The sequence below is a fragment of the Capra hircus genome, chromosome 18, assembly GCF_001704415.2.
Source record: "Capra hircus breed San Clemente chromosome 18, ASM170441v1, whole genome shotgun sequence".
In the NCBI taxonomy this organism is placed as follows: Eukaryota; Metazoa; Chordata; class Mammalia; order Artiodactyla; family Bovidae; genus Capra; species Capra hircus.
The window spans coordinates 20,525,352-20,743,750 of record NC_030825.1 but is presented as its reverse complement, the minus strand read 5'-3'; the positions used below and the strand labels follow the sequence as shown (position 1 = coordinate 20,743,750).

The window sequence follows — 218,399 nt, the reverse complement described above, 5'->3', positions numbered from 1 at the left end:
GTCCAGAGAAGAGAAAGGATTTACTCAAGAGTATATTTAGCAGTGACATGAGATTCATGGCTAAGATATACCTCACTTATGTTTCTCTGCCTCCTGTCCAACAAAAGCAATTTGTAGGTGAATCCACAGAACTGACTCTGAGAAAACCTCAGAGTCCCTAGCAGGACTAGCAGAAGGGGCTTCTCTCCCAAAGACAGTTAGTAAAGACTAGAAGAGATGACTACTACTTTAAATGCAAATGAGAAATTTATCAAAGAGATGAAATCATTAAAAAAAAATTAAAAAAGCATGCTGGATCTGAAAAATGCAACAAATAAAATGAAAATTGTAATAAAGAATATCAACAGCAAGAAAAACATAAAAGTTGGAAGACAAGAACTTTGAAATTATCCAGACAGTGAACAACAAAGGAAAAAAAGTGAAGAAAGCCCACATTATCTATGGAATACAACCAAAGGAAACAATATGCAAATTATTGGGGTTCCAGAAAAAGAGAGGAAGAAGGGGATAGAAATCTAATTTAAAGGAATAATGACTGAGAACTTCTCAAATTTGGTAGAGATTTTCATATCCCATTTCATGAAGTTAATAGGTCACCAAACAAACTGAACTTAATGAGATCCTCTCCAAGTCACATTTTAATAAAACTGTCAAAAATCAAACTACAAGAGAACCTAAAAAGCAGCAAGAGAAAAGAAGCTCATTACTTACAAACAAATTCCCATAAAGGTATTGGCAGATTTCTCAGCAGAAATCTCACAGGTCAGGAGAGAGTGGGCTGGTATATTCAAAAGAAAAAGCTGCCAACCAAGAATACTGTATCTGACAAAGATACTATTCAGAAATAAAGCAGAGATAAATATTTTCCAGATTAAAAGCTGAAGGCTTCATTACCTCTAAACCTACATTAAAGAAATGCTAAACTGAGTTCTTCAGGCTGAAATTTAGATCTCTGATCTGAAAACGTATGAAAATATACCACATATTGGTAAAGTAAGTATATAATCAAATTCAGAATGTCCTACTACTATAATATGTAGTGTGTTAGCCATGATGGGTGAAGCTGTCTTCCCTCCCTGCTGTTTACCTGGGGCCAAACTGTGGTGGAGCTAATGAAGATGATAATGGCAACCTCCTTCAAAAGGTCCCATGCATGTATTGCTACACTCAGTGCCCCCAACCCTGCAGCGGGCCACCATGGACCCATGCCTCCGCTGGAGACTCCTGGACACTCACAGGCAAGTCTGAGTCAGTCTCTTGTGGGTTCGCTGCTCCTTTCTCCCAGGTCCTGGTGCACAAGGTTCTGTTTCTGCCCCTCCAAGAGTCTGTTTCCCAGTCCTGTGTAAGTTCTGGCAGCTCTGTGGTAGGGTTAATGGTGACCTCCTCTAAGGGGGCTTATGCCATACCCAGGTCTGCTGCACCCAGAGATCCTGTCCCTGGGGCAGTCCACTGCTGACCTGTACCTCTACAGGAGACACTCAAACACAGTTCTGGCTCAGTCTCTGTGAGGTACTTGGGTCCTGGTGCACACAAAGTTTGTTTAAGCCCTCTGAGCATTTCTGGTGGGAATAGAGTTTGATTCTAAATGTGAATTAGCCCCTTCTACCATCTTGCTGGGGCTTCTTCTTTGCCCCTTGGATGTGGGGTATCTCCTCATAGCCACTCCAGGGCCTACCCACTTACTGGGGTTTCTTTGACCTTGGACGTGGGGTATACCTTCACAGCTGCTCCAGCAAAGCACAGAATCCCTTAGAAGAAATGGAGTAACCATCATAGTCAACAAGAGTCTAAAATCCAGTACTTGGATGCAATCTCAAAAATGACAGAATGATCTCAGTTTCCAAGGCAAACCATTCAATATCATGGTAATCCAAGTCTATGCCCCTACCAGTAATGCTGAAGAAACTGAAGCTGAATGGTTCTATGAAGACCTACAAGACCTTCTAGAACTAACATCCAAAACAGATGTCCTTTTCATTATAGGGGACTGGAATGCAAAAGTAGGAAGTCAAGAAACACCTGGAATAACAGGCAAATTTGACCTTGGAGTATAGAATGAAGCAGGGCAAAGGCTAATTTTTGCTAAGTTTTGCTAAGAGAACACGCTGGTCACAGCAAACACCCTCTTCCGACAACACAAGAGAAGACTCTACACATGGACATCACCAGATGGTCAACACCAAAATCAGACTGATTATATTCTTTGCAGCCAAAGATGGAGAAGCTCTATACAGTCAGCAAAAACAAGACTGGGAGCAGACTGTGGCTCAGATCATGAACTCCTTATTACCAGATTCAGACTTAAATTGAAGAAAGTAGGGAAAACCACCAGACCATTCAGGTATGACCTAAATCAAACCCCTTACGATTATACAGTGGAAGTGAGAAATAGATTTAAGGGCCTAGATCTGATAGACGGAGTGCCTGATGAACTATGGATGGAGGTGCGTGACATTGTACAGGAGACAGGGATCAAGATCATCTCCAAGAAAGAGAAATGCAAAAAGGCAAAATGGCTGTCTGAGGAGGCCTTACAAATAGCTCTGAAAAGAAGAGAAGTGAAAAGCATAGGAGAAAAGGAAAGATATACCCATTTGAATGCAGAGTTCCAAAGAATAGCAAGGAGAGATAAGAAAGCCTTCCTCAGTGATCAGTGCAAAGAAATAGAGGAAAGCTCTATTCCTGTATCTATTACATTTAACCTTTCTGTGCCTCACTTATTCACACATCAGATAAATATAATCACATCCAGGGTGATTGTGAGGAGTGAATGAGATGTTTGTAAAGCACCCAAACAGGTTCTGGCACATGGCAAGCTCTCCTTAAACATTTGCTGTTGCCGCGCTATTTGGCTCCAGGTAAACAGCAGGGAGGGAAGACAGCTTCACCCATCATGGCTAACACACTACATATTATAGTAGTAGGACATTCTGAATTTGATTACATACTTACTTTACCAACATGTGGTATATTTTCATATGTTTTCAGATCAGAGATCTAAATTTCAGCCTGAAGAACTCATTTTAGCATTTCTTAAATGTAGGTTTAGAGGTAATGAAGCCTTCAGCTTTTAATCTGGAAAATATTTATCTCTCCTTTATTTCTGAATAGTATCTTTGTCAGATACAGGAAAGAATGGGAAAGACTAGAGATCACCTCAAGAAAATTAGAGATACCAGGGGAACATTTCATGCAAAGATGGGCTCAAAAAAAGGACAGAAATGGTATGGACCTAACAGAAGCAGAAGATGTTAATAAGAGGCGGCAAGAATACACAGAAGAACTGTACAAAAAAGATCTTCACGACCCAGATAATCATGATGGTGTGATCACTCACCTACAGCCAGACATCCTGGAATGTGAAGTCAAATGAGCCTTAGGAAGCATCACTATGAACAAAGCTAGTGGAGGTGATGGAATTCCAATTGAACTATTTCAAATCCTGAAAGATGATGCTGAAAAGGTGCTGCACTCAATAGGCCAGCAAATTTGGAAAACTCAGCAGTGGCCACAGGACTGGAAAAGGCCAGTTTTTATTCCAATCCCAAAGAAAGGCAATGCCAAAAATGCTCAAACTACCACACCATTGCACCATTTCACATGCTAATAATAATGCTCAAAATTCTCTGAGCCAGGCTTCAGCAATACATGAATTGTGAACTTCCAGATGTTCAAGCTGGTTTTAGAAAACGCAGAGGAACCAGATATCAAATTGCCAACAGCCTCTGGATCATCAAAAAAGCAAGAAAGTTTCAGAAAAACATCTATTTCTGCTTTATTGACTATGCCAAAGCCTTTGACTGTGTGGATCACAATAAACTGTGGAAAATTCCAAAATAGATGGGAATACCAGACCACCTGACCTTTCTCTTGAGAAACCTGGATGCAGGTCAGGAAACAACAGTTAGAACTGGACATGGAACAATAGACTGGTTCCAAATAGGAAAAGGAATATGTCAAGGCTGTATATTGTCATCATGCTTATTTAATTAATATGCAGAGTACATCATGAGAAATGTTGGGTTGGATGAAGCACAAGTTGGAATCAAGACTGCTGTGAGAAATATCAATAACCTCAGATATGAAGATGACACCACCCTTATGGCAGAAAGTGAAGAAGAACTAAAGAGCCTCTCGATGAAAGTGAAAGAGGAGATTGAGAAAGTTGGCTTAAAGCTAAACATTCAGACGACAAAGATCATGGCATCCAGTCCCATCACTTCACATCAAATAGATGGGGAAACAGTGACAGATTTTACTTTTGGGGGCTCCAAAATCACTGCAGATGGTGATTGCAGCCATGAAATAAAAAGATGCTTACTCATTGGAAGGAAAGTTATAACCAACCTAGACAGCATATTAAAAAGCAGAAACATTACTTTGCCAATAAAGATCCATTTAGTCAAGGCTATGGTTTTTCCAGTAGTAATATATAGTTGTGAGAGTTGGACTGTGAAGAAAGCTGAGCACTGAAGAATTGGTGCTTTTGAACTGTGGTGTTGGAGAAGACTCTTGAGAGTCCCTTGGACTGCAAGGAGATCCAACCAGTCCATCCTAAGGAAATCAGTCCTGAGTGTTCATTCGGAGGACTGATATTGAAGCTGAAACTCCAATACTTTGGCCACCTGATGTGAAGAACTGACTCATTGGAAAAGACCCTGATGCTGGGAAAGATTGAAGACAGGAGGAGAAGGGGATGACAGATGATGAGATGGTTGGATAGCAGCACTGATTCAATGGACATGAGTTTGAGTAAACTCTGGGAGTTGGTGATGGACAGGGAGGCCTGGCATGTTGCAACCCATGGGTTCACAAAGAGTCAGACATGACTCAGCAACTGAACTGAACTGAACTGATATCTATAAAATGTTTTGTGTACGTTCATGGTAACCACAAAGCAAAATCCTACAATAGATTTGCAAAAGATAAAAAGAGAAGGGAATCAAATCATAACACTACAGAGAATCATCAATTCACAAAGGAAAGCAGAAAGAGAGGAAGAAAGAAACAAAGACACTACAAAACAGTCAGAAGACAATAAGATGGCACTAGAAAGTCCATATGTATTAACAACTACTCTCAGTGTAAATGCATTAAATTCTCCAATCAAAAAGCATAGTGTCTGAATGGATTTGAAAAAACAAAACACAACTCTATGTACCTACAAGAGATTCATTTCAGCTCTAAGAATACACAAAGGTTCAAAGTGAAGGGATATAAAATGATATTCCATGACAGTGGAGACCAAAAGAGCAGGGTAGTTACACTTATATCAGAGAAAGCATCAGTCAGTTCAGTTCAGTTCAGTCACTCAGTCGTGTCCAACTCTTTGTGACCCCATGAGTCACAGGACGCCAGGCCTCCCTGTCCATCATCAACTCCCGGAGTTCACTCAGACTCATGTCCATCGAGTCGATGATGCCATCCAGCCATCTCATCCTCTGTCGTCCCCTACTCCTCCTGCCCGCAATCCCTCCCACCATCAGAGTCTTTTCCAATGAGTCAACTCTTCGCATGAGCTGACCAAAGTACTGGAGTTTCAGCTTTAGTATCATTCCTTCCAGTGAACACCCAGGACTGATCTCCTTTAGGATGGACTGGTTGGATCTCCTTGCAGTCCAAGGGACTCTCAAGAGTCTTCTCCAACACCATAGTTCAAAAGCATCAATTCTTCAGCGCTCAGGTTTCTTCACAGTCCAACTCTCACATCCATACATGACCATTGGAAAAACCATAGCCTTGACTAGACAGACCTTTGTTGGCAAAGTAATGTCTCTGCTTTTGAATATGCTATCTAGGTTAGTCATAACTTTTCTTCCAAGGAGTAAGCGTCTTTTAATTTCATGGCTGCAATCACCATCTGCAGTGATTTTGGAGCCCCAAAAAATAAAAAGTCTGCCACGGTTTCCACTCTTTTCCCATCTATTTCCCATGAAGTGAAGGGAACCAGATGCCATGATCTTAGTTTTCTGAATGTTGAGCTTTAAGCCAACTTTTTCACTCTCCTCTTTCACTTTCATCGAGAGGCTCTTTATTTCTTCACTTTCTGCCATAAGGGTGGTGTCATCTGCATATCTGAGGTTATTGATATTTCTCCTGGCAATCTTGATTTCAGCTTGTGCTTCTTCCAGCCCAGAGAAAATGTACCTTTAGCCAAAAACTATATGAAGAGACAAAAGTTATTACATAATAGTAAAGGTGTCATTTTATTAAGAAGATATGATAATTATATTGGGGATATATATATCCCTAATATTAGAGCATCTAAATATATTGTTAATACTAACAGATGAGGAAAAGAGAAATAGATAATAATATAATATTATAAGGGACTTCAATACCTCACTTTCAACATTAAATAGATCATCCAGATAAATGGATCGTCTAGATCATCAATAAGGAAACATTGGGCTTGAAATATCCTTTAGATCAAATGGACCTAACAAACATGTATAGAACATTCCATCCAACTGATAGAATACACATTCTTCTCAAGTGCACGTAGAATATTCTCCAGGATAGAGGATGATATGTCACAAAACAAGACTTAGCAAATCTGAGAAGGTTAACACCATATCAAGTATCTTTTCTTACCACAATGGTATGAAACTAGAAATCAATAGCAGAAGGAAAGCTGAAAAAAATCACAAGTATGTGGAAATAAACAACACACTTCTGAGCGACCAAGGGGTCAAAGAAAAAAATAAAAAGGGAAATATAAATAATCTTGAAACAAATGAAAACAAAACACACCCACACCTACGGGATGCAGCAAAAATAGTTCCAAGATAAAAGTTTACAGTGATAAATGCCTACATTAAGAAAAAAGAGAGATCTCAAATAAACAATAACTTTATCCTTCAAGGAACAAACTAAGTCTACCAAAGCAGAATGAAGGAAATAAGTATCAGAGAAGAAATATGTGAAATACAATATTTAAAAACAATTGAAAGGACCAATGAAACAAAAGGCTGGGGAGGGGGATATCAAAGATAAAGTTGACAAGAAAAATTTAACTAGTCTAAGGGGAAAAAAAAAAAGGAAATGAAAGAAAGAGTAGGCATAAATTCAAAAACTGTAAGAGACTATGAACAATTATATACCAACAAATTCTGTAACAGAGAACATGGAGAAAGTCATTGAAATATACAGTTTGTTAAGATTGAATTATGAAGGAACAGAAAATCTTAGCAAACCAGTTATGAGTAAGGAGATTTAATCATTAATTGGAAATCTCTTAACAAAGAAAAGCCCAGAACCAGATGGTTTCAGTAGTGAATTCTAGCAAATAAATAAAGGCAAGTTAAATGACAGTCTTTCTCAAACTCTTCCGAAAAATTAAAGAGGAGGAAATATTCCCAAATTCATTTTATGAGGCCAGCATTACCTGATACCAATGCCAGATAAGATGCTGTAAGGAAAAAAAGAAAGAAAACTACAGGCCAATTTCCCTAATAAATATCAATGTAATAATATTAACAAAATATTAGCAAGTTTAATTCAATGACACATTAAAAGGATTATATGCCATGATCAAGTGGGACTTATCCCTGGGATGCAAGGATGGTTCAACAACATAAATCACTAAATAAATACTCCATACTTACAGAATAAAAGATAAAATCATGTGATCATCTCAACAGATGTAGAAAAACATTTTTTTTAAAATACAACATCCATTCATGATAATAAAAAGAAAAATCTTAGGTATAGAAGAAACGTACCTGGAAATAATAAAGGCCATATTTGACAAACCCATACATAATATCACACTCAGTGGTGAAAGATTGAAAGCTTCTCATCTAACATCAGAAAGATAATGATGCCTACTCTCACTACTTCTATTCAACACAGTATTGGAAGTTAAAACCATAACAATTGACAAGAAAAGGAAATAAAAGCCATCCAAATTGGAAAGAAAGAAATAAAATTGTCTGTATAGATGATATGACCTTATACAGAGAAAATTTTCAAGGCTCCACCAAAAGAACCATTATCATTAATCAACAAATTTAATAATGTTGTAGGATAAAATATCAGCACATAGAATCCAGTTGTGTTTTCATACACTAAAATAAAATATCTGAAAAAGAAATAAAGAAAATAATCCCATTCACAGTAGCATCAAAACCAATAAATACATGTGAATAAATTTAACCAAGAAGTAAAAGATCTGTACATTGAGAACTACAAGGCTTGGAGGAAAGAAATTGAAGAGATGCAAATAAATGGAAAGATATCTTATGTTCATGGATCAGAAAAATCGATACTGTTAAAATGCCCATGCTACCCAAAACTACCTATAGATTCAATGCAATGCTTATCAAAATTCCAATGGCATTTTTCACAGAAATAGAAAAAACAATCCTAAAATTTGTATGAAACTGCAAAAGACCCTGAATAGCCAAAGCGATCTTGAGAAAGAATAAGAAAATTGGAGGCACAACACTTCCTAATTTCAAAGTATGCTGCAAAGCTTTATTAATCAAAACAGTATGATATTGGCATAAGAAAAGATTCATGGACCAATAAAACATAGTTAAGGGCCAGAAATAAACCCTCACATACACAGTCAACCCATATTTGACAGTAGAGTCAAGAACACTCAATGAAGAAAGGATAAACTCTTCAGTAAAAGGTATTGGGAAAAACCATATAATCACATACAGAATAAAATTGCACTCCTATCACACACAACCCACACTTTTAAATCAAAGACTTAAAACATAGGCCATGAAACCATAAAAATCCTAGAAGAAAACATAGGGAAATAGTCTCAGCAGGTATTTTTTTAATATGACGTCGAAAGCACAAGCAAAATAAAAAGTAAAAACAATTAAGTAGGGCTACACCAAACTGAAAAACATCTTCACAGCAAAATAAACAATCAATAAAATGAAAAGGTAACCTATGGAAGAAAAGAAAAAATTGTGTATCTGATAGGTGGTTAATATCCAAAATATATAAGGAACTCAGTAACAAAACAAAAAACAATTCAGTTTAAAAATGGGTAGAGGAACTGAATACAAGACACACAAATAGTCATAAAGTTCATGAAAAGGTGCTACCATTACTAATTACCATAAAAATTAAAATCAAAATCACAAGGACATAACACCTTTCACCTATGAGAATGGCTAGCATCAAAAAGACGAGACATAACCAAGTGTTGAAAGCGAAGTGAAAGTGTTAGTCACTCGGTCAAGTTCTTTGCGACCTCATGAACTGTAGCCCATTAGGCTCCCCTGTCCATGGGATTCTCCAGGGAAGAATACTGGAGTGGATAGCCATTCCCTTCTCCAGGGGATCTTCCTGACCCAAGGGTCAAACCCAGGTCTCCTGCACTGCAGGTAGATTCTTTACCATCAGATTCACCAGGGAACCAAGTGTTGACAAAGATACAGAAAACATGGTTAGTAAAAATATAAAGTGGTACAGCCACTATAGAAACAGTCTGAAGGTTCCTCAATAAATTAAAAATAGAACTACCACATGATCCAACCATCCCATTTCTGGGTATATATCCTAGGGAAATGAAATCAGTATCTCAAGGAAATATCTGCACCCCCATGTACGTGGCAGCTTTATTTACAATAACCAAGATATGGAAGGGCTTCCCTGGTGGCTGAAAGGGATGAAAGAAAAGGATCAAGAATTCTTTGTTCAGTGAAATTATCCTTTGAGAATGAAAGTACCATGGCTTTTGGCAAGGATGGGATGATTTGGGAGAATGTCACTGAAACATGTATATTATCATATGTGAAATGGATTGCCAGTCCAGGTTCGATGCATGAGACAGGGTGCTCGGGGCTGGTGCACTGGGATGACCCAGAGGGATGGGATGGAGAGGTAAGCGGGAATGGGGTTCAGGACAGGGAACGCATGTACACTCGTGGCGGATTCATGTTGATGTATGGCAAAACCATCACAATATTGTAAAGTAATTAGCCTCTAAATTAAAAAAAAATAAATTTATATTTTTCAAAAAAAGAGAATGAAAGTATAATACAGCATGATAAAGCAATCTTGGGTTTCCCAGGTGGTGCTAGTGGTAATGAACCTGTCTGCCAATGTAGGAGACGTAAGAGATATAGATTCAATCTCTGGGTCAGGAAGATCCCCTGGAGAAGGAAAAGGCTATCCTCTCCAGTATTCTTGCCTGGAGAATTCCATGGACAGAGAAGCCTAGTGGGCCACAGTCCACGGGGTCACAAAGAGTCAGACATGACTGAGTGACTAACACTTTCAAGATATGGAAACAATCTAAGTAATGGATAAAGATGAAGTGTATATATAATTTACCATTGAATAAAAACAGTTTGAACTGTGTGGGTCTATTTATATACAGTTCTTTTCAATAACTGCAGTACTATATGATCCAGGGTTATTGAATCCGCTGACGCAGAACCACAAATGCAGAGGGCTGACTGTGGGATCTGGGCGTCTTCAGATTTGAATATCTGTGCCAGGTCCTGGAACCAGTATCCAAGGTTATAGTTGTCCATTGGTATCTGTACATGAGTTTGCACTGCACTGGGGGGTTAGCAGCAATAACCTCTGCTTTGTTCAAGGGTCAGTTGTATGGACAGTAGAATATTATTCATCCATGAGAAAGAAGGAAACCCTGCCATTTGTGACAACATGGACGGACCTTGAGGACATTATGCCAAGTGAAATAAGTCAGAGAAAGACAAATATTGTATGATATCACCTATGTGTGAAAGCTAAAAATACCTAACTTATGAAGATCCCCTGGAGAGGAAATGGCAACCCACTCCAGTATTCTTGCCTGGAGAATCCTATGGACAGAGGAGCTGGGTCGCAAAGAGTCGGACACGACTGAGCGACTTCACTTTCACTTTCACTTTAGGACTTCCCTAGTGGTCCAATGGTTAAGAATCCACCTTGCAATGCAGGGGATAGAGGTTCTATCCCTGGTCAGGGAACTAAGATCTACATGCTGTGAAGCAACAAAGCCTGTGCACGGCAACAACTGAATGTGCATATTCCAGAGCCCCGTGCCCGCGGAGCTGTCGCACCACAACTATAAAGTCCAATGCACCGCAACGGAAGACCTCACATGATGCGATAAAGATCCTGCAGGCCGCAACTAAGACCTGATGCAGCCAAGTAAATATATATATTCAATGCCCAACTCACAGAAACTCATAGGAACAGAGCATAGACTAGCGATTGTCAGGGGTTAGGGTTGGGATGTCAGGAGAAATAGGGAGCTATTGGTCAAAGTATGAAAAACCTCCAGTGATAAAATGAATAAGTTTGGGGGATCTAATGTACATTATGGTGATTATAGTTTACAATACTGTACTATACACTTGAAAGTTGCTAAGAGTGGACGTTAAGTGTTCTCACCATAAAAAAGAACTGGCAATTATGTGAATAGATGCAGGACTTAACTAATGCTACTGTGGTAATCACTTTGTAATATACACATGTGTCAAACTGACACATTGCCTGATACTCTCTGACAACCTAGAAGGGTGGGATGGAAGGGAGGTGGGAGGGGGGTTGAAGAGGGAAGGGACATATGTATACCTATGGCTGATTTACATTGATGTATGGCAGAAACTAACACAATATTGTAAAGCAATTATCATCCAATTAAAAATAAATTTAAAAAACAGAAAAATAACACATTGTACATCTAAAAATTACACAATGTTATAGAGTGATTACATCCCAATGAAGCTGGGCAGGGGGAGAATATATGTAAAATAAAGAGCACTTTCTCATCTGAAGCAATCTAGGTATAGGTAAATGGATGCACACTCTCTTCTCCAATAACCTTGGAAAATCCCTTGCTTATGTTATGTTACAAAAAGCACTCCTCTGGAATAATATATTCTTCTTTATAATAGGATTTGACAATCAAAATGTCTTCACCTCCAAAAGACAAATCTCTCAAAGTGAAAACAGGCATTATAGACAACTGGACGAGGCACATGGTTTATAGGCAACAATTTGGTTCAAAATCTCTTCAGCCATTCAATTAACAAATATTAATAACATGAATATCATGGATATATCATAGATTCCCCCCAAAATTAGAAGTTATCATCAGTTCAGTTCAGTTCAGTCGCTCAGTCGTGTCTGACTCTTTGCGACCCCATGAATCGCAGCATAGGGACTCCGTAAACTTCTTGCCAACCTATTCCATACTCCACATTCCACCCCATTTGCTCCATCGAACACTCTGCTCCAGCCACGCTGCGTGTCTTACCACTCCCTGAGCGAATTGCCAGTTGCTCCTGTTTCTGGGTCTTTGAAATCACTATTGCCACAACCTGAAACAATCGAGCATTATTCCCTTCACTTGAAGAAAACTGAACTTCACTGTTGAGCCTTCAAGGCTTAGTTCAGATGTTTCCTCCTTTGGGAAAACTGTCCTACTTACTTATCTATTTCCAAGCAGACTGTTGGCTTCATATCTGTGTGGATCACAGTTGTATTTCTAACACTTAGAAGTCCTTGGTACATAGTGGATGTTTGATAACAATATGTTGAATGAATAAATGAATTGAATGAATGAATAACGATGATAGGAGAGAATTCTAAGACAAAATTCCTTTCCTCCAAAAGGGAGAAATGATCACACAATAACACACATGGAAATATAGATCCATAGCATAGTCTCGTGTGTGCTTAGTCGCTTAGTCGTGTCCGACTCTGCAACTCCATGGACTGTAGCCCACCAGGCTCCTCTACCCATGGGGATTCTCCAGGGAAGATTACTGGAATGGGTTCCCATTTCCTTCTCCAGGGGATCTTCCCGACCCAGGAATCAAACCCAGGTCTCCCACATTGCAGGCGGATTCTTTACTTTCTGAGCCGCCAGGGAAGCATAGTGTTAGCCCTAGAAAACACACACACACACACGTGCACACACAAATAAGGACTTAGAGCCAAGAAGTCAATCAAGGAAATAAAATGGAGCACTAAGTTGCAGATTAACCCCAAAAAAATATAGGCAAGGAGGAACAGAGGAAAAGCGAATAGAAGAGAATATCAAGCTGACAGAAACACAGCTAAATCAATAATTACATTAAATATAAATGGAGATTACACTTCAATTAGAAAGCAGAGATTGTCAGATTGCATATAAAAGTAATGCCCAGTGATATGCTGCTTATGAGAGATCCATTCAATATAAAGACACAAATGGGTTGAAAAAAAAAAGGATGCAAAAAACCATGCTAACAGTATCAGAACTGTCAACCCAAAAGCATTTTGATAAACAGCTTAATCAAGCAGAATAAAGTGCTTTCAAGAGTACAGTAAATACAAAAAGGGAAAATATGTCATTAATCAAAAGATACTTTTTTAAAAATGTAAATTAAAATAAATTAAGATTCCAGCTAGGCCCACCCAAGCCCCACTCCTGTCACCTTAGGATCTTTCTAACCAACGAGCAGGCCAGCACCAGCCTTGGGAACTTCTGGGCTCCACCCATCACTGGGCCAGCACCAGCCTTGGGACCTTCTGGGACCCAGAGCCAGCTGCTTTGAGACCTGAATGTGCCCACAGGGAGATCACACATGAGGCAGGGCCTAGGAACCAACAGGGCTGGAGGCGTGCCCAACCACCAACACGCCCACAGTAGTTGGCCCTTCCACAACAGAAGGGAGCACGCAGTCTGCAGAGGGTGCACCCTTAGAACAGAGATGCGGTGGCCAGAAGACAGGGTCCTGCTGGCCCCAAGGACATCTCTTACACAGCCTACTTCTTCAAGATCAAAAAACTAACCCGTCTACCTAATATATAAAAATAAAACCAGAAAATCGGACAAAAAGAAGCCACAGAGGAATAGGTTCCAAATGAAGGAACAAGATAAACCCCCCCCAAAAGACAAAATGAAGTGGAGGTAATTTACCCCAATAAAGAGGTCAAAGTAATGAATACAGATATGTTCAATGAACTCAGGAGAAGAATGGAGTGGTAAATTTAACAAACAGTTAGAATATAGAAAGAAGAACCAAACAGAGCTGAAGAGCACGGTAACTGAAATTAAAGAGTCTAGAAAAATCAACAGTAGATTAGAAGACAGGACTAGGTCAGTGAAGTGGCAGAGTAGTGAGAACACCCAAACTGAACCAAAAAAAGAGAGAATTTTTAAAAAACAAGGACAGTTTTCAAGACTTCTGGAATGATATCAAAAACATTAACATTCACATTATAGAGGTCCCAGAAGGAGAGCAAGAGAAATTGCAAAGAATATATCTAAAGACTTACTAGCTGAAACTTCCCTAGTAAGTTCCTAGAAAGGAAACAGACATCCAGGTCTAGGAACCACAGAGTCCTAAACAAGATCAAACCAAAGAGATCCACCATGTAACTAAAATGGCAAAAAAATATGATAAAGAGACAATCCATAATAACAATTCCATAATAGCAGCATGGAAAAAGTAACCAGTTACATTCAAGAGAACTTCCGTAAGACTGTCAGATCACTTTTTAGCAAAAGCTTTGCAGGCTAAAAGAGCGTCACAATATATTTAGAGCAATGGAAGGAAAAAGCCCAAAGCCAAGAATATTCTACTAAACAGAGCTATTATTCAGGTTATATGTAGAGGCAGAGTTTTATAGACAAACAAAACCTAAAAGAGTTCAGCACCACTAAACTAGCATTACAAGAAATGTTAAAGGGACTTTTCCAAATGGAGAAAAAGACTATAACTAGAAATATAAGAATTACCAAAAAAAATTATTGGTAAAGCAAATATACAGTAAAGGTAATATATCAATCATGTACAAGGATAAAAGGAAGTTTAAAAGACAAAAGTGGTAAAATCATCTATATCCACAATAAGCAGTTAAGAGATAAGCAAAAAAAAAAAAAGATGTAAAATGTGATATCAAAAGCATTAAACAGGAGAGATGGGGGCAGTAAACAATGCAGGGTCAAAATGTGATCAAACTTAAGAGATCATCAACTTAAAATAATTCGCTATATACACAGGCTATCCCTGGAGGCTCATCCAGTGAAGATTCCACCTGCAATGTAAGAGACCTGGGTCCAATCCCTAGGTCAGGAAGAGAAGGAAACAGCAATCCACTCCAGTATTCTCGCCTTGGAAATCCCATGGACAGAGGAACCTGGCAGGCTACAGTCCGTGGGGTTCCCAAAATTGGGCACAACTTAGTGACTAAACCACCAGCCAACCATATACAGTCTGTTAATATGTAAACCTTATGGGAACACAGACCAAAAACTTGTGATAGATATACACACAAAAAAAGAGAAAGGAATCCAAAGATAATGCTAAAATAGACATTAAATCACAAGGGGAAAGAGCAAAGGGAAAAAGGAACAAAAATGAACTACAAAAACAACCTCCAAACAGTTAACAAAATGGCAATAAGTACATCAGTTCAGTTCAGTTCAGTCGCTCAGTCGTGTCCGACTCTTTGCAACCCCATGAATCGCAGCACGCCAGGCCTCCCTGTCCATCACCAACTCCCGGAGTTCACTCAAACTCATGTCCATCAAGTCAGTGATGCCATCCAGTCATCTCATCCTCTGTTGTCCCCTTCTCCTCCTGCCCTCAATCTTTCCCAGCATCAGGGTCTTTTCCAATGAGTCAACTCTTCACATGAGATGGCCAAAATATTGGAGTTTCACCCTCAGCATCAGTCTTTCCAATGAACACCCAGGACTGATCTCCTTTAGGATGGACTGGTTGGATCTCCTTGCTGTCCAACGGACTCTCAAGAGTCTTCTTCAACACCACAGTTCAAAGGATCAGTTCTTCTGTGCTCAGATTTCTTTATAGTCCAACTCTCACATCCATACATGACCACTGGAGAAACCATAGCCTTGACTAGACAGACCTTTGTCAGCTAAGTAATGTCTCTGCTTTTTAATATGCTGTCTAAGTTGGTCATAACTTTCCTTCCAATGAGTAAGTGTCTTTTAATTTCATGGCTGTAATCACCATCTGCAGTGATTTTGGAGCCCCCAAAAATAAAGTCAGCCTCTGTTTCCACTGTTTCCCAATCTATTTCCCATGAAGGGATGGGACCGGATGCCATGATCTTCATTTTCTGAATGTTGAGCTTTAAGCCAGCTTTTTCACTCTCCTCTTTCACTTTCATCAAGAGGCTTTTTAGTTCCTCTTCACTTTCTGCCATAGTGTGGTGTCATCTGCATATCTGAGGTTATTGATATCTCTCCCGGCAATCTTGATTCCAGCTTGTGCTTCTTCCAGCCCAGCGTTTCTCATGATGTACTCTGCATAGAAGTTAAATAAGCAGGGTGACAGTATACAGCCTTGACGTACTCCTTTTCCTATTGGGAACCAGTCTGTTGTTCCATGTCCAGTTCTAACTGTTGCTTCCTGACCTGCATCCAGGTTTCTCAAGAGGCAGGTCAGGTGGTCTTGTATTCCCATCTCTCTCAGAATTTTCCACAGTTTATTGTGATCCACACAGTCAAAGGCTTTGGCATAGTCAATAAAGCAGAAATAGATGTTTTTCTGGAACTCTCTTGCTTTTTCCATGATCCAGCAGATGTTGGCAATTTGATCTCTGGTTCCTCTGCCTTTTCTAAAACCAGCTTGAACATCTGGAAGTTCACAGTTCATGTACTGCTGAAGCCTGGCTTGGAGAATTTTAAGCATCACTTTACTAGAGTGTGAGATGAGTGCAATTGTGTGGTAGTTTGAGCATTCTTTGGCATTGCCTTTCTTTGGGATTGGAATGAAAACGGACCTTTTCCAGTCCTGTGGCCACTGCTGAGTTTTCCAAATTTGCTGGCATATTGAGTGCAGCACTTTCACAGCATCATCTTTCTGGATTTGAAATAGTTCAACTGGAATAGCAATACATACATCAGAAAAATAGACTTTAAAACAAAGACTGTAACAAGATATAAAGACATTACATGAGATCAAAGGATCAATCCAACAAGAAAATATAATAATTGAAGATATATATGCACACAACATGAGAGCAGCTTAATACATAAGTTGAATGTTAACAGACATAAAGGGGAAAACTGACAGTAACACAATAATATTAGAGGACTTTCACACTCCACCTACAGCAATGGACAGATCATACATAAAATCAACAAGGGAACACAAGCCTTAAGTAATACATTACAGCGAAGGGACTTGATAGGTATACATACAGAACATTTCATTCAAAAGCAGCAGCATACACATTCTTTGGACTTCTCTGGTAGTTCGGCTAGTAAAGAATCTGCCTGCACAGCAGGAGACCCCAGTTCAATTCCTGGGTCAGGAAGATCTGCTGAAGAAGGGATAGCTACTCATTCGTGTACTCTTGGGCTTCCCTGGTGGCTCAGCTGGTAAAGAATCCACCTGCAGTGAAGGAGACCTGGGTTCAATCTCTCAGTTTGGAAGATCCCCTGGGGAAGGGAATGGCTACCCACTCCAGTTTTCTGGCCTGAAAATTTTTCAAGTGCATGTAGAACATTCTCTGAGTGAATGCTAAGTCACATTGGTCATGTCCAACTCTTTGCATGCCTAGGGACTGTAGTCCACCAGGCTCCTCTGTCCATGAGATTCTCCAGGCAAGAATACTGTAGTGGGTTGCCATGCCCTCCTCCAGGGGATTTTCCCAACCCAGGGATTGAACCCTCATCTCCTGGGGCTTTTGCATTGCAGGAGGATTCTTTACCAGTAAGCCACCAGGGAAGCCCAGGACATTCTCTAGGATAGACCAAAGGCTAGGCCTCAAAACAAATCCAAATAAATTTAGTAGATTGAAATCATATCAAGCATCTCTTCTGACCACAAATGTATGAGGCTAGATACCAGATACAAGAAAAAAATTGCAAAAAACACAAACCTCTGGAGGCTAAACAATATGCTACTAAACAACCAATAGATCACTGAATAAGTCAAAGAGGAAATTTAAAAATATCTGGAAACAAATGAAACCAAAATGATCCAAAATGTATGGTACACAGCAAAAGAGTTCTAAAAAGGAATTTTATAACAGTAAAATCCCACATCAGGAAATAAGAAAAATCACAAATAAACAACCTAACCTTATGCTAAAGGGACTAGAAAATGAAGAACAAATGAACCCAAAGTTAGTAAAGGGAAAGAAACAGTGAAGATCAGAACAGATCCTCAGAAATAAATGAAATAGAGATTAAAAGCAATAGAAAAGGTCAATGAAAGTAATAGCTGTTTCTTTGAAAAAATAAAATTGATAAACCTTGAGCTGAATTCATCAAGAAAAAAAGAAAAAGGGGCCAAATAAAAAAATGCAGAATTAAAAGGAGAAGTTACAATGGACACCACAGAAATAAAAAAGATCTTGAGACTACTACAAGACCATGAAATTTTTGCACCTTGTTTTATGTCCCTGTATATGTCCCAGTATCTCCTAGTTTATAGTCTATGGGAACTTGAATAGAATTTGTATCCTACTGTTGTGTGAAAATTGCATAAATATGTTGAATTGGTTCATAATGCTTTTTAGGTCGACTATATCCTACTTTTCTCTATATTCATTCTATTGATTTTTGAGAGTTTGATATTGAAACTCCAGCTAAAAATCTTAATTTTGTTGTGGTTGTTCAGTAACTAAATCATGTTCAACTCTGCAACGCCAGACTCCCCTTCGCTATCTCCCAGAGTTTCTCAAACTCATGTCCATTAAGTCGATGATGCATTCCAACCATCTCATGCTCTGCCTCCCTCCTTCTCCTTTGGCCTTCAATCTTTCCCAGCATCAGGGTCTTTTCCAATGAATTGCCTGTTCGCATCAGGTGGCCAAAGTATTGGAGCTTCAGCTTTAGCATCAGTCCTTCCAATGTATATTCGGGGTTGACTTCCTTTTGAACTGACTGGTTTGATCTCCTTGCAGTCTAAGGGACTCTCAAGAGTCACAGTTCGAAAGCAAAAAAATCTTAATTTATCTACTTAAAAAATAATTGGAATACATAGCTGGATTATATGTAACTTTGTCCTGTATTTTCTGTCTCCTATAAATGTGTTATCATACTTTCATAATTTAAAAAAAAAGAAAAAAAAGAAATTAGAAAGGAAGCAAAACTATCAGTTTGCAGATAACATAACACTATGTACACAGTCCTCAAGATGCCACTAAAAAACTATTAGAACTCATCAATGAATTTAGTAACGTTGCAGAATATAAAATTAATATATAGAAATCTGTTACACTTCTATAAACTAACAATGAACTATCAGAAAGTGAAATTAAGAAGCAATCCCATTCACAATTGCATCAAAAAGAATAAAATACCTAGGAATAAATCAAACCAGGGGTTAAAAGACCTGTACTCAGAAAATTACAAGGTTAATGAAAGAAATGAAAGATGACACAAATGGAAAGATATACTATGCTCATGGATTGGAATAATTAGCATTATTAAAATGACCATACTATCCAAGGCAACCTACAGATTCAACAGAATCCATATCAAAAGACCAGTGGCATTTTTCACAGCATTAGAGTAAAGAATTCTAAAAGTTGTATGGAAACACAAAAGACCCCAAGTGGGCAAAACAATCTTAAGAAAGAACAAAGCCAGATTTCATACTATATTACAAAGTGACAGGAATTAAAATAGTATGATACTGGCACAAAAACAGATATATAGGTCAGTGGAACAGAATCAAGAGATAAGAAATAAACCCACACTGGTATGGTCAGTTAATCAACACAAAAGAGGCAAGAATACACAGTGGGGGAAAGACAGACGTTTCAATAGTGTTAGGAAAACTGGTCTGCAACATGGAAATGAATCAAACAGGACTATTTTCTCACACCATATAAAAAAATAAACTCAGAATGTATTAAAGACTTAAAGACCTAAACCCATAAAACTAGATGAAAACAAAGGCAGTGTACACTCTTTGACATTGCCCTTAGAAATATTTTTTGGTTATGTCTTCTCAAGCAAGAGAAATAAAATAAAAAACAAACAAGTGGGACTACATCAAACTAAAGCTTTTTCACAGCAGAAGAAGCTAGCAACAAAATGAAAAGGCCACCTACTGAATGGGTGAAGATATTTGCAAATGATACATCTGATAAGGGGTCTATATCCAAAATAAACATAGAAGTCTTAAAATTCAACATCAAAAATTCCAACAACCCAATTAAAAAATGGGCAGAGAACCTGATAGACATTTTTCCAAAGAAGACATACAGATGGCCAACAGGCACATGAAAAGATGTTCGGTCTCACTAATCATCAGGGAAATGCAAATCAAAATCACAATGAGATATCACCTCACACCTGTCAGAATGGCTACCGCCAAAAGGCAACAAATAACAAGTGTTGAGGAGGATATGGAGAAAAGGGAACCTCATGCATTGTTGGAAAGAATGTGAATTGGTGCAACCACTATAAAAAAACAATATGGAGAGTCCTCAAAAAATTAAACATAGAACTGCCATACAATCCAGTGATTACACTTCATGAAATCTTGGCATTTGCGACAACATGGGTAGATCCAGAGGGTATTATGTTAAGTGAAATAAGTTGACAGAGAAAGACAAATACCATATGATTTCACTTACATGTGGGATCTAAAAGGACAAATGAACAAACATAACAAATCAGAAACAGACTCACAGATAAAGAAAACAAACAGGCAGTTGCCAGAGGGAGGCAAGGGTGAATGAAATAGTGAGGGAGATTAAGAGGTAAAAACACTCTTAGTCACAAAATAAATGAGTTATGGAGTAACATTCTATATCCATATTACACAATCCATCCATTTTTCTATTGATGAATGTTTAAAACTGTTAGAGTTGCTACAAATGTTCCTGTAGAAAGCCGCAAGGATATTTTGTGCAGAGTCTATTTTCTGTGGATTGTTTGCTTGCATTTTTTAAATTGAACTTGTGTTGACATCAGTGAGTATAAGAGGAGAGAGGCTTGCAGAGGTAACTGACCTTGCTCTTCCCCAGCGGCATACTGGACACCTTCCAAACTATGGGGCTCATCTTTAGGTGTCATAACTTTTTGCCTTTTTATACTGTTTGTGGGGTTCTTGGGACAAGAATACTGGAGTGGTTTGCCATTCTCTCCTCCAGTGGACCATGTTTTGTTAGAACTCTCCAGTATGACTGATGCTGAAGCTCCAATACTGTGGCCACCTGATGTGAACAGCCAACTCATTGGAAAAGACCCTGGTGCTGGGAAAAATTGAAGGCAAGAGGAGAAGAGAGGGGCAGAGGATGAGCTGGTTGGGTGGCATCGCCGATTCAATGGACATGAACTTGGGCAAACTCCAGGAGACAGCGAGAGACAGGGAGACCTGGCGTGCTGCAGTTCATGGGGTCGCAAAGAGTCACACATGACTGAGCAACTGAACCACAACAACAAGGCTAGCAGAGGTGGGGGGAATTTGTGAGGACAGTGGGAGGAAGCATGCAAATTTGGTGGCCACTCTGCAGGTGACTCCTCCAGCAAGCAGAATCTGTTCAGATTACATAAATGCCTAAGAGTGAGAATTGCTGGCAATGTTAGTAAGATACTCTTCAACTTGACCAGATAGCACCAAATTGCTTTGGACAAATTTTACTCCCATGAGCAGGGCTTAAGAGCTGCTCTGCTCCATGTACGTACTAAGACTTACAATTTCCAGGCTTTTAAATACTGACAATCTGAAGAATGATAAATAGCTCTTTTGTGATTGTGGCTTTAATTCACACTTCCCTGATACTCAAAGGTTAAGCATTTTTATATGTGTTAATTTAGTTCAACTGTATTGATCAGTTGAACCAAAGTTGAACCAGTTGATCAACTGTATGTATCAACTGTATTGATAATTAATTGTATTTGTTATTATTTATTGCACACTCTTTATAAGTTCTGTAATTAATTTTTTATAGTTAAATGAATCACGTTTACACCAGCATGTCACTTCTCTTCTTAATCTTAATTTTTTTGTTTCTACAATTTATTCGGAAGTGAGAAAAGCAAGATGTATATATCTCAGCAACAAATAACACACCCAGTGCCAAATCTTGGTTTCTAACACCATTCCCCAACAAAAGGAATCCAAGCTCCTTGGAGAAATGGGATTTTACTGCAAACATATTTATCAGTAAATTAATATATTAGTGTTTTATAGTATGTGAACTTTCACATATGGTTATCACAGTGAATAAATTTTCCTAAGACCTGCTTTTTTTCCTCTCTTGATTTACAATATTCACACAGGTTGATGTGTAGCTTTATTTCATTAATTTTTACTGTTGAATAGTAATATATATGGAATCATAACACATACACCATACTAATCTGTTAATAAGAGGGGAAATCCTCCGTACTATTCTTCAATTTTTCTGTAAACATAATACTGTTTTTTTAAGTGTATTTTTAAAGAATGAATTTGAAAAGATATACACCAGTTTCAAGATGATGGTTATTACCTTCAAGGCAGAGAAATGGAGGTCATACAGGCTTTGACCCATGACATTGAAATATTTAACCACGTATTTAAGGACGCAAACCTGGGACTGGGCTGACTGTGCTGAGTATCACAGAGGAATGCAGGCCCCCTGTGCTACCCAAGTTCTGCGGAAGGACAGATCAGGACGGTCTGGGTAGAGGATGGCTTTCAGGAGGATTTCTAATAGGAAGTGAGGCTAGAGGTGGGTGGCTAGAAGCAGACGAGAGGAGAGAAAGAGAGTTTGAGGGGAAGCCCAGGTGGGCGGTTCGCTGGGATTGGGTGTGTAGTGTCTGTGCAGTGAGGCTCTTAAGGGAACCACATGCATGAGGCTCAGGCAAGAGTCAGGAGCGGCAAGACTGGAAAAGCCAGGGAGGGCTTTAGATCCGCTCCTGCTTCTGTGGACAGCAGACTGTGGGCCCTGCATGGGTCCGACCCTGAGCCTCCCCCACAAGACTTCCATTGTCTGTTTACCAGAAAGCTCTTCACAGCTTCCTCTACCCAAAACACCATGCCCTCCTGGCTTCTCGGGCTTTGCTGCAGGAATATGCAGGGGAGAAGTGTGTGTGAGGGGGGCTGGTAGCTACTGTAGGGATGCTCAGACTGAGAAAAGTAAAGAAACTGGGCTGTCACCCTTGGATGGGTCATTGGCTCTCCGAATATATGCAATCCAGCTCTGGGCAGAGAGGCAGGAAGAGGGAAATCTGGTCAGAGGCACAGCCTTGTACACAGAGTTTCTTGACAGCCTCCCCATCCTCCCTGTTATGAACAGCATGCCGTGTGTTATGAACAGCAATGCTGTGGTCCCTGACCAGATGCCCAAGCTTCTTGTGAGCTCTGGGCCCTGAGGGCTGCCTGGAAGTTCCAATTGAGCACAGCACAGGTAGGAAAGCAGATTAGTTGATGAAAGAGTTCAGTACAAATTCTGCAACTCAACTGAAACTATTTTGAGGAGTGAGAATCCCAGAATCCAAGAATTAAAAGAATCCAAGAAGACATCAGACACGGCAAACTCAGTGTCTTGAGTAAGAATTTCCTTCTGGTCAACCACACTGTGGTGCAACAAGCTTGGCAACAGACCCCAGTCATTCTTTTCAAGATAGCCCTCATGCAATATTTCTGCAAATAATGGATAACCTGGATCTAGTCACAAGGAAATATCAGACAAACCTAAAGAAACATTCTGCAGAACCACTGGCTGTGCTTTTCAAAACTGCTAGTATAATAGAAGACAGAGAAAGGCAAGGAGACATTCTAGGTTAAAGACAGCTAAATGCACATGCTGCTGCTGCTGCTAAGTTGCTTCAGTCGTGTCCGACTCTGTGCGACCCCATAGATGGCAGTCCACCAGGCTCCCCCGTCCCTGGGATTCTCCAGGCAAGAACACTGGAGTGGGTTGCCATTTCCTTCTCCAATGCATGAAAGTGAAAAGTGAAAGTGAAGTTGCTCAGTCATGTCTGACTCTTCAAAAAGCAATAGGAGTGCGTGCATTCTAAGTCGCTTCAGTCATGTCCAACTCTCTCTGACCCCATGGACTGTAGCCTGCCAGGTTACTCTGTCCATGGGATTCTCCAGGAAAGAATACTGGAGTGGATTGCCATCCCCTCTTCCAGGGGATCTTCCCAAGCCAGGGATCGAACCCATGTATCTTATGTCTCCCACATTGACAGGTGAGTTCTTTACCACTAGCGCCACCTGGGAAGCCCATACAATCCTGTATTAAATCCTGGATCAGAAGAAAAATAAGGATGCTACTGGGACAATTGAAATTTGAATGTGGACTGTAGGTTACATAAGATTATTATTAATATATTAAAGTATATCCTGATTTTGATAATTGTGCAATTTCATAATTGATCATTTTGATAATTATGACTATGTCAGAGAACATCCTTACCCTTAGGAAATACATACTGAAGTATTTAGAGGTAATGGAGCAAAATGTCTGCAATTTACTCTCAAACTTGTCAGAAAAATAATAATTATGCATAGAGAGAAAATGTTAAAGCAACTGTGGCAAAATGTTAATTTGCAAATCAGAGTGAAGAGTAGTTAGAATTTCATAGCATCATTCGTGTTACTTTTCATAAGTTTGAAGTCATTTCAAAATAAAAAGCTAAACTTCTTTTTAAAGAAATAGCCCTACAGGGAACAAATCGTTTTTCTTCAGTGGAACTGAAAGCGATTGGCCTGCCACGGTCGCTCTGCTCACCTGGGCCATGCAGATCACATTTAAGCCCTCTTTATGCACCCTCACATACATGAATACAATTGCTGTGTCCCTCTGCTCACCCCATCAACCCATTTGCTATTCTTCTCTCGTCCAGGTTGAACGTCCCCAGTGCCTCTGATCCTGACTCTCCATCTGAGAGGTTGCGCCTCCCCATCTGTGGAGAACCCTCCTGTGATCTCTATTATTTCCCTCACTTCTCTGATAGCAAAGAGTCCTGGCAGGGAGCTGTCATCAGCTTGTCGTAAGGGGTCTGGACTCCAAGATGCCAAACACAGGACAGCAGGCCTCCCTGGTTAGGTTCAGGTAATCAGAGTGCATAGGAAATTGGGGCTGGGAGGTAATTTCCTTGAGCACTCCACAGGGAATGCAGAGTTGTGATTACCTAAGACCACTTGGAAGCATTGCAGCTGGAATGGTACTTTGCAGAATTTGGCAGCCCCAGGGGGAAATGAGGCTTTTTAAATCAGGAAGTCTGCTTTGGCTAACGTCTCTACCCCGTCTGTCGTGCCATCCTCTGCCAGGAGTGAGGAGCTGCCTGGAGCGAGAAATCTGCTTGCTGGCAGTCATGGGGTGGGTAGGGGTGGGGGCCGCTGATGAGAGCTGGAAAAGGCGAGGACCCAACAGGCCAGGGCCCCTGCAGCCGTCGTGACTCTGTTCCCACCTTGCTGTTTTCCACTCAGAGTATCTGAGGGATGATACGAGAAGGAAGAAGGTCCCTGGTGCATCCCTCTGCTTGTTGGCAGGGCGTTCCCTAAGCTGACCTCAGTAGACTAGAAAAGGCAGAAGCAGGAAGGTCTCATTTTAGAGCAGAGGACACAAACTCACAGATCATAGACCATTATACCTGCAAGTCCATTTTATTTAGCCTGTATAGTTTTTCAAGTTTTCTGAACCTGTAGAAAACATTTAAAAATCAGAAGATACTCTTGTTAAAGAGAAAAAAGACTTCTGCCTTTTGTCAAGAAGTCAGGAGTTCTGTATGCTCAGTATCGGGAGCTCTGTATCAACTCATCAAGAGCCGCGTCAACCCTTTTTAGGTAGGGCACAAGGGTTTTAGTTTGCCGCAGTCTCCACCACTCCTTAATGTCTCTTTGACTGTGGAGTCTGGGCGACTTAGCATTTATCACCACATTTGCTGTTTTCCTTACAGTGGGTTCATTTTTCTCTAACCTTGTCTCTCTCCAAAGATGAAAGACAAAAGATACCTTGAGAGCATTTCAAGAAGAAACATTTTCCACACCTACCCACTTTGTTCCATCATGATCTATTTCTGCCTCTCTAACCCAGAAAATGAACAATTAACAATGTCTTGTTTGAGAATTGGATTCTCAGATTCCCCTGGTGCCCATATTGGAAATCCTTCCTTAGGACTCTCTTGCATCAGTCAAATGGATAAAAATAAAATCCTTCCCAGATAAGAGATTATGGCCACCATTCCTCTCTTAACAAATCTTTTCTAAATTTAAAATCATCAAAATTACCAGTATCTGATGGTCTCATGCGCTTCCCTGCCAATCCTGCAGCCCCTTCCTTGAGAGTCTAACCAGCCTTCAGCTCAGGGGGGGAAGCTCTGGGAAGCTTCCCTCAGCCCCTGCCCCTCCCCTCTCCCGTCTGTCCAGTCCAGCGGTCCCCAGCATCCAGGTGGACAGCCAGTCCCGGGACTGGTGTTGGAGCGAGGAAAGAAGGGGAGAGAGGGCAGAAGGGATCCTGGGGACTGGAGTGCAGAAAGGAGACAGAGGTTTGCTCAAGTCCTCTTGTCCCCAGAGAGCCCCGATGGCGATCTGTGAAGGGGTTTCCAGGTGAGGCAGTCTCTCAGTTACAGAGATGCTCTCACAAGATTGAAGAAAGATGAAGACTTCCATTTACACCGAAAGCGTACAGGAGAGTACCACAGAGTAGCGCTTCTTTTTAATAAATCTTTTGATTAAATGGTGAACGTGTGTGTGTGTGTGTGTGTGTGTGTGTGTGTGTGTGTGTGTGTGTGTGTATGCGAAGGACTTCGTCTATTCATGTAGGCTTTTGTATGTCAGATTTGGAAACCCTGCCTTGGCATTTCTGCTTCTTTTTAACAACACGAGGCGGATTCCCTAACGGCAGCGCCCGGCTGCCCCTTGTGCTCTGGGGGCCCCAGGTCGCTGCCTCCTCCCACACAGCTGCCCGTCACAGCCGGTCCTGGGAGAGAGAGACAAGGGCCTCGAAGCCCAACTGGGCGCTGAGCGCTACAGCGAGGAGCTTTACCTGGGCAGGAAACGCTCTGGTCCTGAGGATGGGCGGGAGAGGAGGCGGGGTCACAAGTCATGGGGCCCCGAGGGCGGTGCTTGCCGTTGCTGCCGGGTCACCTTCGCTCCTCGGACCTCCGATTCAGCTTCCTTGCCCCTCCTCCTGGAGCCCTCCTCTCCAACCGCCCCATTCAACTGCCGCTCCCACCACGCCGGGGAAGGGAACCCTGGGGGACCAACATTCCCTCTGCCCACATTAAAGGGCACTGCCCCCTCGCAGGATGGACCTGGGGCAGGGTCCCACTCCTTCGGGTCAGTCCAAGCTCGCGTCATGGGCTTACCCAGCCAGCCTGCCACATCACCGCCTTGTATAAGAGGAGAAATTCCCTCCCCAGCTGGGCTTCCCTACGGCCAGGAGACCAAAAAACAGAGGGCTTTCCATGGCTGATTCGGGGCAAGGCTCAGACTAGGGCCAAGTCTCCCCACTCCCAGGAGATAAGCGTTTCTCCCTCCGTGTTCCTGCAAAGGTGAAGCAACTCTGAGGCCGGATGGGGAAATCCAATCTTCAAAACAGAAAACTTCATTGATTTCATTCCCCATTCATTTAACCAAAAGTAAAATGCAACTTGAGCTTAATTTTGCTTTCTTGAATTAAATGAAAAGTAAGTCTGGGACTGGCTCTCTTGCATATAAAAGTTTTCTGTTTATCTCACTTCAAGCTTACAAACTCTGTAACACAAGTAACTACAGGTCTTTCCCAATTTCTTGAGTCTCTGTGAGTGGCCGGCCTCGGTACCTTCCTCAGAACACATGCCCAGCTCAATGGTGGCTGGAGGATTCTACAGTTGCCGGTGAATGGTTGGGAAAGAGCAACATCTATAAATCCAGAAATAGCAAATCTTGATTCATTCTTAAGAACTATTTACCACTTTAGAAGGCCTTCTTCATTTGATTCACACGGATTTTACGACAAATTTCTCTGTATCATTTCAAGCCTGCCGAAATCATTTCAATCCTCGTCCTACTCTTCTCCTGATCAGTTTCTCCCCCTGCTGGCTGTTCCTGACTCCTTCATATCCTAGGGGAGTAATTCACAGAGACAGAGAGTGAACCTGAGGTTGCCAAGGGTCTGAGGGTAGGGGATGGAGCGGGAGGTTGGAGTTAGCAGAGGCAAACTATCACATAGGATGAATAAACAAGAGCCTACTGTATAGCACAGGGAACTATATTCGATATCCTGTCATAAACCATAATGGAAAAGAATACGAAAAAGAATATTGGGCTTCCCAGGTGGCTCAGGGGTAAAGAATCCGTCAAGAGACATGGGTTCAATCCCTGCTTTTGGAAGATCCCCTGGAGAAGGAAATAGCAACCACTCCAGTATTCTTGCCTGGAAAATCTCATGGACAGAGGAGCCTGGCAGGCTACAGTCCATTAAGTTGCAAGGTCACAAACAACAACAATAAATATATGTATCAATATATAGATAGAGATAAAACTGAATCACTTTTCTGTACAGCAGAAGGTAACACAACATTGTAAATCAACTGTACTTCAATAAAAAAAATTATTTTAAATTCACAGAGGAGGCTGCCCTCTCTTTGTGCCTGAAAGGGAGGTGGGAAATGGAGAAGGTCTGCAGGCAGCTGAAGCTGAAACTCCAATACTTTGGCCACCTGATGTGAAGAAATGACTCATTGGAAAAGACCCCCATGCTGGGAAAGATTGAAGGCAGGAGGAGAAGGGGACAAGAGAAGATGAGATGGTTGGATGGCCTCACTGACTCGATGGACATGAGTTTGAGCAAGCTCTGGGAGTTGGTGGTAGACAAGGAGGCCTGGCGTGCTGCAGTCCATGGGGTCCCAAAGTGTCAGACACGATTGAGCGACTGAACTGAACTGAACTGCAGACAATATAGGAAAACCTTCCCAGGAGGAAGTTTCCCTGAGCTCAGGGGGGTGCTGGGCCCGCGGAGGCTCTCTCTCTGCAAGTCTAAGCGGTCTCGTTTTATTTGCCTCCTTCCTACCTCCATAAAAGCACATCACAGCTAATAATATAACTTGACATTTGTAGGGCCTTTGTGTATCACAAAGTTCTGCCTCCTTTCATCACCTGATCTTCACAACAACCCCAGGAGGTCTCAGAAACCCAGCACAGACTCACTGTCACAATTTCCAAACAGATTCAAATGCTGTCGGGTTTATGGAAGGAGAAGAACAGGCAGTTTTCCTCCATGTCTATAGAAGGTCTATAGAAACTGGTTCTACCAAGATACAGTTTGAGGTGCCACTTCCAGAAGATCATTTGGCTGATCACGCAGCAGGTTGGGGCATGAGTCACGGAGAGGGCCTGTGCAGTCACCACCCCAGGGAGTCCTTAGGAGAAGCATAGACAAGCTTCTGTCCAGGTGGTGAGAACACTCACAGAAGCTCTGGGCACTGAGGCCCAGGCAGGGAGTATACACCTCTATGCAGGGGGTTGCAGAGGCAGAGAATCCACTGGCGTACAAGAAGGAAATAAACATTTTAGAAATCCTTTCTAAATTGTCCTCATGCTTATAAAAATTCTATTTTTTGTGTGAACAAATATGTTTGTACACAACCTACGCATATATGCAGTACATTATAGTAAATAAGTGTCCATGCCTGTATCAGGACTCTGATGCTGCGCTCAGTGCAAAGTTTCAGGACCGGTCCTCTGGAGGATTTTCCAGCTCTGAAGTTCTATGAGGCCTTTATTCCAAAGTCACTCTCTGTCTGAAATCCTACCTATTCCTGCCTTCATCATAAAAGGCATGAACTCAACTAACCTCAAAAAAAGTGCTTAATATTAAAAAAAAAATGTATGTGTATGAAGGAGAGAGGTGAAGGAAGGAAGGAAGAGAAGGCAGGAGGGAGGAAGCTGGGAGGTAGGAGAGATAAGGAAGGAAGGAAGAAAGAAAAAAAGGGGGGCAGAAATAATAAAGAGAGAAAGAGACAGACAGGGAGACCTGGCTCGACTACCCCAGGAAGCACACAGAGGTCGGCATATGGAGTCGCACAGAATCAGCAACATGTAGTGTTAGAAATAGGAACTCTGGAATTAGATCTGAGCTCAAAGTATCTAAATTTCAATTTCTCCAGCTACAAAATGAGAATACTAACTTCCAAGCATTGTAAATTAATTGGGGATTAGATAATGTAAGTGTTTAACACAGTGTCTTAGACATAGTAAACACTCAGTAAATGGTAGCTATTGTTTGTGAATAATAATTTTTTAATTAGCAAGATCTCACAGGGAAATAGGAAGTCTACACTCTGAGCTGCTGTTGAAAGGACACAAAGTACCTGCTAAAGGAAGAAGTTTGAGGTTTTCATTTTTGTTTGTTTGCCTGTGATATCAGGAAAGAGATACAAGGGAAAGATCAAACAAAGCTGATGTCAAATGATTTTGCAAAGTAACTTGGAATTCGAATGGGCTTTTAAAACAGGAAGCGGAAGAAACAGGAATGAGTGAACCAGACGTGTGCACACAGCGATGAGAAAGCAAGCCTCTTGGAAAACACAAAACATGTTCTTGGGCAGAAAACTTGTATTCTGGCTCAGCTGTGCCACTTAGAGTTTAAAGACCTGAGCACATCTTTGGAAGACAGTGGTCTTTATCTACTTTAATTGGAGGAGAAGTGTCTACCACATTGTGTTGGTTTCTGCCATGCAACAACATGAATCAGCCGTAGGCACACGCATGTTCCCTCCCTCCTGAACCTCCCTTGCACCACCCACACCATCCCAGCCCTCTACATTGTCACCGAATGCCGGATTTGAGCTCCCTGCCTCATATGGCAAATTCCTACTGGCTGTTTATTTCACATGCAGTAATGTGTATGTTTCCGTGCTGCTCTCCCAGTTCGTCCCATCCTCTCCTTCCTTCACTGTGCCCACAGTCTGCTCTCCATGTCTGCATTTCCATTGCTGCCGATTTTTCTAGATTCCATATATATGTGTTAATATATAACATTTGTTTTTCTCTTTCTGACTTACTTCACTCTGTAAGATAAGCTCTAGGTTCATCCACCTCATTAGAATGGACTCAAATGTGTTTTTTTATGGCTGAGTGATATTCCACACGTGGGAAAGATGACCCTCCATTCTCAGGACCAGGAAAACTATGCTTGTTGTCAACAACTATATTTTTTTTTAATGATTGGGTCGTAAAGTTCTTGTAACACATCTTTCTTCTTTCTTCATGCTAACTGTTAAGGAACTCAGAGTGAAAACTCTTAGCCTTTTCTAGCTATGGTGCACAGTCTCATGGCACGTACTTTGTGTGGACATGCTCTGTAAGCTCTAAATCATGAATCGGACACAAGCCCAGAACTGTGAAGTGTATTGATGAGTGTGGGGAAAGGGGTGAGGAGCATCCCAGTAAATGCCGAGTGGCACTGGGACTGTCCTGTTGGAACAGAAGGTTCTGAATCAGTCAGTTGTTGCTAGAGTGCAGCACAAACTACAAAGCATTTGGGAACCAAGGACTGGCCAGCAAGCATCATTATTAAGTGGGAAAATTATACTCCTCTTTGCTGTAATGAGAAATGGTTTTGCCCTGTTACTGCTTAGAGCTCATGCAATGACTGCAGGAACTAGGGAAGGGTCAGCCAAACAGCAACACTAGAGTTTGTGTGAGGGGCTCACTCCCTGCTCTGAGCAAACCATGCCCGAGCACAGTATTGGGTGAGGCCTTTTTCCCCAGCCCTTGCTACCCTCTTGTCCTTTCTTTTTTTCCACAATCTAATTTTATTTTGTTTGTTTTGTTTTAAATTTTTGGCCACACTGCATAGCATGCAGGATCTTAGTTCTCTTACCATGGATCAAAACCATGCCCCCTGCATTGGGAGCTCAGAGTCTTAACCACTAGACCACCAGGGAAGTCCCCTCTCCTGCCCCTTCTGTTCCTCCCTGTTTTAGAGTCAAGTCCCAAGCCAGCCAGTTAAAAGCCAGTGGTATAGCTGTGGGCAAGAAGCCTCTGTCTGGGACTCAGCTTCCCTCTGTAAAATCAAGAATGGAAATAAATGAGGGTTCTTAACCCTTTTTGTGCCATGGATCTCTTTGACATTCAGAATAGAGTTTCTAATGCATAAAATAAACTACACAGGAGTGGGAAGAAAACCAATTACACTGATACATAGTTAGCAAAACAATATGTAAAAAGTAAACTCAGATATTGTCATATGTGCACTTCTCGACTGATAGAGTAAATAACTACTATAATTTCAAAGCAGTGATGCATATAAATGATATTTTGTGAGAATTCCCTGGTGGTCCAGTGGCTAAGACTCCACACTTCCAGTGCAGGGGGCCTGGGTTCGATCCCTGGTCAGGGAACGATCCCTGGTCAGGGAATGAGATCCCACATGCTGCAACTAAGAACCCATGTGCCTCAACTAAGACCCAGCACAGCTAGATAAATACATGATAAAATAAATGATATTGAGACATCTAAAACAACTGAAGTGAGATTTGAGAATACTGATGATTTCTATTGAGGACAAAGTCACAGACAGTGCTAATACCATTATAGTTTGTTGTCTCATTCATAGTCAATAGAAATTTCTGTTAGTAAAAATAAAAATAATTTTTCCCATTCAAGTTGATGGCTCCCCTGAATCTAGCTAAGGAGTCCATGGACTACAGGTTAAGAACATCTGACCTGACAGTGTCTGAAGTTGCTTCTGACTCTGACATAGTTGGATTCCACAGAGTTGGACAGACTACCACACTGAGGTTAATGAGGGTGAAATGGTACTGTCTTAACAGCTGGCACCTATCATAGGGTGGAAACTGGTTTTTGTTCGTTTGTTTAAAGAACTGCCTTGACCAGTCTCTTGAGGTAAACTATACGACCCTGAAGACTTGCCCAGCAGGAAAAGTCATCAACAGAGAGAAATGAACAGTTCTGAGTAGCACGCTCCAGGGCTTGGGAAGCGGAAGCAGAGAGAACTCAGAAGGTATGAGGCAGACCAGCACAGAAACTCCCGCTTGGCCCAGACTTCACTGAAGTCCTCTACATCGCTGAGCGACTATCGCTTTCACGTTCACACATACAAAGGGAATAAGGAAATTAGAGAAAGTGCTGAGTTCTCCTTCGGAGTCAACATGATGGAGGAAACGAGTGTCTGTGTGGTCCAAGTGGGTCGCTCTGGAGTCTGAACCAAAAGAGATCATAGAAATAAAAGTGCCCCAGAAATGGACTTTGGGGAAACTTTGGAAAACACATTAGAACCAAGGTTTAAACCTTCGCGGTCTAGCCCCTACAGGATAGAGTCATCTTGCTAACCCCTGGGTTCTGAGAGTGTGGTGCTGGGTCCGGCTTCAACAACATCTGGGAACTTGTTAGAAGGGCAAATTCTCGAGCCCCCACGCCAGACCTCCTGAATCAGAACGTGTGTCGGGATGTAGGCCCTGGCAAGGTTTGCTTTAGCCCTCCAGGCTAAAGAACCCCCGCCGTTGGCAGTATTATGTTCACCATTGCATCCTGGAGTCATATATGCCCTAGAAGTTATCCAATCTGATCTCCCACGCACACAGAATCCTTGCCAGGACTCTGTCTTGTGGGAATGCTCCGAGCCTGGAAATACCAGCAGTGTCCCTTGCCCTACACCAGGGAGAACTGTCCGAATCAGAAAAGGCTGCCAGCTAGGGGCAGCTCCTAGCCTGACCTTTCCAGCTGAAGAATGTTTGTTCCAGGGCACCTGGGGCTGCCCTCTGGAGCTGTTCCTAAAGGAAGCCCTTAGGGAAAGGGCTGCTTCTTCTCCTTCTTTCCTGGTCCTTCTCACAACATAGCTCAGGCCACCTAGTGGTCGCCCTTGGAAGAGTCTCCATGCAGCTGTGTTTCTCTTAATATAGAGCCCAGAGCTAGAGGCAGAGGGCAGGGCAGGGCCAGGTGCACCACTGTCTCCTTTGATCTGCACATCTGCTTGAGGTTTCTGTGACCACATCCACATCACATAGTTTGTGTTGAAGTTTGTCCACAGCACTCAACCTGGAGGGGGACTAGGCCCTGATGGCAGATGGAGGCCTTTAGATCCCTGAACACTAAAAATACCCTCCTATCCCCATAGGGATGTAATTGAAAATACAGATAATGGCAAGTTCAGTTCAGTTCAGTTCAGTCGCTCAGTTGTGTCCAACTCTTTGCAACCGTATGAATTGCAGCACGCCAGGCCTCCCTGTCCATTACCAACTCCCGGAGTTCACTCAGACTCACGTCCATCGAGTCAGTGATGCCATCCAGCCATCTCATCCTCGGTCGTCCCCTTCTCCTCCTGCCCCCAATCCCTCCCAGCATCAAAGTCTTTTCCAATGAGTCAACTCTTCGCATGAGGTGGCCAAAGTACTGGAGTTTCAGCTTTACCATCATTCCTTCCAAAGAAATCCCAGGGCTGATCTCCTTCAGAATGGACTGGTTGGATCTCCTTGCAGTCTAAGGGACTCTCAAGAGTCTTCTCCAACACCACAGTTCAAAAGCATCAATTCTTCAGTGCTCAGCCTTCTTTACAGTCCAACTCTCATATCCATACATGACTACTGGAAAAACCATAGCCTTGACTAGACGGACCTTAGTTGGCAAAGTAATGTCTCTGCAAACCACTAAGTAAATATGGGCTTCCCTAGTGACTCAGATGGTAAAGAATCCGCCTGCAATGCAGGAGACCTGGGTTGGGAAGATCCCCTGGAGGAGGGCATGGCAACCCACTCCAGTACTCTTGCCTGGAGAATCCCATGGACTGAGGAGCCTGGAGGGCTACAGTCCATGGAGTCACAAAGAGTCAGACACGATTGAGTGACTAAGCACAGCACTAAGTAAATACAAGGAAGTAGAGCTGCCTTCTCTCATTATAATTATTTTTAGGTTATTTTTGAAATATCGGCTTTGGGGGGGACTTCCCTGGTGGTCCAATGATTCAGAATTCACCTTTCAATGCAGAGAATATGGCTTTGATCCCTGGTCAGGGAACTAAAATCCCACATGCCATGGGTCAGCTAATCCATGCATTGCAACTAAAGAAGTCTGTGTGCTGCAATGAAGATCCAGTGCAGCAAAAAAATTTTTTAATGCAATTTAAAAAACTGTATTATAATATAGTTCAGATAGCCCCCAAATAATAAAGAATTAAATAAAACAAACTCATATACTCATCATTCAACTTAAGGAATAAAATATTACCAATAGTTCAGTCCATTTCAGTCGCTCAGTCGTGTCCAACTCTGCGACCCCATGAATTGCAGCACGGCAGGCCTCCCTGTCCATCACCAACTCCCGGAATACACCCAAACCCATGTCCATCAAGTCAGTGATGCCATCCAGCCATCTCATCCTCTGTCGGCCCCTTCTCCTCCTCTGTCGGCCCCTTCTCCTCCTGCCCCCAATCCCTCCCAGCATCAGAGTCTTTTCCAATGAGTCGACTCTTCACATGAGGTGGCCACAGTACTGGAGTTTCAGCTTTAGCATCAGTCCTTCCAAAGAACACCCAGGACTGATCTCCTTTAGGATGGACTGGTTGGATCTCCTTGCAGTCCAAGGGACTCTCAAGAGTCTACCGCTTTTAAAAAAAGAAAAACAAAGAGCATCATATATTATTTTTTCAAACAGTTTTGCTTTATTGTTGTTTGGAGCCAATGGTTCTCAATTTCCACTGCATATTAGACTCACTTACCGCTTTAAAAATCCCAGTGTACATTCTCTACCTCAAACCAACGAAATCAAAACACCTAGGGGTGGACCTCCATCAGGATATTTTAAGCACCCTGGGTGACTCCAGTGTGCTGGGAAGGCTGAGAATCCGCCCTGAAGAGGAGCTGCTGTGAGGAGAGGTGGAATGAGGCCCTGAAGACCAAGTGGAAACGGGCTCTGGTTCTTGTCCGCTGACTAAGGGGTCAACAGTAGCTCTCAGTGGATCTAGACCTGGAACCCGCGGGACCTTCTCCGCATTTTTGGGAAGAGCCTGCCATCTGCTGGCCAACTGAAGGAAAACAGGCAGCTAACTTTGTCCCATGAGGCAGCAGCACTGAGTATGTGGAGCGCCCTCCCACACGTGACGCAGGCAGCTGGCCCACCGCAGCTCCGGGAGAGGGCAGGGCGGGCGAGGAGAGTGGTCTTCAACCTGCCGACGAGCAGCTCTGCGCCCCTGCAGAGTTGTGCCAGGCTGGGAGCAGGAGCGGCCGCTCTTCAGGGCCCCAGGAGGAAAAAGCAAGGACGAGGGGAAGAGGACCCACTGAACAAAAGGATTTTTAAGAGAGAGGAGACATCCACCTGGGAAACACTCTCAGGAGAGAAGTGGGTGCTGCCTAAGAACCAGGAAGGGCACGGAGGCGACGCACACGTGGCACTAGCTCAGGTCCCGCGGCTGAATCAGCCCTGCCACAGTTCACTCCCACACGGGTTTGTTTGCTTTTCTCTCTGCCTGGGACTGTCTTCCTTACCCCAGTCCCCCTCATCTGAGCAAAGCTTTGTCCATTTTTCTGGTCTCATCACTTCCAGCAGGAAGCTTGCTCTGACTGCCTCCATCTCCTGAACCCTGCCCTTGCCTCCTGTCGCTTGCTTTTAGAACCTCCTGGTTACTTGCTTACTACTTAATCTCTGGGACGGCTTCCCTGGTGGCTCAGGTGCTAAAGAATCTGTCTGCAATGTGGGAGACCTGGGTTCGATTCCTGGGTTAGGAAGATTTCCCTGAAGAAGGGAACTGCTACCCCACTCCAGTATTCTGGCCTGGAGAATTTCACAGTCCATGGGGTCACAAAGAGTCAGACACTGAGCGACTTTCACTCACTACTTACTCTCTGGAGGGCAAATTCCATGAAGGCGGGGACATCATTACGTCCCCAGCATCCACCCCAGTGCAACAGAGTCAGAAATACTCGTTTACTGAATTGATCTTTCTTAGGGCAAAATCAGACACTAATCTGAAAACAAAAGGAAAGTACTTTGAAACATATTCTCCTCGAACAATGAGGTCTTCCTAGAAGTAAATTGAAAATAGTTACCTTTTCTATTTATATGTATCTATAAACATTAGGGGTGGGGGGCCACAGATGATCTTATTTCCAGTTGACATATGTATTAATAATAAGTTAACTCTTTATTTCACCCATCCATGCTCCAATTAGTAAGCAAGCACATGGTAGACAGCTACTATTTGGGGGCTGTTCACTCTTTCCTAATGTAGTAATAACACCCCAATTTTATTTTGGGGAAACAACCCTCTCCATCCTTCGTTTACGTGATTCAGGGTAGCTGATCCCATCCCCAGGCCCGGGTACAGGCATACAATTTGGGCCTGGCCCCTCACTGCATTCCAGCAGCCTAACCTGTAACTAGTTCGGGGATGGCAACTCAAGTTGGCCCAGTGAGATTTAGCCCTGGAGTTTTGCTGGAATCCCTGGAGAAAGAGGACTGGGAGTAAGGAGCTGGTGGAATGTGAGCCTCGGGCTGCTGGCAGCCATGCTGTACCATGAGGAGAGAAGGCCAGAGAGTGAAGTCAAACAAATGAAAGTGAGGCTGAGTGAAGAAAGGCAGAGCCCGCACAGCAGACGTCCTTTTGATACTGGCACTCAACCCAGAGTTCTTTCTGGAACTTTCCATCACATGAGCTAATAACGTCCCTTTTACCAGAAAGCTTAAGAACGTTTCTGTTCCCTGTAGCTGAATGAGTACCAGCTAACAGAGAAAGCAGAACTGAGAGTGCAACTTTTTTTTTTCTTTTTTGCAAAATCAGTATACCACTTGCAACACTTTTAACACCAATCAGAATATTGTAATAAACTTTACCATTATTATGAAATTCTTCCGTGGTCTCCTGGGGAGCCAGCAGGTGCCCTACTCCAGGCTGTGCTCCCTAAGTGTCCTTTTCCCGCCCATCACCAGCACTTTGAGCATGCTCCAGCCCTGCTTTGCAGAGAAGCAGCCATCTCTGCAGAGAGGTCTGCAGGCTGCAGTCTTCCCCGCTGGCTCTGACAATTGCACCGTGGCCGGCTCAGCCACACCCGCCTCCACGCAGTCCCTCCTCCTCAGCTCATCGAACTACTGGCTGTTGCCAGCAGGGCTGCAAACATGGACCCCGGCTTCTTCTGCAGGACCTCAGGCTTGTCAAACTCCACCACCTGGGAGGCAGAGAGAGAAGGGGAGGGAAGCAGGGTGTAGCTGAGCTTGGTCCTGAGGGATCTGAAGGCCTGGGCGCCAACCTCCCCGCAGCCTGGGGGTGTCCCCTCACCTTCCCGTTGCCCATGACTAGGATGCGGTCGCAGTTGAGGATGGTGGTGACGCGGTGTGCGATGATCAGCACTGTGCAGCCCCGGAAACTTTCACGGATTGTGTGTTGGATGAGGATGTCTGTCTCCAAGTCAAGGGAGGCCGTGGCCTCATCAATAAGGATGATCTGGTAGATAAGAAACAGCGGTGAAGGTAGCCTCCTCAGACTCAACCCTGGGTCTAGTCCTGGGGTAACCACTAGTCCGCCTAGTACCTCAGTTGGAAAATCAGATCTTTGGACTTGGTTCGAAACCCACTTAGAGCTTTAAGTTATCCATCACATTATGAAGAGAATGTTAAGTCTCAACCAAGAGCTAACTATACTTTGTGTCTGTTAGTAGCTTAGTAGTGTCTGACTCTTTGCAACTCCATGGACTGTAGCCCACTAGGCTCCTCTGTCCATGAAATTCTCCAGGCAAGAATCCTGGAGTGAGTTACCATTTCCTTCTGCAGGGGGTCTTCCCAACCCAGGGATAGAACCCAGGTCTCCTGCATTGCAGGCAGATTCTTTACAATCTGAACTACCAGGGACGCCTTCTTTAGTGACCAGAAAATTAAGTTCTTAAAAGTGAAAATGTGCCAGTAGCAACTTCCTGTTTTATGAACTGCCTTCCTATTTGTCTGAATTAACTTAGAGCAATGTTCCTCTCAGGACAGCCAAGCACACATCCTGGGTGGCAGAAGAGATGGTGCAGCGAGTATGTGGATAAATGCACTTTTTACTTTAACATGTTTATATTTCTTTCATTAACAATATGCATCTGATGCCCTTTGCAGCAACATGGATGGCCCTAGAGATTGTCATACCGAGTGAAGTAAGACAGAGAAAGAGAAATATGACATCCCTTATATGTAGAGTCTAAAAAGAAATGATATAAATGAACTTACAAAACAGAAAGAGACTAGCAGACTTAGAGAACAAACATTCGGTTTCAGGGGGAGGAAGAAAGGGGAGAAGGGATAGTTAGAGGGTTGGGGATGGACATGTACACACAGCTGTATTTACCATAGATAAACAACAAGATTCTATTGCGTAGCAAAAGGAACTCTGCTCAATGTTATGAGCCTGGATGGGAGGGGAGTTTGGGGGTGAATGGATACATGTATATGTATGGCTGAATCCCTTTGCTATTGGCCTGAAACTATCATAACATTGTTAATCGGCTATACCCCAACACAAAATTAAAAAGTTAAAAAAAAATAGGCATTGGAAGAATTTAATCGGCATAGAAAGTGTGATTTTTGCTCCTTCACAAGACAAGGCATCACAAGTAAATCACAGGCTAGATGGTACACAGATATGACAAGAATCATGAAGTGATGACACAAACTTGGGAAACAATCTAGAGAAAGCAGCCTTCACACCAAGCGGCTCAGTAACTGAAATACGGAACTGAGGGGCTAAGAAAATGTTACCCACACATTGCCAGGCCTGTCACCCCTCTCTCTGAGCAAGAGGGAAAAGTCCTTGCTCCTCTGAAATCTCCCTGCTCCAGGCCCCATCGAGCTCTGTCTGCTCTTCTTCTCAGCTCTGACTGTCGCACCAACAGTTTTTGCACTGCGCATTGACTGACCATGTTATGTATTGCCCGTGCATGTGTGTGCAAGTATGTATACATGTGTGAGTGTGGAAGTATGTGTATGTATGTGTGTACAGCGCCTCACTTGTGAGGGAAAGTTGGCTCCTAAGTAGCCCCTGTAGTACCTGAAATATTTGGAAAATTTTAAACCAACAAAGGTCCGTCTAGTCAAAACTATGGTTTTTCCAGTAGTCATGTATGGATGTGAGAGTTGGACTATAAAGAAAGGTGAGCGCTGAAGAATTGATGCTTTTGAACTGTGGTGTTGGAGAAGACTTTTAAGGGTCCCTTGGACTGCAAGGAGATCCAACCAGTCCATTCTAAAGGAGATCAGTCCTGGGTGTTCATTGGAAGGAATGATGCTAAAGCTGAAACTCCAACACTTTGGCCACCTGATGCGAAGAGCTGACTCATTGGAAAAGACCCTGATGCTGGGAAACATTGAAGGTGGGAGGAGAAGGGGACGACAGAGGATGAGATGGTTGGATGGCATCACCGACTCAATGGAGATGAGCTTGAGTAAACTCCGGGAGTTGGTGATGGACAGGGAGGCCTGTCGTGCTGCAGTCCATGGGGTCACAAAGAGTCGGACACGACTGAGCGACTGAATTGAACTGAACTGAACTGAAGAAACACTGTTGGATGAAACTTTAAAAAAAAATGTTATTTTGCTCCTAAACAGGGGTCATCTGATTCTCAAATCTAACAAAGATGAGGGAATGTCCTGCACCCAAGTTTTAAAAGGAAAGCACAGTAGGCAACTTTGAGTGAATGTATCTCTAGCCTTGTGGCTTTGTGCAGGAGTATGTTGGGGCTTGGTTGTGGCAGGGACGTTTCAAGTCTAGGTTGGGGTGCCAGGTGCAGAGCACGTGGACAGAGAGGCCCCCCTTCCACAGGCAGGGTTGCCCAGAATGGCAGAAAGTGACCATCAAGCCCTTTGTAGATTTGTGGACAGAACCCAGCGTGGAGCCCAGGGTCCCAGGTGCCTGAGGGAGAAACAGCAGTGTGTTTCCCAAGCTGGGCATCCCCCAGACCCCTCACGTGCCCCCAGCTCTCACCTTGGAGCTGCGGAGGAGGGCCCGGGCAATGCAGAGCAGCTGCCGCTCCCCCACGGAGAAGTTTGAGCCATTTTCCACAACTTCTGCTTGCAGGCCTTGTGGCAACTTTGAGATCTGTGATATCGAGGAAGACGCCCGTGAGCCACAATGGGATGAGTTCAAAAACTGACCCCCTCATACCTCTCCTGTCCTGTCCTGTCTGTGACACTCCCTCCCCGCCCCCGTCTCCACACTCCAGACACTGACCTTTCTCGTCCCCAGCTCTGCCCATCCAGTTCCCCTCACAAGGTCTTTGCACCTGCTAGCTTTTATACCTGGAATGTTCTCTCAAAGATCTGTGCCCAGCTGCCCCCTCAGCATTTGGTCTGTTAAATGTATGTCTCTACAGAGGCCCTGACTGGGCACCCACTGCGGTGTCTGCAGCTCTTATCAATACCTACATGGCACTGGTCCCATCTGAGTCTCTCCTGACTGTAAGCACCAGAAAGGCAAAGCCTACAGCCCTTGCCCTGAGCTGGTACATGCCTGGCTTACTACTGGCGTCATCAGCCTTTATCTAGGGATCTCAAACCATCTCATTCCCGTGAGATGATTTAATCCACGCAGCCTCTGGCATACCACACCAGAGGAGCCCCGAGGACCAGCAGGACTGAGAATTCAGCCTTGCACTTACTCACCGTCTTGTTCAGGAACGTCCTCTCCAAGGCATCCCAGATCTGCTCGTCCGTGCAGCGGTCAAAGGGGTCCAGGTTGAATCTGCCTCGGGAGAGAAAGAGAAGTGTTCAAGAAACACACTTGCCCATCGAGTTGTCTGCACCCCCGCAGAGCACGTGACCGAGGATGCCTGAGTAAGTGAAACTTGCTCAGTTGTGTCCAACTCTTTGGGACCCCATGGCCTGTAAGCCCACCAGGCTCCTCTGTCCATGGAATTTTCCAGTCTAGAATACTGGAGTAGGTTGCCATTTCCATCTTTGGGGGATCTTTCGGACCCAGGGATTGAACCCAGGTGTATCGCATTGCAGGCAGACTTCTTGCCATCTGAGCCACCAGGGTAGTCAGGATGGTTAGAGCTGGATTATTGGATCCAGAGAAACTCATCAAACTCCCACAAATGGTCTTCCTTGTGCCTTCCCAGTACCCCTTCCTTCTGCAGGCAGCAGCTCCCAAGTCTTGTTTGGGGGCCACCTCCTTCCTAGCCATCAAGCCTGTGTGGTCCAGGTGGGGCTCTACCACCAGCTCGGGGTGGAGCAGACTCGGGTGGAAGCAAACCAGAAGGCGATAACCCCTGGCTGCAGCGATTGGCTGAGGGGTGGGGAAGGTAACCAATCAGAGTGTATCTCAGGACCTAGACAACAATCACCGGAAAAGGGGCTTGTACTTTCTCACCAAGTGAACAAATGAGGCTACAACCATCTTGCCTTGGGAAGAGGAGACATGGAGCCCCCACGGCCCACAGTGGAGCCCAAGGATAAAGCCAAGGCAGACTGAAGGGGATATTGGTCCTTTGAATCAACCTTGGCCTTCCTGTTTTGTGATCCAAGAGGTTCTTTTAGCTTAAGCCATCTGGGGTATGTGTGTGTGTGTCCTTGTATGTGTTAGCATATACATAACATAATATTTACCATTTTAACTGTAATTGTACAATTTAGTGGTGTTCAATACATTTACAATGTCAGATAACAATCCACTGAAACTCATCAACACCAATAAAAACCTGCCGATTAAACATTCTCCTCCCCTTCCTCCCTTAGCCCCTGGTAACCTCTTTTCAAAATTCTTTCTGTTTCTATGAATCTGCCTATTCCTGCTATCTCATTTAAGTGGAAATATACAATATTTGGAGCTTCCCAGGTGGCATTAGCGGTGAAGAACCCACCTGCCAATACAGGTAGACATCATAGACTCAGTTCGATCCCATGGGTTGGGAAAGATCCCTTGGAGGAGGGCACGGCAACCCACTCCAGTGTTCTTGCCTGGAGAATCCCATGGAGAGAGGAGCCTGGCGGGCTACAGTCCACAGGGTCACAAAGAGTCGGACAGGACTGAAGCATCCTGCCTCTGGCTTACTTCACTTAGCATAATGCTTTCAAGACCCAGCCATGTTGCATCATATATCAATTTTTCTTTTGTTTCTGATTGAATGATATACCACAGTTTGTATAGGTCACATTTTGTTTATCCATTCATCTCTCGATGGACATTTGGGTGTTTCTACCTTTTGGCTATTGTGAATAAGGTCATAAGCACTGGTATACAAATATCTGTTACGCCCTGCTTTCAATTCTGTGGTAATTCTTTCAGATCTGTAGATTTGATTCTTGAAATTTAATTCTTTCAAATCTGTAGAACCAGATTTGGTGGGTCATATGATAATTCTATATTTACCTCTTTGAGGAACTGCCACATTGCTTTCCACTGTGGCTGTGCTATTTTACGTTCCCACCAATAGTTCATGAGGGTTCCAATTTCTCACCATTCTTACCAACACTTGTTATGATCCTTTTTCTTTTCTTATTATTGCTAGTCTAGTAGGTATAAGATGCTATCTCATTGTGGTAAGGTTGTTTTTTTCTGTCTCTTGCAGAGAAGGAATCCTAACTGATCATCCAGGCAACTAACATCATATTTGGATCTAATTGGACTTTATACCCATTAAGGTTTGCCCTGGCATTTGGCATAGGGAACATTATAAACACATCCTTGTTATGCAGCCACTCCGTCCCAATTGAAACCTGTCTTAACCGCTGGTTTTTTTTTTTTCCCCCAGTTCAACAAATACATTTTGTGTGTATGGCTAGATTGAAGAAGCAGAAGGTAGAATGCCCTACTTGCATGATATTTGATAGTTTCCAAAGCATTTTAACAGATGGGTTCATTGGCATCTTCTTCCTCATGAGAGGGATCTCTTATTGATGAGAAAATTATGACTTATCAGTGTTAAGTGGCTTGTTCAAACTCATACCACAAGTCAGAGAGACAGGCTGGAATCAAGGTACTCAGAGTTAGACAAAACCTCAAAAGGTAGGGAACCCAGGTCTCCCGTACGCCGGTCCACACTTTCTGCTGCAAGCAGTGGTGGGGGGAGGGGAGGTACTATCACTTGTTAGGGTGTTGAACTACCTGGAGTTGTATCTCATCTTTACCATCTAAGTGTGTGTCCCCTTCAATAAGTCACTTTCCTAAGTTCAGTTTGTAGAAAGTAATAGTGCCCACCCCCCAGAGTTGCTCTGACACTGCAATGACACAGAATATTAAAGCATAGGGCTGGCACATTTAAATGCTCAATAAACATTAATTCATATTTCTACTACTCCTATATCAAGGCACGATAGATTTTGGCTAGCTTCTACCTTAACACAGAAATCTATCACTAAATTTTATCTCATTCCTCTAAAACAACACAATCGGTACAAAATTCTCTGTGCACACAGTATGCACTCTCCTTGGAAAGACTTTCCTCCCTTTTTCTGCCATGCAGTCTTCTGCTTAACCTTCAAGACCCTATTCAAAGGCCTCCCCCGCTTCTCTGGAAGGCTTTCTGAATTCCCCCAGGCAGAGTTATTTGTCCTCCTTCTAGGTTCCCTTAGCACTTGGTTTATATATCTGATCTAGCAAATTACATCCTTGTATTAATGTTATAACTTAACAGGTCTTACATGTCTACAACTCCCCGCACCCTTGAATGTGAACTTCTGAGGGGAATAAGGGCACTGATCATTCATCCAAGTGTCCCCAGTCCCTAGCACAATGTCTGGACCTGGCAGAGGCTCAGAAAAGGCAGGTTAAGTGGATGAAAGGATAAAGGAATGAACAAATGATGGGTAAATAAATAAATGGATGACTGAAGCTCTGTGGTTAGTCTATCCTCTCACCTCTAAGAAGATAAATGCCCTTAGATATCCCTGTATGTGAGGCATCCAGCTTCATTTTCATGCCTCATCCTTCCTCAGACTCCATGCCTTGGACTCCCACACGGCTAAGGAGCACTATCAAGCACCAGCACTAACCTGGACGACACTTAATCCCCAAGTTGCCTTCAGAAGAAACAGAAAGTGTGGAGAGGAGGCCAGAGACCCAGTTCCATCTGCCTCACTGATGGGACTGCCTGGATTGCAAACATCGAGCTTAAACACCCCTGTTGGCCTTATCCAGTGGGAGACAGAAGAGAATAAAGCACATCCAGACATGGAAAGATGTGGTCAACCACAGAGCAAACACTGATAGTGATCTGAAATCTGACCAACCTCATCAGGGTTTTTAAAAATTAAAAATTAGGCCTTTTGTTTAGGTCTTTTGGTTGAAGTGTTCTTGTGTGTATCCAGGCCTCATTCATTCATCAGGGACATCTCTTCTCCCACCAAGGAGAGAACAGAGGCCCAGAAATTGGGACTCTGGCCATAGGTGACGAGAGGCAGCCCAGCCCTAGGGATCCGCCCAGCGACTCCTGCTGGGAGACTGTCCTCTGCACAGGCTGCCTCAGCCCAGCGCTCACCTGATGGTCCCCGACAGCAGGACTGGATCTTGAGGGATAACCGAGAATTTGGACCGCAGGTCCTCCAGGCCAAGGCTACAGATGTCCACGCCGTCGATGAGGATGCGGCCACCGGCTGGTTCCACCAGGCGGAAAAGAGCCACCCCCAAGGAGGACTTCCCTGCAGGGCAAGAGTAAGTGGGGCTCTGTCTCCTGAGTCTGCAGGAGGGGCAGCATGAGTCAGACCTGGTGTCCACCCCAGACTCCCCTCCCCATGACCCACTCCTTGTCATCATGAGCCAGAGAGGGCAGAAGAGGCTTGGAGTCTCCAGTCTCCACCCCAAGGGGTGCCCGAAACCATGAACAGCTCTTACTGCCTCAATCAGAGGGTGTGAATGGAGCCCCTGGGTAAATCCAGCCCACACATAAGTTTTGTTTCACACACACGATGTTCTTGCTGCTTTTTTAATTCTTTGCCAGCATTAAAAAAAAAATCCAAAGACCCAGTATACAAAAGCTCAAACTGCATGATTCTCTTGAGAGTCAGTAAAACAGGCAACACTGGGCCCATATCCCCTCAGGCAACAGGCAGCTAGAGCCAAGCGTAGCCGCTTCCTTGAGAGAAAACAGTATTCAAGTCCAATGTGCTGCCCTCCCCACCCTCATTTCCTCACACCCCAGGCCCATCACGTACATTTGAGTTTTCAACCTCTGCTCTAAAAGGTAAGGTCAGTGTGAGGGGCAGCCATGTGTCTTGTTCACCTTTGTGTTTCCAGGCCTGGCATATAGTAAGTGCTCACTAAATACCTACTGGATGAATTCAGTCAACTGGACCATCTCTACTTGAGAGCAGCTCTACATCAGACCCAGCCCCCTCAGCCCAGCGGCAGGGGAGAAACGGAAAGGGGAAAGCACATGAAAGAATACAGCTGGGAGCCCTTCACTTTGCAGTAGTACAAGGCCTGCAGGGGCCTAAGGAGACAGACTTGGGAGGCTCCAGTCATCCTGGGGGGCTGCCTGGAGGAGGCAGCCCCTGGAGCACAAGGCTGGGGTCTGAACAAGGCAAAAAGTGGAAGAGGGTGAATACCCTTGGGTCAGATGTCCCAAAAGTGATGAGAGGAAGAGAGGGAAGAGGTCAGCCAGGAGAAAGGAAGTGGGGAGAAGCAGGTGGAAAAAGAGGTACTCCTTGGAAGGAAAGGTATGACCAACCTAGAAAGCATATTGAAAAGCAGAGACATTACTTTGCCAACAAAAGTCCGTCTAGTCAAGGCTATGGTTTTTCCAGTGGTCATGTATGGATGTGAGAGTTGGTCTGTGAAGAAAGCTGAGCACCGAAGAATTGATGCTTTTGAACTGTGGTGTTGGAGAAGACTCTTGAGAGTCCCTTGGATTGCAAGGAGATCCAACCAGTCCATTCTGAAGGAGATCAGCCCTGGGTGTTCTTTGGAAGGAATGATGCTAAAGCTGAAACTCCAGTACTTTGGCAACCTCATGCAAAGAGTTGACTCATTGGAAAAGACTCTGATGTTGGGAGGGATTGGGGGCAGGAGGAGAAGGGGACGACAGAGGATGAGATAGCTGGATGGCATCACGGACTCGATGGACGTGGGTCTGAGTGAACTCCAGGAGTTGGTGATGGACAGGGAGGCCTGGCGTGCTGCAATTCATGGGGTCACAAAGAGTCGGACATGACTGAGCGACTGAACTGAACTGACTGAGAGGGGGAGGGGAGAAGGAAAGTATTAGTCATTCAATCCTGTCCGACTCTTTGTGATCCCATGGACTGTGTAGCCCACCAAGATCCTCTGTCCATGAGATTCTTCGGGCAAGAACACTGGAGTGGGCTGCCATTTCCTTCTCCAGGGGATCTTCCAGATCCAGGGATCAAACCTGGGTCTCCTGCATTGCAGGCAGATTCTTTACCATCTGAGCCACCAGGGAAGCCCACGCAAGCTGCTCTTCACCCTTGCAGAGCGCTGCACGCCCCCTGCAGGAAGCACTGGTTCCTGCACCCTGTCCACCCTTCCATCTCAAACACCGGCCTCAGAGTACAGGCTACTGTAGTTCAAGGGCCCAGCAACTCCATGGCTCTGTTAACATCACCCCTCTCCTTCCCCAGGGCCTTCACCACCAAGGCAGTTATCTTCCTCATTCCTTATTTGATGACCTGTCAACATCTGTCACCTCCACTGGAATCCTATGACAGCAGTGACTACGGGTTTTGTTCTTCCAGCACAAAATGAGTTCCCAGTAACTATTTGTAGGGTCACTAAGTCACCACACGTCTGAAGACAAGTCTGACACCCAAATCCAATGTTGAAGACAGGGCATGCCCTGGACCCTGAGCTCACCAGAGCCCGTCCTTCCCACGATGCCCACCACTTCCTGGCTGTGAATCGTCAGGCTGAGGCCGTGGAGGATGATGGGTGTGTTGTCTCTGTATTTCATCTGGTAATCCTGGAACGTGATTTCCCCATGCTGTGGCCACCCATGAGGACAGTTCGCGCCTTCTATGTGTAAAGGAGCCTCAGGGACACACATCTTGTTTTCAAAGAGAGAAAAATAAGTCAATGATTATCCATCTCTGCCCATCCCCTGCTGACCTACTGGCCTCTAGCTGTTGGGTGTGTGAACCACCCCAGCCTGCCCTTGAACCAGGGTTGAGCCATCGCCATGTGATCAGAGGAACATCCCACCCCCAATCACCTGAAATGCACATGATTTTATCCCCAAAGAGTGAGAAACCATATTGGTAGTTCCCATGTGATTAACATAGAAAACTCTAATTTATTGTGTGAGGCTCTAAAGACACAGAATCCAGAATAATGATAACCAGGACAGCAGGGTTACGTCACTCCTGTGAGTTGTGTTTTACAGCTCAGACCCCTTGGGCAGACAACTTCTCTCTATTCCTATCCTAGGAGGTAGGCAATTTTAAATGATTTCACAGGCAAGGAAATAGAGGCTCACACAGGTCGGATGACATGTTAAGATCACACAGCTGATGGGGACTCAAACCCAGGGGTGCCTGACTCTAAGCCCACAACTCTGCATTGAGCAAGGTGGCTGGATTGAGGGGAAAGATTCCTCCTCTGGATATTGGGATAATAATTCAGCTAACCATATTAAGCTGTTTTGTGATTCCATGAAACAATCTAGATATCATTATACTGAGCCTTTACTACGGGCCAGGCACTGCATTAAGTGATTTACATGGGATGTGATCTAATCTTTGTAATAACCCAATGACACAGATACTGTGATCTGTCTCATCTCATTGATGGGGAGCTGAGAGGCTGAATAAGTCACAAGGCTACACAGCTGACTCAAAGAGCAAAGCTTAGACCTGAACCCAGGTGATCTGTTTCCACAATCTGGATTCTTAAGTACTACGACAAAAATAAAAGCAATATTAATAACAATTATTATTGTTATCATCATTATTATATTTGAGCAAACCTCTCTCTTCTAAAAAGGGCAGATCATTCCATCTATATCCAAGAGTGCCATGAGGGATGTGGTCAAAAAGAGCTGATGAGTGTGGAAGAGCTTCTGAGAGATGATATACACCCTTCTGGGGGAGTTGAAGGCGAAGGACCAGAAGCCAGTCGCCTCCTGGGAAAATCTCAGGGCCTCTGAGGTGCTGGGGCTTGCAGAGGCTGGATGTGAGACTTCCACATCTCCCTGCACAAAGCCCAGACCTGTGTCCCACCTTCATGTACTGCAGAATCCTCTCCGCAGCTGTCAAGCACCCCTCTGTCTCTGAACTAATCCGGGCACTGGCCTGGAAGTTGGACGCCAGCTGGAACAAAGGAGAAGCATCTGAGTAGCAGGCTGTATTGACCTCAGGTTCTCATCACTTCCAAAGGTGGGAAATTGCCATTCCTCCTAAGTAGCTCCTCAAACCAAGACAACTTCCCTTACAGGGAAGGAGCAGGTATCTCTGGAGCCTCGCTGAGCTACTTCTGAGCGTGGCTGCAGCTGTGGTGGGCAGCTGTAGGAGAGAATCCCACCAAGCCTGTTTCACCTCAGGTGCCCTCTGCTTTCTGTTCGAAACCTTTGCCCACACTACAGGAGCCCACTCAGCCCAAGTGCAGCCCAGAAACATGGGAGCAACCCTCTCCTAGTGGAGAAAGGAGCCACTAGATAAAGTCTCCTATCTCTTAGCCTTCAGGGACAATCCTGTTAGTTGGTGATGGGGCAGTGACTCTCGATGACACACCCTTGCAGCGCAATTCCTCCTCCCCTGCCGCATGCTCCTGCTCCTGGGTCCTTTCTAGAGAGCATCCGAGTCCTTGTCTCAGGCTCTGCCTTCAGGGAAACCCAGACCAAGAGGAGCCTCAGGGATTCTTAGGAATTGGAGGCACCACAGGCGAGGATACGGAGGCCCAGAAAGAGGACGTGATACACACAGAATCACCCAGAAGCCAGCGGCAGAGCTGGGATGGGGGCCCCAGTTTTGGTGCTCTGCACCCCTCAGGCCATGCAGAAGGTGCCAGGCAACAACTCCCTTATACAGTCAGTCAACAAACTCTGATGGAGGCGCTGGGCCAGGCTCCACACTTAAAGTGCAGCAGACCCAGGCCCTGCCCTCCAGGAGCACCCAGTAGAATGGGGAGAAAGACAGGTTAATAGAGAAGGCGGCATGATGGAGGAAGCACTCAGCTCCATCATGGCCACAGGACAGTCACCAGAGGAGGGCCACTGGATAGGCTTCCTGGAGGGCTGACACTGGAGGCCCGTTTTTAAGGAGAGGTGGGATTTAGCCAGCTAAACATGGACGGAGACAGGTTTTCCCAGTAGAGGGACAGTCTTGACAGTAGTAAAATGGCCTCGCCCATTCAGGGCTCCTCAGGCCACGTGACTGTGGATAAAGCAAAGGGTATGTATGAGCTAGGGAGGCCAGGGAGGGAAAACCTGTAGAAGTCAGAGAAGGGGCCACCGTCATGAAATGGCACTGAGCTGGGAGAGGACACCAGCCACAGTTGATTGCCTGTCCACAGCCGGCCCCATCTTCCTTGCTGACACACCTTCTGTTACGTTCAGGTGTCTGGCAGCCTAGAATTCCAGGAAGGCTTGGTTACTTCAAACCAATCCTATCAACCCCTATCCTCTTGCCAATGACTGGTTTAGCAGTGAGCCATGACACAATTCTGGCCAACAAAGCACAAGGAAAACTCAGACGTGAGTATTCTAGGAAGCAACTCCTTGTTCTTACAAGGCGGCACATGGAAAAAGTTATCTCCTCTCCAGGCTTTAGCAGTTTCTGGATGAGGATGAGTTGTCTGGGGCTGCAGCAGCCGTTCTGTGAACTTGAGTAGACAATCCTGAGGATAAAGTCAGACTGTGGATGCCAGAGCAGAAAAATCAAAGATCATGGGTTCATGATAAGCCAGTAAATTAGCCAACAGAGGACAGCCCTACCTCAGGCTTCTGGTCACATCAGATAATAAGTTCCCAGATTGCTAAGGCCATTTTGAATTGGTTATATGACTTGTTTTGGCTTGTAACCAAAAGCATCTCTAATATTTACTATGAAATCTCTTAAGGCTACAAAGCAACATTGTGTGTGATACCTGCCTCCCAGAGCCTGAATTTCCTCCAGAGTACATGCAGAAGTCAAAGTCTGACCAGAGGAGAGAGTGTATGTGGGGTCTAGGGCCAGATTTAAGGGCCTGGAATGCAGGTCGATGGCTTAGGTCTAGTGCATAAAGAGACAAGGAGTCTCTAGAGGGTCTAACCAAGGTGACGACATGAGGAAACCCAGAATTAAAGATCACTCTGGAGTGGGGGCTTCCCTGGTAGCTAGGCTGGTAAAGAATCCACCTGCAATGCAGGAGACCCCAGTTCAAATCCTAGGTCAGGAAGTTCCCCTGGAGAAGGGAGAGGCTACCCATTCCAGTATTCTTGGGCTTCCCTTGTGGCTCAGATGGTGAAGAATCCTCCTGCAATGATGGACACTTGGGTTTGATCCCTGAGTTGGGAAGATCCCCTGGAGGAAGGCATGGCAACCCACTCCAGTATTCTTGCCTGGAGAATCTCCATGGATAGAGGATCCTGGCAGGCTACAGTCCATGGGGTCTCAAAGAGTCAGACATGGCTGAGCAGCTAAACTGAAGAAAGTGGGTGGGAAGGGGCTCAGGGATGGGCAAGGCAGGGGGGCCGAGAAGTTGTTACCCAGGATAGAAAATAGACATTCAAACAGAACACCAGACATTGAGAAGAAAGGATGAATGTGGGGCCATTCTTAAATCTTCAAGTTCCCTGGCAGAGCTTCTCCTTGGTGTCCTGTGGTGGGACAACTGGTCAACCTTGAGCAAAGACCTGTATAGATGGTGCACTTGGGAGAGCTAAGCCTCCACCCACTCTTTGCTCCAGCACCAGATAACCTAGGCACAGGGTTCAGCAGGCAGGGGGCATCTCTGTCCTTAGTGACGTGTGTCCCCCAGGACTCCAGTGTGGGGCCTCTCCCCAGAGATCTGGAGGGCTCAGGGTAATTCTGCGGTGGGCCATGTGCGCATGTGCTCGTGTGTGTGCAGGTGTGTGTGTACGTACTTGTGTGTCAGAAAAAACGAGAAAGAGAGAGAAGAGTGTGTCCCACCACGGACAAACCTGTCTCTCAGCAGCTGTGGGAGCAGAGGCAAATTAACTCTGGAAACTGTAGCTTCTTATCTGTAAGCTGGGAACCGTAATAGGGAACATTTATCCAGCATTTATTCTGGGCCAAGGTTTTTAACATGTATGAACCCTTGAGTTTAAATATATTCCTCACAAGTCTATGATTCCAGAATTTTATTATCTCCCTTTCATAAAAGGAATAAGGAGGGTAACAGATTTCCCCAAAGTCACATAGGTGATAATGGACAGAGCCTGTTGAGAACCTGCAGCTTCCAAACCACATGTTCTTAACCACTTGGCCGTATCACATGGAACGTGGTGACAGTTCAATGGAAGAAGCACAGCAAGTGTCCAGCAGGGCATGGGCTCAGTGCAAGCTCCCCGACTGCCTACTTAAGGCCTGGGGCGGCTGTCTGTGGGCATGAGCACCACACAGCCACCTGTATGGCCTGTGCACCCTCAGAAGAGTCTGCACGCAGGCCTTGCCATGTGGGCACAGCACACATGTGTGTCTGTCACAGGGTTCAACAAGGAGCAGGAAGGAGCCCCTCTGCACCCAAAAGGATGCCTCAGCAGGGGGCACACAAGACCCAAGTCCAGTTAGTTAGAGAGAAAGAATGAGAGAGGATGGTTAACGACTACCCCTGTGGGAGAGGGTGCCAATGGAACTGTGCGCCCACAGTTTCCTGAGTTTCCTAACTAGCCTCACAGCCCTCCGGGAAGAGCCCTTCCCCAGGACTTTGTGAGCCTTGGCCCTGATCCTGGGCATGGAAGAATTCAGGCCATGAGACATGCAAAGCTTCTACACCAGGGTCCCCTCAAGAACCCATTTTAAAAATCAGATTCCAAGACTCCGCCCAACCAGGACCTGACTCTGAATCGCGCCCCTCTGCTCTGGAGTGTGGCCCTCCCATCAGCTCCATGAGCCCAGCTGAATCAGCCTATCAGGCTGGGCCGAGCACTCGGGTTCAAGTCTATGCACTTTGAAGCCTCACAGGCCTGCCCCAGAGGAGAACTGGGAAACCGACATTTTAGATAGCCTCCCCAGGTACCTCAGAAAAGTGACAACTGACTCAGGGATGTATAGTAAAAAGACACCACAGGAAACCAAGAGGCCAAGGGTCTTGCCCTGGCTCTGCTTCTAAAGCTCTGTGCATTCAGACAACTCCTTCCCCCCTCTGAGCCTCCGTTTCCCCATTTACACAATAGGAAGGTTGGACTTTGCTGTCTCTGGGCTCCTCTTCAATCCCAATATTCTATGACTCTGTTAAATACCTTTCAATGTAGGCTTCCCAGTTCGGAAGTGACAAGGAGACAGAACAAAGCTGCAGATTCAGAAAGCCAAGTATCCTGTTCATAAGGTCACAAACGGCCAAAACCCACAGTGTGATCAAAGTCCCACAGACCCCTGCGTCTGCCCACAGGCCGCAGACCCCCACCAGCCTCCTCCCCGCCCCCCTGCTGTCTGATGGTCCATCCCTCACCTGCAGGACGAGGCTGAGAGCCATGGCTTTATAGGAATAGGGGGCAGAGGAAAGGCCGAAAACCAAAAACAGGGCTACCACCAAGGTCACCAGGTTGGTCATGAGCTCCAGCCTCAAGGCCACCCACCGCATGGAAGACATGAACATCAGCAGGTAGTTATTCTGCACGTCTGCCAGCTTCTTAAACCTGACAAAGAAAGGACAACGTGAAAGTCACATGTGTTTGTCTAACCCAGGGTTTCCTAACACTGGTTGCTTTCTCCAGCATCCAGCTCCCCAGTCTCACCAAAGAACCAGCGCAGAAAACTGGAGAGGATTCCTCCCTACTCCTTTCTCAGCCATGGAGTTCACCTGAGCCCAGATCTAGGAGGGAGCTCAGACCGATTTAGGCCTATTAGCAGTTCTCTTCCCCTGGCCTCGATAGCTGATTCAGCATGGGGAAGTTACTCTACTGGGCCAACAAGAATGAATAAAGGCCCAGATTTGTGAGTGAATGAAGGAAAGCAATCCCTTCTTTGTATCCGTCCACCTTGCTCACAGCTGTGTCCCCAGTGGGTGCTGAGCGCCTGGGAGGTTACCAGTGTTGACTGAATGATCCCTTCGTCCTAGTCTCTGCACAGTCCTTGGGTCTCTCTAGTGCCACTGGAAGAGCTGGCACCATGGTTCATCCAATATTTCAGTTAACAGAGCACATACCATCACCCATGCCCAAATCTTCCCTGGCTTCAAGGCCACCTCAGATGCTGCCTCCTCCCCAAAGCCTTCCCTGATCCCAAGCTGCAGGTTATCACTTTCTCCTCTGAAACCCTAAGTCATTCTACCTGCGTTTATCCCTATTACATTGCAGTCAACACTTGTCGTATTACAAAAATATACACCTGTGTCCCCTGTCTTCCTTTAGACTGCAAACTTCCTGTAGTTCAGTGCAGACCATGTTTGACTGATGCTTTCAAGTAGATAAGTTTATGTTACACAATTAAACCTCAGCAACAATCATAGGATTTGATTGTTTCAACAAACATTTAGAAGGCAAATCTATGGGTGTGAATAGTGAAGAAAATTCTGCTGTTTAGAAAGCTATTGTTATTATTTTATTATATTTAGATATCTATTTGCAAGTGAAAGAAAGAAACAAATGCAATCAGTACTAACAAGGCAATATATCTTACCATTCATTGTAGTAATATATGTATATAACCGCACAGGTCTTTAAAACTGACAGACATTTTTCATATCACTTACATTTTTCATTCCTATAAGTACCATCTTCCAGATGGGGTTCTGCAGTGAAATAAATGGAATAAAACAATGATCTCTCTGATTCTTCTGAAGGTGAGGTGAAGTCACTCAGTCGTGTCCGACTCTTTGTGATCCCGTGAACTGTAACCTACTAGGCTTCTCCGTCCATGGGATTCTCCAGGCAAGAATACTGGAGTGGGTTGCCATTTCCTTCTCCAGGGGATCTTCCTGACCCAGGGATCGAACCCGGGTCTCCCGCATTGGAGGCAGACGCTTTAACCTCTGAGCCACCAGGGAAGTCCCTGATTCTTCTGAAGATGGTGCTATTCCAGGTGCTCTGTTTCCTTCCTGTTCCCCACCATTGCCACATTCCCCATCACCCTCCGAGAGCAGAAGGACTCACTCATTGATGAATTCTTCAGTTTTTCCGTAGACATGGATGGAGCTCAGGCCCTGCAGGGTGGTGAGGATGTGTGAAAACAAAGGGGAGCAGCTGTAGTTCTTCAGTCTCTTGAACACACTGATGGCCCTCTTGAACATCCTGCATTGAGAACGGAAGTGAGCGACCTGGGCCATCCACCTCTGACACCCTCCATTTCTAGGTCGGTCCTAGACTCAAACCTCATTCACAAGCAAAAAGAACCCACTCACCTAAAATAAATGAGGCAAGCAGAGAAGATGATGACTCCCATCAGCAGGATATAGGGAGATAGGAAACTGATTACCAAGAGGATGATGATCACCAACAAAGACAGGAGCATAGACTGTTCAGCCACGATGGGCAAGAACTGATCCAGTTCATCCATGTCCCCTGCAAAGCAGTTCAGGAGCCGGCCAGTTGGGGTTGTGTCAAAGAAGCTCATAGGGCAGTGGGACACCTGTGAGACAAAAGCAACCCAGATCACAAGGCTGTCTGCACGCCGTGGTGGGGGCTTGATGAAAACAGCAGGCATCCTCAAGCTCTGAAAGACGCACAGGATGCAGACTGAAGGATATCCAGGGAAGGCAACGCAGAGCACTGCTTAAAGGCAGAGGCTCCAGAGTCAATTTGCCTGGACTCCAGGGCTGCCCATCTTCCACCTATTGCTCTGGGACTGTAGGCAAGTTACATATAAACTCTCTGAGTCTCAGGGTCCTCATTTGTAAAATGGGGATGATAATGACACTTCAGAGTTGTGATGAGGATTGTACAACTCTGCAAATATATTAAAATATACAATTTAAAAGGGTATATTGGGACCTCCCTGGTGGTCTAGTGGTTAAGAATCTGCCTGTCAATGTAGGGGACACCGGTTCAATACTGGGTCTGGAGAGATGCCACATGCCTTAGAGCAAGTAAGCCCATACACCACTACTACTAAGCCTGCACTCTAGAGCCAGTGCCTTGCAACAGGCAAAGCCACTGCAATGAGAAGCTTGCACACCGCAGCAAAGAGCAGCCCCTGGCCGCTGCAGCTGAAGGAAACCTGCACAGAGATAAGTAAATAAATAAAACTGTAAAGGGTATATGCAGGTTCGATCCCTGGGTCAGGAAGATCCCCTGGAGAAGGGAATGGCAACCCACTCTAGGATTTTTGCCTGGAAAATCCCATGAATAGAAAAGCCTTGTGGGCTAGGGTCCATGCAGTCACAAAGAGTCGGACATGACTGAGCAACCAACACATTAATATTATTATTTGAGTCATGAAGTGGCTCTTACAGCAGCCTTCATGGCAAATGTCTGGATCCTGCTGATGAGTATAGTTTGGTTGCTGCCTAAGGTAGGAGGTCCTCATCATCAAGTAGTCGCTCAGTTATTTCTGACTCTTTGCAACCCCATGGTCTGCCAGGCTCCTCTGTCCATGGAATTCTCCAGGCAAGAATACTGGAGTGGGTTGCCAGGGGATCTTCTTGACCCAGGGACTGAACCCAGGTCTCTCTCATTGCATGCAGATTATTTAACCTCTGAGCCACCAGGGAAGCTCAAGGTAGGAGGTAGGGAGCAGCAAACCTCAGCGGGGCAGACTGTGAGATCCTTGCTTTCTTCTTCTGCTTCTAAACTGTCTTTAATTTTATCTCCAGAATCTTTTGTTAAATACATGAGCCAGAGCAAAAAGAATATTCACAATCACAAATAAAAGACTAAAGCAATCACCCCCTTAGGACACTGAGCACTTTTAGGGAGTGAGGGGCTAGGGGGGCAGCACTCAGCTCAGCAGTGGCATGAAAGGGGTCTTTGTGAGAGCCCATGCTACTAGGGATTAGAAGTATATGGTGGGGACACAGGGTCAGGATCTCTGGTTGCCTTCTTAAGTAGCAAAATAATCTGGTTCTAGTTTTGTTTTCATATTTGTTGCTTTTATAGTTGAGTCAAGTTTTTCAGAGATTTTTCCTTTACTTGTGATTATTTAAAACTACATGCCAAATTTAAGATCAATAAAGCCATTAAAGGGTGAGCAAAAAGAAAATGTTTAAAATATGAAATGTATTTTCTAATGAAAAAAACTTGAACATTTCTCAAAATTAAAATATAGAATACAACCTTGAGAAGGCCTGGGCACTAGCTATTTCTAGAATCTGGGAATGTGGAGTCAGAAACTTAGAGACTAGCTAGCTGGTGCCACCACCACAGATTAGGTGGTAAGGACTGCCAGGCCTTGGGGTAAAATTTCCCTCTCCTGCCTTCTGGCTCATCAAGCCAGTTGCTTTATCTAAGATGTGGGGAAATGCCTTGGCCTCACCCTCCTAAATCAAAACACAATTTGTCAGACTTCCCTGATGATCCAGTGGTTAAGATTTTGACTTTCATTGCAGGGGGTGCTGGTTTGATCCCTGATCAGGGAACTAAGATCCCATATGCCTCGTGGCCAGAAAACCAAAACATATTGTAACAAATTCAATAAAGATATTTAAAATGATGGCCCATATCAAAAAAATATATTTTTAAAAAATTTGTTCTGAATCTACAAGGAATTGCCTCCCGAGAATCCCTCTGAGAAGCCCCTCTCTCCAGTTCTCAGCTCCAGCCTTCCAGAGCTCCATGCAGCTCTCTGGAAATGTTCTGCCTCTGCTCACTTCTAAATCTTGACCTGGCGAGATCTCTTTCATCCTCAGATCTTAGCATAGAGGTCACTTCCTCCAAGAAGCCTTCTTGGACTCCCACCTTCCTTCCACCACCCCCATGCTTGGTCAGGTGTGCCATGTTCTTTTGGTCCTGTGTGCCACCCCCCATGGTTAACTCTGCACATCATATTACAACAGATTATTTTCCTGTCCATCTCCCTCCTTAGGCTGTAGGCTAAGATGACCCAAACCACATCGGCGTTGTTCACTTACCACTGTGAACCCAGTGCCTCCTCCAGAGCCTGGCACCCAGTAATATTTGATAAGTGAAAGAAAGAAAGGACATTTCCAAGAAGTAATGTGATACTATAGACAACTTGGTGTTCTAGCCCTAACATACATTCTAACCGTGACACATGTTGGGCTTCCATTTTCTCATATGTAAGATAAGGGTAAAATACCTACCTCAAAAGGAACTTAAGGAAAGTAGAAGCAACTCTTTACGTGACTGTGCTCAGCCAACAGAGGCCAGCATTGATAGCTGAGGGTTGATCCTCTAGCAAGGGGCATTAAACTTAGTCGTGGGAGAGTTTCAAGAACCTGTCTCATTCTGTGGCCTGCTCCCACCCAATTAGTGACCCAGTGTAAACTCACAACTATATGACATTATATTCTCCAAACCACAGAGACAGCAAAATAGATCAGCAGTTTTCAGAGGTCTAGGGGAGGGATAGATATAGGCTGAGCAAAGGGGATTTTTAGGGTAGTTTGACTATTCTGTATTATACTTGATGGTAGACGCATGCCAGTATATGTTTGTCAAAACCCATAGAAGGCACAACATAAGGAGTGAACCTTAATGTAAACTATGGACTTTGGTTGATAATAATAATGTATCAATGTTGACTCATCAACTGTAACAGATGTCCCCCACTAGTGCAAGCTATTAATAATAGGAGAAATTGAGGATGTGGTGAAGGGTAAAAGTGAACCCTATATTTTCTGCTCAATTTTTCTCTAAACCAAAAACTGCTTAAAAAATAAAGTCTAATAATTAGAAAAAAAGAGTTGAGCAAGGTCAAGGCTCAGCCTGTGGCCATGCCCAGTGCCCAGGCCCATACCTTGTTGAAGAGCTTGTTGTGCAATGCTGTGGATGCCTTCCCCATCACCTTGGTGAAAACCACTGAGAGCAAGATGCCCAGGAAGACTGCAAACAGGCTGCTGAGGCCAAACACCAGTTGGTAAAAGGGCAGCTGAGGATTGTCCAGTATGTCACCGGGGTCTGCAGTGGTCCAGTTGCTCTCTTGACTGCTATTTTTCTTCAAGAAAGGACAGGGAGTATGGTATGATAAGAAATATGCTTCATCTTTGTCCCCAATTCCTGACACACAACTCCTAAAACCCTTGCAGTTTCCTAGGTGATGGGGGTGCTTGGGGCTTCATTTGTGGTAATATTTGGCCTTTGACTCTGGTTTCTGACACAGGTGCTTTTAAGATCTTTGAGGCCTCTGGAGCAATGAGAGAGTCTTTTGTAGCTAATGAGATGACTAGGGGCTGGGGACTCCTAAATAGTTTCAGGACTGGGGCTGGTCACCAGAAAGACCAAGTCATGAGTCCAAGCTTGGAACTTTCAGCCCTACTCCCATCTTCTGGAAATGAGAAGGAGCTGGAATTTTAGTTTATGATCCATCATGTCTACATGTTGAAGTGAAGGTTGCTCAGTCTGTCCAACTCTTTGCAACCCCATGGACAATACAGTCCATGCAATTCTCCAGGCCACAATAGTGGAGTGGGTAGCCTTTCCCTTCTCCAAGGGATCTTCCCAACCCAGGGATCAAACTGGGGTCTCCCACGTTGCAAGCAGATTCTGTACCAGCTGAGCCACAAGGGAAGCCCAAGAATACTGGAGTAGGTGGCCTATGCCTTCTCCAGTAGATCTTCACAAACCAGGAATCAAACCGGGGTCTCCTACTTTGCAGGCGGATTCTTTAAAACTGAGCCACATGTTGAAGCCACCATAAAAAATCCCTAAAGCATGGCATTCAGAGAGCTTTCAGGTTGGTAAACACATCCACGTGCTAGAAGGGTGGTGTACCCCAACTCCACGGAAACAGAAGCTCTTGCACTTAGGACCCTTCTGTACCTCACCCTATATATGTTTCCATCTGGCTCTGCATCTGTACCATTTACTATATCCCTTATTTAAAACCTGATAAAAGTATTTCCCTAAGTCCTGTGAGCCATTATAGAAAATTGTCAAACCCAAAGAGGGAGTCATGGGAATCCCCAATTTATAGCTGACTCATCAGAACTACAAAAACAGCAGAATGATCTCTTTATTTCCAAGGCAAACCATTCAATAGCACAGTAATCCAAGTTTATGCCCCAACCACTAACGCAGAAGCAGCTGAAGTTGGAATCGTTCTATGAAGACCTATAAGACCTTCTAGAACTAACACCCAAAAAGGATGTCCTTTTCATCATAGAGGACTGGAATGCAAAAGTAGGAAGCCAAGAGATATCTGGACTAACAGGCAAATTTGGCCTTGGAGTACAAAATGAGGCAGGGCAAAGGCTAACAGAGTTTTGCCAAGAGAACACACTCATCATAGCAAATACCCTCTTCCAACAACACAAGAGTAGATTCTACACATGGACATCACCAAATGGTCAACACCAAAATCAGATTGATTATATTCTTTGCAGCCAAAGATGGAGAAGCTCTATACAGTCAGCAAAAACAAGACTGGGAGCTGACTATGGCTCAGATCATGAACTCCTAATTACCAAATTCAGACTTAAATTGAAGAAAGGAGGGAAAACCACTAGACCATTCAGGTATGACCTAAATCAAATCCCTTATGATTATACAGTGGAAGTGACAAATAGATTCAAGGGACTAGATCTGATAGAGAGCTTGAAGAATTACTGACAGAGGTTCATGACATTGTATAGGAGGCAGTGATCAAGACCATCCCCAAGAAAAAGAAAAGCAAAAAGGCAAAATAGTTGTCTGAGGAAGACATACAAATAGCTGAGAAAATAAGAGAAGCTAAAGGCAAAGGAGAAAAGAGCAGATATACCCATAAGAATGCAGAGTTCCAAAGAAGAGCAAGGAGAGATAAGAAAGCCTTCCTCAGTGATCAGTGCAAATAAATAGAAGAAAACAATGGAATGGGAAAGACTAGAGATCTCTTCAAGAAAATTAGAGATACCGAGGGAACATTTCATGCAAAGAGGGGCTCAATAAAAGACAGATAAAATGGGCACAATAAATAGTAGAGACCTAACAGAAGCATAAGATATTAAGAAGAGGTGGTAAGAATACATAGAAGGACATACAAAAAGGATCTTAATGACTGAGATAACCACAATGGTGTGATCATTCACCTAGAGTCAGACATCCTGGAATATGAAGTCAAGTGGGCTTTAGGAAGCATCACTATGAACAAAGCTAGTGGAGGTGATGGAATTCTGGTTGAGTTATTTCAAATCCTAAGAGATGATTCTACGAAAGTGATGCATTCAATATGCCAGAAAATTTGAAAAACTCAGCAGTGGCCACAGGACTGGAAAAGGTCAGTTTTCACTCCAATTCCAAAGAAATGCAAAGCCAAAGGATGTTCAAACTACCGCACAATTGCACTCATCTCGCGCTCTAGCAAAGTAATTCTCAAAATTCTCCAAGCCAGGCTTCAGCAGTACATGAACCATGAACTTCCAGATGTTCAAGCTTGATTTAGAAAAGGCAGAGGAATCAGAGATCAAATTGCCAACATCTGCTGGACCACAGAAAAAGCAAGAGAGTTCCAGAAAAACATCTGCTTTATTGACTGCGCCAAAGCCTTTGACTGTGTGCATCACAACAAACTGGAAAATTCTGAAAGAGATGAGAATAACAGACCACCTTACCTGCCTCCTGAGAAATCTGTATGCAGGTTAAGAGGCAACAGTTAGAACTGGACATGGAACAACAGACTGGTTCCAAATTGGGAAAGGAATATATCAAGGCCGTATATTGTCACCCTGCTTATTTAACTTATATGCAGAGTACATCATGCAAAATGCTGGGCTAGATGAAGCACAAGCTGGAATCAAGATTGCCAGGAGATATATCAGTAACCTCAGATATGCAGATGACATCACCTTTATGGCAGAATGGGAAGAAGAACTAAAGAACCTCTTGATGAAAGTGAAAGAGGAGAGTGAAAAAGCTGGTTTAAAACTCAACATTCAAAAAACAAAGATCACAGCATCCGGTCCCATCACTTCATGGCAAATAGATGGGGAAACAATGGAAACAGTGAGAAATTTTATTTTCTTGGGCTCCAAAATCACTGCAGCCATGATGGTGACTGCAGCCATGAAATTATGACACATGCTTCTTGGAAGAAAACTTATGACCAACCTAGACAGCATATTAAAAAGCAGAGACATTACTTTGCCAACAAAGGTCCGTCCAATCAAAGCTGTGGTTTTTCCAGTGGTCATGTATGGATGTGAGAGTTGGACTATAAAGGAAGCTGTGTGCTGAAGAATTGATGCTTTTGAACTGTGGTGTTGGAGAAGACTCTTGAGAGTCCCTTGGTCAACAGTGAGATCAAACCAGTCAATCCTAAAGGAAATCAGACCTGAATATTCATTGGAAGGGCTGATGCTGAAGCTGAAACTCCAATACTTTGGAAAAGACCCTGATGTTGGGGAAGATTGAAGGCAGGAGGAGAAGGGGATGATAGAGGATGAGATGATTGGATGGCATCACTGACTCGATGGACATGAGTTTGAACAAGCTCCAGGAGTTGGTGAAGGACAAGGAAGCCTGGTATACTACAGTCACTACAGTATACTACTATATACAGTATACTACTGTTTGAGGTTGCAAACAGTCAGACATGACTGAGCGACTGAACTGAACAAAATGTCTAGACTTGTGATTGGCACATGAGCAGTCTTATGGGACTGAACCCTTAACCTGTGAGGTGTTGCTAACTCTGGATAGGTAGTATCAGAATGGAAGTGAATTGTAGTACACCCAGCGAGTGTGCAGGGAGTTGGAGAACTGGTTGATACAGAGGGGAAAAACAAAAATCAAAACCTGCACTTAGGGTATCAGAGACATTATGTGTGGAGAGAGGAAAACTGTGAGTTTTCTTTTTCAGAGGTTCAGCCCATCTGAGTTCAGGGTGAAATTCAGCAGGGAGAAAAATATGTCTTCCTGGGGCTACAGAAGACTCAGCAGCCAGTAGAAGGTGAAACCATATGTTAAAAGCTTCCTGCTCAGTGCTATCGCTTTTCCCTTCTCCCTCCCCACTGCCCTGTGCTGGTTCCCTGGACCACTCCAGCATCAGTCTCAGTGGCCTGTCTCCTTGATCCGGTTCTTGCCTCCACTCCATTGCCTGCTCTACCCTGACTGTTCCAAACTTAACGCCACTCCCATTAGAACTTCTGTGCATCCCTTCCTCAAGGCGTCTTTGTCCTAAGGCAGCCTGCTGTCTGATATGAGCCTCTTCTCTTCTGGCAGGGTAGAAAATGGCTTGGTAGATTACTTCACTCTATGCTGTTAGGAATCTGCACTAGATGGTCATCTAACATCACCTCTGCCTCCTTCCACACTCTCCACTGTGATTCAGGGAAGAGTTTGAGAACTACTTCTCAAACTCCTCGCCAGCATGGTCTTAGGCTAGATTCTGCCAAAGAGAGGCACTCACAGGAAATCTAAAGGCTGAAAGAGAAGCCATTATACTCTGGTGGCAATTGTGGACAGGTGCATGGAGCTTGGAGTTCAGCCAGTGGTTAGCAGGCATCCTTCCAAGGATCAGCCCATTTAGTGCCACCTGCTGCTAAAATTCCTGGAGCCTGCTTTCCCTCTCTCCTCCAGCCCTTCCAATGGCTGTGTATGTGTATTAAATCTTTGGAAGCTCTAAATATTTCAAGTGGCTCCTGCTTTCCTGACCAAACTCCATCTGAAACATGACTCAAAAGTTAACCAAATAGAGTGCTTGAAAATCACGGCCTGGATTCAGAGCACAGAGTTCAAGGCACATTGACATCTCAGGGCAGGCTCCTTCTCCTCTCTAAGAATAATTTCTGCAAATATAAAATGGGGACAGTGATACCTACCTCAGAATGAGGTTGGAAAGATTAATGAATTAATCTGGTACATAATGAGAGGTCCAGAACCCTCAACACAAACAACCCTGTCCAAACTCCTGCAATGAAAGACTTGACCCGAACCCTAGTGTGGCTCCTAGAGGCTAAGGCATGTCCCTTGGAGGACCCCAGCTCCCCCCACCTTCATGAAAGTGCCTCTACCAGGAAAATTTACTGTTTGTTCCAGGCTCCTGATCTCTCTTCCTCAGAGCACTTACTAAGAAGCACTCACAGCTGTGACTGTGTATCTCTTGCAACTCAGAAGCATCTTTCTTAAAGACCTGAGAATGATTCCTTTAAAATGTAATCCTCAGAAAGGACAGAGCCTCTGTCCCCCGCTCTCTGTGGGAGGAGAAAGCTGGCTGCAGACACTGATGGCTTAATTGTACTGACACTCACCAGCCTTTTGTACTTTTTCATCTCTGGCCCAGCAGAGCCACTACTTTCCCTCCTCTCTCATTCTGCCTTTCAAAAGCCCACATCACTTCTGTGCAAGTCATACTGGAGCTCAGCTCTTTCCCTGCTGTCAGGAGTGATGGATAAAACTTCTTTTCCCTTCTCTAACTCATATTAGAGCAGACTGTAAAGCATTAGAGCTGTTTGGGGACAGAAACCTCTTGATTTTGTTCCTAGGAGGCTGTACAGGTGACCTCTTGCTCTGTGAACACAGGGTGCCCACCTAGGAGGGAGCTCCAGAGTTTCAGCTCCCAAGGGTTTCCTCTAGAGCCCCATTCATCAGGATGGCAAGGGCAGGTACTGGGCTTGCCATAAGCTTCTCTAACCCATACCCATGGGGCCCCAAGGAATAAGAAGTTCCCCCATTCCACCCAGGAGCACAGAAATGCACCCCACCCCTACATGGCACTCACCCCTGAGCCCTGCCCCAGCCAGTAGCTCAGCCACCAGAAGTTGAACACCAGCAAGAAGACTACCATCACCATGAGAAGGAAAACCACGCCGCAGATCAGGTAACCTGGGGAGAGAGAGAAACGTGACACCAGTGCCAAAAGAAGGTACGTGGCCACACCAGGCCCTCGGATCTTCCTCAGACACCTTAGAAGACTAGAAAGAGCTGGGTTCCAAGATTAGAAAGCCCTGGGTTCAAATCCTGACTCAAACTACTTACAAGCTATGTGAGCCTGGGCAAGGGACCAAATGTCAGTGACAGTCCACTTCCTTACATACAAGATGGTGATGGTACTCCTGCCAGCCTCAAGGGGCTGCTCTAGAGACGCTATGAGATAATGTGTGTCAAGTACCCAGCCCAGTGCCTGGTTATGTGAGCAGTGTTCTAGAGAAGCTGGTTCCCCTTATGCAAGTCCTGAGGGTTCAACATTCAAAATAACAACAGCTACCTTTCACTATTATGTACCAAGTGCCAGGTAGAGTACTAAATACATGAATTACTTTTGAATTCAGAATGCCTATCGCCAAGTCTCCAAGGGAGGAAGTAACTTGCCCAAAGTCATAGAGCTTGTAAGTGATGAAGCCAAGGATGAGAAAACCTAGGGTACATGCCTTCCTTTCCCATTTACCTCTTGCCCTGGCACTCTACCCACCTATCCAGTCTGTGCCTCATGCCCATATTCTTTTTCTTGAATTCTTCCTCAAGCTCCACCCAAGGGCCAACTCTCTTTAATGACATCTGAGACCATGCTTGGTCCCAGAGATCAATCTCTCTTGCTACCAGTGGATGAATGTTTTAACCCTCTAGTTAGATTACAGGGTAGGTTCTCAGGCAACTTTATACACCCTCCCCTCCAGAACTCAGCAAGAGCCTAGTTCATAATAGGTACTTCCTAAATACAGATCAATTGGTTTTTTGGTTCATTCATTGCAATTCACAAGTATCTGCTACTCCCCTGTTCTGGTCAGGCCCTGTGTTATATCCTGTAAGGATGCTCACAGTGGAAGGGGTGAGGATGGCAATCTCCTATGCACAGCCTACCTCTTCCTCCCTAGACAGGTAGAGAGAAGACATACCTTGTGTAGGGTTAGGTCCCCAAATCAATGAAGAATAAAAAGTTGGCATGGAGTCAAAATTACTCTCAAAAATTAAGTTACTCAAAACCACAGTAGCATATACTTGGTTTCATGTTTACAACATTGTACAGTTATATATGTGTGAATTTGGTAACATACACCATTAAATAAAGCAGAAGCTTTGAAACTTTTTATGGCCATCCACCTTCAGATATACAGTCTAATACATAATAAAATGAAAGCTTCACCAACATCACTTCTGCAGATATTTTCTACTCTAGGCACATTTCTATTCTCATTGCTCCTTACAACACACGTGGTTGATTTCACAGCCCACTAGTGGGCTAGGACCTGCAGTTTGAGAAACACTGAGATAGAGAGTACTGTGGCATTCTTTATTTCAGTAAAAATATTGATGATATTTGCTTATATTTCTTATTTTCTATATTCCCAATACTGTGTTACTTGGGGCCTTAATCCTGACAGACTGCTCGTCCCAAGGCTAGCTAATTCCTAGACAGCAAGTAACTGTTTGTTTGATATACAAACGAACCAGTCCACAGCCCATCCTCCGAGTAACCTCTTTTATCAAACTCTCACCCACCAAGCCAATATCTGCCCTCCCCTAAATCACCCTAAGACCAGGTATCAGACAACTAGGACCACCACTATAGCAATGAGCCCTCCAGAACTGTTCAAGCTGTCCAATCCCAAGCTTACGCAGGGTGCCTACCCTGCCTCACCCACTTCTTCCCACAGAAACCCCAACAAAGGCTCGGGGCCCCGCTCCCTCTTGCCACTGCCCAGCCTCCTGACCCACCTTGGTGCCTCCCCACGCGGTCCTCCATGGCGCGCCTGTCATGCCTATTTCTAGCCAAAAAAGTGTAAACTTGGCCCTTCGTGAAAACAATTTATATGTCTACATGCCTTGACATATTTGATTTTTTAAATGCCAGGTATATTAACACAGATACACATGGAAACATAATTTCTGGCACTGACTACAGTGGTAGAGTTATTATAGTTGAGTACGGCTGGAATTATGCAAGTTAAACTCATGAATGGCACAACCCTTTGTGTCCCTCTATCTCCCACGACCTTGCACATTCCAGTCCGGCCCAGCTTCGTGAGTAGGCCTGGCCTGGGGCAGCTAACAGCCCATACCTCCGCCTGCCTGGATGTAGTGGTGGTAGACTCTCCACTTCAAGGACCCTTCTTCCATCTTCTCCTTCTTTGCAAGCTGATTTTCCAGCACTGGATCAGGGAAAAGAAAAAGGAAATAGTATGCCTCCCAATCTCCTATATCTCCTTCCTGGTCAAGAAGAGTCCTTGCGAAGCCTTCTGTTCTGGTTGCCACCAGTACCCCACCCAAGTCTAACTCTAACCAGCAGAGTCTGCAGGCCTGCCTGGACTCTGAAAAGGGGGTCCATCGCCAGCCATTCAATAGACCCTGGAGAGCCTGAGGTTCCTGAGGGCTGAATGTGTTGAGAGAGAGAGCGGGAGAGAAGGAAGAAAGCAGAATTCTTGACCTGGGACAAGAATTGTATCAGTATCAGAATTGTTATACTGTACAGCTTCAAGAAGCAAATCACTTAACCTCTCTGTTTCCTCATCTGACAACTGGCAGGCCTACAGATAATTACTAGGATGCTTTGTAGCAATACGCTTCTGAAACAGCGCCTCGAAACAGGTGTAACACCAGCCCAAGCGGACACGTGGCCTACAGCAGGGCAGAGAGATCAGTATCTGAAATATTAGTAGATGTCATTAATGTCAATGACAACCGCCACAACAACAGTAACAGGAGGCAGCACTGTGCAGGATACCTGCTGTTTCTGCTTGCCGCTCTCCCTTCTTCTAACAGCAACACCACTATTTTCCCAGGAGAAGACAGCTCTCTTTGCGGAACTTTAATCTTGAGGGAAATTAGATTAGGATGGAAAACATCTGAAGCAGGTTTTCTTCAAAAGGATTCTATACCTGTTCCTGCTATTCTAGACTCCAAACTTACTGAGGTCTGGTACTCCAACTTTTTTTTTCCATGCTGTGATCTACACCCTTTTCTGCCAACACATTATTTTTCTGCCCAAATTGGCTTCTGATCTTTGCAGCTGAAGACTCTATTTGTGACACATATGCCAGGCACTGTCCTAACCCCTCAGGACCCTGCTAATCTCCACTGTGGTGTTGTAATATAAGAACAATTATCTCCACTTTTGCCACTGAGGGTTCAGAGAGTTTAACCTGTTTGGCCAAAGTCACACAGCTTTGAGAGCAGTAGGCCTGGAATTCTAATCCAGAACCTTTCTTACATTAAAAATGAAAGTCTTTCTCATCTGCTACCTTATCTCAGAAAAGAGCAAGATCTTCAATAAGCATACTAAAAGATGTTCAGCTTCACCTTTTGAATGCCCAGAACTGGGCTTAATTTATTTCTGACTTCCAATGGCATTGTTCTCAAAAAATGTATAATGAATTCATGGCCCAGAAACCTTGCAAAGTTTATATCAGAGTCACTCGAGGTCAATCCTCATTCTGCCTCTGCACACCCTGAGCTGTTTCCCCCAACAATAGTCACTTCCTGGTTGCTTCAGACCTCCTGACCAGCACAGTCCTTACCCCACAGCCCTCCAATACTTGGATCTGTACCCTATATGAGTAATGTCTGGCACCCCATTCAGTGAGTGACAAGGCCTGGTCTCACATTCAGGACGAAATGCCAGAGCCAGTGGAAGATGCAGACAGGCAGGCAGAGGGTGGCACCCTGCTCCCAGGTGCTTTCACTATTTCTTTCAGCATATTACCAGCAGTTTCACTGAGAAGTTCTTCCTGGCAAGTGGTCTGGGCCTGAGCTTCCAGCTGCAGGTCCTCTTCTGTCTTTGCCACTCCCCGCAACACACCCTGGGGAGAAAGCAGAAGCCACGGTTGCAGGGAATGGTCCGCCCAGTTGGGTCGGAAGTGAGGGTGGGGTGGGGAATCACCTGTGTGGCTTTCCCGTGCATCTTCTGGATAAGCTGGGCATATCGTCCCCTTTTCTGCATGAGCTCACTGTGAATTCCTTTTTCACAGATTTTCCCATCTTCAAATAAAATGATCTGGTCACAAAACTCTAAATACTGCAGAGTCGGAAGAAATAAGATCTTCAACACGCATACTAAAAGATGCTCAACTTCACTATTCAAAAGGAAAAATTTAAATCCTGAGAAAATATTTTATATCACCAGTTTGGCAAAAACAAACCCAAGTGTTGGTAACGACTAGGGGTAAAGGACTCTTACAAAATTGGGGTGGAGGGGGAGGCCTGTATAGATTGGTGCAGCTACTTTGAAAAACAATTTGACAATATCTAGTAAAATTAAAGATTTTTGAAGAATTATGAACCAATAATTCTACTCCTAAAACACTTCCCAAAAAAGCCCTCTCAAACACATGCATTAAAAACACATGTATCAATATACTGAAGCATTTTTTTGTAAAAGTGAAAAATGGGAAACAACCTGAATATCCATCCTGGAGAAATCAATTCTGGAATATTCAGATATTGTAATACAATACTAGTAAGAAAGAAATAAAATTCCATGTATCCACATGGAAGACCTTAAAAATATAATGTTGAGTAGAAAAGCAAATTACCTAAGGACACAGAAAGTAAAGCATCAATTATAAGTTGTTAAATATGAGGGCCAGGAAGGAGGGAAGGGGCTGTGCTCTGAGGGCCATCAACATTGGACTGTGATGCGTCATCTGGGTGGCAGTTACATGGGCTTTCATTAGGTTATTTTCTCACCTGTTTTTATGTCTTACATATTTTATACCAAAAACTACTAAAGCTCAAATAGGAGAAGGATAAATAATAACAGGGTCTGGTATGAACATATCTAGGGAAAAAAATGACCCATGAGAGGCAGCACCCAGCACAGCCAGTGTACTTGATGGAAGCATGTGCGACTTGGCGAATTCTTCTCTGAGAGAGTTTTTTGTAACTTCCAAAGCAGGGGCCCACCCATACAATTTTGAAGATAAAGGAGACCTCAAAATTTAGTTTCAAAAAAACAATTTAAAAAAATTCTATAAAGCAATTATCCTTCAATAAAAAACAATTTTTAAAAATTTAGTTTCCATTTTTACCAACTTATCTCCTCCACATGGAAAGCAGAGGACATCAAGTTCTTTGCAATCCTCTCTGACTTCGGGGTCTGTCTGAGATACGAAGGGGTATCTGCTGGGAGGCTGTTATTGATCATGTTGAGATGGCAGGGGCTTGAGGAGCTACATTATCTGTCAATCATGGCCAGAGAGAGCCCTGGAAGGGTGGTCACCTGCAGATGATGGGTCACCAGGATGACGGTCTTCCTTCTGAGCACCTTCTTAAAGCACTCCTCAAAGATATACTTCCCCACGTGGGCGTCCAAGGCCGAGAGTGGGTCGTCCAGCAGGTAGAGCTCACGGTCAGAGTAGACGGCCCGGGCCAGGCTGATCCTCTGCTTCTGCCCCCCCGAGAGGTTGAGGCCCCGCTCCCCAACCTGTGGACAGGCAGCCAAAGGTGCCGAGTCTGGAGGGTGACCCAGCCAGGTGTGCTCCCACCAGCCAGGTGGGCAGGTAGACAGACTAACCCCCCTCGGTGCATACTCCTGGACACCTAATGGTTTGACACCCCTGGCACTTAGAATGGCGCCCCACTCCAGCACTCTTGCCTGGAAGATCCCATGGATGGAGGAGCCTGGAAGGCTGCAGTCCATGGGGTCACTGAGGGTCGGACACGATTGAGCGACTTCAATTTTACTTTTCACTTTCACTCTTCACTTTCATGCATTGGAGAAGGAAATGGCAACCCACTCCAGTGTTATTGCCTGGAGAATCCCAGGGACAGGGGAGCCTGGTGAGCTGCCGTCTGTGGGGTCGCACAGAGTCGGAGACGACTGAAGTGACTTAGCAGCAGCAGCACCTAGAATATTTTTCACAATCTCGACTTCACAGTGGTGAACAGTCCACCTGCCAATACAGGGGACGTGAGTTTGATCCCCGGTGCAGAAAGCTTCCACGTGCCACCAGGCAACTAAACCCGTGTCCCGCAACTACTGAGCCTATGTTCTAGAACCCACATGCTGCAACTATTGAAATCTGGGAGCCCTTAGAGCCTGTGTTCAGTGACAAAAGAAGCCGCCACAATGAGAAGCCCGAGCACTGCAACTAGGGAGTAGCCCCTGCCCGCTGCAGCTAGAGAAAGCCTGGGTGCAGCAATGAAGACCCAGCACACTCAAACAGAATTAATAATTAATTTAAAAGAAAATAAAAATATTTTTCACAACATGCCTAGTAAGGGATGAAAAAACTGATGCTCAGTTAACTGAAACTTGTAGTTCATAGTAAGATATAATTTGTTCTAAATTGATTGGCTTCTCAGGAAGCATCTTAAAACTTTTAACAGTTTAGCTCATAAAAATAAATCACTTATTCCCAAGAAACAGCACCTTCTTACATCTTACAATGGTTTTAAATTTCTGTTGACTGTAACTGTCGACTGGTGGGATCACTGGCCTGGGTTAGGGGTATTGCCCAAGACCAAGACTGTATTATAGGTGAGGTGGTGGGCGGGTGTGTTATGTCAGGAGTCGAGGGTCCTAACCAGAATCACTGGGCAGTGGGTCTGGACTTCCTTAGCAGACTAGCACTTCAGGCAGCTGCTGGCTGGCCCATCCCTATGTCAGGTCCTGAGGCCGGGACAGCCAGGGTCTAAGTTCTATCCCTGCTTGACCCTGAACTCTGGTGACGTCGTAGAGGAGAAGCAGAGTTTAAAGAGCAATGGGCGGCCGCTTGTCACTGCTCTGCCTCCAGTTGACATGTGACTGTAGATAAGGGGCTTGGCCTGGGAGAAGCTCAGTTTCCTCACTCACTCAGCAGACTGAAATGCCTAAGTGCTCCTCTGCTGCTGCTGCTGAGTCGCTTCAGCCGTGTCCGACTGTGCGACCCCACAGATGACAGCCCACCAGGCTCCGCCGTCCCTGGGATTCTCCAGGCAAGAACACTGGAGTGGGTTGCCATTTCCTTCTCCTAATGATGGCCTAACAGTTACCCTACACCAAGCACTATTCAAAGCAAGTATGTATCAATTCACCTAAACTTCTAATCATCCTGATGGGGTCAGAACTATTACTGATGCATTTTACAGACCAAAGCTGGTTCTTCCTACTGAAGGGGAGACCCTGAACAAAACAACCAAGCTCTCTGCCCTCCAGGGTACACTGCTGATCATTAAAGGAAGGATAACAAAAGAACTGACCTCAGGTTATCTGAGGCTCACCTAATATATTAGAGTTGCTAGAACAGTACCTTGAATGTAGTGACTGCTCAGCCAACTGAGCTATCATTAGATAATAAAATCAAGGCAACCATACTGTTTTTATCTTACAAAGGTCTTATGTAGAGTAAAGGTGGCTACTGACGTGAAAGATGGAGAATTATCAGGAACACCTAGCAGTCAGAACTGGCATTGCCACAGCGGGGCTATAGCTGCCATCCCCACTGTTAAAGGAAGTGCTCTAGAGAGGGGCAGGGTGGTGGGAGGGGCAAAGGTGGATGATGAGGGGGTGGGGGTCGGAGTGGAGGGGTGGGGGTATGGAGTGGAGGGGGGTGGTGCTTCTCATCCTCACAGGGTCTCTGCTCTTGATTCAGAAGAAGTCTGAGATCAACTCCCATTTCGGTGGGGCAAGGTAGCCCGTTTGTCAGCTCCCAAGGTCAGGTGAGCCCCAACTTCCCTCCCTTGGGAGGGAAGGCTCTGAGACTGCAGGACCAGCTCCAGTTGCTTTGGGAATGAAGAGCTGGGGTCCGTCGTCTACCTACCCAGGGGGCAGGCTGGGGACCCCAGAACAGCATGACAAAGGCACCATCCCAGCGGAAGCGGGGTACCCTCGCCTCCCACGCACCTCTGTCATGTCTCCGAAGGGCAGAATCTCCAGGTCGTGGTGCAGGGAGCAGCAGTGGAGCACCTGGAGATACCTGCAAAGGAGAGGGAGCTAAAGGGCCAGGCGGCCGGCCGCAGGCCCTCCAGCCTTCTCGAGTTGGAAGGGAAGGTCTTGCATTCCGTGCTGAAAAATTTGGCCTCGATCCTGCATTTAATGGTAAATCACAGGAGGCTTTTTTCATTTCCTTCCTTCATTTTTTTTTTAATGTAACGCGTGCCCTTGGTAAATGTTTGAACAGAACAAAAAGAAGAAAAGGTGAAAAGTGAGTCTCCCTCGCATTGCTGACCCTCAGCTGCTTTCCTCTCGATTAGTCACTAACAGAGTTTCCTCTATACATATTCAGAAATAATCTAGTGATGTATGGTATGTGCAACAGATATAGGTTTATATTGTTTTAATGGCATGACCGTATTCCAGTATAGGGAAGTACCATGCGCTGTTTAGCCAGTGAGCTAATGCTGGACATTTGGATTGTTGCTAGCTTTGAGCTATCCTGAATAATTCGATGTGAACATTCTTGTACGTGGATCTTGGCATTCATGGGTGATGCTGCATGGATTAAGTACCTAGCGGTGAATTTTCAGGGTCAAAAGATAGTGTGTTTTTATTTTTGACAAACTGCTCTATGAGTCAAGTCAGTCTGAAAGCTGAGCGGTGACAGGATGAGACTGGGCTTTTAAGACAGCTGCCTTGGAAGCAGAGCACAAAGGTCAACAGAGAAGAAGGCTGGAGACAGGGAGCCAAGAGCGGGGCAGCGGGCACCGTTCAAGCAGAAGGTCACGGACCAGAGCTGGCAGTGGAGGTGGAGAAGGGAAATATTATACCAGAGCTGTTTAGGAGGTTAAGTCTTCCAGGGTTGCTGACCAATTAGATGTGGAAGGAGGAGGTAGTTCTTGGAGGAGGCAGGGTCGGGCTCCCTGGGGTGCACAGTTCAGTGATGCCATTAAGCCTAATTGGGAATTTGGGAGGAAAAGCAGGTGGGGTGGGGGCTGGGCACATTGGACCTGATGTTGAGGAGCTCACAGAACAACCGGCTGGAGATAGCTAGTTTATACACCCACATATCTGTGCCTTTCAGCAAGGTTACAACAGGCAGATTGCAAAATCAGGCAAAGAGTTAAAAGGGGCCAGAGTCCACCAGAGTTGGAAGCACAGCTGCGGCAATCAGAGCAGTTTTCCTTGCTCCTCCACAGACCAGACTTTGCTCATGATTTCCAAGCGCATGTCTCAAGCAGGTCCACCCAGGACTCTGGAGGGAGAGGCTGCAAAGGGCAAGGAGGGTGTGGGCCCGGCTGGGAATCTAAACTCCTTCCTCTGCTGTTGCATATCACCAGTGTGTTTTAGCTTTTGACTTTACCTTCTTAGCTTAGGAATTAATTAACACAAGGAAGTTTCAAAGTAACACTTTCGGAAGGGAAGGGTTATTTTGAGCCAAAGGAGCATAATAGTTAAGTGGTGGCACTAGTGGTAAAGGACCTGCTTGCCTTTGAAGGAGGTGTGAGACACAAATTGATCCCTCGGTTGAGAAGACCCCCTAAAGGAGGGCATGGCAATCCACTCCAATATTCTAGCCTGGAGAATCCCATGGACAGAGGAGCTATGGTCCATAGGGTTGTACAGAGTGGGACACGACTGAAGTGACTTAGCGTGAAGTTTCTGAAAGCGACTGAGTTCAGATTCTGACTCTACCATATCCTAGCAGCTCAACGACTTCGGGCAAATTATTCAGTCTCTTGGGGGCCTCAGCTGATTTGCTGGAAAATGGATCTGATGAGAATCTTTCCTTCCCAGTGAGAAGGAAATACAGCGATGCATGTAAGCGAGCCCACAGCAAGTCATTATTAGCAGCAAGAGGCCCTCTCCAAGCCAGCCCCAGACCCCCACGTCCCGCCCTGCTTACCAGGCCTTGTCGTATTGTCTTCCCATGAGGATGTTCTCCCGGACACTCCCGTTGATGATCCAGGCCTGCTGGGGGACATAGGCCAGGCTTCCGTGCACCCCCACTGAACCCTCCAGCAAGTGCATCTGCAGCAGAGTGAGTCCAGCCTCAGGCCTGTGGCAGCCATGGAACAGATCCCCCCTGGCTCAGCAGCCACAGTGCCCAGGGCTCCACTGTGCTCCAGGAGCCTGGGGGCTCTCCTGTGTAAATGAAATCTTAACAGGATCCTGCCAGGCCCACTGTGAAGGCCCTGAGAAGGCCATGGGCAGTAGTTGGGGAAAGCCAGATCTGTTCCTACTGTGACTGAAGGCAAGGTTCGCATTGAAGTCACCCACACTTTTTTCCTCTTATTTCTCCAGCCCCAATCCGTAGCAAGCAGTGCCTCCCTGCTCTTTGCTGTGAGATGGAAAGCTCCAGGCCACCTCTGTCCATCCCTGAGTATCACGGAATTATTACTGATGTGTGGGTGTGATAATGTCATCACGGATCAGGAAATGCCTTTACTTTTTGGACATCGTGGTGAAACATTAGTGGGGAAAGTGTCATAATCTTTGTAATTTAAAATAGGTCTACCAAAAAATAAATAAATAATGGTTCTACAAAGTATATTTCTACATAGATGTGGCGAGTACACAAATGCTATCAGCTCCTGAATCTCAGTGGTGGGTATACGGACCCTGACTGCAGTGTCATGCCTGCTTTTCTGCAGGGTAAATCTAAACGCACACATTTAAAAAGGATCAAGGCCACAGCCCTCAGGCCCATGACCCCAGCAGAGGACCTCGTGATGTTATGCTTCTTTCTCTCCTTATCCTGTGCTTCCTACTTCTTAGCTGAAGACAGGCTTTAATACGAACTAAACCCTCAGATGACATCTTTTTGTTTTCCTTCATGGGAAGCTAAGTGATTGGTTCATTCGAAGCGACAAGCCCCTAGCCACGTAGAAAGGTGGCCCTGAAGGGAAGCTGATGGGAAATGTAGCTGTGACGAGCAGCAGAGCTCTCACATCAGCTGGACTGCTGTCCTCCCTGGCTGCATCCCTCACTTGCAGGCAGCTGTGGGCAAGTCACCTCTCTCAGCCTCATTTACTCATCTGTAAACTGTGGATCACAATAAACTGTGGAAGATTCTGAAAGAGATGGGAATACCAGACCACCTGACCTGCCTCTTGAGAAACCTATCTGCAGGTCAGGAAGCAGCAGTTAGAACTGGACATGGAACAACAGACTGGTTCCAAATAGGAAAAGGAGTACATCAAGGCTGTATATTGTCACCCTGCTTATTTAACTTCTATGCAGATTATATCATGAGAAATGCTGGGCTGGATGAAGCACAAAATGGAATCAAGATTGCCAGGAGAAATATCAATAACCTCAGATATGCAGATGACACCACCCTTAGGGCAGAAAGTGAAGAGGAACTAAAAAGCCTCCTGATGAAAGTGAAAGAGGAGAGTGAAAAAGTTGGCTTAAAGCTCAACATTCAGAAAACGAAGATCATGCATCTGGTCCCATCACTTCATGGGAAGTAGATGGGGAAACAGTGGAAACAGTGTCAGACTTTATTTTTTGGGCTCCAAAATCACTGCAGATGGTGATTGCAGCCATGAAATTAAAAGATGCTTACTCCTTGGAAGGAAAGTTATGACCAACCTAGATAGTATATTGAAAAATAGAGACATTACTTTGCCAACAAAGATCTGTCTAGTCAAGGCTATGGTTTTTCCAGTGGTCATGTATGGATTTGAGAGTCGGACTGTGAAGAAAGCTGAGTGCCGAAGAACTGATGCTTTTGAACTGTGGTGTTGGAGGACTCTTGAGAGTCCCTTGGACTGCAAGAAGATCCAACCAGTCCACTCTGAAGGAGATCAGCCCTGGGTTTTCTTTGGAAGGAATGATGCTAAAGCTGAAACTCCAGTACTTTGGCCACCTCATGCGAAGAGTTGACTCATTGGAAAAGACTCTGATGCTGGGAGGGATTGGGGGCAGGAGGAGAAGGGGATGACATAGGATGAGATGGCTGGATGTCATCACTGACTCGATGGACGTGAGTCTGAGTGAACTCCAGGAGTTGGTGATGGACAGGGAGGCCTGGGGTGCTGTGATTCATGGGGTCGCAAAGAGTCGGACACAACTGTACGACTGAACTGAACTGAACTGAAACTGACCTCAATGTCTGTACTTTCCTCATGGAATTGTTTTTGGGTTGGGGGCCAAGGGAAAAAATGGGAAGCTCTGAACACAGGGCCTGGCATTCAAATACTATTCAAACTATTTTTATTAAAAAAAAAAAAGTGGAGACTTCCCTGGCGGCCCAGTGGTTAAGAATCCACCTTGAAATGCAAGGGATGTGGGTTTGATCCCTGGTCAGGGAACCAAGATTCTACATGCGTGGGAGCAACTAAGCCCTCACACTGTAACTAGAGAATCCATGAGCCACAATGAAAGATTCCACATAATGCAATGAAGACACCTCATGCCGCAACTAAGACACAACACAGCCGAATGTATAAGTGAATGAATGAATCATTTTTTTAAAGTGGAAGTTTTCTTCTCCTTAGTTGTAAGAAGTTGGGGGAAGAAGTTGCATCACCTGTGGTGCACAAAAAAACATGAGCCATCAGATTGATGTATTCAGAGAGAATTGCTATTGACAAGGTGACCGCTTTCCTAGGAGGTGATGAGTTTGTCCTTGTGCTTTCAGGAGGAGGAGCTAAGGAAGGAGGGATATCAGATAGTTCTCCCAACCATGTGGGAAGGAGGACAACGGACAAAGTTGGGAGGGGGTAGGAGAGAAGCCCTAGGACGCAGTGAGGCTGAGGCTGAGTGTGGAAGGGCTGCAGAACTCCCCCGTGGGAAGGGGGCCATAGACACACAGATGGCTGTTAGGATAGAGTCCAGGTGTTATGGCTGTTTTTTGTTGTTCACTAGGAGGTGTACAACATGACCTCAGTGTTTGGGGGGAAGGGGTTGGTCTTGTTGGAAACTGGAGAAGGAGTGGGCTGAGTCACATGTGTGCAGAGCTGCAGATGAAGCAGACCTCAAGAATGTCCCAAGGCAATGCGATTAAATGGTTCCGATTTCAAGGGCCTGATGCTGTCTCCATAGGGACACAAGTCCCACCCTGAGTTTGTCTTCATGAGATGATTTGTGTTATCATATTAAGCATCGAGGTGCCTGTATCATCACGTTGGTGGCCGCTTGATTACAGCAAAGGGCAGGGAAAGCACAGAGAACAGATGAGGATGGAGCTCCAGGTGTCCTAAGAAGTGGTTCTCCCATTGGAAGGTGAAATGGAAGCACATTCATAACTCACCTCCCCCAGGCACATGCTCAACTGTTTTGAACTTATAAAAATTCTATTGGCTTAGACCCCTTTGTGGGAAAGACGTGGTGGTGTGACTTGCTGGGGGACCTGGAACCTGGGAGTTCCTGGCCCTCGGAGAGGCAGGGTGCATGCATGGGCCACAAGACACTCACCTGCCCCAGGATGGCTGACAGCAGGCTGCTCTTGCCACTCCCCGTGTTGCCACAGACCCCTAGCATGGTACCCTGCAAAGCCAAGGAGGACAGACAGGCGTTGGGACAGCTGACTTGCCCAGGACAGGTCTGTTGTCTTTTATACAAAATGACAAACAGAAAACAGTGACACGCACCCCAAGGCCTCTCAGACAAAGCTCAAGAGGAGCTGAGAGGCCAGTCTATCCAGGTGGGATGGGGCAACCTCAGAGGAAGGAAATTGCATGAGGGTGGCAGAAAGGAATTATGCACAGATGGTCCTGTCAGGCACAAAACCCAAATTCCAGGTCTACATCTATTCGACTCTATGATCCTGGGCAAGCCACTTAGACTCTCTATGCCTCAGTTTCCTCATCTGTAAAATGGGGATAACGAAGCCAGTTCGGCATATATTCTTTCACTTATTCATTCATTCATCCATCAAATAGTCATGTGCATTTCTTCTGTGTACCAAGCAACGAAGAAAAGAACTCTCATTAACTTTACAACTAGTGGGAAGAGAAAAACCATGAAATAAATAACAAAACAAAGACAGACGGTGGTAAGTGGTATAAATTAAATACATTTGCTATCGTGACAGGCAGTTGGATGTCACTACCGTGACAGCAGTGTTAGATGGGCTGGCCCGGGAAGGCTTCGTAAGAGCATGTGTCGCTGCAGCTGATGCCTGAATGATAAGAAGGAGTGAGGCAGAAGAAGGCCTGAAGGTTTCACACCACGGGAACACGAGGAGCAAAGGTCCTGAGACAGGAACAAGGCGACTGACAAAGAGCAGCGAGAGGGCTGCTGTGGAGGGAACGCGTGAGAGACAAGGTTGGGGGCGTGGGCAGGTGCTCAGGGGAAGCTGGACTCTACCCTAAGTGCAGTGGAGGCCACTGAAGGACTGAACCAGCAGAGTGACTTGAACTGGTCTGTTTTAGAAGGCTCCCTCTGTCCACCATGCGGGATGGACTGGAAGAGGGCAAAAGTGGAAGCAGAGAGGCTGCCAAGGAGGCTCTTAGAGGAGCTGGGCATGGCATGCTGGTGGCTGGGGCTGGGGCAGCAGAGGAGGCTGTGGTGAGATGAGTCTGGTCCAGGAGAGATGCTTTCGGAGAGCTGCCAGGCCTCACTGATGGAGACTGGGTGGGTGGGGGGAAAGGAAAGGAAAGTTTGACTTCTAGGACCTCACACTAGAAAGATGGAGATGCCACCTCCAGAGATGGAGAAGACCTGGGGAATGGATCAGAGAGGGTGAAAACCAAGTTCTGTGTTGGTCTTCTTTGTTTGAAATATCTGGTAGGCATTGAACAGGAGGTAATAAAGAGAGTGAAGTCTGGAACTCAGAGGAGACTTCAAGGCTAGAGATAATAACAGCATAGAGATGGAACCTAGAGCCATGCGACTCCAAGGGGGGAAATAGAGATATATCACTAATATTAGATATTAATATTTATTATTACTAGATGTCAATATTTATTGCTATTAGATATTTGTGTCTATTTTAGATATATCTATCATTAGATATAGATCAATGTCTATATTCTATACCTATATGATTATTAGATATTAATATCTATTATACTTTAACAGATATAAGTAGATAATAGAGAAGAGATTTGGACAGAGCAGAGGAGTCAACTGTCGCAAATATTAGTCAGAGAAGAAGCCAAATGACATCAGTTCACAGAGTAACCCAGTTGAAAGATATAGCACAGTGCTTGGCACACACTAGGAACTTAATAAACCTTAGTTTAGTCTTTTCCCTTTATCCTTGGTCCCTCCAAAGACCAGCGAACATACAGCTTGCTATTCTAGGTCATGCTATTACAAAACAGTTTAGATGATCAACTGATTTACACTTAAGTATGAAAGACTTCGTATTTGCCCTCCATGGAAGTTTTCTTTGTCTTTCTATGGAAAATTTCTATTTTACAGGGAGATCTTGGAGAGGGCAGTTTTTAGCCAAGGAAATGGTGGTGTGTGAGGCCAATCTCCCGGTCTTCGGCCCTAAAAGTCTGGCCACCAGCCCGCCTGCTTGGACCAGATGAGGGTACCTTTGACACCGCCAGGTTTATCTTGTGCAACTCTGGGCCCCGGGTGTCCCCTTGATCCTCTGGCTCAAGGCCACCCAGGGGTGGCTGAGCTCTGGTCATCCCCTCAGGAGTGTATCTGTTCTTCTCCACCTCCAAGGCTCCATTGACGATCCCAGGGCAAGTCTTTCTCCATGACAATGTGGCCTCCTCTAAAACCACTGGTTTGCTGGGGTCTTCCAATGCCTTAACATATATGACAGGGCTCTCTTGGAGAAAAAATTTCTGTACAGATAAAAAAAAAAAGAAAAGGAAGCAGGGAGGAATTTAGTTCTTTAGTCCAGTAGGAACACATACCCATTTTACTGGCTTGCCAACTGGTCTGATTTATGAACTTTTAATAAACCGAGAAGTCTGAAGAACCACCATCAATTAGAAGAAGCTAGCTTTTGCTGGTGAAAATTCCACATCAGGGTTTTCCAAATCTCAGACTACTGGGCTGTTCTTTCACGTTTGTACCCTTCCTGTACTATGAGTTCTTTTCCATTTTACTTAACATTAACTAGTGACATAGCCTGGTGGGCTGCAGTCCATGGGGTCGCTAAGAGTCGGACACGACTGAGTGACCTCACTTTCACTTTTCACTTTCATGCATTGGAGAGGGAAATGGCACCCCACTCCAGTGTTCTTGCCTGGAGAATCCCAGGGACGGGGGAGCCTGGTGGGCTGCCGTCTATGGGGTCGCACAGAGTCGGACACGACTGAAGCGACTTAGCAGCAGCAGCAGCAGTGACATAACCTACATTAGCCTCATTACTTAAGTGGTAAGAGCTGTTGAAACATAATACTGATGTGTGGTTTTTCTCATTAACTTTCATTTCTAAGTATTAAAAGTAAAAAGGTCTGTCCAGGCACGACTGTGCAAAATGCTGTTTGGGTCATATATTTCAAAATGTATTGGCAGGTCACTTTTCTCCACACCTCCATCTCACTGTCTGCAAGAAATAAGAGTTGAACTGCAAGAATTCTAGCACCAAAAAAAGGTGAGTGGGAAGTATGATCTCACTGATCAAATTACATTTGCATCTCTCCACCAGGGCATGCTCAGAAAGAGATCTAGAAAGACACTTGCAGACATTTTGGACAATTGATTTTGTCTCTCCGTAGTAAATGCTGAGCAATCTTTATTTTCTATATCTTTTGGCCTTGTCTGAATCTTTGCAAAGAGTGTATAGCATTTCACAAAAACACCACAAAAAGCTATTTTCAGAGGAATAAAAGAAATTATGCCACATGTAGCAATATGGATGGACCTAGAGATTATCATACCAAGTGAAGAAAATCCAGAATCTAAAAAGGAAAAAAGATACAAATGAATTTTATTTACAAAACAGAAACAGACTCACAGACTTGGAAAACAAATGTACTGTCGCTAAAGGAGAAAGGTAGAGGGAGGGATAAATTAGGAGTTTGGAATTAACAGATACATACTACTCTATTTAAAATAGATGATCAACAAGGACCTATTGTATAACACAGGGAACTCTACTCAATATTCTGTAATAACCTATACAGGAAAATAATTTGAAAAAGAATGTGTGTGTATATATATACATATATATATATATCACTTTGCTATATCCATGAAACCAATACAACATTGTAAATCAATTATACTCTAACATAAAATAAAATTTAGAAAAAAAGGTAGTTTGTTTATTTTTAAAAATTGAACCTCAGGTACATTGAAATGAATTAACTATAATATTTGGGTCAAGGCTTACAGTCATCAGCAGGAACTGCATGGCCCACTTTATTTCATTTAGCTAGTTGGGCATTTACTCATATAGCAATTTTTTAATAACATACTGAATATCTGTGAGCCCACCAGTGGACCCAGGAGCCATGACTTTTATCGATCAATGGGGTCCTTCCCCAGCTCATCCTCCGGCTTGGTGGGACAAATAAACCCCCTCTTTCCAAGCCCTCCCCTTGGGCAAACACTGTCCCCAGATTTGTGGTTTTCATTCCCTTGCTTTAAAAAAAAAAAGCACACTGCCTTAATGTGTCAGTATAACAAGCACACACCTGGACATGAATCGACACCAACAAACTGGGTTATGGGGTGACCCCCAAATGCTCTCAGCAAATTCTCAGTCTGTAACTTTAATGATGCCACTCAGTGACTTTTCATTTCTTATTATTATTTTTTTAATAACCAGTGCAAAGGAAAAGGTGGTCTGGAGGGCTGCCTACCACAGGGCCTTGCCCGGAGCCCCAGTGTGCAGCCTCGGCAGCACCTAGCAGCCAGCTTGCCTCCTACCTGTGGCCACCTGCATGGAGGCAGCCTTCCTGAGGGCCTGCAGCTTTCTTCTCCCTGCCCCACCCACAAGGTGACTCCTTAGTACAGCCCTGAGGGGAACAGAGGAGAAAGACTCTGGCCTTAGAGATCTCTCTTCCCCCTTCCAGTCTGAGGATCTCAAAGACAAAGGCCTATGCATCAGACAGAAAATGCAGATGACTGAAAAGAGGTCTTGAAGTGAAGGGACTTGGAGGGTTAGTACCTGTCCAGCGTAACAGCCCCAGCCCCTTGAGGCGCTGAGGAAGTGCAGCCCAGGGTCTGATATCTTAGCCCTCTCGCTGGTGTTTAGTAGCTAAGTCGTGTCTAATTCTTTGAGACCCACCATGGACTGCAGCATGCCAGGCTTCCCTGTCTTTCCCTATCTCCTGGAGTTTGCTCAAACTCATGTTCATTGAGTCAGTGATGCCATCCAACCATCTCATCCCAGTTGCCCGCTTCTGCTCCTGCCCTCAGTCTTTCCCAGCATCACAGTCTTTTCCAATGAGCTGGCTCTTCGCATCAGGTGGATAAAGTACTGGAGCTTCAGCTTCAGCATCAGTCCTTCTAATGAATATTTAGGGTTGATTTCCTGTAGGATTCACTGGTTTGATCTCCTTACAGTCCAAGGGATTCTCAAGAGTCTTCTCCAGCACCACAATTTGAAAGCATCAGTTCTTCGGTGCTCAGCCTTCTTTGTGTCCAACTCTGACATTTGTACACGGCTACTGGAAAAACCGTAGCTTTGCCCTGACCCTCCCCTTCCAGCCTCCTCCTCTTCTGCCAGCATCCCTACCCACCCTCTGGGCCCAGGCTGTAGCCTCCTCATCTCCTGCAGGTAGAAACAGGCATGGAAGCGGAGGGCAGGAGAACTCCTCCAGTGGGGAGGAGGAGGCAGAAGGGGCCCCAACAGCTGAAGCTGAGAAGTTAGGGAGCTCCTGAGGCTGTTGATAAGTCAAGAACTAGTGTTACTCGGACAAGACAAGTTAATTCCAGCCTCAGGGCTTTTGTACCGGCTGTCCTCTCTGCTCTGTTATTATCACTCAACTCAAACCTCTCCTTGGGAGAGATCCGTCCCTGGCCGCTGTGGCCCCAGCCCTCCCCAGCATGCACTCCAGAATATCACTCTGCTTTATTGGCACCACAGCCCTTCACATGAGCTAATGTTATCTTCTCGGATGGTTAATTCACTTGTACATCACCTGTTTCCAATACCAGATTACGTTATAGAAAAGAACTGACTCCATATTGGATCTTCTTCTTTGACTTTAACCTTTGCTCCCCATTGCTTTTATCCACTAAAACGGTACTGCTCGTACATAATGGCCTGCCTCAGGGGACCCTGCCCTTCTGCTTGAATGTTTAACCAGAATGCCTTTGTTCAGGACTGTGTCCACCTGTGGATGGCTACAGGAAGGAAAAAATTAACACATCTCCTTCCCAAGGCTGGCCATGCCAGGAGATATTTGTAAAACCAATGGTCTTTTTTACTTCCTCACCTCCCCTCATCTCTGTTCTATAAAAGAACCTGGCATCCAGACCCCCATAGGATGGTTATTTTGAGACATTATTCTGACATCTTTTCAGTCTGCCAACTTTCCAAATAAGTTGTATTCCTTGCCTCAACACCTTGTCTCTTGATTAATTGGCCTGTCGTGTGGTGAGCAGAGTGAGCCTGGACTTGGCAACAATTATAACCCTCTGAGAGCAGGAGCCATACAGTCATTCTCACTGTGGTGTTCTCCATGACGAGTATTCATTATTTTTCTTTGTTTGTTTTTTCTTTTAAGCCACGTGTGACTTGTAGGATCTAAGTTCCCTGCCAGGGATTGAATCAGAGCAACAGCAGTGAAAGTGTAGAGTCTTAACCACTGGACTGCCAGGAAACTTCTTGCTAATTTTTTTTTTTTAAAATAAGTGTATGAGTGAATGGATGATGTAGATTGGGGACTGCACACATTTAGGAGAGATGACTATGAAATGTTTTTAGAAATTGGTTTAGATGAGAGTTTTTCAACTTCGATGCCTATAGGGACAAGACCAGAAAGGTAAAGAAGTGAAGTAAACCATTGCTGAGATGATGAATGGAAAGTAAGCCCCAGGCCTGGAAGTGTGCGATGGCATGGTGGAGGCTGCAGCAAACTCCACCTGAATTCCCTGACTACATGAGGGGCAGCTACCACCTCGGCTAGAGCTGCTGTGGCCACAGAATAATGTGGGTCCACTATTGCCAGATCTTCTGATTATTCAAGAAAATCCAGAAATCTGAGTTTTTAATATACAATTTCCGGTTTTTTAAATGCCAGCAACAGATGCAATTTTTAAAAAACCAAAACGATCATGGTAACTCTACCCACGCCTGAACAGGGTCTGCAGGTCAAACAACATCTGGCTGAGATGTGGTTTGGATCCATGTCCTAGAATGTCCTTGGGGCCTGGGAACTAGCCTGACTCATCTGTCTTCCCAGCCCCACACCACCCTGAGCACAGGAGATTACCGAGTTAGATGGATTAGCAATCCTACTACTGGTTAGTCCCTCTCCATCTAGGCTGGACTCTGCCTGGCCTGGGGTCACACTCAGGAGGAACGGCATGGGGCTGAAGGCCCATGAGAACACGGAGTAAAGGGCTGCATGGTCAGACCTCTGGCCACTCACCTTGAACCTGTCGGCGGCAGACACGGAGTTTGTGAGGCCTTTGACTGCGAAGGGTGTGAAGAACACCAACAGCCGCATGGGACTCAAGGTGGCAACGGTGGTGAAGGCCTGGATGAGGCAGAGAGGAGGCAGTGAGTGTCTCGACACTGTCCTGCTCCCCCTCCCAAGGAAGACCCCATCCCGGAGTTTCAAGCTGCAAAGCCAGACCTGCAGCTTCCAGTAAGCAGGTTCTTCATTTGGTATTTCGGGACGACTAGGAAAAGTGGGGAAGAGCACTTATCTTAAAGTCACTGAGTGAAGGCCTGGTTGCGTTTATAGCTTAGCACTGGATAATTCCTTAACTCAGACAGGTCACTCCCACCACAGTTTCCCCATTGGCAAAATGCCCCAAATCCTGACCATGGTACAGGAATAGTTGGGAAACACTGAAAAATTACCCAGAGAGCTACCAGTGACATAGCTTTGAACTATTACTGTTGTTAAAAGAGATTAATCTCCAAAATATACGAACAGCTCATGCAGCTCAATAAAAGAAAAAAAATCAAAAAATAAGCAGATCTAAACAGACATTTCTCCAAAGAACACAGACAGATGACCGGAAAAAAAAAAAAAAAAAAAAACACCATGAAAAGATGTTCAACACTATTAATTATTAGAGAAATGCAAATCAAAAACTACAATGAGGTATCACCTCACACTGGTCACAATGGCCATAATAAAAAAATCTACAAACAATAAATGCTAGACAGAGTGTGGAGAAGAGGGAACCCTCTTGCAGTATTGGTTGGAATGAAAATTGATACAGCCACATTGGAGAACAGCATGGAAGTTCCTTGAAAAAACTAAGAATAAAACTACCATATGACCCAGCAATCCTACTACTAGGCACATACCCTGAGGAAACCAAAACTGAAAAAGACACGTGTACCCCCAATGTTCATTGCAGCTCTGTTTATAACAGCTAGGACATGGAGGCAGCCCAGATGTCCATCAGCAGACGAATGGATAAAGAAGCTGTGGGACATATTTACAATGGAGTGTTCAGTTCAGTTCAGTTCAGTCGCTCAGTCGTGTCCGACTGTTTGCGACCCCATGAATCGCAGCACACCAGGTCTCCCTGTCCATGACCAACCCCCGCAGTGCACTCAGATTCACGTCCATTGAGTCAGTGATGCCATCCAGCCATCTCATCCTCTGTCGTCCCCTTCTCCTCCTGCCCCCAATCCCTCCCAGCATCAAAGTCTTTTCCAATGAGTCAACTCTTCGCATGAGGTGGCCAAAGTATTGGAGTTTCAGCTTTAGCATCAGTCCTTCCAAAGAAATCCCAGGACTGATCTCCTTCAGAATGGACTGGTTGGATCTCCTTGCAGTCCAAGGGACTCGCAAGAGTCCTCCAACACCACAGTTCAAAAGCATCCATTCTTCGGCACTCAGCTTTCTTCACAGTCCAACTCTCACATCCATACATGACTACTGGAAAAACCATAGCCTTGACTAGGCGGACCTTAGTCGGCAAAGTAATGTCTCTGCTTTTGAATATGCTATCTAGGTTGGTCATAACTTTTCTTCCAAGGAGTAAGTGTCTTTTAATTTTATGGCTGCAGTCACCATGTGCAGTGATTTTGGAGCCCCCCAAAATAAAGTCTGACACTGTTTCTACTGTTTCCCCATCTATTTCCCATGAAGTGATGGGACCAGATGCCATGATCTTTGTTTTCTGAATGTTGATCTTTAAGTCAACTTTTTCACTCTCCACTTTCACTTTCATCAAGAGGCTTTTGAGTTCCTCTTCACTTTCTGCCATAAGGGTGGTGTCATCTGCATATCTGAGATTATTGATGTTTCTCCTGGCAATCTTGATTCCAGCTTGTGTTTCTTCCAGCCCAGCGTTTCTCATGATGTACTCTGCATAGAAGTTAAATAAGCAGGGTGACAATATACAGCCTTGACGCACTCCTTTTCCTATTTGGAACCAGTCTGTTGTTCCACGTCCAGTTCTAACTGTTGCTTCCTGATCTACATACAGTTCTCAAGAGGCAGGTCAAGTGGTCTGGTATTCCCATCTCTCTCAGAATTTTCCACAGTTTATTGTGATCCACACAGTCAAAGGCTTTGGCATAGTCAATAAAGCAGAAATAGATGTTTTTCTGGAGCTCTCTTGCTTTTTCCATGATCCAGCGGATGTTGGCAATTTGATCTCTGGTCCCTCTGCCTTTTCTAAAACCAGCTTGAACATCAGGAAATTCACAGTTCACATATTGCTGAAGCCTGGTTTGGAGAACTTTGAGCATTACTTTACTAGCGTGTGAGATGAGTGCAATTGTGTGGTAGTTTGAGCATTCTTTGGCATTGCCTTTCTTTGGGATTGGAATGAAAACAGCCCTTTTCCAGTCCTGTGGCCACTGCTGAGTTTTCCAAATTTGCTGGCATATTGAGTGCAGCACTTTCACAGCATCATCTTTCAGGATTTGAAATAGCTCAACTGGAATTCCATCACCTCCACTAGCTTTGTTCATAGTGATGCTTTCTAAGGCCCACTTGGCTTCACATTCCAGGATGTCTGGCTCTGAATGTTACTTAGCCATAAAAAAGAACACATTTGAGAGTCAGTCCTCATGAGGTGAATGAACCTAGAACCTAGTATACAGAGTGAAGTAAGTCAGAAAGAGAAAAACAATTATGGTATACTAATGCATATACATGGAATCTAGAAAGATGGTACTGATGAACCTATTTGCACAGCAGCAGTAAAGATACATTGAGACCAGACTTACGGACAGATGGAGAGGGAAGAAGGAGAGGGTGGGAGGTATGGAGAGACTAACATGGAAACATACATTACCAAGTGCAAAATAGATAGCCAATGGGAATTTGTTGTATGACTCATGGAACTCAAGCTGGGGCTCTGTAACAACCTAGAGGGGTGGGATGGGGACAGATGTTGGAGGGATGTTCAAGCGAGAAGGGACATGGATAAACCTATGGCTGATTCATGTTGATCTTTGGTAGAAACAAATGTAATACTGTAAAGCAATTATCCTTCAATTAAAAATAAATAAATCAAAAAATCTATAAAAAATAATGCTGGAGAGGGTGTAGAGAAAAGGGAATCCTCCTATATTGTTGGTGAGAATGTAAATTAGTACAACCATTATGGAGAACAATATGGAGGTTCCTTAAATATATATATATATTTATACAATTCATGACATTGTACAGGAGACAGGGATCAAGACCATTCCCATGGAAAAGAAATGCAAAAAAGCAAAATGGATGTCTGGGGAGGGCTTACAAATAAATGTGAAAAGAAGAGAAGCAGAAAGCAAAGGAGAAAAGGAAAGATATAAGCATGTGAATGCAGAGGTCGAAAGAATAGCAAGGAGAGATAAGAAAGCCTTCCTCAGTGATCAATGCAAAGATATGGAGGAAAACAACAAAATGGGAAAGACTGGAGATCTCTTCAAGAAAATTAGAGATACCAAGGGAACATTTCATGCAAAGATGGGCTGAATAAAGGACAGAAATGGTATGGACCTAACAGAAGCAGAAGATATTAAGAAGAGGTAGCAAGAATACACAAAAGAACTGTACAAAAGAGATCTTCACAACTGAGATAACCACGATGGTGTGATCACTCACCTAGAGCCAGACATCCTGGAATGTGAAGCCAAGTGGGCCTTAGAAAGCATCACTACGAACAAAGCTAGTGGGGGTGAAGGAATTCCAGTTGTGCTATTTCAAATCCTGAAACATGATGCTGTGAAAGTGCTGCACTCAATATGCCAGCAAATTTAGAAAACTCAGCAGGGGCCACAGGACTGGAAAAGGTCAGTTTTCATTCCAATCCCAAAGAAAGGCAATGCCAAAGAATGCTCAAAGTACCGCACAATTGCGCTCATGGTAACCCACTCCAGTGTTCTTTCCTGGAGAATCCTAGGGATGGGAGAGCCTGGTGGGCTGCCATCTATGGGGTCACGCAGAGTCGGACACGACTGAAGTGACTTAGCAGCAGCAGCATCACACGCTAGTAAAGGAATGCTCAAAATTCTCCAAGCCAGGCTTCAGCAATACATGAAACGTGAACTTCCAGATGTTCAAGCTGGTTTTAGAAAAGGCAGAGGGACCAGAGACCAAATTGCCAACATCCGCTGGATCATGGAAAAAGCAAGAGAGTTCCAGAAAAACATCTATTTCTGCTTTATTGACTATGCCAAAGCCTTTGACTGTGTGGATCACAATAAACTGTGGAAAATTCTGAGAGAGATGGGAATACCAGACCACCTGACCTGCCTCTTGAGAAACCTGGATGCAGGTCAGGAAGCAACAGTTAGAACTGGACATGGAACAACAGACTGGTTCCAAATAGGAAAAGGAGTGCGTCAAGGCTGTATATTGTCACCCTGCTTATTTAACTTCTATGCAGAGTACATCATGAGAAACGCTGGGCTGGAAGAAACACAAGCTGGAATCAAGATTGCCAGGAGAAATATCAATAATCTCAGATATGCGATGACACCACCCTTATGGCAGAAAGTGAAGAGGAATTAAAAAGCCTCTCGATGGAAGTGAAAGAGGAGACTGAAAAAAGTTAGCTTAAAGCTCAGAAAACGAAGATCATGCATCTGGTCCCATCACTTCATGGGAAATAGATGGGGAAACAGTGGAAAGCGTGTCAGACTTTACTTTTGGGGGCTCCAAAATCACTGCACATGGTGATTGCAGCCATGAAATGAAAAGACACTTACTCCTTGGAAGGAAAGTTATGACCAACCTAGATAGCATATTCAAAAGCAGAGACATTACTTTGCCAACAAAGATCTGTCTAGTCAAGGCTATGGTTTTTCCAGTGGTCATGTATGGATGTGAGAGTTGGACCGTAAAGAAAGTTGAGTGCCGAAGAATTGATGCTTTTGAACTGTGGTGTTGGAGGACTCTTGCGAGTCCCTTGGACTACAAGGAGATCCAACCAGTCCATCCTAAAGGAGATCAGTCCTGGGATTTCTTTAGAAGGACTGATGCTAAAGCTGAAACTCCAATACTTTGGCCACCTCATGCGAAGAGTTGACTCATTGGAAAAGACTTTGATGCTGGGAGGGATTGGGGGCAGGAGGAGAAGGGGACGACAGAGGATGAGATGGCTGGATGGCATCACTGACTCAATGGACATGAGTTTGGGTGAACTCCAGGAGTTGGTAATGGACAGGGATGCCTGGCGTGCTGCGATTCATGGGGTCGCAAAGAGTCGGACACGACTGAGCGACTGAACTGAACTGAACTGAACATAGACAGTAGCCCACCAGGCTCCCCCGTCCCTGGGATTCTCCAGGCAAGAACACTGGAGTGGGTCGTCATTTCCTTCTCTAATGCATGAAAGTGAAAATTGAAAGGGAAGTTGCTCAGTCATGTCCAACTCTTAGCGACCCCATGGACTGCAGCCCACCAGGCTCCTCCGTCATAGGAATTTCCAGGCAAGAGTACTGGAGTGGGGTGCCATTGCCTTCTCCAAACTGATATATATATATATATACCATATTTCCCAGCAATCCTACTCCTGGGCATATATTCAGAGAAAATGATAATTTGAAAAGATATGTACACCGCAATATTCATGGAAGCACTATTCACAATAGCCAAGACATGGAAGCAACCTAAACGTCCAGTGACAGATGAATAAAGAAGACGTGGTACATACATTCAATGGAATATGATTTAGCATAAAACAGAATGAAATAAGGCCATTAGCAGCAACACGGATGAATCTAGAGATTATCATCCTACGTGAATTAAGTCGGGTAGAGAAAGACAAACAGCATATGATATCATTTATATGTGGAATCTAATTTAAAATGGTACAGATGTACTTATTCACAAAACACAAACAGACTCACTGATCTCAAAATTAAACTTACGGTTTTCAAAGGGGAAGCGTGGGGGGAAGAGATAAATTAGGAAATTGAGATTAACATGTACACACTACTATATATAAAATAGATAACTAACAAGGACCCAGGGAACTCTACTCAATATTCTGTAATGAGCTATATAGGAAAAAAAATATGAAAAAGAATTGATATATCTGATTCACTTTGCTAACACAACATTGTAAATGAGCTATAATCCAATAAAAATTTAGAAAAGAAAGAAAAACTCCCTAAGCATCAAGCTTAATCCATGCCTCACCTTACCCTGTCAGGAGACCTTTCCTGACTGTAGCAAACCACCCTTGGTTCTCAGGATCCCAGAGAATGACCTCGGGAAGGTACCTTGGGAACCTTCCATTCAATTCATGCCGTTCATGCCCCGTCTCTACCCTCTTCTTGGTCCAGATGAACCTCCACTCCAACAGAGCTTTAGTCTAACCTTCAGTCAAACCTGGTGTGGTCTAAGTGCAGTGTGACCTTAAAGTTCCACTGAGCATTCTCCTTACACAGTCTTCCTACCACCCAACGACTCCCTGGGGTGTTCCTTGGTGTGTGCCAGGCTAGCAGAGGTGACTGCCATCTGGAGCACCAACAAGCCCTTGGCTGCAGACTGTCAAATGCACCTCTCTTGTTTCAGATGCAGGCTCCTGGGCTCTTTGGATGGATTCTAACCTCTCTAAGAGCTGTTTTGTGGTGGTGGTTGTTTAGCCACTAAGTCTTGTCCAATTCTTTGCGACCCCATGGACTGTAGTCCACCAGGTTCCTGTGTCCATGGGATTCCCCAAGCACGAATACTGGAGTGGGTTACCATTTCTTTCTCCAGAGGATCCTCCCAACCCAGGGGTCAAACTCATAGATTCTTTACCACTGAGCACCTGGGAAGCCTCTATAGTAGCACTCTGTCTTATGTCAAATAATCAAATTCCTAACCTTGAAAGGCAGCTGCTGCTCCCCAAGGCCAGGGTCAGACCACAAAAGAAAAGACAGAAGAAGCCAGACCTTTGCATTTAAAATGCATTTTCAGGGCCCTATCAAGATCAGAGGAGCTCCCCACTTCAGGATTTTCAACCTCAGCATCATCTGGGTTTTAACTACACATTTCACTTCCACTGCACCCAGAGATGACAATCTTTCCCCACCCCACTCCAGCCCCCACAGCTGCTATGCAGGGGATACCAGCTCCACATATGGACTGAAATGGAAGAAAGCTCAAGACCCTAACAGTCTGGAAAATCAAGATTCATTTGTATTATTCGTTTACAAAACCTCTAGATCTTTCGGGGGGCATGGCCTGGAAAAGGACACATGAGAAAACTCCCTATATATGAGGGAGGAAGCAAAGGACCCCAGCACTTACTACTGAAGTTGTGAGTTTCAGTCGTAAACCTGTGTGGGTGAGGAACAGCGATACTACAGATAAGGAGGGGGCTAGGAACAAGATGACTGTGGTCAGGCTCTGGATAAACCCACACTTCTCCAAGAGCTTTGTTTCCTTTTTTCTGAGATCTGGAAAATTCAAAATGAAGAAATGAATCACAAGAACATTCTTCCAGGAGCATAGATCAAGCCCCAGAAGATGAAAGAATCCCCAGAAGGTGAAAGGCTCAGTCCGCCATGACATCCCAGGCTCAGAGCAGAAAGCCAGGTATTCTGTACCTTTAATGACTTTTGTAAATGGCTTCTCCCAGGCGTACATTTTAATCAACTTAATGCTGGTGAGAACTTCACTGGTCATGCGGATGCGCTGGTCACTGACCTCTGATGTATGATTCTGTGACTCCACAATCTTTCTGGTCAGGAATACCTGCAGTGAGGATGCAGCAAGAGCATCTTTTACAAGGGCAGGAAAGTGCAGTCTGGCGTTAGTATGGAAACTGAGAGTACTTCCCAAGTCAGCCCCGCATGTGGACTGAATCCCTGGAGCTAATCCTGCACTCTCAGTTCCTGGTCCCCGCTGAAAGTCTGGAAGCCTCTCTGGGCCATCATGCCTCAAGACACCTGTCTCACACATCCTGGGGGGCTTTCTCTTCTGAGTTCCAAGCCAGGCTTTGGCTAACTAAACAGAAACATGACTCCTCTGCCTCTGGGAACCCTAAAGTGAAAGTAAAGTCACTCAGTCAAGTCCGACTCTTTGCGACCCCATGGACTGTAGCCCACCAGGCTCTTCAGTCCATGAAATTTTCCAGGCAAGAGTACTAAACCCTCTACAAATTACATCACATTTAAAAAAAAATTTTATTGAAGTATAGTTAATTTTTAGTGCTGTATTAATTTAAAAGACGCTTATTCCTTGGAAGAAAAGTTATGACCAACCTAGATAGTATATTCAAAAGCAGAGACATTACTTTGCCGACTAAGGTCCATCTAGTCAAGGCTATAGTTTTTCCAGTAGTCATGTATGGATGTGAGAGTTGGACTGTGAAGAAGGCTGAGCACCGAAGAATTAATGCTTTTGAACTGTGGTATTGGAGATGACTCTTGAGAGTCCCTTGGACTGCAAGGAGATCCAACCAGTCCATTCTGAAGGAGATCAGTCCTGGGATTTCTTTGGAAGGAATGATGCTAAAGCTGAACTCCAGTACTTTGGCCACCTCATGTGAAGAGTTGACTCATTGGAAAAGACTCTGATGCTGGGAGGGATTGGGGGCAGGAGGAGAAGGGGACGACAGAGGATGAGATGACTGGATGGCATCACTGACTCGATGGACGTGAGTCTGAGTGAACTCCAGGAGTTGGTGATGGACAGGGAGGCCTGGCGTGCTGCCATTCATGGGGTGGCAGAGTCGGACACAGCTGGGCGACTGAACTGAACTGAACTTCTCAGTACAGCAAAATGACTCCGTTATACATACATATATATATATATATATATATATATATATATATAAATAATTTTCCATTATGGTTTGTTACAGGATATTGAATATGGTCTCCTTGCTATGCGGTAGGACGGCTGCTGCTGCTGCTGCTGCTGCTAAGTCACTTCAGTCATGTCCAACTCTGTGCGACCCCAAAGATGGCAGTCCACCGGCAGCCTGGTGGCTCCCCCGTCCCTGGGATTCTCCAGGCAAGAACACTGGAGTGGGTTGCCATTTCCTTCTCCAATGCATGAAAGTGAAAAGCGAAAGTGAAGTCGCTCAGTCGTGTCTGACTCTTCGCGACCCCATGGGCTGCAGCCTACCAGGCTCCTGGAGGTCCATGGGATTTTCCAGGCAAGAGCACTGGAGTGGGTTGCCACTGCCTTCTCCATGCAATAGGACTACAATCACCTTTTGATTAGAGTGCCTGAACTGACAAAGGAAAACACTCCATTTCAATAAATCAGAGCACACAAATCCAAGAGTCACTTCCTGTTTTGCCCATTTATTTCAGCTGAATCTTTGGCAGCAAATTTGCTTCCCTTCCCCCATTAAACTGTGCCAATGTTCTATGCTGTCAGCTCTATTATACTAGCACATTCTGGGTAAAAGAGAAGGAACTCCACAGAGGATAGCTACTGAGGAAAGTCCGTGAAGCAGATCATCGCTCACAGAAACCCACGAGGGGGACCTCACCCATCAGATTCACTTCTTATTAATATTTATGAGGCCCCAGCATGGTGGCCAGAAAACCATTCGACGGAGGAATTGCCGCCGAAGCTCACTTGCAATAGAATGAGCAGTCAACAAGGGTCAGCCTTCCCACTCAAGCACCCCCAATCCCAGAGCCCTAAGAGTTCTGGGGAATGTCCAGCATCCAATGGGTGGCAAAGACATTACCTGCAGCGGCAAAAACAGAAGATAGCACAGCGTGGCAATGAGCGCTGTGGGCCCGAGAATGAAGCAAGAGGTAATGCTGCAGACTGTCAACAGTGAGCTGGTGAGCACGGCCAGGGGCCCGTAGTACACTCCCTCGAACAGGTAGTTTACGTCGCTGGTGAAGAAGCTAATGGCCTGTAAGACAAGAAGCCCGTGGACACAGGTGTCACCCCTCCAGTTCCCAGAAGAGGCTGCATGTGCGTGTGACAGGTGGCTTCGCCATGCCGTCTATGGGCCAGCAAGCTTGAGAGGCAGAGGTGGTAGAGTGGAGAGACACCCAGGTTCACAGGTCTCATGTCGCTAACTGTGTGACCCCGGACAAGTTACTTTGCCACTCTGAGCCTCCACCTGTAAAGCTGGAATGATTACACCTACTCCACATGGTTACTGTAAGAGTGTCAATGAGATAAATACCTGCACACATAGACTGCACCCAACGAACGTTACATTTTTGAACTATTGCTACTACTACTAATTAGCTACTGCTATTGCTACTACTACTAACATTGCTACTACTACTAATAGCCAGATTCCACAGAGTTGCTTCTAGTATTTTATTCCATTCCATTCCATTCCATTCATTCTAATAATAATACCTGCATTTTTTGGTGGGAGCTGAGTCTTTTTCTCCTTCTCCTTTCTCTTTTTTGCTATAGACTCTTCTGCCCACTCCCTCCCTCCCCAGCATGTACTGCCTAGTACATTGTATAAAAGCTGACATTCCAAGTCACAAAATATTTAAGGAATCAATTCGTTAATGTCTTTTGGAATTACCAACCTGAATTCCTAAGAAGTGGTTTTCTTTTCATTTTAACCCAGTCTCCTTCCAGTGCCCAGAATGTGTCCCAGGCTAAGCTTTAAAAAATTTTTAGTGTTGGGTGAGCATAACTTTGTACAGCCAGTTTGGAGGACAAGTTAACAGTATCTTTTAAAAACTAATAATTACACAAACCCCATGACTGTCACTTTGATTTCTCCATTGAGAAACACTCTGATGTGCTGGAGGAAGCACATATATAAGGATGCTGATTATAGCACTGCCCATAGCAGCAAACCCAGAAACATCCTAAATGTCCATTGGTGGGGGGAGGTTAAAGCACTCACTTAAGAAGTATTAGTTAATATTGGATCCTGGAGCACACTGTCAGTGTTGATGCCTCACGCTTGTCATTTATGGAACCACAGACATGTGACTCAGTCGCTCCGTGTCTCTGTTGCCTCATCAGTAAAATGGGAATAATAAAACAACCTACTTTATAGCGTTGATGTGAGAACTGAATGAGGTAGCGCATATAAAATATTTTCACACACTGAGAAGGCTATATGGCGGTGATAGAAATGGACAAAAGTGATCCACAGGTAAAAGCTACCAGTTATAAGATAAGTAAGTCCTGGGAATATAAGGCACAGCATGGTGATGACAGTTAAGAAAACTGTATTGTATACCTGGAAGTTGCTAAGAAAATAGATCTTAAAAATCCTCATCACAAGAAAAGTCTGTTAACTAAACTTATTGTGGCGACCACTTTGCAATACATGCATACATCAAATTGTGCTGTCTGCGTGCGTGCGTGCTAAATCACTTCAGTCGTGTCCGACTCTTTGCGACCATATGGACTGTAGCCCACCAGGCTCCTCTGTCCATGGGATTCTCCAGGCAAGAGTACTGGAGTGGGTTGCCATGCCCTCCTCCAGGGGATCTTCCCCACCCAGGAAAGACCCATGTCTCTCATGCCTCCTACATTGGCAGTTGGGATCTTTACCACTAACGCCACCTGAGAAGGCCCATTATGCTGTATATTTTGTACTAATACAAAGTTCTACATCAATTATATCATGGTAAAAAATGAAGAAAAGAGAAAGTGCTTTAATTATGAGTAAGCATCACTGAAAAGTAATGAGGAAGATCTAAATGTGCCAACATGGAAATTCAAGACATAGCGAGGAGAGAAGAAAAAACTGCAAAATGATGTCATGATGTAGTGCCACTGATGTAAAAATCTCACCCCAAAATACATATCTTACATTTTCTATTGGTAAAACCAAGTTGCAGGACTATGTAAAATGCAGTATGATTTATGCAAAAACATGCACACAAAATATATTATGTTTTCTATGGGTAATTCACATGTGTACCTAAATGTACTTTTAAAAGTTGGAAGGTGATGTTAGTTCAGGCATAGGAGGAGTGACCAGGTATAGGGGGTCATCTATACTATTTTTCCTATTTCTTTCCTAAGGAGAAAGTATTCAGGTGTGCTTTTTTTTAACTTTTTTTTCTATTGCTTTTTTAATTAAAATTTTTACAGTGTTATGTTAGTTTCTGCCAGAAATGTAAACTGATACAGCCATTATCGAGAACAGTATGGAGATTCCTTTAGAAACTAGGATGGGACTAAATCTATTATCTGACCCAGCAACCCCACTACTGGGCATATATCCTGAGAAGAAGACACACGTAACCCCAATGTTCACAGCAGCATCTTTTATGATAGCCGGGACATGGACACAACCCAGGTGTCCTTAAAATTAATTTTAATAAAATAATTTATGGAAGCAACTCTCTAGAAATCCTCACATGAGCAACTACTTTCATCTTCAGTTCCAAATGGATCGTCTTATTTTCTGCTTCTGTGAAGATGTTGGGAAAGTTGGACTTCACATATAGTAGGGCTTAGAACAGACAAACAGAAAAGGAAGCCGCGTTGGCCTGAATGCAGAAGATCTCCTTAGCAAGGCAGGTGACGTCTAGGGTTCAGAGCCTGGAATCTGCAGCCAGGCTCTGCCATTTACCAATCGTGTGACCTTGTCCAAGTTTCATACCCTTTCCTGGCCTCAGTTTCCACCTCCATGACAATGGGAACAATAACAGAAGCTATCACATAAGAGGTCATCAGAGGACTGAGTGAGCTAACTTAGTGATGCGTTTGGGATAATATCTGGCTCAGAGGATGTTCACAGTTACTGTGATAACTTTGCTGAGAACAGGGAGGAGGGCTGCCATGGATCCTTTAGTTCTAGTCAAGTGCAGGAGGACAGGGTAGCTTTGATGCTTAAGGCCTAAAAGGAATTAATGATGCAACTGAACACGTGAATCACTGCCCCTCTGCCACATGCTTTATACATGCTAACTCACATAATCCCGTAAGAGAACACTTCTGCAAGGTTGGTCCTATTACTATCCCACAGCTCCAGAGAGGCTGAACAAGTTGCCTAAGGTTAGAGAATGAGTAAAATGGTGAAGAAGAACAGTAATAATGATAACAATACATTATCATGTAAGATAAAAATCTTACATTTGTTAGTACTTGAGTTAGAAGAAGCATCTGTTTGGGGGCAATGGCTCATTTAGCAGACTGTTTTTTGGAGATTGTCCTGTGTAATTCAGATGCTGGGCTTTTTGAGGGATAGAGCTGTGGATCTCAAATAGTTCATGTCTTTGAAGGGAGCTCATCTGAGTGGAGAGACCAGATTTGGGTTTGGTGGGGAGTAGGGTCAGAAAGAGGGGGTCTAGAGATACTATCATGAAGGAGAGACCATCTCAGCTAGGCCTTTGAAGATTGAATGAGATTTTGAAAGGGCAGGGGGAGTGATGTGAACAAAGCTGCCTGAAGGTGGACATGCCTGGTCTGTCTGGGGCTAGAGGTTTAGCCCTGCCTGGCCAGGAGGGTAGAAGTCAACCTAGGACTACAGAAAGGAACACAGGAAGAGATGAGGCAGGAGAGCCGCTGAGGCCAGATCACAAAGGAGTTTGTTTGAGAGGAAAGAGTCAGAGCAGGGATGTCCTTTCCAAAAATTAAATTATCTGTTTCAATAAAAAGTAATCCATGCTCGTCAAGGCAATTGGTAAGCAGTAGAAAAGCAGAGACGGAGAAGGCAATGGCACTCCACTCCAGTACTCTTGCCTGGAAAATCCCATGGGCAGAGGAGCCTGGTAGGTGGCAGTCCATGGGGTCGCTAAGAGTCAGACACGACTGAGCGACTTCCCTTTCACTTTTCACTTTTCTGCATTGGAGAAGGAAATGGCAACCCACTCCAGTGTTCTTGCCTAAAGAATCCCAGGGACGGGGAGCCTAGTGGGCTGCTGTCTCTGGGGTGGCACAGAGTCGGACATGACTGAAGTGACTTAGCAGTAGCAGTAGTAGTGATAGTAGAAACACAGAGAAAGTGAAATTACACATAGAAAATTCCAATGTCCCCCCATGACTCTGGGTCATACTTGGTCATATATCTTCTTCAGTCTCTGCCCTTGCTTGTGTTATGCTGTAAGAAGCTCCAGCTAGGAAATAACCCATCAGTAACAATAACCTGGCAGCTGCAAGTATTCCTCCTCTGCAGATAAGAAAATTAACACCCAGAGAGATTATCTCTGCTTGTTTTCCCTTGAGCTACCAAGTCCTCCCATACCTTCCTCCTCAGGGCGTCTGAGGGGATGTGGTTTCTGACGTGCTTCTACTGGGGATTCGTGGTTTTTTGTTTTAATTTTTAGCTGCATGAAGGATCTTAGTTCCCTGACCAGAGATGGAACCCATATCCCCTTACAATGGAAGCATGGCGTCTTAAACACTGGACCACCTGCGAAGTCCCAAGATTTTTTGTCTTTTTAGCCACTGCTGTACACCTTTGGTGCGCTTCCCTCATAGCTCACTCGGTAAAGAATTGGCCTGCAATGCAGGAGACCCCAGTTCGATGCCTGGGTCAGGAAGATCCGCTGGAGAAGGGATAGGCTACCCACTCTGGTGTTCTTGGGCTTCCTTTGTGGCTGGTAAAGAATCTGCCTGCAATGCAGAAGACCTGGGTTTGATCCTCGGATTGGGAAGATCCCCTAGAGAAAGGAAAGGCTACCCACTCCAGTATTCTGGCCTGGACTGATCCCCTCAGACGACTTGGGAAGAAAAGTATGGGAGGACTTGGTAGCTCAAGAGATTAAAATGCCAGCATCCACTGGATCATCGAAAAAGCAAGAGAGTTCCAGAAAAACATCTACTTCTGCTGATTGACTACACCAAAGCCTATGACTGTGTGGATCACAACAAACTGTGGAAAATTCTTAAAGAGATGGGAATACCAGACCACCTTACCTGTCTCCTGAGAAATCTGTATGCAGGTCAAGAAACAACAGTTAGAACTGGACATAGAACAATAGACTGGTTCCAAATTGGGAAAGGAATACATCAAGGCTGTATATTGTCACCCTGCTTATTTAACTTGTATGCAGAGTATATCATGTGAAATGCTGGGCTAAATGAACCACAAGCTGGAATCAAGATTGCTGGGAGAAATATCAATAACCTCAAATATGCAGATGACACCACCCTTATGGCAGAAAGTGAAGAGGAACTAAAAAAGCCTCTTGATGAAAGTGAAAGAGGACAGTGAAAAAGTTAGCTTAAAGCTCCTTTCAAAACACTAAGATCATGGCATCCAGTCCCATCACTTCATGGCAAATACATGGGGAAACAATGGAAACAGTGAGAGACTTTATTTTCTTGGGCTCCAAACTCACTGCAAATGGTGACTGCAGCCATGAAGTTAAAAGACACTTGCTCCTTGGAAGAAAAGCTATGACCAACTTAGCATATTAAAAAGCAGAGACATTACTTTGCCAACAAAAGTCCGTCTAGTCAAAGCTATGGTTTTTCCAGTAGTCATGTATGGGTGTGAGAGTTGGACCATAAAGAAAGCTGAGTGCCAAAGAATTGATGCTTTTGAACTGCGATGTTGGAGAAGACTCTTGAGAGTCCCTTGGAATGCAAGGAGATCAAACCAGTCCATCCTAAAGGAAATCCGTCCTGAATATTCATTGGAAGGACTGATGCTAAAGCTGAACCTCCAATACTCTGGCCATCTGATACAAAGAGCTGACTCATTTGAAAAGACCCTGATGCTGGGAAAGTTTGAAGGCAGGAGGAGAAGGGGACAACAGAGGATGAGATGATTGGATGGCATCACCAACTCAATGGACATAAGTTTGAGCAAGCTCCAGGAGTTGGTGATACATAGGGAGGCCTGGCGTGCTGCAGTCCATGGGGTCGCAGAGTCAGACACGACTAAGCAACTGAACTGAACTGTACCCATAGGTGGAGAAGGAAATGGCAAACCACGCCAGTATTCTTGCCTGGAGGATCTCATGAATGGAGGAGCCTAGTGGGCTACAGTCTATGGGGTCACAAAGAGTCAGACACAACTGAAGTGATTTAGCACGTACCTGTAGGGCCTAGAACAGGGCTTGGCCCAAAGCATACCTCAGTAACAATTTATTGAATGGATGGATAAATCCTCTCTAAGGCTCTGAATACAGTTGGAATCTCATTTACTGTTGACCTGCTCTTATGATCCCAGAGGCAATTATTGATGGTTATCAACACTCACCCTGGAAGTGATTTCCTTTCTCTTTCTTCCTTGTCCCCAGCCTTTTCTCCATCCCTTGGCCTCCAGGGTAAGGAGGTATGGAGGAGGAGGAGGAAATACCCCCTCAATGTGCAGCCTTGTCACTTACCTCTCCCACGGTGATATGTGTTAGAGACTTAAACTGCATCAACTTCTCAAAGGCAAAGGAGAAGACAGCTGCACGAAACCTGACTCCTGTGCGCTGGTTGATGACCCAGCATGAGCACATGCTCAGAGACTTCAGACATTCCGTGAAAAAAAGGGCAAGGCAAAGCCCAACTCCATAGGCAACGTCCCCGGATGGGTTTTCGGCGTATTCCAGGATCTTTGGTACAACAAACATCTAAAAGGAAACAGGAGTTTGCATCACTCTGACTTCCCAATCCTGCTTTCAGGCAACACCTAACCGAAGTGCACTGGGTGTGAGGGCCTCAGGTCAAGAGAGGGGGCTTACTAGATGATCACAACTGACTCAAGCACAATTCTGCACTCAGATCACAGTCCAGTTGGAGGACACTTAGGAGTTCAACTGACCCAGATCTGAAGCCCGGCTCCACCACCTCATACTGGTCCTAAAACCAAGCAGGATGCTCTGGCGCTCCTGGATGCAGAAACTTATTCTGTGCCCCCTATTTCTCGTTTGTAGGGAACAGACTCCAGCCTCCATGACCTTCCCTGCATTCCTAAGGGAAGAGAGGGGATGTGGAGACAAGGAAGGAGCAGCCAAGAAACAATAGTGCAGTCTTGGGCAGGGTCCTGGTTCCTCCTCAAGGGATACACACAACAATATTTTTGAGCTCTTCTGCAGAATTAAAATGCCCAACAAATGGAAGCTGCTAACTACTTAATGAAATACTCTACTCCAGAGAGAAGGTCAAAGTTTGATAACCTCAAAACCACAGAAGCTCATCAGAAAACCTCCTGAGGCCAGATTAAAGGAGTGCAGGCCCTACACACACCCTGATCTCATCAGCAAACCTCACCCTTGAACCATTGCTATAAAGTGAAAATGTTAGTCACTCAGTCATGTCTGACTCTTTGTGACTCCATGAACTGTAGCCCACCACTCCATGGAATTCTCCAGGCAAGAATTCTGGAGCGGGTTGCCATTTTCTACTCAAGGAGATCTACCCAACCCTGGGATCAAACCTGGGTCTCCATCACTGCAGGCAAATTCTTTACTGTCTGAGCCATGAGGATTGGTATAAAACTCCTCACCAAATCCCCCTGAATTGGGACACACAGTTTTGAGGTCTTTAGCCCACTGTGTCCTCATTTGCCTGGCAAAGCAATAAAGCTATTCTTTTCTGTGTGAGTGTGTAGGTACTTGGTCACTCAGTTGTGTCCAGCTCTTTGTGACTTCATGGGCTGTAGCCCACCAGGTTCCTCTGTCCACGGAATTTCCTACTCCAGGGGCTCTTCCCAACTCAGGGACTGAACCCATGTCTCTTGCATCTCCTGCACTGGCAGAGGGATTTTTTTTTTTTTTTTAACCACTGGTTCCACCTGGGAAGCCCTTCACCAAAACTCTGTCTCTGAGATTTGATTTGGCACCAGAGTACAGAGACCACATTTCAGCATCAGTCCCAATGGAAAATAGATTACACACACATGGAGTAATCCAGGGGTTAATAACCTGACTATTTATAAAGATGTGGGCAGAACTGAGGAAATTTAACAGGAATGGAGAAGCACCTTGGAGCTAGCAACCACAGGGAACTAAATGGGGAGGGGAGGATGAGTTTACTGAAGCCTAGAAGGAGAAAGTCATACAAAAAGGGCCCTTCATTTTAGGAGCTAGTCACCAACCCTCAGTGACAGGGAGGGAGGAAGTCAGAGTGATATATATCTTGCCCTCACCTTCTCCTTCCCTCCAGCCTCCAGAGGGGCTCTCCCACTGGTCAAACTCAACCAGAAGCCAGAGGCAGAGGTACCCCACAGATGTGATCCGGAGAGGTCACGCACTAGGGGCATAGCATAGGGTGGTGGACAAGGGTGGAGAGTGGATCTAGAGGAACGAATGGAGAACATGCTGTCACCCAAGTCACTTATCTCTGTGGTGTCATCAGCTGTTGCTTCCTCCTGTCCTGCAGCCCCTCTCCCGCAAGCTGGTAACAACGCCTCTATTTTCTTCTGGGAAGATGGTCGCCTGCTCCAATGCACACAGCCTAGGCTGGATCGTCAATCAGAGCGTTCCACTGCTGACCAACCAAGTGAGCACATGACCCCAGCTGGGTCAGCCAGGTTCACTGTCTACAGTTGAGGAACTAATAGGAAAAGCGAGCCCATTCATCCTAACCACGGTACGTGGAATCTCCTGCATGCCCTGAGCTGTTCAGCCATTTCTCAAAGCAGCTCCCATGTCCTGAGACAGACTGAGTTATAAATGTTTTCTATACTGAATTTATTTAATGTCACCCTATGAGGCAGACAATGTCAGGCTCTGCATTTCAAACATGAGAGTTTCCATGAGGACTATGGTTGAGAGCATCATGGGGTTCCATGAGGGAACCAAAGCACAGAAGGGGTAAACAAATTGCCCAAAGTCACCCAGAAATTAAGCAGCAGAACCAAGGTTAGAACCTAAGCACTGGCTGCAGGATTCACACTTTCAACTACTACTAGCTCAACTGCCCCCAGAAAGCCTTCATTTTCTGAGCAGCAGTTGAGAGACCGACATCCTCAAATCTTTTTGTTTGTTTGTTTATGTTTTGGGGTTTTAAAAAATTATTGTTATTTTCTTTGGCCACCCTGCATGGCATATAGGATCTTAGTTCCCCAACCAGGGATTGATCCTGCACACTCACCTCCCCCTAGTTGGAGGTGTGGAGTCCTAACCACTGACCCACCAGGGAAGTCTCAAGACATCTCCAGTTCTTGGCATGGATCTAAACATGCTAATCACCAAAGCTTGAAGACCGGATACCTCATCAAGTCTGCTACTTACGGGCCCCACAACACTTGCGATGGAGAAGCAGCAGCTCATAATTGTATCAAAAATAAGCCTTGTTCTTTGGAATCGCAGCATCACTCGAAGCACTGAAGCTTTGTCAATTCCATGCCTTGAGACTTCTTCTTCCCAAAGACGACGAAGCCTTGAAAAGAAGGAAATGGAGGCAAATGAAATCTCTTTGGTTGTGTCACCCAACTATCCCAGTTCTTGCTAGTCTAGGAACTTGGTTACAGAAATTGTCAAAGATGACACAAGGAGAGAGAACAGTACAGGGCATTTATATTGCATGCATGCCGCAGATATACATGCCTCAGCTCCAAGAATTACCAACATTTTGACATTTTTGTTTCATCTTTCCTTCCCTTCCATTATTTTTCTTTTTGCAAGAATATTTCAAGCAAATCCCAAAGATATTGTTTCATCTATAAATGCTTCAGTATGCATCTCTTCCAGATAAAACCCTAAAAAGCCACATAGTAACCATAAAAATGGTTATGAATGAATGACTATTCATTATTAATAACTATTAATAATAGCCATATATTAATAGCACAGTAAGAATGGCATTTAATTCAACCTTCTCTAATTATTTAAAAAATATGTTCTTACAGTTAGTTTCCCTAAATCAAGATCCAAATAGGTCCCACTCATTGCAGTTAAAAGACAAATCTGACAGGCCTCTTGCATCTCATTTTATCTGTAACAATTTTCAATCCTCTGCATTTTCTGCCATTTACTTTCTAAAGAATCTGAATGATTTATCCTGTTGAGTTTTCCACATTCTGGATTTGACTGCTGGCACCCCTGTGGGGCTAGTATAAGTTTCTATGCCATGTATTTCCTATTAAGCTGTTAGCTAAATCTAGAGGCATAATAAAATTCAGAATTTAAGTCAGCTGGCAAAAATACTTAATAGATGATATAGTGTATGTTCTTTTTATCACATCAGAAGACGTACAAAGTGTGCTATCCCACTTTTGGATATGTTAAACTGGATCACTGAGTTAAGGTGTGTTAGCCTGCCAAGTTCCCCATTGTTGATGATCATTGCCTATATCCACCTCCGACAGGACTGGCAAAATGGCGATTTGTCTAATTCTATCATTCCACTTATAGTTTTCAGCTTGAATTTTCTGAAAAAAAAAAAAAAAAAAAATTTTTTTTTCCCCAGAACTTTCCTGGTGGTCCAGTGGCTAAAACTCCAAGTTGCCAATGCAGGGGACCTGGGTTAGATCCCTGGTCAGGGAACTAGATCCCACATGCCACAACTAAAGGTTCTGCATGCTTCAACTAAGACCTGGCACAGCCAAACAAAAATAAACAAGCAAATATTAAAGAAGAAATTTCCCTCATCAACTGTTTCATTACCCTGAAATACAGTTAGTTGAAGAAACAGCCTAAGGCTCTGAAAAACGTTGCCTTCCTTTTTATACGCAAATTAAGATTCATGAAATACAGAACTCTGATCTCCAAAAAGTGTCCTTATTTATTTCAGAATTCCCAAAAGGGTGTCCCAGTGTTGGATCACGCAACCAAAAATGTATCCTAATTTTGGCATTCCAAGTTAATGATGCCTGGGAGATTTGTGCTATACCAGCAAAATATGAACACCTAAAACATTTCTTTGGGGGAAAAACTGATATACTATTTGTATATAAGCTTTTTTAAAAAAGCATCCAAGAAGTTTTCACGAAAAGATTTAAAATTGTGTTGACTTTCCTACACTTCTCTTTTGTTTTGGAGGCAGGAACAAGTGACTAGACAATAGTCATTACGATACTCAAGGCTTCCGGACTCTTAATCTCGCTCTGGATGCCTCTCCCCCCACCATGCATCCACAGTCCAATCTATCAGCTGCAGGCACCATGCTGGCTAAACTTGGATGTCCTGGCTCCTGCTTCCCTATGTCCGGTTCCACTATTTGGAAAGCAGTTAGCACTGCCCATGATGATAGCAGAGACATCACCTTGCCTACAAAGATCTGTCTAGTCAAAGCTATGGTTTTTCCAGTGGTCATGGATGGATGTGACATTTGGACCATCAGGAAGGTTGAATGCTGAAAAATTGATGCTTTTGAACTGTGGTGTAGAGAAGACTCTTAAGAGTCCCTTGGACAGCAAGGAGATCAAACCAGTCAATCCTAAAGGAAGTCAGCTTTAAATAGTAATTGGAATGACTGATGAAGCTCCAATACTTCGGCCACCTCACAAAGAGCCAACTCATTGGAAAAGACCCTGATGCTGGGAAAGACTGAGGGCAGGAGGAGAAAGGGGTGACAGAGGATGAGATGGTTGGATGGCATCATCGACTCAATAGACATGATGTTAAGCAAACTCCGGGAGTTAGTGAAGGACGGGGAAACCTGGCATGCTGCAGTCCAAGGAGTTGCAAAGAGTCGGATATGACTTAGCCACTGAACAACAGCAATGATGACAGCAACATAACCAGGCCAAGGGACTCCAGGCACTCGCGAAAGCTGCTGCTCCTTAGACAGCGAGAACACAGTGGACAGAACGGACTCCCCTGTTGGGCTGCCCTCTGCCCCCAGGGCCCGACAATGGCACTAGTTGTGCCTGTTCTCCAAGAGCTCTGTCAGCATCTGGCTCTCATCCTCTCCCAGAATCTCACCAAGTCTCTCTTGACAAAGCAGTTCTGGCCCTTTCAACTCTTTACTCCTCCAGCCATGGATACTCCCGCCCAGCCTAAACCAGAGGGAACCATTACCATGAGACCTTTCTGTCCTACTTTCCTGCAATCAAAACTCCAGGCTTCTTCCTTTCTGAGTTATTAAAGAAAACTACCCCATTCCATCCAGGCCCACCTCTGCAGACCAGATAACCTGAGGGGCCTGGACCCTAGCTCAACAAAGCAAAAATGTCCCCATGACACCTGTCTGTGTTGGAGGAGTCTATTGTTTGCAGATGCTATTGCTTAGATCAAACCATGGGGCTGCCTCTCCTCATTCTAGCCCTCCCTCCACACATGACACAATCCACAGAAACAACCAGCTCTAGAGTCAGTTCTACTTTGACTAAATAAATCCAAGTCTTCCATAGCCTACCCACAGCTCTCTGGGCAACTCTATCTGTTTCTGGCCATGATTATTAGATTCAGATTCAAGAGACGTGGTTTCAAATTTTACCTCCTCCATTCATTCATGATATGATTCAAGGAACATACTTCTCTTAATTCTGGTTCTTCATTTGTAAGATGGGGGAAACAACATCTGCCTTGTTTATTTCATAATCCTTTTGTGATGGTCAAAGGAGACAATGGGTGGGGAGATGCTCTATAATTAAGAATAGCTAACACGTGAGGAATTATGGTGATCATAGGATGAAGATGATGGTGGTGACAATGGTAATCCTGCCGAGAATGGTGATGAGGATGACGGTTGGCACTTTGTCAGCCCATCCTCATAGAAAACAAAGCAGCTCTTTTGAAGGATTAGGGAAGGCACAACGCAGGACTCTGCCTATTAAATGGTGTGCCAAGTTGCTTCAGTCATGTCTGACTCTCTGTGACGCTATGGACCGTAGTCCATCAGACTCCTCTGTCCATGGGATTCTCCAGGCAAGAACACTGGAGTGGGTTGCCAGGCCCCCCTCCAGGGGATCTTTCTGAAACAAGGATGGAACCCATGTCTCCCGAGTCTCTTGCTTTGTCAAGGGAGTTCTTTACCACTAGTGCCACCTGGGAAGCTCTGTTAAATGGTGAACACATAGAAAGAAATCCCTCCAAAAGTGTGAATGCACGGGAAATTACCATTTCAAAGAATCATGTAAGGATGGAGTGATTGCAAAAACGTTGGTGGTGAGGCATTGTGAGTTACAGAATAAAAAAGGCAGCGCCAATGGGCGGAAAGTGAACAGAAGTAAATTAGGAGACCTGGTCTTCGCAGTGGTTAGGGAAGAACAAGCAAGCTAACATTTAACTGATGGCCTATGATGCGTCTGGCATTTTTCCAGGTGCTTTACATCAAATCTATTATCTCTTTTGACTCTTACAACGAGCCAATGAGGGGCAATGAGAGATATTTTTTTTATAATTCACTATCTTATACATAAAAACATAGGTAAGTAAACTCCTCTGACATCATAGCTGGTAAGAAGTGAGATTCTACCAATACCTGACATTATCCAAGAGGTGCTCCCTGGAACCTCTATTTTTTTTCTGAGTCTAAGAAGCAATGGGTCAAAATTCAACCAGTTTCTGCTTTCTCAGTGGCTTCACTACGCTGATTTTCTTTATAAATCTCTGAGACCTGGTGATAGCATCTGACAGTTCACAAACTCCCTGACCACTGAATATTCTCAGGAAGGCTCTTAGAGTGCCATCATGTCTGGGATACATTTGGAAAATACCATCTACACCTGGGGTCTCTCACGAAGAACCTAGAGGTAACATTAGTACAGGACATTCCAGGTCACTCGTTCCCACCCCCCCACCCCCCTTTGATCTAGTTTCACCTGTGAGATGGTACAGGAAATTTAATCCCACAATGATTAGTGGTTGCGTAAGGTGGCTTAAGAGCCTGGGCTACTAGCCAAAATTTAATGGTCTGTGACACAGATAAATGCTTTATCCACACACCAAAAAAGGCAAAAGGGACAAGAAGCAGTACTTTCTTTCTCAGGGTCCGGGGACCTCAGACAGACCCAATAAAAGATGAGAATTCTCGTTCCAGGAAAAGTTCTCCAGAAAAAGCAACAATATTTACATATTTACATATGAAATACATAAATTATTACTTAACTCCAGATTAAGAACCTCCGATAGAAGGAGGGTTCCTGCTACAAAGGCAGAACTGATATATTTCACTCATCTGAAGATGAACCACTACCCCCTCCCCTTAAACACACATGGAAGCATCTCTGGCCACCGACTGCCGAGACATGGTCTTTAACCCCACTGGCTCACCCAGCATGACTTTACCTTTTGGCATTTTTGTCGGCAGCATCGTGTACTGACAGCGGGGGGATGCTGTTCTCATCTAAGCATCTCCGTAAACCTCGAACCATGAGCGGGCTGAGCCATGACAGCGTGAGGCAGGAGAGCAGGCCAGCATCATCCAGGGGCTGGGGCTCGGGAGACCTAGCAGAAGACCACAGGCAGCACAGTGACGCTGGGGCGTGGGCTCCAGCGGTGGACAGCTCGGTCACAGGCAGAGCTTGGAAGAGATGAATGAGGACTGGGGGAAAACCACAGTGTGGATTCTACACCGTCTACATGGAAAAAACACATCTTTTCATGACTATTGTTAACATCACAAATAACAGCCATGAAAAAATATTTTTTTCCTACATCCAGAGGACCACACTGTGGTTTTCGCCCCAGTTCTCAAAGTTAAAAACCAGAAGCAACACAAACACCCAGTAACAGAGGAATGATTTAAAAAGAAAGAAAACAAATATGGCATATCCTGCACCATGTTGTAGAAAACAGTGCGGAAGGGTCTAAAAATAGGGATGATGTACATGTAGAACATGGAACAGGCTCTAAGCATACTGAAAAAAAGGTCACTTGAAGATCAAGAAATTTAGCATATTTTTACTTATATAAAAAGGAAGAAATAAGGGAAGTTAGACAGAGAACAATATACACATATCTATATTATATATAATAAACATCAAATTATGTAACAATTTATATCAACTCATTCATAGATTGACTTTGAAGTAGGGGTTAGAAATTGCAACGGAGCAAAACTAAATTCTCACCACTTTAAATTTGTATGCTCTGCTTCTGTGACTTTCATCAGTTCAGTTCAGTTCAGTTGCTCAGTCGTGTCCGACTCTTTGTGATCCCATGAATCGCAGCATGCCAGGCCTCCCTGTCCATCACCAACTCCCGGAGTTCACTCAGACTCACGTCCATCGAGTCAGTGATGCCATCCAGTCATCTCATCCTCTGTCGTCCCCTTCTCCTCCTGCTCCCAATCCCTCCCAGCATCAAAGTCTTCTCCAATAAGTCAGCTCTTCTCATGAGGTGGCTAAAGTACTGGAGTTTCAGCTTTAGCATCATTCCTTCCAAAGAAATCCCAGGGCTGATCTCCTTCAGAAGGGATTGGTTGGATCTTCTTGCAGTCCAAGGGACTCTCAAGAGTCTTCTCCAACACCACAGTTCAAAAGTATCAATTCTTTGGCGTTCAGCCTTCTTCACAGACCAACTCTCACATCCATACATGACTACTGGAAAAACCATAGCCTTGACTAGATGGACCTTAGTTGGCAAAGTAATGTCTCTGCTTTTGAATATCCTGTCTAGGTTGGTCATACTTTTCTTCCAAGGAGTAAGTGTCTTTTAATTTCATGGCTGCAGTCACCATCTGCAGTGATTTTGGAGCCCCCAAAAAGAAAGTCTGACCCTTTTCCACTGTTTCCCCATCTATTTCCTATGGAGTGATGGGACCGGATGCCATGATTTTCGTTTTATGAATGTTGAGCTTTAAGCCAACTTTTTCACTCTCCTCTTTCACTTTCATCAAGAGGCTTTTGAGTTCCTCTTCACTTTCTGCCATAAGGGTGGTGTCATCTGCATATCTGAGGTTATTGATACTTCTCCTGGCAATCTTGATTCCAGCTTGTGTTTCTTCCAGCCCAGCGTTTCTCATGATGTACTCTGCATAGAAGTTAAATAAGCAGACAATATACAGCCTTGATGTACTCCTTTTCCTATTTGGAACCAGTCTGTTGTTCCATGTCCAGTTCTAACTGTTGCTTCCTGGCCTGCATACAGATTTCTCAAGAGGCAGGTCAGGTGGTCTGGTATTCCCATCTCTCTCAGAATTTTCCACAGTTTATTGTGATCCACACAGTCAAAGGCTTTGGCATAGTCAATAAAGCAGAAATAGATGCTTTTCTGGAATTCTCTTGCTTTTTCTATGATCCAGCGGATGTTGGCAATTTGATCTCTGGTCCCTCTGCCTTTTCTAAAACAAGCTTGAACATCAGGAAGTTCATGGTTCACGTATTGCTGAAGCCTGGCTTGGAGAATTTTGAGCATTACTTTACTAATGTGTGAGATGAGTGCAATTGTGCGGTAGTTTGAGCATTCTTTGGCATTGCCTTTCTTTGGGATTGGAATGAAAACACCTTTTCCAGTCCTGTGGCCACTGCTGAGTTTTCCAAATTTGCTGGCATATTGAGTGCAGCACTTTCACAGCATCATCTTTCAGGATTTGAAAGAGCTCTACTGGAAATCCATCACCTCCACTAGCTTTGTTCGTAGTGATGCTTTCTAAGGCCCACTTGGCTTCACATTCCAAGATGTCTGGCTCTAGATGAGTGATCACACCATCGTGATTATCCGGGTCGTGAAGATCCTTTTTGTACAGTTCTTCCATGTATTCTTGCCACCTCTTCTTAATATCTTCTGTTTCTGTTAGGTCCATACAATTTCTGTCTTTTATCAAGCCCATCTTTGCATGAAATGTTCCCTTGGTATCTCTAATTTTCTTGAAGAGATCTCCAGTCTTTCCCATTCTGTTCTTTTTCTCTATTTCTTTGCATTGATCGCTGAAGAAGGCTTTCTTATCTCTTCTTGCTATTCTTTGGAACTCTGCATTCAGATGCTTATATCTTTTCTTTTCTCCTTGGCTTTTCGCTTCTCTTCTTTTCACAGCTATTTGTAAGGCTTCCCCAGACAGCCATTTTGCTTTTTTGCATTTCTTTTCCATGGGGATGGTCTTGATCCCTGTCTCCTGTAAGCACAGGTGTCAGCGGCGGGCCCACGCACTAGGCGCGGCTGAGAGCTACCCCACGTCCAAGGTCAGGGGCAGCGGCCTAGAGTGCCAGGCTGTGACGGCGCAGGAACAGCCAAGAGGAGCTACCCCACATCCGAGGTCAGGGGCGACGGCCGGGAGGAGATACCCAGCGTCTGAGGCCAGGGGCGGCGGCCAGGAGGAGCTACCCCGCGTCCGAGGCCAAGGGCGGCACCAGGAAGGAGCAACCCCGTGTCCAAGGAGTGGTGGCTGTGCAGGTGCAGGAGGGCCTAGAGGAGCCATCCTGCGTTGAAGGTCAGGAAGGGCAGCGGTAGGAGATACCCCTCATCCAAGGTAAGGAGCAGCGGCTGTGCTTTGCTGGAGCAGCCGTGAAGAGATACCCCATGCCCAAAGTAAGAGAAACCCAAGTAAGATGGTAGATGTTGCAAGAGGACATCAGAGGGCAGACACACCGAAACCATACTCACAGATATCTAGTCAATCTAATCACACTAGGACCACAGCCTTGTCTAACTCAATGAAACTAAGCCATGCCCGCGGGACAACCCAAGATGGGCGCGTCATGGTGGAGAGGTCTGACAGATTGTGGTCCACTGGAGAAGGGAATGGCAAACCACTTCAGTATTCTTGCCTTGAGAACCCCATGAACAGTATGAAAAGGCAAAATGATAGGATACTGAAAGAGATACTCCCCAGGTCAGTAGGTGCCCAATATGCTACTGGAGGTCAGTGGAGAAATAACTCCAGAAAGAATGAAGGGTTGGAGCCAAAGCAAAAGCAATACCCAGCTGTGGATGTGACTAGTGATAGACGCAAGGTCTGATGCTGTAAAGAGCGATATTGCATAGGAACCTGGAATGTCAGGTCCATGAATCAAGGCAAATTGGAAGTGGTCAAACAGGAGATGGCAAGAGTGAACGTCGACATTCTAGGAATCAGTGAACTAAAATGGACTGGAATGGCTGAGTTTAACTCAGATGACCATTATATCTACTACTGTGGGCAGGAATCCCTCAGAAGAAATGGAGTAGCCATCATGTTCAACAGAAGAGTCCAAAATGCAGTAACTTCCATAAAAACTGTAAAAACAAAAAAAGTAAATAACTAAGAATGATAAGGTCATATCTTTGTGAATTGTTCACAAAAGACAAATAATGATTTCATTAAGGTGTTGAGATTGTGTGTAATTTCACTTTTTTCCAACATTTTCTCTAATGTTATATGAGGAAAATTCAACATTAAAAATGATTTGGGGAGATAGATGTGAAGACAGGAATGCCAGACTTGCAAGATATTCTCTTGTTTGGGGTTATGGCCTCTTTTCTCCACATTCTGGTCCTTTACATCCTTCCAGCCCACCAGCAATCATGGTTGTACGTTCTGGGCAATGCTGGCCGGGCCTCAGTGGGAGATGGGGGGAGAGAAGAACTGAGGGAAAGTGAGACATTGTAGGAGACGTGTGGGGCCATCTGTGATGGCAAGGATTGGGCTGGAACCGATGTGCCGGGGCTGATATTCCAAGGGCCCAGCAGAAACAATTTTTCTCTAAGGCTGTCCAGGTGAACTCAAGTGCCAAGGTTCTCGATTGATTTGGTGGGTAACAATGTAACTGGTGTTGACAGAAGCTCAAATTTTAAAAATACAAAAACCACTTCTGTTTGTTTGTTAGAAAAACACTGGAGCAAAGAGAAATTCCTAAATACAAAATTTTTCCCAGTGACAAAACACTGAGGGATCAGACCGGAAGTGTGAAGCGCCTGTCAACAAATGCTGCGTCAATGAGTGTGTGCGTGAATCTGTGGAGGCCCCTGAAGCCCCAGGTGTGTAAACCAGAAAGTCATTTGGGGGTGGTTACTTGAAACTATGGTTTAGTAGAGGAGGCTCCATGAATTTCTTAAACTCTTAAGTTTAAGGTAACATCATAGGGCATCTGGCCCTTTCCATGGCTGCCCACTTTTCTCTGAATGAAGACCAATGGACTTAATGTGGTCTGGGGAGACGTGCTGGGGGTCTCACCTTGCCCCATCCACTATGGCTAGGACTCTGCAGAGGCATCGGCCTCCTTCTCAGATCCTGGACGCGCACATCACTGTGTTCTTCCACTGCAAGGCCAGGCCCTTGCACATGCTGCCCACACCGGCCTCCCGTTCACCCTCCGGGTCTCAGTTTCAGTGTCACTCAGAACCTGTCACGTTGTCGCTGATCTGTTGTCCCTCACACCCCCACATTTCTTTACAGCACCTTTCCCAAACAGCAATAATCATATGTTTCAGTTCAGTCGCTCAGTCCTGTCTGACTCTTTGCAACCCCATAGACTGCAGCATGCCAGGCCTCCCTGTCCATCACCAACTCCCAGAGCTTACTCAGACTCATGTCCATCGAGTCGGTGATGCCATCAACCATCTCATCCTCTGTCATCCCCTTCTGCTCCCACTTTAAACCTTTCCCAGCATCAGGGTCTTTTCCAATGAGTCAGCTCTTCGCATCACGTAGCCAAAGAATTGGAGCTTCAGCATCAGTATCAATCCTTCCAATGAATATTCAGGACTGATTTCCTTTAGGATGGACTGGTTGGATCTCCTTGCTGTCCAAAAGACTCTCAAAAGTCTTCTCCAACAGCACAGTTCAAAAGCATCAATTATCTGGTGCTCAGCTTTCTTTACAGTCCAACTCTCACATCCATGCATGACTACTGGAAAAACCATACCTTTGACTAGATGGAACTTGGTTGGGATGCTTACAAGCTTACTCATTTCCCCCCATGTGAGGTCGGTGATGGGCAAGGGTCCTGTCTGGCTGGCTCACTGTTACCCACCCCGCAGTCTAGCACAGTGTCAATGAGTCCTGCTGACTGACTGACTGAATGAATGAAGATGCTGGCTGTGGTGCCCTGATGGGTACCAGGTTTCTGGGAGGTGTTTGGCTGTGGAGGGTGACAGGACAGTGTTGGGACAGGGCTGTGCAGGCTTTAGGAGGGGTCCAGGTGTCAGGGCCTGAATATCACCACCCAGGAGGCTACCGACCCTCGGCTCCCACTCAGGACTCACTTTGGCTTCGGGCGGAAGGGAATCATGGTTTTCCAGGCAGCATCATACTTCCCTCTCTCTGGTGCCTCGCATTCCCTCACCTGCTGTCTCCAGGAGCCGTCTTCAACAGTTATTGTTTTCTTGGGAAAGAAAAAACAAAAGAGCATCAGTTTCAGACCTCACAAATACTGTCCTGAGGGAATGAGGGACCAGCCGCCCAAGGAGGATGATCTTTCCACATTCAGCCTCCTAGAGAAAGGATATCACAGTCAGACAGAAAAAGACAAATACTCTATGATCTCACTTACATATACCTGAGATATAACATCCATAAGATATTATGGAAAAAAACCCAAGGAATTTTTTGGCCACCCCAATAGAACAAAGCAAGAGACTTCCAGAAAAACATCTACTTCTGCTTTATTGACTACAGCAATGCCTTTGACTGTATGGATCATAACAAACTGTGGAAAATTCTTAAAGAAATGGGAGTTCTTAAGATGGGAAGATGGGAACCATCTGCCTCCTGAGAAATCTGTATGCAGGTCAAGAGACAACAGTTAAAACTGGACATGGAACAATAGACTGGTTCCAAATTGGGAAAGGAGTATGTCAAGACTGTATATTGTCACCCTGCTTATTTAACTTATATGCAGAGTACATCAAGTGGAATGCTGGGCTAGATGAAGCACTAGCTGGAATCAAGATTGCTGGGAGATATATCAATAACCTAAGATATGCAGATGACACCACCCTTATGGCAGAAAGAGAAGAACTAAAGAGCCTCTTGATGAGAGTGAAAAAAGTTGGCTTAAAACTCAACATTCAAAAAACAAAGATCATGGCATCTGGTTCCATTACTTTATGGCAAATAGATGGGGAAATAATGGAAACAGTGAGAGGCTTTATTTTCTTGGGCTCCAAAATTACTGCAGATGGTGACTGCAGCCATGGAATTAAAAGATGCTTGCTCCTTGGAAGGAAAGCTATGACCAACCTAGACGGCATATTAAAAAGCAGAGACATCACTTTGCCAACAAAGGTTCAGGTCAGTTCCTTAGTCGTGTCTGACTCTTTGTGATCCCACTGACTGCAACACACCAGGCCTCCCTGTCCATCACCAACTCCCAGAGTTTACTCAAACTCATGTCCATTGAGTCGGTGATGCCATCCAACCATCTCATCCTCTGTCACTTCTTTCTCTTCCTGCCTTCAATCTTCCCCAGCATCAGGGTCTTTTCCAGTGAAGTCAGTTCTTCACATCAGGTGGCCAGAGTATTGGAATTTCAGCTTCAGCATCAGTCCTTCCAATGAATATTCAGGGTTGATTTCCTTTAGGATTGACTGATTTGATCTCCTTGCAGTCCAAGGGACTCTTAAGAGTCTTTTCCAACATCATGGAGCCAGCAAAGGTCTGTCTAGTGAAAGCTATGGTTTTTCCAGTAGTCAGGTATGGATGTGAGAGTTGGACTATAAAGAGAGCTGTGTGCCAAAGAATTGATGCTTTTAACTGTGGTGTTGGAGAAGACTCTTGAGAGTCCCTTGGACTGCAAGATCAAACCAGTCAATCCTAAAGGAAATCAACCCTGAATATTCATTGGAAGGACTGATGCTGAAGCTGAAACTCCAATACTCTGTACACCTGATATGAAGAACTGACTCATTGGAAAAGACCCTGATGCTGGGAAAGGTTGAAGGCAGGAAGAGAAGGGGATGACAGAGGATAAGATGGTTGGATGGCATCACCAACTTGATGGACATGAGTTTGACTAAGCTCTGGGAGTTGGTGATGAACAGGGAGACCTGGAGTGCTGCTGTCCCTGGGGTCACAAAGAGTCGGACACGACTGAGCAACTGAACTGAACTGAACTGAATAGAATAAAAAATACCCACCCAGCTAACAACCAAACAAAAACCTGACTGGTAATTGCCAGAGTTGAGGATAGGCAAAATGGGTGAAGGTGGTCAAAAAGTACAGACATGCAATTATAAAATGGGTAAGTCATGGGGATATAGTGTGCAACACGGTAACTATAACTGGTAATATCGCACTGCGTATCTGAAAGTTGTTAAGGGAGTAGGTCTTAAAATTTCTCATGAGAAAAAAAATAGTTGAACTATGGGTGGTGATGGATATTGTGGTGATCCTCTCATAATTTAGACAAATAATGACTCATTCTATCATACATCTGAAAGTCATATGATGTTTTATGCCACTTATGTCTCAATAAAAATAAATAAAGGAAAGCCTGCCAGGTAGGGAATGAGTCACTTGTCAGAATAACTAGCTCCCAGCTCTGACTCTGCTCCTACTCTGGGCAGTTCCCTCAACTTCTCTGGGCTTTACTCTGACCATAAACACTGTAGACAAGAAGAAAGGGTGTTATGTTTAGTCACCCACAGAATGCAAAACCAGGTCACTCTCTAAGGATAAAACTATTAAAAAGAAATCAAGAAGTAAAAAATACATCACAAGACATTACATGTTACCCTTTTGATAAAGTAGGAAACCACTGAAATGAAAAAGGTATATTATTTCTAGGACTTCATATAGAATAAATAATACTCTCTTGGAAACACAGTAAGGGATCTATGGGTAAAGGTTCGGAATAGTGGTTCCTGAAGGAACCAGGGAGAGTTTGGGAATGTAATGGGGTCAAGGTCCGAGCTGGTGAGTTGGTGGTAAATTTATTGGTGCTTATCATATGATTATAAGTAAATGCATAAATAGGTGAGAGAGACAGAGATGGGGTGGGGAGTGGAGGGTAGTTGGAGAGAGTTGCATGAGCCATAAACATGCATCATAACCAACAATTATGATTCATCTAATTGTAGAAGCCAGAGCTTCATTTAAAAAAAATCAAAATTGAATAAATGGGGGACAAAAAAAATTGATCCAGTTTATGACCACTGGAAGTACCCTGTGAACTGTTTCCTGGTGTTTTGATACAAAAGAGATCTACTTACATAGCTAAGTCCCGAAACCATGTCATCATCTACATCCAAGCCGAGATTCACAAGGCCACCAGAAGACCTGGGGACCCAGTACATCCTCCTTCTGGTCATTTTCAGGTGTACTGCCAATTCTTTGTTTCCCAGAATCAGAGAATCTGAAAAGGCAACAGGTAAGAACAGCTTAGATGGAACCCCAAGCAGGAGAGGGGGATATCGCTCCACAAGGAGTGTGCTGGGGGCCGTCGTCACAGCACCTGCTCTTCCCTCTGTTAGAAATGGGCTTGGCTCCCTGTCTTTAAACTTCTACTTGGGGCTCAGCCTAAGATCACCCAGGGAAACCCCAAACCACCCATTCCCAACCTACATCCTTGGGCCAGGTCAATCTTCTTTAATATATTCAAGGCTTGCTCTTAAAACCATGCTTCTTTAACCATGCCTTTTTTATTCCAGTCTGTAATTGTCTATTTAGGTGAATCACTGATTTTTTAGAGTTCATTTCTTGGACTAAACAGAGACCCTCACAAGGACAAAGACAGGTCTGCTTTGCTTACTATTAAATCCCACAGGCCTAGGGATCCCCTAGGAGGAGGGCAGATATTCAGTAAATCAATGGTGAATGAATGAATAAATAAATGAAGGAAATGTGATTTTGCTATTCTCAGACTCAGGGGAGTGGAGCTGGATATGATTTAGGACATTTATTTATTTATGAAAATACTTATCTATTTGGCCACATCAGGACTTAGCTGTAGTATGTGGCTTCTTTAGTTAAGGTATGCAAAATCTTATTTGAGGATTTAGGATCTAATTTTCTGACCAAGCATGGAACTCGGGCCCCCTGTACTGGAAGCTCGAAGTCAAAGCCCCTGGACTACCAGGGAAGTCCTTGATTTAGGAAATTTAAATAACTAAAAAATATATTAATTTGCTTTTCATTTTGCCTTTGTGAATATATGATTCACTCTCAGAACATCCACGTGCCTGGGGCAGGAGAGGGGATAGTAGTCAGTAATGTTTCTGAAGGAATGGAAAAAGAAAGAAATGTACGACGGGGCTGGCATCATGGGGTATGATGGGTGTCTCACAGGGCCCCAACTTGTGATGGATGTTCTGCCACCACCATCTTCAAATCCTTCATAATCTGAACAAGGAGTCCCACATTTTCATTTTGCACTGGGTCCCACAAATTATGCAGTCAATCCTCCTGCTCAGATATAGCTTTTGGCATTCAAATACTGGATTGTGTCTCAAGCAAACAGACTTGAAGACTAGCCTATTGTCTTGGGAGAAGATTCTCTAAATTCCTTTACCCCATTCCCTCTCATCTCACTTCCTTTTCGCAAATCACACCCAAATCTGGTGGACTCAGTTTCTGGAATTCTCCTATAGAGCCTTCAAGACAGATTCCCCGCCCATGGCATCAGGCCATAAGTATACAGTTAGCCCTCTGTTCCCATAGATTCCGCAATCAAGATTCAACCAACTGACTATAGATAATATTCAGGAAAAAAAAAAAAATCTCAGTATTCCCCAAAGGAAAGGTTCAGCTGGCAAAGGAAACTGTTTACATAGCATTACATTGTATCTACAGCTATAAGTAATGACTTAAAGTATATGGGAGGATGTGCTTAGATTATATGGAAATACTACACTATTTTACGTAAGGACTTGAGCATCCTTGGATTTTCACATCCAAAGGGGCACTGGAATCAATCCCAGCTCTGAACTGAGGGGCAACTGTACTTGCATGTGAGGATAAGTGGACCTTTCTGGGGTGATGGAAAACTTTAAAATAAAAGAGATATGTCAGGTAAGAGAGGCTGTCAGGTAGTTCTTATTTAAGACTGTGGGAATAGTCCAGTTTCTGTCTGTCAGACCAGCCTAAAGTGAAATTGGCAAGATTCGGTGGAAGGAAGCCCTGGGGGTAGAGCCATGGTATACTGGCTTACAGTTTATTTACTAAAACACAAAGGTGCTCAGTGGAGGGACTGGGCTGGGGGAGGGGGAGGAAGTAAATTCTAGATTGCAAGTCATGCACCCTGGCAAGGGACGGTCTTAGCGTTGTCAATGGCGTGCTGGCGAGCATCTACAAATAGCCTGTGGTCGCAACTGGTGAGTGAATGTAGTTCCAACACGACTGTAGCTTGACATTGTGCTTTATGTTAACGAGTACGAGGAAATTGAAGCATCCAAGACATAATGTTGGTTGCATCTTTACTCATTTGCCAATGACCCACGTAACTGCTGAAGAGTTTCCAAGTACTAAAAGAGGATTTTCTCATTTTTTGTGCTGTTCACAATGTAATGGCACCACACTTGTTAACCTGAGTTATTAACATTTCCTGCGTTTATTTCTTAAGCCTACACAATCAATAAAATAATAAAAACAAATCCAGATTTGTAGCCTTTGCCGGTTTTTGTGGAGTAAGTATTCCCATCAAAGATGATTTCAAACTACCAACATGTTGGGAAGAGAGGCGCATTAAGAAATCACTGTACAGTATTTCTGTGTACAAATATAGTAAGTGTGCATGCTAAGTAGAGGTGTCTGACTCTTTGCAGCCCTGTGGACTGCAGCCCACCAGGCTCCTCTCTCCATGGGGATTCTCCAGGCAAGAATACTGGACTCAGTTGCTGAACCCTCCTCCAGGGAATCTTCCCAACTCAGGGATCGAACCTGTCTCTCTTATGTCTCCTGCATTGGCAGGTGGGTTCTTTACCACTAGTACCACCTGGGAAGCCCCTATTTACAGTAGATGTAAATAGACTTAAAAGTATAAAAAGTAAACATACTGAAATAATTAGGAAGTGATAGATTTTTGAGCATTATCTTTGTCATAATATAATTAATTGTAAGTTTAATAATTTAAATACTATTTGTATTTAACAACTGGGCTCTCAAAATTCCTGAAAATTTGACAATTAGTCTTCATAAACTAGTATCTTAAAACGGTGAGCCTAAACATTTATTTTCTCCTAGTTAATTGGCAAGTGGGGACTTATGAGGAAGACCAGATTATTGGAGCACTAATACAGAAATTAGATTTTTTTTTTCTCACCTTTCAGTTATAGTATGATTTGCCAACCTGGTTTATTTGTATAATACCTGCAAAGAGATACATGATGGTTTCAAAGATGTAACTCCATATAGAAATATAGATGTTATCCAGGGAACTAGTAACAGGGAAAAGTAAGGCAAATGCAAATGCAAATACTGCTGCTGAGTCGCTTCAGTCGTGTCCGACTCTGTGCGACCCCATAGACAGCAGCCCATCAGGCTTCCCCGTCCCTGGGATTCTCCAGGCAAGAACACTGGAGTGGGTTGCCATTTCCTTCTCCAGTGCATGAAAGTGAAAAGTGAAAGTGAAGTCGCTCAGTCGTGTCTGACTCTTAGCGACCCCATGGACTGCAGCCTACCAGGCTCTTCAGTCTATGGGATTTGCCAGGCAAGAATCCTGGAGTAGGGTGCCATTGCCTTCTCCAAATGCAAATGAAGGGAATGCATTATACACATGTGTATAATGGATATGCTTATAGGACACAAACTGCTCATCTCAGCATAACTGGAACTGAGTCACACAGTGGCTTGGGCCACCTTCCATGTCTATGAGGCCCATCCCTGATTCCTTGACTGGCCAGAGGAATTCCCTCCAGAGTTTCCTTTGGTATCCCAGAAAATAGAAAAGTTCCCTGGCTTCCCAATAGAGCTGAAGTTTATTCAGTCTAGATAGTGACAAGCCCATCACTGTGGTCAGGCTGGGGTCCAGGTCAGGACTGGGAATAAACCAGGAAGGAGGCAGATACTTCCAGCTCTGTGCTTGCTCCCCCGTTCCCGGGGAGAGGCAACATTAGGATTAGGTCATGGCCATTTGCACATGGTGAAACAGCCTGTGGACAGGAGAGGGCCGTTGGAGGGAGCTGATCTTTCTGGAAGAACTGGTTTCTTTCCTCATTGTTCTGGACACTTTCCCAGCATGGTCTAGTGTCCAAGGCCAGAAGGGCAGCAGAGGAGATGCTCAGGGCGAGGGGAGATGCTCAGGGCGAGGGGCAGAGGCGCCGGCAAGCCAGGCCTGAAGAAGCTGAGAGGACTAGACCTTATTTCCCCTGCTCCTCTCCCTTCCCTTCCCTGGGGAGTTCGGTAAAGCTTTCTGGGGGCGAGTTCTCAGAGCTCCTGGAGCTGCTTGCTGGCCCTGGCCACCTGCTCGACGCTGAATCCCTCCAGCCCAGCGCCTGATCATCTCTGTTCCAGAAACTGGGAAGCTCCTTCCCATCTTGGCCTTTGTCTACTCTCTGTCAAGAGCATGCTCCTCCCAGCTCCCAGCAGAGCCTGGCCTTCCTCATCACGTAGGTTTCAGCTTATACCCCACCTTCACAGGGTAACCTTCCCAGATCTCCCTCCCTCATCTTGTCCTCCTCTCTCTAGCACTCTCTACACATTTTCCTATTAGATTTCCTTTACTTATCACTTTCTGAAATTGCCATTTCTTTGGGGGCTTACTTATTTACTGCCTACCTCAGCCCTTTTACACCAGGGTGGAATGAATATTTGGTGGATAAATGAAGAAAGTAGACGCAGTGTTGTTAAAGAAGGAACCAGGAGAGCCACTCAGTCACTTGAGACCTCACACTTAGATTCTTGCTGCTTTCCCAAGGGGACTGGCACCCCACCACAGAGACAGACTGATAGGATGGAAAGAAGGTGTTCATCAAGTAAGCAACTTAAACGTGGACCCGGTGCCATACCACACCTTCCGTGGCATGGAATGCATTTCTATTTTTAAATAAATCCAGCTATTATTATGTGACTAGACATTCATATTGCTTGTTGCTGTTGGGGAGAGTGTACGTTAAAAGCATTAAACGTGGGTTCAGAAAATATACTGCAAGGGTTATAAGATGGTTTTTGAAGTTCTGAAAAAATGGGGACATTCCCCCTTGTCCTTGGAGAAGACTTGGTGAAAAGCTAAGCTCTTTGGGAGCTAGGCCCTGCATGCTTTTATCTTTGCTTCACCACCAGAGTCTATCACAGTGTCAGGTACCCAGTGCCATCAGAGAGCAATCCAGAGCCTGCTGGCTGGAGCCAAGGTCTCCTGCTTACCAGCACAACTGCTCTGGAGACCCTGGAGCACTGCTCCTCCTTCCCTCGTCATGCCCAATCCGTCAGCATGCTCCGCTTTTGTTTTCGTTTAGTGAGTTAGTTATGGTTGCTCTGGGGCTTTGCTGCTGAGTGCAGGCTACTTTCTGCGGTGTGCAGGCTTCTCACTGAGGTAGCTTCTCTTACTGCAGAGCTCAGGCCCTAGCAAACTGGCTCAGTAGTTGTGGCGAATGGGCTTCGCTGCCCATTTCATGGAATCTTCCCAGACCAGAGGTGGAACCCATGTCCACTGAACTGGCAGGTGGATGCTTAGCCACCGGACCACCAGGGAAGTCCCATCAGTGCGCTGTGTTGAAGCTACACTCAAATATGGTTTGAATTTACTGCTTCTTGTCTGAGTCCGCATCACCTCTTGCCTGGGCAACTTCAACCAGCTCCTAACTGGCTCTGCACATCTGACCTTAAACACTTGTGTTCCATTCTCCACACAGCAGTTAACATGACCTTTTGAAAACGTTAAGTCTGAAAAAGTATTCCACAACTTGAAACTGCCAATGGCTTGCCCTGAGCTCAGAGTAAGACCCAAATTCCTCAGCAGATTCCTGACCCCCACTCCCTTCTCCTTCCTGAGTTCTCTGCACCCCACTCCACCCTACCCACTTCTCTCCTGCTTCCCTCACCAGGCCCCACCCCAGCAAATCACAGAAGCAGGCCCCACAAACATGCTAAATCCACCCCGGTCAGAAAGCCTTTGCCGTCACTACTCCTTCGGCCTGGAATAGCACTCCCTTGGCAGCCACCCCACAACCTCTGTGTGGCTGCCGTGCAGGGCTCCATTCAAACAAAGCTCAACTCTTCAGCGAGGCCTGCTCTGGCATCTGAAGGGCATATCACCATCCAAAAGGATTTTCCTTGCTTTTTTTCTGTTTCTCCTCCCAGAATGTTCAGTTCAGTTCAGTTGCTCAGCTGTGTCCGACTCTTTGCGACCCCATGAATCGCAGCACGCCAGGCCTCCCTGTCCATTACCAACTCCTGGAGTTCACTCAGACTCATGTCCATCGAGTCAGTGATGCCATCCAGCCATTTCATCCTCGGTCGTCCCCTTCTCCTCCTGCCCCCAATCCCTCCCAGCATCAGAGTCTTTTCCAGTGAGTCAACTCTTTGCATAAGGTGGCCAAAGTACTGGAGTTTCAGCTTTGGCATCATTCCTTCCAAAGAAATCCCAGGGCTGATCTCCTTCAGAATGGACTGGTTGGATCTCCTTGCAGTCCAAGGGAGTCTCAAGAGTCTTCTCCAACACCACAGTTCGAAAGATCAATTCTTCAGCACTCAGCTTTCTTCACAGTCCAACTCTCACATCCATACATGACCACAGGAAAAACCATAGCCTTGACTAGACGGATCTTAGTTGGCAAAGTAATGTTTCTGCTTTTGAATATACTATCTAGGTTGGTCATAACTTTCCTTCCAAGGAGTAAGCGTCTTTTAATTTCATGGCTGCAGTCACCATCTGCAGTGATTTTGGAGCCCAAAAAAGTAAAGTCTGACACTGTTTCCACTGTTTCCCCATCTATTTCCCATGAAGTGATGGGACCAGATGCCATGATCTTAGTTTTCTGAATGTTGAGCTTTAAGCCAACTTTTTCACTCTCCTCTTTCACTTTCATCAAGTGGCTTTTGAGCTCCTCTTCACTTTCTGCCATAAGGGTGGTGTCATCTGCATATCTGAGATTATTGATGTTTCTCCTGGCAATCTTGATTCCAGCTTGTGCTTCTTCCAGCCCAGCGTTTCTCATGATGTACTCTGCATAGAAGTTAAATAAGCAGGGTGACAATATACAGCCTTGACGTACTCCTTTTCCTATTTGAAAGCAGGAACCTTGTCTGTTGTATTCACTGATGTATCCCCAGCACCTAAAGTAACACCCGTTACATAGTAGGCATTCAAAAAATAGTTGTTTAGTGAATGAATAAGCGGTGGGATCACGACAGAGAAAGAGCTTTAGGCAGGAGACTCTGAGTTCCCAAATTTCTGTCTCCAGCACAGCAGCTAGTACACCTGTCTTCTCCTTTCTCTTACCTGCTTCACATACAGAAACAAACAATTTCTGTATGAGACTCAGCCACCTGTGGGTCTGTCCCTCTAGCCAAGTGGTACTTGAGGAACTTATACTTAGCAAGCCCTCAAAAAATGCATGTTGGCTTGATTTTCAATTCCCTCCTGGATTCTGAGCACCTTGCTAAACTTCTTATTTGGGGAAAAATTTCCCTCTGCAACCTACAGCCAAAACCTAGTTAAATTCAATTTCCCTATTGCTATTTAATAGCCTTGTAATCATGAATAACTAACCTGTTTACCCTTTTTGAATCTCAATTACTCATTTATAAGAAGGAGATAGTGCTACTTTCCTCACAGGGGTGAAGGAGCTCCCAAAGGCCATATGTGAAAAAATTCAAGCAACGAAATACATGATATCATTGCATGATAACCCATAAAACATTGAATATTCGAGTCCATATTAACATAAAAAATAATAGAATAAGTAAATAAATGAGGAAGATGGGGCAGTTTTTTCCTACAGATTCCAGTTGATAAATATAGACTTAACTCCCTACAGACTCTTACTTATAATGAGATAAATAGTACCTTAAAGTGGGGAACCTAATCACTGTTGAAATCATCAATGGTAAGACATTTCACTGTTAATGTATCACTAAGGCACATCGCTTCTGTGGTCTTCCTGCCAAAAATGTATAATGTGATCTTGAGAAAACATCAGATAAACCCAAAGAGAGGGACATTCTACAAAATAAGAGACCAAAGCTTTGAAGGAAAAAAGAAAAAAAGATTGAGGTGACATTGTATCTAAAAAAAAAAAAAGTGGGATCCTGGAGCAGAAAAAAGGACACTTGTGAGAAAACTGGCAAAATTTCTGGAAATCTATAAATTAGATAAGAGTAATATTAATTTCCTGGTTTTTAGAGTTGAATCATGATTGTGTAAGATGATTACACGGGAAGCTGGGTGAAAGGTACATGGAAACTCTTCCATGTACAAAAATGTATATTTACATGCACAAAATAAAATCAATTCGAATAGAAAGGTACAAACATTTCAAATGGACATAATTCACACGGGACCATCGTTGGGCACACAGCTCAGCGATGAATGAAACTCCAGAGAAAAGAGAGGGCGGGAGGCGGGGGTCATCCGCGGGCGGAGTGCGCTTCTCTTCGCATGTGTACGGCGCCAGGCGGCGGCGGCGGCGGGTGAGCGGGCTCTCGGGACCGGAAGCGGCAGCGCGGCCGAGTTAGATCCTGGGTCGCAGCCGAGGAGGCCGCGCGAAGCCGGGCGTCGGGCTCCCGGGGACTGTCCCGGCGCGGAGGGGTGTCGCCATGTCGTCCGTGAGCCCCATCCAGATCCCCAGCCGCCTCCCGCTGCTGCTCACGCACGAGGGCGTGTTGCTGCCCGGCTCCACCATGCGCACCAGCGTGGACTCGGCCCGCAACCTGCAGCTGGTGCGGAGCCGCCTGCTCAAGGGCACGTCGCTGCAGAGCACCATCTTGGGCGTCATCCCCAACACGCCCGACCCGGCCAGCGACGCGCAGGACCTGCCGCCGCTGCACAGGTAGGCCGGACGGCCCGGCGGCGGCGGCGGCGGCGGCGGCGGCGCGGCCTCCTGCCTCGGGAGGACCCCCGCCTCTTCAGAAGGCTCCCGAGCCAGACAGGCGGTGACAGGAGTGCCTCGTGACCGTTAAATGATTTGACCCACGGAGTCGTGAAAGCTGCGCAGTTAGCTGCTCACCATCTGTTGTGAATTTCCCTCCCGCCCCCCGGATCTTCAAGCTCCTAAGCTGGTGCACCTAACCCTCCCCGCCCGGCTCTTTTCTTTCCTCTCTTCCCTGTCCCTGCCCCCTTCTTCTTTCTGTTCCTTCCTTCCCAGTTCTTTTGTCCTCTTGACTCAGATACTTGCTCCGTCACGTTTTCTCTCCCCCCGTCCCAGCCTATATTGCACCGTTTCTTTATTGAGGAAGCTATCCGTTCTTCCACACTCCCTGCCGTCCCTGCACCCTCCAACCCCCGCCTTCTTTCGTCCCCTCGGTTCTTCTGTTTTCCTTCCTAAAGGGCCTTCCCTGTTCACGTTTTCCCTTGTCTCTCCTTCTATTCTCATATCTCAACATCTCTTAGGCCCCAAGCTATACCACCTACACCCCAAGCTCACCACCTACACCCCAAGCTCACCACCTACACCCCAAGCTCACCGATTCCCCTACGTGTGACCCTAGTTGTGTGACTTTGGGTGACAGATGAAACCTGTGCTTATTTCTTTCTTCATCTGTAATTTGGAAACTAGCAGCATCCGCCTCTTAGGTGTGTGATGAAGAAGTGAGATTATACGTGGTCTTTTTTGTGCTGGCCTGGATAAATGCTTACACCCTCCAGTACTGTCCATGGCTAGCTGGATAGCTTGAAATGTGGCTTGTCCAAATTGAGATACTAGAGTGACCAGTTGTCCGCGTTGCCAGGGACCATCCTGGTTTTAGCACTGACACTTTTGTGTCCCAGGAAACCCTTTGGTTCAGACAAACCAGGATGGTTGGTTATCCTAAATGTACTATAAGTGTACACTACACACTAAAATTTGCAAATTTAGTATGAAAAGTTTTGTTGATTAATACATTTTATAGAGATTGGGTTGGAATGGTAGTATTTTGGATATTAGGAGTTAAGTAAAATATTAGCATTTCATCTGTTTCTTCTTTCTAATGTGGCTATTAAAATTACATAGGTGGTTGGCGTTATATTTCTACTGGACAGTGCTGGTATATACTATGCTCTCAACAAATGCTGTTATCATCAAGCCTCCCAAGCCCTTGCCTCCTGTCCTTAACTCTTCTTGAGATGTTTTCAGTTTAGAGCCCTTCCCTCTTTCACCTACAGTTACCTTTTTTAAAATTAAGTGTACTAACTCTTAATGGATTTTGAGAGGGTTAGGAATGTCTTGTTTTTGTCCAAATTCTTTTTATTATATACATTTTTTAAAAGGAGACCATGGCTTGACTCAAATTCTCAGAGATTTGGTTCCCCTCCCCTCAGTTCCCCTCCCCTCCTGAAACAGAACAGAAACATAGCAATCCTTTGTTGGTCCACGTTAAGCCTCGCTTTTCTCAAGCATGGAAAACATTTTGGTTTCCATCTGATCTGCTTTGCTTTGCTTGAGTAAAATTGGATACTTTTTTAAAAACAGATTTCCTTTATCACAGTTCTACTTATTTATGTTTTTATTGGCCGCATGTGGGATCTTAGTTCCCTGACCAGGGATCAAACCCACACCCCCTGCTTTGGAAGGGCAGAGTCTTGACCATTGAACCACCAGGGAAGTCCCCTGACACTTTACAAGTTTCAGTAAACAGTGATAAACTGTATTGGATTCTGGTTTTCCTACACATGACCCCGCTCCTTAAGCCTCTGTGTATTCCCGTAATTTTTTGCTTTCTGTGCACAGGTCCTTAGTTGCTAGCTGAGGCAAGTGTGCTCATGGTAAGATATTTTTGATTACTCGTGGATACACTGTGAATTTTGAAAGTAGAGTTAGTCGTGTTTCAGTTTTGAGTGACTATTTGTTGGTATGATTCTGTCTGAATTAGCCTCCTTGGAAGTAATCCACTAATGATCAGATGAGGTGTAATGTGGTTCTTGCTGTTCTTATTGCAGTTTTTGTTTTAAATGAGTAGCAATGTTAAAGTTTAATCATTTAAGTTAGAAAACCGACATTGAAAATTCTTCACGGAATTTTAGTATTACAGAGACCCACCAGACCATCTCGTTATCCTAGAAATATTATTTGCTACTTGAAAAATCTATGTAGACTGTGTTCCTTAATATTAGGTTCCAGTGTCTTTTTTTCCAATTGAGCTTTAAATGCTCTTATTTTAAAAAATTAAAAGAGCTTTACTAGTACAAGTATTGAGTTACTTACAACGTTCTGTTTCAGTGTGCAAATCTGCCCTTCCCCAATTACCTGCTTTTTCAGATTGTAGTAGGACCCCAGAGGCGCAGCGAGGGCTTTGCTCCTGTCTCTTGTTTCCTTTAGACCATCCAGGAGACAGTGCCTTGGTCTTCAAGGAACAGCAGTGATCATTTGTTTCCCAGACTCTTTGTCATAAAGTGGCAGGGTCGGATGTTGACTTCCCTGAACCACTTCCTTAACCATGTTGGACAGTACAGTCCCTTTTCTGCATGTTGATGTGTAGGCATGTTGCCTACTTTTGGTTAGCCCCAGTGTAGAACTTGGCTCTCATGCCACTGCAGGGCCACCCTGCTTCATCAGACTGTCTTTTTAGTGACTCCTCAGAAGCTCATTGTTTTCTTAATGAAAATGGACAATAATTTAACATTCCCTGCGCAGTGTCCTCAGACATTTGAGATGGCCATTTGAGATGGCCCTGCAATCTTCTCCTAGTCTTCCAGTCTTCAGCATACCTGCCTTCCTTTCTTCATAGTACTGATTGCTCAGTCCCTCTTCATTTTGGGATACTTCATCTCTGAAGTGAAGTAAAGTGACGTGAAAGTCACTTAGTCATGTCCGACTCTTTGTGACCCCAAGGACTATACAGTTCATGGAATTCTCTAGGCCAGAATATTGGAGTGGGTAGCCTTTCCCTTCTCCAGGGGATCTTCCCAACCCAGGGATTGAACCCAGGTCTCCCGCATTGCAGGTGGATTCTTTACCAGCTGAGCCATAAGGGAAGCCCAAGATTTAATCTCTGGTTGGAGAACTAAGATCCCACAATCCAAGAGGCCTGACCAAATAAATAAAGTTAAAAAAAAGTGAAAGAAAAGAAAAAAGCAAGTGGTTGGCAAATAGACCACAGCTATCCTTATCTTCATATTCTAGCAAGGTTATGCTCACAATCCTTCAAGCTAGCTTTCAGTACTGTGAGAACTGAGAACTTCCAGGTGTACAAGCTGGGTTTAGAAAAGGCAGAGGAACCAGAGATCAAATCGCTAACATCCATTGGGTCATAGACAAAGCAAGGAAATTTCAGAAAAACATCTACTGCTTCATTGATTATGCTAAAGCCTTTGACTGTTTGGATCATAACAAACTGTGGTAAATTCTTAAAGAGATCGAAGTGTCAGACCACCTTACTTGTTTCCTGAGAAACCTATATGCAGGTCAAGAAATAACAGAACTGGACATCAAACAATGGACTTGTTTCCAAATTGGGTAAGGAGTGCCTCGAGACTGTACATAGTCACCCTGCATATTTAACTTCTGTGCAGAGTACATCATGTAAAGTGTTGGACTGGATGACTCACAAGCTGGAGTCAAGATTGCCAGGAGAAATATCAACACCCTCAGATATGTAGAGTATACCACTCTAATGGCAGAAGGCAAAGAGGAACTAAATGGCCTCTTAAGGGTGATAGAGGAGAGTGAAAAGGCTGGCTTAAAACTCGGCATTAAAAAAACGAAGATCTTGACATCTGGTCCTATCACTTCATAACAAATAGAAGGGAATAAAGTGGAAACAGCAACGAATTTCATTTTCTTGGGCTCCAAAATCACTGCAGACAGTGACTACAGCCATGAAATTAAAAGATGCTTGCTCCTTGGAAGGAAAGCTTTGACGAACCTAGACAGGATATTAAAAAAGCAGAGATATCACTTTGTCAACAAAGGTCTGTATAGTTGAAGCTATGATTTTTTTCCTAGTAGTCATTACAGATATAAGAGCTGGACCATAAAGAAGGCTGAGTACCAAAGAACTGACGCTTTTTAATTGTGGTGCTGGAGAAGATTCTTGAGACTCTTGGACAACAAGGAGATCAAATCAGTCCATCCTAAAGGAAATCAACCCTGAATATTCATTGGAAGGACTGATGCTGAAGCTGAGACTCCCATACTTCGGCCACCTGATGCAAAGAAACAACTCATTGAAAAAGATCCTAATGCTGGGAAAGGTCGCAGGCAGGAGAAGGGGGCTGCTGAAGATGAGATATCTAGATAGCATCACCAACTTAGTGGACATGAGTCTGAGCAAACTCTGGGAGATGGTGAAGAACAGGGAAAGCTGGTGTGCTGCAGTCCATGTGGTCACAGAGCGTTGGACATAACCTGGTGACTGACCAACAACAAGTAAAGTGCTTGGGCTTCCCAGGTGGCTCAGTGGTAAAGAATCCACCTGCCGATGCCAGAGAGGTGGGCTCAGTCCCTGGGTCGGGAAGACTCCCTGGAGAAGGAAATGGCAACCCACTCCAGTATTGTTGCTGGGAAATCCCATGGGCAGAGGAGCCTGGCAGGCTATAGTTCATGGGGTCGCGAAAGAGTCGGACATGAGTTTGCATCTAAACAAGAATAAAGCTCATAGTAATAGAAGAAGTAGATTATTTAGAAAGATGACTAAGTTGATACAAACCCTATGTATCATAGTTTGATCATGGTTAGAAGGAAAGTATTAATTGAACATTTTGTTTACTTAATACCGATTTTTATATGTAAAACCTAGAGCCCAGCATACAATACAACTTGTCTAGAGTAGCATTAGGGGCCTACCTGGAAGTCAGGTGGTGAAGACTTCTCCTTCCAGTGCCTACAGGGGGATCCGGTTGGATCTCTGGTCAGAAGCCAAGCTCCCACATGCCTCTCGGCCAAAAAAAGCCTGGAACATAAACAACAGAACCAATATTGTAACAAATTCAATGAAGACTTTAAAAATGGTCCACATTAAAAAAAAAAAATCTTAAATAAATAACATAAATGTCATCCTTCTTCCCAGAGCTTTTACCCCAAATGTCTTTCACTGAATAGTCTATTTCTAGCCATCTAATTATTTTGCACATCAAGTTTCTTCTTTAAAAAGGGTGCATTCTTTTTATGTACCTTTTGGGGTTTTTGGGGGGGGGGGTCTGTTGTCAACTACAAGTGATTTAAAGTAAGAAATAATTCACATTGAAAACCCCTGTATATTTTTTCTTACTAGGAGGACAAACATAGTATAAATCCAACTTAATCACTTTACTGTTTGGAACAGCTCCCTTCACAGTTAGCAAAACTTTTATTTGCTTTGTGAGAAGACTCATTTCTGGTTTCTCTTCAGTTTCTAGTTTGTTAACCCCTGAGGCCAGGAATCCAGTTTCTTATCTGTCAGTGTTTCTTATAAATGGAACTGTAAACATTCTGCATTGTGTAAGCTTTGGTGGTTGTCATCTGCAGTGAACTACAGTCTTCATTAGTTTCTAGTTCAGGTCCAGCTAACTCGCTCAGGCAGGAGAAGGCAATGGCACCCCACTCCAGTACTGTTGCCTGGAAAATCCCACGGACGGAGGAGCCTGGTGGGCTGCAGTCCATGGGGTCGCTAAGAGTCAGACACGACTGAGCGACTTCACTTTCACTTTTCACTGTCTTGCATTGGAGAAGGAAATGGCAACCCACTCCAGTGTTCTTGCCTGGAGAATCCCAGGGACGGGGGAGCCTGGTGGGCTGCCGTCTATGGGGTCGCACAGAGTCGGACACGACTGAAGCGACTCAGCAGCAGCAGCAGCAGCAGCAGCAGCAGCAGCAGCAACTCGCTCAGGCAGATTTTCAGTGAATGGGAGACAGAACCTACTGCTGGATTAGCGACTGAAGACAAGCAGCCGCAGCGCAGGATCAGGTCTTTGAAGTCCGTGATGTTTTTTCCTCCCCACCAAATTATTTCCTTGATTTTTTTGGTTTCACTTACTATTTGTCCCCTGTCCATGTGGTATGCCCGCAAGGATGGTAAGGAAATATATGCATAACTCGCAATAAACTGAGTGGAGTGGCGGTGGGAAGCCAAAGGTTGCAGGTTATATACGGAATGCATCACGTACAAGGAAGGAGTCAAGAATGCTCTGCGGCTGGAAGTGAGCGAGCTCACTGAAGTGTGCGCACATTGTCTGTGCCATCAGTGTGTTTGAGATGGGCAGGTTTGATATCCCTGTGTCACCACTGTCCAGCGTTGAAAGCGCTGAGCACTCTGGTTTTAGTTTCTTTTCTGTAGTTACAACCTAGCCTGTGGTTCAGGGGAGAAAATCTGAGTGTAGATGGCATCTGGAAGTCACCTCTGAGTGGTGATCTTTCTATTTTGTATTACTGCAGCTTAGTTTGGATGAGGCTTCCTTCCTGTGGATTGGTTTATATGCAGCTTGGTCAGAATTGAATGATAAGGAGCTGAGGCTTAAATGACTTTCTAAGGCTGAGGCTTATAACTTTCTATCAAGTGTTAGGTGTGGTGATTACCACTTAGAACTAGGTTTACACTTTCCTGAGGTCTAGGTCTCTGACGAAGTCTCCTCAGACCACGAATAAGTGTGGCCTCTGCTATTTAGCCCCATATTTAGAAATTCAGAATTCAAGGGCATACATGTTAATTCCCAGATTTGATGGCAGTTTTATAGATTGATTATGTAAAAAAACCTGGTTTGTTAGTAGAAACGCTGGTTGGAATAGGGATTACTTAGGTCGGTTTACATCATACTGATGTATGTAAATCTGCTTAGAATGCGAGTGTGTGTGTGTGTGTGTGTGTGTGTGCACACGCGTGCGCGCGCTCAGTAGTGCCCAACTCTTTGCGACTGCTCAATGCTAGTGTATATTCTGATGAACGATTACCTCATTCCCAGCGGCAAAATTAATTTCAACTATAAATCTCAACAGCTTTTACGTTTTTATGTTTAAATAATCCAAATGCTTAGGAATTTCTGTCTAATTCTTAAAACATGTAATTAGAATGAGACGGCCCCATAGCAGGTGGTAGGGACTTAACAGACTGTATTGTTGTTACTGTTTAGTCATGTCTGACTTTTTTCGATCCCATGTAATGTAGCCCTGCCAGGCTCCTCTGTCCATGGGATTTCCCAGGCAAGAATACTGGAGAGGGTTGCCGTTTCCTTTTTCAGTGGATCTTCTAGACCCAAGGAATGATCTCCTTCATTGGTGAAAAGAAGTGAAGTGAAAGTTGCTCAGTCATGTCTGACTCTTTGTGACCTCATGAACTATACAGTCCATGGAATTCTCCAGGCCAGAATACTGGAGTGGGTAGCCTTTCCCTCCTCCAAGGGATCTTCCCAACCCAGGGATGGAACCCAGGTCTCCCACATTGCAGGCAGGTTCTTTACCCGCTGAGCCACCAGGAAAGCCCAACAGACAGTGCACCGGATGCTAAATTAAACAGAGAAATAATTCATTTGCACTTTAGATGTTCTTTGCTTTTTAATGAATTTCTCAGAAAAGGCAACCTTTTGAGGTGAGCTTCTGCCCTGCCATACCGAGCATTTGTAATGCTGACGTTCTGTGTGTTTTTCAGGATCGGGACAGCTGCGCTGGCAGTCCAGGTTGTGGGCAGTAACTGGCCCAAGCCCCACTATACTTTGCTGATAACAGGCCTGTGCCGCTTCCAGATCGTACAGGTTGTGAAAGAGAAGCCATATCCTGTTGCCGAGGTGGAACAGTTGGACCGGCTGGAGGAGTTCCCTAATACCTGTAAGACTAGGGAGGAGCTCGGAGAGCTATCGGAACAGTTTTACAAATATGCGGTACAAGTGAGTTGCTTTTAGTGTTTCCTTGAAATTCTCTTTTCTTTGGTTTCTTTGTTACCATAAGATGTGATAAATTTGTTGAGTGGTGAGTGTTCAGGCAGTATGTGCTTAAAAGATTTAGTGATATATTGATTTCAAATTGTTTTTGTCTGGGCTTGTATCTCAGTCTTTCTAGGACATGCTAGCCAACCCTTTCTAAAATTTTTCCAGAGTGTTTCTGGAGTTTTTACGTTAAACATTGGACTCCTTAATTCTAGGTTTGAGTTTTTTTGGTTAATTCTCGATTGAGCAGAAAGCTTCTCCCCTCACCCCAAAAGCATATACTTTTATGCTTTGATTTCCTACAGATCTTCCTGAAGTATACTACAAAACGTAGCCTTGTATGTTCTCTTGATGTAACCCAGTCACTAAGCTGGATCTATGTGGGACAGGCAGTGTCTAAAGGCCTTGATGATAAACTCAGTTCCTCTCTTGGACATAGCTTCATAGCTTCTTTCTTTATGCTTTACTTCTCCCCACTTTGAATCAACAAAAAGTTTTAAATATGTAAAGATTTTATAATGACATTCAAGGAATTTTTATAACATCACCACAGTTACACCACCATCATGCAAAAGGAAAGGGGAACTTTATCAACAGCCCCACTGAATATCACAGTTACTGAAAGCTTGCCTGGAGCTTGATCTGTCTTAGCTCCAGGCTATACCCTGGAACTTTTTTCTGTTTTTTTTGTTTTTTTTCAAAAAATCATTCAGTCAGTGCTCAGATTTTAATTAATCCTGTGTTCTACAAAAAACAGTATTTCAGCTACTGACTGGTTAACATAATCAGCCATGTTAAATTTCCAGAATTTGATCATTACACTCTGTAAGAGAATACGTATCCTTATTCTTAAGAACAAGGAAAATAGAGAATTTTGAAGTGAGACTCAGGGATGATCACTCAGGAAAAGGAAGATAAATTCTACTTTCGCCTTAATCACCTTCATTCCTAAATAGCTTATTCACTTACTCTATTTTCCTGCTGTTCGCCACACTAGAAATGTGTCCCTTCAAATGCCACATCAAGGGCAAACACCACAGGCTACGAACACCTGCCCTACACACTTTCAACAGTCAATAGTTTCTAATCGAGGTCCTGATGTCTGCAGTTTATTCTTACATGTTTAGCAATACTTGTGTGTTCTGTGTGTGTATAGAGTGGGGGAAAGAGAAAGCAAGTGTGGCAAAATGTTAACCGTGATGAATTTAGGGGAAGTTTGTTAGGGGAAGGAGTTTCATTATACTACTGCAACTTTTCTATAAATTTTAATTTTTTTAAATAAAATACTAAAATCACTGATGTATGAAACCTTTTATAAACATTATTATTACCCACTTTGGAGTCATTGCTTTTCATTCCAATTGACATTTTAACAGTACTTCTCTTCCTTTGAGTCTTGTAAAAATGCCTGGACTCTTAAGTGATGGTTGAGAAGCAAAGACTTTCTTTGTGACCCAAACTTAAACCTGTATGACAATTTGATTTTTTAAATTCACAGATAATGCCCAATTTTATTAAAAAGCCTTTTTTTCTCCCTTTGTAGTTGGTTGAAATGTTGGATATGTCTGTCCCTGCAGTGGCTAAATTGAGACGTCTTTTAGACAGTCTTCCAAGGGAAGCTTTACCAGACATTTTGACATCAATTATCCGAACAAGCAACAAAGAGAAGCTCCAGGTCAGTGTTCCCCTCTGGAATGCCATGCTGCTTTGTCACTGATTCAGATCTAGGTAGTAAGTTTTGACTTTCAGGTAAGTGATACTGGAGACCCACAGAAGTAAAGATACATTTACACTTAAATTGACTTTAAAGTGATTGCTTTACATTTTTGTGTACCCAGACAGTTCTTGCATTTGCATGATCAATACTGGTAGTTTGTTAACTTAACGGAAAAAATTTAAGTGAGAATGACTTAAAAAATGTGGAGCTGTGACCTTTCGCTTGTATATAAGTCTGCATTGTTAGAATTCTTCGAGTTTCTTATAGAAACCGCAGCTATGATGTGTTAGCTGTGATTTTTTTTTTATGATTTTCAACTTCTATTTGTTTAAAGTGAAATGAGTTTAAAAGACACTTGAAAAATAATTCAAATGTGGATTCTTAGATTTGAATGTCTTTTCTCCAAACTATTGGAGAAGGAAATGGCAACCCACTTCAGTACTCTTGCCTGGACAATTTGATGGATGGAGGAGCCTGGTGGGCTACAGTCCATGGGGTTGCGAAGAGTCGGACATGACTGAGCGACTTCACTTTCTCCAAACTATAAAAGTTTTCCTGTACACTTATTTTTGTAGTATTTTTAAGCGATCTGTTTTATTGAATCTTCCAAGAACATTAAACCAGCTTCTTTATTTCATCACTTTATTTAATGCTTAAGTCTAATAAATTATACTAGCCAGTGCAACTAATGCAGATAGGTTGTGTTTAAACGCAAGAATTTGGTTTAGCTGGTAGGAGCAGAGAAGGCAGGAGTTCTACCGCCTGACCTAGCTTGGGCTTAGCAAGGGCATTTTACTGAGGAACCAGAGAGCGTTACTCACTCAAATCATTCTTGGAGGTTGGTTAAAATGTTCCTAGACTCTTGGTGTATGTAAAAATTCCTGGGAAAGAGTTGACATAAAATGTGTTTTGTTCTTACTCTTGGAACAATATTTGGCTTCATCTTTTAAATAGAAACTCAAGATACTATTATTTTTTTTTTTAGGATTCTGGTATTTATGTCAGATGACCTTGCTGATAATTTGGTTGTGTTAGCCATAATGTAGCTGTGAATATTGAGAGGCGTTATCTTTTTTACTTAGTAGTTTAAGTCATGAGTCTTGACTGCCTTATTTCTGGAGCACGTATTTCTGAGAGAGAGATGCTGTAACGTTTCAGATTTTAGATGCTGTTAGTCTGGAGGAACGGTTCAAGATGACCATACCGCTGCTTGTCAGACAAATTGAAGGCCTGAAATTGCTTCAGAAAACCAGAAAACACAAGCAAGATGATGATAAGCGGGTAAATCCTCCTTTTAATCCATTTCTTTAGGTTCTTTAGTTGTTTTTGTGTGATGTAAGGTTCAATTGTTTTCTTTTCTTTTTTTTTTTAAGAAAAAAAATGGGGGAATAAAGAAAGGAACAAAGAAGAAACAAGGTTGTTGTCTCTTTCACCCAAGTTACTGATAAAATTTTGAATTCTAGTTTGTTTCCCGCTGCCCCCTCTCCATGTTTGGGTCTTTTTTTTTTTTTTCCTTTTAAGCATGTAGACATTTTCTCATGTTTTGTTTTGATAATCATTGAAAGGGATAGTTTACTGAGCCATTTCTTTTTCTGCCAGTGTGTGGTGTTTTCAATATATTAAAAATTAACAAATAACCATGATGACTGTCTTTGAGTATGATTTTTTTCCCACTGCATACAGTATTTATTAAGAACATACCACAAAATTATTTCCTAAAAGGACTGACTGAATGTGTTGTGCCATACTTTGGCTTTTTAAAAATTATTTTGTACTGTTTTAAGTTTTTGACTTGACTTTTTTTAACTTATAAATATTTCAATTTTCATTTGTACAAACTGTTAGTTTCATATTTCTGTTTTTATAAAATTATATTTTTGCTGTTTTATGTTTTTAACTTTTATATTTGACTGTATTAAATAGGTAATTTCATAAGTTAAATAAATTCTAAGGCCTTTAAATTAAATGCCAGTATATCATTTTGCTCCAGGAATAGCTAGAGTTGATTTATGATATTAATGAGTTGAGAATTTCAAAAGAGTAGGTGGTGTTTAAAACACGGTAGAGAGTCACGGAGGAGAGCTTAAATAAGACCGTTTGACTTGGCAGAGACTGTTGTTGGGTTTCAGGGAATAGTTTCAGCACACTGGAGACAAAGTCAAAGTACAAAGTACAAATTATTAAGTAACCAGCAGGGAAGGGGAAGTGGTGGTTAGTGCCTCTGGTTGGAAAAGCAGAACATCACAAGGGAAGTAAATAGTGTAGTTAATTGGAAAAAACCATAGATAAGTTAAAACATTTTGAAAGGTGGAAGACGTTTCTGCTTGTTACAGATGAAGAGAATTGAGGCAGTAGCGGAAAGGTTAATGATGTTAAAGAGAAACTTTGTATTGTAGGGAGAAAATGGAATTTATTCAGTTGCCAAATGATGAGTAGTCATTAAGTACATCAAGAAAATAGTGGCTGCAGTAGTAGCTCAAGAAGAGACAATTCTTAGATGTTTTCACTACTAGTAGCCAATTTCTTGAATCTTTTATTCTCATGCTGGTAGTGTTAGCATGTACGGAAGAATCACGTGCATCTCGTCTTCATCTGGTGTTTAAATTCTGCTCCCTCCGTGTGTGCATGTGCCTCCTCCTCATCATTCTGAACTGTAGTTCCTAAAGGTTTAGACTCTACCCGTTAAAATGTCTACTGCCGCTCGGTGCTTCGTCCCCGGTTTATTTGGGCATGCGGTTTTTCACTCCTGCTTTTATCTTGTAGGTCATCGCAATACGCCCTATGCGAAGGATTACACATGTCCCAGGTGCTCTAGCGGACGAGGATGAGGATGAAGATAACGATGACATTGTCATGCTGGAGAAAAAGATACGGACGTCCAGCATGCCGGAACAGGCCCACAAAGTCTGCGTCAAAGAGATAAAAAGGTAGGTTGTAGAAGCTGTTCGTTCGTTAGGATTTTCATTTGCTTATTAATGTTAAAAACTGTCGCTCATAGAGGTGAATCTGCTACTCTGTGTTACAAAGCTGATCTCTTGTTTCATAGTCTTCTATCTTTCTCCTTTCCCTTATGTTTATATAGTCACAGACCACTCTGTTCATCTTACCCTTCCACTGTTATCGCTTTATCTCTTATATTTCTTATGTTATGGCTTTCCTGATTCTCAGGTTGTAGTGGTGATCTGTGAAGTGCTTTCTCTTCTTTGTTCCTCCATCAAAATCTGATTCTTAATATTCCTGAATCAACACCGTGTTCAGCATTTTCTTTTTCTTGAATGCTGAATATAATAAGTGGTATAACTTTTCCATCTACTGTATGCTGTCAAGCACAGTCACTATTGACACTGCCTTTTCATAGTCTTAAGGCCATACTTTACTTAGAAATAATGTTTATTCAGTCATTGTGTTCTTTGCACATTACTGTTTTCATCCTTAGATTATAAACTTTAGGAGGCGGGGACAATCAGTTTTGCCTTCGTACAAGATAAAAGTACAGGGGACCCTTGCTGACAGAATAGGGTACATGAGTTGATCACATTTTCTGGATAATCTCAGGGTTAAAACCAGTTTTTCCTTTCCATACTGACAACATTCTGACAGTACTGCATTTTTTTTATGAGTGGATTGTAACTAACCTAAATGTCTGCTCAGGAACTAAAGATTTGACTTCTGAGATGCACAGTTAGGAACATAAGTAAACGTTGTTGAGATATTTTACAGTGACTCTGACATGAGTTAGCAAATGCCAAACATCTATTGTGTACAGAGCACTTAAGCACTGCATATATTATGGAAGTTGCATTATTTTAATTAAACATCTGATGAGCTGACTTTCTCTCTGATTATCGTATTATACATGATTAGGCACCTAAATAAATCACTGGGTAATTGACTTGAGACTCTCCCTGTGAGATACAGATATTGATAAGGCCTTACATATTTCAAGGATAGAATCAGAGCGCTAGTTTGCAAGTATCTGTTTAAAACAAAATAATCTTTTTATTAACTAGATTTTTATTAGGTTGATGCAAAAGTAATAGTTTTGGAACACATCTTTACTAATCAAAATAGGAACCATTACAATCAACACATTTTTGCCAATGAGAAATAAGTTTGCTTACTCCTATAGCAGTAAACTCTGTGCTTTGAGATTCAGTGAACTCTTGGAAAGCATTTTCAGCCTCTTGATGGTTGTGGAAGCATTTTCCCTGCAAAAAGTTGTCAAGATGCTTGAAGAAGTGGTAGTTGGTTGGTGAGAGGTCAGGTGAATACAGCAGATGAGACAAAACTTTGTAGCCCAATTGGTTCAACTTTTGAAGCATTGGTTGGGCATCACTGTGGAGAAGAATTGGGCCCATTCTGTTGACCAGTGCCAGCTGCAGGCATTGCAGTTTTCAGTGCATCTCATCGATTTACTGAGCATACTTCTAAGATGCAATGGTTTTGCCAGGATTCAAAAAGCTGTAGTGGATCAGGTGGGCAGCAGACCATCAGACAGTGACTATGACCTTTTTTTGATGCAAGTTTGGCTTTGGGAAGTGCTTTGGAGCTTCTCCGGAGAAGGCAATGGCACCCCACTCCAGTACTCTTGCCTGGAAAATCCCATGGATGGGGGAGTCTGGTAGGCTGCAGTCCATGGGGTTGCTAAGAGTCGGACACGACTGAGCGACTTCACTTTCACTTTTCACTTTGATGCGTTGGAGAAGGAAATGGCAACCCACTCCAGTATTCTTGCCTGCAGAATTCCAGGGACGGCGGAGCCTGGTGGGCTGCCGTCTATGGGGTCACACAGAGTCAGACACGACTGAAGCGACTTAGCAGCAGCAGCATTTGGAGCTTCTCGGTCCAGACTCTGAGCTGGTCATCGCTGGTTGTCATCTAAAATCCACTTTTCGTCACACATCACAATATTACTGAGAAATGGTTTGTAGTTGTTGCGTATTTCAAAACTATGAGTTTTTTGATTTGCAGTTAGCTCATAAGGCATCTGCTTATCAAGCTTTTTTACCTTTCCAATTTGATTCAAATGCTAAATGACCATAGAATGGCTGACGTCGAGTTCTTCGGCAACTTCTGATGTAGTTGTAAGAGGATCAGCTTCAGTGATTGCTCTTAATTGGTCATTATCACCTTCTCATAGCTAGCTAGCCATTACACTCCTCATCTTCACAACTCTCATCTCCTTTGCAAAATTTCTTGAACCACCACTGCACTGTACATTCATTAAGCAGTTTCTGAGCCATATGCATTATTGATGTTGTGACTTGTCTCTGCTGCTTTAAAATCCATTTTGAACCTGAATAAGAAGATCAGAGAATTTGCTTTTTGTCTAACATCATTTCCCCAGTCTAAAATAAACAGTAAGTAATAAGTCATTAGCAAAAAACATAGAAATGCACATTAAAATGATGTATAGCATAACTGCATTTATTAAGAATGTATTCCAATGTCAAATGGCAGAGTTCAACAATGCAAAAACCACAGTTATGTTGAAAAGTGAAAGTGAAATTTGCTCAGTCTTGTCCAACTCTTTGTGACCCCATGGACTGTAGCCTGCCAGGATCCTTTGTCCATGGAATTCTCCAGGCAAGAGAACTGGAGTGAGTAGCCATTCCCTTCTCCAGGGGATCTTCCCAACCCAGGGATCGAACCCAGATCTGCATTGCAGGCAGATTCTCTACTGCCTGAGCCACCAGGGAGGCCCCAGTTACTTTAGCTAAGTTACGGAAGCTAACAGTTACATTAGCATCAGCCTAATAAAAACGTTTTCAGATCTGTTTAGCCAAAAATGCATGATATATCTGACCAAGAAAGGGAGATGTGCTTGGTTTTTCTGTTTCACAGAATTTTTCTGTGTTCCTGAACAGGTTTGCTGTGTATTCTTTCCCCACAGGCTCAAAAAAATGCCTCAGTCAATGCCAGAATATGCTCTGACTAGAAATTATTTAGAACTTATGGTGGAGCTTCCCTGGAACAAAAGTACAACTGGTGAGTGCTCAGATAACACCTGTTCTTGCAGTCTAATTGTCTCTCAGGAAGCTCGAGCAAATTCTGCTGAAATACTCCCCATTGATTATCTTTCTGTCGTAGTAGTTCACGATGTAAACTGTTTAGAGACTGAGCTTGTGTCATAGGTTTTAGGAAGTAAAGGAAAAGAGGGTGCTGCGTAAAAGTGCCTTTTGCCTAATTCTGGAGAAGGTAGGATTTTCTGTAATTGGTGACTATGTATTTCTCAATACCAATAGTCAATCAGACAGTAAGCTTTGTATTTATGCACTCTTTGCCAGGAGCATAGGGAAACAAAACAGTTTTGAGGTAGTTGGCAATAAGTGCCAAATAAGTACTGCTGCTGCTGCTGCTAAGTCACTTCAGTCGTGTCCGACTCTGTGCGACCCCATAGACAGCGGCCCCCCAGGCTCCCCCGTCCCTGGGATTCTCCAGGCAAGAACTAGAGACAGCAAATCTTTTATATTTTCTAAAGGAAATAATTATGTATATCGACAGGATAACACTAAAACAGTTTTACCATTGAAAGTTTGTTTTTTTCCCACTAAAACTATTTAAAGAGTTTAATTTCTTTTTATCTCTCCTATCTTTGAGTAGTTTTTTATCTACCAGGAGGATTTTATACCAGTTTTTTTTTTTTTTTAATGTATTTGTTATGTACTTTCTCTTGGGGTAAGAAATATACTCAGTTGTCTTTCAGAATTTTCAGAATCATTTTATTTGCATTTGTTTCTGTATTTGAACTCCCTTGTTAAATTTACATACAAGGTTTATTAAGTTCAGCAGTGGGTTGATTCCCTGAACTAATTTTGGCATAAGAATTGTTGAATCTTGAGAATTGATCAGATATATTTTCCTGGCTAGTAAAATTCTTACATTTAAAGCAGCGCTAGAAATTTTGAGAAGTGTTAGCCCCCCAAAAAATGTTTATGCCCCATGTAAGTTATGCCATACATACTAGATTGCAGAATGCTGAATTTTTAATATTAAAAAGTGTTTTTCTTAAAAAATACTTTCCTATTAAATCTACAGAGGAGCATACTCTCTGGTATTGAGAATTCAATAAAAGCATTTTTGTCTCAAAGAGGGCCTAGAATGAAGCATATTTGTGTTATATTAACTAGGCAAGGGCAATATTAAGGTTAAAACAACCCTATTTTAATTAGTTTTTTTGGTAGACTCACTTAGCGGATTTATTAATATGTATGGCTAAAATTTTATATAAATGGAGTTATTTAATATGTGCTCCCTTTTTTTATTCTTTCACTTAGCGTAATTACTTTAAAGCTCATCCATGATACTGCATCTATCAGTAATTGGTTTATCCATTTAACAGTTGTTGGCCATTTGGGTTGTTTCCAGGTTTTGAGCAACTGTATATAAAGCTATGTTGGTAAATTTTTTCTAAATTTACTTCATGTTGACATTCATGACAGTGTATTGCCTTCTGGTTGATGATGTTTTATGAAATAAACTGAAGCTGAATTTCTTGGTTTAATTCTTAATTCAACATTTTCTGGAGATGCCATAGTAAGATGACTGCAGGGGAGCACGCGTTCCCATTGAATTAGCCCCTGGCTGTCCCCTGAGCAGTTTGAGTTCTGAGGTCCATCTGGATCTAGCTGGGCTATTAGGAAATCCCGTTTTGGTTCAGATGGTCTTCTGTTAACTCCTAGCTCTGCAGCGCCTGCTCTGAAGTGAAGCGGCCCCATTCTGTGAGATTTGGAGCAGGCCCTGAGCACTGTTAGTATAGACCCGGGGGAGAAAGTGGCGTTGCAGTTTAGTGCTGTCATGTCATCTGCATGAAATGAGATGCCTTACATTTTGGTGTGTTTTTGACAGGTATTTGTGTCATTCAGTTCAGTCGCTCAGTCGTGTCTGACTCTTTGCGACCCCATGGATGGCAGCACACTAGGCCTTCCTGTCCATCACCAACTCCCGGAGTTCACTCAGACTCACGTCCATCGAGTCAGTGATGCCATCCAGCCATCTCATCCTCTGTCGTCCCCTTCTCCTCCTGCCCCCAATCCCTCCCACCATCAGAGTCTTTTCCAGTGAGTGAACTCTTCACGTGAGGTGGCCAGAGTATTGGAGTTTCAGCTTTAGCATCATTCCTTCCAAAGAAATCCCAGGGCTGATCTCCTTCAGAATGGACTGGTTGGATCTCCTTGCAGTCCAAGAGACTCTCAAGCCCTGGCAATCCCCAAGAGTCTTTTCCACGCCCTGGCAATCCCTAGCTTGTCCTCCATTTCTAAAACTTTGTAATTTAAACATGTCACTTAAATGGAATCATAAGGTATATAATTTCATCACTTGTATGTGGAATCTAAAATATGATTCAAATGGACTTATCTACAAAACAGGAACAGACTCACAGACATAGAAAACAAACTTACAGTTACTAAAGGGGAAAGCAGGGAGGGATAAATTAGGAATTTGGAATTAGCAGATACAAAGTCCTGTATTAATGGAGTCTAATTTCCAAGCCCTGTTATTTTCTCTCTTGACAGTAGGGCTAGTGCATGATGTGAAGCACGTCTAGATAACTTGGTAACACCAAGGGTCTTGTTTTGAAATGTTGGTATTCTCTTGGTAATGTTTTGCTCTGCTCTAGGACTTATCTTAACTAATGACTTATGAGACATGCAGCGTGCATATAGTATAATGACCTGTAGATACAAAATTGCAGGTTTTACTGTTTGCTGTTAGTAACCTAGTAAGTTGCCCTCAGCTTCCTCCTCTCCCATACTGGTCCTATTTGTAAAGTGAAATTAATGGACTGACTAGGAATTTTTGTCAGGTTCATACAGTGTCACTTGGAGAAGGCAGTGGCACCCCACTCCAGCACTCTTGCCTGGAAAATCCCATGGATGGAGGAGCCTGGTAGGCTGTAGTCCATGGGGTCGGGAAGAGTCGGACACGACTGAGCGACTTCACTTTGACTTTTCACTTCCATGCATTGGAGAAGGAAATGGCAGCCCACTCCAGTGTTCTTGCCTGGAGAATCCCAGGGACGGGGGAGCCTGGTGGGCTGCCGTCTGTGGGGTCGCACAGAGTTGGACACGACTGAAGCGACTTAGCAGCAGCAGCAGCAGCAGAGAATTGAAGGCAGAATGTTTACTTGAATGCAGAATGCTAGCTCCAATTCTTTACCGAAATAACCAAGAGAATATAACAACAACGCAAAGCTTTTTTCTGTTTTTTACAACTCAGAGTTTCTGTTGGACGTGTGTCAGCATTAGAGATGCACGGCACTCATGTACCCATCCCAAAAACACTTGGCATTGTTCTCCATCTCAGCGGAGAACTGAAGATGGATAATTTGCGTAAAAAGTAGTCATGGTGAGCTTCTAAACTAGTACTTTAGGCCTAAATACTTGTTACAAGTAAAATCATAAAACCGTGAAAAATGTCTTTCATAATTCTCAAAAAGAGAAGCTTACCTAAGTAGAGGCAGTTACCCAAGCAAAGAGGAGTGAGTTGGAGGAAATAAGTGTGTTGATTTTCCATCTTGAATGGAGGGAGCCAGTAGATACCATTTCAGTCTTCCAGTTGTAAATAGAGAAATAAATGTTGAAGTAAGTTTTACATTTTTTATGTTTAACTGTAAGTTTTATTCATAATGGGAAGCATATATTCTAAATAATTTAAAAAATAATCAGAAAAGATGCATCCTGTATAGAAAAGATAAGACAATAATAAGTAGCATGGAAATTTTCTTTCCTTAAAAGTTTGAAAGAATTGACTTTTAAAATCATCTTTACGTGGCATATTAGAAATTCCTTCAGTGTGTTCATTTATTTTCTTAACTACCAAGATTCTGTTCTTAGTTTTGCTGTTGTTGTTCAGTTGCTCAGTCATGTCTGGTTCTCTGTGACCCCATGGACTACAGCACGCCAGGCTTCCCTGTCCTTCACTATCTCCCAGAGCTTGCTCAAACCCATGTCCGTTGAGTTGGTGATGCCATCCAACCATCTCATCCTCTGTTGCCCCTTTTCTTCCTGCCCTCAATTTTTCCCAGCATCAGAATATTTTCCAGTGAGTCAGCTTTTCACATCAGGTGGCCAAAGTATTGGAGTTTCAGCTTCAGCATCAGTCCTTCCAATGAATGTTCAGGGTTGATTTCCCTTAGGACTGACTAGTTTGATCTCCTTGCTGTTCAGGGACTCTGAAGCGTCTTCTCCAGTACCTCAGTTAAAAAGCATCAATTCTTCGGCTCTCGGCCTTTTTTAAAAACATTTATTTATTTTTTAATTGAAGGATAGTTGCTTTACAGAATTGTGTTGGTTTCTGCCAAATATCAACATGAATCAGTCATAGGTATACATGGCTTCCCTCCCTCTTGAATGCTCAGCCTTCTTTATGGTCCAACTCTCACATCTGTAAATGGCTACTGGAAAAACCATAGCTTTGACTATACAGACCTTTATTTGCAAAGTGATGTCTCTGCTTTTTAATACGCTATCTAGGTTCATCATAGCTTTTCTTCCAAGGAGCAAGTGTCTTTTAATTCCGTGGCTGTAGTCACTGTCTGCAGAGATTTTGGAGCCAAAGAAAATAAAGTCTGTCACGGTTTCTACTTTTTCCCCATCTAAATGCCATGAAGTGATGGGACCAGATGCCATGATCTTAGTTTCTTTAATGTTGAGTTTTAAGCCAGCTTTTTCACTCTCTTTCACCTTCATTAAGAGGCTCTTTAGTTCCTCATTGCTTTTTGCCATTAGGGTGGTGTCATCTTCATATCTGAGGTTATTGATATTTCTCCTGGCAATCTTGATTCCAGCTTGTGCTTCATCCAGCCCAGCTAGTTACTAAATATTTACTAAATTTCATCAGAAGTGAATGTTGCATTATAACAAATGCCTTTTTAGATACAAAATGACATTTTCTTAGAAAGTGCCCTTAGACATGATATCAATATATTGGTAACTAAGTATTGAACCATCTTTGCATAACTGAAATCCCACTGGGACTCTGTAGATTACTCTTTGAATAGATTTGATTTACCAGCATGTGAATAATTAGAGCTATGCAAAGTGGAATTGGTCTGAAGTGAGTTTTTTTCTTTACTGTGGTAGGTTTTGGTGTCCGGATTAGCATCATGAAATAGGAGACTTTGTTTCATTTATTCATATATTCATTGGTTGGCTTCTGAAGCCAGGAAAGGGAAGAAAAAAAGGAAAGAAATTTTTTTCTTCCCTTTCCAAATCGCTCAGCCAGGACTCTGACTAAATTCAGTAGTATTGTAATTAATTTACATACATTATTGCTTAGCTGGATTTTTGTAGACTAGCTTGAGAACCAGACTAGCTTGAAAACCAGGCCATTTTTTTTTTCTTGTAGGAAAAATGCATAGCACGTTCCAAATAACTAAGTGAAAGAGTGGACTTCTGTGTTTTTCTCTCTCCCATTTTCTTTTCACGGTCAGTTTTGTGGTTGTGGATTATCCTCTGGCTGCCACCCAGCTGATAAATTCATTTTGCTTGACCTATTGTTTAATCTGTGTTTATTTTAGATCCTAAAGCACCAGCAAACCTGATGAAAGCTTGGCTCTGGAAAAGGGGCCTAATTCATACATTTCTGGTGAGATTTTAATGGATAGAACTTAGACAGTTCTTCATGTCGTAATTTTTTTTTCGACCTAGCTCTTCTGTTTTAGAAGATTAGCTGAAGGAAGTAATTTCAGAGGTGTGTGGAGATTTAGTTACAGAGATGCACAGTGAAGCATACTTTATAGCTGTAAAGATTTGTAGATAACCTAAATGCTCAGCAGAAGGGAATGGATAATTAAATAATGGAATATTATGTAGCCACTAAACTGCTACTGAGGAATACATTTGACACTGAAAGATGTCCATATTATTTAAGTGAAAGAAACTTATTTTTCCAAAATTTGAAGACCTCATATAATCTTAGTTTGAAAAATAGGTATATAAGTGTGTCCGCGCACACACACACACACACACAGAATGTGGAATAATGTGTACTGGAGTGAAGGTAGTGATTCTCTCTGTGGGGAAATGAGATTACAGGTGAGTATTTTCTGCCTTTTTTATCAGTGTCATCAGATTTTCTGGCATGAGCATATATAACTAACATAATAAGAAAAAAACACTTAAAAAGAACAAATACAAGCACGAGTAGAATGTGCAGAAATATTCTACTATCTATTCTGCTGCTGCTGCTGCTGCTAAGTCGCTTCAGTCGTGTCCGACTCTGTGCGACCCCACAGACGGCAGCCCACCAGGCTCCCCCGTCCCTGGGATTCTCCAGGCAAGAACACTGGAGTGGGCTGCCATTTCCTTCTCCAATGCATGAAAATGAAAAGTGAAAGTGAAGTCGCTCAGTCGTGTTCGACTCCTAGCGACCCCATGGACGGCAGCCCACCAGACTCCTCCATCCATGGGATTTTCCAGGCAAGAGTACTGGATTGGGTTGCCATTGCCTTCTCCAATCTATTCTACTATCTACTCTCTATTAAAGTAATCACAGATTAAACAATAGGTCAAGCCAAAATGCATTTATCAGCTGTGTGGCAGCCAGAGGATAATCCACAACCACAAAACTGACAGTGGAAAGTAGAATATGTAGAAATATTCTACTTGTGTCCATAGAAATAATGTGTATATAGAAAATCATTCCAAATGATTATCCCATCATTCCATTCCAAAATCATTCCATAATGAGTTTTTAATTATGTAATATCTATTATTTCTATAAATACTTAAGCAAGAAAACCAAGTCCAGGTCTTTCTGAAGACTCATTGAGAAGAAACCAAGCCTGTTCTTATCACTTCTTTTTTCAAAAAGCTATTCTGGCTCTTGCCAGTCTGGAAAGGAGTTCTTCCGTTGAACAGCTCCATGTGCTGAGATCGTTTCTGTTGGGTTACTTGACAGATCGCCTGGACATTCGAGCAGCCCGCGTTCTGCTGGATAATGACCATTATGCCATGGAAAAATTGAAGAAGAGAGTGCTGGAATACTTGGCTGTCAGGCAGCTGAAAAACAACCTGAAGGGCCCCATTCTGTGCTTTGTCGGCCCTCCTGGGGTTGGTAAAACAAGTGTGGGAAGATCAGTGGCCAAGACCCTGGGCCGAGAGTTTCACAGGATTGCGCTTGGAGGCGTGTGTGATCAGTCTGACATTCGAGGACACAGGTAGAGGACCTCTCTCAATTGAATCTCTGATTCTCCTCCCTTTTCCAGAGCCCCCTCATAAGTCAATGCAAATGGCTCTTTGTGTTACCTTGATTGCAAAGGACATTTATGGTACTTACTTGCTAGCCTAAGGCCTCTGCCGTCAAGGTATACCCAAACTAACCTTGATGTCTCTGTGATGGTGGATGGGGGGAGTCTTTGCCTCAGCTTTCCTGGAATTTCATTATAATGCAGTTATAAATCAGTTATTATTATATTCATTTTGGCCCTATAACATTTCATAAATAATGACCTATAACTTTCAGAGTTCAAGAAGTAAGTGCAAATAGCAGGCAAATAGGAAGAGGTAAGAAATCTTTGATAAAAAATTTATTATGTTTGCAGTTTAAACTTTCTTTCAAGGAGGCTGGTTTGTAGTGTGAGAATGAGTAATAAGGAGAAGAAATAATTAAGCCTTATCCTTGCATTTTTGACACCCTTTCCATAAAAATACATTAAACTATAAGAATTGGGTCTCTGATTAATCTGACATTATTAGAGTGAGATTTTCATGTTATGTTCATTGTTTTATTCTCTGTGGCTCAGATTGGAAGATACTTGGGGAAAGCATGAACCTCTGTTTCATAGTTGCAAGTTGTGAGAAGACATACCTATGGTGTATGTGTTAAAGTACATTTAAAAATGTAGAACATTTAAGAATGTAGAAATTATAAACTGCTTACAAAATACGATGCTGTATACTTAAAAGCATATGATGTTGACATACTACTAATATAATGTAATATGTCAGTTATATCTCAAAACAGTTTTTTAAAAAAGAGGGCATGTAACTTTGAATAGAAAGTAATTAAACTCAAAATAAACTCTGTCCACAAGATCATACCCTTGATCTTGAAATTGCAAAAGCATTGCAGATTATAAGTAGGGGCTTTTGGCAGGCCTGCCAATGCAAGCATTGAGCAATTACCAGTGGCCAAGGGTAATTTAAATGGATGTTTACAGTTCGGTGAATATGGTTTAAACTTGAATTGTGGGAGAAAAAAGAATATGATGTTTTCATGACACCTTATTTTTCATTTGCCTTATTCATGGGATCCTTAAGCAGGGATGGGAAACTGGTTCTTTTTATTCTCTTTTACTTGCTTCTTTACAGTTCTTATGCATTGAAGAAAAATCGTTTCAAGATTTTCATAAACAAGCAATAAGGACTGCATATTAGGTCAAGGAATTGATTGGGATTGGTCTTTCTGGCAATTTCCAGTCATGTTTTTGTTGCCTAGATTTTCTTATTCTCTTACGTGCCACTAGAGGCTGTAGTTCGCTTTTGTAAAGAAATTGGCATTGTGGACCAATCCCAGAGAAGCTAGATCTGTGGCCCGAGTCTTCAGGCTTTACGTACAGAGCTTTAGGGAGGTGTTCTCAATGCAAGAGACTTGATTCCTGCACTCCGAGTTGTCTTCATTTATTTCTTCCTTTTATCTGTAGCACATTTTTGTGTGAGTATTTGATGAAATTTAGAGAGTGAGTTTGTGGAGTTATTGTTACATGCAGTTAATGTCTTGGGCACATGTCATTTAGGTATTGGTCCTTATTTCTTCCTACATTGCTGTTGATTATTTAGTAAGGCTTTGTGCTCAGCACACACTGAACATTCAATAAAAATTACCTTTCATTATTTTAATTCTCAGTTCTCAGGAGGACATGTTTAGGTTTATAAGCTTCAGTATGACTTTTTATAAAATTCAATCTGATTCTTAAATTGTACCTAAAATATCCTGTTTGGGACATTATATAATTTATGTGGCAGAATTGTGGAAAATGTATCCTTATGATGCCTGTTGGTACATATATACGTGCTGAGTTGCTTCAGTCGTGTCCAACTCTTTGCAACTCTGTGGACCGTAGCCCACCAGGCTCCTCTGTCCATGGGCTGCTCCAGGCAAGAATACTGGAGTGGGTTGCCATGCTGCCCTTCACGACCCAGGGATCGTTATCTTTCCAACCCAGGGATCAAACCTGCATGTCTTACACGTCTTGGGCGTCAACAAGTGGGTTCTTTACCACTAGCGCCGCCTGGGAAATCTGGTTGGTAGGCAATATATAAGGTCATAATCCTTACCACTTATTATAAACATTGTTGGGTTTAAACAGATCCCTGTTTTAAATCTTTACTGAAAATGATAGATAGAAAATTTGTTTTCTTTTTTCAAGTGAGTATACTTTTGTATGTGTGAGTGTTGTTAAGAGAACTGAACCTAAAGAAAATGAAGATTTATTTTTTCATGGATCTTTTGTGAAAGAAGCTTGTGTATTTAAGCTTTTTTATGGTGCATGTTGAGGTTATGATCACTGCCAAATAAAAGGTATGTGGGTTTGTCTGTGAATCATTCTGTTAAGGTATTTTCGATACACCTTGCTGGTAAACATGTACTTCTTAGCCATCACTGTACCAGATGTTTTGCTGAACACAACAGCAACGTGTGCTTGTGGTATTGGGGACTTATTACCCACCCACCCTCTACATGGCCAAAGCCTGGAGAAAGTTTCTGTCTGAAAGCCTGTTGAGAAGCTGGTGGAGAGCCGGGAGTGCTGGATGACAGGAAGGCCAGTTGAGAGCAGAATATGCGCTTGTGCCGGAGTTACTGGTTGGAGGAGGTGATGAGGGGAGAGGAGACAGCAGAGGATTATAGCACCACCATGGGGTGGGGTTTGTGAGAACAAGTGGCTCCATGTCACAGTTGAGGCATTCGGGGAACACCCAGGTCTTGACATTTTAGTCCTGGTCACATGCTCATAAGCAGAGTTCACGCGGAGTTTTGTTTTTCTTCAGCCTGTGAGTAGGCACCGCTGTTCAGCAGCCTTAAAATAGTCAAGGAAAAACAGAGCTGCGTTCTCTTATCTTCCTTGCTTGTTCTCTTGACTGTGCCACTCACTTTCCCCAGTTTCCCACGCATGGAGCGCCAGCCTTTTGGTAGAAGTGCCTGTTTATGTGGAGGAAGGTGCTAATAAGTTAGAAATTGATTTTAAAAACAACCTAAGGTATTATCTTTTAGAGTTAAAATGACAGTGAGGTGGGAGATGGGAAGAAAAAGACTTGGTTTACATGAAAATCCTAGACTGAGAAGATAGCAGTGATCTGACTGAATATTGTCCCATTGTTCAGGTTCATGTTACTTTGGTGGATTAGAGGAAGAATAGTCTTGTCCATGCTCCATATTAACTGCCGCATTTTTTCAGCTTCATATTTCTCAGTATCTCCATTGACACTTTTGTCTATTTTTATAAGTCACAGAATCTTTGTTCCCATCTATCAGTTTTTGACTTATATTTTAGTAATTTAAATAATTCAATTAATTATTTAAATATAAATTAAATCAGTTCATAAACATTAAAGATAAAGTGACTTCTTTGGGGGTGAGGTTTTATAAAGTCATGTTTGGATAATGATCTTTTTTCATTAGCTGTTCCTCAGTGAAATATATGTTGTGATATTTCTCAGGTTGTTGATGAGAGTAACTCTTTGAAAGTCACTTACTAGCTGTTTGTTCAAATGATAAAGTTATATCATTGTAAGGAATCCTCTGCTCAATTCTTAACCAGTTTGAGAAGAAAAATGAACTTTTGCTTTCCACGTTGATAAATTTTCATATGTAACCTGAAATAGTGAAGTTTTAACTAAATTAGCTGTTTCATTATTAGTCTCTACAAGGGAAAAATAACTGAAGCAGCAAGGTTTTAAAATATTTTTAGCATAGTACGCCAGACATGTTACTGTCTGCTCATCAGCCTCCTTTATAACATGTATTTGCATACAGCTCTTCTTTGCCTCCGAAAAGCTTCCATGTTTGTCTTGAGGCCGCAACCCAAGGCAGTGATGATCTTGCTCTCCTCTGGACTATTGTGCTCCTTAATGATTCAATAATACAGGTCTCTGGCGTTTCTGATACATTCCTGTGGAGGTAAAATGTGAATAGAGTGAAAGTAGGAGCTCTGTAGGGTAGGGATTATTTTGTATTTTCTAATCCTCCGTACATTCTGTACTGCCGAGCACAGTGCCAAGCATGGTAAGTGCTCCGTAAATGCTGTGTGAGTTCAAGTAAGATTAAAACATCTTGGAAATCAGGCAGTCCTTTGGACGAGCACATCCATGCAAATGACTAAGAAGATTTAGGAATGACTGCTACAGAACAGTTTCATTTGTTTAGACATGCTACATTAAAGACTATTTTTAGTTCCTTAAAGACTTTTTCTGTTTTAAAAAGAGCTCATTAGGATTTCTTTTAGGTTTATTACTTTATCCAACTTGAGATACACACACACACACACATGCCAGATTTTCATCAAGCAGCTTTTGCTCTTTTTTAAAGCAATAGAGTTATCATCCTACCCTTTCAACTTAACATTGTAACATAAACTTTTTATATTACTTTAAATTGTTTGTGAATATCACTTTAATAGTTTGTCTTGTAGCCCATAAGTGCTCCTTCATTGGATAGGCATGAAAAAATTGATGGGAAAATGCCGTTTTTTTCTCCCTCTCTACATACTGGAAAAGAAGTAAGGAAAGACACCCCTTATTCCTAACGTTTAGATACCCTTGGCAGTGACAGAATGACCAGCCTCTTGGACTACATTGTATTTGATTTGACTATATCTAGAGATGATGCACGACTGAACTGAACTGAACTGAGAGATGATGCAATATAGTAAAATAGTTGATTACTGTGCAGCTGTAAGTAGGTGGTATTGTAATTTTATGTAGTTGTTTTCTCAAGCATAATACAGATTGCTTTGGGGAAAATTAAGAATGCTAATCTTGTCACTTAAAATTTTGAACTATGTAGGCATTTTTTTGTTTTTATATCTCATACACTGATTGAATTCTCCTGATAAGCCTATGAACAATTACAACAATAAGCTTATGTAACAGTTACAACTATGGATCTATATATTTTCAAGTTCACGTGTATGGTTTAATTTTGAGAAAAACTCCAAGATAGTTACATATTCAGGCTGAATTATAAGTAATTGGAGCTATACATTCTTAGAAAAGTAAAAGGAAAATGTCCTCAAACTTTCCTGTATTGTACTATATTGCTTTCTAGATGTTGTATCATAAGGAAGAAGTATTTTGCCCTCAAAAAGGTTACAATTTGTAAAATCATTTATTTTCTACCTCTGTAGTTTCTCAGGATGCTAATTTGTTTTTTTTGAATGTTTGTGTTTGTTTGTTGAAAGAGAACATTTTTGTGTATTTATTCATATTCCAAAGGTTTCAGTTCTGTTTAGTTGCTCAGTCATGTCTGACTCTTTGCTACCCCATGAACCGCAGCACGCCAGGCCTCTCTGTCTATCACCAACTCCTAGAGCTCACCCAAACCCATGTCCATTGAGTCATTGATGCCATCCAACCATCTCATCCTCTCGTCCCCTTCTCCTCCTGCCCTCAATCTTTCCCAGCATCAGGTTTAGTCCAGAGGTTCAGTCATAGTATATTCTGTAACTTCAGTCAGTGAATTGCATGCTACCCATACCTTCTAGCAAAACGCAAGCACATTACAGATACTTTACATAGCTCACAGGCTCTGCTCACAGTTTTCTTGATTTGACATCTAGATTAGTGGTACACATTTGGGGATGTCACCTGTGATGGAGGAGCTCTAGGGGCATTGAATGCTCTTGGGCCTGTTGTAACTGAGCAAAAGGCTCATGTGCCCATGGCTCAGAAAGCCGAACTCTGACAGCAGGTTTGTAGCAAAGGAAGGGTTTATTGCAGGGTGCCCAGCAATCCTGTGGGAGACAAGCCTCAGATCCAGTTCCACTTGATCTTTGAGCAAGGGGTTTTTCTAAAGGTGGGGAACAAAGAGGCTGGGGTTAATTATCATTGCGTGACATTTCTGTGACATTTCTTAATTGTAGTTTCAAGAGTCTGAATGTCTCTTGTTTATGATTCTCTGGCCAGGTGGTCTATGGCTTGGGGCTCCTTGCCCTGGAGAAGCAACCTGAGTTGTATGTTAAACAATGAGATTTATAACAGCTATTTCAGTACACTGGTGATGTTATCGACAGCACAGTCATCTGACTCTGGTTGGTCAGTGTTGCATTAGTGCAGGATTGAGGTCAGAGGGGACAAGAAAAGGAATAAAGTTTTGGATAGATTAATCATTAACTCAGTAAGGGAACTTGGTCTGGGGGGCTCGGTTTCACTATGAAAAGACCATTAAAGAGTTGCTTCTGTGAGACAGACATTGAAATGGGACCCAAATTTGGTGTACTGAAACCTGCCTTTGTATCTTTTTCCAGGAAATTACAAGTGGACTTAAAGTAGCTATTAAAATAACAGTTACAATTACATCTTTTGAAAGCTTACTGTGTGCCAGGCACTGGGCTGTGTGCTTTACCTATAATAGTCTCTAGTGATCTCATATAATTTATCAGGTTTGTACTGCCATTATCCCCATTTTAGCAGATGAGGAAACTGAGGCTTGGGTCATATTATTTATGCAAAGCAGTACTCAGAGACTTATACGACCTTAACAGTGGTCATAGATATTTTGGGTCCTGGCGTCATTGATCTGGTGTCTTTAAGCAAATAAATCGTTTGGGAAATAATAAATCCTATTTGGGAAACGATCTTACAACTCTATATGCAGTATCGAATCTGTATTAAGACCCACTTTCTGTTATCAGAGTGCTCACTGGTTCTTTAGAGGAGGCCATATGCTTGGTACCCATGGATGAAACCTGTCTTAAGTATGAATCAGGAGAACTATAGGGCCAGTACATGCTGCAGACATTGCATTATTGGAAAGATCCCTTTGTGAGAGGTGGTCAGGAAGAGTTTAGTAGGATCTCTGAGATGTACATAGGCAGGGAGGGTATTAAGAGCAGGAACTCAACCATATTAACAACGGTAAAAAAAGTGTAAAGGATATTAATAGAACCTCAACTGTGGTTGGAAAGCTGGTGGAGGGGACTGGATTGTGAAGAACCTTGAATTCCAGACTGAAGAGTTTGGACCTTATCTTCTAGGTTCTGGGAAGCAGTAGAAAGCCTAGGAGGAGTTGTTTGTTTACTATGACTAGTACTTAGATTTCTGATGCTTCTTTAGAAAGGGCAGCTGTCTAGAATATTATTTTCTCTCCATGACTGTAGGTCGAGAATTGTCAGGACTTGGTTTTGAAATCTGCCTATCAAAAACAGTAAGGAAAGGAAAAGAATTTAATGCAGCAAGAAATGACCCTTTGAGAGAAATGAGCTTTGAGTTTTGTTTTTTTTTTAAATTTCCCTTCCTTGCCTATTCACAGAAGGCTGACAAATCCGTCAGTTCTCCAGAGAGAGAATTTCGGAGAACTTATTACTTACGAGTCTTGTCATTCCTATATCCTTTTCTGAAGTCTCGAATGTGCTAACTCCTCATTATAACCGGACAGTGTTCATTGTATCTGGTTCCAGGCCCTCAATCACACCCCCAGATGAAAAGCATTCCTACGATATTCTTGAGGCTTTCTTGTCTTTTCAAAGGTCACTATTTACTCTGTCCTACTTTATACCAGTCATGTGGCAGGATTGCTCCGTGAGCCGGCTTTGTGCAGATCATGAGATACGGCCGCTGTTCCACTTGTCCTTGGTTTCTTTCTTGCAGGCTCTCACCCTTTCATGCCTCTTCACAAACAGCATTTGATTTCTCATGGCTTAGGCCGTAGGGTTATAATTAAAATCAGGAAATCGCTGCTTAAAATAAAGTTTCGCTGGCTTTGTGAAAAAGGCACTGTTTTTAGTTTGACAAACATATTTTTATTTTGTGTCATACTCTGCATCTGTCAGTTATGTAGCTGATTTTTGTTCAGATATGTTAAAGCAGCCTCTAACATTTGAATGCACAATCAAATGTCTGGCTGAGCTTGGTTATGCCAGTTGGTGTATATAGGGTGAACACAGTTTTATTCAAAAGGCCAGAATTAATGAAATTTTTCTATAAATACTGTTGGTCCCAGATCCTCTTACTACTATGTGTAACAAATTATTGTCTATGAAAATAAAAAAGTTGGAATTTTTCTCTTTTTTTGGGTGGGGTCTGCAAGTATTTTGAGTGGACCTTTGAACCAATTCTAATTTCCTCCATGAATATGGTGATAATGTTTTAGCCAGCCCCAAGTCAGCCTTTTCAGACTAAAAAGGCAGTTATGTTGGGCTTTGGCAATTGCCAGAAAGGTGCCCGGAAAAGCTATGAAAAATATGGGAATTAAATTCATAGGGCTCTCTGGATGTTTTGGAATCTTGGAAGTGTAAGAATTGTAACTATGTGACTAAAGTATAATTTTTTTCAGTTTCACTAAGTGGTAAAAATTAGATACAGTGCTTCCAATATCATGGGTAATTTACAGCCAGAATTAAATAGAAAATAAGAATTGAATCTGATGATTCTTTGATGTATCACAGGGCTTTTAAAATTTATAGTGTCTCTTTACTATATTCCTGTGGTAACTGAATAACTTTTTCCTGATCCAGAATTTTGATTTCTAAGCGATACTGTGCCTGCCTCATGCCATCTCTCTGTTGCTAATCTATGGCTTGCCTTCTGCAGGCGCACCTATGTTGGCAGCATGCCTGGCCGGATAATCAATGGCTTGAAGACTGTAGGGGTAAACAATCCAGTGTTCCTGTTAGATGAAGTGGACAAACTAGGGAAAAGTCTGCAGGGTGATCCTGCAGCAGCTCTGCTTGAGGTAAGATTTACAAGGTCTCCATCTTTACTCACACTGGAAAAGTGTGGGTAAGAGTAGATGATCATATTTAGGGAACATATACATTCATGTGGATCTCCCAGGTGTGATAGTGGTAAAGAACCCACCTGCAAACTTGTGTTCCATCTCTGGATCGGGAAGAACCCCTGGAGGAGGCCCTGGCAACCCACACTGGTACTCTTACCTGGACAGTCCCATGAACAGAGGAGCCTGGTGGGCTACAGTCCAGAGGGCTGCAGTCAGACGTGGCCAAAGCGACTTAGCACACACACATGCAATACATTGATATGGGTTTAGTCATGGGAAAAATACTTCGATACAAACTAAAATCTGAAGCCATCTGATAATTTAAAATGTCTTAGGGATTTTCTTTGTTCTTTTTCTAATAATTCCTCGTTTCCTTTTTTCCTTTTTTGTTTTTATCAGTTTAGTTTAATAAAATTTTATGCATTCTTATTGTTTAGAGAATAGCAATTCTATAAGATTGTTACAAAAAACAGCAAGCAAGTCTAGTCCCTGGGGTTCCTTATTTCCTTTTCTGCACTTTGACCCTCTGACTTTTAGTTCATTCTTGAGATAGTGTGGCTGTATTGCTTTCTTGATTTTAGGGGTTTGGGTGTTATCTGTGGATTCCTTTCTATAGGAGATGAGTTTGCTTGCTTATACTTCCAACCTCCCAATATAAATTGTATCCTGATTTTGTTAAGTCATTGTTGAGGGTTTGCGCTATTACAGTTATATAAGTGCTTTTCACATGTGAACCATGTGAACCAGGATCACTCTTCTTTTTCTGTCCTTTGTGTTTTTTTGTGTTTTTAAAAATCTTTTTGAAGCTAATGATTGTCTTGTTTCTTTTGTTTACTTTCACCAACTATCTAATTATTGTTGGGAGACTTTCAAACACTTTGTGTTTTATCGATTTTGTCTTCCGTAAGCCTCCGATCAAAATTGGTTGTTCCCACCCCGGGTACGGAGCTGTGGTCCGAGGGTCACTCTTCACCTCCCCCATGTTGGGTTTCCTGATTCCTGTAGCCCATGTCTTCCTCTGTTTTGATTTATTCTCTCATTGTCCTGGTGTTAGTCCCTCAGTAGCTTCCTGAGAAAGCCTGAATGTAAACATTTTTCAAGTTTGAATATCAGAAAATGTCTTTATGGTTCTCTCATACTTGATTGGTAGTTTGACTGGGTGTAGAATTCCAGGTGGAAATAATTTTCCTGCAGACTTTTAAAGACAGTTTCTCCTTTGTTGCTGTTGATGAAACAAAGCTATTGTGGTCCTGTCTTTTGTGACTTGTTTTACTCTCTGAAAACTTCTCAGGTCTCCACTTTATCCCAGTGTTCTGAAGATTAACTACTCTGCCACGGCATGAGTCTCTTTGTTTCCATTTTCGCTGATGCTCTGAAGACTCTTTGTATTGATAAATCCTCTCCTTTTATTTCTATGAAATTTTCTTGAATCTTTTTGTTGGTGATTCTTCTTCATTTTTGGGGAACTCCTATTAATTTGATGTTAGATCTTTAATTTTCTTCTCTCTCCTGTTACTCACCTTTTTTATGTTTTGCTCTACTTCCTCTGAAGACTTCCTCAGCTTTATCTTTTAATCCTTCTCTGAGTTTGTCATTTCAGAGAACCACCCGCCCTTTTTTTTTAACTTCTCTGCATGTTCTTTTAATAGTATCTTGCTCTTGTTACATAGTTGTAAAATGTCTTTTTATCTCTGTGAGAAAAATACTAATAGATTAAGAAAATTTTTTTCTTTCTTTGCTCTAAAGCTTCATTTGTCTATTCATTACATATATTTTTTCTGGTCTCTGTCTTTAATATTAGAATCTTTCATTAGATGTCTGACAGTTTTGTCTGTTCATATATAAAATTAGTTGATTGGTTGGTCGCTAAGTCCTGTCCAACTCTTGGCAACCCCGTGGACTGTAGCCCACCAGGCCCCTCTGTCCATGGGATTTTCCAGGCAAGAATATTGGAATTGGTTGCCATTTCTTTCTCCAGGGGATCATCCCAACCCAGGGATTGAACCTGCGTCTGCTGCCTAGCAGATGGATTCTTTACCATTGAGCCATCAGGGAAGCCCCATTCATATTTAATAGGATTTTAAAATGCTGATTGGAAGCTATAAGCATGTTCAGTCCGCTTCAGTTCAGTCGCTCAGTCGTGTCCGACTCTTTGCAACCCCATGAATCGCAGCACGCCAGGCCTCCCTGTCCATCACCATCTCCCGGAGTTCACTCAGACTCACGTCCATGGAGTCCTTGATGCCATCCAGCCATCTCATCCTTGGTCGTCCCCTTCTCCTCCTGCCCCCAATCTTTCCCAGCATCAGAGTCTTTTCCAGTGAGTTAACTCTTTGCATGAGGTGGCCAAAGTACTGGAACTTCAGCTTTAGCATCATTCCTTCCAAAGAAATCCCAGGGCTGATCTCCTTCAGAATGGACTGGTTGGATCTCCCTGCAGTCCAAGGGACTCTCAAGAGTCTTCTCCAACACCACACTTCAAAAGCATCAATTCTTCGGCGCTCAGCCTTCTTCACAGTCCAACTCTCACATCCATACATGACCACAGGAAAAACCATAGCCTTGACTAGACGGACCTTAGTCGGCAAAGTAATGTCTCTGCTTTTGAATATGCTATCTAGGTTGGTCATAACTTTCCTTCCAAGGAGTAAGCGTCTTTTAATTTCATGGCTGCAGTCACCATCTGCAGTGATTTTGGAGCCCCCCCAAAATAAAGTCTGACACTGTTTCTACTGTTTCCCCATCTATTTCCCATGAAGTGATGGGACCGGATGCCACGATCTTTGTTTTCTGAATGTTGAGCTTTAAGCCAACTTTTTTGCTCTCCTCTTACTTTCATCAAGAGGCTTTTGAGTTCCTCTTCACTTTCTGCCATAAGGGTGGTGTCATCTGCATATCTGAGGTTACTGATATTTCTCCCGGCAATCTTGATTCCACCTTGTGTTTTTTCCAGTCCAGCGTTTCTCATGATGTACTCTGCATAGAAGTTAAATAAGCAGGGTGACAATATACAGCCTTGATGTACTCCTTTTCCTATTTGGAACCTGTCTGTTGTTCCATGTCCAGTTCTAACTGTTGCTTCCTGACCTAGAGAGGGTTTATTGATTACAATTTTCAGGGTAGGTCATCTGACTAATATATTTGATTGTGGAACCTCATGTGTCAGTAACTTTAGGTCTTTTTTAAAGGCTGGTCAGATTTCTTAGGGAAGACTCTTCAAGTCTCTTGGCTTGAGAATGAAGGCCCAGCTGCCAGCCGCTGGGAGCCACGTAGGGGAAGCATTCAGCATCCCAGATGCATGCACTCACCTGAGCTGCTGTTTTCAGTAGAGTATGTACTCTGGTCAGCTGTGCTGTGCCACCTGTGCAGGGGCCTGCTGATTGATGTTCTTAAGGGAATCCCAGTACTTTACTGGAATGGGGAAGGGATCTGGCATCTGACTGCTTCTTAAGTTTACTTTAACCAGTCCTCCGTATTTTACCACTTCTGCCCCACTCTTTACCGTGGTTTATGTAAAATAATATTAATATTCAAATTGGTTTTTAAAACTGAGGGAAAACTTGCTTTGTGAAAGTTTTTTTTTTTCTCTATTTCCTTGCTTTGAGTTCCCTCTGGCTTCCTGATTCTTTTCTGTTGTTGTAATCTCCTGAGGACAGGATGGACTGAGACGTGACTTACAAGTAGGGAGGCCATACATTCTGTTTTGCATGGGACACTCCTGGTTATGCCTAATTCTTAACTGCATTCTCTTTTAGTCTTAGAAGTGGGGCCTCTTTGGACAATAAAAGGCATAGTTACCTCACTTTAAAAGCCCCAGGGTTTGGAGATAAGAGTTTTATTTGGTTTGATTTTTGCTTGTTTTTATTCAAAAACAGTTCTCCTTTGTCTCAGTAACTAGTTTACTAATCAGTACTGTGAATGATAGAATAATGAACATTATTTAAGATTTTAGTTGTTTCTTAGGTGCTGACTTTAGACTTGAAAACTTTAATTGGAGCATTTTTCAGATAATATAACAGATGCTCTCATTAGACACACACTGTTACCTTGTTGAAAAGAACTTAAGGTGGATTCCCTGATAGTTAGATTTCCCAACAGACTGTCTCTGGGAGTTGTGAAACAAGTCTACCAAAGACAGCTTCACAAGTAGTAGGAGAGGAATAAACCCCTGTATGTTTGTTTGACTGTATATTTTAAGTGTTCACCTAGTGCTTTGTAGCGATTCAGTAATGTTTGTTGAATTGATGTTTGATGATGAGTAGCTGACATATTGATATTTTCTGACATAGAACTTGATAGTCACTCTTTTGGCAATTGATTTATTAATATTCTAAACTAAAAATACAAAAACCTCAAAAGATACCTTTAAGCGCCAACCTGGGTTGGATGCTTATCTCTGAGGTTTAGTGACTAATAGCATCAGTTTGACTGTGGTGCTGTAGAGTGAAGCAAGATGCAGATATGGAAGAACCAAGGGGCTTGATCCCTGGCATCCTCCTCCCCACCTGCCCAAATCCTGGGTAAGAATTTCTCATGCCTCACAGCCTATTAAAGCAAGAAGAATACATGTAAAAACAGTTTGTAAACTGTAAAGCAGAAGTAGATGTTTTTCTGGAATCCCCTTACCTTCTCCACGATCCAAGTGTTGGCAATGTGATCTCTGGTTCCTTTGTCTTTTCTAAACCCAGCTTATACATCTGGAAGTTCTTGGTTCATATACTATTGAGACCTAGCTTGAAGGATTTTGAGCATCACCTTGCTAGCATGCCAAATGAGCACCATTGTATGGTAGTTTGAACATTCTCTGGCATTGCCCTTCTTTGGGATTGAAATAAAAACTGATCTTTCCAGTCCTGTGGCCACTGCTGAATTTTCCAAATTTGCTGGCATATTTAGTGCAGCACTTTATCTACATCAACTTTTAGTATTTGAAATAGCTTGGCTGGAATTCTGTCACCTCCACTAACTGTTCATAGTAATGCTTCTTAATGCCCGGTTGACTTTACACTCCAGGATGTCTGGCTCTAGATGACTGACCACACCATTGTGGTTATCTGAGTCATTAAGACCTTTTTTGTATAGTTCTTTGGTGTATTCTTGCCACCTTTTCTCAATCTCTTGCTTCTATTAGGTCCTTACTGTTTCTGTCCTTTATGGTGTCCATCCTTGCATGAAACGTTCCCTTAATATCTACAATTTTCTTGAAGAGATTTCTAGTCTTTCCCATTCTGTTGTCTTCCGCTATTTCTTTGCATTGTTCATTTCTTATCTCTCTTTGCTATTCTCTGGAACTCTGCATTCAGTTAGGTTTATCTTTTCCTTTCTCCCCTGCCTTTCACTTCTCTGTTTTCCTCAGCTATTTATAAAACCTCTTCAGACACTTTGCCTTCTTGGATTACTTTTTCTCTGGGATGGTTTTGGTCACTGCCTCCGGTACAAGGTTACGAACTTCTGTCCATACTTCCTCAGTTATTCTGTCTGCCAGACCTAATCCCTTGAATTATTTATCACCTCCATTATATAATCATAATGGATTTGATTTAGATTATAACTGAATGACCGAGTGGTTTTCCCTACTTTCTCCAACTTAAGCCTGAATTTTACAATGAGAGGAGCTCATGATCTGAGCCACAGTCAGCTCCATGTCTTGTTTTTGCTGACTGTATAGAGCTTCTCCATCTTTGGCTGCAAAGAATATAATCAATCTGCTTCACTGTCTATGCAAAATCCTTTGACTGTGTGGATCACAGCAGACGATGGAAAATTCTTAAAAAGATGGAAGTATCAGGCCACCTTAACCATTTCCTGAAAAACCTGTATGCAAGTCAAGAAGCAACAGAACTGGACGTGGAACAACTGACTGATTCAAAATTGGGAAAGTAGTACAATAAGGCTGTATGTTGTTACCCTGCCTATATAACTTACATGCAGAGTACATTGTGAGAAATGCTGGCTGGGTGAATCTCAAGCTGGAATCAAGATTGTCAGGAGACATATCAAGAACCTCAGATATGCAGATGACACCCCTCTAAAGGCAGAAAGTGAAGAGGAACTGAAGAGCCTCTTGATGAGGGTGAAAGAGGAGAGTGAAAAAGCTGGCTTAAAACTCAGCATTCAAAAACTAAGATTATGGCATCTGGTCCCATCACTTCATGGCAAATAGAAGGGGAAAAAGTGGAAGCAGTGACCGATTTTATTTTCTGGGGCTCCAAAATCACTGCAGATGGTGACTGCAGCCATTAAATTAAAAGATGCGTGCTTCTTGGAAGAAAAGCTGCGACAAACCTAAACAGCGTATTAAAAAGCAGAGATATCACTTTACCAACAAAGGTCCATGTAGTCAAAGCTATGGTTTTTCCAGTAGTCATGTACAGATGCGAGAACTGGAACATAAAGAAGGCCAAGTGCCAAAGAATTGATGTTTTCAAATTGTGGTTCTGGATAAGACTTGGGAGTCCCTTGGACAGCAGGGAGATCAAACCAGTCAATCCTAAAGGAAATCAACCCTAAATATTCATTGGAAGGACTGGTGCTGAAACTGAAGCTCCAATACTTTCATAATGAGCCAACTCACTGGAAAAGACCCTGATGGTGGGAAAGATTGAAGGCTGAAAGAGAAGGGGATGACAGGGAATGGGATGGTTGGAGGGCATCACCAACTCAGTGAACAAATAGTTGGAGCAAAGTCAGGGAGATAGTAAAGGACAGGGCATGCTGGCAGGCTGCAGTCCATGGGGTTGCAAAGAGGCACAGCTTCACTACTGAACAACACAGTGTGCTAAAGCTGCCGTAGCAAAATACCACGGACTGGATTTCTTAAAAAAAAAAAAAAAAAGGCAAACATATGTATTTTCTCACAGTTCTGAAAGCTTGAAGTCTAAAATCAAGGTGTTGGCAGGTTTGATTTTTCCTGAGGTCTCTGACTTGTGCCGCCTTGAGAAGATGCCACCATTTCACTGTGTGTCTCAGATGACCTTTTCTCTGGGCTCATGCGTGCCTCATCTCTTCCCCTCTCTTACAAGGACACCAGTCATATTGGATAAGAGACCCACCCTTAATGGCCTCTTCTAACCTTAATGACCTCCTTAAAGACCCTTCTTCCAATTATACATTGAGGGGATACAAGTCAATGTAACTAAAGCTAAATATGCAACATGAACATAACATATACGTGCCATTGTACTAATGTTAGGTATTTATACATGCGGCCCATACAGAACACATTTTTAAAGGTTAAGCAGTTATTTTGGGGGAAAATGATGGATTTTTAATTAGGTAATTGTTTTTATTTTATTTTGTACTGTGGCTGTCAAAGCTTATTCCAGAAGTAAGTATCAACTCCTATTATTTTCTTACTGCTCACAGTTTTGCCTCTATTATCTTTCATGATATGTTGCAGAAATCTTTTTAAACACTCCATTGATCCATTTGTATTCTATAAAACTACTGAATCAGGAAAACATGGACTGCCGTTGTACTGTGATCACAGTTAAAGCAGATGAGTGAGGACCCCACATCAGCTCATTCTGTTATGGGAGTTCTGCTCTTCTCTCAGACTATCTCATATGTGTGTGATGTGTATTTCAGGTGAGGGCATTACTTCTTGTAGTAAATATTTTAAAAACTAATTTCTTTCTGGTATTTATAGACACATAAAGATGAATATATGGACTCATATTTTCTACTTGCACTTCAGGGGGCTTTTCTAAACATTCCACTTTGATGACCTCTGATCTAGACACCAAATACAGATGTAGTCACAATTAGATAGTGGGTTCACAGGTATTCACGTTGTTACCCATTGTATCCTATGTGTTGCTACATGTATCCTGTGTAATAAAATACTATTAAAACCTTTTAAAGAAGTCATAAGTATGATTGAAAATTCTGTAGGTGTTATCCTAATAATGTTCTGTCATTTATTATTGCACAAGAGGAGTCTAGGCTTTTCAGACTGTAGTGTTGAGTCTTCTGGAATATTTTCTTGGTTATTTCTTTAATTACATTTGCTGAGACCTCTTCTTTAGGTACATCAATTAGGTATGAATTGGACATTGCCATTTTTTTCCATGTCTTTCCTCTGCATAGCCTTTCTGCCTTCTAAGGACTGTCCTATGTTCTGGACATTCTTCTCAACTTTGTCATTAGCACTGATTTAATTTCTGTAGTACTTGTGTGTGACTTCCAGAGTTGATTTTAGTTATTTTATTGTACTTTATTTTTTTACTTTTGTTGTGAAAAAATATAGCTGTAACAAAAGTTGAGAAAATAGTATAATTAACCATAAAATTTGTCACTTGCTTTAATGATTGCCGTCTCATGCCCAGTGTTGTGTTTTTTTTGACTGTGCTGGGTCTTTGTTGTGGCGTGAAGGCTCTCTAGTTGTGGCACGCAGGCTCACTTGGGCTCTGGAGTGTGCAGGCCCAGGAGTTGCATTGCTCAGTTGCCCCATAGCATGTGGGATCTTGGTTCCCCGACCAGGGATTGAACCTGTGACCTCTGCATTGGATGGCAGACTCTTAACCACCAGCTTGCTAGGGAAGTCCCTCATGGCCAATCTTGTTTTGTCTGTTCCTACCCATTCTCCTTCATCCCATTCTTACTTATTTTGAATCAAATTCCAGACATCATATCTCTTCATAAATACTTTAGCATCTACCCCTAAAAGATTCAGACTTTAAAAAGTATCACCATACCATTAAGATCATACTTAGAGATGATAGTTGCCTCATCATGTATAGTATGTGGAGTGTATTCCTGGGTCACCTAACAAATGTCTGTAGTTCTTCTCTTGCCAGAAACAGTTATTGAAGAACAGTTCTCGGCATACACCCCTTCCCATAGTTTAATCACTGTGCTGACTTCACATCCCTGAGAATAAAATGTGTCACAGCTGTTTCCATTCCCAGTCATTCTGCATAGGTAGGGATTATAGTTTGGGGTTTACATAGAGATAACTTTTAGTGAGAAGAGAGCAAAAACAGCTCTGGTCATTCCTGAAATCTGCTCCCTTATGTGGGTGAGTTGGGCCATGGAAGCCCTCACTGTAAGGCTTGAGGAAGAAGCAGAGGTTTGATAGCTGAAAAATTGGCACTATAAAATGTGTCACTCCCTGGACTCAACAGTTTACCTTAAGGTTTCATCAGAGTAATGGTTCCTAGAAACGCTTCTTAACTGGCACTCTAATGATCATTACTATTTTTGATGTTGTTCAAACTCTACATTTTTTTTTTGTATTTTCCTAAATAAAAGATGGAGGTATGCAAATTGAGCATCACTGATTTTCTCTCCTCCTAACCTAGGCATCCAGTAATACACTTTAAAAAGACCTCATTCATAATCCAGAAAACATTGCTTTATTAATTTTCCTACTTTTAAAAAACTCAGTGTCTTAAAATTTTAAGAGAAAAAAATTATTTCTCTTGGATGGCAACATATCCAACATGTATGTATTAAATTTAATTACAGCCATTAAATGAGAGATTTTTACTTAACTAGGCAATCAGTTTAACTAAGATTGCCATACATAGATGAGCAATTTTCAGATCATTGGTGGACAGTAATATTACACTTAGCCAGTTTATACTGAACATAATTAGAATTGTCTTTGATTTGTAAGTAACATTTTTATAACATTACGCATTATTTTAAGTCTTGTGAAAATATAAATAGTAGAACTCTCTGGGAATTATATTCTAGGTACACACTGAGTTACCAATAACAATAACAATGAATATTTAACAAAATTCAAGAGTCTTCAAGAAAAGGGCTTCGAATTAAGGCTAACTTGTGGATATGTTTAAAAGTAAGTAAAACTTTAGAAAGGGAATCAGAAGCAAGGGAAAGCTGGTTATATAGTAAAATTGTGATTGATTTAAGTCATTTCATGTTAACCCTGTTTATATCTATACTAATCCAGTAAGTGGAAGTGTTAAGATGTTGAAGTTTAGAACATGGAAGCCATGTGTTGCCTTCTTTAAAGTCCATTGTAGGCCTCTCCCCTCTGAGTGCCTACAACTTAGAGCATTTGAACAGGGATCTCAGAAGATATAGTCTCCTTACTATACAGTTGTTCAACATTTTAAGAATCTGATTAGTAAATATCTAATTTATTCAATTAAAATATTTTCAAGGGATAGTAATATTTTACTCATTATAAGCGGGAAGATTTTGCTTTTTAAAAAACCATCAGGAAAATTCCCTGGTGGTTCAGTCTTTAGGATTCCGTGTTTCCAGCTGCAGAGGGCATGGGTTCAATTCCTGATCAAGGAACTAGATCCTACTTACCATGGTGACCCCCCCACCCAAAAAAAAAAACTGTTAAAGACTTTCTGATAATGTTTGAGGAGGAATATACTAATTACTATTTTACCTATTACCGCAGAATTTCCCAATACCATACACATTCACTTTATATTCTCAGAGCAGTTAAGAGAGGGTGTGTTACCAGGAGGTAAACTGGTTCTGCGGGATTGGTAACTTAGCTGTGGCCACATAGTGAGTCATTAATAGATTTTGAGAACAAAGTTTGAATGGTTAATTTTTGCTTCTTTGTGCTTTTATATGTTTAAAAGAATTTTCCCATTTTTAATGTTATCCCCGTATTTCCCAAACGAACTGTATCGAGCAGAAATACCACCGTGAGTTTTAATTTGTGCGGTTTTCTGTCGGAACTGCTGCGTGTGTTTCAGTGCCTACTGTTCTCCCGCAGGTGCTGGACCCTGAACAAAACCATAACTTCACAGATCATTATCTCAATGTGGCCTTTGACCTTTCCCAAGTTCTATTTATTGCCACTGCCAACACCACTGCTACTATTCCACCTGCCTTGTTGGACAGAATGGAGATCATTCAGGTGCCAGGTACTTGCTTTGTAAACAAAAGTCATTACTTTGCTAAATAAATTTTGAGTAAAAAATTGATTTGCCAGTGTTAATCAGAAGTTCTGAATCTGGTATATAAACCAGCTTTTATATAGATTCAACATCTATAAAATAAACATGACAGATAAGAGTGTGTTTATGTTCTATACAACATACATTGTATATTCTGTAACACTTTCAGATTCAACTTAGCATTAAAAACTGTTCATTTTAATGGAAAATAAGATATTCTTTGAAACAGTTTCTAAAATTATAGATAAAATAATTTACTTTTTCAAAGTGTGTGTCTAAAAACCAAAAATAGATCTCCTCATTGCCAGTGTAGCTTCCTATCAGATTTGGAAGTTTTTACTATCTCTTAGAACATCTAATCATTTATTCTCGTTAGGAAGTAGATCCTAAAACTTTCTCTTTGTTACAGCTGGCCTCATTTTTATATAAAATTACAGAGTGCTTTCAAATTCTTCTTTTAGTTGAATCTGTCAATACTTATATACTTTTTTTTTTTTTAACCATGTCTTCTCCTTCACAGGATGGTGTTTTAAAAAAAGTCCTTTAGTTGTTTGCATGTTCAGTTGCTCAGTCATGTCACTTTTTGTGGCCCCATGGACTGTAGCCCACCAGGCTCCTTTAGAATTTTCCGGGCAGGAATACTACAGTGGGGTGCCATTTCCTACTCCAGGGGATCTTCCTGACCCAGGGATAGAACCCGTGTCTCTTGTGTTTCCTGCTTTGGCAGGTGGATTCTTTTCCACTATTGCCACCTGGGAAGCCCCTTTTAGTTACTAACACTAAATAAATCCCAGTGTTTTCAACCTTATTTAAATTGTTCAGAATTACTTCTCTCTAGAAAAGATCAAATGTCAGTGGGTATCTTTTAAAATAAAAATAGATAAAAATAAATATAATCTGAATATATATTTCATATTAAACTGAAATATATTTTTACCCTCAAGTAAGTGATAATTCGATTTCTTAGTTATCTGTGAACCCTGCAGGATCCTGTAGTTTTAAAATATGGTGGAGTATTTCAAAATTGCTTTGTACTTATTTATAAGACTAAAATAAATAAGTAACGAGACCTAGTTGCATGGAAACTTCAAATTAAGGCAAAAACCCTAAGACATATTAACGTGAAGTGAAGTAATCAGGACCTCTGCTGCGGAGGTGGACACTGATGTCACCTCCTTCTGCAGATTTGGTTATCTTATCTTTTAGCTCTTCTGGTGGTTTTTAGTCTCCTTTTTATACCAAAAAATAGATTCCTTGTCCATTCATCTTTTTAATTTTTGCTTGTTAAATGGAAAGGGGGCAATCATTATAGGAGACACTCATCTTACAGGACTTAAACAGAAAGTAAATTTACACTTATTGAGACTTTTAAGTAGATAAGATCATAAAGTATTTTAAATATATAAATTATCTATGTAATTCCAACATGTAAGGAAAAAACTCTTACAGAGACGTCTTAGTTTCTGTTTTGTTTGTTGCTAAAATTTACAATTGGACTTTTGGAAATGGCCCCTTTTCAGCTCTTTCCTTGAAGTCTTAACAGAAGCCTCTGTTGTTACTGTTGTAAGTTTTTTTCGATTACGCAGCAAATTATGCTAAAGAAAAAGGATGGCTTTATTTTTCTTTTAAATAATAAAATAAAACTTGCATTTAAATTAAGGAGATTTAAATTAAACCTTTATCTTAATGAAAGTGAGATTTTTTTTTTCTCTTTAAGAGAGATACCATTTTAATCAAAAGACTTTCAAACACTGTGCTTATTTAGTAAGTGCTTGTTTTGTTTGCGAAAAAGTTGGAAAGTTTAGCAATTACTGATTGGCAATTAGATTAATTTATTCTACTCTTACTCGAAGTCATACTTCAATCCATTCTAAATCCAAGACCCATTGCGCTGTGTCGGATTTATTAATGAAGCCTGGCCCTGTGGAAGCCATGTGGATAATCACAAAGCACGGTGACTTCTTTTCCAGGGTATACACAAGAGGAGAAGATAGAGATTGCCCACAGGCACTTGATCCCTAAGCAGCTGGAACAGCATGGGCTGACTCCTCAGCAGATTCAGATCCCTCAGGTTACTACTCTTGACATCATCACCAGGTTAGTCAGCCATCCGGGGGCTTCAGTAATGTTCCGATATGAAAAGGAGATTCCTGTTTCACTGGCAACTCACAGCATCCATTTCCCTCTCCAGCAGATTCCCAGCAAGCATTTTCGGAACTGTTGATTTACACAGGGCTCTGTATTAGGCAGAAATTCACAGGGAAAGCATTTAGAGTATCTTCATAGCTAACTAAGGACTTTAGTGGAGCCAGAATCTCAGCTTTTCTACAGTAGCAATGTAGGGGATTAATGTGATAAATTAACAGCCAAATACATGGAAAATACCAGGACACCTTTTCATATCCCAGAACCTTGAAAGTTGAAGTCTCCTGGGAAGTGAGATGGTCCTTTCAGACAGCTGTTAGAGGTTGTTCAGATTTTCTTTCCCTCTCTTCGAGAGATTTTTTAAAATCCGTAGTGTTTTTATCTTCGGAATTAACGCCAGAACAACAGAGAAGGTATTTTCCCAAGTTAGCTACCAAGTGGTTAAGCCTGTAGCAAGCAGCACATAAATTATCTGAGTTGAGTACTGCTGAGTCTAATTTATGGATCGTATGTTTGAATGGAAAATATATCCTGTTGAGAATTTCTGTCTGCAGTAGCCTCTCACAGTTTTCCTGGCTCAGCATTGCAGCTCTGTTGCATCATCTGGCAAACAGTGTCAGGCTGCCAGCACTCTGCAGCCCCATCCCAGTAACCGCAGGTTTTTCAAGAGAAGTGAAGTCTCCCTCTGTTTTGAACTTTGACTTAGAGCTTGGCTAGTCGGACTGCTTTTTGATCTAATCCAGCCTTCTTATGGAAGTCTATTTGGAAGTCTGTTTAAATTTACTTATGAAACAGTAAGACTCAATCTGACCTGGGAGTTCCTTTTCTTAACTTGTGATTTACTATGTGGATAATGCCAGGGGAAATAAAGTAGGTGATTTCTGGGCCAGAGTCTTCCAAAAATATCATTATTCCAGATAATACGCCTGATGTTTCTAGGTAACTTTTCAACAAGTAACTTACTTAACCTTTTTTGATCGCTTCCCCATCTGTAAAATATGAATATAGAGAAAAATATCCATTCAAAGCTTATCTGGATATAAATACTAATGACTCAAAGAGTAATCGCTATTTCTATTTGCCAGTTGTTGCCTGGAGAACTATTTCTTTTTTATATACTTGTTTGCTCAAAACATTAGCTGTTAAAAGCTATGAACATTAGGAAATTTCTCTGAGCAATTTTATTATTCATAGATAAGGCACAGGTATTTACTACTCCAGGCAAGTTTTGGGTATGTAATGAGTTACCCAGATTAGGACATAGTTTTTATTAATTTTTACTGTGTTGTAGTCATAGACCTGTAGTGTTTAGGAGGAGAGGAGGGAGTCTTAGAAGTCATCTAGTTTTCTTCAGGCTAAATATTCCTATTCTCCTTACCATTCCTCTTGACCCACTTTCAAGACTTTTCACCTTCACGATTAGTTTTCTTCTGAATGATTCCTCTGATGTCAATGTTTCTTTTAAAATAAACACCCAGAGTAGAACTCAGTGTGTCTTATGTAGCCTAAACAGTCCATAGTATAAGAAGACCACTGTGGGTTAGGAAATGGCAACCCACTCCAGTATTCTTGCCTGGGAAATCCCATGGACAGAGGAGCCTGGCAGGCCATGGGATTGCAAAGAGTTGGACATGACTTAGCAGCTAAACAGTAATAAGGAATTAAAAAAAAAAGACCACTAGTCTTATTCTATTATTATTTTATGACTGTATCTCCAGAGTCTTAGCTTTTTTAGGTTATCTCCTTGTCTCTCGTAAATATAGTTACTGACACCTTAGTTCTTTTTCATATGAATTTCTTATTCATTTGATCTGTCTCATTCTATATTTATAGGGTTGAGTTTTTTAAAGCCCAAATGTAAAAGTTTACAGTTATATATATTTTGATATCCATGTTAGTTTCAGCTACCATTGCAGCAAATTGATTTTTTTTTTTCATCTTGATTATCATCCAATGCATTAGTTTGATGTCCTCTGAAAATTAGCAGCTTCACGATCATTTAGTTGTGGGTAGGAAACATTAACCAATTAGTACTTGACATTGGTGCTTCTTCCTCTTTTGGTTTAAAAATGCTAAACCAAACCAGTGGTAGATACGTCTACTTTCCTCTAGTCGAGGTTAATATTATACTGTCTGCCTTAGTTCCTAGCCTGTTATTGTTCTAAACACCTAAAAAAAAAATCTCGCTGTTGATGATGTCCTTATTATTTTTGGCAAGCTCCAGTTCATTCTCAACTTCCTGGTCCCATTTCTGCCTGTTCACGCCATCCTTCTGAAAGCATCCTCAGGCCTTTTCTCTTTTATCTTTTGTCCAGACCTTTTCGTCTGAGCTCATCAAATAGCTGTCTAGGAAGCTACACTGGGTTTTTGTTTTGACATGTTGGTTTATTTTTAAGGTGCCTCCCTATTTTCTTTCTTACTGAAATTACATGCATGTGTATAATATAGACTTTATTCCTATATCCTTCTATTCCTTTGATTGCAATACACTTTTTACTTTATAGAGTGTTTAGCCAAGAATTTTGTCTTTTCTCAGAACTTAAAAAATCTCCTTTTCCAGAGTCTTGACTGTGTGTTGGTTGCCTAATCAGATGCAGTTTTCCAGATAAACCTGCATTCTCTAGCTGATGTTGTGTGTGTGTTCAAACTCACCCAAAGCTGGGTGCCAAACTTGATTGTACTGTATAAAGGATTATGAAGTGGCTTACGGAATTTGAGTCTGACATGGAGGTTTTTTAAGACAGCTCTGCTTAACCACATCTAGAACCTTTTCCACTGAATCACACTGCTTGCATCGTTAGCATATTTCTCTCTTTAGAAGGTCTCTACAATGAAAATATACTGAATGGGGTAATTAGCACAGTTCCAGGTAAAGACTCCATTCTCTGTCTCAAATTATTTTTTGCTTTAGTTAGGAAAAAATTCTATTTTTCTGATTCTTTCAGCAGTATTCCACACGTAATAAATTTGTCAGAATTTTCTTAAATCAACAAATTGTAAGAAAGCTTTTATACATATCAAAGAGTAAATGATATTTTATGTGCTGCAAAATTGAAGAGCCAATAATTCATTTTTCAGTATAGGGTAGTAGTTCAAGATACTCTATATAAAAGGAAAAGTGGTAGCTGGAATTACTTCTGAATATTTTAAGCAATAAGAATACTGAGGAATTTTTAAAGATGAGGCTGTTAATGCTCAAGAAACTGTAATACACTTTTAAATGTATGCTTCTTTTAGTATAGTTGTTGATCACATTAATTCTGCTTTTACAGGTGATGTTTAGCCAAAATTAAAATATCTTTTCTCTGATGGCAGGTACACCCGAGAGGCAGGGGTCCGCTCTTTGGACAGGAAGCTGGGGGCCATTTGCCGAGCTGTTGCTGTGAAAGTAGCAGAGGGACAGCACAGAGAAGCCAGGTTGGACCGCCCTGACGCAGCTGAGGGGGAAGGTGGGTGACCTGGGCCTGGCGCCCGCAGGCTTGGCAGCTGGAAGTGAATGGAAACGAAGGTGGACATGGAGGGGGGTGTGGGGTGGTCCTTGCAGCGAGGGCATGTGCTCCTCCACTGGGAAAGACATCCAGTGTGTAAGTTAAACTTAATGGTTGATGTATCAAGAGGATTCTTTTCTGCAAAGAATACAGAATTTTGGCAGGAATAACTTGGTATTAATGCCTTAGGGATATATTTCTCGAGCTTATAATGGTGATACACTTTATGTTTGGCTTCTGGTGTTCACGTGTCTCTTTCTGATCCAGATTATTAAGTCTTTCAGTGTTTACAGCATAGAAAGTTGCTATAGCAGTTAAAGAAAAAAAATCCTAGTTGTCTAAGTACTGCAAGGGCAGATATTTATTCTCTGGAATGGCTTCATGTATAATCATTTGTTTTTCTCACACATTTTCTTTGATAGGTACACAATTAAGATATAATTTAAATTATTTTTTCTGAGGAAAATAATTGTGGAGGTGGTGACAAGGAAAAAAGGGGAAGCGGTCTATTCCTCGACTTAATGAAATATGGATATTTAAGTTAAAATGTTTTAACTTCTTACTGAAGACCATGTTGCTGCATGGTTGCCAAAATTTGCTTTAACAAACATGACTTGAATAGAGAATCTTTATTCTTTCATAGTAAAGAGATTTATTAGATGTCCTACCATTTCCATAGCTCTTTCTAGACAGAAGTTTGATGAATATGGCTGAAGAGCCATAATTTGTGATAAGCTCAGTGGAACAGAGGCAGTAAAGCATCATTCCTGCTCGTCCTTCTATTGCTAAACACAGTGCCTTTAACAGCAATATCATCCAAAGAGTTGCTCATTTGCTAAGTGATGTCTGACTCTGTGACCCCATGAACTGCAGCACGCCAGAATTCCCTGTTCTTCACTGTCTCCTGGAGTTTGCTCAAACTCAAGTCCATTGAGTAGGTGATGCCATCCAACAAGTAGACTTTCCCAAATCCTCCTATTCCTCATATGTGCTTCATCCCAGCTTGCACTGTGCCCAGAACCTCACGGGTTCATTTCTCCTAAAGTAAACCTGCCACCTTCTGTTGGTAAGGGATAGTGCCCTTGTTACATAGAGTAGGAATAGGGATCTTAAACCTGTAATTGTTTCTTGTTGTTTCGTTACCACGTCGTGTCCAAGTCTTTTGTGATGCCATGAACTCTAGGCTGCCAGGCTCCGCTGCTCATGAGATTTCCCAGGCAACAGTGCTGGAGCAGGGATACATCTCCTTCTCCAGGGATTCTTCCCAACCCAGGGATCGAACCCACATCTGCACTGCAGGCAGTCTTTACCACTGAGCCACGTGGGCAGTCAGTTATTTCCTACATAGTTTAAAAAATGTTTTGTCTTTAATCCCATATCTCACCCATATTTTCAGGGATACCTCAAATTCCTGAGCCCTTTTTTGTAGGATTTTGTGGATAACCACCCCCTGCCCCCACCTACCTCCTTCACAGACATTAAAGTTTCTACTTAGATGTTTATTACTTCTTGCCCATGTACTTGCTGTTACCCAAAATGTTGTCAGCATCTCTTGTCTTCTTTCTTTTTCTTTTTCTGGGTTTATCCTTTTTTTAAAAAAATCCCTTACTTGTCATTTTAATAGGATTTGGTGGCGGGCAGGGTGGCGGGGTGGGGGGTTGTTTAAAGATAAACACATGTTCAGAAGATTCTCAGAAATCTGAATTTTTGAAAAGTACTCTAGATGATTGATAGCCTATCAAGAATGGCATCACTGTTGCAGCGGAGTGACAGTGGAGAACTGAGATCGTTTCCTCTTTTTTTCCCTTGCTGAATGTAACACCTAAATCCTCATGAGCTTCCCTTCTTAATTCTTAGAATATTCTCTTTTGCTGTGGCCTCCAGCACCTGAGCCTATGTCCTTTTATTCTTGTCTGTGATATAATAGAAAGGCAGAGAGTTAAGTGAGTTTATCTACTTGACACAATTGGGAAATTGTGCTTATGATTTTGATGGTTTCTTTTGGAACTTATAATAATGCATTCAGAGGTATGCATTAATTTTTTACATTTATTTTTAATTGAAGGATACTTTACATGTTGTGTTGGTTTCTGCTGTACGACAATGGGGACTTGATGTTTAAAGAAGCTTTTCATAGTTACACAATGCTTATTATATCTATTAGCATATTCCTAATAATGTCTGTGATCATATTTGCTTTTTAAAAATAGCCTAGAGATATTCAAGAACTTATTCAAACTGCTTATGAACCATGTGAGAACATACAGTGTTTCATGGTAATATTTATTTGGTTATTTGTTTTTTAATCAATGATTCACAGACAGAACAAATCCTAAATGATGCATAGTTAAGTAAATCTAGGTTAAGATACTACCAAGGACACCCATGGTGCGAAAGTGAAAGTTGCTCAGTCGTGTCCGATTGAATAATTAGGATAAGGACTTGTCTCTTGAGACGACAATTTTGATTGTATTTCTTATTAGGAGATATGGGACTCCAAGCTGGGTCTTACGTTGTAAGATACCCCTGAATTACCTGTAAGTGACTCTCCTCCAGATTTTAGTAAAATAATTATAAGATATTCTGAATTGATGTTTATGACCTTAAGCAAGCCAAAAGAAAATTTTGTGTCAAAAAAAATCTCTTTCAGGTTTTCATGTCACAAAGTTCAAATGGAGCTAGCTTAGTAACTGAAAGTTTCTCATTAAGAAATTGAATTATTTAAAATTAGAGTAGAAAGTTGTTTTAGAAATTTCGAGTAATTCAGTGAGGGAGTTATTTTTAATGTTAAAAATATTGCTGGTCTTAGAGTTACTGCCAGGAAGAAAAGTAATTTCAGGCCACAAGCTTTAAAAACAGGCAGAAGCCTCCAGCATATCGAGCAAACTTTCTGGAGTAGGCCCAGAAATACTGGTCTGTGAACAGTTGTCTTTGTATTTGTGAGGTCTTAACTGGCAGTTACACAGAACAAATAATAGAATTTAAAAGGCGAGTGAGATCCCTAATTGATTTGTGTTAGTGGAGGACTGTTTACGGTGTTGGTCACTTACCTATAAAGTATGGGAATTATTTCATGAAAGCAGCCCTGCCTATGTTTTTCGTATGTTATTAGTGTATTCTAAATTGCCCTTTTCCTTTCTGCGATGTTAGTTGGATCGAAAGATAAAAGTTTGTGGTTACAGTTTTATTCTACTTTGGCCTGCCTTTTAGCCTAGGACACAGATATCCCATGTATTCAGTTTTACAGTTTGGAGGTTTCTCTGTAAAGAGTTAGCTTAGGTCCATTTGTTCAAATACTCTTTTACCATATATGTCCATTTAATACCTATAAGATTTTCTTCCTCAAAAATTATCTCCAGCCAGGGATTCAAGTTATAACCAATGCTTATGAAGTTTCTCAGAAGATGGAGCATTCTAAATTATTTTTGGAAAGTGTGGTATTTATTGGAGAAGCTACATTAAACTTAATGTGTCTCAAGATGTTAGTTTCTTAACTATTCTCATAGAAGTCATCTGAAAAATTGATTAGATGAAAAAAAAGACAGATGAACAGATTTAACGTGAGGTGTGTTAGATGTTGTTATGGATAAACTGTAAAAATGTCACTTCAGGTAGTATGTATTTGGTTATGTTATGGAGATCTCAGATAAACACTTAAAGGAAAAATGAGTTAAACTAGCTGACTTACGGTCAGTAGTGGGTACTTTGGGCCTGGGATGAAATTTCCAGTGTTAGCATCATACTTGGTTTCAAGAATGACTATATCTCAGTTGGTCTTGATGCCTAGTAGTGCAAATCCTCCAGCTTTGGTTTTCTTCAAGATTGCTTTGGCTATTGTATGTAGGTTCATCAAATATCTGTGTTAATTTTAGAATCAGCTTGGTGACTCTATACCAGTAAATCACTAAATAAATGACACTTTTTTTTTTAATTGGAGGCTAAATAACACCTTCTGATATTTTGATTGTGATTGCGTCTATAAATCAGTTTGGGGAGAATTGATAATTTGATATTAGCAAGTCTTCTAATTCATGATTAGCTTCATTTATTCAAGTCTTAATAAATGTTTTTAAGTGTTTTTAATAGTTGTAGTGGTGAGCTTTTGCGTATTTTTTCTTTAGATATATTCCTAGTGAATTGATCTTGTATGTATGTGTTATGTGTGTATATTATTATAAGTAATATTTTTAATTTTCTAATTCTTTTGGTTGATACTCTATGAGAATGCTATATTGACTTGAATCCAGCAGACTTGCCAAATTGAAACACTGATTTTTTTTGAATTTTCATTCAGTTGTGTCCGACTCTTTGCAACCCCATGGACTGTAGCCCACCAGGCTCCTCTGTCCATGGGGATTCTCCAGGCAAAGATGAGATACTGGAGTGGGTTGCCACGCCCTCCTCCAGGGGACCTTCCCAACTCAGGGATCGAACCCAGGTCTCCCGCAATCCAGGCAGATTCTTTACCGTCTGAGCCACCAGGGAAGCCCTACGTACACCATCAGCTGTCACAAATGCAAATAACGTCAGTTCTTACTTTCTCTTTTCTGATCATTATAGCTTTTATTTCAGTTCTTTCCTAATGAACTAGCAGGGACCTCTAGGAGAACGTTGAAGAGAAATAGTGATGATACACAAAGGAATCAGGAAAAAAAGCCTGTGAAGAATTGCCAATCTCTTTAGCTTTTGTTTTGTACATTTGGGCCACTTGATTGACTGCTGTAAAATCTCAGTTGAGTAGGATTCTCGGTAAGCTGTCTAATTTGACTCTTGATTGAATGTGTAAGTCCCTTCGCAAAATTCCCCAGTAAAGACTAAGCCTTGCCTATTTAACTGTTAACAGACACATCTTTATAAGCTTAGCCATCTACTTCCCAGTCCATAGGAAAACAGAAGCTGTAGTTTGGAAAAAGGGTTAAGTGGTTGGGTGGTATGAGTCAGAAGCAATAGGATTTAATGTCAGTGAAAACATGCCTGTCCCCTCATGATAGATGCCCTGGGCCCCTTGCTGACCACAAAACATCGGGTTGGCCAGACCATAGATCTAACTCTGCGGCAGTTTTCGCTGGTTCAGTCTGGATCGCAGTTTCACTGAGTTGCATTTCAGCATGTATTGGTTCTCTGATACGTTTGCCGTATGGAGGACAGTGAAATCAATGGAATATAATGGAAGCAGGCAGATAACAATATCCTTAACTTCTGATATCCTTTCTAGGCGACTTCACATTTACAAATGCATCAAAATAAAATATTCAGAGCTTATGGCGCTGCTCTCTGCCTTCTTTGGCTTTGATTCCCCTAGGTGTCTGCGCTGGCCATCGGCGGGAGTGTGCTGGCTGAGGGGGGGGTCCTCCTGCCTGCGGCAGCGGGTCTGCCCAGTGCCAGGGCAGGCAGGGGCGGGGGGATGCCGGGGAAGGGCGTCATTCCCACGGGCCTTCCTCACCGCACATCCCGCTCATCTGCTCGGGTGGCTTTCCCCTTAGCCTTTCTTGGGGCCTTTCCTCCGAAGGAATCCTCTTCTGTCGAGCTGCTTTCAGCTCTTTGTTGTGGCTTCCTGGCATTGACTTCTCAAGCCCTCAGCATACTTCACAGTGGTTATTTTAAGCGTGGCTCCTTTGTAACCAAAACAGGAAGCTGTTCCTGCAGGAGAAACAAGTGCTTTTGATTCTTTTTCAGCTCTTTTCCCCCCACTACTTGTCATCTCCAAATCTGAAGCATATCCATTCTCTTGTCTAATGTTATGGGCTTCTTTTATTTTTGAAAACACTATGTATAATAATGTCTTCAGGAAGTAACTTCTGAGCTTTGTGCAACTTTTCGCTAAGTTCTTTTGTCTTTGACTTCTTGGAACAGTCTTCTGCCCAAATGGGATCTGTCCCTTTATCTTTGGGAGTTTTACATTGCTCAGTGCTGCGTGACAGATCACTCCAAAACTTGGTAAAGCAAAAGTTGCACTTAGTGCCCCAGAAGTTAGCAGATCTTGCTGTATCTGTGGGTCTGGCACACAGGAGCAGTTTAGCTGGGTAGTTGTGGCCTGAGACCTTTAGTGAGGTTCTCATCAAGCTGTAGCCAGCTGGAGGTTCAGCTCGGGGCGGACCTGCCTCCAGGCTCACTGACGTGGCTGTGAGCTGAAAAGGGTTCCAAGACCGGGTTCCAGTGCACGTGTGGATGCTTCCCCACACTGACGAGCAGTTCAGGGACACCAGCTCGGTCCATGAATTCAACTCAGTTCTGACACTACCCACCTGGAGACAGCGTTCTGCTCCACAGACAAAGGGCTCAGCCTCACTAGACTGCCCTTCACTCAGAGACAAGTCACAAGCCCAGGTTATTACCTGGACTTCTGATCAACTGGCTCAAATTGGAGGTTGCCATGACCTCCTCCTCTGCCTTCAGTAATTTGCTGGAATGGCTCACAAAACTCAGGAGACCCCTTTGACCCAGTAGATTACCGGTTTATTATGAAAGGATATTAAAGAGTACAAATCAACTACATAGGGCCAGGGCCAGAACAAAAGAGCCTCTGTCCTCACGGAGCCTGGGGCCCAACAGGTGGGCACAGGGAAGCTCTCCAAAGATGGACCAAAGAGCTCTGCTTTGGGGTTTTATGGAGGCTTCATTGCTTAGTTGTGATTAACTAGATCACTGGCCAGTGGTGACTTCTTCAACCTCAAGCCCTGCCCCCTCCCCAGAAATCAGGGAGTGGGAAAGAAAGTTCCAGCCCTCTAATCTCCTGGCCACCAGCACTGTCCTGGGTACTCCTGGAAGTCACCTCATTCACATAAGGAAAGACACCTTTATCACTGTCAATACTTAGGATATTCTAAATGCCTTGGGGGTTGTGAGCCACAGTGTTGGTCAGATCAAAATGAGAAATACTTCTTAAAATCACACTATCACTTGACAACGTGGCTTCCTTGCTGACTGATGGCCAGGTGTTCAGCTTCTTGCCATGGTGGCCTCTCGCTAGGCTTAGGACATGGCTGTTGGCTTCCCTTAGTGAGAGAACTGTGCTAGGGAAAAAACAGAGAGCTCACGACAGAAGCTGCAGGCTTTTATAATCCTCACTCTGCTATGCTCCGTGGGTCACACCTGCCAATCCTTGTAGAGAGATGGCACTCCATGGGGTAGGGCCTCTGGGGACCGTCTTGAGAGCTGGCTGCACAGACTTCTTTTTTTAACTTATTTTAAAGAAAGTTATACATTTCATTTCTGATAATACAACCCCCATTCCTGAAGATTAAAATAGTTTGTTTAGAGTTTTAAAGAAAACCTGTGGTTTGGGTTGTTAATAGAGGGTGGAAATTGTTGTGCAGCAGAAACAGAGAAGCACAATTGGGTAGGCCTTGAGGGGAGGAAAGCTTAATGAGACCACAAGCAAATGAATGATTCTTTAGTAACAACTGAAACAACCTTTATTTAGTCAACTTTTAATGAGGATGGATTTCATTGATACTGTTTCTTGTTTGTTTTGTTTTAGCACATAAAAACGTTGCTAGCTGTTTTTAATGAAGTGAGGGTAATTGAGTCGTTTCTTATTACTTGGTTCCAGTTCTATATAAAAATCCTCAAACATTTTAACCTAAATCCCGTATCTTCCTTTCTGGCGAGTGTTAGAACAAAAAAGAGAGAGTAATTTGTGTGCTTGCCTCTGAACCCAAAACCACAGACCAGATGCTTGAGCTGTTTATTTTAGATTGTTACAATAATACTCAGAAGTCCGATTTTCAGTTTCTGAAGAAATGCCTCCATCGGATGTTAAGAGGTCTTTGAACAGAGTGTGACAGGCCACAGTTTTAGTGTTGCTGTGGGGGCTGAATTTAAATTGGTCTACATTTTCCTAATTTTTAAACGGCACAGCTTTGATCCTCACAGAATTTACTGTCTTAAAAGGCTGCAATGGTTCAATAGTCATTAGTCTAAGACACTTTATTATCAGAAGGGTTTTTCTAAGCCAGCATTTAAGTTTGTACTGTTGAATATCCATCCATCAAACTTGACCTGGTTTCTTATTAAAGACCCAGGTTGCACAGATAGGGCCAAGAAGTTTTGGTTCATTTTTGCATTTTTAGGATTTTAAAGTCTTTTCTTCATCTGCTCATGCTTATCTTTCCTTTGACTGTATTAGTGACTCAGGACAAATAGTTTTCTAATCGTCAAAGAGACAGCTAAGGTAAACTGTTAAGGAATATGGATTTAAGAGAGAGTTTCAGTCCCAGGGCACCTGGCTCGCTTGCTGGTGGTTCTGAAGTCTTAGGAGTTTGTAGGGGTCTATTACAGCTAATTGGATTTTGCAAACCAAGATCCAATTAAATTTCGAGATTAAGACTTTCTATGCTAAATCCTTTACATTTGTAGGGATATTAGGCAGTATGTTGTGTCTAAACATCCAGAACCAACTGGTGTTCTAATGTTGAGATGAAAATGTCATGTTGGAATGTACTCCCATATCATGAAGAAATTCTATATTCTGTTCTGATGTTTATGCTGATTCACTGTTCCCTCTTCAGTACTGGCCTGGTTTAAGAGAGGTTTGTTTGACTGTGTAGACTGTCAGGAAGCTGTAATGAAGGAAAACCTTACTTCCGTATGATAGGAGACAAATAAATGTTTGCTCTTTAAACTGTATTTGGAAACAGGAAAATCAAATATTGACAACGAATTAAAAAGGCATTGTTCCACTTAATGAATCATGTAGGAAGTTGCAGTGGCTTTTGGGTGGCATTGACATATATTATCAAAACCAGCCTTAAGTTACAAGGTAGTAAAATAATACCTACTTTAAAAAAAGCTGCAGACAGCCTCTACTTCTTAACCACTAATCCAAGTAGTTCCCCAAGACTATTTTCTGAATCTCTGACACAGGAAAGGAGCTCTATTAATGCAAAAAAAAAAAAAAAAAAAAAAAAAACCCTGGGAGACAGGATACAAGCTCTCTTGTCTGGTACAAAGTTAGGGTCGTATGTTTTGGACCATTGTATAACACTGATTTATTCCATGAGTCAACTAACAGTCACTGAACACTTATGATATGCTGGGTTCTAGATTGGATTCTGGGCAGGAAATGAAAGAGAACTTGTAACTGGTAGTCCATTGGGGGAGGTAGATATAAACAAATAATATTTAGATATGGGATAAATGCTGGTTTTTAAAGTGCTATAGAGGCATTGAATTGATCATTGAAAGCTTCATTTGATTTATTATAAATATTGTAGCTTTTAAAATTTGGTTTTAGTAAAATGAGACAAAATAGTCATTTATTTACATCTCAAAATTCATTGAAATAGATGGGGGGAAAAGTTTTCCAGATACCTTTTTTGATGTTCTTTATTTTCCTGAATAGATGAGAAATGGTTCACAATCATAATGTCCATCTTTATCTCAACAGTTATTATATAGAAATGTTTAGTAGATCCCCAAAATAATGAAGAAAGTATTGGCAGAAAGGGCTTGAAAGACTTTCTTGCTAGCATGAAGGTTTTTCTGGGCATCTGATCCACAGATTTCTCCATTATGACTAGTTCCTTTAAAAAAAAAGAAAAAGAAAGAAAAACAGATTGAAAATATGCAGGCACAAATGCCTTGGCAGCCAGGGTCAGTAACTTGAATCTCAGTTGCATTCAGCACACTTCCTCTGGCTGGGAAGATGGTTTTCTGGAAAAGATTAACCTGAAACTGACAGACAAATTATATAGTTGAAGATATTCAGGTTTTTCTGAATTGTTTTTAGATGTTTTGTTTTCCCCTTTCTGCCTTCCTAAGAGAAGGCTCTCAGATGCTTTTTATCTGTGGTCAGTTTAGCTTTGAGGCGCATACTTCTACTGTCTTGTAAGAAATAACAAAAGTCACTTACAATCTCAGCATCACATCTCAGTTTTTAAAGTAGACTACCCAGTTTTTTTCAAGAGTAGTTTTATAACTACAGCCATACAAGTCTTTTCCTTGATAGCTAAATGGGGTCTGGATCCATGTTTACATCCCCGTGTATGCTAAGGAGTTGAGATGTCAACAGTATTCCCATTCATTGGTTCATGCACGACCTCTCTGCCAACTTCCTGTTAATACACCTAGTAGCACACATCCTACACTCTGCGCACAGGTGCAGTTGAGCCAGTCTGTAAGTTTCATTTTGCCACTGCTTCAGGATTCAGGAGCCCAGTGTGATTGGATTCAACGTTCAAGAAAAAATTTTAATCATTCAGTAATAATTTTATTACAGCCTAAATTTTCATTTATTTGACAAAGTCAGCATTAAAAATCTGGTAATTTCTTGGCAAATCAAGTAGTGATTAAGTGTTTTGGTGATTCGTCATTTGTCCACACATGTTACTAAGATTTAAGAATGCAATAGGCAGTCACTATGCTATACACCTGAAATTAATACAACGTTGTAAATCAACTATACTCCAATAACATTTTCAAAAAAAGAATGCAGTAGGCAAATTCAACTTAATTCAGCAAATCATAATTGAATACCTGTTTTGAATGAAGCACTTGTGATGAATTGGTGTGGTAAGGTTAGAGTTCCTGTAATCTGACATTTTGCAGATAGGGGCTCTAGGGTGAAGTATCTTACCCTGGATTGTGTTCCTTAAATGTTAGTTGAGTTATGGGTGGTGGTTATGTACTCTTTCAGTTTAAAAGGCATTCCAGTGGGAGCTTTGATTAGAAAGGTAATTTGACACTATATGGTGGTAGGTCTTGAATGCAACTCTTGGAAGTTAATTTGTAATGAAAACCTAGTAAAGATTAATTTTAAGTCTGGAAATAATGTAATTAGAGTAGTGATTTGAAAGATTCATTTACAAAGAGTGAATAAAATGGATAATAGGAAACTCGGAAGAGAAACCAAATTAGAAGGCTCTGTGATAATTCAGGCAGGAAGGCTAATTGTCATTTATAAAGTTCCTGCTGTTTGCTAGACTCCTTCCTAAGCACTTTACATGTATGTATTTACTCATTTAATCCTCTTAATAATCCTATAAGATAGGTTATTTTTAGGCCCATTTTACAGATGAGAAGACGAAGGCACAGAAGATTAAATAAAGTCCCAAGGTTCACAGCTAGTAAATGTCAGATTTTAATTTAGGCCGAACAGCTCCAACCCTAACCTTAGAAGCTATACTATGGTTTCATTATTCCTGTATATCCTGTATCCATTTTCCCTGTAACAACTATTTGCAGTGTTCATACCATTTCTCTCTTTTCAGATGAGGAAATGGAGCTTAAAGGGCCTAGGAAAATTAACAATCTGAAAATGAAATTTAAAAGGCAGTTCCATTTACAGTAAGATCTAAAAAACTTAAATACTAAAGAATAAATCTCACCAAGGAGGCAAAAGACTGGTAGGCTAGAAACTACAAAACATTGATGGAAAGAAATTTTTTAAGACCCAAGTAAATGGAAGGATATCCTGTGTTCATGAATAGGAAGACTTAACATTGTTGAGATCTACAGATTCAGTGCAGTCTTTCTTCCAAAACTTCAACATCCTTTTTCAGAGAAATGGAAAAGCTAGTCTTCACATTCATGTGAAATTTCGGTGGGCTCCAGATAGCCAAAACAATCTCTGAAAAAGAAGAACAAAATATGGGACTCACATGTCCTGACTTTGAACTTTCTACAAAGCTACAGTAATTAGGTGGTATGGTACTGGCATACAGACAGACATATATAAGCCAGCGGGACAAATAGAAAGAAAGGCTCACATATGTGGTCAGTTGATTTTTAATAAGGATGCCTAGATCAGTGGGGAAAGCAAAGTGTTTTCAGCAAACTGTTGCTGGGAATACTGAATATTCACATGCAAAAGGATGAATTTGGACCTTTACCTCATAATATATATAAAAGTTGACTAAAAATTGATCAATAACCTGAACTTAAGAGCTAAAATTATTAAGCATCAAGAATAAAGCAATGGGGAAAATCTTCATGACATTAGATTTGGCAGTGACTTCATGGATATGAAACCGAGAGCACAGGTAACAAAAGTAAATAAGTAAATTGAGCTTCATCAAAATTAAAAACTTCAGTGCATTAAAAGACATAAGAAAGTAAGGGAAAAAAAAAAAACCCTATAGAATGGGAGGAAATATTTGCAAATTATGTGACTGATAAGAGACTGACATCCAGAATGCATAAAGAACGCCTGCCTACAACTCAACCGACAAAAAACAACCCAGTTCAGAAATAGTCAGAGGACTTGGATAGACACTTTTTCCAAAGAAAATGGGCAAATGGCCCACAAGCACATGGAAAGATGCCTGCCATTGTTAGTCATTAGATAAATGCAAATGAAAACTACAGTGAGCCATTACTTCATATCCAGTACGATGGCTGTAATACAATAAAATGGAAAATAAAAAGCCACACATTGGTGAGGTTGTGGAGAAATTGAAACATTTGTGCGGTGTTAATGGGAATACAAAGTGGTGCAGCTGCTGTGGAAAACAGTCCATCAGTTCTTCAGAAAGTTAAACATAGAACTACCTTGGAAGCGGGCAGTTCCACTTTTAGGTATATATCCAAAAGAGTTCACAGCAGGAATGATAGCAGTGTTCATGGCAGCATTATTCGCTGTAGCCAAAAGATGAAAACACCCCAAGTGTCCATCAGCAGATGAACAGATAAACAAAATGAGGTGGCTGCATATAATGGAATATTATTCAGCCACGAAAAGGAAATTTTTGATATATATTCCACAGCATGACTGGAGTTAGAAAATATTATGCTTAAGTAAAACAAACCAGACCCTGAAGGACAAATATTACAGAAGTCCACTTAATATGCAGTTGCTTGGATAGGCAGATTCATTGAGCTAGAAAAGTAGAATAGAGGTTGCCAGTTGGATGCAGGAGTGAAAGAACGGGAAGTTATAATTCAGTGGGTTCCGAGTTTATATGCAGATGATAAAGCTTCAGGTATAGATAGTGGCGAAGGTTGCAGCAACATTGTGAATGTATTTAATGCCACCAAATTGTACACTTCAAGTGGCTAAAATGATCAACAGTATGTTATATACATATTATCATAGTTAAGGGAGTTACCCCCCAGAAAAAGGAAATTTCCCAAAATCATACCAGTTTGTAAGAAGTGGACCACAAATCCAAGCTGTCTGACTCCAAGGCCTCTTGGGAATAAAGAGGATCAGTTGTGTCTCTCCTGGATGTTTCTGAGGATCTACCCAAAATCAGGAATACTGAAAATGGAAAGTTCATGTTTTTGTATCTAAAGCAATTTGGTGTATCTGTCTGAGGCCCTAAAGTTTTAAAATCTAAACATTTCAGCTTAGGTAAGGGATGACTCCTGTGGGAATTGGTCACGTTTTAGAAAGATTTGTTTTTGTTCAGTATTAAAGGGTAATAATTTTTAATGGCAAAATCATCACTGTTACACAGACATAAAATGAACACGTGTTAAAGATTTAAATGAACTCATTTATTAATGAGAGAAGCAGTAAGATCGATCTTAGTAAGATCTGGTTCCATGGAGAATTCAAAACATAGACATCTATATAGGTGATCAGGAATGCTGAAACTAATTTGCAAAACCAGCTTCTTGGGAAAGGGAGAGGACAATACTGTTTCATTTCTGTGGACAGGAGTCATCTCTGTTACTGTTAGTTTCCTACAGCTTACAGGAAAATAGCTGAAAGGCACCAAGGCACAGCCTGGAAGGACACACTGGACGGCTCGCCCAGTAGTCTGTGTTTTGCTCTTTTCTAAGTCTTCCACGCTTTTTTCTAACAGTAGTCATAGATAGGAATCTGTATGTGATGGCAGATGAGTTGATTATTTTCAGTCAGGAAAAAATAACCTCTAAATTTGCCACCGGGCTGCTTGTCAAGGAACTCCTGAGCTACAGGCAGCTTTCCTAAACCGGACTTCAGGTAGAACAAAACGTGCCCTTGACCAGACATCCAGAATCCCGAGGCTGTCTGTGATTTACTGTGGACGTCAGGAGATTTGCTCAATCTTCCATCCCTTTCCTGGAGTATAAAATGAAGGATTGGACCAGACTTTTTACTTTCTGCCTAGTTCTTAAATTTTAATGGATCGTGGTTCCATTCTGTACTTGAATTTCCTGACACTTCCTGAATTCTGCTAAGCTTCAGAATGAGATCTGGATGTTCTTGGGGACATCGTATTAGTATGACAGGAACAGGTAGCATTTGTTCCTTCGGAGAATTAACCCTCTGTGTCTTAGTCACCCCTGTTACTTGATTGCTGGTTGCAGTCAACAGTATTGTACACCCCATCCTCTCCTTCATCCCTACCCCAAAGGAGTTAAAAAAAAAAAAAAACTGTTATTCATGAAAATGAATACTTCTTTCACAATCTAGAAGAAGGGGTTTGTTTTATGTCTATACCACAAAATGTAGCTTTTGAACTCATGAGAGGGGGCTAGAGAGTGTAGCATATGCTTCAAGTTAAGCTGAATATAGAGAATAAGTGATACCTGCAAGGTTCTGTCTTGAGTAAAGGTGATTGTAGATAACCTGGGGCTGTGTGTGGTAGGGTGGAGTTTTCTTTCTGCCACGTTCTGGGAGTAGCGGTTGGTGTTGGTACCTGTTCTGGCCTCTGCTACTTTCTCTTGGTTGGATCACTTGCTCAGAGACACCATTTGCTGCAAGATTTGTTCAGAAGGTAAGAAACTTTTTTAAAAACAAACAAGAAAGCTACTGGACTTTGCTGAGGTATTACACCCCTCTGTTCTTCCTCCTGTCCTCCTCCTCTCTTAGGACCTTCCTTTGTCCCTCCTTCCCACAGTGATTCTTTGGCACTAGGGCTTGTTTATGTAAATCATGTTCCTCTGATGGGAAAAGTGGTTGGGAAATATCACGTGATCGTGTCCTGGTGACAGCTGCTTTGGAAGGCTGACATCCCTGCTGTACCCCTCGTGCCCCAGGAGTTCTCAGCTATAGAATATCCTTTGGTAGTAGCTGTGGTGACATCGGGTTTCACCCTTGCGGTACCAAGGTCCACATTTGCTGTGCCAGCAGAGCAAGTACCTTGCAGGTTCAGCTTCTGGTGCTATCTGCTTATCTGCTACCTTCATACCATTCAGCCCCTGACCACCCTGGCTATGTCCTGAATTAGACTCAGGACGGGCTGATAATACTGATGAGAAACATGGGGCAGAGTCTTGAGTCTTGATATCTTTTTCTATTTTCTTAAATAGAATAGAAAAAATAGTTTATGTCATCCCCTACAGTCATGTGTGGTCAAAGCCCTGTCTGTGGGGCCCTGGGTGGGGTTGGGGTGCAGAAAGCATTTTGTTTTCTTCCAGTGAAATGGGCTATGGAGTAAGACATGTGGGTCTTAGAAGTCTGTGTTAAATACTGCTCTATATAATTCAGTTTTTCATTTATGAATAGTAAAGCTTTTAGCATTATCAAATTCGCCCAGCAACTCTCTAAGGGTTACTATAGTTGTTATGGTTTTACTGATTGGAAAACCAGATATGGAGAGGTAAAGTAGCTTTTTTTAAGGCCAACTAGGAAGTCAGAGCCAAGATTGGAGACTTTTATTTATTGACTATCTCATCATGTAATCTTAACCTGATAACTCAGGGAACAACTTGTATTAACATTTTGTATTGTATAACTTCATTCTTATATACATTTATATTAGTAAGATTCATGGCCTAGAAAATCCCATGGACAGAGGAGCCTGGTAGGCTGTGGTCCATGGGGTCGCGAGCAGTCGGACACGACTGAGTGACTTCCCTTTCACTTTTCACTTTCATGCATTGGAGAAGGAAATGGCAACCCACTCCAGTGTTCTTGCCTGGAGAATCCCAGGGACGGGGGAGACTGGTGGGCTGCTGTCTATGGGGTCACAGAGTCGGACATGACTGAAGTGACTTAGCAGCAGCCGCATGGCATGAGAAATTTTACTCATCTTTCCTCCATTTGATGTTGTTTCAAAAAGCTTTTCTTGCATCACTTAAAAACACTTAGGGAAAAAAATTATTAAAAAAGAACACTTAGAAAGCAGTTTTAGTGACTGTATAGTATTTTATTAGATCCGTGGGTGTACCACAGTTTACTTAATCATGCTCCTAATGGTGCGTCTTTATATTGGATCTAATTTTTGCTGTTAAAAATAGTGCTACAGTGAGTAGATTTGTTATCTAAGCATTTGTTTAAAGTTAAAGATAGGTTCCTGAGAAATAGAATCACTGGGTGTGAGATTATGAATATTTAGGAAACTTTCAATATGTTGACAAATGGCTTTTCAGAAAGATTGAACCAACTTTTATTTCCATAAGCTGTAGTATTTGAGATCTCTCCATTCTCTTTAATGTTGAAGAAATGTTTTGTCATTTCTTAAACTTTATTGATTACTTTAATCTGGTAACCAGAAAATATAACTTGGCTTTTATAATTTAAACTTCTTGGGCTTCCCTGGTGGTCCAATGGCTAAGACCCTAGTGCCAGGGACCTGGGTTCAATCCCTGGTCAGGGAACTAGATCCCACATGCCTCACTGCAACTAAGACCCAGTGTAGCCAAATAAATAAATAAAAATAAATATTATTTTTTTAAAAAGCTTTTTGGTGAAATAATCATTTTCTCATGTGACTGTTACCCGTTTGTTAAGAGCCACTGTTTACCCCAAGATCAGGGCATAGAAGACAGTTACCTGTGCAGCTCCAGCAGGAAGGACCTGTGGGCCAGGGTCCTGGTCTGTTGCTGTTGTTTGCTGTGCCTCAGAAAGTCCATCTGGCATGAATGTTGTAATCTGGGGCAAGGCCAATCACGAGTCCCAGGGACGCTGCCACTGTCTTCTCCTGGTGCTGATCCCTTCTGACAAGGGAAAACGGGGCATTTGAGTTGAGTACTGAAAGCTTATTCGAGGACTCAGGGTTCAGCTCTAACCTGGGCCTGATTCCTGGAATGGCATGTTGGTGAGATGACGTTTAATGAGGAATCAAAGTGTACACTCTGTGAAAATCCATCTCCTTGCTCGCTTTGTGTTCCCCAAGGTACAGTAGGGGCTTCCCTGGCGGCTCAGTGGTAAAGAGTCCGCCTGCCAATGCAGGAGACACGGGTTCAGTTCCTGGGTTGGGAAGATTCCTGCAGAGGAGTCTGAAGGAGGAGGAAATGGCAACCCACTCCAATACTCTTGCCTGGAAAATCCCACGGACAGAGAGGAGCCTGGTGGGCAGTAGTGCATGGGGTCACAAAAGAGTCAGACATGACCCAGCAACTAAACAACAACGGTGTGGCAGATGGCCCGTGAAATCTGGTGCCAGCCTGTCTTTCCTGATTGGCTGGCACCATTTCCTTGACATGAAGCTTTAATTCTCTAGGCTTGTGTTCCATGGTGGAATATTTGAAAGCACAGATTAGTTCTAAGTTTGTTGGTTTTTCTTTACCCAGCTGCTGTGCCTAGAGCCTGGAGTGAATGGCCATCCTTTGCGTTGTAAGGTCTAGTCGCATTAGAAGTAGCTCTCCCCACCCCCACCCACTCTGTGCCCAAAGCGCTGAATTCACTACTCCACTCGGAAAGCAATGGGATGTCCCAAAGCATCGATTACATAAATGTGGATTGGCTTTCACCCATCCAGTTTTCCTTCCTGCTGTGATGGTGAATTCCAGACTGGCAACTGTAATCAGATCTCGGGAAAGCCCGACACAAAACACAACAGGTTAAAGAAGCTTGCAGCCTCTTCTAGGCATCAGCCAGAGTTTCAGAGCCCTTCATTTTAGTGTACGGTAACCTTAGACAGTAGTGCTTTTTTTTCTGTGCATTGACTTTAATTAGGCAATGACACCTGCTTTCCGTTCCGCTCTGAGATCTGCGCATAGCTAAGCTGTTGGTTAAGTGCTTTCCCACCCTCAATCGCCGACGCTGCCGCAGGCAGAGCAGCAGGCAGAAAATCTCCCGCGTGCCGCCGAGCAGCCCAGGAACTGCTCGATCTTGTGAGGCAGATGAGTGAGCGCTGTGAGAAGCTGGAAAGATCAGGGAAGACTTCTCAGAATCTGATTGAGCCAAAGATCAAGTGACATCGCAGAAGTAGGACTGTGAGATTATCTGTAAGTTAGCACCCACACTCGGGATACAGTGTGTGCATTGCACTTGGCAGTCTACAGAGTTTCCTCTTTCATTCTTTGTATAAAGTCAAGTAGCCAGCAAGCAGGAAAAAGTCTGAGCTGTTGTCCATTTGCACTCATGATTCAGTCTTGAAGAGGAGCCCTGTAGGGTCCAGCAAAAGAGTAAGCCAGCAGAGGCCTTCACCCTGATGTTATAAGGCCGCAAGACACGGGGATCTCTTGGGGACACTCCAGGATGTGTCCAGTTATCATTGGAGTCTAATATTATTGAACATATTCAGTAGTCACTTTTGAAAAGAAAAGAGTAGAAAATAATTTTAAATTCATGAGGTATCAGAGTAGAAGGATCATAGGAAAATTAGAATAAATACATGTGAATATACAATGTTTAGGTGACTTTATAATTATCATGCATTGTATGTTAATATATACAGTAATCATCTCCAGAAAGAAGGGTATATGTAAAGAAAGTAATAAAAGAAAAATATTTTTAAAACACTTTGTGAGACAGAACAAGAGCTAGAAGAATTATGACAGAACTAAAGGAAAAGAAAAGCAGGGAATGAAGCTGAATAGAGCCAGATATTTCCTGCATTTTTAAACCTCTTCTCATTTTCTGTTTCTGGCTATAGACGTAAGTAACATTTTTCTTTACTCAGAGTGAAATTACAAAGACCAATAGAAAAGGTCTGCTAGGGCAGCTGGCTCCTGTTCCCGGGATGTCTAATCCCAACCACAATGAGTCAGTCCTTTGACAAGATGTCAGCAACCAGGGCTCTTAGGCAGGTAAAGGAAATGGTCCATTATTATAGGGGTTTCGAGCCAGGCTTCATGTTCTCTTACCAGGCACTGACAATTATATTTGTTTTTATTGGAAAATAATAACCTTGGAGCTGAGCTGTATGTTTACGCAAGAGGCATTGCTTCTATGGGTTCTGTCATTTCCAAGTTCTCGTTGCCCGATAGAAATGGGACAGCCGATGGAACTCCTCTGAAGAGGGACTTGAACAGTTTAGATTGTGTTGATTTCACAGAGGACCATGCACGTTGATCTGTGCATCTGACCCTTGAGAGTCTGGCCTCTCAAGGCCAGCAGTTGAGGAGTACCAGGCATTGCTCCTAGCTTAATGTAATGGTTGAGAAGAAGACAGGCAAGGTTGCTGCTCTGCTGGGGCTTACTCTTTAACAGGGGGAGATGAGGGCAAACAAGTAAAAGTGCTGAACAGAGCACCGCTCTGTGTCATCCTCAGGGGCTCTTGAAAGACTAATTCTTCTGTTGTGTTCCACAGATACACAAGGTGCATTTTTGTGCCTTCATACATATATAAAGGTGACTGAACTACTAGAAATCCACTGATGTTTACTGATAATGAATTTTCATCCTGCACGTCTCTGAGTGTTCTTAAGTAAAATTTTCTCCCTTAGGTTGCAAAGAACACATCTTAGAAGATGGAAAATCCAGCCCTGTCAGTGACACTACCGACTTGGCCCTCCCACCTGAAATGCCAATTTTGATTGACTTCCATGCTCTGAAAGACATCCTCGGGCCCCCTATGTATGAAATGGAGGTGAGCATTCTCGTTTCTTCGTTGATACCCACCTGTTAACTCTGTTGGTTGCCTAATAGATTGGGGGAGAAATATGTTTGGCTGTTTGGTGAGGCTGAATTTCGTCTTCAGATTGGAAAACTGTTTTCTCTCTAGTATTAGATGTTGGGACTTAATGTGATACGAGGGCTGCCCAGGTGGCGCTAGTGGCAAAGAACCTGCCTGCCAGTGCAGTGCAGGAGACCTGAGAGACGTGGGTTTGATCCCTGGGTGGGGAAGATCCCCTGGAGGAGGGCATGGCAGCCCACTCTAGCGTTTGTGCCTGAGAATCCCATGGACAGAGGAGCCTGGCGGGCCACAGTCCTTGGGGTTGCAAAGAGTCAGACACGACTGAAGCGACTTAGCACAACACAACGTGATAATACACATGGCTTTTGCAGAGCCCCAGAGACCCTGCCTGGGTGCTCTTTTAGAAACCCAGTCTGATCTTATTCCATTTTAAGAACAGTGTCTCTGACTTTGCTCCTCAGAAATTCTGTATTCCTATTTATGTGCTTTAATTAAGGATTCTTCCTCTGTGCTATCAAAGGCTGGGCAGAAGGCGGTAGGGAAACAGCCTAGTACATAATACCTAAGGACATGAGCCTGGCTTTAGCTTCAGGCTGCTCTAGTGCAGACCAGATGACATCTTTCAGGATCTATTCTCCCATTGTTATTACTAGTTCCTTTCAGGCTAAACCCACGAGCAAGTCTCGCTCCCCTAACCATCCCTCGTAGCGGGACGCCGAGCCATAAAGGCCTGGGAGCAGAACTGAGTCAAAGCAGCTGGGTGGATATAGGTATTTGAAGCTGTGATTACTGAGGTATGGTGATATATTTCATAGGATGCTTATATAAGCTTTCATGAAGCAGTTACTAGGAAAATATGTATGTACTACTGAACTTCCTGGCATCTTTCTTCAGAAGCTTTCCCATCACCTTTTCTGTATAAAGGAAAAAAAAATTTCAGATGATATATCTGGTAAGTTAAGCAGAAGACAGTCTCCCATCCAGCATTTGAAACCACTACCAGTAAATATGATTTTCCTCAAATCTTAAAACTGAGGGGAAATAGTTCCCAAAGCAATCAGCTACAGGAACACATTTACTCTTGACAGTAAATGCGGTCCTGAACAGTAGAATCAGAAACATTATTTTGCTTATTTGAATTCTTAAGATACTGTGGGTTTAAATTTTGAAGTGTTGAAAGAAGTGGAGCAAAATGTATCTTGGTTGAGAAAGCTGTTTCCTGTTCCGAGTAAATCCAGTGATTTTGTGAGTGACAATGGAGACAGGTTCTGCTCCCGCATGTCCAGCAGGCTTCTTGCTCTTGGCTTTCAGAACAGTCTGTGTCAGTCATCCTTTGGGAATTTACACCAGAGCAGTTAATAAAAACAAAAGATGGCTCCTTGTTTCTGTTGCATAGACCCTTCTCTCCCAGCCACATTTGCTCCTGTTAAGTTTGGAAACATTGCTGACATTCTTGGAGCTTTAGCGGAGAAAGAGCCGAAGGACAGAAAAGAGAAATTTTTATAAACACTGCTTAACAGCTCTGTTTGATATCATTACAAAAATGATTTTATTTTTCTTGTAGCACCTGAGCTATTACCTATGAACACTGTTACCATCATGAATCCTGTAGCCACTTTCCCGTCTATAAGGAGCATCTTAGAATAGGAGGTCTGGTATCTGGGCGTTGGGAACATTTTGCTCATCTCTTCCACAGCTGAGAGAATTTACACTGGTGCAGGGGGTTTCCTTCTCTGCCGCTAGCGGTCTGATGATCCTCACCTTCTGCCTCAACTTTTGCATCTATGAAATAAAGGTTTATGGAACATTTCTTTGTTATCCACAAGGGCTTTCTTTGTGCTCGGGGTCGTCCAGTTTACACACAGGAAAAACCTTAAATGAATCACGCAAAGTCACAGAAGGTGCACTTAGTGAAGCCAGTCAGCCAGCTCAGATCCAGCATTCTTTCCACTCGCCTACAACACCCTGCAGCCAAGTTGACTCCTGCCCTTTCCTCTCTGCCGCAAAAGAACTGCTTGAAGTACAGCAATGTAGCAGAAAGGCATACCTGCTCTACCTCAGAGTTTCACTTCTGTTCTTACCAACTGTGGTGCTCTGTTTTGGACTGGGAGGTATAAATTATAGAGTTGTTAGAAAATAGAGGAGTTTTAAAGTCCTGGGAAAAAGGATGCGGCGTGAAGAGCAGGGAGCCTGGGAAGAGGCCCTGAACAGTTAGGGTCACGTAGGAGAAGAGGAGCCTTCACCGCAGAGAGAAACAGGAGCAGGCCATCAGGTAGGAGCAGGACGAGGGCACGGCGCCGCCATGGAAACTGTCTCGGGAGCGGGGAGCGTGCGGCTGCATCTGCTGTCTGGGTCCTGGATCTGACAGCGTGGAGGGTGTCACAGGGAGGGAGGGGCGTGAAGAGGCTCTGGACCGTGCGGAGCAGAAGGAGGTTGCCGGGAACTCCTTCTGCAGTTTGGCGGACCGCACACAGGTGAGGTGGCTGGGAGGGGCAGTGGAGGTCAGAGGGAGGGGTTACACCTGGCAGCCTGTTTGCTTATCAGAATAATCCCATAGAGTTGGACTGAGTTTGCTGGAGAGAGAGATGGTACCCCGGGGGCAGAGTCTCTGGCAAAGTGCTATGGGAGGAGGTATCTGTGATGAAGATCCCTTGTGCGACGGATGATGGAGGAAGGGCCAAGGAAGAGATGATAACACTGGAGCAGAGGCGTCTCGGTGCCCAAGGAGAGCGGTGAAGCTGGGACAGAGCTGGTGGATAACATGAGGATAGTAGAGTTGGTGGTCTTGAATACAAGTGAGCTGGAAGGACAAGAAAGTGAGTGGTCAGGGAAGGGAGTGGTGGAATTCAGATTTCAGAGGCTGTATGGCTTCTGCTGGTAGTCAGAACCAGGGTAAGGGTGGCTGGGTTAGGTTGAGGAGTGTGTTTGGGGGTCACGGGGGTGTTTAGAGACAAAGAAACCAGGCTGCATGAGTCTCAGGCGCTTGCTGAAGACGCCCAGGGTGATGGCGGGACTCAGGGTGGCCAGAAGGGAGAAGAGTGGTTTTGAATATAGAAGGAGGTGGGCAGAGTATGAAGACGGGAAATCCAGCCACCATCAACAGGACTTGGCAGGAGGAGGAAGAGGCCTGTCATTCACAGGGATGAACCGCTCCCCCTGGACTGTGCTGGCACCATCTGATGCAAGGGAGTGAGTTTTTAGAAGCTGGTGAGTTAATATATATAAAGTACCCTCGATAGTAGCTGTGTGGGTGCATTTGTGCTGTCGTGTCCGACTCTTCGTGACCCCATGGACTGTAGCCCGCCAGGCTCCTCTGTCGATGGGATTTCCCAGGCAAGAGTGCTGGAGTGGGGTGCCATTGCCTTCTCGAGGGTCTTCCCAGCCCAGGAATTGAACCCGGGTCTCCTGCATCTCCTGCACTGGCAGACAGACTCTTTACCACGGAACCGTCTGGGAAGCCCACCGTAGTGCCTATTACATGCTAAAAAGAATGAACAAATACTGGTTTGTGCAACCACCATGGACCCTAAAAACACATGTCTAGTCACAAAAGTAAAAGTCCCTGTGACTTCTATTATAAGCCTCATTATTATTTGCTTTAATAACATGACCATCCCTTACTGAGCTTTCAGTTCAGTTCAGTTGCTCAGTCGTGTCCGACTCTTTGTGACCTCATGGACTGCAGCACACCAGACCTCCCTGTCCATCACCGACTCCTGGAGTTTACTCAAACTCACGTCCATTGAGTCGGTGATGCCATCCAACCATCTGTCGTCCCCTTCTCCTCCTGCCTTCAATCTTTCCCAGCATCAGGGTCCTTTCCAATGAGTCAGTTCTGTGCATCAGGTGGCCAGAGCATTGGAGTTTCAGCTTCAGCATCAGTCCTTCCAATGAATATTCTGGACTGATCTCCTTTAGGATGGACTGGTTTGATCTCCCTGCAGTCCAAGGGACTCTCAAGAGTCTTCTCCAACACCACAGTTCAAAATCATCAGTTCTTTGACACTCAGCTTTCTTTATAGTCCAACTCTCACGTCCACACATGACTACTGGAAAAACCATAGCTTTGACTGGACGGACCTTTGTTGGCAAAGTAATGTCTCTGCTTTTCAATATGCTATCTAGGTTGGTCATAACTTTTCTTCCAAGGAGCAAATGTCTTTTAATGTCATGACTACTGTGCTTTACTTTTATTGAAGATGAGTCTGTAAAACTATGTCAGTACCAAAAATCATTACTGACCTAGCAAACTAACAGTGAGGAGGAATGACAGGAAGGCACACTTCTGCTTGTGTTACATTCCTTTAGAATTCTCTCAGCAGGTTGGAAAAGGAGTTTCTGAACAAATGAGAAACTTCATCTAGGTTTCAAATTTAGGAACAGTATCATTAGTCACTTTTTCATATACAATAACAAGATCAGTTAAATCCACTTAAAAAAAAAAAAGACCTCCCTTTGTTACGAGTTTTTAAAAATGGGAGAGAGTGGAGCAGGTGCAGGTGCCCAAGGAAGTCTGGGCTTCCCTCTCCCTGACTGCTTCTCAGATCACTCCCCAGGGCAGGCCTGGATCCAGATATGGAGGATTTGGGAGGGGCCCAGCTGTTGAATCTTACTGAGCTAGTCAGTTATGAGATTGCTATTAATAATGGTAAACTTGGTTATGATTACTTTTATTCATTATGTGAACCTCTTTGGAGTGAGATGAGACTCTTACTTTCATTATCATCCTAGCGAAGCCAAGAGAAGCCTCCACATGATTAGATACACACACACATATACATATATGTCTATATCTCCATATTGATATACATACAAATTAGATACATTACATAAATATACAATCCTGCAGTTCATACTCCCCTCCCCCAAAAAAACAAACCAACATATGAAGAGTTCCTACATACCTCTGGGGATCGCTGTCTTAATCCCACAGATTGCAAATATGGTGACTCAGTCAGAAGAACACATAAATTCTAGGGTTTCCAGGATGCATTTGATTTTCAGCCTCAGAAAGCCAGTCATCCAAGCCACGAGTCTGGTCCAGTCTGCTACTCCTGACAATCTGTCATCTGAGTGTTTGTGACTCCATTCATAATGAGTATGAAAGCCTCCATGGTATATGAAAAGTCCTTATCCAGATGTCACCACCCTTAGGAAAAACAGTAACAAAGAGAAGAAGAGACTAGACATGGAGATTTTAAAAAGCACCCTGAATAGAATGCAGGTGAATTCCAGGAGAGACCATCCACATGCTTCCCTTGCAGACAGTCAGCTGCTAGGAATAAGCAGCGTGCGTAAACACTGAGGAAATGCCCCGTGAGTTCCTCCTCCATCCCTCTGGTTCAGACCTGCTGTGCCCCACACCCCCGTTAAGACTGCACCGACGCTGCCCTCGCCTGGCCCACCACCAGTCAGTTGTGCCAAGGAAAGGCCTTCCTTACTGGAAGCATCTGAAAGCGGCTGGCTCTCGGCAGCACTGGTGTCGGGCCAGACAGGGCTGTGTCACACTGCTTCCAGAGGCTGACCCCAGGGCCCCTGCAAGCTGGAAACGCTGCCGAAACACATTTACAACTAGAAAAATCAGATATTCCTCCAAAGACTTTACAGAAGTTGGCAGATGGAGAGCTGCTGTGGTGACAGCTCTGGCAGGAGGATAAAGTATGCCGTATGAGCTATAACAGAAACCATCGTGTGGTGTAACCACCACCACGGGGCAAACCTGCACACATACACAGCCGTCTGACAGCGCAGGTTTTGCGTTCAGTGAGGCGCTGTGCTTGTCTTTGGAGAGAAGGCCCACGATATCCTGTCTTGAGTCCTTGGCACATGCTGGCCTCTCTGCTGTGAAAAGGCATCCTGGCCTTTTTCTGCCCAGCAGACACCTGCCCCAGCTCCCCAGACACGGGCCCTCGCGCCTGAAGGGCTCTCTGTAGACAAGCACTGGCTAGATCCTCTTGCTGCCTCCCCATGCTGGGGAATTAGCAGCCCCTTAGTCTTTGTGGTTAGGCAGGTAGTCTGTCGCGGCCCTGAGGTTTTGGTTTGCTATCCCTGTGATCTGTGATGGAGCCTGGAGCCAGATGCTAGTAAAGCCCCGATGGATGAAGGAAAAATTGCATCCCTCCAATGGCCACAATAGTAACTAACCAGGTGTTAAAACTGCAGGTGTTGGTCTAGGCGTGGAAGGGTCACAAAGAGTTGCATGTATTTACTATTTTAGTCAAATATCAGTAAATATCACTATTGAGTTAATCAAGAGGAAAGAATAGTGAAATTGGCAGTGATTAGATGCTCAAATGCTCCTTAAATACTGCTATCACTGAAGTGTTAGGAATGCAACCATACTTTATAAGACATATCCTATCATTAACTTTATTAAATATTTTAAACATTTCCTCAGTTTGCATATTTACATGATTGATAGAATTGTTACAGAAGAAACTGACCATTTCTTTGAACAAGCTTAAGTTAACAGATAAAGGAAACTGAAGTTTGAAGGGAAAGTGAATGACAAATGAACTTGAGATACTCATGTTCCAGTTTGACATTTAAAGGGAAAAATGTTCTAAGCATCAGGCTGAGGCCTGTCTTAGCTAATATAATTGATGATTCCGCAAACCAGTAATGGAGTTAGAAACTGGTAGCAAAGCACCAATAGATAGAGTTTTGAAATTATTGTCTTGAATCTCATTAGGGAATTCTATAAAATACAAATTGTTCTATACACAGTTTAAGATGGCTGGGAAACTGCATTCAGGAGCAAGAAAGAGCATATTTCTCATCTTTTAAATTCATATTTACTTGTACTCACTATTTCTGAGGGAAAAATACATAGAAAATGGATGCTTGGTAGTTAGAGAATTGTTTATTTCAGAACACATGACTTTGAAGAGTATGACTCCAAGTTCTTGAGTTACAGATTCCTTTTTTCCAATATGTAATACTATATATATACATGGTTTGGGCTTCGTGGGGTCTTAATTGCTATACTCTTCATTGTGGTGGGTGGGCTTCTCTCTAGTTTAGGCACGAGGGCCCAGTGGCACTGCGGCATGTGGGGTCTTAGTTCCCCGACCAGGGATCGAACCTGTGTCCCCTGTGTTGGAGGGCTGATTCTTAACCGCTGGACCACCAGGGAAGCCCCTGGATTCCCGACTGTTATTGGCCTGATCGCGAGATTCTCGGTTTGGTAGCAGCTCCTGCCCTCAGTTCCCCCACCCCTGTACGTGGTTGAGTTACACAGATTCGTCACTAGTCCCATTTCCAGGTCACTATTAGAACACTTGCCATCAAGCTAGAATGAGGTGACTCTGAGCCTGGATGGTTTCGTTTTGGCCACGTGTCCTTACCTACCCTCCTGCCTTTCAGTGAACTATGTACCAGTTACTTCTACCCAGAGCAGCATGACTCCAGTAAATGGAGCGTTTGGCTTGGCTTCTTGAAGCAGTGTGATAATCAGCATGAATCTTACTCTTGATGCTTTGGGCATATTATTTTGACAAAATGAGTTTTGAGGATTTAGCTATTTTAAAAAGGGGGGAATTGTTCTTTTTATAGCTAACAGTTGTGCAGTATGGTTTTTCTGTTAAATTAGCACAGGATTAAGTATATTGAGGATAATTGTTTAGGGCTGGTTAGGGTCACTGAGCCCTAGAAAAGAGCCATGAAGTAAAAACAGGAACCCCTGGCAAGTTCCCACCCACTAGGTGTCATTCAGGTATAGAGAGTTGCTTTTGCATTAGCAAGAACAAGCCTTGTGAACAGTGTTATAAACAGTTGTTTCTGTTTTCCTTAAATAGCATGGATCTTCTGCACGTTGTTCTTCTGTATCTTTCTCCTTGAATAGATGCAGAACAGGGCAGATGCGAAGGTGAAATCCACGGTGCACAGCGTCAGCTCAGCCATCACTGCAGCCTGGTCTTCCCAGTGTCTAACTTATCATTAAATACAAAATTTAAATTTAAATATAAAGCCAACTTTAAATATAGGTTTTTCTATTCACTATAAAAATAAGTGCCCAACAGCTTCAAAGGATTTCACACATCCATTTAAAATCAGGATTTTCAGCATCTAAGCCCCTTGGAAAAGGAGGGAGCATCCCCCAACCAGCCCTTTAACCAGAAACTCAGCCTATAGACTCTGCCGCACCTGAGAGAGGTTACCTCTCAGTGGAGAAATCTCATGCTTGCATTAGTGCTGGGTTGATGTATTGTGCCCAGTTCCTCTAACATGCATAGCTTCTATAGGAAAAGAAATTTGAAGGCTCAATGTGTGCAGTAAAAGTTAACATGATTGTTTTTCAGCTGTTACTTTTTATGTTTTCATAACTTGGATGTGTTAGCCTGTCTGGCTCGTAATCTCTGGTGAGTGACACAATCGGTTTGAGATGGCAGTGAGAGCTTATTCTCAACACTAGCGAGGGACTAAGCGGATTTGTTGATCTAATATAGATTGCTGTGTCTTGGGTTTGTTCAGATTTATATGGACAGCTTCTGAGAATTTTAAAAAAAGGCAGTGAGGCAGCATGGTGGGCCTCCAAGCACACAGAGAGGACCCAGCACTTTACAGCATCTCTGCAGCAATAAGGAAAAAGTAAAGATGAGTGGCGGAGAAGTGCAATCCAGGGGTTTTAATAAGTACCTTCACCCTTGGCCTCTGGAGTTAACAGTTCTCAACAGCATGTTTAAAAAGAGGGTAGCAATTTCATGATTGCCTGAAATGAAGTTTGGCACTAGAGTGTTTTTAAATATGCAGCCTAATAAAAATACTGAGGTAAATAAAACGATTGTGTTTGTGCCTTGAAAATTAGGGCATGTGGTGCTTAAGCATCGAAGTCACTCATACGTACTTTAAGGGAAAACTCTTTATGATGAATGCCAAACGTCCTGATGTGGCAGAAAGCCTGTGTGACTCCAAATTGAGCGCAGTAATAAGTTCTTTGAGGTGCAGCGTACGCTCAGGTCCTCTGAGGGGGAGCTTGCCTTTGTGATTAGGTCAGCCTGAAAAGCATTTGGCTCTTGCTGACCTTACTGTTCACTTTCCTTCCTTCTCCCAAGGTATCTGAGCGTTTGAGTCAACCAGGAGTGGCGATCGGTTTGGCTTGGACTCCCTTAGGTGGGGAAATCATGTTCGTGGAGGCAAGTCGGATGGATGGCGAAGGCCAGTTAACTCTCACCGGCCAACTGGGGAATGTCATGAAGGAGTCTGCCCACCTCGCTATTAGCTGGCTCCGCAGCAATGCCAAGAAATACCATCTGACCAATGGTGAGTGGCCTGCCCCAGGGTGGGGGCAGGGCTGGAGGGCGTGCTCAAAGCTGTGGGCAAAGAAGAGCCTTGGGATCATGACCCAGGAGGTATCCCACAGTTCTGAAACAGAGATAAAGGAGAGCTTTAAATGATCACTTTCACCATAAAGCACAGACCTTTGCTTTTGAACTGCAGTGGAAATTCTAGTTCCCAGTTGAGGACTGTTTGACTGGAACCTGAGCTGGAAACTGATTCCAAAAGTTTGTTTTGATTTTCCTTCTACTTGGAATAGAATGAAGCTGTTCTTCCACACCCCAACTTATACTGCCCACTAATATTTTGAAGGGTGTATTTACCCCAAACATTCATTTTTATCTCTTTGATTTTCTTTTTTTCAGAGAAAGAGAAAACCGGTTTAATTTTTCTACATCAAAATCTTTTTTTCCTTTCTTAAAGCTTCTGGAAGTTTTGATCTTCTTGAGAACACAGACATCCATCTGCACTTCCCAGCTGGAGCTGTCACAAAAGATGGACCATCTGCTGGAGTCACCATAGCAACCTGTCTTGCCTCACTTTTCAGTGGGCGGCTGGTGCGTTCAGATGTAGCCATGACTGGTGAAATCACACTGCGAGGTCTTGTTCTTCCAGTAAGTATGAAAAAGCCTGTTTATATGGTTTTTAAATTTTTTTTAATTTAAAATTTTATTAATAGTATTTCAATATCTAAATTAATAGTGGTTTGCTGTCTTCCTATGAATGGCTTAGTTTTAAATACATATTTTTTATATCTGCAGTTCAGATTTTAACATTTCGATCAAATAAAGGAAAAACTGATGATTTTCCCCATGTTTTCCCTTCCACTAAAAAAGAAAACTTGCTGACAGGAAAAAATACCAGTCTGGTTACCAGAAATATTAGCTGTTTAGATGAAGATTTGAGGCTTTGCTCTAGTTAATGAATTGTGAAGTATATAGCATATGTGTGAAATAGGATGGTGGCTGTGTATGTTGTTTTGGCTGCACGAGTCTTCATTGCAGTGCCTGCGCTGGTCTTGTGGAGCGTGGGGAGTATAGTTGCGGCGGCAAGCTTAGTCACTCCATGTGGCATGTGGGAGTTCAGTTCCCTGACCAGGGATCAGACCTGTGTCCCCTGCATTGGAAGGCTGATCCTTCACCACTAGACCACCAGGACAGTCCTGGACGGTAGCTGTTTTTAAACTTCACGCCCAGTTCTCACCTTTTGAAATTCCTGTGAGGCCTCCTGTCCTCCTGTAGATAACTTAGATTACTGTAATTGATAGATTGGCAGAAAAATTGATAGAAAAGAAGTAGTGCAGAATGGAAGTTTGTAGTAAAGACTAACCATTCTTAATTGCTAAACGTTGAAAAAGTTCTGCACATATGAGGCTTTGGGGCTCCAGCCTATCTGGCAACTACTTATAAAAACACTGAAAAATGCATAAAACTTGAGACATCATTTAGAGGTTTAAGTCATTAGGTAGCAGTACCAGTCTGCATTAAAGTTTTGGCAGGTTTGATAGCAAGCTGAGAAAAAAAGAAATGTTCTTTATTCTGGGAACACCTCTGCTTTAATGAAGTAATGGTGAAAGTAGGTCATAGAATCACCAAGTAAGATCACTAAAAATGCCCTCAGTTCTCTGGGTTTTTAAATTTAACTCAACCAGGAAGTCATATCTGAAACTGTATTTATGTTCTATACTCAAAAGGAATGTTGCTGTCTTCTCTTCACACTGCCCCGGAACCACTGCATTTCTAGTGACCTGGTGGTTAACACTAGCTGTACTACTAAAAGGAAATGAGCAAGTGCTTTACTAACCATAAACTCTTTAGTTTCCTAGTTCAAAACGGTAAGCTAAGTGAAGGAATAAATTTTAATGGTCAAAAATGAGTGGGGAGCCATCAATCAGTGGGGAACTTCTTCTAGTTCAGCCAACTTCTAGAAGATAAAAGTATCCCCACTGATGTAACAGGATTGGAGGTAGAGACATTCTTCCCTGCAGGAACCTGGTGAAAAGCACTGGCTCAGAGCCAGAAGGTTCAGACCAGGAGAACAGGAAGGGGATGGGAAACAAAACCCAGGGCCTTCATTGAAATCTCCACAGAACAGACGGCTCTTCTGCTAGGCCCCCTGCACTCAGAGCACATCGCACCCAGGTAAAGGCTTTCGCACCCCCAGGGGAGGACAGCGACAGCAACTCTGAGGAAGCCTTCAGTTTTAAATTATTACAAGCAGCATGGAGAAAAGCAGCAGCACTTAAGAAGGCCTGCTAAGCCTAGAGAAAACATAATTCAGGAACAGAGGCTAAGACAAAGCTCTTGAATTTAAAATGATGGTTTTAGGAATTGCTCAAAGAACTATTCAGAAAAAAATAGAAAAAAAACCATCTGACAGATCCAGCATCTAACTAAACTGAGAAAATGGAGTAGGACAAATTGTCAAGGAAATAACAGAGCATTCCCCAGAATTGAAGGCTGTGTTCAGTTTGAAAGGACCTAAGAAAGATTGAAAGGACCACCTCAGAAAAAGGATTGCATCTTCATGACTTTCCAGTCACCAAGGACAAAGCTTACTCATTGATAACACTAGATATATAGCACCTTTAAGACCCTGAGAGAAAATGATTCTTAATCAAGTCTTGTATACACAGCCTTACTGTCAGTTAAATGTGAACGCAGAATAGACATTGCCATACATTCAGGGACTGAGTTCATCTCACACACTCTCTGACGAAGGAACCTTGAAAGTGTATTTCAGCCGCATAAAGCAAAAGCCTGGAAGGAGTGACAGTGTGATAGGGTGGCAGGCGTGTAGCAGGTGGGAGGCGGCTTCCAAGGGCTGTCCCAGGGATTATCTCTATTTGGTACCTATTGCTGCATGCACACCACCCCAAAACAATAGTTACTCTTAGTTTCTGTGGGGCAGCAATTCAGGGGAGGCTTAGTTGGGCTCTTCTGGCCTGGGGGCTCTCACTGTGTGGTCGCTATACCAGCCCGGTCTGTAATCCAGAAGTTGACTGGGGCAGGGGGATCTGCTTCCGTTGCGGTTCACTCATGACTGAGATTGGTCCTTGCCGGCAGGAGGCCCCGGGTCCCCACTTTAGAGCCTCTCCCTAGACAGCTGGGGTGACCTCAGACACCTGAGCTACCTGCAAACAAGACTAATGTGAGTGCCGAAAGGAACAGAAATATAAAAGGGAGTCATGGACAGAAGAGGTGCTCGTACCTGCCAAAAATTAAGAATTTTCAAAAAAAAGTTTAGAATTTTCCATTAATAGGAGAAGGAACTGGCAACCCACTCCAGTACTCTTGCCTTGAAAGTCCCATGGACAGAGAAGCCTGGTAGACTACAGTCCATGGGATCACAAAGAGTCGGACACGACTGAGCGACTTCACATGGTGCTAATTGAATGTAAAGAATATACTATTAACCCTTTTAGTGGCTTTCTCAGCTCAAGCTCTAAGGAAATGGAAGGTGATTTGGATGTTTTAAAATAGCAGTGAAAGAAAGGTGGTTCAGGGTTTATCTCAAGGCCTGAGGATGATCATAAATAAACCTCTTCTCTCCTTACAGGTGGGTGGAATTAAAGACAAAGCGCTGGCTGCACACAGGGCGGGACTGAAGCGCGTCATCATCCCTCAGAGGAATGAGAAAGACCTTGAAGAACTCCCAGCCAACGTCCGGCAGGATTTGAGTTTCATCACAGCAAGCTGCCTGGATGAAGTCCTCAATGCAGCTTTTGACGGTGGCTTTACTGTCAAGGCCAGACCTGGTCTCCTAAATAGCAAACTGTAGCCCAGGTCGCAACAGAATTTTAAGTTACAAAGTGCCAACAGGTACTGACATGATCTTATTTGCACCAATAGGGGTAAAGCAAAATGTCCCTAATTTGTGAACATAATCACAGCAGCAACAAGCCTCACTCAAGTGGTGGCTAGTGTTTATTACAGAAATGTTAATTTAATAAATTGATTAAATTGGAATTGAACTCTTGTCTTGAATGGGCTCATTACTGTCCCGAGCAAGTTACAGAACAGTGGTTTTCTTATGGTTCCAAACAGATGTCTCTGTATTACCTGAGAACTTGTTAGAAATGTGAACTCTCAAAACCCATCAGCAGACCTTCTGAATCAAACTCAGGGGATAGGAGCCAATCTGTGCTAAGCCACCAGGTGGTTCTGGCGTGTAGTCACGGTCAGGAACCGTTGGGATAGACCATTACCTTAGCAGATGCACCTATGGACTTTATTGGACCCTCAAAGCAATCAGAAGGGGAACTGAGCAAAGGTGAGACTGTAGCCAGCTATTGGTCTTTGTTGGAGTGTATTCAAGTGAAGCAAACTCTGACGAGGTCTACACATCCCAATATAGGCCCCTTCCTTGCTGAGGGGAGTAACAGAGTGGCCTGTGTTGGCTCACGTGACGGACACACCAGCCCTAAATGTCTGTGATCTTAGGGAAAACATCCAGAAGGAGGCAGCCGTCCATCCGGGGATGGTCCCCAAGCTTGGTGTCCTGACTCCTGCCACCGCCCCTTGTGTTCCTTGCTTGCCCATGCCAGGGCCCAGTCCTGGCAGACTTGTCTTCTGTGACTCAGCCCAGGATGCGGGTCTTGTGAGATGCGGGTCTTGGACTGAGTCACGGGAGAAGACAGGTCTACTGGAGGAAGCCTACCAGCACGGGTCACTGGCGCAGGTGAACAAGGAGCAGAAGCGGAGGTGGCAGGAGTCACGAAAAGACAGGCAGGAGATACTGGAAGAGGCCCTGATGCTGGGAAGGGCTGAAGGCGGGAGGAGAAGGGGACCACAGAGGATGAGACCGTTGGGTGGCATCCCCGACTCGATGGGCAGGAGTTAGAGCAAGGTCCCAGATTTGGTGATGGGCAGGGAAGCCTGGCGTGCTGCAGTCCATGGGGTCGCAAAGAGTTGGACAAGACTGAGCAACTGAACTGAACTTGAGGATATGAGTAACTTCTACGTACTAGCATTTGAACTTTCTGTATCTTAGTTTTCCTTACCTTTAAAATGCAGATAATTGTACTCATCAGTCCTACTGTAAAGATAGTTAGAATGCAATAGAAAATAATGTTGAGCAATTTCTAATCATCATTCCAGCCAGTAATGGATTTTAGAATCTTATTATTACAAAATATAACAACAGACTTGTAAAGATACTTTGAAATTTCTTGGATAAGACTGTGTTAGTTGCTCAGTCGTGTCCAACTCTTTGCAACCCCATGGACTGTAGCCCGCCAGGTTCCTCTGTCCATGGGATTCTCCAGGCAAGAATACTGGAGTGAGTTGCCATTCCCTTCTCCAGGGGATCCTCCTGACTCAGGAATCGAACTCCTTTCTCCTGCATTGCAGGCAGATTCTTTACCATCTGAGCCACTAGGGAAGCCCTAGATAAGAATAAGGTGTACAAATTACCCAAATACTGTGCTCAGACCTGGTAATAAAAATCTGGTGTTCTGGGAAGACAACAGATCTGGGACTATGGCCAGTGGTAGCAGGTACCAGGGATTTTGAAAACATTTCATGGACTATCTTGTCACTACTATGAATGTATTATTTCTGCTCAATCATCTTACAAAGTAGGAAAAGAAACTATGATGTTGTTTTCAGCAACCAGAGGGAGCTAATCCATACCCACGTTGCTCTGCCTTGTCCCACCCAGTGGTGCAACATAGCACATTTTACAAAGTGGAAATTCTCTGTATTCTTCCTCAGAAGTTCTGAGCATGCAACTTTGTGCCAGTCCTTCAACAGCAGCAGCATCTTCCATGCCCTCTGACTTTGAGCATCCCTTTCCTTACTAAAGGAGCTGACCAAGAAAGTCTGTACATGTATGAAACTAACAGTATGACCTTCCATTTCTCTAGCATTGTTTTTGGTTTGTCGTTTTAAATCTAAGCTTCTACTTTTTAAAAATTATGGCAAAATTATTTACCATTTTAACTTTAAAGTGTATATGGAGTTGTTAATTACACTAATGTACAGTCATCACCACTGTTATCCAAAACTTTTTCATCATCTTAAACTGAAACTCTGTGTCCATTAAAAAAGTAACGTCACATCCCTTCATTCCCTAGGCCCTGGTAACCACTATTTTGTCTCTAAATTTGCCTATTCTAAGTACCTAATGAAGTGCAATCATATAATAAATATCTAGCCTTTTGTGCCTGGCCTATTTCACTTAGCATGTTCTCAGTGTTTATCCATGTTGTATCATGTATCAGAATTTCGTATCTTTAAGACTAAATAATATTCCATTGTTGGACATACCACATTTTATTCATTCATCTTTTTTCTGCCTCTAGGCTATTGTGCTGTGAACGAGTGTCCACAGCACTTGTCTGAGTCTGTTTTACATTCTTTTGGAAAGGTGTTTGAGGAACCCAACCCATGTTTCCCACCACAGCTGCATCATTTGATATCCCCACCGGCAACACTCAAGGTTCTTATTTCTCTACATCTTGCCAGCACTCACGTTCATTATTTTTTCAGAATTATTTTTGGTTGCACTGGGTCTTCTTCACTGTGCTCAGGCTTTGTCTGGTTGTGGTGTGCTGGCTTCTCTTGTGAAGCACAGGCTCTAAGCGCACAGCCTTCAGTTGTTACGACGCAGGCTTAGTTGCCCTGTAGCATGTGGAATCTTCTGGGACCAGGGATCGAACCCTGCCTTGGCAGCCAGATTCTTACCTGTTGTACCACCAGGGAAGTCCTATTTTCATTATTGGTAACGACCATCCTGAGGGTATGAAGAAGCATCTCATGGTTTTCATTTACATTTCCCTAGTGACTAATAGTGGGCTTCCCTGGTGGCTCAAACGGTAAAGCGTTTGCCTGCAATCTGGGAGACCGGGGTTCGATTCCTGGGTCGGGGAGATCCCCTGGAGAAGGAAATGGCAATCCACTCCAGCACTCTTGCCTTGAAAATCCCATGGACAGAGGAGCCTGATAGGCTACACCCATAGTATTTTTCTTCTTTCTAGCAATGTTTGTGTTTCCCATAGACCCTTTATGTCAGCTGGGTTTTTTGAGAACGGCTAACTTAAATTTCAGTTCAGCAGGCCTACAGGCAAGGGCTTGTTAATCAATGTACTTATCCAGCGCTCTCTTGCTTTTTATGCATGGGCTTTTAAAATTTTCGAGTATGAAAACTATATAAAACTTTTAAGTGCCTTGGAAACCAAGAAATTTTATACTGCTTGCGGCACACATGCTTTTTACTTTGCTCTGAGCCTTCTGCTTTGAACCTTACTGCAAACCATGTCAGACATCTTTAGTGGTTTGAATCACCTATATGCAAATACAATGGAAGATGTCATCACAGTGAGTAATCCTTTTTAACATCTATTTACACATCATTGGAAGACCCTGATGCTGGGAAAGATTAAAGGCAGAAGGAGAAGGCAACAGGGTCAGATGGTTAGATGGCATCACTGATTCAATGGACATGAACTTGGGCCAAAAAAAAAAAAAATGGTGAGCCTGGTGAGCTTCAGTCCACAGGGTCATGAAGAGTTGGACATGAGTTGGCAACTGAACAACACACATCTTGAACCACAGTTAAGGTCTTCTGACTATGTGAGTGGTATTTAAAGGATATTAAACATATCTGAATTTTTCTAAATAAGGGGAGGTAAAATTAAGGTTTCTTTCCTTTTCTTCCCTTGACATTAGTCAAGATTTGCTTTCTAAGCTGTGATACATATACACAATGGAGTATTACTCAGCCATTAAAAAGAATACATTTGAATCAGTTCTAATGAGGTGGATGAACCTGGAGCCGATTATACAGAGTGAAGTAAGCCAGAAAGGAAAACACCAATACAGTATAATAATGCATATATATGGAGATGGTAACAATAACCCTGTATGTGAGACAGCAAAAGAGACACAGACATATAGAACAGTCTTGGACTCTGTGGGAGAGGGCGAGGTGGGGGATGGTTTGGGAGAATGGCATTGAAACATGTATATTATCACACGTGAAACGAATCGCCAGTCCAGGTTCAATGCATGATACAGGGATGCTCAGGGCTGGTGCGCTGGGATGACCCAGAGGGATGGTATGAGGAGGGAGGTGAGAGGGGGGTTCAGGATGGGGAACACATGTACATCTGTGGCAGATTCATGTCAATGCAAAACCAATACAATATTGTAATTAGCCACCAATTAAATTTACATATATATAAAAATTTGCTTTCTAGTCAAAGTACAGATCACCTTCACAAGAATGGAGTTGTAAATTCATTTTCATTTCCAGTGCCATCTGAGTTGTAGAGGCTGCTTGAAATGCAGAGGTTTTCTGCTTCCTGTCATCTCAACACAGTGACCTAGTGATGTCTGCCATCAGGAGCTCCCTGGACTAGGTGACTGGCGCACATTTAAACCTTATCAAAATCTACCATGTTGTGACGTAACCAACTGCTGAGGGGGGAGTGGGCTATTTTTTTTCACTGACCACTGAAATGAGAAAAACCTTCCTAGAATTAAGGGACTTGACACTAAGCCACAAAGAATGTTAATTTTGCCAATTCTCCTTCCAAATCTGTAGTTTATCTGGGACTATTAGATGTAAAAAAAAAAATCAAGAAATTTTATTTTTTAATTAAGTGTAATGGGAAATAGATGGGGAAACAGTGGAAACAGTGTCAGACTTTAGTTTTTTGGGCTCCAAAATCACTGCAGATGGTGACTGCAGCCATGAAATTAAAAGACGCTTACTCCTTGGAAGAAAAGTTATGACCAACCTAGATAGCATATTGAAAAGCAAAGACATTACTTTGCCGACTAAGGTCCATCTAGTCAAGGCTATGGTTTTTCCTGTGGTCATGTATGGATGTGAGAGTTGGACTGTGAAGAAGGCTGAGCACCAAAGAATTGATGTTTTTGAACTGTGGTGTTGGAGAAGACTCTTGAGTCCCTTGGCCTGCAAGGAGATCCAACCAGTCCATTCTGAAGGAGATCAGCCCTGGGATTTCTTTGGGAGGAATGATGCTAAAGCTGAAACTCCAGTACTTTGGCCACCTCATGTGAAGAGCTGACTCATTGGAAAAGACTCTGATGCTGGCAAGGATTGGGGGCAGGAGGAGAAGGGGACGACAGAGGATGAGATGGCTGGATGGCATCACGGACTCGATGGACGTGAGTCTGAGTGAACTCCGGGAGTTGGTGATGGACAGGGAGGCCTGGCGTGCTGCGATTCATGGGGTCGCAAAGAGTCGGACACAACGGAGCGACTGAACTGAACTGAACTGAACTTGTTCAAGCTCACATTATTTTGGCAAAAATGAGTTGTATTTGAGTGCCCATCTTCACGAAAATTTTATCCAGCTGCGTAAAATGTCAAGACCACAGAGTTTTACAGTCGTGATCCAATTTGATGATTTATGATCCAATCCTATGCTTTTTTGCTTTAATAACACTTAGTTGATACAGCAATGACAACTAGACTGTTACTAAAAAATAAATTTTACAGCACCAAAGCAAGGAGTATTAAATGGATCTGAAGGGACACAAACAGGCAAATGCATTGAATGACTACTGAAATGTTATAAAACAGTTGTATCAAAAGTTTTTTAATCTAGGTAAACCTTTATTTGATACGAAAACTCACTTATTTGGATCACCTTAGGTATGGTTTGTACTATCAATGAGCTAAAGAATGTGTTTAACATTCTTGGATGTAATAAAAAATCGTAATTTTATAACTAAATTCAATTCTAACATAGTGCATTTCTAGGCAATAGGAACTAAAACCCTTTTTTGGGCTAAACCCTAATCTTAACATGACAGTACAAATTTATCAAGAGGTGCCTTTATTATAAGACCAAGTATTCTTTCATAACCATTGTTTCTCCTTTTCAAAATTTAGAAAAGCCCAAGAGAAATAATTTTCAAAGAAAATTCTTAAGTCTGTACAAGATTAAGGAAAATGTCTGTTTTAGCAGACAATGAGGCCATAATGGCAGACATAAGGATAAGCACTTTGCAGCGCACTTAACCGTCCTCGTTTTCTTAGGAGGCTGGCATCATTACACCTCTTATTACACCTAGAGATGGAACTAGGAGCAAAGTCACACCAGTTAGTAGGGGGTAGGTCAGGACTGAGACCCAGGCAGTTAGAACCTAGAGCCCACAGTTTCCATTTTGGTGGGTGAATCTGGAGGATGCTGTTCTTAGATTAAAATCTCTTTTGGTAAACGACTCAACTAGCCTAAAATTGGAAGCAGTGAGCCACCAAGTTATCCTTTATGCTTAGAACATGCACACCGGTACGTGGGGAAGAGGATGACCAAGGTTCCAGCCGTGCATTCCACCTATCGGTCCTCGTAACACTGTCTGTTCCTGCCTTGTGTAACCTACGTGAATGACTATAGTACTAGTTGGTAAGTCATACAGTCAGTCTTACCCTGTGTGTTCTGATCTTATTCCAGATCTAATGTGCCGATCACGGGCTGGCCCCCAGAATGCTTTTCATTCAGTGTTTTTTCAGTTGGGTTACTTACCAATTCTTCTACTCAACAATCTGAATGAAATAAAATTCCACCATTAGTAGAATCATTTGCAGATGTTCCTGGATATAAAGAGCTCTTGAGCTGCAGGGAAGGCGGACACAACTAAGATTTTTGGCAAGCCAAAACATTTATAGCCATTAGCTTAAGTTTAAAAGTTTGTAGTATTGTGGGCCTAGGCATACATATGATGAAAAGAAAAAGCAGAAGAAAAAATTCCCCAACAATCATTAACGTATTAAACTAGTCCATGATTCAACAGGATAAATTCACATATTAAACTAGTCCATGATTCAACAGGATAAATTCATATTCAAGAATATTTAAGAATATAAAATAAAGAATATCACCTCGCCTTAACTCTACTGGGCTTCCCTGGTGGCTCAGCTGGTAAAGAATCCACATACAACACAGGAGACCTGGGTTCAATCCCTGGGTTGGGAAGATCCCCTGGAGAAAGGAAAGGCCACCCACTCCAGTATTCCGGCCTAGAGAATTCCATGGATATAGTCCATGGGGTCGCAAAGAGTCGGACACAACTGAGTGACTTTCACTTCACTTCACTTCAATCTATATAGTCCCCTGAAAAAAAACATCAAGACTCCAGGAGGAGGGGCATCTGCAAAAGTAGGATATTGATTACAGTATAGATGATTTAAGAACAAGAGTTAGACCTCACAAATCAAATCTCAAATGAACCAAGAACTACAGCTCTAGATCTCATTATCCCTACAGGCCAAGAATATAAAGACTACTAAGAAGAAATACAGTTAACAAATACCAAAATATCAACCTTATTACCAGCAGACACGCAATTTATCTTAGGCATAAATTGGCAAAACATGAGGTTACAATGAACTGCAAAACCCTTCATTTTACTACCATAAGTTTCCACTGAAACTTCTCTGGAAAGCAATGAAAACAGTATCATGACCCTAAAATAATGTAAAAAAAAAACTCCAAAGAATATAACCAGAAAATATATTAGAAATGTTCACAGGCTATTTAGAATTAGCCAGAAAAATTACCTGGACAAACTGGACAAAGCAAATATCCAATGCTGGGGACCTGGCTAAAATTATAGTCAATCTTCACAAAAGTTACCCAAAATCATGTATTTCCAAGATTATTAAAGTGAGGAAATGCTTAGATGATCATGTGATGTGTGAGGGTGAGAGTTACATGATTACATGATCCCAAATTATATTTCAAAATAAATGCATGTAAACATGTGTAAATACACATAAAGAACTAGGAAAATGAAAATGTTTGTAATCATCTCTGAATGGATAAAACTACAGACTCTTGTGTGTACCAAAGTCTATATATTAAACCTATACTGCTTTTACAATAAAAACATTTTAAAGTATTTTAAATATAAAATGATATACTGCCACAAAAATATTTTAAATGAGGAGGGAGTCATTTTTCTAGCATTCATGCCAATAGGAATCTACCTGGATGGATATCTACTACCATGGGCAGAAATCCCTTAGAAGAAATGGAGTAGCCATCATGGTCAACAAGAGTCTGAAGCAGTACTTGGATGCAATCTCAAAAATGACAGAATGATCTCTGTTCGTTTCCAAGGCAAACCATTCAATATCACAGTAATCCAAGCCTATGCCCCAACCAGTAACGCTGAAGAAGCTGAAGTTCAACGGTTCTATGAAGACCTACAAAACCTTTTAGAACTTACACCCAAAACAGATGTCCTTTTCATTATAGGGGACTGGAATGCAAAAGTAGGAAGTCAAGAAACACCTGGAGTAACAGGCAAATTTGGCCTTGGAGTACGGAAGAAGCGCAAAGGCTAATAGAGTTTTGCCAAGAGAACACATTGGTCATAGCAAACACCCTCTTCCAACAACACAAGAGAAGACTCTACACATGGACATCACCAGATGGTCAACCCCAAAATCAGACTGATTATATTCTTTGCAGCCAAAATGGAGAAGCTCTATACACTCAGCAAAAACAAGACGAGGAGCTGACTATGGCTCAGATCATGAACTCCTTATTGCCAAATTCAGACTTAAATTGAAGAAAGTTGGGAAAACCACTAGACCATTCGGGTTTGAACTAAATCAAATCCCTTATGATTATACAGTGGAAGTGAGAAATAGATATAAGGGACTAGATCTGATAGACAGAATGCCTGATGAACTATGGACGGAGGTTTGTGACATTGTACAGTAGACAGGGATCAAGACCAACCCATGGAAAAGAAATGCAAAAAAGCAAAATGTCTGTCTCAGGAGGCCTTACAAATAAATGTGAAAAGAAGCGAAGCGAAAAGCGAAGGAGAAAAGGAAAGATACTTAAGCATCTGCATGCAGAGTTCCAAAGAATAGCAAGGAGAGATAAGAAAGACTTCTTCAGCGATCAATGCAAAGAAATAGAGGAAAACAACAGAATGGGAAAGACTAGAGATCTCTTTAAGAAAATTAGAGATACCAAGGGAACATTTCATGCAAAGATGGGCTCAATAAAGTACAGAATGGTATGGACCTAACAGAAAGTAGAAGATATTAGAAGAGGTGGCAAGAACACACAGAACTGTACAAAAAGGATCTTCACGACCCAGATGATCACGATGGTGTGATCACTCATCTAGAGCCAGACATCCTAGAATGTGAAGTCAAGTGGGCCTTAGAAAGCATCAGTACGAACAAAGCTAGTGAAGGTGATGGAATTCCAGTAGAGCTATTTCAAATCCTGAAAGATGATGCTGTGAAAGTGCTGCACTCAACATGCCAGCAAATTTGGAAAACTCAGCAGTAGCCACAGGACTGGAAAAGGTCAGTTTTCATTCCAATCCCAAAGAAAGGCAATGCCAAAGAATGCTCAAACTACTGCACAATTGCACTCATCTCACACACTAGTGAACTAATGCTCAAAATTCTCCAAGCCAGGCTTCAGCAATACATGAACTGTGAACTTCCAGATGTTCAAGCTGGTTTTAGAAAAGGCAGAGGAGCCAGAGATCAAATTGCCAACATCCGCTAGATCATTGAAAGAGCAAGAGTTTCAGAAAAGCATCTATTTCTGTTTTGTTGACTATGCCAAAGCCTTTGTGTGGATCACAATAAACTGTGGAAAATTCTGAAAGAGATGGGAATAGCAGACCACCTGACCTGCCTCTTGAGAAACCTATATGCAGGTCAGGAAGCAACCGTTAGAACTGGACATGGAACAACAGACTAGTTCCAAATAGGAAAAGGAGTACATCAAGGCTGTATATTGTCACTCTGCTTATTTAACTTAAAGGCAGAGTACATCATGAGAATCTGGGCTGGAAGAAGCACAAGGTGGAATCAAGATTGCTGGGAGAAATATCAGTAACTTCAGATATGCAGGTAACACCACCCTTAGGGCAGAAAGTGAAGAGGAACTAAAAAGCCTCTTGATGAAAGTGAAAGAGGAGAGTGAAAAAGTTGGCTTAAAGCTCAACATTCAGAAAACGAAGATCATGGCATCTGGTCCCATCACTTCATGGGAAATAGATGGGGAAACAGTGGAAACAGTGTCAGACTTTCTTTTTGGGGGCTCCAAAATCACTGCAGATGGTGACTGCAGCCATGAAATTAAAAGACGCTTACTCCTTGGAAGGAAAGTTATGACCAACCTAGATAGCATATTCAAAAGCAGAGACATTACTTTGCCAACAAAGGTCCATCTAGTCAAGGCTGTGGTTTTTCTAGTGGTCATGTACGGATGTGAGCTGGATTGTGAAGAAAGCTGAGCGCCGAGTAATTTATGCTTTTGAACTGTAGTACTGCAGAAGTCCCTTGGACTGCAAGGAGATCCAACCAGTCCATCCTAAAGATTAGTCCTGGGTGTTCATTGGAAGGACTGATCCTGAAGCTGAAACTCCAGTACTTTGGCCACCTCATGCGAAGAGTTGACTCACTGGAAAAGACTCTGATGCTGGGAGGGATTGGGGGCAGGAGGAGAAGGGGACAACAGAGGATGAGATGGCTAGATGGCATCACCAACTCGATGGATGTGAGTCTGAGTGAACTCCAGGAGTTGGTGATGGACAGGGAGGCCTGGCATGCTGTGATTCATGGAGTCGCAAAGA

The 218,399-nt window shown here is 42.9% G+C and overlaps 2 protein-coding genes and 1 long non-coding RNA gene across 3 annotated transcripts; 1 reads left to right on the top strand and 2 right to left on the bottom strand.

Moving 5' to 3' along the window:
- ABCC11 (ATP binding cassette subfamily C member 11) lies at positions 36,609 to 129,682 on the bottom strand. The gene is made up of 30 exons (XM_005691954.3): positions 129,091 to 129,682; positions 117,985 to 118,127; positions 115,039 to 115,157; positions 109,204 to 109,362; positions 104,263 to 104,410; positions 101,425 to 101,658; positions 94,887 to 95,060; positions 92,785 to 92,932; positions 92,486 to 92,634; positions 85,208 to 85,315; positions 80,237 to 80,497; positions 78,165 to 78,236; positions 74,647 to 74,771; positions 72,708 to 72,780; positions 70,104 to 70,307; positions 68,766 to 68,900; positions 68,589 to 68,685; positions 66,949 to 67,038; positions 64,671 to 64,774; positions 58,773 to 58,970; positions 55,261 to 55,487; positions 55,013 to 55,150; positions 53,371 to 53,557; positions 48,981 to 49,070; positions 47,620 to 47,809; positions 45,290 to 45,449; positions 41,475 to 41,553; positions 40,798 to 40,911; positions 38,122 to 38,286; positions 36,609 to 38,011 (listed from the first exon to the last, which is right to left on the bottom strand). Exons 2-30 carry the CDS (start codon positions 118,081 to 118,083, stop codon positions 37,919 to 37,921), a joined length of 4,140 nt encoding a protein of 1,379 aa, XP_005692011.1. The 5' UTR covers positions 118,084 to 118,127; positions 129,091 to 129,682; the 3' UTR covers positions 36,609 to 37,918.
- Positions 126,358 to 207,785, top strand: LONP2 (lon peptidase 2, peroxisomal). The gene is made up of 15 exons (XM_018061964.1): positions 126,358 to 126,696; positions 134,402 to 134,636; positions 136,219 to 136,350; positions 137,551 to 137,673; positions 139,156 to 139,319; positions 142,286 to 142,380; positions 149,296 to 149,554; positions 158,142 to 158,283; positions 169,040 to 169,190; positions 171,194 to 171,320; positions 174,684 to 174,817; positions 194,342 to 194,484; positions 203,586 to 203,793; positions 204,232 to 204,422; positions 207,367 to 207,785. Exons 1-15 carry the CDS (start codon positions 126,464 to 126,466, stop codon positions 207,586 to 207,588), a joined length of 2,559 nt encoding a protein of 852 aa, XP_017917453.1. The 5' UTR covers positions 126,358 to 126,463; the 3' UTR covers positions 207,589 to 207,785.
- On the bottom strand, positions 183,770 to 191,901 carry LOC108637963. The gene is made up of 3 exons (XR_001919441.1): positions 191,502 to 191,901; positions 189,314 to 189,481; positions 183,770 to 188,054 (listed from the first exon to the last, which is right to left on the bottom strand). It is a non-coding gene; the product is annotated as an uncharacterized LOC108637963 (long non-coding RNA).

What these genes read in the sequence shown, in the direction of transcription:
- ABCC11 (XM_005691954.3), bottom strand. Translation starts at nt 118,083, where the DNA reads ATGACCAGAAGGAGGATGTACTGGGTCCCCAGGTCTTCTGGTGGCCTT. An exon ending in CACATATCACCGTGGGAGAG is followed by an intron (nt 95,061 to 101,424) that starts GTAAGTGACAAG and finishes CTTGTCTTACAG; the next exon opens with GCCATTAGCTTCTTCACCAG. An exon ending in ACTGAAGAATTCATCAATGA is followed by an intron (nt 53,558 to 55,012) that starts GTGAGTCCTTCT and finishes TTTCTTTGTCAG; the next exon opens with GTTTAAGAAGCTGGCAGACG.
- LONP2 (XM_018061964.1), top strand. Translation starts at nt 126,464, where the DNA reads ATGTCGTCCGTGAGCCCCATCCAGATCCCCAGCCGCCTCCCGCTGCTG. An exon ending in GACCTGCCGCCGCTGCACAG is followed by an intron (nt 126,697 to 134,401) that starts GTAGGCCGGACG and finishes TGTGTTTTTCAG; the next exon opens with GATCGGGACAGCTGCGCTGG. An exon ending in CTGCAGCAGCTCTGCTTGAG is followed by an intron (nt 158,284 to 169,039) that starts GTAAGATTTACA and finishes GTTCTCCCGCAG; the next exon opens with GTGCTGGACCCTGAACAAAA.